Here is a 288358-nt window from a genome sequence, read left to right on the forward strand (position 1 = left end):
CCTCAGTACTGACCCTCTGACAGTGCGGCACTCCCTCAGTACTGATCCTCTGACAGTGCAGCACTCCCTCAGTACTGACCCTCTGACAGTGCGGCACTCCCTCAGTACTGACCCTCTGACAGTGCGGCACTCCCTCAGTACTGACCCTCTGACAGTGCGGCACTCCCTCAGTACTGACCCTCTGACAGTGCGGCACTCCCTCAGTACTGAGCCTCTGACAGTGCGGCACTCCCTCAGTACTGAGCCTCTGACAGTGCAGCACTCCCTCAGTACTGACCCTCTGACAGTGCGGCACTCCCTCAGCACTGACCCTCTGACAGTGCGGCACTCCCTCAGTACTGACCCTCTGACAGTGCGGCACTCCCTCAGTACTGACCCTCTGACAGTGCGGCACTCCCTCAGTACTGATCCTCTGGCAGTGCGGCACTCCCTCAGTACTGGCCCTCTGACAGTGCGGCACTCCCTCAGCACTGACCCTTTGACAGTGCGGCACTCCCTCAGTACTGACCCTCTGACAGTGCAGCACTCCCTCAGTACTGATCCTCTGACAGTGCAGCACTCCCTCAATACTGACCCTCTGACAGTGCAGCACTCCCTCAGCACTGACCCTCTGATAGTGCGGCACTCCCTCAGTACTGACCCTCTGACAGTGCAGCACTCCCTCAGTACTGACCCTCTGACAGTGCAGCACTCCCTCAGCACTGACCCTCTGACAGTGCGGCACTCCCTCGGCACTGACCCTCTGACAGTGCGGCACTCCCTCAGTACTGACCTTCTGACAGTGCGGCACTCCCTTAAGACTGAACCTTTGACAGTGCGGCACTCCCTCAGTACTGACCCTCTGACAATGCGGCACTCCCTCAGTACTGACCCTCTGACAGTGCGGCACTCCCTCAGTGCTGACCCTCTGACTATGGCACTCCCTCAGTACTGACCCTCTGACAGTGCAGCACTCCCTCAGTACTGATCCTCTGACAGTGCAGCACTCCCTCAGTACTGACCCTCTGACAGTGCAGCACTCCCTCAGCACTGGCCCTCTGAGGCTCCAGGAAACCTGATCTGTTATCTATTTTCTGTACAGAGCGCTGATTCAGAGTCCCACTGCGTTAATGAAGAGTTGGAGGGAGAGGGTTAATGTTATCTGTGATGACTCGGCAACAATCAGCCTGAATGTGTGTAGGGTAGGGGAGAGTTTTGGGAGGATTGCGATGCTTAGGGGCTGAAGTGAGCAGACACAATGTGCCTGATGGTGTTCCCTTTGTCAGTCACTCACTCCCTGCTGCTTTCTGTCACACACACCGATCTGCGGTGAGATTTAATTAGCAAAAGTTTCCCAGCAGGTCAATTTGTATGTCTGGATGAAGAGGCTTTCCACTTTTGACTCTGCCATCAAGTCTGTCTACACTTCCTGCTGCCTCGGGAAAGCAGCCGGCATAATTAAGGACCCTACGCACCCCGGACATTCTCTCTTTCATCTTCGTCCGTCGGGAAAAAAATATTAAAGTCTGAGGTCACGTACCGATCGACTCAAGAACAGCTTCTTCCCTGCTGTCATCAGACTTTTGAATGGACTTACCATATGCATAGGATCCCTACAGTGCAGAATGAGGCCATTTGACCCACCGAGTCTGCCCCGACCACAATCCCACCCAGGCCCTACCCCTATAACCCCATGCATTTATCCTAGATAGTCCCCGCTGACACTAAGGGGAAATTTAGCATGTCCAATCCACCTAACCCACACGTCCTTGCACTGTGGGAGGAAACCGGAGCACCCGGAGGAAACCTATGCAGACATGGGGAGAATGTGCAAACTCCACGCAGACAGTGACCCAAGCCGGGAATTGAACCCGGGTCCCTGGCGCTGTGAGGCAGCAGCGCTAACCACTGTACTACCGTGCCGCCCCATATATTAAGTTGATCTTTCTCTACACCCTAGCTATAACTGTAACACTACATTCTGCACTCTCTCCTTTCCTTCTCCCCTATGTACTCTATGAATGGTATGTTTTTGTCTGTATAGCACGCAAGAAACAATACTTTTCACTGTATCCCAATTCATGTGACAATAATAATGTGGTTAGCACTGCTGCCTCACAGCGCCAGGGACCCGGGTTCAATTCCGGCCAGTCTGTGCACGTTCTCCCCGTGTCTGCGTGGGTTTCCTCCGGGTGCTCCGGTTTCCTCCCACAGTCTAAAGAAAGTTAGCATGCTTTCCACTTTTGACTCTGCCATTGGCTGCGTCTACAATTCCCGTTGCCTCGGGTAAGCACCCAGCATAATCAAGGACCCCACGCACCCTGGACATTCTCTCTCCCACCTTCTTCCATTGGGAGAAAGATACAAAGGTCTGAGGTCACGTACCAACAGTGCAGATTAGATGGATTGGCCATGCGAAATTAACCCTAGTGTCAGGGGGATTAGCAGGATAAATATGAGGGGGTTACAGGAATAGGGCCTGGGTGGGATTGTGGTCGGTGCAGACTCGATGGGCCGAATGGCCTCCTTCTGCACTGTAGGGGTTCTATTCTAATAAATCAAATCAAACTTTGTGTGCCCAGCTCACGAGCTCTGCTGACCTGGAGTGTGCTGAGTCCGTCAGCTCTGTCTCCACCATGTTCCACAGAGGAATGTTGGCCATCGATCCAATGTTCTGCTCCTTTCTTTTGAGTCTCGGTTGGAGCCGGATCTCTGGGTGTCCGATGCCTCCCACGCTCAAGAATCCAGTTTCCCCACCCTTCCTGCACCTTGCCCGAACTGGTCAACACAAACATTAAAAAGGAAAACGTTTTTCTTTAATTACCGCCTCCATGACTTTTTCTCCTGGAGTGGGGAGGGGGATTGCTCCAAGAGATTAATTTTCAATTCCGGAACTCTCCAGGGAAACCCTGGAGGGGTGAAGTTACAAATTGGATTTGATAGATTCTTCTACTTTCCCCCGTGGGTTTCCTCCGGGTGCTCCGGTTTCCTCCCACAGTCCAAACACGTGTGGGTTAGGTGGATTGGCCATGCTAAAACTGCCCCTTAGTGTCAGGGGGACTAGCTAGGGTAAATGCATGGGGTTATGGGGATAGGGACTGGGTGGGATGGTGGTCAGTGCAGGCTCGATGGGCCGAATGGTCTCCTTCTGCACTGTAGGATTCTATGATTCTACTTGGGGACAAGGCTGTTTGAGCGACAATCACTCAGTTAGGGATTGGGGGGTATGTTTGTTGGACCTGCCAGGTGACCAATGGTGAGAGAGGGGGGAGGAAGGGGGGAGGTTGGGGCAGCCGGGGGCAAGAGGATGCATGGCAAAGTCTCCTGGAACATGCACCTTGCCCGAAAACACTGCGTGGGTTTCCTCCGGGTGCTCCGGTTTCCTCCCACAGTCCGAAAGACGTGCTGGTTAGATGCATTGGCCATGCTAAATTCTCCCTCTGTGTACCCAAACAGGCGCCGGAGTGTGGCGACTCGGGAATTTTCACAGTAACTTCATTGCAGTGTTAATGTAAGACTACTTGTGACACTAATAAATAAACTTAAACGTAGACTTAAATAGAATTGTAGAATTCTTGCAGTGCAGAAGGAGGCCATTCGGCCCATCGCGTCTGCACTGACTCTACGACAGAGCATCTTACCCAGACTCAACACCTGCCCTATCCCCATAACACCACACATTTACCATGGCTAATCCACCCTAACCTGCATATCTTTGGACACTAAGGGACAGTTTAGCATAGCCAATCCACCTAACCTGCACATCTTTGTACACTAAGGGGGTAATTTAGCATAGCCAATCCAACTAAATCAGCACATCTTTGGACACAAAGGGGTAACTTATCATGGCCGTTCCATCTAAGCTGCACATCTTTGGACACTAAGGGGCAATTTGTCACGGCCAATCCACCTAAACTGTGCATCTTTTGGACTGTGGGAGGAAACCAGAGCACCCGGAAGAAACCCACGCAGACACGGGGAGAATGTGCAAACTCCACAGTCAGCCAAGGCCAGGAATCGAATCAGAGTCCCTGGCGCTGTGAGGCAGCAGTGCTAAATTATCCTCTTCCGTCTTGAAAAGCTTCGACGAAAACCTCAACGGTCACAGATCAAGAGAGTTTCAGATTTCCACAACGCTTTGTGTGGAGAGGTTCTCCCTGACATCAACCCTGAACAACCTAGCTCTAATTTTAAGGTTGTGCCCCCCCTCCCCCGCGCCCCTCAACCCCCTCGTTCCGGACTTGCCCATCAAAGGAAGCATACGCTACTATTTTGGAATCGCTGTGTATGCTTCAGTAAAACACAGCAGCGCACGCTATAATCTGAGCACTGCAGAGCTCAGTTCTACGTCCCAGGAGACACGTTGCTATGGTCACGCAAGCATTGTACGTGAACTGAGTCAGGAGCCGAGAGCCACCCGGTGACATCTGCCTTCCTTCTCTTAACAGCCTTACACACACAGTATAAATACGTTCAGCCTTCAATCCAGGGAGGTAAGTACAGCAAAAACCAAAGGATTGAGGCTTTCAGCCTCACTCACATCAACTAAGAAGACTCGGCCTACTGCGGATCAACTGGGGAGTTCCAACCTAGAATCATAGAATCCCTACAATGCAGAAAGAGGCCATTCAGCCCATCGAGCCTGCACTGACGACAATACAATTCCAGGCCCTATCCCCATAACACCACATATTTACCCTGCTGATACCCCTGACACTAAGGGGCAATTTAGCATGGCCAATCTGTCTAACTTGCACATCTTTGGACACTAAGGGGCAATTTAGCATGGCCAATCCACCTAACCTGCACATCTTTGTACACTAAGGGGCAATTTAGCATGGCCAATCCACCTAACCCGCACATCTTTCGACTGTGGGAGGAAGCCGGAGCACCCGGAGAAAACCCACGCAGACACGGGGAAAGAACGTGCAGACACCGCACAAATCGTCACCCGAGGCCGGAATTGAACCCGCGTCCCTGGCGCTGCGAGGCAGCAGTGCTAACCACTGTACCAACGTGCCGCCCCGTAGCTCCACGGGCATGTGTGACCTACCAAGGCCAATCGACAATTACCAACTCTGGTTGGACATGTTCCAGGAGACTATGTCGTACATCCCCTTGCCCCCGGCTACCCCAACCTCCCCCCTTCCTCCCCGCTCTCTCACCATTTATCATCTGCCGTGTCCAACAAACATACTCCCCAATCCCCAACTGAGTGAATGTTGCTCAAACAGCCTCGTCTCCAAAACAACTGGTCAACGCAAATGTTAAAAAGGAAAACAGTTTTTTTTTTATTCCCACCCCGATTGCTTTTTCTCCTGGGAGTGTGGTTGCTCTAGGAGATCAATTTGTAATTCCTGGACTCTCCAGAGAAATCCTGGAGGTGGAGTTCCGAATTGGATTTGATAGATTCTTCTAGTAGGAGCTATTCAACACAAGAGCAATTCTACCCAAATATGACTTTAACACGTCAAATATTTTCCACTGGAATCAACTTGCTTCCTTTATATGTTTGGGGTTTTTTTTGGTGATTTGTCACAGGGTTTGTTGGGGTCAAGTCAATGTTCCCAACTCTTTCCGTCATCAGCTGTTCAAGTTGGGCGATTGGCCGAAGTTCAGTCTCACAGTGAGGCCAGAGTCCTGGAGCCACGGTATCGCACAGAGTCATTGGACCCCCACCACGAAAGTGCCTCAAGAATCAGTCCGGTTGGCTGGCAATCTGGGGAAAGGAGAACATAAGAATATAAGAACCAGGAGTGGGAGTAGGCCACCTGCCCCCTCGAGCCCCCTCATTCAATAAGATCATGGCTGATCTTTTTGTGGACTCAGCTCCACTTACCCGCCCGCTCACCATAACCCTTAATTCCTTTACTGTTCAAAAATTTATCTATCCTTGCCTTAAAAACATTCACTGAGGTAGCCTCAACTGCTTCACTGGGCAGGGAATTCCACAGATTCACAACCCTTTGTGTGAAGAAGTTCCTCCTCAACTCAATCCTAAATCTGCTCCCCCTTATTTTGAGGCCATGCTCCCTAGTTCTAGTTTCACCCGCCAGTGGAAACAACTTCCCTGCTTCTATCTTATCTATTCCCTTCATAATCTTATATGTTTCTATAAGATCTCCCTCATTCTTCTGAATTCCAGTGAGTATAGCCCCAGTCTACTCAGTCTCTACTCATAAGCCAACCCTCTCAACTCCAGAATCAACCTAGTGAATCTCCTCTGCACCCCCTCCACTGCCAGTATATCCTTTCTCAAGTAAGGAGACCAAAACTGTACACCGTACTCCAGATGTGGCCTCACCAGCACCTTATACAGCTGCAACATAACCTCACTGTTTTTAAACTCCATCCCTCTAGCAATGAAAGGCAAAATTCCATTTGCCTTCTTAGTTACCTGCTGCACCTGCAAACCAACTCCTTGTGATTCATGCACAAGGACACCCAGGTCCCTCTGCACAGCAGCATGCTGCAACTTTTTACCATTTAAATAATAGTCAATTTTACTGTTATTCCTGCCGAAATGGATGACCTCACATTTACCAACATTGTACTCCATCTGCCAGACCCTTGCCCACTCAGACTATCTATATCCCTTTGCAGACTTTCAGTGTTCTTTACACAGTTTTCTCTGCCACACATCTTCATGTCATCTGCAAATTTGACACACTACACTTGGTTCCCAACTCCAAATCATCTATGTAAATCGTAAACAATTACAGTCCCAACACTGATCCCTGAGGCACACCACTAGTCACTGATCGCCAATCAGAAAAACACCCATTTACCCCCACTCTTTGTTTTCTGTTAGTTAACCAATCCTCTATCCATGCTAATACATTACCCGTAACACCGTGCACCTTTATCTTATGTAGCAGCCTTTGGTGCGGCACCTTGTTAAATGCCTTCTGGAAATCCAGATACACCACATCCACAGGTCCCATTGTCCACCGCGCATGTAATGTTCTCAAAGAATTCCAACAAATTAGTCAAACATGACCTTCCCTTCATGAACCCATGCTGCATCTTCCCAATGGGACAATTTATATCCAGATGTCTCGCTATTTCTTCCTTGATGATAGATTCAAGCATTTTCCCTGCTACAGAAGTTAAGCTAACCGGTCTATAGTTACCCGTCTTTTGTCTACTTCCTTTTTTAAACAGTTGGCATCACATTTGCTGTTTTCCAATCTGTGGGAACCACCCCAGAGTCCAGCGAATTTTAGTAAATTACCACTAGTGCATTTGCTATTTCTCCCGCCATCTCTTTTAGTTCCCTGGGATGTATTCCATCAAGGCCAGGAGACTTGTCTACCTTTCGCCACATTAGTTTGCCCAACACTTCCTCTTTCATGATAATGATAGTTTCTAGGTCCTCACTTGCCGTAGCCTTCAATTTTTGGCATATTACTTGTGTCTTCCACTGTGAAGACCGAAACAAAATACCTGTTCAATGCCTCGGCCATTTTCTCATTTCCAGTTATTACATCCCCCTTCTCGTCCTCTAAAGGACCAATGTTTACTTTTGCCACTCTTTTTCGTTTTATACATTTGTAGAAACTTTTGCTATCTGTTTTTATATTCTGAGCTAGTTTACTCGCATGATCCATTTTACTTTTCTTTATAGCTTTTCTCGTGGCTTTCTGCTGACCTTTAAAGATTTCCCAATCCTCTAGTTTCCCAATCCTCTAGTTTCCCACTAATCTTTGCCACTTTGAATGCATTTTCTTTTAGTTTGATGCCTTCCTTTATTTCCTTAGATATCCATGGCTGATTATCTCTCTTTCTACAGTCCTTCCTTATCACTGGTATATACTTTTGCTGAGCTCTGTGAAAGATCACTTTGAAAGTCCTCCACTGTTCCTCAATTGTCCCACCATAAAGTTTTTGCTCCCAGTCTACCTTAGCCAACTCCTCCCTCATCCCTTTATAGTCTCCTTTGTTTAAGCACAAGACATTGGTATTGGATTTTACTTTCTTCATGCTCCGTCTGTATTTTAAATTCAACCAAACTGTGATCGCTTCTTCCAAGAGGATCCCTAACTTTAAGATCATTAATTTTTCCCATCTCATTACACAGAACCAGATCTAGGATAGCTTGCTCCCTCGTAGGTTCCATTGCATACTGTTCAAGGAAGCTATCGTGGATACATTCTATGAACTCCTCCTCAAGGCTGCCTTGACCCACCTGGTTTGACCAATTGATATGTAGATTAAAGTCCCCCATGATAATCGCTGTACCAGTTTTATATGCGTCAGTTAATTCTTTATTTCTTGCCCCACCGTGATGTCATTATTTGGTGGCCTATAGACTACGCTTATCAGTGATTTTTTCTCCTTACTATTTCTAATTTCCACCCAAATGGATTCAACTTTTTTTTCCATAGAATCTATATCATCTCTCACTACCGCCCTGATGTCATCCTTAAATAACAGAGCTACACCACCTCCCTTAGAGACGGGGGAAAAATGACAAGGCTTGAGTTTTGCTCGTGAAGACATCTCCTGTTCATGTTTAACGCTCAAGGCACATCACAGAGAGAAATCACGCAAACGCTGGGAGGCACGGTAGCACAGTGGTTAGCATTGCTGCCTCATAGCGCCAGGGACCCGGGTTCGATTCCAGCCTCGGGTGACTGTCTGTGTGGACAGTCCTCCCCGTGTCTGCCTGGGTTTCCTCCGGGTGCTCCGATTTCCTCCCACAGTCCGAAGATGTGCAGGTTAGGTTGATTGGCCATGCTAAATTGCCCCTTAGTGTCGGGGGAGGGTGGGGGGTTCGCAGGGTAAATATGTGGGGTTACAGGGATAGGGCCGGGGTGGGATTGTTGTTGGCGCAGACTCGATGGCCTGTTTCTGCACTGTATGGATTCTATGCTATGACATAAGGAGATATTGGGAAAGATGACTCCAAAGGATACATGTTAAGAAATGTCTTAAAGGAAGAGAGAGAGAAGGTTCCAGAGAGATGGAGAGGGAATTCCAGAGGTTGCACATGCAGGTCAGCAGTCAGGATCTACAGCCATATTAGAATGCACAACAGATCATCTTCAATAATAAAGGGAGACCGGCGATGACGTGGTAACAACACCTAATCTGTCACCATGGCCGGGATGGTATGTACCTCCTTGTTCTCACTGGAGCGACGGAGGTTGAGGAGCGACCTGATCGAGGTTTACAAGATTATGAGTGGCATGGACAGAGTGGATAGTCAGATGCTCTTTCCTAGGGTAGAAAAGTTAAGTACTCGGGGACATAGGTTTAAGGTGTGTGGGGAAAAGTTTAGAGGAGATGTGCGAGGCAAGTTTTCTTTTACACAGAGGGTGGTGAATGTCTGGAACGCGCTGCCCAGGGAGGTGGTGGAAGCAGGTACGATAGCGGCATTTAAGGGGCAACTAGACGATTACATGAATAGGATGGGAATGGAAGGATACGGACTCTAAGTGCATACGGTTTTAATTTAGGCAGGTATCATGGTCGGCGCAGGCTTGGAGGGCCGAAGGGCCTGTTCCTGTTCTGTACTGCTCTTTGTTCTCAATCACGGCCAACAACAGCGTACCAATTGGCCACCACAATTTCCACATTATAGAGTCCCTACAGTGCAGAAGGAGGCCATTCGGCCCAGCGTGTCGGGAACGACTCTCTGATAGAGTGTCTTACCCAGGCCCTCTCCCCCACCCTATCCCGTAACCCCACATATTTACCATGGCCAATCCACCGGACACAAATTGGGACACTAAGGGGCAATTTATCATGGCCAATCCCCCTAACCTGCACATCTTTGGACTGTGGGAGGAAACCGGAGCACCCGGAGGAAACCCACGCAGACATGGGGGAGAACATGCAGAGTCCACACAGACAGTGACCCAAGCTGGGAACTGAACCCGGGTCCTTGGTGCTGTGAGGCAGCAGTGCTAACCACTGTGCCACCGTGCCGCCCAGGTAATCACAACTCAATAAAAGAATTTCATTGGCTGAGGGTATGAAAGCGATGATCATTTTTACCGACACAAATATCTTATTAAATTCCAGATTCGGACGGAAAGTCCCTCACACTGCCACAGCTGGGGGTGAGCCCAACGCTCTCCTGGGTTATTAACCAAGAGATGTAACCATTACACCCTCACTACCACAACTCCCCCACCAGCAGGAAACAGCATTTATGAATATGTTTAAGACAGAACTGGCCAGATTCTTGGCAAGCAAGGGGGTTAAAATTTATTGGGGGTAGGTGGAATGCAGATTTGAGGTTATCAGATTTTAAACATTTATTTATGGGTTATTGCCCATCCCTAATTAGCCTTTGAGAAGGTGGTGGTGAGCTGCCTTCTTGAACCACTGCAGTCCCTGTAGTGTAGATACACCCACCGTGCTGTTAAGGAGAGAGTTCCAGGATTTTGACCCAGCCACAGTGAAGGCATGGCTGATATATTTCCAAGTCAGGATGGTGAGCGACTTGGGAGGGGAACTTGCAGTTGGTGGTGTCCCCGTGTTTAGAATCATAGAATCCCTACAGTGCAGAAGGTGGCCACTCAGCCCATCGAGTCTGCACCGACCCCAAATCCATCCAGGCCCTATTCCCGTAACCCTACATATTTACCCTAGCTCGTCCCCCTGGATACTAACGGGGAATTTAGCATGGCCAATCAACCCCTAACCTGCACATCTTTGGAGTGGGAGGAAACAGGAGCACCCGGAGGAAACCCACGCAGACACGGGGAGAATGTGCAAACTCCACACAGATAATGACCTAAGGCCGGAATTGAACCCGGGTCCCTGGTGCTGTGAGGCAGCAGCACTAACCACTGTGCTATCGTGCCATCTGCTGCTGTTGTCCTTTTCGATGGTAGAGGTCGCGGGTTTGGGAGGTGCTGCGTAAGGAACCTTAGTGAGTTGCTGCGGTGCATCTTGCAGATGATACACACGCTGCTACTGAGCGTCAGTGGTGGAAGGTGTAAATGTTTGTGGATGTGGTGCCAATCGAGCAGCTGCTTTGTCCTGGATGGTGTTGAGCTTAGTGAGTGTTGTTGGAGCTGCACCCACCCAGGCAAGTGGAGAGTATTCCATCACACTCCTGACTTGTGCCTTGTATTTATTTATTTATTTATAGTTATTATTTATTCACACTGCAATGAAGTTAGTGAAAATCCCCTAGTCGCCACACTCCGGCGCCTGTTCGGGTACAGAGGGAGAATTTAGCATGGCCAATGCACCCTAACCAGCACGTCTTTCAGACTGAGAGGGGAAACCGGAGCACCCGGAGGAAACCCACGCAGACACGAGGAGAACGTGCAAACTCCACACAGACAGTGGCCCAAGCCAGGAATCGAACCCAGGTCCCTGGCGCTGTGGGGCAGCAGTGCCAACCACTGTGCCACTTTGCTGCCCCCCCACACTGTGCCGCCCAGGCTTTGGGGAGTCAGGAGGTAAGTTACCTGCCACAGGATTCCTCTCCTTACATTAACACTGCAATTAAGTTACTGTGAAAATCCCCTAGTCGCCACACTCCGGCGCCTGTTTGGGTACAGAGGGAGAATTTAGCACGGCCAATGCACCCTAACCAGCACGTCTTTTGGACTGTGGGAGGAAACCGGAGCACCCGGAGGAAACCCACGCAGACACGAGGAGAACGTGCAAACTCCACACAGTGACCCAAGCCGGGAATCGAACCCGGGTCCCTGGCACTGAGAGGCAGCAGTGCTAACCACTGCGCTACCGTGCTGCCCAGGCTTTGGGGAGTCAGGAGGTGAGTTACTTGCCACAGGATTCCTCACCTTTGACCTGTCGTGGTATTTATATGGCCAGTCCAGTTCAGTTTCTGGTCAACGGTAACCCCCCCCGCCCCCCCCCCCCGCCCGAGGATGTCGCATGGCCAAGACCTTCTTAAGCGGCGGAGCAGGTTCAATGGGCTGAATGGCCTCCTCCTGCTCCTTGTTTGTACGTTCGTGTGAATCTTCAATTGCCTACAAGTGTCTATCGAAGGGGGCGCTGACAATAGCTCCGTCAGTGCTTTTGAATACCTGGAGCTGTGAGAAATTCAATAAATGGACAGCTGTTTCCTTGAAGCCGGCTCCAATGTCACTGGAGGTGGAAACCACCAGCTGTGATTCATCACGAACATGGCATTAGGGAGTGTGGCTCCCTCCCCCTCGTGCTGTTCCTGTACCTGAACAGTGATTCACACCCTCTAGTGTTGCAGCCACTTCAGCTGCACAACTCGCCTCTCTCTAATCTTGGTATTTAGTGCAGCAAAGCACTGGCTCCACAGTCGGTTCCAAATCGCAGGATCAGCCAGATTCCAATCCAGACTCGATTGCAGAGAACGACACTGAGGGGCGGCACGGCGGCACACTGGTTAGCACTGCTGCCTCACAGCGCCAGGGACCTGGGCTCGATTCCAGCCTCGGGATCACTGTCTGTGTAGACTGCACATTCTCCCCGTGTCTGCGTGGGTTTCCTCTGGAGGCTTTGATTTATAAAGTTTATTTATTAGTCACCAGGTTTACTCACGCGGGAGATTTTATCAAAACAAACTTGACTTAAGAACACAGTTAAAATGTAGAATCCTAGTATAGAAAGAGGCCATTCGGCCCGTTGAGTCTGTAACCCCACGTATTTACCCTGCTAATCTCCTGGACACTAAGGGGCAATTTAACATAGCCAATCCACCCAACCTGCACATCTTTGGAGTGTGGGAGGAAATTGCATGGTGGCACAGTGGTTAGCACTGCTGCCTCACAGCATCAGGGAACTGGGTTTGATCCTGGCCTCGGGTCACTGTCTGTGTGAAGTTTGCACGTTTTCCCTGTGTCTGGGTGGGTTTCCTCCGGGTGCTCCAATTTCCTCCCATAATCCGAAAGACGTGCTAAATTCTCCCTCAGTGCACCCAAACAGACGCCGGAGTGTGGCGACTAGGGGATTTTCACAGTAACTTCATTGCAGTGTGGATGGCTAGTTCGTGATGCAGAGCGATGCCAACAGCGCGGGTTCAATTCCCGTACCGGCTGAGGTTATTCATGAAGGCCCCGCCTTCTCAACCTTGCCCCTCGCCTAAAGTGTGGTGATTCTCGGGTTAAATTACGACCAGTCACAGCCTATAGTCATCTAGGACTATGGCGACTCCACTCTTTACTTGGTATTGCTACTAGACAGGGCAGCACGGTGGCACAGCAGTTAGCACTGCTGCCTCACAGCGCCAGGGACCCAGGTTCGATTCCCAGCTTGGGTCACTGTGCGGAGTCTGCACATTCTCCCAGTGTCTGGGTGGGTTTCCTCCGGGTGCTCCGGTTTCCTCCCACGATCCAAAAGACATGCTGGTTAGGGTGCATTGGCCGTGCTAAATTCTCCCTCAGTGTGCCCGAACAGGCGCCGGAGTGTGGCGACTAGGGGATTTTCAAAGTAACTTCATTGCAGTGTTAATGTAAGACTATTTGTGACACTAATTGATAAACTAGACCTAGTAATACAGAGACCCAGGTTAATGCTGTGGGTCATGGCGTTTAATTCCCACCACGGAAGCTGGTAGAATTTAAAACGACAAAACCTTTTCAAAAAATTTGGAATTGGAAACAAGTCTCAATAATTGTGAAACTATCACCGATTGTCATAAAAACCCATCTGGTTCACTAATGCCTGCTTGAGGGAAAGAAATCTTCCCTCCTTACCTAATTTGGCTGCACTGTCAGAGGGTCAGTACTGAGGGAGTGCCGCACTGTCAGAGGGTCAGTACTGAGGGAGTGCCGCACTGTCAGAGGGTCAGTACTGAGGGAGTGCTGCACTGTCAGAGGGTCAGTGCTGAGGGAGTGCCGCACTGTCAGAGGGTCAGTACTGAGGGAGTGCTGCACTGTCAGAGGGCCTGTACTGAGGGAGTGCTGCACTGTCAGAGGGTCAGTACTGAGGGAGTGCCGCACTGTCAGAGGGCCTGTACTGAGGGAGTGCTGCACTGTCAGAGGGTCAGTGCTGAGGGAGTGCTGCACTGTCAGAGGATCAGCACTGAGGGAGTGCTGCACTGTCAGAGGGTCAGTGCTGAGGGAGTGCTGCACTGTCAGAATAAAAGACAGGAAATGCTGGAGCAGCTCAGGAGGTTTGAGAGAGAAAGAGAGTTTGCTTTTCAAATCTAATTGTTCCAATAAAGTGGTATATTGGACTCAAACTGTCACCATTCACCCAAGTCAACAGCGCAGTGGAGATGTGGGTCTCCAGTCATAACCCTGACACTGCGACACTCCCTCAGCTCTGACCCTCTGACAGTGCGACACACCCTCAGTACTGACCCTCTGACAGTGCGGCACTCCCTCAGTACTGATCCTCTGACAGTGCAGCACTCCCTCAGTACTGACCCTCTGACAGTGCGGCACTCCCTCAGTACTGACCCTCTGACAGTGCAGCACTCCCTCAGTACTGACCCTCTGACAGTGCGGCACTCCCTCAGTACTGATCCTCTGACAGTGCAGCACTCCCTCAGTACTGACCCTCTGACAGTGCGGCACTCCCTCAGTACTGATCCTCTGACAGTGCAGCACTCCCTCAGTACTGACCCTCTGACAGTGCGGCACTCCCTCAGTACTGATCCTCTGACAGTGCAGCACTCCCTCAGTACTGACCCTCTGACAGTGCGGCACTCCCTCAGTACTGATCCTCTGACAGTGCAGCACTCCCTCAGTACTGACCCTCTGACAGTGCGGCACTCCCTCAGTACTGACCCTCTGACAGTGCGACACTCCCTCAGCACTGACCCTCTGCCAGTGCGGCACTCCCTCAGTACTGACCCTCTGACAGTGCGGCACTCCCTCAGCACTGACCCTCCGACAGTGCGGCACTCCCTCAGCTCTGACCCTCTGACAGTGCGACACACCCTCAGTACTGACCCTCTGACAGTGCAGCACTCCCTCAGTACTGATCCTCTGACAGTGCAGCACTCCCTCAGTACTGACCCTCTGACAGTGCGGCACTCCCTCAGTACTGACCCTCTGACAGTGCGACACTCCCTCAGCACTGACCCTCTGCCAGTGCGGCACTCCCTCAGTACTGACCCTCTGACAGTGCGGCACTCCCTCAGCACTGACCCTCCGACAGTGCGGCACTCCCTCAGCACTGACCCTCTGACAGTGCGGCGCTCCCTCAGCACTGACCCTCATCACTGACCCTCCGACAGTGCGGCGCTCCCTCAGCACTGCCCCTCTGACAGTGCGGCACTCCCTCAGTACTGACCGTCTGACAGTGCGACACTCCCTCAGTACTGACCCTCCGACAGTGCGGCGCTCCCTCAGTACTGACCCTCTGACAGTGCGGCGCTCCCTCAGCACTGACCCTCTGACAGTGCGGCGCTCCCTCAGCACTGCCCCTCTGACAGTGCGGCACTCCCTCAGTACTGACCCTCCGACAGTGCGGCGCTCCCTCAGTACTGACCGTCTGACAGTGCGACACTCTCTCAGTACTGACCGTCTGACAGTGCGACACTCCCTCAGTACTGACCCTCCGACAGTGCGGCACTCCCTCAGTACTGACCCTCTGACAGTGCGGCACTCCCTCAGTACTGACCGTCTGACAGTGCGACACTCCCTCAGTACTGACCCTCCAACAGTGCGGCGCTCCCTCAGTACTGACCCTCCGACAGTGCGGCACTCCCTCAGTACCGCACTGCGAGTGCCAGCCTCAATCTCTGATTTCTGAAAGGGAGCTGAGGGGGTGTAAAGCAGACCTGAACGGACAATCCTTAAACTTCAGTGACATTGTGTCATGGGATGGTTTCAGCACAGAACGTGGCCATTTGGCCCGTTACATCCCTGTCACGCAGCAACTCTGATTATTAGTGTCACGAGTAAGGCTTACATTAACACTGCAATGAAGTTACTGTGAAAATCCCCTCGTCGCCACACTCTGGCGCCTGTTCGGGTACACTGAGGGAGAAATTAGCACGGCCAATGCGCCCTAAAACCAGCACGTCTTTCGGACCGTAGGAGGAAACCGGAGGAGACCCACACAGACATGTGGAGAATGTGCAGACCCCACACACAGACAGTGAGCCAAGCTGGGAATCGAACCCGGGTCCCTGGCGCTGTGAGGCAGCAGTGCTAACCACTGTGTCACCGAATGGAGCAAGGGTGGGGATTGAAGAATCCCACCCAATATTGGAACTTGTCTACTTGGTGCTGGGGGCTCTGTTGCCTAATTGTGGCACCGGCTGGGTTAATGTTTTGGCACAGGGGGTAGAGCTCGCATTGTCGGAGATTATTCTCCCACAGTTGCCGGGAGCCTGGCAACAGGCTCTGCTGAAGGTTCCCTGGCAACGGGGGGGGGGGGGGGGGGGGGGGGTCAGCGCGGCCTGGCTCGACGGGACATCTGGGCCCAGTTCCAGTCCCCCCCACCAACCCCACCCTACCTCGCCCGTCATGAGGCCCAGCTCCTCCACCTCCTGGCCGGCATCCGTGACCGGAACTCGCGCACCGCCTGCTCGTTCTTGAACGCCACCAGCGCCACGGTGATGGCTGCGTTCCAGGCGGTGCCGTCGGCGCAGCGGAAGTCGATCTCCCGCCGGTCGGTGGTGACAATGGTGAAGTAGACGCGGGCGCCCTTCCGCTCCACGCACTCCAGCTTCCGGATGGAGGCGAAGCTCAGCTCCTTGGGTCTGCCGCCCTTGCCGCCGGCGCTGGCAAAGAGCAGGCTCTCTCGGGTCAGGGTGCACCGCTTGGTCTTCCAGAGCTGGAGCAGGTTCTCGCTGCGTTTCTCCAGCTTCCCTTCCTTGATCGCCGCTCCCGATGCTTCCGTCGGTCCCTTCATCTCCCAACAGGTTATCTGGCCAAACATCCAACGGGGAATTCTGACTGACAATTCAGCCCCCCTGCCGTATGGGATAACAGGGGTCTCTTGATGACCTCTCTGCCCCCCCCTCCCTCACCCCCTCCCCCCACCTTCCCGGCTCTCTCTGTCTTTCTCGCCCGCTCTGCTGCTCAGCTGATATTCCTTTCAGCTGTCTGTAACTGGGTCAGTCACGGAGAGGCAGCTGATGCAGACTCCACCTTCTCCCACCCCCTAACTCTTCTCCTGACGCCACCACCACACCAACATCGACACTCCCCACTTCCTTAACCCTTCAAAGTCCGATTCCCTCTCCCTGGCTGTGAGCTGCTCCCTGGATTCCTCACACCAGAAAACGAGCAGGCTAAACCGGGGCCTAGCCAAGGCTTTTCACTTTAAACTGAAGGAGCCGCAGCCAAGGGTGGCTTCCCAGCATTGGCAGCAAATCTACAACATCGATAAATCTTTTAAGAGGCTACCCAGACTGGCATAGAGAAACGGGGAACTAAGCCGAACCGTCGGGCAGCAGAAATAACAGTTGAAGCTGCTCTCTTCGGAGCAGAGAGCTTTCAGGAAAAGTTTTAAATGCTCAAAAGTTATTCAGGATTTCGGCAGATTAGATGGAGATGATCAGGCTTCACTGGCAGAGTCGGGGAATCAGAGGAGGCATAGTCTTTATTGTGGCACCAAAGGGAGCCTTTCGGCCCATCGCCTCCAGCCCGGCTCTCTGTAGCCCCAATTCTTCTCTTCTTTCCCTATAACCCTGCAAGTGGAATTCACTACCACAGAAGGTAGGGCCGCACGGTGGCACATTGGTTTAGCACTGCTGCCTCACAGCGCCAGGGACCCGGGTTCGATTCCAGCCTCAGGTCACTGTCTGTGGGGAGTCTACACGTTCTCTCCGTGGGTTTCCTCCGGGTGCTCCGGTTTCCTCCCATAGTCCGAAAGACGTGCTGGTTAGGTTCATTTGCCGTGCTAAATTCTCCGAGTTTAAAATGTGGTCAGGTCGCATTTAAATGCTAAGCTTTTAAAGCCAATTGTGTAGGCAGAAATATCTTTGCTTAACTGAAACAAACCTTACACAGGATCTACAACAGTGTGCAAACTGGTGCTCCGGTTTCCTCCCACTGTCCGAAAGACGCGCTGGTTCGGTTCATTGGCCGTGCTAAATTCTCCCTCAGTGTTACCCGAACAGGCGCCGGAGTGTGGCGACTAGGGGATTTTCACAGTAACCTCATGGCAGCGTTAATGTAAGCCTACTTCATAGAATCATAGAAACCCTACAACGCAGAAGGCCATTCAGCCCATCGAGCCGGCACCGACAACAATCCCACCTAGGCCCTATCTCCGTAACTCCACATATTTACCCCACTAATCCCTCTCATCTACGCATCCTGGGACGCTAAGGGGCAATTTAGCATGGCTAATCCACCTAACCCACACATCTTTGGACACTTGTGATACTAATAAATAAACTTAATCTCAGTTGAGGCCAAAGTGTGGTGATTTGAAGAAATTAGATATAGCTCTTGGGATCGAGGGATATTGAATGTGATGATCAGCCAAGATCAAAATGAATGTTGGAGGAGGCGCGAAGAGCCTACTCCTGCTTCTAGTTTCTATGTTTAATTCCCTCCAAGTCCACATCCAATTTCCTTTCAAAATCATTGATCAATTTCACTTCCACCAACCTGGTAGTTAGCAGCTTCCTACTAAACGGTGGAGAAGGTACTCAAGAAGGCAGTCAAGAAGGCATACGGCATTCTTGCCTTCATCGGCCGGGGCATTGAGTTTAAAAATCGGCAAGTCATGTTGCAGCTTTATAGAACCTTAGTTAGGCCGCACTTGGAATTATAGTGTTCAATTCTGGTCGCCACACTACCAGAAGAACGTGGAGGCTTTGGAGAGGGTACAGAAAAGATTTACCAGGACGTTGCCCGGTATAGAAACATAGAAAAAGTACAGCACAAACAGGCCCTTCGGCCCACAAGTTGTGCCGAACACATCCCTACCTTCTAGACCTACCTATAACCCTCCATCCTATTACGCTCCATGTACTCATCCAGGAGTCTCTTAAAAGACCCTATTGAGTTTGCCTCCACCACCACTGACGGCAGTCAATTCCACTCGCCCACCACCCTCTGTGTGAAAAACTTACCCCTAACATCTCACCTGTACCTACCCCCCAGCACCTTAAACCTGTGTCCTCTCGTAGCAGACATTTCCACCCTGGGAAAAAGCCTCTGAGAGTCCACCCGATCTATGCCTCTCAGCATCTTATACACCTCTATTAGGTCTCCTCTCATCCTTCGTCTCTCCAAGGAGAAAAGACAGAGCTCCCTCAGCCTATCCTCATAAGGCATGCCACTCAATCCAGGCAACTTCCTTGTAAATCTCCTCTGCACCCTTTCAATCTTTTCCATGGAGGGCATTAGCTATGGAGAGCTTGGAGTAACTTGGTTTGTTCTCACTGGAACAACGGAGGTTGAGGGGCGACCTGATAGAAGTCTACAAGATTATGAGCGGCATGGACAGAGTGGATAGTCAGAAGCTTTTCCCCCAGGGTGGAAGAGTCAATTACTAGGGGGCACAGGTTTAAAGTATGAGGGGCAAGGTTTAAAGGAGATGTACGAGGCAAAGCTTTTTTTTAAAATACAGAGGGTGGTGGGTGCCTGGAACTCGCTGCCAGGGGAGGTGGTGGGAAGCAGATACAATGGTGACTTTTAAGGGGGTGTCTGGACAAATACATGAATAGGATGGGAATAGAGGGATATGGTCCCTGGAAGGGTAGGGGGTTTTAGTTCAGTCGGGCAGCATGGTTAGTGCAGGCTTGGAGGGCCGAAGGGCCTGTTCCTGTGCTGTAAGTTGCTTTGTTCTTTGAATGACATCTCTTCAGCACTTTATGCCATTTTTCTACATTAGACGATACATATATAGATTTTTTTTAAAGCTGTAAACAGCAAAACACAACTTGCGGTTCTATTATAGAAAGGATATTATTAAACTAGGAAGAGTGCAGTAAAGATTTACTAGGATGCTACCGGGACTTGATGGATTGAGTTATAAGGAGAGGCTGGATAGACTGGGACGTTTTTCCTCTGGAGCGTAGGAGGCTGAGGGGTGATCTTATAGAGGTCTATAAAATAATGAGGGGCACAGATCAGCTAGATAGTCAACATATTTTTCCCAAAGATAGGTGGGGGGATCTAAAACTAGAGGGCATAGGTTTAAGGTGAGAGGGGAGAGATACAAAAGGGTCCAGAGAGGTAATATTTTCACACAGAGGGTGGTGAGTGTCTGGAACAAGCTGCCAGAGGTAGTAGTAGAGGCGGGTACAATTTTGTCTTTTAAAAAGCATTTAGACAGTTACATGGGTACGATGGGTATAGGAGGGATATGGGCCAAACGCAGGCAATTGGGATTAGCTTAGGGGTTTAAAAAAATGGGATGGCATGGACAAGTTGGGCCGAAGGGCTTGTTTCCATGCTGTAAACCCCTATGACTATGATTCTAGACAATTGACAATCAGCTGGCTGGGAACTAAAATGCCTCTTCAGTCCCTTGGGCAGGAACTGCTCTGACTTTTATCATTAACTGGTTACAAATTAAAGTCAAGTAATCTGCTCGCAAGACTCAGGGTGGATTTAAGAGCTGGCTGCAAAGCGGATTAAGCAACGTAATCTCCAATCACAGTACACACCAAATAATCCTCCAATACCCCAGAACCTCCAGCCTTGAACCGGTTATCCAGTATCCTGTGGGAAAGGGTGGGTGGAGGGGCTGAGAGGAGTCTTTACAATCCTGATTACAATGCAGAGGGATTGAAAACGCCACTCGTTTGCGTATGTAATTCTAGCGTGCAGGATGGGCTTTAACTCTGGCAGATTTGGTTTTCACTTCCATAGAATCCCTACTGTGGAGGCGGCCATTCGGCCCATCAAGTCTGCCCAGACCACAGTCCCACTCAAGCCCTATCCCCGTAACCCCACAAATTTACCCTGCTCATACCCCCTGACACTAGGGACAATTTAGCATGGCCAATCAACCTAACCAGCACTTCTTTGGACTGTGGAAGGAAACCGGAGCACCCGGAGGAAACCCACGCAGACATGGGGAGAATGTGCAAACTCCACACAGAGAGAGAGAGAGGGAGGGTACAGAGAGAGAATGAGAGAGAGAGAGAGAGAGAGGGGGAGGGGGAGGGGGAGTGTAGGGAGAGAGAGTGTAGGGAGAGAGAGTGCATGTGTATATGGAGAGTGGGAGTGTAGAGAGAGTGTGTGAAGAGAGAGAGTGTGTGAAGAGAGAGAGAGTGTGTGTGTGTGTGTGTGTGTGTGTGTGTATATAGAGAGAGAGTGGGAGTGTAGAGAGTGTGTGCGAAGAGAGAGAGAGAGAGAGAGAGAGTGTGTGTGTGTGTGGATATAGAGAGAGAGAGAGAGAGAGAGTGGGAGTGTAGAGTGTGTGTGTATAGGGACAGAGAGAGGGAGGGAGAGAGAGAGTGTGGAGGTGAATCAACAGCTCATTACTCATCAATGCCATGAGGCCTCAACACCAGGCTAACTAGGGCTGTGCAGGCGGTGAGGATAAAAATCAAAACCTAATCATTTAATCCATTGACAATTGTTTAAAATCACTGAATATTTTAAAATCATTTTGCAAAGTCTTGCATGCATCGGAAACCAAAAGCTCTAATCCCTACAGGCGAGACTCATTTTAGCTCCAGGCAATCCCCAGACTTGTATTATACGAGAGATTACACAGCAAGGTTGATGCTTAAAGAAAAGGCCATCTCTTGCCCTTAAATTGACAGCAGAATGGTCAGCGTACAGCTGAGAATGGAAAAGAGCAGAGTAAAATCCCGGCATTCTAAATGCCACATCCACATCCCACCGAGCCTCCCCCAGCAGGTTGCCATCGTTCAGTGGGGAGCGCTCATTTTATTTACTCCAAGTTACAAAGCCAGTGCTGAGAACGGAGCGAGCAAACCTGAATCCATTCCTTGCTTGCTCCAAAATCCAAACTCAAAATCCAATTGAATCCAATTCATGGGCCCCACAAGAGACACAAACAAGATCTAAGCTGACAAGACGAGGCATTGCATCCCATCTTGGGCTTGATCTTATCCAAAAAGGGAGAGAAAAGGGAGGGCTGGTGCTTCAAGCCATAACGCAATGGATTCAAGTCCCCCTCAAGAGACCACTACAGTACAGGAAGAGTGCCGACTGACAAGAGCTGCCAACTTTTGGGGGAGATGTCAAACTGAAGCCAAGTCGGTCATCTCAGATGCCTTTGCAAAGATCCCAACACCACTATTTCCAAAAATAAGGGAATACTCTTGCCATCCTTCCTCCCCCCTTGGTTCCTGAATCAACATCATGAAAATAGATGGCCATTATCACTGTGTAGAGCAGAGTTCTGATGAAGGGTCATCTAGACTCAAAACGTTGGCTCTTGTCTCTACCCACAGACGCTGTCAAGACCTGCTGAGATTTTCCAGCATTTTCTGTTTTGGTTTCACTATCTTGCTGCTGTTTTGGGACAACTGGCTGTGTTCAGATTGGCTGCCACGTTTCCTACAACATTCACTTCAATGATTGTAAAACACTGCAATAATGGAAGGGGAACAGGAAGAGATGGACAGAAAGACTCAGAAGACTAAGGAAATTTGGCATGTCAGCTACGGCTCTCACCAACTTTTACAGATGCGCCATAGAAAGCATTCTTTCCGGTTGTATCACAGCTTGGTATGGCTCCTGCTCTGCCCAAGACCGCAAGGAACTACAAAAGGTCATGAATGTAGCCCAATCCATCACGCAAACCAGGATTTCTAATCGTAAACAAGCTTCAAATTCTATACCCCGCTGACAGAGTGCATAGATTCACAACAGCACCCCGGTCAACAGCATTCCGGCTTCATTCCAATATGCAACTTGGCCAGGCTCTGGCACTTGGCTCAGCTTGCTGTCAATGGAACACACCAATGCTTAATTTTGGCTCTTAACTAAGGTTCCTCCATCCAACTCCTCCACCCCAATGCCCCCGCTCCCCCCCCCCAAATATCCAAGGTTAGTAACTATTGATGCATAGAGAGGTAGCAACAAACCTTCAGAAACATCCAACCCCCCCACCCCTCCACATGGTTAGAGGGTCTTTCAAGCCCAGTTCCATCGTTCACATAGCTTATTCAATTCCACTTGAAGGAAAAGACTTCCGATTAACGTGATTATGCAGGTCATCACTGCAAAACAGAGGCAAATATCCTCTCAATATCATTCTCTCCCACCACGCACCCGCAAGACATCTGGGCCTGGGGTCCCTGCAGTCAGAAACAGTAGGCATTGCCTCTCTCAGGCCATTAATATGCCAACTTGCATTCAACTGAACCCAACAGCAGCAACACAAAGAATTATTTGCCCCAGGCACCCATACTGAGCGCCAATGGGCTGGTTGGAGCACAGTGATGGCCCCCATCCCTTTCAGAGCAGCAGCGAGCTGCTGGACCACTGAAGCCCCGACTTGTTCATTTCTTCAAGGACAGTTCACAGCCCCATTGCCACCAATCCCCACATCCTCTCCCACCCTCTACCCATTAACCGCTCTTCCTTATTATCCTGTAACATTTTCCTTTTCTTTCTGTGGCCATTACCACTGGATGGAGCAGTGAATTCTTGCACACAGCAGCAATGGGCGAGAGAGAGGCACGCAATTCGTTCACCTGAATATTTCAGAATCATTTCTCCAGCTCCCACAACCCCCCCCCAACAAATTTTCCCAACTTGATGCAGTTAGTGTTAAGAATTAGGCTTTGAGCCCAGTGTCACGAGATCTGGGACAGGTCGTTCTGTGACTCAGGCTACCCTGGGCTATCAGCCACAAGACACCAAGTAACTGATACTTCTCCAGCTGGTGACAGTGGGCTATTCGGATTACCAGCACGGCAGGGGCAGTGAGTCAACAAGCTTCCTTTGCCAAGCTGGAGGACAAATCTGCAGCGATGGGGGTGGGAGGCATCAAACTCTGGAGCAAAGCCCCCTGCCCCCTCTCTGGGCAGTGAACTTGCTTTGCTCCACCTGGTGCAGAGCTCCGCCCCAACCTAGTGTCAATCTAGCTCCTTTACAGAGAGGAGCATTCAAAAACTATTAACTTCAAGGAACGCTGATAGAGGTTGGGAGTGACATTTCCCAGTGGCTGGATTCTTAGTCTCCCTCAGTCTCCAGTGCAAATGTCTACCAAGACATACAGCACAGCTGAATTGACGAGGTGGCAGATATTACCATGTCATATTTCTACCAAGGGGTAGTTAGTCCGGTAATGCAACCTCTGTAACCCATCACAGCATCTCTGTATGAAAAAAGGGACTCCTACGCAGGATTGGCATGGGTTGCTCAACCTATGGGGCGTGTGGTGAACTAAAGGGGGTGCAAATCTGGGTATCTCGGGCAATAGAAAGTACAAGCGTTGGTATGTCACACTTTAGCAGCTGGAGGCAAGCTACAAGAGGGGAAAGATATGGGGTGATGCCTCAATATTCAAATAGGGAGGGAAGGAAAAGGAAGCAGTGGTAAAGGGGTAGCTGTACTTGCTTGTTACTCCAAGGAGGCTATTAATATAGAGCGGAGAAGGTAGTCGAACAAAAGCACCATACTTGGGATGTTGTATTATATAGAAACTCAATTGCAAAACCCCAACTCCTGCACTGATGGGTAGTGTCTACAGTTCAGCTGGTTCACCTCCAGGCCCTACATGAGGTTCTCAAGTTATTAACAGCATTCCTCAAAAAAAAAAGTCTAGTCAGCATCAAGCTCAGCTCCTCTTGGGGGAATAGTCACTTCTGGACACTCTTCTGATATGGAGTTGCCGAGAGTCCCCAAGGTCAGGAATCAGCATCAATCACCTACGTGATAGTGTTCACGCGTAACAGAGAATTACATCCAAGTTCAGCGACTGGTCAGGGGGTGGGTATTCCACCTGGCAAACAGCAGGGCGCAGCGTATTGTAGAACCCATTCCAACCTGCTTCCTGTCTGGCCCTGGAGGGTCCCATGGTTGTTGGGAGGAGGCAGTGGGTGGGGGGGTGGAGGAGAGAAGCAGGAGTGGGGAGCGGTCTCATTCACCGTGATTCTGACTGGGAGCGACTGATCTTTGGGCGAGAGTGTTTCTTTTTCCACCCCCCCCACACTTTCGAACTGAAAAAGGGGCAAAAGCATGAAGTAAACCAAACTGATCGATACTGGAACAGTTCGGGGATCACTGATGGGACTCGAGACAGACCCACCTCTTTGGCAATATCAGAGACACACATATTGTAATGGGTTCTGTTTAAAGGGGAGTATTTAACAAGGGGAGGGAGGGAAAGCAGGGGTCAGCATTCATCCTTCTCCCCAAGGCGGACTTAAAATGTTCCGACGACTTCGAAACGACAGCAGAGAGATTTCCAGCTTTGCGAATCGGGAAACCCTGGGGCAGACGTTGGTAGAATGAAAGGCAGACGGGATTCAGGACAGGCAGGTGGCGGAGAGGGGAAACTGACTTCAAATCTCCGCGATTACACAAAACAAGATGACACTACGCCTGACTTTAGGGAGTTAATAGCTAGCTTGCTTTTGACCAGTTTCCCTGGCTACATGAGCCAGTACAAAGGCAGCATTATAGCAATTCTGTAATGAAGGGGGGGGGGGGGGGGGAAGATAAAGAAACACACACAAGTTTCCAAACCCTGAAACAAGCCATTGGGATCTATAAATGGGGCAAAAGGCCATTGTGTATATTCGGGCCACAAACCAGCCGAAACAAGGAGAATCAATTCAGACGCTTGTGCGAATGTTTGCACTGCAAAGTCAGACCTCAGCAAAACCCTTTCAGGGGAGGTGACAACTGCGACACAGAAGGAGGCCGAGAGGCCATTGCAGTGTTTGGTCGGAGGGGGGAGATTCTAAAGTGAACACCAGGCAGCATTTAGTTCCCCAGGCAACACAAGCAATAGGAGCATTTTAAAACCAGCGCAGGAGTCCTTGTCCTCGTGCTGCAGTGACTGAATCGCGGCCCCACTAAGCTTGGCACCAACCAGCAAACCCATTTTCGAGCAAACACATGGGTGAAAGAGTGGCACAGGGATGCAAAGTGTCTCTGCAAGATTTTTTTTTTAAAAAAAGCCACTGGTTAGAAGCCAGTGCCATTACAAAACCGGGGCTCACGCGTGCCATTCACTGCAGCACTCTCACTTCGGAGTACACCAGCCCACCCCGATCACCAGCTTTAGGACAATGCGGCAAAGAGACCTCCCGGGTCCAGCAGTATGCAATCTCAACAGCTGCCATTACCCAGGGCATTACATCCACCCCCTTCCCCACGATGCCCGAAGTTGTGCCACATGGTGGTTGGCACTAGGATGTAGTGCAGCGCAGCCCCAATGCTTCAGGAGACAATGCCAACGGACTTATTTGACAGGGGCTGGGTCGACCAGACCTTTTGCTGCAGCACCTACCCCCTTTTATCAATCAGAAACTGCGCCGGGGGCCCAACTATCTGAATAAACAACGGTTAAAAAGAACTTGCAGGGTTTGCAATGCAAAGAATCTCGGCCAATCTGAGTATTCAGAACTTGCTAATGCGTCGCGGACAAAGCATTCCAAACTCAGCCTCTTAGCAAAATGACATGACATTCACGCAGTTCATTGGATCATGCAGTTGTCTGCTTTTTTTAAAAAAAAAATAAAGACACACAAGATTAAAACAAGAAAAAGGCATAGCCAGCACGCAGGGCAGCGGCCAAGACGCCAGATTCAGACATTTCCTTTGGAAAATGATCACGGCTTTTTAAAAAAAAAGTGGCATCAGGTCTTGCCCGAGAAGGTGAAACTGTGAGGCCATTCTGCCCTTCAAATGGAACCACACAGGATTGGGAGGGGGAGGGCTGGGGGTAGGAGATGCCCATTCACACCCCAAGCCATTTGGATCAGAATTGCAGACATAACCAGTCTTGAGGAAGACAGACTTTGACAACACCAACTCGCACTTTCTGCTTACGACTAGTTGGTTTGAGGGCTTTTTTTTTGGGGGTGGGGGCGGGAGAAGAAGCGGGGAGATCTCAATGCAATCCGTCACGCAGATTTTGTCACTACCTGTAACTTGACCCAAAGAGCACAAGGCATTTTATCGAAAATGGGCAAGGGAGAGCGTCAGAATTCTGCTCTCACGCCAGCCGAAATCTCCGGGTTCCACGCCAACAGTTCTGTGCGGTTGGGACCCGCCATCTCGTACTGGGCTCTTGTCGGAATATAAAGAGGAGGCTTGGTTAGCAGGTTCAAAACACGGGGCATGCTGGAAAGGAGAAAGACATAACAAGGACAAGATGGAACGTTAAAAGGGGACTCTTGGGAACTCTTGCATCACACAATATTTTAAACCAGAAAAATATACTATAAAGTTTCATGTTTTCCTCATCTCCGTGAAAAGTTACTAAATCAACTCGTGACCCAGTCTTTTTGTCATACGAAACCTTAATGCTACATGAAGCGGCAGGACCATGCGACAGCCCTGGACCAGTAATGACTTTCCTTGCGGGAAGGATCGCTGTAGTGTTTGTCTAGGGCATGGGGAGGAAAGGGCAAGGGAGGAGGGATGGGGGGCGGGGGGAGGAGAGGGAGAAAGGCGGTGGTTGACATTGAAAAGTGCTCTAGAACTTCCGATAGGGCTTCTGGAAGTCGCCAGTGTTGAGTCGGGGGCGCGGCAGGTCGCCAAACATCTCCGTGCCGTCCGTCACGCTCATGGCCAAGGCTCTCATGCTGGCGGCAATCTTGTCCAAATCGGGTGAAGGCAACTGGAAGCAAAAGGGAGAGAGAGAGAGTCAGTCTGTGGACAGCATGGCAGGTTGAGTCGCGAGAGACACCAGTAACACTGAAACAGCACAGCCAGGATTCAAGCAATCAAACTCCAGCGTCCCGACTCAAAACGCAAATCCTGCTTTCTCTATCGATCCCGCAGAGCGTCTCCTATACACTTGCTCGGCGATTTCATTTCAGATTTCCTGCTGATGCCAAATTGCCCCCAAGTGTCAGGAGGACCCTCAGGGCTGACACGATGGCACAATGGTTAGCACTGCTGCCTCACAGCGCCAGGGGTTTGATTCTGGCCTTGGGGGATTGTGTGGAGTTTGCACGTTCTCCCCATGTCTGCATGGTTTTCCTCCGGATGCTCCGGTTTCCTCCCGCAGTCCAAAGATGTGCGGGTTAGGTTGATTGGCTATGCTAAATTGCCCCTCAAGTGTCAGGACCCCCCTCAGGGATGGCACAATGGTTCGCACTGCTGCCTCAGTGCCAGGGACCTAGGTTTGATTCCAGCCTTGGAGGATCGTGTGGAGTTTGCACGTTCTCCCCGTGTCTGCATGGGTTTCCTCCCACAGTTCAAAGGTGTGCGAGTTGAGTTGATTCGCCATGCTAAATTGTCCCTTAGTGTCAGGGTAAGTAAGTGGAGTCATGGAGCAGGGTCTAAACTTTAAGCAAATGTTGCTTGATCACCATTCTTGTCAAGCAGCTTGGGTCTTTTTAAACCACATTAAAACAAACTGTAGAAATGCAAAATTTATTGTTTCAAAGTTTATTTATTAGTGCCACAAATAGGCTTACATTAACACTGCAATGAAGTCACTGTGAAAAACCCCTAGTCGTCACACTCCGGCACCTGTTCGGGTATACAGAGGAAGAATTTAGCACGGCCAATGCACCTAACCAGCACGTCTTTCAAACTGTGGGAGGAAACTGGAGCACCCGGAGGAAACCCACACAGACACGGGGAGAACGTGCAAACTCCACACAGACAGTGACCCAAGCCAGGAATCGAACACGGGTCCCTGGCACTATGAGGCAGCAATGCTAACCACTGTGCCCCCTCCCCACCGCCAGTAGTTGTAGTCGAGAAGGGTGACACCACTGTCCCCTCTAACAATAACTACTACTGATTCCACTGGTTGCCAGGGTAATCGTGAAGAGCAGCGTTGGGGACATTCACACTGACAAATCCTCGGCTCAAGCAGTCTGTGTTAACTTTGTTATGTTAAATCAACAACAACTTGCCAGATGGTTGGAGATAACGTCTGGCCGTTGACAGGGGGGCGGGGAGGGGGTGGTTGTATACAGCGGGAGTGGCTCTATTTAAACAAACAGAGCCCGGGATAAATCTGCAAGGTCATCACCGCAGCTGGCGGGCTCGACTTAACTGAACAGCAACTCCCACCCATTGACACTGTCTACACTTCCCGCTGCCACAGCAAAGCAGCCAGCATAATCAAGGACCCCACACACGCCGAATATTCTCTCGTCCACCTTCTTCTGTTGGGATAAAGATACAAAAGTCGGAGGTCATGTACCCAACCGACTCAAGAACAGCTTCTTTCCTGCTGCCATCTGACTTTTGAATTGGCTTGCCTTGCATTAAGTTGATCTTTCTCCACACCCTAGCTACGAATGTAACACTACATTCTGCACCCTCTCCTTTCCTTCTCCCCTACGTACTCTATGAACGTTATGCTTTGTCTGTATAGCGCACAAGAAACAATACTTTTCACTGTATCCCAATACATGTGACAATAATAAATCAACTACAGAAATTCCAGACCTTTGCCAGAAGTGATCTTTCCGCCAGTTGGGGGAAGTTACAAAGCTGGACTGGAGCCAAGGTTCAACCACTTCTACTAGTGTGATTGCGTGTCAGCATTCAAAGGGCGACAGGGAAGCAGAGGTGCTTCCCCACTCACTCCTGGGACGTGGGCGTAACTTCATTGCAGTGTGAATGCAAGCCTACTTGTGACTAATATTGCCCAGACCTAGTTTGAGACGACGGAGGGGGCTCGTTGGGCCACTTCAGGAGGCAGTCAAGAGTCACACTGGGGTGGAACAGCAATCACAGGCCGTGACTGGGCAAGGATGGCAGGTTTCCTTCCCAAGAGGACGCAGTATTAAAACCCCAATTGATTCGCAAAGTTGACACCGACAAGATCACCAACAGTTTTTTTAAATTCGAGATATTAAAAAATGAATATAATTGTTAAGTTTTGTTTAAAGTTAAAGTTTATTTATTAGTGTCACAAGTAGGCTTACATTAACACTGCGATGAAGTTAGTGAAAATCCCCTAGTCGCCACACTCCGGCGCCTGTTCGGGTAACACTGAGGGAGAATTTAGCACGGCCAACGCATCCTAACCAGCACGTCTTTCCGACTACTATCGTGGAAATTGAACTCAATCTCTGGATTACTCATTCAGCCACATAACCACTAAACCACTGTGCTCCGAGCACACAACGATAATTCTGAAGAGAATACAGCTTACCCGTTCTTCATTGTCCCCATCAGCAAGCTTCTTTGGTTTCAGATCCTTGAATCCCCAAATAGGGACGGACACGGGCAGGGACTTGGCATACTGGTGACACCTGGCCTGGGGTAACGATTGTGGACGGACAGGAAGTTCCTCGCTCAAACTTCCATCTGTAGGACACAGGCAGAAGACGAAAAAAGCATAACCAGGCAGCCACAGTCAATTCACATTGGAGCATTGTAAAGAATCATACAATGGCTCCAGCGCAGAAGGGGGCCATTTGGCCCATCGACAACAATTCCACCCAGGCCCTCTCCCCATAACCCCACACACTTACCCTGCTAATCCCTTTAGCCTACGCATCCCAGGACACTAAGGAGCAATTTAGTATGGCCAATCAACCCAACGCACACATTTGTGGGAGGAAACCGGAGCACCCGAAAGAAACCGTCACAGACACGGGGAGAATGTGCAAACTCCACACCGACAGTGACCCAAGCCAGGAATCGAACCCGGGTCCCTGGAGTTGTGAGGCAGCAGTGCTAACCCACTGTGCCACCGTGCCGCCCAGCTGGAACTCAAAAGCACTGCATGGTTAATGCAATAACCAGGGCTTCCCCCAGATTCCCAGGTGGGTTGCGAGATGAAATGGGAGGGTTCTGAGCTCCAAGGCAGCAAGGGCTGCTGTGAAACACTGACTGAATGCTAACAGCTTAAAGCCCCTTAAAATCCTCTTTTTTTTAAAAAAAACTAGTAGCCGTGGTCCATCTGACTGACCTTTGAGGTTTGATTCCTGCTCCCAAAAAAAAAAGCCAGTGGAAAGTTAGGTGCATTCTATTAAAAAGCTGAAGCTTAAGCAGCCTCTTGGCTGTCCCACCTCTCCATTGGAGCAGGGTTGAGCCATTCGTCCCATCATTGCCTGCTCTGCCATTCAAACAGATCATGGCTGATCATCTACCTCTATACCCCAGTCTGCCGCCTCCTCCCCCCCCCAACGCCATATCCCCTGATGTCATTAGTATCAGGCCATTCAGCCCATCGAGCTTGCTCTGCCATTCAAAACAGATCATGGTCAATCATCTACCTCGACCCCATTTCCCTTGATGCCATTAGTATCCAGAATATAGCGATTCTGTCTTGAATGTGCTCAATGACTGAGGTTCCATAGCCTTCTGAGGTCGAGAATTCTCAATGTCCTCATTGAGCAAACTCCCCCTCATCTCCGACTTAAAGTAGCCTGTCCATTACTCAGACTGCGTCCCCTGGTTCCAGAATCATCAGCCAGGGGAAATGTCCTGTCCACATCGACCCTCGCGAGTCCTGTAAGAATTTTGCAAGTTTCAATGAGATCGCCTCTCGTTGTTCGAAACTCTGCAGAATACAGACCCCAGTCTCCTCAATCTCCCCTCGCACAACAATCCTGCCATCCCAGGAATCAGTCTGGTGACCCTCCGCTGCACTCCCTCATAGAATCCCTAAGGTGCAGAAGGAGGCCATTCAGCCCATCGAGACTGCACCGACCACAATCCTACCCAGACCCTATTCCTGTAACCCCATATATTTACCATGCTAATCCCCCTGACACCATGGGGCAATTTAGCATGGCCAATCAACATAACCTGCAAATCTTTGTACTGTGGGAGGAAACCCACACAGACAGTGACCCAAGGCCGGAATTGAACCCAGGTCTCTGGTGCTGTGAGGTAGCAGTCCTAACCACTGTGTCATCCTCAATGGCAAGTATATCCTTTCTTGGATAAGGAGACAAAAACTGAACACAATACACCAAGCACCGTCTCCCAAGGCTCTATACAATTGCAGCAAGACATCTACACTCCTGCAAGCTATTCCTCTTGGCCATGAAGGCCAACGTACCATTTCCCTTCCTAATTGCTTGCCGCACTTGTGCGCTAACTTTTAGCGACTCATTAACAAGGACACCCAGCTCCTTTTGGACTTCCCAACCCCTCAACCTTTAAGAAATACAACATCTCTGTTTTCTAACAAAGTGGATAACTTCACATTATGTTTAATCTTGCAGGTTCTTGCCCACTCACTTGGCCTGTCCAGATTCTCTTGTAGCCTCCTCAGATAGATCATAGAACCTACAGCGCAGAAGGAGGCCATTCGGCCCATCAAACCTGCACTGACAATAATCCTACCCAGGTACTGTCCTGTCCCCATAACTCCACAGATTTACCCTCCTGATCCCCCTGAAATTAAAGGCAATTTAGCATGGCCAATTAACCAAACCCGCACATCTTTGGACTGTGGGAGAAACCGGAACACCCGGAGGGAACACCCGGAGGGAACCCACCCAGACACGGGGAGAATATGCAAACTCCACACAGACAGTGACCCAAGGCCAGAATGCTGTGAGGCAGCAGTGCTAACCACTGTGCTACCCTCACAACCCCACCTAGTTTTGATTCATCAGCAACTTTGGAAACAATACACTGGTCCCCACATTTTTGTCATTCATTCACAGGATGTGGGCGTCGCTGGAAGGCCAGCATTTATTGCCCATCCCTAGTTGCCTAAAGGCAGTTGAGAATCAACCACATTGCTGTGGCTCTGGAGTCACATGTAGGTCAGACTGGGTAAGGACGGCAGATTTCCTTCCCTAAAGGGCATTAGTGGATTTTTACAACAATTAACAATGGTTTCATGGTCATCATTCGACTCTTAATTCCAGATGTGTTTTTATTTAATTCTGGGTCCCCAGATCTTGCCCTGGGTCTCTGGATAAAGAATCAATACGGAGTCTATAAAATCATAGAATCTCTACAGTGCAGAAGGAAACCATTCGGCCCATCGAGTCTGCACCAAGCACAATCCCACCTAGGCCCTATTGCCGTAACTCCACATATATACCCCACTAACCTACGCATCCCGGGACACTAAGGGGCAATTTACCCTGGCCAATCAACCCAACCAGCACATTTTTGGACTGTGGGAGGAAACTGGAGCACCCGGAGGAAACCCACACAGACACTGAGAACGTGCAAACTCCAAACAGACAGTGACCCGGGGCCAGAATTGAACCCGGATCCCTGGCGCTGAGGCAGCAGTGCTAACCACTGTGCCGCAGGACCCTACCAGTCCAGTGACAATACCACCACCTCCCGTAAATCATTTATAAAAGATTGTGAGAGTGGTCCACAAGTTCCTATCAATGAAATGGACAGAATGGAAATCCACTCCAATTGAAGACTTTGGCACAGGACTACACAATCCCTACACAAGGAATGTGGGGCTGGGGCAGGAGGAATGGGGTATAGAGGTAGATGATCAGCCATGCTCTGTTTGGATGGCAGAACAGGCATGATGGGCTGAATGGCCTGCCCCTGCTCCTATGGAGAGGTGGGACAGCAAAGGCTCCACACATTCTTTTTTTAGGCTGGATTAATTAAACCCAACTCCACCCTAATCCATCCTACAAATTAAACTCGGATTAAAAATTGGCAAGAGGTGCGAGCGCCATTGTTCAAACCACAATTTCTGTGGAAGGAGGCAATCTGCTCCGCCATTCAATGAGACCATGACTGATCTGATGTGAAAATCCCCAACTCCACGTTCCCGACTTACCCCGGTAACCCTCGATTCCCACAAGAGTGACTACATTTCAAAATGTCCTTGTTGTTCCAAAAGAGCCAGTAGTCAGGAAAGGTGAAAGCCTTTGTTTTCCCACCCCCCCCTGCCACACTAGTCACGAAAAGAGGTTCACTTGCAGCTGATGAGAAGTAGCACTTTATCACGAATTACCACAAGAATAAGCTCTCAATCTTTTTCCACCTCTGCAGGGCAGTGGCCCAGGCCCTGTGGACTTACCATCTGTGCTCTCTCCATCCAGGTCAGACTCAAAGAAGGGCTCACAGTCCTGACTGGTCGATTCCTCGTCCATTGTGAACATGGCTGGAAGGGGCAAAGGAAGAGAGGCGAAAGACATTAATCCTTTACTGTAAAAGGCTGGTGGGATCCCACTCGCACCCAACACAGAATTGGGAAGTGGGGCATGATGGGGTTAGGGTTATAGAGGAGGAATGCAACAAAATAAAAGGAAGACATTAATAAACATGTAGAATGGACAGACAATTAGCAAATGCAGTCAAATAATATAAACCTGCGATATGGCACATTGGGACAGGAAGAATGAGGCTATGGATTCCTTGTGAAGCAAGATTCTAAATGGGGTAGCACACCAGAGGGGTATGCAAATACAAATACACAAATCACCAAAAGGTGGTGATATAGATCAATAAGGCCATAAGAAAAGCAAACTGTTTACTTCTAGAATGACACAATTGAAAAGCAGAGTTGTTTATGTTAGTCACAGAATGGGTACAACACAGAGGCCACCATTCGGCCCATCATGTATTTACTAGCTCTCCAAAGGAGCCATTCCCCACTCCCATCCATTGACCCCAGCCTCCCATTCATTGACTCTGTCTACACTTCCCGCTGCCTCGGGAAAAGCAGCCAGCAGAATTAAGGACCCCACGCACCCCGGACATTCTCTCTTCCATCTTCTTCCATCGGGAAAAAGATACAAAAGTCTGAGGTCACGTACCAACCAACTCAAGAACAGCTTCTTCCCTGCTGTCCTTAGTGGTAAACCTCGCACTAAGTTGATCTTTCTCTCCACCCTAGCTATGACTGTAACACTGCATTCTGCATTTTCTCCTTTCCTTCTCTATGAACGGTATGCTTTGTCTGTATAGCGCGCAAGAAACAATACTTTTCACTGTATGTTAATACATGTGACAATAATAAATCAAATCACTTTATTCCTGCACATTCTTCAATTCCCTTTTAAATGGCTCGATCAAACTTGCCACCACCACACCCTTCGCCAGATTTCAGATCCCATCCGTTCGGTGTGTGGAAAGCTTCCTCCTCACGTCTCCATGTTTCTTTTGCCCATGACCGTAAATCTGTGCCCTCTTTCTCAATTCCCCTGCCCCCATGATTTTGAATACCTCTTTATCAAATCTCCTCCCTCCAATCTAGCAACATAAGGGACGGCACGGTGGTTAGCACTGCTGCCTCACAGCACCAGGGACCCTGGTTCGATTCCCGGCCTCGGGTCACTGTCTGTGCGGAGCCTGCGCGTTCTCCCCGTGTCTGCGTGGGTTTCCTCCGGGTGCTCCGGTTTCCTCCCACAGCCCGAAAGATGTGCTGGTTAGGGTGCATTGGCCGTGCTAAATTCTCCCTCGGTGTACCCCAACAGTCGCCGGAGTGTGGCGACTAGGGGATTTTCACAGTAACTTCATTGCAGTGTTAATGCAAGCCTACTCGTGACACTAATAAAGAAACTTTACAACTGAAGTTCCTGGAAACATTTTTGAGAATCTTCTCTGCACTCTTTGTCTTCACATTTTTCCGAAAGTGTAGCACCCAGAACTGAACTCCAGCTGCAGCCACAAGTTGCATAAACTCTGTTCAAGTTTTTTATTCTCCTGGGATTCTGCGAAGATGTTAAACCCGTAAAGATGAGTACCTGTAATGCAAATTCCAACGGCCCTCATCAGAAGGATTATCAACTAAAATTTCACACAGAGCCACCCATGTGAGGAGACATTAGGGTCAACGTCTTGGTTAGAGAGGTTGGATGTATGGAGTTTTTTTAAAAAAAGGGAAGAGAGAAGCGGAGAGGTTTAGTGAGTGAATCTCAGCATCCTCGTCCAAAAGACGGCAAGTTCAGTTGAGGCATTGAAAAGGGAATTGAAGAATCATAGAATCCCTACAGTGCAGAAGGAGACCATTCGGCCCATCGAGTCTGCACCGATCACAATCCCACCCAGGCCCTATTCCAATAACTCTTAATTATTTACCCTACTAACCCCCTGACACTAAGGGGCAATTTAGCATGGCCAATCAACCTAACCTACACATCTTTGGACTGTGGTTGGAAACCGGAGCAAATCCACGCAGACCCGGGAGAACGTGCAAACTCCATACAGACAGTGACCCGAGCTGGGAATCGAATCCGGGTCCCTGGCGCTATGAGGCAGCCGGAGGTGACAATCACGAGGGGTCACGGGCTCAAGCTGAGAGGGGCGAAGTATAACTCAGACATCAGAGGGACGTTTTTTTACACAGAGGGTGGTGGGGGACCTGGAATGCGCTGCCAAGTAGGGTGGTGGAGGCAGGCACGCTGACATCGTTTAAGACTTACCTGGATAGTCACATGAGCAGCCTGGGAATGGAGGGATACAAACGATTGGTCTAGTTGGACCAAGGAGCGGCACAGGCTTGGAGGGCCGAAGGACCTGTTTCCTGTGCTGTACTGTTCTTTGTTCTTTGTTCATTGCTAACCACTGTAGCACCGTGCTGAATGTGCAGGGATAAAGTGATTCGATTTATTATTGTCACATGTATTAGGGGGCGGCACAGTGGTTAGCACTGCTGCCTCACAGCGCCAGGGACCCAGATTCAGTTCTGGCCTCGGGTCACTGCCTGTGCGGCGTTTGCAGGTTCTCCCCGTGTCTGCGTGGGTTTCCTCCGGGTGCTCCGGTTTCCTCCCACAGTCCAAAGATGTGCGGGTTAGGTGGATTGGCCGTGCTAAATTGCCCCTTAGTGTCAGGGATTAGTGGGGTAAGTATGTGGGGCTACACGAATGCGGCCTGGGTGAGATTGTGGTCAGTGCAGACTCGATGGGCCGAACGGCCTCCTTCTGCACTGTAGGCATTCTATGATCCTTAGTGCCGAGTTGGTTGAAGGTTTGGCTGCCAATAGTGGCACAATGCAAATCAGGAATGCACTTGATGGTTTGAGTTATAAAGGAGAGGCTGGGACTTTTTACCCTGGAGTGTAAGAGGCTTAGGGGTGATCTTATAGTGGTCTATAAAATAATGAAGGACATGGATCAGCTAGATAGTCAACATCTTTTCCCAAGGGTAGGGGAGTCTAAAACTAGAGGGCATAGGTTTAAGGTGCGAGGGGAGAGATACAAAAGGGTCCAGAGGGGCAATTTTTTCACTCCGAGGATGGTGAATGTCTGGAACAAGCTGCCAGAGGTATTAGTAGAGGCGGGTACAATTTTGTCACTCAGAGGGTGGAGAGTGTCTAGAACAGAGGCAGATACAATTTTGTCTTTTAAAAAGCATTTAGACAGTTACATGGGTACGATGAGTAGAGGGGGATATGGGCGAAAGGCCTGTTTCCATGCTGTAAACCTCTATGACAAGTCAGTCAGAATTGAAGAAGCACAGATGTACTAGAGTGTTGTAGGGCTGTAGGAGATTACACGGTTGTGGGAGGAAGTGAGGGTTTGGTGTGGAGCAAGGTCACAGACAGATCTGAAAACGTTCAACATGAAAGCATTGTTGGAACAAAAGCCAATGAAGGGACGAGAGACAGGAACTTGGACCAGGTTGGGATACCAGCAGTGGATTTCTACATAGAGAGGCAGGTACTAGAGTGCTCTCCAGGGGGCAGGGGGGAGGACGGCGTGCAGATAAGGTTTACTGTAAACTCGAAAAGAAAGGAGGCAGTGTTAATGCGACGTTCGCAATCACAGGTTACCCATACAGGGTCACATAGAGGCAATCGTTTAGTGTGACTAAACTTACACTCACTTGCTGTTGAAATCTACTCTGTGGTCAGATTGTGTTTTTCCAGTGTCAACACAGATAACAGTCCAGCAGATAAGCTAGAGAACTAAAAGTCCCCAGCAAGTTAGTGCAGGCTTGAGGTCTATTTCTGTAGGACTGCACAGAGGCAGACTATCAACTCCTGTCCAGATGTGCAAGTCTAGCTGGGTTCTCAGCACTGCTCCAGCAAACCCATACCTCTAATTATTGCACAGTACCTCGCATTGGATGCTTAGGGACTTGTTCTTTCAAACATCCAGTGCTAGATATTCAGAAACCCTTCGAGTTCAAGGTTGAGGTCCCAAACTTAGCCAGTTAGACATCTACAATGAGTGGCTTGAAGCTGGAGGTATGAACCTCATGCAGTGGCGACCTGATTCTCTCCATCTCTGCAGTGTCATCTGTGGCTCAGAAATAACCTCCTCCAAAAACACAAGGCTGACATTCCAGCACAGTACCAAGGAGTGCCACATTGTTGGGAGAATGTTATCTTTTGAATTACACCAAGGCTCCCAGGTGCCCTGTTTCCATGACACCACGTGAGAAGCTGCAAGGGGAGTTGTCCCTGGTGCCCTGGCCATTATTTCTTCCCCAACCGACATCACTAAAATAGATCAAAGCAAAATATTGTGGATGCTGGAATGTGAAGCAAAAAATCTGGTGCAATCTGCATCTCCGTTCAGCCATTCACGCATTGATTATTTAATGGACATTTTTTAGCTCCTTTTCAGCCGTCTGTATCCTCGTTTACATTGGCACAGTGGGTTAGCACTGCTGCCTCACAGCGCCAGGGACTCGGGTTCGATTCCCAGCTTGGGTCACTGTCTGTGCGGAGTCTGCACGTTCTCCTCGTGTCTGCGTGGGTTTCTTCCGGACGCTCCGGTTTCCTCCCACACTCCAAAGATGTGCAGGTTAGGTGGTTTGGCCGTGCTAAACTGCCCCTTAGTGTGGGGGGCGGGGACTAGCTAGGGTAAATGAATGGCATTATGGGGCTAAGGCCTGGGTGGGATTGTGGTCGGTGCAGACTCGATGGGCCGAAAGACCTCCTTCTGCACTGTAGGGATTCTATGATTTCCTTTGTCCCCTTTCACCCGTCCCTGCTCCACCCCTCATAGGCTATGCTAAATTCTCCCTCCGTGTACCCGAACAGGCGCCCAAGTGTGGTGCGGTGGCACAGTGGTTAGCACTGCTGCCTCACAGCACCAGGGACCCGGGTTCGATTCCGGCCTCAGGTCACTGTGGAGTTTGCACATTCTCCCGGTGTCTGCGTGGGTTTCCTCCGGGTACTCCGGTTTCCTCCCACAGTCCAAAGACGTGTGGGTTAGGTTGACTGGCCATGCTAAATTGACCCTAGTGTCAGGGTCATGGGAGTAGGGCTCAGGTGGGATTGTGGACAGTGCAGACTCAGCTGTGAAGAAGGGTCATCGAGACTCGAAACGTTGGCTCTATTCTCTCCCCACTAAAACAGATCATTTGTCTTTGCTGTGTGTTGGAGCTTGCTGTGTGATAATTGACTGCTGTTTTTCCTAGGTTACAGCAAAAAACATACTTCAGTAAGTATTAATTAGCTGTAAGCATTGTGGAATGTCACAAGGTTGAGAGGGTTGCCGTCTAAACGCAAATTGTTGCTTTAATCCAGACGTAATCTAGATTGAGCTCTGGGACATAACCGGGTTAAATACTCAGCCTCCAATCAACAGTTGTCACTGCCGAGGGTCAGCTCTTTTTAGCTACATGCAGAGCTTAATAAAAAGGATCCATGCTGTACAAGTTCCTCCTAGATTGATTTACAATGTATATCAAGCAGGGGACATAGTGGGGAAAGACTGGAGATTAAGCAGGAGGTGATTAAAGTTAGTTAAAGTTTATTTATTAGTGTCACAAGTAAGGCTTTCATTAACACTGCAATGAAGTTACTGTGAAATTCCCCGCGTTGCCACACTCCGGCACCTGTTCGGGTCAATATACCTAACCAGCACATCTTTCAGACTTGGGGAGGAAACCGGAGCTCCCGGAGGAAACCCACGCAGACACGGGGAGAACGTGCAAACTCCACACACAGACAGACAGTGACCCCCAAACCAGGAATCGAAAGTGGGTTCCTGGCGCTGTGAGACAGCAGTGCTAACCACTGTGCCACCGGGACATATTCTTAGCCTGAAAGACTGATTCTTGGGACGTAATCGTAAAGGGAGAGAGAGGGTGGCGGCAGAGGTCATGTTATGTTTAACCAGACAGAGTGCCTATTTGTAAATCTGACCCAGTTGTGCCAGTCTAATGGTATGCAAGCTGAGGCAGCCTGTTCCTGATTAGGAGCTCTCCTCTGTCTTATGAAAGATGATCCCCATGTTATGTAGTTTACATCATGTCTCGGACTGGGGAGATCCAATTCACTATGGACAGGGATTCAGGCAATTTGTGGTCAGGCTGGAAGTAAAGTGGACAGACTGGCTCCGTGGAGGTGTTACATTGCTGACACTCGAGTTCTTTCGCACATGCACGCATTCAAACAGCATGACACCATTTCCCTTCTTTTGGGGGGTGGGGGGGTTAATTTCTGAAAAGGAAGTCGAATGGAATCCCAATTCACACACTAATCGACGGGTTTAATGCAGGGAATGTCCACTCTTAAGTGCCACCTCAAAAAAGACCCCAAAGGGGCTGTGGAAGCTCAGTCACGAAGTACGTTGAAAGCAGAGATTGATAGATTCCTGACTAATAGCGTGAAGGGTTATGGGGCTAGTGGGTGTTAAAAAGGGCATTGAAGTGCCCCACCAGCCATGATCGTATTAAATGGCAGAGCAGGCTCGAGGGGCTGAATGGCCTACTGCCATTCCTATGTTGCTAAAAAGAAAAATAAAGTTGAGATTGCCAAACTGCAAGTTAAAAAATAACTGCAAAGGATACGAGGAAAAAAAAGAGGTGGCAAGTAGGAGCAAAGGGATTGTGCTGCCAAACAGCCAATTCAGAATGATGGGCCAAATGGCCTCTTTCTGTCCTGATTTAAGTTTTAAAGCTTATTTGTTAGTGTCACAAGTCGGTTTACATTAACACTGCAATGAAGTTACTGTGAAAATCCCCTAGTCGTCACACTCCGGCGCCTGTTCGGGTACACCAAGGGAGAATTTAGCACGGCCAATGCACCCTAACCAGCATGTCTTTCAGACTGTGGGAGGAAACCGGAGCACCCGGAGGAAACCCACGCAGACAGGGGGAGAACGTGCAAACTCCACACAGACAGTGACCCAACTGGGAATTGAACCCGGGTCTCTGGCGGTGAGAGGCAGCAGCGCTAAACCATTGTGCCACCCCTACAAAAGGACCGCTGATTCGAAAGCCAGTGATTGACACTTCACCAGCAGCTTGCATTGTAACATGGGGCAAAAACAAAAATCACAACACAATGACACGAGGAAAAACCATTCAGTGCATCTTAATGGCACTATCCAGAAAGATCTGATATTCCCTGTTTCCAATGGTTTCTAGAAATGATTCCTGAGTTTTAACCTCTAAACCTCATTCCATACAAAAACTAGAAGCAGGAGTAGGCCATTCAGCCCTTCGAGCCTGCTCCACCACTCATTTTAAATCACGGCTGATCATCGAATTCAATATCCTGATCCCCTCATTTCCCCCCATATCCCTTTAGCCCCACGAGCTATATCTAATTTCTTCTTGAAATCACACCAACACCCCACATGAATGTCTCGTTGTGGAAAATATTGCTTCCCAATGTCATTGGCTAAATGTAGCTTTTACTACATTGACACCTGTGGCGCTCTGTACACGCTGTCTGGGTGGCACAGTGGTAAACACAGTAAGAAGTTTAACAACACCAGGTTAAAGTCCAACAGGTTTATTTGGTAGCAAAAGCCACACAAGCTTTCGGAGCCCCAAGCCCCTTCTTCAGGTGAGTGGGAATTCTGTTCACAAACAGAGCTTATAAAGACACACTCAATTTACATGAATAATGGTTGGAATGCAAATACTTACAACTAATCAAGTCTTTAAGAGACGAAACAATGTGAGTGGAGAGAGCATCAAGACAGGCTAAAAAGATGTGTATTGTCTCCAGACAAGACAGCCAGTGAAACTCTGCAGGTCCACGCAACTGTGGGAGTTACAAATAGTGTGACATGAACCCAATATCCCGGTTGAGGCCGTCCTCGTGTGTGCGGAACTTGGCTATCAGTATCCGCTTTATCAGTAAGTATTTGCATTCCAACCATTATTCATGTAAATTGAGTCTGTGTCTTTATAAGCTCTGTTTGTGAACAGAATTCCCACTCACCTGAAGAAGGGGCTAAGAGCTCCGAAAGCTTGTGTGGCTTTTGCTACCAAATAAACCTGTTGGACTTTAACCTGGTGTTGTTAAACTTCTTACTGTGTTTACCCCAGTCCAACGCCGGCATCTCCACATCATGGCACAGTGGTTAGCATTGCTGCCTCACAGCACCAGGGACCCGGGTTCAATTCCGGTCTTTTTCAGGGCACAGTGGCACAGTAGTTAGCATTGCTGCCTCACAGCACCAGGGACCCAGGTTCAATTCCTGGCTTGGGTCATTGTCTGTGTGGAGTTTGCACGTTCTCCCCGTGTCTACGTGGGTTTCCTCTGGGTGCTCTGGTTTCCTCCCACAGTCCTAAAGACATGCTAGTTAGGTGCATTGGCCATGCTAAATTCTCCCTCAGTGTACCCAAACCGGGGGCAGAGTGTAGCAACTAGAGGATTTTCACAGTAATTTCATTGCACTGTTAATGTAAACCTACTTATGATTAATAAATAAACTTTTTTACTTTATCATGATTTAACGCAACACTGTGGGGTAACTTGCCCCAAATTATTGCATACCTCTTGATATGCCTGCACCCAGAGAGAAAACTATTTGCATAGTGGAGCAAAACAGCCAAAGGTGCTGGACAGGAGCGGATTAAACAAAATTTGATAGAGACACAATGAGCTCAGTGGGATAGATGACAAAAAACTTGGCCATTAATGTAGATTTTAAAGAGTATCATCGAGGGAAAAGTTGGAGGTGGGGGGGTTGGAAAAGAAATGCTTTAAACTTAAACCTTTAGCTTCAACCCCTATCCCTATAACCTCCTGTAGCTCCACAATTCAGATCTCTGCTGATTCCAGCTTCTATTCTAAGTTTATTTATCAAAAGTAGGCTTACATTAACACTGCAATGAAGTTACTGTGAAAACCCCCTAGTCGCCACACTCCGACGCCTGTTCGGGTACACTGGAGGGAGAATTTAGCACGGCCAATGCACCCTAACCAGCACGTCTTTCGGACTGTGGGAGGAAACCGGAGCACCCGGTTAGCACACTGCTGTGGATCCTGTGTATGTTTGTTTCAATTAAGCAAGGATATTTCTGCCGACACAATTAGCTTTAAAAGCTTAGCATTTAAATGCAACCCGACCACATTTCAAAACTCAGCAGGCATGCTGGGATTAGCTAGAAAAATTGACTGTATTCTTTGAAATTACCATGCAAGCAGAAACAGGCCTTTTCATAAGGCAAAGCAAAACTTTCATAAATAGCATCTGCAAGGTGATTTGGTAATCAGAGACAGCATATACCAAAGAAATAGCGGATAAGAATTAGCTTATATTGTAGTCACAGCTCTAGGTTTAGTTAGTTCAGTCCAGAGTATGTTTTGAGTTCTTTGACCAGCACAGGACTGGCCAGTATCTCTTTTTTGTTTTCTGGAATGTTTTAATTCTGCTCAATAAAAGAAATTCAAGTCTCAGTGCCGTCTCCGTCTATTCTGAGGAATGAGTGGACCCTGCACACACCTAGACTTTCATTGCTGTACCTCTGGCAGGTGCACCTTCGATGGTCTCAGCCTCAAGCTCTGCAATCTCTCTCTCTGCTGCCCAACGCCAACCCCCCCCCTCCCCCACAAGCTCCACCATTATGATCAACATCTGTCTTAACATCTCGTGTGGCTCAGTGTCAAATTTTGTTTGACAAGACTGCAAAGTGTCTCACTATGTTAAAAAGGTGCTATACAAATGCAAGCTGCTGTCATTCTAATTTCTGGGCCCCAAAGGTTCACCACTGCTGAAATTGGAAATTAGAGGCGATTACATAGTGCTAAACATCAACGGCGCTCTCCCCTCTCTTTACCTGAAGGGTCATTTAAGCTACATCTGTCCACTTCTCTCTCTGTTTCAGACGCTGTCCTCTCATCAGTTTCCGACACTCCTGGGCCACATTCCGACACAGGCTCCGCTTCCACCGGGCTCAGATCGTCAGCTGTGAAGCCACCCTTGCCGTAGATGGATGGGTAGCTCTTGGAGAAGGCATCCTCAGGAGCCACCGCCTCCTGTCCTGCGGTTTTCCCGCTGCCGTGCACTGGGATCAAGCCGCTGGCGTAGGCCGAAGTCTTGTGGAAAACCGCAATGTCGTCCAGGTATTGCTTGGTGGCGTCCGAGAGGGCCCCAGTCCCGTGAACCGCGTAGGCGAGGTTGGACTGCAGCTTGGGCCGGTAGGCTGAGAGGAGGACCACGTCGTTGCCCGTCTGCTTGCGATACTTCTCCACGGCGCAGACGAGAGAATCCCAGCTCTCTCGGTGGTTGTCAACCATGTCAGTCATCATCCTGGACGTGTAGCCGCCTGTGGGGGTGGGGATTGGAGGACAAGACAGTTAGCACACATCACCAGCATCAAAGAATGGTCACAGCACAGGCAGAGCCGCTCGGCCACTTGTGTCTGTTTTAGAGAAAAAAAGTTGCGACAGGCCAACTTCTTATGGTTGGTCCTCAGCTGGAGTAAGGTGCTTCTCCAGATTCAGGGTCCACATTTTAAAAGAAGAACGAGGCAGCACAGTGGCCTCCAATCCATTAACTCAGTCTACACTTCCCGCTGCCTCGGAAAAGCAGCCAGCATAATCAAGGACCCCACGCACCCCGGACATTCTCTCTTCCACCTTCTTCCGTCAGGAAGAAGATACAAAAGTCTGAGGTCACGTACCAAGAACAGCTTCTTCCCTGCTGCCATCAGACTTTTGAATGGACCTACCTCACACTCAGTTGATCTTTCTCTGCACCCTCGCTACGATTGTAACACTACATTCTGCACTCTCTCCTTGCCTTTTCTATGAACGGTATGCTTTGTCTGTATAGCGCGCACGAAACGATACTTTTCACTATCATAATACAGGTGACAATAATAAGTCAAATCAAAGCTGCCTCACGGTGCCGGGGACCCGGGTTTGATTCCCGGCTTGGGTCACCATCTGTGTGGAGTCTGCACGTTCTCCCTGTGTCTGCGTGGGTTTCCTCCGGGTGCTCCGGTTTCCTCCCACAGTCCAGAGATGGGCGGGTTAGGTGGATTGACCATGCTAAATTGCCACTTAGTTTCAGGGGGACTGGCTATGGTAAGTGCATGGGGTTATGGGGACAAGGACTGGGTGGGATTGTGGTCAGTGCAGACTCGATTGGCCGAATGGCCTCTTTCTGCACTGTATGATTCTACGTCAAGGCCTCAGAGTGCAGAACAGATTTACTAGAAAGTTTATTTATTAGTGTCACAAGTAGGTTTACATTAACACTGCAGTGAAGTTCCTGTGAAAATCCCCTAGTCGCCACACTCTCGGGTGCACCGAGGGAGAATTTAGCACGGCCATTGCACCTAACCAGCATTTCTTTCAAACTGTGGGAGGAAACCAGAGCACCCGGAAGAAACACACACAGACACGGGGAGAACTCCACACAGTGACCCAAGCCAGGAATCGAACCCGGGTCCCTGGCGCTGTGAGGCAGCAGCGCTAACCCACTGTGCCACCCCACTATGCACAAACAGAAGCAGAAAATGCTGGAAAAACTCAGCAGGTCTGGCAGCATCTGCAGAGAGAGAAAATAGAGCCAACAGGTGAGAGCTAGGGGAGATGGGCAGGTCACGAGACAGGTGAAGCCTTAATGGCAGGAACAATGCAGTGGTATCTCGGGGCGACCACTTTTCAACAGGTCAGGTACTAATCAGAGATCCTTTCACACAGTGGAACAGGTTACCTTCAGGTTAACATCACACAAGTTGTGAGCAGCAAGATAAATGATTAAATTCAACACTAGTGCCACTTAAAAATAGCACACACTCACGGCAAGTGGGACATATAGGCTTCGTGAACAAAAGATTGCTTATACAAGCGTGGGAACAAACTTATAGTCAGCCAGGGGGATCAAGTTCAAGCAGGCCAGAGGGATCAGACACAACAATTCGAAGGCTGAGAGAGATTTAGGAACTCCTTACTTTTCACAAACAATCTTTAACAAACCGGAGTGAAGAAAAAGACAACCTTCCAATTCCATGGCACCGTTCGCCAATACCCCAAAGCGCTTTACAGCCACTCTAGTACTTGAGTTGCCGCCACTCTTCACAAACCTCATATATACAGCAGCAATGTGACAATGACCAGATAGTCTGGCTTTCACACGAGGGTGGTTGAGATACAAGAATTGGTCAGGACTCTTGGGGAGAACTCTCCTCGGAATAACATGGCAGCACTTGCGTTGTGCCTCAGGGGGCAGGTAGCGTTTCTGTTTAAAGTCTCATCAAAAGACAGTTCACTTTAACCCCCCCCCTCAGTGCTGCTGTGTTCATCTGCATTTTGTTGTGCAGAAGTCTCTGGAGTGAAACTTGAACCCACAAACGTTTGATTTATTATTGTCACATGTATTGGGATACAGTGCAAAGTATTGTTTCTTGCGCGCTATACAGGCAAAGCATGCCATTCATAGAGAAGGAAAGGAGAGAGTGTAGAATGTGTTACAGTCATAGCTAGAATGTAGAGAAAGACCAACTTAATGCAAAGTAGGTCCATTCAAAAGTCTGATGGCAGCAGGGAAGAAGCTGTTCTGAGTCGGTTGGTATGCAACCTCAGACTTTTGTATCTTTTTCCCGATGGAAGGTGGTGGAAGAGAGAATGTTCTGATTCAAGAGACAACAGTGCGACCCACAAATAGCACAAGAATGCTCCTATCCTCCTGACCAACCATCAATTGTTTTACGTGCCCCTCTAACATACCAGTGCCCACCCCTTTAGGAGCACTACAGCCCTCTTCAAACATAGAAAATAAAAGAGGAATAGGCCATTCAGCCCTTCAAGTATGCTCCTAGATTATGATCATGCCCCCTGTCCCCCTCATATTCTTTGATCCATTTTTCCCCCCCAAGTAGTGTGCGCTCTGGCCTCTACTTTCTGTGGGAGTGAATTCCCCAGATCCACCACTCTCTGGGTGAAGAACTTTCTCCTCACCTCAGTCCTAAAAGGTTTATCCCTTATCCTTAGACAGTGACCACTAGATACCTCCACCATCGGAACATCCTTCCTGCATCCACCCTGTCTAATTGGGCGACAGTAGCGCAATGGTTAGCACTGCTGCCTCACAGCGCCAGGGACCTGGGTTTGATTACCAGCTTGCGTCACTGTCTGTGTGGAATTTGCACGTTCTCACCATGTCTGCATGGGTTTCCCCCGGGTGCTCCAGTTTCCATTGACCCGAACAGGTACCCGAGTGTGGCGACGAGGGGAATTTCACAGCAACTTCATTGCAGTGTTAATGTAAGCTTTACTTGTGACACTAATAAATAAACTCTACTTCTTTCCTGTTAGAATTTTATAGGGTTCTAGGAGCTTCCCCCCCCCCTCATTCTCAACTCCAATCAATGCGATCCTAACCCACCCACTCTCCTCATACACCAGTCCCACCATCCCAGGAATCAGTCTGGTAAACCTTCTGCACTCCCTCCATAGCAAGAACATCCTTCCTCAGATAGGATGTGGAGATGCCAGTGTTGGACTGGGGTGGACAAGATGAGAGGTCACACGACACCAGTCCAACAGGTTTATTTGAAATCACAAGCTTTCAGAGCGCTGCCCCTTTGTCAGGTGAAGTGGAACGAGGTGCTCAGGCACAGAATATATAGGGAGTGACAATAGCCCGCCACTAACAGGTAATCAAGAGTGTCAAAGGATAAGCACAGACAGTGTAAGCCGGCTGAATAACAATATTCAGTGTAGGCCGGCCTATACTGCACTACACCAATGCCTTGCATAGTTGCAACAATACTTCCTTACCTTTATATTCTATTCCTTTAGCTATAAATGCCAACATTCCACTCGCTTTCTTTATTATCTGCTGTACCTGCTGCTAGTTTTCAGTGACTAATGAACGAGGACACCCAGATCTTTCTGCACTGGGGCACCCCGAAGTCTCTCCCCATTTAGATAATGAGTCACCTTCCCATTTTTCATGCATGACCTCACACTTATCCACGTTAAACTCCATCTGCCACGTTTTGGCCCATTCTCCTAACCTATCTATATCCATTTGTAAAGTTCTTATTTTCTCATTGCAACTTACAGTCCCGCCTATTTTTGTGTCATGTGCAAATTTGGCTATAGAGCCTTCTATCCCTGTATCCAAGTCATTAATATAAATTGTAAATAGCTGGGGCTCCAAGGACATAGGTTTAAAGGAGATGTACGAGGCAGGCCTTTTACACAGAGAATAGTGGGTACCTGGAACTCGTTGCCAGGGGAAGGTAGTGGAAGCGGATATGGTAGTGACTTTTAAGGGGCGTCTTGACAAGTACATGAACAGGATGGGAATAGAGGGATATGGTTCCTGGAAGGGTAGGGGGTTTTAGTTAAATCGGGCAGCATGGTCGGTGCAGACTTTGGAGGGCCGAAGGGCCTGTTCCTGTGCTGTAATTTTCTTTGTTTGACCCCGCTAGTTACTTCTCGCCATTTATCCTGACCTCTGTCTTCTGTCCGTCAGCCGGTCACCTACCAAGCCAATAAATTACCCCTAATCCCAGCTCAGGATTGCTAACTCTGGCTGGAAGTGCACTTTGGCTGAATGGCACAGTGGTTAGCACTGCTGCCTCAGAGCGTCAGGGACCCAGGTTCGATTCCCGGCTTGGGTCACTCTCTGTGCGGAGTCTGAATGTGCTCCCGGTGTCTGCTCCGGTTTTCTCCCACAGTCCGAAAGACGTGGTGGTTAGACGCATTGGCCATGCTAAATTCATAGAAGATCATAGAAACCCTACAGTACAGAAAGAGGCCATTCGGCCCATCGAGTCTGCACCGACCACAATCCCACCCAGGCCCTACTCCCATATCGCTACATATTTTCCCAATTAATCCCTCTAACCTATGCATCTCAGGACACTAAGGGCAATTTTTAGCATGGCCAATTAACCTGACCCGCACATCTTTGGACTGTGGGAGGAAACCGGAGCTCCCGGAGGAAACCCACGCAGACACGAGGAGAATGTGCAAACTCCACACAGACAGTGACCCAAGCTGGGAATCGAACCCAGATCCCTGGAGCTGTGAAGCACCAGTGCTAACCACTGTGCTACCGTGCCGCCCCTAATTCTCCCTCTGTAGACCCAAACACAGTAAGAAGTTTAACAACACCAGGTTAAAGTCCAACAGGTTTATTTGACAGGCACTGGAGTGTGACGACTAGGGGATTTTCACAGTGACTTCATTTGTGGTGTTAACGTAAGCCTACTTGCGACACTTCAAACTCGGGAGCAAACCTCCTGCCTTCCAATGCTGATCAAATATAAAAACAAGTGCAAGGGAGTGGGGAAGATAAAGAAACAGGACTTGGTTCAACTGTGTCGCTGTCCAAGATTCACTTTCTCAGCAGACACAGATACGCATGACGAACACTTGGACAAAGGTACCAGACAGCTGTCAACACCAGAGCAAACACAAAAATTGCATTCTTGGCAGGGGAGACAGAATAAAGCTCTTGGACAAACCCCCAGAAAACAATGCCCTTTTATACCGATCAACAATTTAAACGCTCAGCAGAATATCAGCTCCAACATTTACAGGAAACATAGTACTGCTCTCATTTCCATATTAGATTTGCATTTATATAGCACCATTGCAAAGTAAAACATGCCAAAGGATGGAGACAATACACATCTTTTTAGCCTGTCTTGATGCTCTCTCCACTCACGTTGTTTATATCTTAAAGACTTGATTAGCTGTAAGTATTCGCATTCCAACCATTATTCATGTAAATTGAGTTTGTGTCTTTATAAGCTCTGTTTGTGAACAGAATTCCCACTCACCTGAAGAAGGGGCTTGGAGCTCCGAAAGCTTGTGCGGCTTTTGCTACCAAATAAACCTGTTGGACTTTAACCTGGTGTTGTTAAACTTCTTAAAGGATTTAACTGCAGCATTATCAGGCAAGACAATCAGCGTTTAGCACTGCTGCCTCACAGGGACCCAGGTTCGATTCCCGGCTTGGGTCACCGTGTGCGTGTGTGTGTGTGTGTGTGTGTGTGTGTGGAGTCTGCTCATTCTCACCGTGTCTGCGTGGGTTTCTTCTGGGCGCTCCGGTTTCTTCCCACACTCTGAAGATGGACAGGTTAGATGGATTGACCATGCTAAATTCATAGAATCCCTACCAGTACAGAAGGAGGCCATTTGGCCCTGCGAGCCTGCACCAATAACAACCCCATCCAGGCCTTATCCTCATAATCCCACATATTTAGCCTGCTAATCCTGCTGACACCAAGTGTCGACTTAGCAACTGTGCCGCCCAAATTGGCCTTCAGTGTCAGGGGAATTAGCAGAGTAAGTCCAAATAACGTGCTGGTTAGGTGCATTGGCCATGCTAAATTCTCCCTCAGTGTATCCGAACAGGCGCCAGAGTGTGGTGACTAGAGGACTTTCACAGTAACTTCATTGCAGTGTTAATGTAAGCCAACTTGTGACATGAATAAATAAACTTTAAACACATGGGGTTACGGGGATAGGGCCTGGGTGGGATTGTTGTCGGTGCAGGTTCAATGGGCTGAATGGCCTCCTCCTGCACTGCAGGGATTCTTTGAGACTTTAACACCACGCCACAGAAGGAAATATCAGCACAGGAACCGAAAACTCGATCAAGGCCTTGAGGAGTAGGAGAGGCAGAGAACTTCAGGGAGGGAATTCCAGAACTTCAGCCCCAGGTAGCTGAAGCCATGGCCACCAATGGCGAGTTGAAGTGGGTGGATGCACATTGCAGGAGGTTACGAAGACAGGACGTGGAGGGATTTGAATAGGAGGACGAGCATTGTAAAGCTGCAGACAGCTCAATTACAAACTGCTTTGGATTGTGTATCCCCCCTCCCCCCAGCAAACTGAAGCCGGGAGGGAGTGAATCATAGAATAGAAATCATAGAATCCCTACAGTACAGAAAGAGGCCATTCAGCCCATCGAGTCTGCACCGACCAGAATCCCACCCAGGCCCTACCCCCATATCCCTACATATTTTACCCACTAATCCCTCTAACCTACGCATCTCAGGACACTAAGGGGCAATTTTAGCATGGCCAATCAACCTAACCCGCACATCTTTGGACTGTGGGAGGAAACCGGAGCACCCGGAGGAAACCCACGCAGACACGAGGAGAATGTGCAAATTCCACACAGACAGTGACCCAAGCCGGGAATCGAATCCAGGTCCCTGGAGCTGTGAAGCAGCAGTGCTAACCACTGTGCTACCGTGCCGCCCATTGAGGAATTGAGGAAGAGACTTCCTGGAGATATAGGGTGCCAATGGTTAACTCGCCCACAGTGGGTGAGATAAAGGAAGCGGTTGATTTGATTTATTGCCACATGTATTGGGTATAGTGAAAATATTGTTTCTTGCGCGGTATACAGACAAAGCATACCGTTCATAGAGAAGGAAAGGAGAGGGTGCAGAATGTAGTGTTACAGTCATAGCTAGGGTGTAGAGAAAGATCAACTTAATGCAAAGTAGGTCCATTCAAGGGTCTGATGGCAGCAGGGAAGAAGCTGTTCTTGAGCGGGTTGGTACGTGACCTCAGCCTTTTGTATCTTTTTCCCCCAATGGAAGAAGGTGGAAGAGTGCATGTCTGGGGCGCGTGGGGACCTTAGTTAGGCTGGGCTGCTTTGCCGAGGCAGCGGGAAGTGTAGACAGAGTCAATGGTTGGGAGGCTGGTTCATGATGTGATCAATCCCGGAACTACTTTGCAGCATTCCCCACTCCTATTGACGTGTCAGCTGTGGCTCAGTTGGTCTTGCCACCGAGTCAATAGGGTACGGGTTCAAGCCCCATGCAGTACCAAGGGTGTGTTGCACTTTCAGAGGTGCTGCTTTTCCAGCTGTCTCAGTTAAACAAGAAAACAAAATCCCACGGTCACTATTTCAAAGAAGGCTGTATTGTCCCAGGAGCCCTGGCCAATATTTATCCCTTATTCCAAAAAAAAACAGAACATCTCGTATTTATTTTTGTGTGGGGTCTTGCTGTGCACAGCTGGCTAATACATTCCCTTATATTGCAATCTCAAACAAGAGGTCACAGGTATAGGCTGAGAGGCAGTAGATTTAAAACTGAGAGGAGGAGGAACTACTTCTCTTGTGGAACTCGCTGTCCCAAAGCGCGGTGGAGTCTGAATCATTGAATGGTTTCAAGAAGGAGATGGATATATTTCTAATTTAAAAAGGGATAAGGGGACATGGGGAACAGGTGGGGAGGTGGATTTGAGACCACATGAGATCAGCCATGAATGGCAGAGCAGGCTCGAAGGGCTGAATTTGCCGACTTCTGTTCCTAATTCCTATATTACAAGTGGCTACACTCCAAAATAGCACCTTATTGGCAGCGAAACATATTGCGACATCTGCAGTCATTAAAAGGCGATGTCCATCTTTTTAGTCAACATGTCAAACACCCCTCTCATATTCCAACCCACCCTTTGCTAGCTCCCCACTGGTGGTTATGTCTAATCTCCAGAACTTTCTGCCCAAATACTTTTACATATCAAGAAAGCTCCCTGGTTACTTTTCCCAAATTCTCCTCAATTCCCAAGTTTATAATCAGACTTGAATATACCCAATTTTACAGGGCAGCACGGTGGCACAGTGGTTGGCACTGCGGCATCACAGCACCAGGGACCCAGGTTCAATTCTGGCCTTGGGTCACTGTCTGTGCGGAGTTTGCACGATCTCCCCTTGTCTGTGTGGGTTTCCTCCGGGTGCTCCGGTTTCCTCCTACAGTCCAAAGATGTGCGGGTTAGGTGGATTGGCCATGCTAAATTGCTCCTTAGTGTCAGGGGGACTAGCAGGGTAAATGTGTGGGGTTACAGGAATAGGGGCTGGGTGGGATTGTGGTCGGTGCACACACAATGGGCTGAATGGCCTCCTTCTGCACTGTAGGGATTCTATGATTCCATGGTTGACTATTCACAGCTCTGAGTTGAGAATTCTGTCGAGTGCCTCCTAACTGGAAGCTGAAGTGGGATTAGAGCTTTGTACACCCAGCACGGACCAGGCCATTTGGCCCACCTTGGTCTCTCATCATAGTTTATGTTTCGCACAGGCCCCTCCAGCCCCGGATCAAGTAACCCCATTAATATCAGGACATGAACATTCATCAAATGTTACACAACCTACCATGCTCCTGTTAATTATATGAAAGACTGTCCGATTAGCCCACACTTTTCACAAAGCCCTCACACAAGTATCAGGCATCAGCCTCTGTTCCTATCCCATTAGCTGGTCCCAAATGTTATACCACCCACAGGTTGGTTTCATAGCACAGGTGGTTACATTTGTGTAGAGGAAGGCCACCTCTTCAGAAGACCATATTGCTTGCACCACATTGTCCTTTTGGAACCAACATAGAATTCCTATACTGCAGAGCCCGCACTGGCAACAATCCCAGCCAGGCCCTATCCCCGTAACCCCACATATTTAGCCTGCAAATCACCTGACACCAATTAGCATGGCCAATCCACCTAACCCGCACATCTTTGGAATGTGGGAGGAAAGCGGAGCACCCGGAGGTAACCCAGTGGTTAGCACTCTTGCCTCACAGCATCAGGGACCCAGGTTCGATTCCCAGCGTGGGCCACTGTCTGTGTGGAGTCTGCATGTTCTCCCCGTGTCTGCGTGGGTTTTCTCCGGGTGCACCGGTTTCCTCCTTCAAAAGATGTGCTGGTTAGGGGGCATTGGCCATGCCAAATTCTCCCTCAGTGTACCCCAACAGGCACCGGAATGTGACTAGGGGATTTTCACAGCAACTTCATTGCAGTGTTACTGATATTGATGGGGTTTCGTGATCCGGGGCTAGAGGGCCCTGTGCGAAACATAAACTATGACGAGAGACCCAAGGTGGGCCAAATGGCCTGGTCCGTGCTGTAACACTGAGTGTACAAAGCTCTAATCCCACTTCAGCTTCCAGTTAGGAGACACTCGACAGAATTCTCAACTCAGCTGTGAATAGTCAGCCATAGAATCCCTACAGTGCAGGAGTATTAATGTAGGCCTACTTGTGATGCTAATAAATAAATTTTTAAAACGTGCAAACTCCACACAGTCAGTGACTCACAGTTAGAATTGAACCCGGGTCCCTGGCAATGAGGTAGCAGTGCTAACCACTGTCACCATGCCACTTAAACATCCAAAAATAGTCAACACAACACCAGTTGCAAGGCAAAATGGCAGCACAGTTTGTTCGCCAGAGGTGGGGAAAGGAGAGAGAAAGTCAAAAGGACTACTTAGAAAACAAAGATACCTCTCAAAAGGCGATGAAGCTTTCATCTTCCAACCACAATTCAGAAGTAATTATTGGGCGAGTTTTTTTTTGAATAAAAAAATCATCTACATAACCACCCCAAGACATAATATACTGCCAAATACCATGTCGAACAAAGCTGTATTCATACATGTTAAACCTTGGCTCACTGGGTGGCCAGTTACAGGTCCCTAGTCAGAGGCAGCAATCCCTGAGCAGTACAGAGCGAGTGGAGTGCTGCACTGTTGACGATGCAGTATTTCAGACAAATGTTAAACCAAGGCTGTCCTTGCCGTTTGGATGCAAAGCATCCTATAAAGTCGACAGAAAAGAGAATTCTCCCTAATATTCTGGTCATTATTTATCCTTCAACCAACATTGCCAAAACCTGATCATTGCTGTTTCTGGGAGCGTGGCTGGCCCATTTCCTACATCCTTGGCACAGTGGTTAGCACTGCTGCCTCACAATGCCAGGGACCCAGGTTCAATTCCGGCCTTGGGTCACTGTCTGTGTGGAGTCTGCACGTTCTCCACGTGTCCGCATGGGTTTCCTCCAGCTCCCTCCCACACTCCAAAGACGTGCAGGTTAGGTGGATTGGCCATGCTGAATTGCCCTTTAGTGCAGCTATGGCGGATTAGAGGTTACGGGGATCCAGCAGGTTGGGGTGTGAGCCTGGGTACAATGCTGAGTTGGTGCAGACTCGATGGGCTGAGTGGCCTTCTTCGGCACTATTGGGATTATATGATTACACTTTAAAAGTGCTTCATCGGCTACAAAGATGCCCTGAAAAGGCACTACAAAAATGCAAGTTGGTGACAGGGTGGTGAAGGAGGCATTCAGCATGCCTGCTTTCATTGGTCAGAATATTGAAGATGTGGAGATGCCGGCGTTGGACTGGGGTAAATACAGTAAGAAGTTTAACAACACCAGGTTAAAGTCCAACAGGTTTATTTGGTAGCAAAAGCCACACAAGCTTTCGGAGCTCCAAGCCCCTCACCTGAAGAAGGGGCTTGGAGCTCCGAAAGCTTGTGTGGCTTTTGCTACCAAATAAACCTGTTGGACTTTAACCTGGTGTTGTTAAACTTCTTACAGAATATTGAATACAGGAGTTGGGACGTCTTGTTGAAGGTGCACAAGACATTGGTAAAGCCACACTTGGAATACTGTGTACAGTTCTGTTCACCCTATTATAGAAAGGATATTATTAAACGAGAAAGAGTGCAGAAAATATTTACTAGGATGCTACCGGGACTTGATGGTTTGAGTTATAAGGAGAGGCTGGGACGTTTTTCCCTGGAGCGTAGGAGGCTGAGGGCTGATCTTATCAATGTCTATAAAATAATGAGGGGCGCAGATCAGCTAGATAGTCAATATCTTTTCCCAAAGGTAGAGGAGTCTAAAACTAGAGGGCATAGGTTTACGGTGAGAGGGGAGAGGTACAAAAGGGTCCAGAGGGGCAATTTTTTCACTCAGAGGATGGGGAGTGTCTGGAACGAGCTGCCAGAGGTAGTAGTAGAGGCGGGTACAATTTTGTCTTTTAAAAAGCATTTAGATAGTTACATGGGTAAGATGGGGACAGAGGGATATGGGCCAAACGCAGGCAATTGAGACTAGCTTGGTGGTAAAAACTGGGTGGCATGGACAAGTTGGGCCAAAGGGCCTGTTTCCATGACTCTCTTTTAACTTACGAAAGCTTTGGCAGTTCTAGACTTGAGGAGAACTTTGCTACATTAGGACAAGATGATCCTCATGAGCAGATAGACAGGGCATCAGTTTAACAAAGACAGCACCCACAGAGATATACTGCCTTAGGGCTGCATTGAAACGGGCACTGATCACGTGCTCAGTCTGAGTGGAACCCAATCATGGCTCATGAAGGATTCATCCGGACTCGAAACGTTAACTCTGTTTCTCTCTCCACAGACGCTGCCAGATTTAATCCAGCGTATTTGCTTTTATTATGACAGCTTATGACTCAGGGCGGCACAGTGGGTTAGCACTGCTGCCTCACAGCGCCAGGGACCTGGGTTCGATTCCCGGCTTGGGTCACTGTCTGTGTGGAGTCTGCACATGCTCCCCAGTTTCCTTCCACACTCCCAGAAAATGTGCAGGTTAGGTGGATTGGCTATGCTACATTGCCCCTGAGTGTCAGGGGGATTAGCAGGGTAAATATGTGGGGTTACAGAGATAAGGGCTGGGTGGGACTGTGGTTGGTGCAGGCTCAAATGGGCCAAATGGCCTCCTCCTGCACTGTAGGGATTCTATGAGGTGAGGAACGGGACAAATACTTGCATTGGGCACACACCCCCCCCCCCCCCCCCCCCCCCGGCGCTGTGAGGTAGCAACGCTAACCACTGTGCCATTCATATCAATTTGATAATTTTGTGACTTTGAGGGATAAATATTGACCAAAAGATTTACTAGGATGCTACCGGGACTTGATGGTTCGAGTTGTAAGGAGAGGCTGGATAGATTGGGACTTTTTCCCCTGGAGCGTGGGAAGCTTAGGGATGATCTTATAGAAGTCTATAAAATAATGAGCAGCATAGATCAGCGAGATAGTCAATATCTTTTCCCAAAGGGAGGGGGCATAGGTTTAAGGTGAGAGGGGAAAGATACAGAAGTGTCCAGAGGGGCAATGCTTTCACAGAGGGTGGTGAGTGCCTGGAACAAGCTGCCAGAGGTAGTAGTAGAGGCGGGTACAATTTTGTCTTTTAAAAAGCATTTAGACAGTTACATCGGTAAGATGGGTGTAGAGGGATATAGGCCAAATGCGGGCAATTGGGACTAAAGAACAAAGAAAATTACAGCACAGGAACAGGCCCTTCGGCCCTCCAAGCCTGCACCGACCATGCTGCCCGACTCAACTAAAACCCCTACCCTTCCGGGGACCATATTCCTCTATTGCCATCCTATTCATGTACTTGTCAAGACGCCCCTTAAAAGTCACTACCGTATCCGCTTCCACTACCTCCCCCTAGCTTAGGAGTTTTAAAAAAAGATGGCATGGACAAGTTGGGCTGAAGGGCCTGCTTCCATGCTGTAAACCTCTATGACTCTATGATTCTATGAGAAGCAACAATGTTAACTTCCCCGTCGTTGTTCAAAACAGTCCAATGGGACTTTTCACGTGGCAGAGCACACGGAGTTTTGGTTTAACAGCTTGGTAACAGTAAGAAGTCTCACAACACCAGGTTAAAGTCCAACAGGTTTATTTGGCACTGGCTTTCGGAGTCTCAGGCTCCTTCATCAGGTGAGTGAGTGTTTGTGAACACAGGTCCTAACTCACCTGATGAAGGAGGCTGAGACTCCGAAAGCTAGTGCCAAATAAACCTGTTGGACTTTAACCTGGTGTTGTGAGACTTCTTACTGTGCTTATCCCAGTCCAACGCTGGCATCTCCACATCTTAAAGGCTTGGCACAGTGGTTAGCACTGCTGCCTCACAGTGCCAGGGACCCAGGCTCAGCTCCCAGCTTGGTCACTGTCTGTGTGGAGTCTGCACACTCTCCCTGTGTCTGCGTGGGTTTCCTCCCACAGTCCGAAAGACGTGCTGGTTTGGTGCATTGGCGGAGCTAAATTCTCCCTCAGTGTTACCCGAACAGGCGTCGGAGTGTGGTGACTCGGGGATTTTACTGGAACTTCATTGCAGTGTTAATGTAAGCCTACTTGTGACACTAATAAATAAACTTTAAACTTAATCTCATCTAAAAGACTGCACCTTTGATAGTTCAGCACTTCACAACACACTACCCCACTGAGCGAAGGCTTTATTTTTAAAAAATCACATTGGAGAAAGCATTAAAGCTCTAACAAAGGGTCATCCAGACTCGAAATGTTGGATATATTCTCTCCCCATAGATGCTGTCAGACCTGCTGAGATTTTGCAGCATTTTCTGTTTTTGTTAAATGCAAAATACTGTGGATGCTGGAATTGGAATCTGGCCTCCTTGGGTGCTGTAGTGATTCTATGATTTGATATAGCATGCAAGAGATAATACTTTTCACTGTATCCCAATACACGTAACAATAGTCAATTCAACACTTCATGAACTGTATGTATAGCATGCAAGAAATACCCTAGCTATGACTGTAACACTATATTCTACATCCTCTCCTTCTTCCCTATGTACTCTATGAAGGATTTTATCTGTATAAGCGTGCAAGAAACAATACATTTCACCGTATCCCAATACACGTGACAACAATAAATCAAACCCAATACTTTTCCCTGTATCCCAATACATGTGACAATAATAAATCAAACCCAATACTTTTCCCTGTATCCCAATACATGTGACAATAATAAATCAAACCCAATACTTTTCCCTGTATCCCAATACACGTGACAATAATAAATCAAACCCAATACTTTTCCCTGTATCCCAATACACGTGACAATAATAAATCAAACCCAATACTTTTCACTGAGTCCCAATCAATCAAACCCAATACTTGACACTGAATCCCAATCCGTGTGACAGCAATAAATGAAATTAAATCCCCAGAGCAGAAAGCACTTGGAGCAGGTAAATCATTGCAGCAGCCTCAAGGTGCGGCCCCTGGGACAGAGTGGGGCAAAGGGAAAAGCCTTTGAAAAGCCCCTCCATGGGAGAAGAGGAGGAGGGTCAGTGGAATAAGCTCTTGAGGCAGCTGAGAGGGGGAAGGGATGTCCAAACAAGGACAACAGGTAGGCAGTGAGGCAGGGCAATAGCAGAGTGTGGAGCCAGCACAGACAGGAAGGGGTCTGGACTCTCTTAGCCCCCAATTCAGAATCCCCTCTTCCCCCAGTCTGACTGCTTACCTGTGTCTCCTCACAGCCTCCCAGAGCCGCAGACGCACCACGTCGCCCCCTTATGTCATCACGCCACCGCACATACGTCAGACGCTAATTTTATTTTTGTTTTAATCCATTCTCCGCTTTAATTCTTTCCCCACGCGGACGGGTGGCTCCAACTTTTTTTTACCTTATGCATTCTCTGTCAGGAAAAACGAGAAAAGAAATCGTTTCAAAAAATAATAATAATCGGGCAATGTCCTCGCCCGGTGCCCCGCACAAAGATGGCGGCGCCCCGCAACAAGATGGCGGGTGTTTGTTTTATCCTGTCCTGGTGGGGCTTTAAGTGATTTTTCGGGGAGAGAGAATGCCCCCGTTTATACCTCTGTCCAACACCTGATACATCTAGATATCATTTCTCCTACCCCATCTTGAGGTGTGATCAGAAGCGAGGAGGCCTAGGGAGAGACGTTGCCCCGCAACAAGATAGCGGCGCCCCGCAACAATATGGCGGGTGTTTGTTTATCCCGTCCTGGAGGGGCTTTAAGTGATTTTTCGGGGAGAGAGAATGGCCCCAGTAAACTCTTTTATACCTCTGACCACACCCGACACATGGAGATATCATTTCTCCTCCCCCACCTTGAGGTGTGATCAGAAGCGAGGAGAGGCCCAGGGAGAGACGTCGCCCCGCAACAAGATGGCGGCGCCCCGCACAAACATGGCGGGCATTTGTTTACCCCCCCACCCCCCAGAGTTGACGGGCTTTAAATTATATTTCGGGAGGAAAGCAGGCCCATTAAAAGCTGCGATACTCCCGCCCCGCATGTAGAAATATCCTTCCCCTCCGCCCTCACCTGGAGTGACGAGAAACGAGGAGCGGTCCTTGGAGAGACTTTGCCCCGCACAAAGAGGGCGGTCACTTGTTTATCCCACCTTTGAGGGACTTTAAGTGATTTTTCGGGGAGAGGGAACGGCGCCAGTACAATGCTTTTTTATATTCTCTCCTGCCGCACACATCGAAATATCCTTTATTCTCCCCGACCTTGAGGTGTGACCGAGTGACCAGAAGAGTGGTCCAGAGAAACGTTGCCCCGCAACAAGATGGCGACGCCCCGCACAAAGATGGCGGGCGCCTGTTTAATCGCACGATTGAGGTGTTCAAAATTATTTTTCAGGGAGAGAGCCGCGTCAATAAACGCCTTTATACCCTTTCTCCTTCCCACAGACACCGAGATATCCTTTCTCCTTCCCGACCTTGAGGTGTGACCGAGTGCTCAGAAGCGGAGAGGGGCTTTGCCCCGCAACAAGATGGCGACGCCCCGCAACAAGGTGGCTACCGTTTGTTTACCCCCACCTCCACACCGTTGAGGGGTTTAGAATTATTTTTAGGGGGTGAGATCCGCGTCAATACACGCTTTTCTACCCTCTCCTCCCAAACACACATCGAGATATCCTTTCTCCTCCCTGACCTTGAGGTGTGACCGAGTGATCAGAAGCGGAGTGGGGCTTTTGCCCCGCAACAAGATGGCGGGCGGCCTTGGCAACGGGCCGATCTCGGGCTGAAGCTCAGCTTCGGGGGGTAAAAAAAACCTTTTAATCTGCGGCGATCACACAGCGTTGAGGAGGAAGAGGGGGAGAAAGGGATCAGGAATCCTCCGAACAACAGAACGGAGCCTTTTATATTGAAGACCAACCCCCTCCTCCCCCTGTCGCCCCTCACAAAGATGGCGACCAGGGGGGGGACATTTTAAGCTTTAATTTATTTTCTTTTATTTATTGTTCATTTCACACCACATCTGAGCACGAGAAGAAGCCAAAAAAAAAACTATCTAATTAATGCTGCAAGAGGCTCAATGGTTTGATAAAATTAGAAAAAAAGAACAGCATTCCACAGTTCTGGCCACAATCATTTATTAAGTCACAAGACACAGACCTCAGCCAACTAAAGCTAAAAGGGTGACTCTAAACTTGGAACTTTACACACAAGTCCGGCTCCTGAAAGATGAGGCGGTGAGAACAGCTTAGATATTTAATTTTTTTTAAAAACAACAACAGTTGGCAGTTGTGATGCTGCCAATGGTATTCTGAACAATTCCCTTTTCCCTCCCCTCCCCTAAAAAAAAGTGGGCGAGTCAACCAGCAACCAATAATAAACCGGCACGGTGCGGAAATGATGTAAGGAGAATTGTTTTGAGGCCAGTAGAAGTAAAGGATGGGATCCTCTACAGAGAGTCACAAGGTAATAACTCTTTCCTTATGTCCTGTAGTACAGTACAGTCCCACTGTACAGTGCAGATACACTGGAATACAGTCTGGGAGAACGTCTACATATTTACAGAGTCCTTTGGTTCCTCTTACCTTGTGGCACAGAGACACTGGGATATAGTGATAGATGTGGTCATCTGCAGAGAGTCACAAGGTAATAACTCATTCCCTATGCCCTGTGGCACAGAGACATTGGGATGTAGGGACAGATGTGGAGAATCACAAGGTAATGACTCATCCCCTATGCCCTGTAGCAATGTGCAGGCACTGGAATGCAGTGTGGGAGAGTATGTACACATTCAGAGTCGTAAGGTTCTTTATACCCTGTGGCACAGAGACACTGGAAGGTAGTGACACATGTGGAGAGTCACAAGGTAATAACTCCTTCCTTATGTCCACTGCAGATACACTGCAATACAGAATGGGAAAATATGTGCATAATCAGAGAGTTGTAAGGTAATAACTCATTCCTCACCCCCTGTGGCACAGAGACACTGGGATATAGTGACAGATGTGGTCATCTGCAAAGAATCACAAGAACTCATTCCCTGTGCCCTATAGTAAGCTTTTGCTACCAAATAAACCTGTTGGACTTTAACCTGGTGTTGTTAAACTTCTTACCCTATAGTAGAGTACAGGCATTGGAATACAGTGTGGGAGAATATGTACACATTCAGAGAGTTATAAGGTTCTTTATACTCTGGCACAGCGACACTGGAAGGTAGTGATGCATGCGGAGAGTCACAAGTAATAACTTTGTCCTGTTGTACAGTACAGATACACTGCAATACAGTGTGGAAGAATATGTACATATTCAGAGTCGAAAGGTATTAGATTATTCCTCATACCCCGTGGCACAGAGATACTGGGATATAGTGACAGATGTGGTCATCTGCAGAGAGTCACAAGGTCATAAACTCATTCCCTATGCCCTCTAGTAGAGTACAGACACTGATTTTGATTTTTTTATTGTCACATGTATTGGGAAACAGTGAAAAGTATTGTTTCCTCTGTGTTAGACAGACAAAGCATACTGTTCATAGAGTACATAGGGGAGAAGGAAAGGAGAGGGTGCAGAATATAGTGTTACAGTCATAGCTAGGATGTCGAGAAAGATCAGCTTAATATGGGGTAAATTTGTTCAAAAGTCTGATGCCAGCAGGGAAGAAGCTGCTCTTGAGTCGGTTGGTACATGTGGGACGATGTCTTCATGTGCCAAATCCCTGTAGTGGGGAGATACTAGAATCCTCTATGAGATAGGTTCAAGTTTTGAGAGTCACCTAACTCATTCCTTGTACTCTGTGGTCCAGAAACACTGTAAAAGTGTGGGAGAATCAGTTTATCTGCAAGGGTTCCTTTATACCCTGTAGTACAGAGGCACCCGAATGTGTTTATGTCCAGTAAGTCCCAAGTAATAACTCATTCATTATTCTCTCTAATACAGAGACTGTAGTACAGTGTGGGATGAAGTCATCTGCTGAGATACCCCGTAGAGACACTGATCAAGGTGGGATGTGGTCATGTCTGGAGAGTTATAAGATAATAACTTGTCCCTTATACCTGCAGTGCAAGGACAATGTGATACAGTGTAAAAGCTAGTCACTTTGAGGGAGTCACAAGGTAATATTCTTGACACCATGTAGTATAGAGACACTGTAATGCAGGAGGAATCACTTGCAGAGAATTACAGGGTAATAACTTATTTATAACAATTCCTGTGTTACATAAAGGGGGCGGCACGGTAGCACAGTGGTTAGCACTGCTGCCTCACAGCACCAGGACCCGGCTTGGGTCATTGTCTGTGTGGAGTTTGCACATTCTCCCCGTGTCTGCGTCAGTTTCCCCCGGGTGCTCCGGTTTCCTTCCACAGCCCAAAGATGTGCAGGTTAGGTTGATTGGCCATGTCAAATTGTCCCTTCATGTCAGGAGGACTAGGACTGTCACTATGTGGGTTTGCGGGAATGGACCTGGGTGGGATTGTTATCAGTGCAGGCTCAGTGGGCTAAATGGCCTGCTTCTGCACTGTGGATTTTATAAAGGATAGGGTCACATCCAGAGGGTTACAAGATAATCGCTTATTCATTGTATATTGTAGTAAAGGAATGCGCAAAAGGATGGTATACCTTGCAAAGCATTATATTCACTTAATTAAATACTGTCGCTCACCGATACACTGTAAAGGATCATTCATTGTACATTCGCTTACCTATTCACACCAGCAACAAGTATATGTGTAATAGAGAGAAAACGAGTAGTTGCATAGACTTTTAGAAAGTTCTTGTGGATATGTTGGTAAGTATACTCGAATGAATAGTTACAGAAAGAAGCATACTCATAATTACAGGGGGGGGCAATGGCCTAGTGGTATTATTGCTAGACTATTAATCCAGAAGCTCAGCTAATGTTCTAGGGACCCGGGTTTGAATCCTGCCACGGCAGAGGGTAGAATTTGAATTCAATAAAAAAAATCTGGAATTAAGAATCTACTGATGACCATGAAACCATTGTCGATTGTTGGAAAAACCCATCTGGTTCCCCAATGACCCTTTAGGGAAAGAAATCTGCCGTCCTTACCCGGTCTGGCCTACATGTGACTCCAGAGCCACAGCAATGTGGTTGATTCTCAACTGCCCTCAGGCAACTAGGGATGGGCAATAAATGCTGGCCAGTGATGCCCATGTCCCACGAATGAATTTTTTAAAAAGTTGATCACTGACCTGACAAACTAACCCGAGTATACGTGGCATTGCACTGAAATGTTAGTATGAGTGTACGTACGGTGTTAACACCCATGGTTCTTGTCAGCACATCATTTCATCCTCTGACCCTTGAACTTTTGAAAAATTGGTCACCCTGAAATGTAATTGCTGTATAATATTTAAACAGCAGTAGCAACTTGCCCCTTGTGGGCCACACAGCTCTCCAAGAAACTGAGAGAAAATTCTAAAACAATGAATGATTGGCCTGTTGCTGTCTAAGTTCTCTTGAGGACTGTGTTAGATTAAAAGAAGGGGTTTATAATTTTGTAAAGATTAGTAGTAAATCTGAGGATTGGGAGTACTTTAGAAAGCATGAAAGCAATATTTTTTTTTAAATTGTGAGAGCTTTTACAAAGATGTAAAAGCGACTGTAGCAAAATGTGTGTAGGTGAGGTGGATTGGCCATGGTAAATTGCCCCTTAAGTGTCGATAGGATCTGTTCTCTTCTTAGAACATACGTAGGCGAAACTGGTCCGAAGTGAATCCTCTTTTATTGAGCATCATTTAAAATTTTAAAACTGCAGAAACAAGGAGAGAGAGAGGTTGAAGACTGGCTTCACAGCCAGGCCCTGTGCAGATCTGATCTAAAACTTGCACAGAACTCAACTGAATTAAATAGATAGCTGTTATCACAATATATAACTTCTTATCTGTGTTATGAAATTACCAGGTACTTACTAGCAGTGTCTGTAACTTTCAGAAACAATTTGCAGCTGTGGTTGTGAACTGCTTGCTTCATGAACAGAACCATTTCTGCTAACATCGCATTTTCAAATGCAGTCAATTTCTAAGCTCGTCCCAGAATTCCCAGCTGAGTTTTAAAATGTGGCCAAGTTAGCTTTAAAGCTTTGCAGTTAGTCACGTCAGCAGAAATACCTTTCAAATGAAGTCTTTTAACTGAAACAAACCATTCAAAGGATCCCACAGTGTCCAAAGATGTGTTGATTTAGGAAGGTAAATACATGATTTGATTTATTATTGTTGCATGTATTAACATACAATGAAAAGTATTGTTTCTTACGTGCTATACAGACGAAGCATACCGTTCATAGAGAAGGAAAGGAGAGAGAGTGCAGAATGTAGTGTTACAGTCATAGCTGGTTAGGTGCATTGACCCGAAAAGGCGCCGGACTGTGGCAACTAGGGGAATTTCACAGTAACTTCATTGCAGTGTTAATGTGAGCCTTACATGTGACTAATAAATAAATAAACTTTAGCTAGGGTGTAGAGAAAGATCAACTTAACATGAGGAAGGTCCATTCAAAAGTCTGACGGCAGCAGGGAAGAAGCTGTTCTTGAGTCAGTTGGTACGTGATCTCAGACTTTAGTAGCTTTTTCCCGACGGAAGAAGGTAGAAGAGAGAATGTCTGGGCTGCGTGGGGTCCTTAATTATGCTGGCTGCTTTGGCGTGGCAGTGGGAAGTGTAGACAGAGTCAATGGATGGGAGGCTGGTTTGCGTGATGGATTGAGCTACATTCACAACCTTTTGTAGTTTCTTGCGGTCTTAGGCAGAGCAGGAGCCAGACCAAGCTGTGATACAACCAGAAAGAATGCTTTCTATGGTGCATCTGTAAAAGTTGGTGAGAGTCGTAACTGACATGCCAAATTTCCTTAGTGTTCTGAGAAAGTAGAGACACTGGTGGGTTTTCTTAACTATAGTGTCAGCATGGGGGGACCAGGACAGGTGGTTGGTGATCTGGACACCTAAAAACTTGAAGCTCTTGACCCTTTCTACTTCGTCCCCGTTGATGTAGACAGGGGCATGTTCTCCTTTACGCTTCCTGAAGTCGATGACAATCTCCTTCATTTGGGGTTACGGAGTAACCCTGGGTGAGAGTTGGTGCAGACTTGAATGGCCTCCTTCTGAACCCAAGTGACTCTGGGGGGGTGGTTTTCAACTTGCATTCGGATCCCAATAAACTCATTTCCAAGACCTTCGCTTTCATCACTTTTGAGAGCTTGTATGTGTGTGTTTAGTTCCAGGAAATCCATTTTTTCCACACACGTGGCACAGACATTTCAGTGTAGATCGTGCCAATCTGTTTCACCTTGCCCAGAACCAGAAAACGCAGCCTCTGCTTGAAGGAAGTGAATTCCAATGATGCGTGGAAACAGTATTTCCATGAACGAAAGTGGACAATCCATAGAACAGGCTCGCTTGGGGACAGTGAAAACAGATAGTACTGACTTATTCGTGCAAATGAGTTGGATCTCTTTCAGTATCTGAGTAATTTATAATGCGACGCACTCAGGAAGAACAGGTGCGATTGGACCTGGAACCATAGATGTCCAAAGATGTGTGGGTTAGGTTGATTGGCCATGCTAAAATTGCCGCTTAGTGTCCTGAGATGATGCATAGGTTAGAGGGATTAGCAAGTAAATGTGTAGGGATATGGGGGTAGGGCCTGGGTGGGATTGTGGTCGGTGCAGACTCGATGGGCCGAATGGCCTCTTTCTGCACTGTAGGGTTTCTGTGATTCTATTCTATTCTCTGATTCATAGAAAAGTTGCAGCAGAGAAGGAGGCCATTCAGCCCATATTGTCCATGCCAGCCCAAGGACACCCCTATGGTTCCCAAAACACTCCACCACTGGGAGGGTTTACCTCACATTTTGTCCGGGTCTGTGTAGACTCATTGACAGAGATTGTTAAAAAGTAAAGTTTATTTATTAGTGTCACAAGCAGGCTTACATCAACACTGCAGTGAAGTTACTGTGAAAATCCCCTAGTCACCACACTCTGGCACCTGTTCGGGCACACTGAGGGAGAATTTAGCATGGCCAATGCACCCTAACCAGCACGTCTTTCGGACAGTGGGAGGAAACCCACGCAGACACGGGGAGAACGTGCAGACTCCGCACAGACAGTGACCCAAGCCAGGAATCAAACCCTGGTGCTGTGAGGCATGATGTGGAGATGCCGGCGTTGGACTGGGGTAAACACAGTAAGAAGTTTAACAACACCAGGTTAAAGTCCAACAGGTTTATTTGGTAGCAAAAGCCACACAAGCTTTCGAGGCTCTGGGCCCCTTCTTCAGGTGAGTGGGAATTCTGTTCACAAACAGAACTTATAAAGACACAGACTCAATTTACATGAATAATGGTTGGAATGCGAATACTTACAACTAATCCAGTCTTTAAGAAACAAAACAATGGGAGTGGAGAGAGCATCAAGACAGGCTAAAAAGATGTGTATTGTCTCCAGACAAGACAGCCAGTGAAACTCTGCAGGTCCACGCAACTGTGGGAGTTACAAATAGTGTGACATAAACCCAATATCCCGGTTGAGGCCGTCCTTGTGTGTGCGGAACTTGGCTATCAGTTTCTGCTCAGCGACTCTGCGCTGTCGTGTGTCGCGAAGGCCGCCTTGGAGAACGCTTACCTGAATATCAGAGGCCGAATGCCCGTGACCGCTGAAGTGCTCCCCAACAGGAAGAGAACAGTCTTGCCTGGTGATTGTCGAGCGGTGTTCATTCATCCGTTGTCGCAGCGTCTGCATAGTTTCCCCAATGTACCATGCCTCGGGACATCCTTTCTTGCAGCGTATCAGGTAGACAACGTTGGCCGAGTTGCAAGAGTAGGTACCGTGTACCTGGTGGATGGTGTTCTCACGTGAGATGATGGCATCTGTGTCGATGATCCGGCACGTCTTGCAGAGGTTGCTGTGGCAGGGTTGTGTGGTGTCTTGGTCACTGTTCTCCTGAAGGCTGGGTAGTTTGCTGCAGACAATGGTCTGTTTGAGGTTGTGCGGTTGTTTGAAGGCAAGAAGTGGGGGTGTGGGGATGGCCTTGGCGAGATGTTCGTCTTCATCAATGACATGTTGAAGGCTCCGGAGGAGATGCCGTAGCTTCTCCGCTCCGGGGAAGTACTGGACAACGAAGGGTACTCTGTCCACTGTGTCCCGTGTTTGTCTTCTGAGGAGGTCGGTGCGGTTTTTCGCTGTGGCGCGTTGGAACTGTTGATCAATGAGTCTAGCGCCATATCCTGTTCTTATGAGGGCATCTTTCAGCGTCTGGAGGTGTCTGTTGCGATCCTCCTCATCCGAGCAGATCCTGTGTATACGGAGGGCTTGTCCGTAGGGGATGGCTTCTTTAACGTGTTTAGGGTGGAAGCTGGAGAAGTGGAGCATCGTGAGGTTATCCGTGGGCTTGCGGTACAGTGAGGTGCTGAGGTGACCGTGTGAGGCAGCAGTGCTAACCACTATGCATCACTGTGTATCATATCATCTGTAAGGAGAGAAAAGAGCTGACGTTTCGAGTCCAGATGAACTCTTGTCAAAGCTTTAACAAAGGGTCATCTGGACTCGAAACGTCAGCCCTTTTCTCTCCTTACAGATGCTGCCAGACCCGCTGAGATTTTCCAGCATTTTCTCTTTTGGTTTCAGATTCCAGCTTCCTCGGTAATTTGCTTTTATCCAGTGTATCGTGTCGTGCTGGGATGGCAGTAGGTGAACCAGCTATACCCTTTTTTTATCTTGTAAGTGTGAAATTTCAGTGAAAGTGACTCGGGGGGGGGGGGGGGGGGGGGGGGTGTTTACAACTTGCAATTCTTCCCTCTTTGGAAAACTTCCTCTGCAAGTCAGCAACCATTCGGACTCGAACCACATTCTACCATTTTCCTTTGCAGCCACATTTAACTTTATTTTATCTGCAGCGTTACCAAGAGAGCAAACGTTTGTTTTGTTCCACCCCACCTCAGTCAGCCCTCTCAGCAGGTTGACTGCATTTAGATCCACAATGCAACCGTGAGCCGGCCACACTTGCTCAGAGGGTAAATGCGCCACAACCTGTGAAACTGAGTGAGACAAATCTGTAAGGTCCTCGCATTCTGTCACCATGTCTCCCAAAGGTAGGGGAGTCTAAAACTAGAGGGCATAGGTTTAAGGGGAGAGATACAAGAGGGGCAATTTGTTCACACAGAGGGTGGTGAGTGTCTGGAACAAGCTGCCAGAGGTAGTAGTAGAGGCGGGTACAATTTTGTCTTTTAAAAAGCATTAAGACAGTTACATGAGTAAGATGGGTGTAGAGGGATGTGGGCTAAACGTGAGCAGTTGGGACTAGCTTAACGGTTTAAAAAAAAGGGTGGCATGGACAAGCTTCCATGCTGGAAACCTCTATGACTCTAGTTAGTTGGATCTCAATTGGTGCAGCAACAGTTGCCCTCGTAAGGGGTTACACCCGGGGTAGGGAGAGGGAGAAATGATGGGGGGGTGTGGGGGGAGAGGTTCCTGACCACTGCCGAAGGATCCATGTTTGTTGAGGGCAAGTGAGGACATGGTTAGCACCGATGATCCCCATGGAAAACATTTCCCCATGATGATCCCCATGGAAAACATCGTTCACACATGAACGATGGTCATTGGCGGGTGGAACGGGGACCTATGCCTCAGCATTGCTCGTCACCCTCCGGGAAGAAGTGTAGGAAATATTTGACGCTGCTTCTATTGGATAAACAGTGTAGTATATTTTCATTCAGTCAATGGCGTGTGAGCATCGCGGGCAAGGCCAGCATTTGTTGGCCATCCCTGATTGCCCTTCAGAAGTTAAGTTAAAGTTTATTTATTCGTGTCACAAGTAGGCTTAAATTAACACTGCAATGAAGTTACTCTGAAAACCCCCTCGTTACCACACTCTGGCGCCTGTTCGGGTACACTGAGGGAAAATTTGGCACGGCCAATGCACCTAAGTGACTAGGTGAAGCAGTTGGGTGTTTTTTTTTAAATCGACAACCTACTGTTTCATTGCCACTTTTGCTGCTCCCAGCTTTTTAATTTCCTGATTTTGTATTTTTCTTTTCAAATTCTCAAAAGGGGCCAATGGAGAGATGTAAACTTGTGTTCTCTGGGTTATTATTGTAGGCCTCTGGATTGCTAATCCAGAACACTCGGGTCATCTTTCTGCAGGTGGGTATTTGATAGTTTGGTGCAAAACTAACATGATTACCAGAAAGCAATTATTGAAGCCAAGCAGAAGCCGCGCTTCCTGAGGTGCCAGGTGAGAAGTTGTGCATACATATTTAATAAGTTGCCTGTCCTTACTTTTTATTCATCTGTGGGACATGGGCGTCGCTGGCTGGCCAGCATTTATTGCCCATCCCTAGTTGCCCTTGGAGAGCAGTTGAGAGTCAACCACATTGCTGTGGCTCTGGGGTCACATGTAGGCCAGACTGGGTAAGGAAGGCAGATTTCCTTCCCTAAAGGACATTAGTGAACCAGATGGGTTTTTCCAACAATTGACAATGGTTCCATGGTCATCAGTAGATTCTTAATTCCAGATTTTTTAAAAATTGAATTCAAATTCCACCATCTGCCGTGACAGGATTCGAACCCGGGTCCCCAGAACATTAGCTGAGTTTCTGGATTAATAGTCTAGCGATAATACCACTAGGCCATTGCCTCCCCTGCTGCCCTTTAACAGACTGTGACCGTGGCTATGATTATTCTCTCTCGCAGATCGCCTTTGAAAAAGAGGGAGTGTTTCTCCACACGAGCACAAAACGGAATAATGACCAGGATACGCTTATCCCCGGAGTGATCCGGATTCTCGAGAAGGTGAGGAGCTGCAAAGCAACCTTTCTGCTGCGAAGGGCTGGAAATTCCAACGTTGCTATCATTAGGATCTCTCAATGTTTGCATGACCAAACACGGCAACAGGAACTAATTTTCAGGGAGATGGCAGTGGAGGGGAAGAGATTGGGGTGGGGACTTAATTGGACAGATCTTTCAAAGAAGCAGCATGGGCAGAATGGCCTCTTTTCCAGGTGGTTGTGATTCTGTGCATGCTAATAGCAGTGGAGCTTGCCTTTACTTTCAAACTGGAGTGAAACATTTTCGAGTTGTTATAAGGCTTGTTGTTCTGTTTCCCAGGGTCCGGATACTGTGATGGATTGGACCCCGATCGGTGAAAGCGGAGAACACCCTCAATTCCTATATTCTAAGAAGGTAATCCTCCTCCCAGGACCATGTGTACAGTATATGGCTGCAAGGATTTGGACTGAATATAAGAGCATAAGAAATGGGAGCAGGAGAAGACTATTCAGCCCCTTGAGCCTGTTCCACCATCAGTAAATTGTGGCTGATCTGATTATGGTCTTTAACTCTACCTTCCTGTCTATCCCTGTCTACTCTGTCCGGTCCCCTCATGATTTTAATTTCATAGAACCATAGAATCTCTGCAGTACCAAAGGAGGCCATTCGGCCCATTGAGTCTGTACCAACCACAATCCCACCCAGGCCCTATTCCCGTAACTCCACCCTGCTAATCCACCCTGATGCTAAGGGGCAATTTAGCACGGCCAATCAACCTAACCTGCACATCTTTGGACTGTGAGAGGAAACCGGAGCACCCGGAGGAAACCCACGCAGACACGGGGAGAATGTGCAGACTCCACACACACAGTGACCCAAGGCCAGATTTGAACTCGGGTCCCTGGCACTGTGAGGCAGCAGTGCTAACCACTGTGCCACCGTTCTACCCCATTTTTTTCCCTTATTCTCCCCTCATGCTCTTCTGTTCTCTTTCAGGATTCCACTGTGAATGGGGCCAGTCACACTGAGGAGGAGATGTTTGACCCAGGTTATGAACCAGACTGGGCCGTTATCAGCACAGTAGGAACTAGGGTGCGCCCAATGGAGGAATTACGTGGTGAGAGACACTGGTTTATTATTAACTTAACGCATTTGGGTATCTTTCGTTTGCATGTGAATCTTGGTTTGGGCAAGACACAGAATTGACACCAAGCACCAGGTATCTTCATCAAGTACAGTGATGTCCAGTATGTACTGAATGCAATATAAAGTCCCAATGATGAGTACTCTGACTGAATCAAAAGTTGCTACAGCACAAGAAGGATGTGATTGCACTGGAGGGGGTGCAAAGGAGGTTCACCAGGATGCTGCCTGGGATGGAACATTTAAGTTATGAGGAGAGGTTGGGTAGGCTTGAATTGTTTTCGTTGGAGCAGAGAAGACTGAGGAGCGACCTGATCGAGGTGTACAAGATTATGAGGGACATGGGCAGAATGGATAAGGAGAAGCTGTCCCCCTTAGTTGAAGGGTCAGTCACGAGGAGGCACAAGCTCAAGGTGAGGGGCAGGAGGTTTAGAGGGGGGAATGTGAGGAAAAACCTTTTTACCCAGAGGGTGGTGACGATCTGGAATGTGTTGCCTGGGAGGGTGGGAGAGGCGGGTTGCCTCACGTCCTTTGTGCGGCACGGTGGCACTGCTGCCTCACAGCATCAAGGACCCGGGTTCGATTCCCGGCTTGGGTCACTGTCTGTGTGGAGTTTGCACGTTCTCCCCGTGTCCGTGTGGGTTTCCTCCGGGTGCTCCGGTTTCCTCCCACAGTCCAAAGATGTGCGGGTTAGGTGGATTGGCTCTGCTAAGTTGCCCCTTAGTGTCAGGGGGACTAGCAGGGTAAATGCATGGGGTTATGGGGATCGGGCCTGGGTAGGATTGTGGTCGGTGCAGACTTGATGGGCCGAATGGCCTCCTTCTGCACTGTAGGGATTCTAAAAGTACCTGGATGAGCACTTGGCACATTCAAGGCTACGGGCCAACTGCTGGTAAATGGGATTAAGTGGGAGGTCAGGTGGTTCACATGTGTCGGTGCAGACTCGATGGGCCGAAGGGTCTCTTCTGCGCTGTATGATTCTGTCCATCAAACCTATTCGGGCTCTGCAAAGAGTTATCCAGTTTGTCTTTCCCTGCATCTCTGGTGTTTGCTCCCCTTCAAATATTTATCAGTTTTGTTTTGAGGAATACAGTGAAACTGTTTCCACCTCCCTTTATGGAGCAACCATATCAGATCATTCCACCTTGCTGCATGTTTTAAAAAAAGTCCCAATTTCCCCTTTTGTCAAATATCTTAAATCCGCTTCCTCTGGTTGCCTCCTTCCAATGGAAACCATTTCTCCTTGTGGGTGGCACAGTGGTTAGCCCTGCTGCCTCACAGCGCCGGGGACCCAGGTTCAATTCCGGCCTCGGGTGACTGTCTGTCTGTGTGGAGTTTGCACATTCTTCCTGTGTCTGCGTGAGTTTCCTCCCACAGTCCAAAGATGTGTGGGTTAGGTCGATTGGCTATGCTAAATTACCCCTTTAGTGTCAGGGGGATTAGCAGAGTAAATATGTGGGGTTATGGGGATAGGGCCTGGGTGGGATTGTGGTTGGTATAGATTCGATGGGCCAAACACTGTAAGTATTCTACACTCTGTAGGTATTCTATGATTCACAGTGTTAATGTAAGCCTACTTGTGACACTAATAAGTAAAATTTTTAAAACTTTAAAACCTTATTTCACTTCAACAAAACCCTTCAAGATCGTAAACAGCTATCTAAAACCTCCACGCAGAGTCTGAAATCACCTGGTTTAACTGAGTGAGATTCGGGGCAATTTGTAATGTGGGACGTTCCCATTAGAAACTGACTGCCTACGGTTCTTAAAGCTACATTAGAAAGGGAACCCCGTGTAAAAGCCGCCTTTGAGGAAATAGTATCTCAAGAATCTTTTACTGAGGGAAGTGCCTTTGCACATTTTACAGGCAGACTCAATAAAGATGCAATTGCCACAGCAATCTGTTCATCTTCAAGTTCTTGTCTGCTGCAGGTTGGAGACAGACATCTTACAGGATGGGAAATCTGTTGGACATTCTATACAGAGTGCCACCAGCCCCGGTTAAATAAGATTCCTCTCCTTTAGTTCTCTGCCAGAGGACAGGTCCAATCCACCTTGAGGGGGTAGGTGCAGAATCTACCACAGCCGAAACGGGGATTGAACGCTGCACCACTGGTGCCAGTCTGATCCATGCCAGCCAGCTGAACCAGCCAGTGCTGAGGAGCTGGGGCTCATATATTTTTCCACACATGTAGTTTGGAACCTGGATAGGTAGAGGCACCATAGAATAGAATCACTACAGTACAGAAAGAGGCCATCCAGCTCATCAAGCTTGCACCAACATTAATCCCACCCAGGCCCTATCTCCGTAACCCCACATATTTACCCTGCTAAGCCCCCTGATACGAAGGAGCAATTTAGCTCGGCCAATCAACCTAACCTGCACGACTTTGGGAGGAAACCCCAGCACCCGGAGGAAACGCACGCAGACACGAGGAGAATGTGCAGACTCCACACAGACAGTGACCCAAGCCAGGAATCAAACCCAGGTCCATGGGTGCTCTGAATGCTAACCACTGTGCAATGTCCGCTCTATCACCTAGTTGATCAGGGATCAGAGATTGAATAGGTTGGGACTTTATTGAGAGATTGAATAGGTTGGGACTTTATTGAGGGATTGAATAGGTTGGGACTTTATTCCCTGGAGCGTAGAAGATTGAGGGGAGATTTGATAGAGGTGTATAAGATTTTGGTGGGTATAGATAGAGTGAATGCGAGCAGGCTTTTTCCGCTGAGGCTAGGGGAGAAAAAAACCAGAGGGCATGGGTTAAGGGTGAAAGGAGAAAAGTTGAAAGGGAATATTAGCGGGGGCTTCTTCACGCAGAGAGTGGTGGGAGTGTGGAATGAGCTGCCGGATAAAGTGGTAAATGCGGGGTCACTTTTAACATTTAAGAAAAACTTGGACGGGTTCATGGATGAGAGGGGTGTGGAGGGATATGGTCCAAGTGCAGGTCAATGGGACTAGGCATAAAATGGTTCGGCACAGACAAGAAGGGCCAAAAGGCCTGTTTCTGAGCTGTAATTTTCTATGGTTCTATCTCTCCCACTCTTGGCTTCCTGACTTTGATGTGTGTTGGAAGGATTTATAAATTGACACTCCACCAAGTTGGCAGCGCTATGAATGCGCCTTCCTGGAGCATCAAGTCCTGGGGTGGGACTCGAACCCAAAGCTTCTGGCTCAGAGGCAAGGATGCTAACCTACTGCACCATGGGAATTCTACAAAAGAGATTGATTACAAAACATTCTCAGTCAGTTACCTCAACACGTCAGACAGAAGTTTCTAATTAAATAAGGTAATCATAAATTGGACATACTTTAGTTAAAAGGAGAGAATGTATAAAGTTGTGAGCCTTCTAGATCTCTAGGCCAGTAAAACTAGCCACAATTCCAGTGACCCATGTTGTAGTGGGCCTTTTTGGTGTTCAGCCTTTTAATTTATTAATTTAATTTATTGTTTCCTCTAAGTAGCCAGACCAAGTCACGGAGTTTTTCACAACTGTTTGTTCAAGGTACATAGCAAGCGTTAGGACAATGGAAGCCAGCCAGGGTACGTAATTCAGGAATACGCAAGCAGATATAGTTTCAGATTCAATTAAAGTAATTAACATATACCAATCAAGGTATAGGAGTTGTCTCTATCCACTCACAACTATTGATTAGGGTTACATCATGCATATAATAAAACTAATCACCACCATTGCACGCCTGCTAATAATATCCAATCCGTGTCAGATGTCTGAATGAGTTCTTGCAGACTAAGGGCCTTTGTTAGATAAAACTATATTCTGTGGTCTCCTCCCTTGTAACTAGGCCTTGATGCTTATCTGGGTCGGCCTTAATAAAGACCTGTGGTTTTTCCTCATAGCAGCTCATGTGATTTCTAAACTTGTGTGAATATTAACCTTTTCACTCGTGCGTTAGAGATCCGGGTCAGATCTCGGGGCCCCGTGTTATCGAATAGCATGCAATTCATTCCTAGTTGGGTTCTTGCATGAAGGAAGGCTACTTGTGTGACACACCTGAGGTGACGGGTGGCACTTTTAAAAGGGTTGACTCCTATTGGACGTATTCAATGTAGCAGCTGGCTCTCTCGCTGCTCTTTTTCTATATCTTTGCCGTGTTCTGTTTGCTAAGCCCCCCCTCCCTTGTTTGTGTGATTTTTGTTTTCTCTCTCAAGTGCCGTTGGCCACAATTCCAGCTACTGAATTAGGTCCAATGACCCATGGTTTGATTTATTATTGTCACGTGTATTAACATACAGTGAAAAGTATTGTTTCTTGTGCGCTATACAGACAAAGCATACCATTCATAGAGAAGGAAAGGAGAGAGTGCAGAATGTAGTGTTACAGTTATAGCTAGGGTGTAGAGAAAGATCAACTTAATGCGAGGTAGGTCCATTGAATAGTCTGACAGCAGCTGGGAAGGAGCTGTTCTTGAGTCGGTTGGTACGCGACCTCAGACTTTTGTATCTTTTTCCCGACAGAAGAAGGTGGAAGAGAGAATGTCTGGGGTGCGTGGGGTCCTTAATTATGCATGTGCATGAGAGGGATGAGTTAGAAACATAAACATAGAAACTAGAAGCAGGAGGAGGCCATTCGGTCCTTCGAACCTGCTCCGCCATTCATTTTGATCATGGGTGATCATCAAATTAAATATCCTGATTCCCCCCTTCCTCCTCATATCCCTTTAGCCCAAGAGCTATATCTAATTTCTTCTTGAAGTCACACAATGTATTGGCCTCAACTACTCTGGTAGTGAATTCCACACATTCGCCACCATCTGGGTGAAGAAATTTCTCCTCACTTCAGTCCTAAAAAGTTTACCCCTTTATCTTCAAACTATGACTCCTCCTAGTCAGAATCCTACAGTGCAGGAGGAGGCCATTCGGCCCATCGAGTCTGCGCCGATCACAATCCCACCCAGGCCCTATCCCCAAAACCCATGCATTTAGCCTAGCTAGACCCCCTGATGCTAAGGGGCAAGTTAGCATGGCCAATTTACCTGAACTGCACATCTTTGGAGTGTGGGAGAGAACCAGAGGAAACCCACACAAACGCGGGGAGAATGTGTGCAATACTCCACACAGACAGTGACCCAAGCCGGGAATCAAACCCGGCCACTTGGCGCTGTGAGGCAGCAGTGCTAACCACTGTGCACCGTTCTTGATACCCCCACCATTGGGAACATTCTTTCTGAATCTACCCTCTCTAATCCTGTTAGAATGTTATAAGTTTCTATGAAAAACATAGTGTAGGAACAGTCAAAGCTGCAAGGCTCATGTGGTCAAAGAGCCTGTTTAGGCCCTTTACATGAAGGGAGACCGCTTGTATGATTAGCCTGCAGGGGCCGATGGAGCTGTCGTTTCAAAAGAGGAGGCAGAAATTGCTGACCCAAAATAAATTGTACCTATTCTCTGTGCGGGAGCGTAGTGGATGGGTTGAATGCTACCCCTTGTTTCTGTTAGGTGAGCCACCCTTGGCTGAGTGGTGTTCCTTTCTGTCTCTTCCTCAGCTGCCACCGAATGTTCTGGAGCACACAGCAAGTGGGCTTTCTCCCTCAGTCTGTCCGATCTCAAATCCATCCGGAGAAACAAGCCGGGTCTGAGCTGGTCGTACCTCATCTTCATCAGCAAAGATGGCACCTCCTTCCCAGCCCTTCACTTCCACGACGGTGGCACCAGAGCCTTACTGAAGTGTCTGTGTAAATACGTAGTGCTGGCCACGTGAGTATGGAACGCCTCCCTTGCACCACCCGCTCTTGGAATTGGGATAATGCGGTCGCTGCCACTGTAATAAGTCTTTGGAGGCAGAAGTCCCTTCACCAAGATCCCTTTTATTTACAATCCCAACAGCAGTACACAGAATGCTATCTGTCAACAGTCTACCTTCAGGAGTGCCAGAGGAACCGACAGTCCCAGTTAAATACAAGGAAAAGACTCCCTGATTGGCCCATCAATTGACTCCTTAATCAGGGATATCTTTTTGTGACTCCTTAATCAGGGAACTTTTTTTCCCCCCCAACCAAATAAATGAAGTCAAATCAACTTAGGGACAACTCAAAAGGGGCAGCTTCCTAAAAGGAGGGGAACCGCCCGAAACAAAAAACAAAGTGGAAAGGAAACTTAAAACAGCAAATTAAAATGTGATTTAAGGGGTCAATAATACACCCCATCCCTGTGGTGCCCAGCGGACACGGAAGGCATCAACAGTGCCCTCGGACACCGCACACTCCCTTTCCAGGAACACCGGCTGCGGTAGAGAGGCAGACAGTCGGGTTGGACAATGCCCCCCTCGATCGCCCACCTTCCTTAATCAGGGAGTTCATATTCCAATAGGCCAACCTCGATGGCCTGATTACAGCCACCTTGCACTCTGGGGGCAGGATATTCCTGTCTCGCTCGCCCCAAGACCGGACAATCCCGCCCAAGGTCAACAAACCTTTACATGGTCCTGTCCCGCCCGCTACAATTCCCGTGGGGGAGGCGGGGACGGAAAAATTCCACCCCGGGTATGGAAAGCAGCAGTCAATTTGGCAGTGAAATGTGACCGTAATATCTGGTGTCTAAGCCACTGCCTTACATTTTTAAAAAATTCATTTGTGGGACATGGGTGTTGCTGGCTCGCCGCATTTATTGCCCATCCCTAGTTGCCCGAGGGCAGTTGAGAGTCGACCACATTGCTGTGGCTCTGGACTCACACGTAGGCCAGACCGGTAAGGATGACAGATTTCCTTCCCTAAAAGATATTGGTGAACCATTGTTTTTCCAACAATGGTTTCATGGTCATCAGTAGATTCTTAATTCCAGATTTTTAAAATTGAATTCAAATTCCACTATCTGCCGTGGCGGGATTCGAACCCGGGTCCCCAGAGCATTGGCTGAGTTTTAATAGTCTAGCGATAATACCACTGGGCCGTCGCCTCCCCTTGAACCTCCTGTTTCTTTCAGAGTCTACGCTGCAGTCATTGGGCAGAGGCAAGGCCAACTATTTGAAATGTTCCAATCAAACCACAGGGACTGGGGATAAGGAGAGTCAGGATTGCCACTCCTTACTGCTGCCTAGTGACAACCCCCCGTAACAATCAACAGCTGCTTTTCATTTTATCTGTTGCCTGGCAACAACTCCCATACTATCCCCATTGATGAAGGGGATTGCTGTCAGAGCACAGGGATTGATTGTAAACCTTCCAGTCCTACAGTCAATAACGTGTTCTAAAAGTCTCACCAATTGGGCGACACAGTGGTTAGCACTGCTGCCTCACAGCACCAGGGACCCGGGTTTGATTCCCAGCTTGGGTGACTGTCTGTGCGGAGTCTGCACATTCTCCCTGTGTCTGAACCGTAGAACCATAGAAAATTACAGCTCAGAAACAGGCCTTTTGGCCCTTCTTGTCTGTGCCGAACCATTTTATGCCTAGTCCCACTGACCTGCACTTGGACCATATCCCTCCACACCCCTCTCATCCATGAACCCGTCCAAGTTTTTCTTAAATGTTAAAAGTGACCCCGCATTTACCACTTTATCCGGCAGCTCATTCCACACTCCCACCACTCTCTGCGTGAAGAAGCCCCCCCTAATATTCCCTTTAAACTTTTCGCCTTTCACCCTTAACCCATGCCCTCTGGTTTTTTTCTCCCCTAGCCTCAGCGGAAAAAGCCTGCTTGCATTCACTCTATCTATACCCATCAAAATCTTATACACCTCTATCAAATCTCCCCTCAATCTTCTACGCTCCAGGGAATAAAGTCCCAACCTATTCAATCTCTCTCTGTAACTCAGCTTCTCAAGTCCCGGCAACATCCTTGTGAACCTTCTCTGCACTCTTTCAATCTTATTTACATCCTTCCTGTAACTAGGTGACCAAAACTGTACACAATACTCCAAATTCGGCCTCACCAATGCCTTATATAACCTTACCATAACACTCCAACTTTTATACTCGATACTCCGATTTATAAAGGCCAATGTACCAAAGGCACTCTTTACGACCCTATCCACCTGTGACGTCACTTTTAGGGAATTCTGTACCTGTATTCCCAGATCTCTCTGTTCAACTGCACTCTTCAGAGTCCTACCATTTACCCTGTACGTTCTACTTTGATTTGTCCTTCCAAAGTGCAATATCTCGCACTTGTCTGCGTTAAATTCCATTTGCCATTTTTCAGCCCATTTTTCTAGTTGGTCCAAATCCCTCTGCAAGCTTTGAAAACCTTCCTCACTGTCCACTACACCTCCAATCTTTGTATCATCAGCAAACTTGCTGATCCAATTTACCACATTATCATCCAGATCATTGATATAGATGACAAACAACAATGGACCCAACACCGATCCCTGCGGCACACCACATCATGCACACCACTAGTCACAGGCCTCCACTCAGAGAAGCAATCCTCCACAACCACTCTCTGGCTTCTTCCATTGAGCCAGTGTCTTATCCAATTTACTACCTCCCCATGTATACCTAGCGACTGAACCTTCCTAACTAACCTCCCATGAGGGACCTTGTCAAAGGCCTTGCTGAAATCCAGGTAGACAACATCCACCGCCTTCCCTTCATCCACTTTCCTGGTAACCTCCTCGAAAAACTCTAATAGATTGGTCAAACATGACCTACCACGCACAAAGCCATGTTGACTCTCCCTAATAAGTCCGTGTCTATCCAAATATTTGTAGATCCTATCCCTTATCACACCTTCCAATAACTTGCCCACCACCGACGTCAAACTTACTGGCCGATAATTTCCCGGATTTCTTTTGGAACCTTTTTTAAACAACGGAACAACATGAGCCACCCTCCAATCATCTGGCACCTCCCCCGTGAATACTGACATTTTAAATATGTCTGCCAGGGCCCCTGCAAGTTCATGCAGATAATGTCTTGGGTTTCGTCCGGGTGCTCCAGTTTCCCTCCCACAGTCCAAAGATGTGCAGGTTAGGTGAATTGGCCATGCTAACTTAACCCTTGGTGTCAGGGGATTAGCAGGGTAAATACGTGGGGTTACGGGGATGGGGCCTGGTTGGGATTGTGGTCAGTGCAGCTTCAATGGGCCGAATGGCCTCCGTCTGCACTGTAGGGATTCTATGAACAGTGACTGCGATGGTTTTCTGATGGAAGTTATTGATTCTATGTTGTTGGCAGTTCCAAGAAGGACCCTCGTCTTTATCTTGTCTACTCTCACGATTCTCACGCCTTGTCCCAATCCTTTGATGAATTGCAGCTATTCGATGAGCATTCTTCAGATTTGGTGTCTGTGAGTAATTGGCTTTGCATGATTTTATTTTATTCTGGTTGGTTTAATCACTGTCAGTTTAATGAAAGCTTTGAGAATGCTCTCCAACTTTCTTGTACTTGTAGATGGGGCAGCATGGACAAGTTGGGCCGAAGGGCCTGTTTCCGTGCTGTAAACCTCTATGACCCGCAAACTACCATTGTTTTATGCACACGGTTCTGCAATTAAAATTAAGCTATTTACAGTTAAATCTGTTGCTGATCACGATGATGCTGTTAATGTTCAGAAAGAATAGTTTCTGCTTTGGGGATCCTGTATCCACATCAGTCATTTCCCAGGTCAGGAACAAAACAGGTTAGAGGGGCAAATGCGAGACTGTCCGAAAGGGGTTTAGAATGCATGAACGTGACCATTTCATGTGGCAGTCAAGCTTGGTGAGTTCCAAGCACAAGTTGTCATGGGACTCTGCTATGGTGGTGATGGCGGAGACCTGGCTCAGAGGAGGAGGATCGGGAACTCTCAGTGACTTTAGGAAGAATGCCGAAAGCCAGTTGACAAAGCGGAGAAGAGATTCACTAGAATGCTGCTAGGAACGGGTGCTTCTGTTGTGTGGAGGGACGGGAGAAACGGAAAATGCACAGAGAAATGGGCTCTGATGAAGGGTCATCCAGACTCCAAACGTTGGCCGGAATATTACCGGCACGCCCGCCTGAGGCTCGTAAGATCGCGCCCAAGGCCAACGGAGAATGCCATTCTGCAGGCCTCGCCCGCTCCGATAAAATCAGGACCGTTGGCTCTATTCTCTCTCCACAGATGCTGTCACACTTGCTGAGGTTTTCCAGACCTGCTGAAGCATCTCTGTATCCTCCTCACAGCTCACCCTCCCACCCAACTTTGTATCATCTGCAAGTTTGGAGATAATACATATAGTTCCCTCTTCCAAATCATTAAATAAATACAATGTGAGCAGTTGGGGTCCTAGCGCAGATCCCTGCGGTACCCCACTAGTCACTGCCTGCCGATCAGAAAGAGACCCAATTATGCGAAATCTTTGCATCCCATCTGCTAACCAGCCTTCTATCCCTTTCAAGACATTATCTGCAATCCCTAACTGTGCCTCTAACTTTACATAGTATTCTGCTATATGAGACCTTGTTGAAAGTCTAAATAAATCACATCCACTGGTTCTCCCTGGTCAATGCTACCTCAATGTAACCTCAGAAAATTCTAGCATCCACAGTATTTTGCTTTTAAAGTGAAGGGAGAGAGGTGTTCAAAATCATGAAGGGTTCTGATAGAGTAAAAGAGCAGAAACTGGTTCCAGAGGGTCAGTAACCAGGGGACACTGATTTAAGAGCATTGGCAAAAGAATTGGAGGAAATATTTTTTACATTCCCTGAAAGAACAGTGGAAGCAAATCCAATAGCAACATTCAAAGGGAAATTGGATAAGTACTGAAAGGCTATTGAGTTACAGGGCTATGGGGAAAAGAGCAGGGGAATGGGATGAATTGGATAGCTCACACAGACACAGTGTGCTGCCTGGCCTGGTCTTTTAGATAAGAACTAGGAGCAGGAGTAGGCCATCTGGCCCCTCGAGCCAGCTCCGCCATTCAATAAGATCATGGCTGATCTTTTTGTGGACTCGGCTCCACTTACCCGCCCGCTCACCGTAACCCTTAATTCCTTTACTGTTCAAAAATCTATCTATCCTTGCCTTAAAAGCATTCAATGAGGTAGCCTCAACTGCTTCACTGGGCGGGGAATTTCACAGATTCGCAACCCTTTGGATGAAGAAGTTCCTCCTCAATTCAGTCCTAAATCTGCTTCCCCTTATTTTGAGGCCATGCCCCCTAGTTCTAGTTTCACCCGCCAGTGGAAACAAGAATGATCCCTGGAATGAAGAGCTTGTCGTGTGAGGAACAGTTGAGGGGTCGGTACTCCTTGGAGTTCAGAAGGATGAGGAGGGATCTTATTGAAACTTACAGGATACTGCGAGGCCTGGATAGAGTGGACGTGGAGAGGATGTTTCCACTAGTAGGAAAAACTAGAACCAGAGGGCACAACCTCAGGCTAAAGGGATGATTCTTTAAAACAGAGATGAGGAGGAATTTCTTCAGCCAGAGAGTGGTGAACCTGTGGAACTCTTTGCCGTAGAAGGCTGTGGAGGCCTGGTCATTGAGTGTCTTTAAGACCGAGATAGATCGGTTCTTGATTAATAAGGGGACCAAGGGCAATGGGGGAAAGGCAGGAGAATGGGAATGAGAAAAATATCAGCCATGATTGAATGGCAGAGCAGACTCAATGGGCCAAGTGGTCTAATTCTGCTCCTAAACAACCTCCCTGCTTCTATCTCCAAAAGAGAAAATGCTGGAAAATCTCAGCAGGTCTGGCAGCATCTGTAAGGAGAGAAAAGAGCTGATGTTTCGAGTCCAGATGACCCTTTGTCAAAGCTGATGAAATGTTGAGCTTTGACAAAGGGTCATCTGGACTCGAAACATCAGCTCTTTTCTCTCCTTACAGATGCTGCCAGACCTGCTGAGATTTTCCAGCATTTTCTCTTTTGGTTTCAGATTCCAGCATCCGTGCTTTTATCCCTGCTTCTATTCTTATCTATTCCCTTCATAATCTTATGTTTCTATAATATCCCCCCCTCTGCCTTCTGAATTCCAATGAGTATAGCCCCAGTCTACTCAATCTCTCCTCATAAGCCAACCCCCTCATCTCCAGAATCAATCTTTTGCTGTATCGTTCCATCTAAGATGTATAATGTTGAGTGTTGCTCTTTCCTCTTCCCCAGCGCTTCATACACGACCCTTACGCTGCCACTTTCGGCAGCTTCTCCAAAGTGACCAACTTCCTGCGTGGAGCCCTGCGGCCTCAGGATTGTACCCGCCACCGTCCACTACGCGAGATGGCTAGTGATCTGGAGCAGCAGGATGAGCCCGGCTTCGAGGTCATCACCTGTGTAAGTGTCCAACCCTGCGCCTACAGGAAGTTACCTGTGTACTTGGCAAGATGGCGAGGCAACAGAGGGAGAGAGACTCCTCAGAAAAACCCTCAGAGAATCTCCAGGTCAGAGTTTGCAGAGATAAGAAAATCGAACCAAATGGGTGACCCCTAATTTTTAAACTCTGTTCCCTAGTTCTGGACTACTCTGCAAGACGAAGCGTCCGTCTAGTCAAATCACCTCAGGATCTTGCGTTGCCGGCGGTTTTAGATGTGGCGATACTGGGATTCTTGAAGCCTGAGCCGGCAAAATTCAGTTTGCTTGTGGGATAATAGAATCCCTACAGTGCAAAAGGAGGCCATTCGGCCCATCGAGTCTGCACCGACCACAATTCCATCCAGACCTTATCCCCATAACCTCATGCATTTACCCTAGCTAGTCCCCCTGATGCTAGGGTCAATTTAGCACAGCCAACCCACCTAACCTGCGCATGTTTGGACTGTGGGAGCAAACCGGAGCACCCGGAGGAAACTCACGCAGACACGGGGAGAACGTGCAGACTCTGCACAGACAGTCATCCAGGCTGGGAAATCGAACCCGGGTCCCTGGCGCTGTAAGACAGCAGCGCTAACCGCTGTGCCACCGTGCCACCCAGGATCATTGGCATCCCCAGCTTTAACTGGGTACTGACCGGATTGCGCGACCCTGATCGTGGCCACCCTCAACCATTTCCGCACTGACCCAAGGCCTTTGTACCGCAAATCGGCACAAGTGGGGTCTTGCCGGGAATCCAGACTGTGGCTTTGGAGTCGCCCAGTCAATGACTTTCATCACTGAAGACTGCCCCCTGACAAAATGCAGTGGAGAGCTCAGAGAGCTCCGTTTAGCCGCTGCGGAAGCTGCTTTCTGGCTTGGTGTCTACAGCACACACTGAGAAGAAGGATTTTACATATTTTAATAAGGTAGCAATTTTCAGTTTGCAATTAATTTAGCAAATGCTAAATATTTAGCAGTTAGAATGAGTTTGATATATAATTTTTCATATGGGTAGGTTGTAGTGATGTGGAATTAATATTCCTCTTATGAATAGTAAATTGCTGTTTTGAGATTCTGCATTCCCTCCCTCCCTCTTCCGTGGAATCCTAACCCAGCTATTCCCCAAGGATCAGCTGTGGCTGGAGAGATGATGTTGAGCTCATTGGTGCTGTCAGAGTCCCTTTTGACTCTTCAGCAGCTGTGAGCTGGGTTGCGGTCCACCTGCCACCAACAGTAGGGACAGTGCTGGGAGGATGACTGTGCTTCCGATTCATTTGCCCATGTCGCTCAGTGCCCTCTTGCTCCAGCGATTTGTGCTTCACGACTGCTGCCGAGCGGCGATCTGGGAGCAGATGTCCTGCTTGGTGAATGACGCCGCAGTCCCCGGAGCAGGACTTTCAATGCTGCGTGAGGAATGTTGCAGACAAGATAACCTTGCACAGAACCAGGCCATTCTGCCCAACAGGTCTCTGCTCGCATCTATTCTCCACATAGGCCTCCTACAGGGCGGCACGGTGGCACAGCGGTTAGCACCGCTGCCTCACTGTGCCAGGAACCCGGATTCAATTCCCGACTTGGGTCACTGTCTGTGTGGGGTCTGCACATTCTCCCTGTGTCTGCGTGGGTATAGAATAGAATTCCTACAGTACAGAAGGAGACCATTTGGCCCATCAAGTCTGTACTGACTACAATCCCACCCAGGCCCTATTCCCATAACCCTCATTTATCCTGCTGATCCTCCTAACACTAGGATCAATTAAGCATGGCCAATCAACCTAACCCGCACATCTTTTGGAGTGTGGGAGGAAACCCATGCAGACATGGGGAGAATGTGCAATCTCCACACAGACCATGATCCGAAGCCAGAATTGAACCCGGGTCTCTGGCGCTGTGAGACAGCAGTGCTAACCACTGTGCTGCCCGGTTTCCTCCCACAGTCTGAAAGACGTGCTGGTTAGGGTGCATTGGCCGTGCTAAATTTTCCCTCGGTGTACCCGAACAGGCGACGGAGTGTGGCGGCTTGGGGATTTTCACAGCAACTTCATTGCAGTGTTAATGTAAGTCTACTTGTGACAATAATAAATAAACTTAAACTTACTGTCCCTTTTCATTAAACCTCATCAACATACATAACCTTCCATCCCTTTCTCTGTCATGTGTTTATTTATCTTTGTGAATGCAACTCTGCCTTCTGCAAGTAAGTTCCAAGTTCTCAGCACTGGGTAGAGACGTTTCTCCCAATTGAATTTATTTGTAACCAGGGCTATCATGTATTTTCTTGGATTGCCGCCCTGCCGTGGCAGAGAGGCTTGAATACTCTGGTCGAGAGCGATGCTGCTGGGAGTTTTAAACTCCTGGTAGGGTCACCCATGACGGTAAGGACAGAGGGGAGGAACCAGACAAAGCATAATCCAAAACAGTCCTCAACAAGGGATCAGGCAGAAGATGCTAGTATGGTATCAACGGCTGCGACGGCAGATGAAGGCTGCAGCAGTGGGGAGATCCCCGGTTGTTGTGACTCCCTTGCCATTGGAACTGGACCCTACCCTCTGTCAGCGCCGTGTCTGCTGATGTTCAACAGCATAGCCTCGTTAAAAGATGTCCTGCACAAGACAACTATCGAGAGGAAACCAACCCAACTCCACACGGACAAGCCCTGTGGTGATCAGTGAGAGCTGTGAAGAAACCATCCGCTCCAAGACCAGGAAACACCAAGACTGGTTCAATGAGAATGACCCAAACCATTGAAGATCTCACTGAGAAGAAGAGGAAACTCTCCATGCCTGGTAAAGAGGAGAGGTCACCAGCCAAGGCGGAGGTATGAAGAAGAACTAGGGAAATGAAGAACCAATGGTGAACTGAGGAAACTAAGCTGACAAACACAACACCCTTCAGTGCCACCGAGGCGATACATGGACCCAACACCCTAGGCCACAAACCGGTGCAGAGTAAGGATGGAACCCTCTTTGAAAACACTTCAAAAGAACTCCTAAACCATGATGTAACCACATTGCTGTGGCTCTGGAGTCACGTGTAGGCCAGACCGGGTAAGGATGGCAGATTTCCTTCCCTAAAGGACATTAGTGAACCAGATGGGTTTTTCCGACAATGGTTTCATGGTCATCAGTAGATTCTTAATTCCAGATCTTTTTTTAATATTGAATTCAAATTCCACCATCTGCCGCGGCGAGATTCGAACCCGGGTCCCAGAACATGAGCTGAATTTCTGGATTAATAGCCTGGTGATTAATACCACGAGGTTATTGCCTTCCCTTTGATAGGGTAGACATGGAGAAAGATGTTTCCACATATGAAGAAGGCTAGAACTGGGTGGTCACGGACATCAGATAATAAATCCAGGAGAGATTTCTGTACACTGACTGGTGAGAATGTGGAGCTCGCTACCACAGGGTGTAGTTGAGGTGAATAGTATAGTTGCACTTGCAGGGAAATTAGATAAACACATGAGGGAGAAAGGGTCCAAAGATGTGCGGGTTAGGTGGATTGGCCATGGTAAATTGCCTCTTAGTGTCAGAGAGACTAGCTAGGGTAAATGCATGGGGTTATGGGAATAGGGCCTGGGTGGGATTGTGATCGGTGCAGACTCGATGGGTCGAATAGCTCCCTTCTGCACTGTAGGGTTTCTGTGACACGTTGCTAAAGTGAGGTGGGGGATGCTTGTGTGGAGCCAAAACACCAGGATTAACTAGTTGGGCCGAATGGCCTGGTTCTGTACAGTAAATTCAGTGCAATCTGAAACGGTCAGGGATTAAGCTGAAATGACCCGATGGCAATCTTCGTTTGATTTCAATTGTTACAGAGAGATTTTTCTGACCTTCTTTGCAGCAAGCGGACCTCGGGCAGAGGCCCACTGTCCAGAGGCAGGAGACTCTGACAGCAGCGGAGTGGGAAAAACATCTGGACCCAGAAGGAAGAGTTCAGGATGTGGAAGAATTGAAGAAAAAGATTTTCAAAGGGGTAGGTGAATTCATTCGTTCGATTATGTATTCATTACAAAAACGTTTCACGTCGTCATCCTGGTGAATTACTATAAAACTGGACATTCAAATGGTCCCGTAACTTGGTAACATAATTAACAACAAAGCAGGAATTTAATGTTATTCCTAAATTGAATTATTGGGTATCTTTTGAAGTTAGCAACTTTGAGTTAAGAGGAGCAGACCGGGTTACAAAGAGAAGTGAAGGTAGTTCTGTGGCTTAGTGAATGGGTGCAAATCTGAGCAGATGAATGTGAAATTGCCCCCTAATAGGTGGGAGATAGTGTGAGGGTCACTCAAAGTAGATAATGAGTTTATGCTTTATTTGCCCTACAATCAGCCTCAAATTGGTTAATGTAGAAAGGGAGAACATTGTATCTAACCCCGTGCTGTCCCTGTCCTGGGAGTTTTTGATGGGGGACAGTGTAGAGGGAGCTTTACTCTGTATCTAACCCTGTGCTGTACCTGTCCTGGGGGGTGTTTGATGGGGACAGTGTAGAGGGAGCTTTACTCTGTATCTAACCGCGTGCTGTACCTGTCCTGGGAGTGTTTGATGGGGACAGTGTAGAGGGAGCTTTACTCTGTATCTAACCGCGTGCTGTACCTGTCCTGGGAGTGTTTGATGGGGACAGTGTAGAGGGAGCTTTACTCTGTATCTAACCCCGTGCTGTACCTGTCCTGGGGGGTGTTTGATGTTGATAATATGCCAGAATGCTTCCAGCTTGCCCTATCAACGTCCCTGTCCACTGCGTGCCAACGATCAGGGCAGGAATTAAATTGAGAGATAGATGGACTGCAAATCAGTAAGACACTCAAACCATTTGATGTCATGGTTCAGAGTAGGAAAGAAGAAGCCTAACCTCAGCACCGTGGGGCAGGGCAGGGGCTGTATCCCTCGTGGTTCTTTTCCCCGTAGCCATGGGTTCAAGCCAATTTCTGGATTTGTGCACAAAATGTTTGGGTTGTGTAGCACAGAAAGTGGCCATTCAGCCTAATTCCACACAGTAGAAAATGTCTCTGCTTCTCCTTTCCGCCATCCCTTGTCAATTAGCTTAAACTTCAACCAACGCCACCAAGACAAATCAACTGGTATTTATCTCATTGCTGTTTATGAGACCTGGCTGTTCATATTTTGCCTGCCACATTTCAACAGTGCCTCCCCTTCACTTCAAGAGTGGCTGTAAAGAGTGTTGGGACCCACTGAAGGGATGAAAGGCACTATATAAATGCAATTTATTTATTTTTGTTCCTGGCATCTTCTATTAAGAACATAAGAACATAAGAAATAGGAGCAGGAGTAGGCCATCTAGCCCCTCGAGCCTGCCCCGCCATTCAATAAGATCATGGCTGATCTGATAGTGGTTTAGTTCCACTTACCCGCCCGCTCCCCATAACCCTTAATTCCCTTATTGATCAGAAATCTATCTACCTGCGACTTAAACATATTTAACGAGGTAGCCTCCACTGCTTCAATGGGCAAATGTTGCCGCATTCACTATGAGCTCCCTTATGATGGATGGCAAAACACTATGGGATGCTTAATGCTCTACGGGTTAGTAACTGAGGTGCCCACATTCTTTACAGATCACATTTCGCCTTCTGTCCTTTAGAAACACTGGCCACGGATAAGTCCTGGGATGATAAAGCTCCGAAGGAGGCCATTTGGCCCATCTCTGAAAGAACTACCCGATTGGATTCTTTCCCTGTAACTCTGCAGTTTCCTGTCCTTCCAAGTATTCATCCAATTTGGATTTGACATCCGGTGCTGGATCTGCTTCCACTTTCATTCCAGGCAGCGCAGTCGAGATCCCAATAACTCGTTGCATTAATAGCAAATTCTCCTAAACTCCATCCCGCACCTTTTGCCAGTTATCTCAGACCCCTGTGCCTCTGGTCACCGGAACCAATTTCCTATCTATCACTATTTGCCAGTGGCACAGTGGTTAGCACTGCTGCCTCACAGCGCCAGGGACCCGGATTCGATTCCCGGCTTGGGTCGCTGTCTGTGTGGAGTTTGCGGGTTCTCCCCATGTCTGCGTGGGTTTCCTCCGGGTGCTCCGGGTTCCTCCCACAGTCCAAAGCTGTGCGGGTTAGGTGCATTGGCCATGCTAAATTGCCCCTTTAGTGTCAGGGGGTCTAGCTAGGGTAAATGCATGGGGATAGGGCCTGGGTGGGATTGTGATCGGTGCAGGCTCGATGGGCCGAATGGCCTCCTTTGCACTGTAGGATTCTATACCCTCATCAAAATACTTTTTTTATAAAGTCTGGCCAATTTATTCACTGCTCCTTTAATCTCCCCTGCCAGGGACTGTGCCACAGCATCCGCCGGGAAGTCTGGAAATTCCTGCTGGGATACTATCCCTGGGACAGCACAGCTGAGGGACGCAAAGCTGTGGTGAAGCAAAAAACGTAAGGATTAATCCACCGCCGGTTACAGTGTGGGGCGTGGCGGGGGGGCGGTTCATGATGGAAGGAGAAAGTGTGCGTACATATGTACCAGTATATGGAATGAATGTTGGCCAAGTGCGAAGGTGAATCTTTATAGATGCTCCAACTAATGAGAGGGGGTGAACGAATTTGTGACAGGTGAATTTTGTTCTCTATAAGGAGCAGCCTATCAAGTTCTGAGTTGAATCCACAGCACCAAGCACCTGACTTTAGAACAAATTGACACCAATTTGTTGGTTTTTACAGCAATAATTTGCATTCAACTTGGTAAACCGACCCAAGGCACATCACAGGAGTATTGGCCAACAAAATCCAAAAGATACATGGGTTAGGGGGATTGGCCATGCTAAATTGCCCCTTAGTGTCCAAACATGTGCTGGTTAGGTGGATTGGCCATGGGCAATGTTTGGGCTTACACGAATAGGGCAGGAGAGATCGATTGGGTAAGAGAGTTGGTGCAGACTCATGGGGTGGGATTTTCCAGCCGCACTCACCCCAAGGCCAGAAATTCCCGCCCGAAGTCAATGGACCTTTGCACGGTCCGCCCCCGCGCGCTGTGATTCCCATGCGGAACAGGAAATTCCGCCCATAGACTCCCTAGAAGTGCAGAAGAAGGCCACTTGGCCCATTGAGTCTGCACTGACTCTCCAACAGAGCATCCCACCCAGACCTTTACCCTGTAACCCCATATATTTTACCCTTCTAATCCCCCTAACCTGGGACACTAAGGGGCAATTTAGCATGGCCAATCCCCCTAACCTGCACATCTTTGGACTGTGGGAGGAAACCGGAGCACCCGGAGGAAACCCACGCAGACACCTGGAGAACGTGCAGATTCCACACAAGACAAGAGGCCAGAGTTGAACCCGGGTCCCTGACGCAGTGAGGCAGCGGTTCTATCCACTGTGCCGCCGCGTCGACACAATGGGCCCGAATGACCTCTTCTGCATTGTCGGGATTCTATGAAAATCTGATGCGGAGCAATGTAGGGAGAAGTTGACCAAAAGCTGGGCCAGAGGTAGTCTTTAAAGAGAACAGAGAGAGAGAGTGTCTGTCCGAGCAGAGTGGGGTGAAAAATCCAGAGCTTGGGACCTAAGCAGCTGATGGAAAGCTATCAATGGAGGAGTGGGTAAGAAATCAGGGGTGTGCAAGAGGCCAGAGGAGTGTCGAGATCTGAGAGGGTTGTAGGCCTGGAGGAGATTACAGAGAAAGGGAGGGCTGAGGCCATGAAAAGTGATGAGAATTTAAAAAGTTTGCCCAGAAAGCTGAACAGTGTGGGGTTGGGGGTGTGAGGCGGGATGTGGGGTCGTATTAGGAGGGGTGGGGTGGCCGTGCAGAGGAAACGCTGGAAGAACTATGTGTTTGAAAGGTTTGAGAGAGTCTATTGCCTTGAATCGAACCGTAAATGAGCCGCGAGTCCTTGTTTTGTAACAATGCAACTTTACCCCCTGTCTAAACTGTGTTATTTCTGACCTGCATTGATTTAGTTATTGTCCTCCTTTACTATCACCCCAGGTGATTCACTTTGTGTTCTCCTTACTCATCCCATTCCGGCCAGGCTAAGTGAGCTGCCCCTGCGAGTTTCAAACTCCTGGCATCTTGAGGGAATCTTTTCCATTCTGTTCCCCACACTACATGAGCTTGTGTATTTCTCCCCTAATTCACCTGGGTTCATTCCTTAGGGATGAGTATTTCCGGATGAAACTGCAGTGGAAGTCGGTGACCGAGGATCAGGAACGCCGGAATTCCCTACTGCGAGCGTACAAGAGTCTGATTGGTGAGTTGGCGGACTTTTAAATCGATCCACAGTCAGAGGTCGGCTCCAGAACTTCCCAATTGGTGAGTCACTTGCTAGCACTCCCTGCTAAAGGCCGAGCACCAAGTAATAGCCTCCAGGGGAAAGTACTGCCAGGCATCACAACAGGGTGCCACTGAGAATGGATGCTGGTAAGGGAGAGGCGAGTAGTGGAGATGTTCTTGGAAAGGAGAAGGTAAATTTGATAGAGATGTTCAAAATCATGAGGAATTCAGATAGAGTAGGCATAGAGAATTTTTTTCCATCGTCGGAGAGCTGCAATGCAAGGTCATAGAGGTTTACAGCATGGAAACAGGCCCTTCGGCCCAACTTGTCAATGCCGCCCAGTTTTTAACCATTAAGCTCGTCCCAGTTGCCCGCGTTTGGCCCATATCCCTCTGTACCAATCTTACCCATAGAGATACCATATCCCTCTACACCCATCTCACCCATAGAGATACCATATCCCTCTACACCCATCTCACCCATAGAGATACCATATCCCTCTATACCCATCTTACCCATAGAGATACCATCTCCCTCTACACCCATCTCACCCATAGAGATACCATCTCCCTCTATACCAATCTTGCCTGTAGGTGATTAGCAAAAAGTAGTTGAGGCCAAAACATTGTGTGATTTCAGAAAGAAGTCTCACAACACCAGGTTAAAGTCCAACAGGTTTATATGGAATCACGAGCTTTCAAAGCGCTGTTCCTTCAAGTGAGTCACCTGATGAAGAAGCAGCACTCCCAAAGCTCCTGATTCCAAATAAACGTGTTGGACTTTAACCTGGTGTTGTGAGACTTCTTACTGTGCCCACCCCAGTTTAACGCCAGCATCTCCACATTACGATTTCAAGAAGGAATTAGGACTAGCTCTTGTAGCTAAAGGGATATGGGGGAAAGCGGGGAATCAGGAGATTGAATTTGATGATCACCCATGATCAAAATGAATGGCAGGGCAGGCTCAAAGGGCCGAATTTTCAATGTTAAAAGAGTTGGCATGAGGACAAACTATTTTACATAGCAAGTGGTTATGGTCTGGAGTTCGCTATTTGAGAGGATGTTAGAGGCAAACTCAGTCATGGCTTTCAACAGGCATCTGAAGGGAAAGGTGTTTTCAATGCTACAGGGAAAGAGCCGGGGCGTGGGACTAGCTAAGTTGCTTTTTGGAGAGAGCCTGCATTTTCTCGATGGGACGAATGGCCTCCTTTGGTGCTGTGGCCATTCTCTGATTCTATTGAAATTATGAGTGGCAGGAAACAAAGCCGCAGAACTAATTGGAAACTTATTGGAAATAAAGCTGCTGAACGATGGGAACGTTTTATTCATTTTTATTAACGGGTTGTTGATATCTCTGACAAGGCTGCAATGGGGCGACACAGTGGTTAGCACTCCTGCCTCACCGCATCAGGGAACTGGATTTGATTCCCGGCTTGGGTCACTGTCAGTGCGGAGTCTGCATGTTCTCCTCGTGTCTGCATGGGTTTCCTCCGGGTGCTCCGGTTTCCTCCCACAGTCCGAAAGACGTGCGGGTTAGGGTGCATTGGCCATGCTAAATTCTCCCTCAGTGTTACCCGAACAGGCACCGGAGCGTGGCGACAAGGGGATTTTCACAGTAACTTCATTGCAATGTGAATGTCAGCCTACTTGTGACACTTATTAATGAACTTTTAAACTTTTTAAATGATTGGAATTATTGGCAAAGTGATAATGAACCTCCACCTTCAGTGGCTGTAATGCTGATTTGATGGTGTTCCTAATGAAATACGTGTCACATGAAGGTGATATCCAGCACAATACTCACAAACACACTTCTCATGTTGGGACATATTCAGTGCTTTTAAGTGCTCAATGTGTAACCTGAGTGTACCACGCAAAACCCTTAAAGAAGTTTTAAGTTTATTTATTAGTGTCGCAAGTAGGCTTACATTAACACTGCAATGAAGTTACTGTGAAAATCCCCTAGTCGCCACACTCGGGTACACTGAGGGAGAATTTAGCATGGCCAATGCACCTAACCAGCACGTCTTTCGGACTGTGGGAAGAAACTGGAGCATCGGGGGAAACACGGGGAGAACGTGCAGACTCGGCACAGACAGTGACCCAAGCCGGGAATTGAACCTGGGTCCCTGGCGCTGTGAGGCAGCCGTGCTAACCGCTGTGCCACCATGTCACCCATAAGGCTGCAATCAATTAGCCATTGGGTTGGAGAATCTGTACATAGTGCATATAATAGAAACATAGAAATAGAAACATAGAAACCCTACAGTGCAGAAGGAGGCCATTCGGCCCATCGAGTCTGCACCGACCACTATCCCACCCAGGCCCTATCCCCACATATTTTACCTGCTAATCCCTCTAACCTACACATCCCAGGACTCTAAGGGGCAATTTTTTAACCTGGCCAATCAACCTAACCCGCACATCTTTGGACTGTGGGAGGAAACCGGAGCACCCGGAGGAAACCCACGCAGACACGAGGAGAATGTGCAAACTCCACACAGACAGTGACCCGAGCCGGGAATCGAACCCAGGACCCTGGAGCTGTGAAGCAGCAGTGCTAACCACTGTGCTACCGTGCCGCCATCATTTATATCAGAGGCTATAAATTGGGTTCCTAAATCATAGCTTCCACATACTCCCACCATGCGCCTCATAGGAAAGGCAATGGTGTGGTGGTATTTTCACTGGACCAGTAACCCAGTGGTATTTTCACTGGACCAGTAACGGGGTAATCCTCTGGGGATCTGGGTTCGAATCCCGCCATGGCAGATGGTGGAATTTGAATTCAATAAAAAAAATTCTGGAATTAGGAATCTACTGATGATCATGAAACCAGTGTCGATTGTCAGAACATAAGAACATAAGAAATAGGAGCAGGAGTAGGCCATCTAGCCCCTCGAGCCTGCCCCGCCATTCAATAAGATCATGGCTGATCTGACGTGGATCAGCACCACTTACCCGCCTGATCCCCATAACCCTTAATTCCCTTACCGATCAGGAATCCATCCATCCGCGCTTTAAACATATTCAGCGAGGTAGCCTCCACCACCTCAGTGGGCAGAGAATTCCAGAGATTCACCACCCTCTGGGAGAAGAAGTTCCTCCTCAACTCTGTCTTAAACCGACCCCCCTTTATTTTGAGGCTGTGTCCTCTAGTTTTAACTTCCTTACTAAGTGGAAAGAATCTCTCCGCCTCCACCCTATCCAGCCCCCGCATTATCTTATAAGTCTCCATAAGATCCCCCCTCATCCTTCTAAACTCCAATGAGTACAAACCCAATCTCCTCAGCCTCTCCTCATAATCCAAACCCCTCATCTCCGGTATCAACCTGGTGAACCTTCTCTGCACTCCCTCCAATGCCAATATATCCTTCCTCATATAAGGGGACCAATACTGCACACAGTATTCCAGCTGTGGCCTCACCAATGCCCTGTACAGGTGCATCAAGACATCCCTGCTTTTATATTCTATCCCCCTCGCAATATAGGCCAACATCCCATTTGCCTTCTTGATCACCTGTTGTACCTGCAGACTGGGCTTTTGCGTCTCATGCACAAGGACCCCCAGGTCCCTTTGCACGGTAGCATGTTTTAATTTGGTTCACTAATGTCCTTTAGGGAAGGAAATCTGCTGTCCTTACCTGGTCTGGCCTACATGTGACTCCAGAGCTACAGCAATGTGGTTGATTCTTAACTGCCCTCTGAAATGGCCTAGCAAGCTACTCCGTTTCAAGGGCAACTAAAATGGGCAACAAATGTTGGCCCAGCCAGCGGCGCCCATATCCTATTGAAGAATAAAAAAAAATAATTATTCTGGTGCGGGACACTCCAGTTAGTCTGACTCTGAGCTGACAGATCCCAGTCTGAGACATGTACCTTGTTTGCTTGGAGTGCCATGAATGAGAACTTCCCAATGACTGAGGTGCCTCTGCACAGCGTAGCCCATTGCAGAAACGCAGCTGGGGTTGAGACATGGAATTTAACACAATTTGGAAATCAAGTCCTGTGCTGCTCATCTGCACGGCGAAACACTCGGGATTAGTTTGGAAGACTGAAATTGTTTCTCATCCTTAGAACGGGACGTCAGCAGGACCGATCGCAGCAACAAATTCTACGAGGGCAACAACAACCCAGGTCTGGTGCTGCTGAATGACGTACTGATGACGTATTGTATGTACAACTTTGATCTGGGTAAGTTCCCGTTTTCAGTCTCCTTGTGCACGCGGGTTACTGACTGCGGCCACCCTGTGGCTCCAAATTACAACAACCTGCACCTTTAAAGAGGTAAAGAGTTCCAAGATGCTTCACGGGAGCATCAATAAAATTACCACTGGGCCACGTGTTGTATTACCAAAGGCGAACTAAAGCTTGGTCAAAGAGCAGGGCGGCACGGTGGCACAGTGGTTAGCACTGCTGTCTCACAGCGCCAGGGATCCAGGTTTGATTCCAGCCTTGATCACTGTCTGTGCTGAGTCTGCACGTTCTCTCCGTGTCTGCGTGGGTTTCCTCCCACAGTCCGAAAGACGTGCAGGTTAGGTGGATTGGCCAAGCTGTGAGACCGCAGTGCTAACCACTGTGCCACCACGCCACCCTTACTAAGTTAAAGGCACTATTTAAATGCAAGCTGTCATGTAGGCAGGCAGTGTCTGCACCATGCACACAAGATCTCGCAAAACAGCAATGAGATGAACGACCCCTTTTTGGTGTTCCCAGTTGAGATAGGAACGTTGATGTGCCCAACTTGGCACACCATGTTGCTCATTTAATTTTCATCGAAGCCTACAGCACAAAATGAGATCCTTCAATCCATTCTACCTGTGCCAGCTCTGTGAAAGAGGTGACCAATCGCTCCCACTCTCCCTGCTCTTTCCCTATGCTCTGACAAATTGCTGCTTTCCAAGTGTTTATCTAATTTCCTTTTGGAAGGTATTGAATCTGCTTGCACCATGCTTTCAGCCGAGCATTCCAAATCACAAGAATTCTTTGCATAAAGCTATTCTCATCTTTTTTTAAATCTTCAATCTGTGTCCTTTGACCCTTCTATCACTTGCAACTACTTATCTACTCTATCTTAATTTTCCCTTGACCAGTCCCACCACGACTCTCTCCAACATTTACAGATACACCATAGAAAGCATCTTTCTGGTTGTATCACAGCTTGGTATGGCTCCTGCTCTGCCCAAGACCGCAAGAAACTACAAAGAGTTGTGAACCTATCCCAGTCCATCATGCAAACCAACCTCCCATCCATTAACTCCATCGACACTTCCTGTTGCCTTGGAAAAGCAGCCAGCATAATCAAGGACCCCCACGCACCCTGGACATTCTTCCACCTTCTTCCATCGGGAAAAAGATACAAAAGCCTGAGGACACATACAAACCGACTCGAACAGCTTTTTCCCTGCTGGTTTTGAATGGACCTACCTTTTATATTAAGCTGATCTTTCTCTACACCCTAACTTTGACAGCAACACCAAATTCTGCACCCTATTCTTTCCTTCTCCCCCATGTAGTCTATGAACGGTATGCTTTGTCTGTATAACACACAAGAAGCAACACTGTATCCCAATACATGTGATAACTTGTCAGAAATCCTTGGGTACCAGCAACCTTAGGCACACTTAGTTGACTCTTCGTACAAACCACGCTGACACCATGCATCCAATGCAAGGTACTTGTACACAAGGAGAACTCCCCCTCCCTCCATCAAAATGGCTGGAGTGGTTCTGACGTTACAGAGAAACAACTCAGCAGTTATAGTCAATTATCATGTACTCTGAATGGTATGCTTTGTATAGCGTGCAAGAAACAATACTGTAAACCAATACATGTGACAAATCAAATCCACCTTCCCTAGGTTTTCCACATAACTGAAGTCCCCCTTTCCTGATACCATTCTTAAATCTCCTCTTCATCCTCTCCACAAGCAGAACATTTCCAATAGTTGCTGTTGTGTTTGTCGTGCAGGCTATGTTCAGGGAATGAGCGATCTCCTCTCCCCGATACTGTACGTTACACAGAATGAAGTCGACTCCTTCTGGTGTTTTACGGGCTTCATGGAACAAGTGGTGAGTGTCTTCCATGCCATGAATATTCTGCTTCACCCAGAAGAACTTACATTTGTATAGCACCTTTTGCAGCCTCAGTACCTCCTGAAGCGCTTGACGGCAATGAAGTGTAGTCACTTGTGGTAATGTAGGAACAGGGAAGCCCGCACAAGTCTATTCTGTTGTATAAGGGTCTGGCATGTTTACAGTTAGAAGTTTAACAACACCAGGTTAAAGTCCAACAGGTTTATTTGGGAGCAAAAGCCACACAAGCTTTCGGAGCTCTAAGCCCCTTCTTCCTTTAAAACAGAATGTTGAGTTGACGGGTGTGTTCTTTGGTCGGATCTGCAGGTAACTGTCTGTAGTGTTCCTCGTTGTTGAGTTGTCGGTACACTTCTTTGCAGTAATCCGTTCTGTTCAGTGTGACGATGGCCCCTCCTTTGTCTGCTGGTTTGATGACAATGTTGCGGTTGGTCTTGAGAGCGTGGATGGCGTTACGTTGTGCTTGGGTGATGTTCGGGGCTGTCTTGTGAGTGCGGCTGATGAATTTGGTGTTGACGCACCTCCTGACGGCTTGGGCATACATGTCAAGTCGAGGGCAGCGGCCTTCCGGAGGAGTCCAATTCGACTCTTTCCTCTTCGGATGCACTGCGGATCTCTCTGTTGGCTGTTCCGGTTCATTGGCTGTCTCATTGTGTTCGTTGTTGGCCTCTTGGGGTTTGTGGAAGAACTCCCTCAGCCTCATTCGCCTGATGAATTCCTCTGTGTCTGCTGCGAGACTGATGGGGTCTATTTTGGTGGTGGGGCAAAAATTAAGCCCTCGGCTCTAAGCCCCTTCTTAGAGCTCCGAAAGCTTGTGTGGCTTTTGCTACCAAATAAACCTGTTGGACTTTAACCTGGTGTTGTTAAACTTCTTACTGTGTTTACCCCAGTCCAACGCCAGCATCTCCACATCATGTTTACAGTTGACATGGGGTTGAGTACAATACCACCCACACAGCTCTGACTAACACTAAACTGATCCTTGGTGCAGATCGTTTAAAGTTTGTTTATTTATTAGTGTCACAAGTAGGCTTATATTGTAATGTAATGAAGTTACTGTGAAAATCCCCTAGTCGCCCCACACAGGTACACTGAGGGAGAATTTAGCACGGCCAATGCACCTAATCAGCACGTCTTTCAGACTGAGAGGGGAAACCGGAGCACCCGGAGGAAACCCACGCAGACACGAGGAGAACGTGCAAACTCCGCACAGACAGTGACCCAAGCTGGGAATCGAACCCGGGTCCCTGGCGCTGTGAGGCAGCAGTGCTAACCATCGTGCCGCCTCTTTCTCATGTGTCCACTTACATCACAGTCCCACACTAACCCTATAAATGCCAGATCCTTTACTACACATGCTGGAAGGTGTTAGTTATCGTTCAGTAGGTCTTCATGAAGTCTTCTTACTCTTAAAGATGTTAACTGCATCTTTATTAACTACAAGAATTATGTTGTGTATATAATATATATATATATACATATACACACACATTAGTAAGCCACACTTGGAATACATTGTACTGTTCTGGTCACCCTATTATAGAAAGAATATTATTAAACTAGAAAAGATTTACTAGGATGCTACCGGGACTTGATGGTTTGAGTTATAAGGAGAGGCTGGATAGACTGGGACTTTTTTTCCCTGGAGCGTAGGAGGCTTATCGGTGATCTTATAGAGGTCTATAAAATAATGAGGGGCACAGATCAGGTAGATGGTCAACATCTTTTCCCAAAGATAGGGGAGTCTAAAACTAGAGGGCATAGGTTGAAGGTGAGAGGGGAGAGATATAAAAGTGTCCAGAGGGGCAATTTTTTCAGAGGGTGGTGAGTGCCTGGTTAGGTGGATTAGTGGGGTAAATACTTGGGGTTACGGGGAACAGGTCTGGGTAGGTTTACATGGGGTTATAAGGATAGGGCCTGGGTGGGATTGTTGTCAGTGCAGACTCGATGGGCTGAATGGCCTCCTTCTACATGTTCTTATGTATAGAAAGGACAATAGTGAATCGCTATTGCTGGTGAGTTGTATAATTAAGAAGAATATTAATTAATAAGAACTAGGAGCAGGAGTAGACTATCTGGCCTCTCGGGCCTGCTCCGCCATTTAATAAGATCGTGGCTGATCTTTTCTTGGACTCAGCTCCACTTGCCCGCCCGCTCACCATAACCCTTAATTCCTTTACTCTTCAAAAATCTATCTATCCTTGTCTTAAAAACATTCAACGAGGTAGCCTCAACTGCTTCACTGGGCAGTTCAAATTTAATAATCTATTCTGTTAATATTTGATGTTCAATAAGGAGGGTGTTGAGTGATTTTTTTTTTTTCTTTTTTTAACCTACCTGGTCTCCAGGAGCTAAATATTGTGGGCGTTCAAAATCTGAAATTAAAGAGAGAAAATGCTGAGAAGTACTTGACAGGTCTGGCAGCAGCTGTGCACAGAGAGGCACTGTTGATGCTTCATTTTGATAACTTTATGTCCAGTTGCAGTGCAAGTCATTGATCTAAATCACTAACTCTCCCTGTGTTTTTCCCACCCCGCCTGCCGTGGGAATCGGAGCAGGCGGTGGGGGTAGGTAGGCCATATAAAGGTCCGTTGACCTCGGGTGGGATTTTCCAGTCGCACCCCAGAAAATCCCGCCCCGGTTTCTCTTCCCCCCACAGTTGCTGCCGGACCTGCTGTGTATCTGGCTTTCATTTGTTGCTTTCGGATGTATCGCTGAAGAGGTGAGATGCTAATTTCTCAGCAAAGGGTTTGAACTCTGGTTGTTGTCTGAACGCTTCTGGTTGTGTGAATCCTGCCCGTCGCACCGCAGTGTCTTAACCGTCTGTTCTCTTACCTCTGGCCACAGCACCGTAACTTTGAGGAGAGTCAAGAGAGCATGAAGGAGCAGCTAGAGAAATTGGCTCTACTTCTGAGGGTACTGGATTCTGCCCTCTGTGATTTCCTAGGTTAGTGAGTTAAGCCAACACTCCAGTGTCTTTTTTTGGTTGGTGATTGTCCCATACTGTGTTTTCAAAGACTTAACATTGCCATTGGAAATGTTTGTAGAATCATAGAATCCTACAGTGCAGGAGGAGGCCATTCGGCCCATCGAGTCTGCACCGACCACAATCCCACCCAGGCCCTATCCCCATTACCCCGTGCATTTACCCTAGCTAGTCCCGCTGACGCTAAGGTACAATTCATCATGGCCAATCCACCTAACCTGCACATCTTTAGACTGAGAGGAAACCGGAGCACCCGGAGGAAACCCACGCAGACACGGGGAGAATGTGCAAACTCCACACAGACAGTGACCCAAGCCGGGAATCAAACCCGTGTCTCTGGCGCTGTGAGGCAGCAGTGCTAACCACTGTGCCACCGTGCCGCCTTAAACTTTGTACTTTGCAACTACTTCTTCAATCAATACTTTTAACAGCTATCATTTGTTATATATTTTGCAAGTGACTTCATTGACGGAGGGGTTTATGAGGCCGATCTTGGGAGATGGCTCCCTCTGCAATATATTCCGTAGAGTCGACAACACAGAAACTGTGTTCGGCCCACCTGGTCTGTGCTGCCATTTATGCTTCACCAAGACCCCTTCCATCCCTCTTCATCTCATCCTGTGCACATTACGGCACAGTGGTTAGCACCGCTGCCTCACAGCACCAGAGACCCAGGTTTGGTTCCAGCCTTCGGTGACTGTCTGTGTGGAGTTTGCACGTTCTCCCCGTGTCTGCGTGGGTTTCTTTCGAGTGCTCCGGTTTCCTCCCACAGTCCAAAGATGTGTAGTTTGGGTGGATTGGCCATGCTAAATTTGCAGTGTTACAGGGAGCCTGGGTGGAATGCTCTATTGGAGAGTTGATGCAGACTTGATGGGCCAAATGGCGGCCTCCTGCACTGTAGGGTCTCTGTGGTTCCATGATTTCATTGCCATGTGCTTATTAATTTACCCTATTCAATGCCAATCACCTACTCCATGTGGGAGCAAGTTTCACATTCCAGCCACACTCCAGGTAAAGAAGTTTCTCCTGAATTACCACTTGGATTTGTTATTTTCTTACCCATTGGGTCAGTAAGTTGGGAATCTGCTTCAATCTCCTGCTACATGAGACAGGAGTACATCTGTTGGCCCTTTGAGCTTCCGTTCGACATGATTATGATTAATCATCTGTCTCAGCTATTTCCATCTCCTTTTGTGTCTAAAAATCTATGAATCTCTGAATATATTTGATGACTGGTCATCCACAGCTCTCTATATTCGAGAATGCCAAAGAACCACAATCCCTTGAGTGAAGAAATTTCTCCTTATCTCTGTTCTAAATGGTGACCCTTTTATTCTGAAAGTGTAGCCCTGTGTTTCGACTCCTGCCAAGGGAAGCATCTATCCCATTAAGCCCCTTGAAACATACAAATTCTTAATGAGATGACCTCTCATTCTTCTAAACACAGAGAATATAGGCCTAGTCTACTCAATCACTCCTCACGGGACTATTCTCTCCTGCCAGGAGTTAGTCCAATGAACAGGAGTATGTTGTTCTCTAAGCCCTGAGAGAAATGTTGCCCTGAGAGGCATTCCCCTGGGAGAAGCTAATACCTTCAAAACACAAACATTAAAAAAATCTGCGATGGGCGAGAAAATACTAGAGTTTTTGGGGTGTGTGTGTCAGTGTTTCCTCTGTCTTTCCCACAGGCCAGTGCTTGGATACATGCATTGTTCTCTCTTCCTTTCTCCCTCCCTCGCGCGCTCTCTCTCTCTCCACCTTTCTCCCTTGCTCTCTCTTTCTTTCTCTCTCTCTCTCTCTCTTCCTTTCTCCCTCTCTCGCTCTCTCTCGCTCTCTCTCGCTCTCTCTCGCTCTCTCTCGCTCTCTCTCGCCCTCTCTCGCCCTCTCTCGCTCTCTCTCGCTCTCTCTCGCTCTCTCTCGCTCTCTCTCGCTCTCTCTCGCTCTCTCTCGCTCTCTCTCGCTCTCTCTCGCTCTCTCTCGCTCTCTCTCGCTCTCTCCCTCTCTCCCTCTCTCCCGCTCTCCCGCTCTCCCGCTCTCCCGCTCTCCCGCTCTCCCTCTCTTCCGCTCTCCCTCCCTCCCTCCCCTCCCTCTCTCTTCCGCCCTCCCTCCCCTCCCTCTCACTTCCGCCCTCCCTCCCCTCCCTCTCTCTTCCGCCCTCCCTCCCCTCCCTCTCTCTTCCGCCCTCCCTCCCCTCCCTCTCTCTTCCGCCCTCCCTCCCCTCCCTCTCTCTTCCGCCCTCCCTCCCCTCCCTCTCTCTTCCGCCCTCCCTCCCCTCCCTCTCTCTTCCGCTCTCCCCTCCCTCCCTCCCTCTTCCGCTCTCCCTCCCTCCCTCCCTCTCTCTTCCGCTCTCTCTCTCTCCCTCCCTCCCTCCCTCCCTCCCTCCCTCCCTCCCTCCCTCCCTCCCTCCCTCCCTCCCTCCCTCCCTCCCTCTCTCTTCCGCTCTCCCTCCCTCCCTCCCTCTCTCTTCTGCTCTCCCTCCCTCCCTCTCTCTTCCGCTCTCCCTCCCTCCCTCTCTCTTCCGCTCTCCCTCCCTCCCTCCCTCGCTCTCTCTTTGGGGGGCAAAAGGCAAGGGGGCAGCCAGGTGCCAGAGCACAAAGGTGCCAACCCCTCACTGCCCACCTCCCTGCACCCCCCCTCCCCCGCGCTCTTTCTCTCCAGCACACGTGGACAGACTCTGTCATACACATGGGAAGGAATCAGGTTTCGTGCCTCAGTTTGAATGCAGCTTAAATAGAGCAGATAATTCTTTTCTCTGACGGCTGTTAATTGAAACCAGTTTGAACAGTTTCCATCCAATTCCACGGGGGTCTGAATGTTGTAGCATTAGCAACCGGCAGTGTTGCTGCAGTCTCTCTTCCAGATACCATCAGATAAATAGCTTCACTTTGTATCAGCTCCCAGGCCCCGGGCTGCATTCCAGGGGCTGCTGCTGTGCATCGGGACACGAATCGAGACAAATTCAGGCTCCATGGTTAAATGGCCTACTGACGCGCACTGTTTACATCAATGTGTGAAATATGATGGTCTGTGTGTGATACTGGGACAGATTGCTGGGAACCCTGGAACTGGAGCCCGTCACAATAGTGGCAGAAACTCAAAAAAGGAAAAGAATCCATTGGAGTTGATCTTAGAATCCCTACAGTGCAGAAGGAGGCCATTTGGCCCATCCAGTTTGCACCAACCACAATCCCACCCAGGCCCTATCCCCATGCATTTACCCTAGTTAATCCCTCTGACACCTAAGGGTCAATTTAGCATGGCCAATCCCCCGAACCTACACATCCTTGGATTGTGGGAGGAAACCCTCGCAGACACGGGGAGAACGTGCAGACTCCGCACAGACAGTGACCCAAGCTGGGAATCGACCCCGGATCCCTGGTGTTGTGAGGCGGCAGTGCTAACCACTGTACCACCCTTAAATATTCAGTAATAATGTCTTTTCATCAACACTCAGCCTTTCTCATGTCTCCCTGTATTCTTATGCTCATTTGGCCAGTTTTTCCACTGTTTGCGGTACTTTGCTTCAGAGTGGTACAGTGGTTAGCACTGCTGTCTCTCAGCACCAGAGACCCGGATTCGATTCCAGCCTCGGGTGACGCTGTGTGTGGAGTTTGCACTTTCTTCCCTGTTGTCTGCATGGGTTTCCTCCGGGTGCTCCGGTTTCCCCCCCACAGTCCAAAGATGTGCGGGTTAGTTGGATTGGCCAGGCTAAATTGCCCCTTAGTGTCAGGGGGGTAAAGAACAAAGAAAATTACAGCATAAGAACAGCCCCTTCGGCCCTCCAAAGCCTGCACCGACCATGCTGCCCGACTGAACTAAAACCCCCTACCGTCCCGGGGACCATATCCCTCTATTCCCATCCTATTCATGTATTTGTCAAGACGCCCCTTAAAAGTCACTATTATATCTGCTTCCACTAAATTCCTTCCATTACCAGGGTAAATATGTGGGGTTATGGGGGATAGGGCCTGGGTGGGATTGTGGTCGGTGCAGACTCGATGGGCCGAATGGCCTCAGTCTCTCCTGTAGGGATTCTAGAGGGTTACACTGCTGCTGATGGCCCTGGAGGAGGTTGGGTTCCTGGTGGGTTAGTTTTCTGTGTGGGTGTGGAGTGCGTCTGCGCGTGGGTGATGTGTGAGGGATTGTTGTATCGCAGCGTTCCTGATGACTTTTCTCCCTCACCAGATTCCAGAGAGTCGGGGAACCTGTGCTTCTGTTTCCGCTGGCTCCTCATCTGGTTTAAGCGGGAATTTGCTTTCCCAGATATCTTGCGGCTGTGGGAGGTGAGCGCTGTCAGCCTGAATCTATTAGAGACTGTGACCTGCGGCACGCCTGCAGATTGTGCTGTTCCGATTGACAGACTCACAGAGCAACACAATGAGGCAAATGTTCTACCATGTTAACGAGACTGTACGCGCGCGTGTGCACTGTACGCGCGCGTGTGCACTGTACGCGCGCGTGTGCACTGTACGCGCGCGTGTGCACTGTACGCGCGCGTGTGCACTGTACGCGCGCGTGTGCACTGTACGCGCGCGTGTGCACTGTACGCGCGCGTGCGTGTGTGTGTACCCAGTGCCGCACAGGCCCATGGGATAGGCGTGTTCCATCACATTATGTCCTACATGGCACACAATGCACACCATGGCTTAAAGGAGTGATACAGCGGAGGCTATATCTGACAGTGTTACTGTGCAGGGTGTGGGCTATATCTGACAGTGTTACTGTGCAGGGTGTGGGCTATATCTGACAGTGTTACTGTGCAGGGTGTGGGCTATATCTGACAGTGTTACTGTGCAGGGTGTGGGCTATATCTGACAGTGTTACTGTGCAGGGTGTGGGCTATATCTGACAGTGTTACTGTGCAGGGTGTGGGCTATATCTGACAGTGTTACTGTGCAGGGTGTGGGCTATATCTGACAGTGTTACTGTGCAGGGTGTGGGCTATATCTGACAGTGTTACTGTGCAGGGTGTGGGCTATATCTGACAGTGTTACTGTGCAGGGTGTGGGCTATATCTGACAGTGTTACTGTGCAGGGTGTGGGCTATATCTGACAGTGTTACTGTGCAGGGTGTGGGCTATATCTGACAGTGTTACTGTGCAGGGTGTGGGCTATATCTGACAGTGTTACTGTGCAGGGTGTGGGCTATATCAGTGTCGCATTGAGGGGTGTGGGCTATATCTGACAGTGTTACTGTGCAGGGTGTGGGCTATATCTGACAGTGTTACTGTGCAGGGTGTGGGCTATATCTGACAGTGTTACTGTGCAGGGTGTGGGCTATATCTGACAGTGTTACTGTGCAGGGTGTGGGCTATATCTGACAGTGTTACTGTGCAGGGTGTGGGCTATATCTGACAGTGTTACTGTGCAGGGTGTGGGCTATATCTGACAGTGTTACTGTGCAGGGTGTGGGCTATATCAGTGTCGCATTGAGGGGTGTGGGCTATATCTGACAGTGTTACTGTGCAGGGTGTGGGCTATATCTGACAGTGTTACTGTGCAGGGTGTGGGCTATATCTGACAGTGTTACTGTGCAGGGTGTGGGCTATATCTGACAGTGTTACTGTGCAGGGTGTGGGCTATATCAGTGTCGCATTGAGGGGTGTGGGCTATATCTGACAGTGTTACTGTGCAGGGTGTGGGCTATATCTGACAGTGTTACTGTGCAGGGTGTGGGGTATATCAGTGTCACATTGAGGGGTGTGGGCTATATCAGTGTCGCATTGAGGGGTGTGGGCTATATCAGTGTTGCATTGAGGGGCGTGGGGTATATCAGTGTTGCAGTGAGGGGTGTCGGCTATATCAGTGTCGCATTGAGGGGCGTGGGGGGGTATATCGGGGGGTGTCGCAGTGAGGGGCGTGGAGTATATTGGGAGGGGTGTCACAGTGAGGGGCGTGGGGTATATCAGTGTTGCAGTGAGGGGCGTGGGGTATATCGGGGGGGGTGTCGCAGTGAGGGGCGTGGGGTATATCGGGGGGGGGTGTCGCAGTGAGGGGCGTGGGGTATATCGGGGGGGGGGTCGCAGTGAGGGGCGTGGGGTATATCAGTGTTGCAGTGAGGGGCGTGGGGTATATCGGGGGGGGTCGCAGTGAGGGGCGTGGGGTATATCGGGGGGGGGTCGCAGTGAGGGGCGTGGGGTATATCAGTGTTGCAGTGAGGGGTGTGGGGTATATCGGGGAGTGTCACAATGTTCCACCATTAAACAAGGGACTTGCTGTGCTGTGTGAGCCAGACTGTGCTGTCTCTGTAAAACTGTTTCTATGTTTATTCGGCTGGGATTTGTCGGTTTTATATTACTTTGTACTCTCGCTGCCTGTGGACTATCATGAGCTCTGTCTCTGTGCCCTCTTCCCCAGGTACAATGGACAGGCCAGCCGTGCCCAAATTTCCATCTGCTGGTTTGCTGTGCCATCCTGGACTCTGAGCGAGACGCTCTGATGAACCCCAATTATGGTTTCAATGAAATACTCAAGGTAAAACCAAATACTTTCACTTCTTTTCAATTTGTATTTCATCGCTTTCTATTAACCTGGTGAGCAGAGTGCTCTGTCATCACTTAATCAGGCTTCTCTCATTTACTGTGGAGCCACTTTCCTGTACAGCCTGGGAAAGGTACAGCCAGCCTCCCGAACCCAGCAGTAAGAGACCGGAGTCTGTCACATGCTGGAGGATTGAAGAGCGTGTTCAGTGTCAGCGTGTTCTGGCCTGCCACTGTGTAAACTGTTCATCTTCCAGTTGCGATCATTACCCTCGATGGCTCAGTGTTGCGGATGAGGTATCCGTATGTGGTTATCTGCCCACAGTTTATGACTTGTCTGCATGAAGCAGTGTTGCTAATTGACTTTCACCAAAGTGCTTCAGTCAGACGATGGATTATTACAGCTGCCACCTCATTCCCAGATCTGTGCTGCTGCTGCCTCCCCCACCTGTGCCACTTGTGCAGGGAGATTCATAAGACATAGGAGCAGAATTAGGCCACTCGGCCCATCGAGTCTGCTCTGCCATTCAATCATGGCTGATTTTTTTTCTCATCCCCATTCTCCTGCCTTTTTCCCCCATAACTCCTGATCCCCTTATTGATCAAGAACCTATCTATCTCTGTCTTAAAGACACTCAATAACCCGGCCTCCACAGCCTTCTGCGGCAAAGAGTTCCACAGATTCACCACTCTCTGGCTGAAGAAATTCCTCCTCATCTCTGTTTTAAAGCATCGTCCCTTTAGCCTGAGGTTGTGCCCTCTGGTTCTAGTTTTTCCTACTAGTGGAAACATCCTCTCCACGTCCACTCTATCCAGGCCTCGCAGTATCCTGTAAGCTTCAATAAGATCCCCCCCTCATCCTTGTAAATTCCAACGAGTACAGACCCAGAGTCCTCAACCGTTCCTCATACGACAAGCTCTTCATTCCAGGGATCATTCTTGTGAAACTCCTCCTGGATCCTTTCCAAGGCCAGCACATCCTTCCTTAGATATGGGGCCCAAAATTGCTCACAATACTCCAACTGCGGTCTGACCGGATTCCTGGAACTGATCTCCTCTCCTGCTCTCTCTTCTAGCACATCAATGAGCTAACCATGAGGTTGAACATGGAAGACATCCTATGCCGGGCTGAAGCCATCTATCACCAGCTAGCAGCCTGTCCGGTGAGTGAGAGCGCACGGGCACCGACCGCGGGAGCATGCAGCATCTCAATAGCTGCACCGCTGAACAATCTCCCCTTATTTTTTACTGGAAAAAAAACACCATTTAAGAACAAAGAAAATTACAGCACAGGAACAGGCCCTTCGGCCCTCCAAGCCTGCACCGACCATGCTTCCAGACTTGACTAAAACCCCCAACCCTTCCAGGGACCATATCCCTCTGTTCCCATCCTATTCATGTACTTGTCAAGACGCCCCTTAAAACTCACTACCGTATCCGCTTCCACCTCCCCCAGCAACGAGTTCCAGGCACCCATTACTCTGTGTAAAAAACAAATCTGCCTCGTACATCTCCTTTAAAGCTTGCCCCTCGCACCTTTAAACCTATTCCCCCTAGTAATTGACTTTTCCACCCTGGGAAAAAGCTTCTGACTATCCACTCTGTCCATGCCTCTCATAATCTTGTAGACTTCTATCAGGTTGCCCCTCAACCTCCGTCGCCCCAGTGAGAACAAATCAAGTTTCTCCAGCTTCTCCTCATAGCTAATGCCCTCCATACCAGGCAACATCCTGGTAAATCTTTTCTGTATCCTCTCCATCCTTCTGGTAGTGTGGCGACCAGAATTGAACACTATATTCTAAGTGCGGCCTAACTAAGGTTCTATAGCATGACTTGCCAATTTTTAAACTCAATACCCCGGCCAATGAAGGCAAGCATGCCATATGCGTTCTTGACTATCTTCTCCACCTGCATTGCCACTTTCAGTGACCTCTGTACCTGTATACCCAGATCCCTTTGCCTATCATTACTCCTAAGGCATTTACTGGCATTTCTGTATATTTCCTATCTGTATTAGACCTTCCAAAATGCATTACCTCACATTAGTCCGGATTAAACTCCATCTGCCATCTCTCCGCCCAAGTCTCCAACTGATCTATATCCTGCTGTATCCTCTGATGGTCCTCATCGCTATTCGCAAATCCACCAACCTTTGTGTTGTCTGCAAACTTACTAATCAAACCAGTTACATTTTCCTCCAAATTATTTATATATATATTACAAACAGCAAAGGTCCCAACACTGATCTCTGAGGAACACCACTTGTCACAGCCCTCCATCCAGAAATGCACCCTTCCACTGCTACCCTCTTTCTTCTTTGACCGAGCCAGTTTTGTATCCACCTTGCCAGCTCAGCTCTGATCCCATGCGACTTCACCTTCAGCACCAGTCTGCCATGAGGGACCTTGTCAAAGTCCTTACTGAAGTCCATGTAGACAACATCTACTGCCCTACCCTCATCAATCATCTTCGTCACTTCCTCAAAAAACTTGATCAAGTTCGTGACACATGACCTCCCCTTCACAAAACCATGTTGCCTCTCACTAATACGTCCACTTATTTCCAAGTGGGAATAAATCCTATCTCGAAGAATCCTCTCCAATAATTTCCCTACCACTGATGTAAGGCTCACCGGCCTGTAATTACCTGGATTATTCTTGCTACCCTTCTTAAACAAAGGAACAACATTAGCTATTCTCCAATCCTCTGGGACCTCCCCTGTAGCCAGTGAGGATACAAAGATTTCTCTCAAGGCCCCAGCAATTTCCTCCCTTGCCTCTCAGTATTCTGGGGTATGTCCCATCAAGCCCTGGGGACTTGTCTACCTTAATGTTTCTCAAGAACTCCAATACCTCCTCCTTTTTGATCTCAACATGACTCAAACTATCTACACACCCTTTCCCAAACTCATCATCCACCAAGTCCTTCTCTTTGGTGAATACTGACGCAAACTACTCATATAATATCTCGCCCATTTCCTCTGGCTCCACGCATAGATTCCCTCCCTTGTCCTTGAGTGGGCCAACCCTCTCCCTGGCTACCCTCTTGCTCTTTATATATGTATAAAAAGCCTTGGGATTTTCCTTAATCCTGCTGGCCAATGCTTTTTCATTACCCCTTTTAGCCCTCCTTACTCCTTGCTTAAGTTTCTTTCTACTTTCCTTGTATTCCACACTTGCTTCATGTCTTCCCAGCCTCCTAGCCTTGACAAATGCTTCCTTTTTCTCTTTGACTAGGCACTGTAGGGGTTCATTGAAAATTAAACAAACTTTCTGATATTTTTCTGTTGAAATATCAATTTGAAACATTAATTCTGTTTCCAGAAACTTCGCCAGCTGCAACAACTAAACATTCATAGAATCCCTACACCGTGAGAAGGAGGCCATTCGGCCCATCATCTGCACCATAAGAACATAAGAAATAGGAGCAGGAGTAGGCCATCTAGCCCCTCGAGCCTGCCCCGCCATTCAATAAGATCATGGCTGATCTGACGTGGATCAGTACCACTTACCCGCCTGATCCCCATAACCCTTAATTCCCTTACCGATCAGGAATCCATCCATCCGCGCTTTAAACATATTCAGCGAGGTAGCCTCCACCACCTCAGTGGGCAGAGAATTCCAGAGATTCACCACCCTCTGGGAGAAGAAGTTCCTCCTCAACTCTGTCTTAAACCGACCCCCCTTTATTTTGAGGCTGTGTCCTCTAGTTTTAACTTCCTTACTAAGTGGAAAGAATCTCTCCGCCTCCACCCTTTCCAGCCCCCGCATTATCTTATAAGTCTCCATAAGATCCCCCCTCATCCTTCTAAACTCCAACGAGTACAAACCCAATCTCCTCAGCCTCTCCTCATAATCCAAACCCCTCATCTCCGGTATCAACCTGGTGAACCTTCTCTGCACTCCCTCCAATGCCAATATATCCTTCCTCATATAAGGGGACCAATACTGCACACAGTATTCCAGCTGCGGCCTCACCAATGCCCTGTACAGGTGCATCAAGACATCCCTGCTTTTATATTCTATCCCCCTCGCAATATAGGCCAACATCCCATTTGCCTTCTTGATCACCTGTTGTACCTGCAGACTGGGCTTTTGCGTCTCATGCACAAGGACCCCCAGGTCCCTTTGCACGGTAGCATGTTTTAATTTGTTTCCATTGAGATAGTAATCCCATTTGTTATTATTTCCTCCAAAGTGTATAACCTCGCATTTCTCAACGTTATACTCCATTTGCCATATCCTCGCCCACTCACTCAGCCTGTCCAAATCTCTCTGCAGATCTTCTCCGTCCTCCACACGATTCACTTTTCCACTTATCTTTGTGTCGTCTGCAAACTTCGTTACCCTACACTCCGTCCCCTCCTCCAGATCATCTATATAAATGGTAAACAGTTGCGGCCCGAGTACCGATCCCTGCGGCACGCCACTAGTTACCTTCCTCCAACCGGAAAAACACCCATTTATTCCGACTCTTTGCTTCCTGTCGGATAGCCAGTCCCCAATCCACTTTAACACACTACCCCCAACTCCGTGTGCCCTAATCTTCTTCAGCAGCCTTTTATGGGGCACCTTATCAAACGCCTTTTGGAAATCCAAAAACACCGCATCCACCGGTTCTCCTCCATCAACCGCCCTAGTCACATCTTCATAAAAATCCAACATGTTCGTCAAGCACGACTTTCCCCTCATGAATCCATGCTGCGTCTGATTGATCGAACCATTTCTATCCAAATGCCCTGCTATCTCCTCTTTAATAATGGATTCCAGCATTTTCCCTACTACAGACGTTAAGCTGACCGGCCTATAGTTACCCGCCTTTTGTCTCCTTCCTTTTTTAAACAGCAGCGTAACATTAGCCGTTTTCCAATCAACCGGCACTACCCCAGAATGCAACGAGTTTTGATAAATAATCACTAACGCATCCATTATTACCTCTGACATTTCTTTCAATACCCTGGGATGCATTCCATCCGGACCCGGGGACTTGTCCACCTTCAGTCCCATTAGTCTACCCAGCACTGCCTCTCTGGTAACATTAATCGTATTAAGTATTTCTCCTGCTGCCAACCCTCTATCGTTAATATATTCACCAACTATATTCCCACCAGATCCTATCCCCATAACTCCATGCATTTACCCTAGCTAGTCCCCCTGACACTAAAGATCAATTTAGTGTGGCCAATCCACCTAACCCGCACATCTTTTGGACTGTGGGAGGAAACCGGTGCACCCGAAGGAAACCCATGCTGACACGGGGAGAACGTGCAGACTCCACACAGACCTTTAGTGTCCAAAGAAGTGCGGGTTAGGTGGATTGGCCATGCTAAATTGCTCCTGAGTGTCAGAGGAATTAGCAGGGTAACCCAAGCCGGGAATCGAAACCGGGTCCCTGGCGCTGTGAGGCAGCAGTGCTAACCACTGTGCTGCCCCGGGCGGGAATGGATGGGGGTGGGTAGAGGAAGAAGTGATTGTCTCAAGGTGAGAGATGCTTCCTCATCTCCCCAGTGAAGATTGTCTGCAGACGTGGCGAGCTGATGGTTTGTGTTTCCTCTGTTTTTGAACAGCAGCTGCAGCGGAGCGTGCAGCAGATCCTGGGTCTGGCGGAGGACACCACCCCCACCCCCAGCTCCGGCTCGGGCTCCGGCACCGGCAGCTCTCCCCAGGCACTCTCCCCCAGCCAGACGCACGAGTCGGAGCTGACGGACAGCGCCTCGCACAGCCTGCCCGACAGCAGCATCGAGATCCTACACACCGAGGACGGCAACATCGAGTCCGGCCAGAGCCCGTAAGGGGGCACGCGGGGAGGGGCAGGTCGTCTGCCCTAATGGAGGCGCCTAAATCTCAACAAGGACATCTCTAACCCTTTCACCAAGGCCTTGAACTTTGGAAAGAAGACAGAATCCATCTGGTTAATCACAAGTGGGCAACATCCTTTCTTCACTGGCTGAGCTTTGATCTGGACAGTTGATAACTTGGTTTCAATTCCCAATTCCTGTTGGAAGTCTGAAGGAAACTAACAGACCATTTGGAACAGGGTCGCTCCTTTTAGTTTAGACTGAGCGCTAACTATAACACTGTAGAACGCCATTCCCTTGTTTTACTGGGTTTTTTTTCCCCGAGGAATTATACATAAAGCCCTTTCGATTATGGGGCGGCACAGTGGCACTGCTGCCTCACAGCACCAGGGATCCGGGTTCAATTCCGGCCTTGGCTCACTGTCTGTGTGGAGTTTGCATGTCCTCCCCATATCCACGTGGGTTTCCTCCCACAGTCCAAAGATGTGCGGGTCAGGTTGATTGGCCATGCTAAATTGCCCCTTAGTGTCAGGGCGATTAATAGGATAAATATGTGGAGTTACCGGGATAGGGACTGGGTGGGATTGTTGTTGGTGCAGTCTCGATGGGCCGAATGACCACCTTCTGCACTGTGGGGATTCTATGATAGTGTGGGGAGGCTGGTTGGTCGCCAAAAGGGCAGATAGTAAACGTTGTGTAAAGCAGTTCTTGCCATCCATCCCTCTGGCTGTTGTCTGAGTGAAACCAAATCCTTTCTGTCAAAGATAAAGGAGGGACTGTCTCCAGTGTTAACGGAAGGATTTAATTAATTGTAGCTTAACGGTGTGAAAGTAAAATGTTCAATACTTGCCCACTGAACACCTAACATGCAACACCCTCTTTCAGTCTAATGGACTCCCAATCATTGGCGGCCGCAAGCCCCGATGACGTTTTTACTTTGCCCGATTCTCCGAGGCTTCTAGTCAGTTGACGCTGCCCTGGTTTAGTCTTCCTTGAGTTTCGTGTTGGCCACCGTTGGTGTGAGGCTGCTGGGATGGGAGACCATTACTGTAGCAGCGTCAATCAAACAAGAGTCCGTCCGCCCAAACTTGGGTTGGTGTCTGGAGATAGTCTGGTTACAGCAATCTGTCACTCGAGGGTCAGTGATTCTTAGACCAACCGGGTAACACCTTGAGCTGCTGGGCTGAGGGCCTCCCCCGCAGCATCAAGCGGTATTGGCTGGCAAGAGATGTCCTGAGTCCAGGCTGCTGACAGTCATATTTTTCATTCTGTCACGTGATAACTAGTGCAATTGGGTCACCCCCAAAAACATCGGTAGGAACCTCCTTTCATAAAAAGATAGCACTTGACCCTTGGGGTGGCGCAGTGGTTAGCACTGCTGCCTCACAGCGCCAGGGACCCGGGTTCAATTCCGGCCTTGGGTCACTATCTATGTGGAGTTTGCATGTTCTCCCCATGTCTGCGTGGGTTTCCTCCAGGTGCTCCGGTGTCCTCCCACAGTGCAAAGATGTGCAGGTTAGGTGGACTGGCCATGGTAAATTAATCCTTATTGTCCAAAGATGTGCAGGTTAGGGGGATTGGCCATGGTAAATTAATCCTTATTGTCCAAAGATGTTCAGGTATGGGGGATTGGCCATGGTAAATTGCCCCATAATGACAGTGCGATTAGGAAGGTTCATATGTGGGGTTACGGGGATAGAACCGGACCTGAGTGGGATTGTTGCCGGTGCAGGCTCGATGGGCCGAAAGGCCTCCTGCACTGTAGATTCTACGAGATGTGCAGTTTAGGGGGAATTGGCCATGCTAAATTGCCCCTTAGTATCAGAGTTTATGGGGATGGGGCCTGGTTGGGATTGTTGTCCGTGCAGGCTCGATGGGTCGAAAGGCCGCCTCCTGCACTGTAGGGATTCTATAGTTTAAGTCAGCTAGCCATGCCTGAAGCAAAACTAACAGACCAACATTGGGAATCTCACCATGAAAGGATCTTTCTTTTCAATCTATTCTATATCGGGAAGAATCTTCTCCAGCTCCTGTGCAATTATGTGTAATTTTTCCCCCATTGCCCTGTCCTCGAGGGGCATATCCCCACGAGTGCCGCAAACCCAGTGGGTTGTAGGTGTGTAGTCAGTACGACAGTGTAATGAAGGCCTGCTGTCCTCCACTGCCCGGGGCAGTGCGTTTTATTCCCCGTGGCTACAACTGTGGTTTTTCAAGGAGGTAGGAAAACGAAACCAGTTGTTCAGCAGTAACCATGGCAGCGGTCTCTGTCCGTTTTAAATGTGTTGGGGAGGGTGGGAGTGCTAGATCGGAGAGAAAGCGCTGTGCTTAGTTTTGCAACCACAGGAAAGAAAACAGCAGAGGCACTGCTGGAGGAGTGCTGCTTAGCCCCAAGACTGGTCAGCCACTGAGAGGTAAAGTCCATTTAACTATTGAGACAAATGCCTCGTGATGCCCCCTAGCGCATCCGTGTGCCCCCTGCCCCCTCGGGTGCCAATGGGTGTCTTTTTTAATCACCCACATTCCACTCCGATAGGATTCTCGCAAATGCTACCCATCGTCACAGACCATGTCGGCTTGGGCTCAGTTGCCGAGGCTGTCCCTTCGCCTCTATCGATCGGGCATTCCAGAACCAACCGGCACATCACCTAGGCTGACACGCCGGTGCCGTGCTGAGGGGGCACCGCCCTGACAGCGCTGCCATTTCCGTGGCATTAAGCCAGGTCGATCCATTCTGATGCATTTTTGACAACATATCCAATTTAAGGAATAGGGCGTTTTCCCAATGTCCTGGCCAACATTCCTCCCTCAACCGAACACCACCCAATACAGATTAACCAGTTGTTCACCTGATTTCTCTTGCAGAGAATCCCGCTACTGCACAAATGCATATTAATCTGTGTCTTTGACTTGAACAAAGTGATTTGAGGCATTTCTGTTAAGATGCAAATGCATTCTATATCTATATATAGGCATTAGCTTTTTCGTGGTAAAATATTTACAGTGAAGCTGGTAGGTTTGGGTCCTTGAGACACCATCTGACTTGTCAAAAAAGGGAAGCAGCAAACGAGAAACAAGTTTTTGGTTTCACACTTGGACTTTAATAACCCGGGACTTTATTCTATCTTAGAAAAATGTTTGGAAGACCTTTTTAATTGACACTCATTCTATGTTAAAAATATTTACATACCAATGTAATAGGAACATCTAATTTAATGTATGTTACAAATTTATCTTCCATTCTGATGGAATGGTGTTATGCTATTCACCTAACTTCAAATTACGTTAAGACTGTGGGAGTGTACAGAGTAATGTCCCCTCTCTGTATCCCTGCGCAAGTTCCTTACTTTGTTTTACCCACTCACTGAGGTTTCTCTTTTTTTTTAATGTTCAGAAATGTATATTTCAACTATTCAATCCGCTTGGTAGTGGGCACTGGTCTGGCACAGACGCTGCCACAAATCTTCCATCCTAGAAGTCGAGTAAATAGCGAATATCACACGTGCTATTCTTCTGTATCACCAATAGCATTTCTTTGGACAGTGCAGAGGGAGCTTTACTCTGTATCTAACCCCGTGCTGTACCTGTCCTGGGAGTGTTTGATGGGGACAGTGTAGAGGGAGCTTTACTCTGTATCTAACCCCGTGCTGTAACTGTCCTGGGAGTGTTTGATGGGGACAGTGCAGAGGGAGCGTTACTCTGTATCTAACCCCGTGCTGTACCTGTCCTGGGAGTGTTTGATGGGGACAGTGCAGAGGGAGCTTTACTCTGTATCTAACCCCGTGCTGTACCTGTCCTGGGAGTGTTTGATGGGGACAGTGCAGAGGGAGCTTTATATCTAACCCCGTGCTGTACCTGTCCTGGGAGTGTTTGATGGGGACAGTGTAGAGGGAGCTTTACTCTGTATCTATCCCCGTGCTATACCTGTCCTGGGAGTGTTTGATGGGGACAGTGCAGAGGGAGCTTTACTCTGTATCTAACCCCGTGCTGTACCTGTCCTGAGAGTGTTTGATGGGAGACAGTGTAGAGGGAGCTTTACTCTGTATCTAACCCCGTCTGTACCTGTCCTGGGAGTGTTTGATGGGAGACAGTGTAGAGGGAGCTTTACTCTGTATCTAACCCCGTGCTGTACCTGTCCTGAGAGTGTTTGATGGGAGACAGTGTAGAGGGAGCTTTACTCTGTATCTATCCCCGTGCTATACCTGTCCTGGGAGTGTTTGATGGGGACAGTGCAGAGGGAGCTTTACACTGTATCTACCCCGTGCTGTACCTGTCCTGAGAGTGTTTGATGGGAGACAGTGTAGAGGGAGCTTTACTCTGTATCTAACCCCGTCTGTACCTGTCCTGGGAGTGTTTGATGGGAGACAGTGTAGAGGGAGCTTTACTCTGTATCTAACCCCGTGTTGTATCTAACCCCGTGCTGTACCTGTCCTGAGAGTGTTTGATGGGGACAGTGTAAAGGGAGCTTTATTCTGGATTATCGAGCTGATATGTGTTAATGAACACTAATGATAAAATATGGATATATCTTTATGCTGCTCTGAGTTGTTCTTTTGTTATACTGCAGAGGATATTCCCCTGCTATGATTGGAGATAATCGAGATGGTGTGCTTTGAAATCCCCAACTATTATTTCCTGCAAGCCCTGATGTAATTGCCTGCTGTGGAGAGAAGGTATGTCTGTTGTGGACTGTGTCTTTAAGAGTGCGAGGTCCTTGTTCCCTAAATAGGCACAATGCCAGAACCTGGGAATAGCAGGAGGCTGTTCAGCCCCTTCAAGCCTGTTCCATCATTCAGTTAGATCATGGCCGATCTTTGTCTGAACTCTTGTCTGACCCGCCTGGATTCTGTCGCCCTCAGGCCTGGCCCTCCCTGGGAATCGCCTGTTTGAAGACCTTTGGCATAAACCCTGATTGATTTGGATTGTGTGCCGGAACTCGTAGAATCATACACCACAGAAGGAGGCCATTCGGCCCATTGTGTCTGTGCTGGCTCCTTCAAAGAGCTGGCCAATCGGTCGTGCTCCCCTCCCCACCTCTCTGGGTTTTAAGTTTAAAGTTTTTTTTTTATTAGTGTCATAAGTCGGCTTACATTAACACTGCAATGAAGTTATTGTGAAAATCCCCTAGTTGCCACACTCCGGCGCCTGTTCGGGTACACTGAAGGAGAATTTAGCATGGCCAGTACACCCTAACCAGCACGTCTTTCAGACTGTGGGAGGAAACCGGAGGAAACCCATGCAGGCACGGGGAGTACGTGCAGACTCCACGCACACAGTGACCCAAGCTGGGAATCGAACCCAGGTCCCTGGCGTTGAGGCAGCAGTGCTAACCCACTGTGCCACCGTGCCACACTCCCCATATCCCTACAATTTGAAATGATTGGAACTAAACTGGGCCCAGTGGCCTGCGTGCTCTCAACAACATTACCTTCAGACCAACGGGAAGCAAAGTGCATAATGTTTATTAATGAGGCTTGTTAATATTAATGAGCACTAGAAGCGTGCTCTGGCATGGAACGTCTGCTCCAACTTGGAATTCTTGCTTCTCATTTAAAAACAACCCAATTCAGCTTATTAATGAAGCGAGATTTACGAATCAGGAACTTCCTGTCCACTTGACACCAGAGTAGTAGCAGGTGAGAATGTGTCTGTAATAAAATGTGTCATCGAAGTTTACAGCATGGAAACAGGCCCTTCGGCCCAACTTGTCCATGCCGCCCCTTTTTTTTTAGCCACTAAGCTAGTCCCAATTGCCCACGTTTGGCCCATATCCCTCTATACCCATCTTACCCATATAACTGTCTAAATGCTTTTTAAAAGACAAAATTGTAGAAAGTTTATTTAATAGTGTCACAAGTAGGTTTACATTAACACTGCAATGAAGTTACTGTGAGAATCCCCTAGTCGCCACACTTTGGCGCCTGTTCGGCTACACTGAGGGAGAATTTAGCATGGCCGATGCAGCTAACCAGCACTTCCATGGACTGTGGGAGGAAACTGGAGCACCCGGAGAAAACCCACGCAGACATGGGGAGAATGTGCACACAGACAGTGACCCAAGCTGGGAATTGAACCCGGGTTCCTGGCGCTGAGACAGCAGTGCTAACCACCGTGCTGCACCCCTACCCACCACTACTACTACCTCTGGCAGCTCGTTCCAGACACTCACCACCCTCTGTGTGAAACAATTGACCCTCTGAACCCTATTGTATCTCTCCCCTCTCATCTTAAATTTATGCCCTCTAGTTTTAGACTCCCCTACCTTTGGGAAGAGATGTTGACTATCTAGCTGATCTATGCCCCTTATTATTTTATAAACCTCTATAAGATTACCCCTAAGCCTCCTACGCTCCATGAAAAAGACTCCCAGCCTCTCCTTATAACTCAAACCATCAAGTCCCGGTAGCAGTATGTATCCGTATTGATTCCATTGGCCATTGTTAAATGTGAATGTCATTCCAAGAGAGAGAAATCTTTTTCTGAGCATTTAACTCAGGGTATTTAAACATTTAGACAATTACATGGGTGGCGCAGTGGTTAGCACTGCTGCTTCACAGTGCCAGGGACCTTGATTCGATTCCCGGCTTGGGTCAGTGTCTATGGGGGGTCTGCACATTCTCCCCGTGTCTGTGTGGGTTTCCTCCGAGTGCTCCAGTTTCCGCCCACAGTCTGAAAGACGAGCTGGTTAGGGTGCGTTGACCCAAACAGGCGGGGGATTGTGGCGATTAGGGGAATTTCACAGTAACTTCATTGCAGTGTTAATGTGAGCCTTACTTGTGACTAATAAATAAACTTTACTTTATGGGTGTAGAGGGATATGGGCGAAACGCGGGCAATTGGGACTATCTTAGTGGCTTTAAAAAAAAAGGGCGGCCTGGACAAGTTGGGCCGAAGGGCCTGTTTCCATGCTGTAAACCTCTATGACTCTACAAAGCAGTCCACCCCTAAGGGTCAAGTGGGTGTGTTCCTGGAGGATCAGCGTCTGATATCCCCTCCTGCACACCTCACAGTGGTGTAGTTCGGTGGTCAGGGGACAGTGAGAGAGACTGCCCATCATGGTCAGTATTGGATTGTCTGAAGTGAGGGCACTGCCACTGGCTGGCGGTGTACTGCTGTGTTAATGTGTGTCATGGAACTCTTTAGTGTGATTGTGAAACGTGTGACTGTAATTCACTGTATTAAAATACTGACCCAATCATTAACACAGGCTGACGCTGTCTCTTTTTTTTTCTGTATCATTCATTCTTTAAATTGTTTTTTTTTTCCACTTAAACATTTTCCGCTGCCTCATTCTCTCATGCGGCAATCCGGTGTTGGACAGGGGTGTACAAGATGAGTGACCACGCGACACCAGGTTATAGTCCCAACAGGTTTATTTGAAATCACGAGCTTTCGGAGCGCTGCCCCTTCATCACTTCACCTGATGAAGGAGCAGTGCTCCGAAAGCTCGTGATTTCAACTAAACCTGTTGGACTATAACCTGGCAGCACAGTGGGTTAGCACTGCTGCCTCACAGCTCCGGGGACCTGGGTTCGATTCCTGGCTTGGGTCACTGTCTGTGTGGAGTTCACACATTCTCCCCGTGTCTGCGTGGGTTTCCGGGTACTCCGGTTTCCTCCTACAGTCCGAAAGACGTGCAGGTTAGGTGGATTGGCCGTGCTAAATTGCCTCTTAGTGTACCAAGATGTGTAGGTTAGAGGGATTAGTGGGATAAATATGTGGCATTATGGGGATAGAACCTGGGTGGGATTGTTGTCAATGCAGATTCGATGGGCCGAATGGCTTCTTTCTGCACTGTCGGGATTCTGTGGTGTCGAGTGACGCCTCACGTTCTCTAAGGTGTGTGATCGCACACATAGTTAAACGTTTATTTATTAGTCACAAGTAGGCTGACAATATTGCAATGAAGTTACTGTGAGAATCCCCTAGTCGCCACACTCCGGCGCCTGATCGGGTACACTGAGGGAGAATTTAGCCAATCCACCTAACCAGCATGTCTTTTGGACTGTGGGAGGAAACCCACGCAGAAACAGGGAGAATGTGCAGACTCTGCACAGTGACCCAAGCCGGGAATTGAACCCAGACCCCTGGCGCTGTGAGGCAGCAGTGCTAACCACTGTGCCACCGTGCTGTCCTAAGTAGTTGTCCACATTACTGTCTTGTATAAGCCACACACACTAAGGTTAGCCCTCTTGCTGAAGTCCACACTCAGTCTCTCACTTCTCCGTCTTGTGTATTCTCACAGCCCTGAGTGTACATACACTCTCTCTCTCTCTCTCCTTCTCACGAAGGTACACACAACTCCCCATCACAGGCTCTGATGTTGGGTGTAGGGTCTTTCCCCCTCACTGAAATGTTTCTTGCTTTTTACCAATAGCACATGAAGCTGTCGTTTCCACCTCCCTTTTTGCCCCTTCCCCTGATCCCAGGTACCAGAAGTTCAGGGTTGCCAATAACAAGCAAAGGTTCAGCCCCTTTAATCAACGGGAATGCAGCAAGATTTCTCATTGTAGCCTTCGACTGCCCTCTGCTGGTATCCTTGGGTGGCTGCACTAATAATTACCTTCCTGCACTTGCTGCAGTTTCCCTCCTGCCCTCCTTTCATGTCTCTGTGACTCTGTCCAACATCAAATGGCCCTTTCAAGTAGCTATTCTTCACCTGTGGGTATGGATCTTAAATTCTACATGCAGTGTGTGCATCATTGGTGTTTATCAAGTCCTTTATCAAGGGGCGGCACGGTAGCACAGTGGTTAGCACTGCTGCTTCATAGCTCCAGGGACCTGGGTTCGATTCCCGGCTTGGGTCACTGTGTGGAGTTTGCACATTCTCCTCGTGTCTCCGGGTGCTCCGGTTTCCTCCCACAGTCCAAAGATGTGCGGGTTAGGTTGATTGGCCATGCTAAAATTGCCCCTTAGTGTCCTGAGATGTGTAGGTTAGAGGGATTAGTGGGTAAATATGTAGGGATATGGGGGTAGGGCCTGTGTGGGATTGTGGTCGGTGCAGACTCGATGGGCCGAATGGCCTCTTTCTGCACTGTAGGGTTTGTATGATTCTATGATGATTCTTTAAATGGTCTAGCTGATCACATGGGCCAAGTCCACTCTCTGTCACAGTGCTTGGGCACACACCCGCATGTGTGTACATGTACACACAGGCGGGGACACATACATGCCACAGGCCTGCACGTGTGTACATATACACAGGCTGGAACACGTGCATCCCACATATATTGAGTGTTTCGAAAGCTCTTGTACAACATTAAGTTTTGATAGCTTTGTGCGTCGACATGCTAGAAGAAACCAACCTGGCATCTGAAAGCATAATATATAAAATTTTAGACACCACACAGTTCAAGGTTCTAGACTTCAGTCTTGTAATGCATCACTCAATCCGAAACAGTGAATCTTCCCTTCTCCAGATTTCATTTTTTATCCTGTTTCATTTAGCAGAAAAAGCTTCATTGATTATGTAAATGTGAGGTCAATGTAGTAAATCTGAGGTCATTCATCCATTCTGGTAGGAATAACAGCAAAATGGACAATTATTTAAATGGTAAAAAATTGCAGCATGCTGCTGTGCAGAGGGACCTGGGTGTCCTTGTGCAGGAATCTCGAGGAGTTGGTTTGCAGCTGCAGCAGGTAATTAAGAAAGCAAATGGAATTTTGTCCTTCATTGCTTGAGGGATGGAGTTTAAAAACAGCGAGGTTATGTTGCAGCTGTATAAGGTGCTGGTGAGGCCACACCTGGAGTACTGTGAGAAAGGATATACTGGCACTGGAGGGGGTGCAGAGGAGATTCACTAGGTTGACCTAGGTTGATTCCGGAGTTGAGAGGGTTGGCTTATGAGGAGAGACTGAGTAGACTGGGGCTATACTCATTGGAATTCAGAAGAATGAGGGGAGATCTTATAGAAACATATAAGATTATGAAGGAAATAGATAAGATAGAAGTAGGGAAGTTGTTTCCACTGGCGGGTGAAACTAGAACTAGGGGGCATAGCCTCAAAATAAGGGAAGCAGATTTAGGACTGAGTTGAGGAGGAACTTCTTCACACAAAGGGTTGTGAATCTGTGGAATTCCCTGCCCAGTGAAGCAGTTGAGGCTCCCTCATTGAATGTTTTTAAGGCAAGGATAGATAAATTTTTGAACAGTAAAGGAATTAAGGGTTATGGTGAGCGGGCGGGTAAGTGAAGCTGAGTCCACAAAAAGATCAGCCATGATCTTATTGAATGGCGGAGCAGGCTCGAGGGGCCAGATGGCCTACTCTTGCTCCTAGTTCTTATGTTCTTGTGCTTCCAGATGCGGTTTAGTTTTTTTCAATGGTTTTCAAAAGGACTTGATACACACCAAATATACACACGCGCACACTGCACATAGAATCCCTACGGTGCAGAAAGAGGCCATTCAGCCCATCAAGTCTGCACCGACCACAATCCCACCCAGGCCCTGTCACCATAACCCCATATATTCACTCTGCTAGTCCCCTAACACTGGGGTCAATTTAGCATAGCCAATGCACCTAACCAGCACATTTTTGGAGTGTGGGAGGAAACCGGAGCACTCAGAGGAAACCCACACAGACACGGAGAGAACGTGCAGACTCCACACAGTCACCTGAGGCTGGAATTGAACCCGGATGCCTGGCACTGTGAGGCAGCAGTGCTAACCACTGTGCTGCCCCATGTGGACACACACACACAATCATAGTATCATAGAATCCCTACAGTGCAGAAGGAGGCCATTCAGCCCATCGAATCTGCACTGACCACAATCCCACCCAGGTCCTAACCCCACATATTTACCCTGCTAATTCCTCTAATACTAGGGTCAATTTAGCATAGCCAGTCTACCTAATCGGTACATCTTTGGACTGGGAGGAAACCCACGCAGACACGGGGAGAAGGTGCAAACTCCACACACACACTGACCCGAGGCCGGAATTGAACCCAGATGCCTGGCGCTGTGAGGCAGCAGTGCTAACACACACGCAATCACATACACGCACACACATGCACAGAGACAGACACACAAAGATAGACACACACACAGTTGGGGTTTGAATTTTGGAACACTGAGGTAAGGTTTCACAGGGGAACTATTTTATCATGCAAAGTGAGGTCTAGTTTCCAGGAGAGTGGTTTTAAGAGGACGAGCCTTGCTGCAAAACCAAGTATAAAAACTTGCAGATAGATTGAGCTATTGCGATCCAACTGCAGTGTGCAAGGGAACTCCCCTCCATTTTCCCCCTCCCCCAGTTGCAAGCTAATAATCTCTGACTCACCATTATGGCAAGTGGGGGAGGATTCATTTGATATAACGATCGTTGCCTGCAATTGTTAGTCACGCCTCAAATGCCAAACCTTTTCATGCTTTTTTTTTAACCATACCTTCTCCCAACTGTCTGGAATTTTGTTGTTAAGTGTTGAACTGGATGGAAGTGTGAGTTACACACCCCCCATTGTGGAACTCCTCTCAGACTCGGGAAATAAAACAACGCGGGACAAAATGGGACAGGAGAAATCAAACCAATCAAATAACCAAGAACATTTTGAAAATTCTTAGCCGCTCTCTTTCTCTCAAAGCTGACCACAGCTGACTGTAACATCATAGAGATACCTTTAAAAATTAGACAAGATATAGGAGCAGGAGTAGACCATTCAGTCCATCAAGTCTGCTCTGCCATTCAATCAAACAAACAAAGAACAGTACAGCACAGGAAACAGGCCCTTCGGCCCTCCAAGCCTGAGCCGCTCCTTGGTCCAACTAGACCAATCGTTTGTATCCCTCCATTCCCAGGCTGCTCATGTGACTATCCAGGTAAGTCTTAAACGATGTCAGCGTGCCTGCCTCCACCACCCTACTTGGCAGCGCATTCCAGGCCCCCACCACCCTCTGTGTAAAAAACGTCCCTCTGATGTCTGAGTTATACTTCGCCCCTCTCACCTTGAGCTCGTGATCGTCACCTCCGACCTGGGAAAAAGCTTCCCACTGTTCACCCTATCTATACCCTTCATAATCTTGTATACCTCTATTAGATCTCCCCTCATTCTCCGTCTTTCCAAGGAGAACAACCCCAGTTTACCCAATCTCTCCTCATAGCTAAGACCCTCCATACCAGGCAACATCCTGGTAAACCTTCTCTGCACTCTCTCTAACGCCTCCATGTCCTTCTGGTAGTGCGGCGACCAGAACTGGACGCAGTACTCCAAATGTGGCCTAACCAGCGTTCTATACAGCTGCATCATCAGACTCCAGCTTTTATACTCTATACCCCGTCCTATAATCGAGGTTGATATGATTCTCTCCCCCATTCTCCTGACTTCTCCCCGTTACCCTTGATCCCCCTATTAATCCAGAACCTATCTATCTCTGTCTTAAAGACACTCAATGACCTGCCCTCCACAGCCTTCTGTGGCAATGAGTTCCATGGATTCACCACTCTCTGGCTGAAGAAATTCCTCCTCATCTCAGTTTTAAATGAGCGTCCCTTCACTCTGAGGTTGTGCCCTCGGATTCTAGTCTCTCCCACTAATGGAAACATCCTCTCCACATCCACTCTATCCAGACCTCTCAGTATTCTGTAAGTTTCAATGAGATCCCCCCTCACCCTTCTAAACTCCATCGAGTATAGGCCCAGACACCAAAGATGTGCGGGTTAAGTGGATTCGCCATGTTAAACTGTCCTTAGTGTCAGGGGGATTAGCAGGGTTAACGGAATAGGGCTTGGGTGGGATTGTGGTTGGCATAGACGCGATGGGCCAAATGGCCTCCTTCTGTACTGTAAAGACTCTATGAGACTCCTCAACCGCTCCTCATATGACAAACCCTTCATTCCAGGGATCACTCTTGTGAACCTCCTCTGGACCCCCTTCAAGGTCAGCACATCCTTTCTTAGGAGTAGACCATTCGGCCCATCGAGCCTGCTCCACATTTCAATACAATCGTGGCTCATCTTGGCTTTCACCTCCACTTCCTGCCGGCTCCCCACATCCCTTCAATCCCTGAGAGATCTGACTCTCCCTGTCTTCAGTCTATCCCAGGATGGAGCAACCACAACCCTCTGGGCTGGAGAATGCCAAGATTCACAACCCCTTCAGTAAAGGAATTTTCCTCATCTCGCTCCTAAATGATTGGCCCTTATCCTGAGAATTATAGAATCTCAACAGTGCAGAAGGAGACCGTTCGGCCCATCGAGCCTGCGCCAACAACATTCCCACCCAGGTCTTAACCTTATAACCCCATGTATTTATCCCACTAATCCTCATGACTCTAAGGGGCGATTTAGCATGGCCAATCCACCTAACCTGCACATCTTGGGCACTAAGGGGCAATTTAGCATGGTCAATCCACCTAACCTGCACATCTCTGGAGTGTGAGAAGAAACCGGAGCACCCGGAGGAAGCCCACGCGGACGCGAGGAGAATGTGCAGACTCCGCACAGACAGTGACCCGAGGCTGGAATCGAACCTGGATCCCTGACGTTGTGGGGCAGCAGTGCTAACCACTGTGCCACCGAGCCGCCCCAATATGTTCCCAGCTGTTAGATTCCACAACCATTGGAAATAATCTGTGTCTTAACTTGTCAATTCCCCGTCAGAACCTTGTATGCTTCAATGAGATCGCCTCTCATTCTTCTAAACTCCAGCGAATATGCATCCAATTTATTCTGCCTCCTCATCGTATGACAACCCCCACATCCCAGGGACCAATTTAGTCAGCCTCTGCTGTGCCACCACCATTGCAAATATGTGACCAAATGAACAAAAAATAATTGAATGTGTCCACAGGGTAAGTTCTGTGCTCGAACATTCTGTGACTAATTTCCTCTGGGGGCTGTCAGAAGCTGGAGCACTCTGGTTTAACATAGAGTCCTGGAGCCATCACTGTCAGGAGTGAAGAGGCAGTCTGTAGATCCCAGATGTTTTTTATTCATCCATGGGACACGGGCGTCGCTGGCTGGGTCAGCATTTGTTGCCCATCCCTAAGTGCCCGAGGGCAGTTGAGAGTCAACCACATTGCCGTGGCTCTGGAGCCACATGTAGGCCAGACCGGGTAAGGACAGCAGATTTCCTTCCCTAAAGGACATTAGTGAACCAGACTGGTACAACTTGTACCAATTCTTATGGTAGCTAATTAGGAAGGCAAATGGAATTTTGTCCTTCATTGCAAGAGGGATGGCGTTTAAAAACAGCGAGGTTATGTTGCAGCTGTATAAGGTGCTGGTGAGGCCACACCTGGAGTACTGTGTACAATTTTGGTCTCCTTACTTGAGAAAGGATATACTGGCACTAGAGGGGGTGCAGAGGAGATTCACTAGGTTGATTGCGGAGTTGAGAGGGTTGGCTTATGAGGCGACACTGGGTAGACTGGGGCTATACTCATTGGAATTCAGAAGAATGAGGGGAGATCTTAAAGAAACGTATGTTAAAGTTTATTTATTAGTTACAAGTGAGACTTACATTAACACTGCAATGAAGTTACTGTGAAATTCCCCTAGTCGCCACACTCCGGCACCTGTTCGGGTCAATGCACCTGACCAGCACATCTTTCTGACTGAGAGAGGAAACCGGAGCACCCGGAGGAAACCCACACAGACACGGGGAGAACGTGCAGACTCCGCACAGATAGTGACACAAGCCAGGAATCAAGCCCGGGTCCCTGGCGCTGTGAGGCAGCAGTGCTAACCACTGTGCCACCATGCTGCCCCGGGAATAGATAAGATAGAAGCAGGGAGGTTGCTTCCAATGATGGGTGGAACTAGAATTAGGGGGCATGGCCTCAAAATAAGGGGGAGCAGATTTAGGACTGAGTTGAAGAGGAACGTCTTCACACAAAGGGTTGTGAATCTGTGGAATTCCCTGGCCAGTGAAGCAGTTGAGGCTACCTCATTGAATGTTTTTAAGGCAGAGGTAGATAGATTTTTGACCAGTAAAGGAATTAAGGGTTGTGGTGAGTGTGCGGGTATGTGGAGCTGAGTCCACACAAAGATCAGCCATGATCTTATTGAATGGCGGAGCAGGCTCGAGTGACCAGATGGCCTACTCCTGCTCCTAGTTCTTATGAAACAAGACTGGGCGTTCACGGAAAATGCAGAGACTTGTTTCTAAGTCCCATGGAGAAATTTACTTAGTCAAGACTTTGAGGGAAATAGTATTTTGAACTGTGAAAAGGATTGAAGAATTGGTTTCCCTTTGAAACACCAGTAACAACTTCTAGTACAGCACCTTCGATGGAGTGAACTTCCCCAAGGAGCTGCACAGGAACATTCTCAAACAAAATATAAACTACATTAAACTAACACCAGATACTAGAGCAGCTGGCCAGTGGATTCAAGGAGGCTTAAAAGAGGAGATATGATGGGTGGAAAGGGAATTCCTATGCAGCTCAAAGCAGATCATTGACCGCTGTAAAAACCCCATCTGGTTCACTAATATCCTTTAGGGAAGGAAATCTACCGTCCTTACCCGGTCTGGCCGACATGTGACTCCAGAGCCACAGCAATGTGGTTGACTCTCAACTGCCCTCGGGCAACTAGGGATGGGCAATAAATGCTGGCCCAGCCAGCGACATCCATGGGTTTTTCCGACAATGGTTTCATGGTCATCAGTAGATTTTTAATTCCATTTTTTTATTGGATTCAAATTCCACCATCTGCTGTGGCGGGATTCGAACCCGGGTCCCCAGAATATTAACTGAGTTTCTGGATTAATAGTCTAGTGATAATACCACTAGGCCATCGCAGCATTTTGGTTAAGCTCAGGATAACGAAGTGTGCAAGGTGGGAGGTCGGCCGTGAGAGTATTGAGACAACAAAGGGGCTTCCAACTCTTTTTGAAGCTGTTCTGGAATCGGCCAGGAACTCCATACATTGGGCGTGATCTTAGTGCCCATTCACACCACACTCCCGCAGCAGCGAAGAGGGTCACTCTCTGTGTGGAGTCTGCACATTCTCCCTGGGTCTGCGTGGGTTTCCTCCCACAGTCCGAAAGACGCGCTGGTTAGGTGCATTGGCCGTGCTAAATTCTCCCTGTGTACCCAAACAGGCGCCAGAGTGTGGCGACTAGGGGATTTTCACAGTAACTGCATTGCGGTGTTAATGTAAGCCTACTTGTGACACTAATAAACAAACGTAAACTTTAGGAGAATTTGCCAAATCTCCGTTGGCTGGGAATACCACGCTGGCATGAACAGTGGGAAACTTCCAGCCACAATATTACTCCTGAAAAGTAAAGCTCTGAACAGTGGGAGATTCCAGAATGGAGTCTTCAAAGTATTTTCTCGAACATTTTCCACGGTGCCATCAGCTGTCATTGTTTTCTAAAGGGACGCGCGAGCCAGGTGAGCAAGCACTTGGGATTATGATTACAGCTCAAGCTGATTACACGCACCAATTGCTGGGGCCTGTTTCTATTCATACAAATAATGCGGACAACGATCGTTCAGTTGGAATGATTTAGTTATCCACTTGCAGTAAGTATGGATGAGAGTCCAGAGAGTCACAAAGTTGTTGCAGCGCAGGAGGAGGCCATTCAGCCCGTCAGGTCTGTGCCCGCTCTCCGATTGGGCAATTCATTTCTCTGCCTTCTCCGCTGCCCATTCTTCCTTAGTCAATTCCCTCTTGAACGCCTCGACTGAACCTGCCTCCACCACACTCTCAGGCAGTGCATTCCAAACCCCAACCACTCGCCGCGTGTCATAAGAACTAGGAGCAGGAGTAGGCCATCTGGCCCCTCGAGCCTGCTCCGCCATTCAATAAGATCATGGCTGATCTTTTTGTGGACTCAGCTCCACTTACCCACCCGCTCACCATAACCCTTAATTCCTTTACTGTTCAAAAATTTATCTATCCTTGCCTTAAAAACATTCAATGAGGTAGCCTCAACTGCTTCACTGGGCAGGGAATTCCACAGATTCACAACCCTTTGTGTGAAGAAGTTCCTCCTCAACTCAGTCCTAAATCTGCTTCCCCTTATTTTGAGGCTATGCCCCATAGTTCTAGTTTCACCCACCAGTGGAAACAACTTGCCTGCTTCTATATTATCTATTCCCTTCATAATCGTATATGTTTCTATAAGATCTCCCCTCATTCTTCTGAATTCCAATGAGTATAGCCCCAGTCTATTCAGTCTCTCCTCATTATGCCAACCCTCTCAACTCCGGAATCAACCTAGTGAATCTCCTCTGCACCCCCTCCAGTGCCAGTATATCCTTTCTCAAGTAAGGAGACCAAAACTGTACACAGTACTCCAATTGTGGCCTCACCAGCACCTTATACAGCTGCAACATAACCTCGCTGTTTTTAAACTCCATCCCTCTAGCAATGAAGGACAAAATTCCATTTGCCTTCTTAATTACCTGCTGCACCTGCAAACCAATTCCTTGAGATTCCTGCCCAAGGACACCCAGGTCCCTCTGCACAGCAGCATGCTGCAATTTTTTACCATTTAAATAATAGTCCATTTTGCTGTTATTCCTACCAAAATGGATAACCTCACATTTACCAACATTGTACTCCATCTGCCAGACCCTCCCCCTCTCACTTAGACTATCTATATCCCTTTGCAGACTCTCAGCGTCCTCTGCACACTTTGCTCTTCCACCCATCTTAGTGTCATCTGCGAATTTTGACACACTACACTTGGTCCCCAACTCCAAATCATCTATGTAAATCGTAAACAATTGCAGTCCCAACACTGATCCCTGAGGCACACCACTAGTCACTGATCGCCAACCAGAAAAACACCCATTTACCCCCACTCTTTGCTTTCTGTTAGTCAGCCAATCCTCTATCCATGCTAATACATTACCCGTAACACCGTGCACCTTTATCTTATGTAACAGTCATTGGTGCGGCACCTTGTCAAATGCCTTCTGGAAATCCAGATACACCACATCCACAGGTTCCCCATTGTCCACTGCACATGTAATGTTCTCAAAGAATTCCACCAAATTAGTCAAACATGACCTGCCCTTCATGAACTCATGCTGCATCTTACCAATAGAACAATTTATTTCCAGATGTCTCGCTATTTCTTCCTTGATGATAGATTCAAGCATTTTCCCTACTACAGAAGTTAAGCTAAATGGCCTATAGTTACCTGCCTTTTGTCTGTCTCCTTTTTTAAACAGTGGCGTTACGTTTGCTGTTTTCCAATCTGCGGGAACCACCCCAGAGTCCAGCGAATTTTGGTAAATTACCACTAGTGCATTTGCTATTTCTCCCGTCATCTCTTTCAGTACCCTGGGATGCACTCCATCAGGACCAGGAGGATTGGGTTAGGTGGATTGGCCATGGTAAATTGCCCCTTAGTGTCCAAAGATGTGCAGGTTAGGTGGATTTGCCATGCTAAATTGCCCCTTAATGTCCAAAGATGTGCAGGTTAGATGCATTGGCCATGCTAAATTCACAGGGTTATGGGAATAGGGTGGAGGGGTGGACCTGGGTAAGATGCTCTTTTGGAGAATCAGTGCAGGCTCGATGGGCTGAATGGATTTGTTCTATGCTGTAGGGATTTTATGGTTTGTACATACTTTTTCCCCTTTTGGGAAATAACTGGAAAGTGTTGGGAAAGATTTGCAGGCTAATTATCAAACTGCTGAACCGAATCATGGAAATTTATTCCATGACTAAGAAGTCCTAGAAGTGGGGCTTGAACCTTGAGTTTGTGGGTCAGAGGCAGGGGTGCTACCCACTGCGCCACACAACCTCCACCGATGCCACTGGACATCTGCTAATATATCCTGATTGTATCTATGATGGAACTAAGGTTGAGAACAAGAATTTACTTGTCGTGATCTGAGGGCATCGTAAAGCGTTTTATCACCAATAAATAATTCTTAATGTGCATTCAGCTAATTGCCCAATAATCTACCCCTCCCACTACACTGTGACTGCCAGGTGTGCCATCTGCAAGATGCACTGTCGCAACTCGCCAGGGTTTCTTCAACAGCAGCTGAAACATCTGAAAAATCACAGGTAGCAGATTCATTCATTTGTGGGACATGGGTGTCGCTGGCTGGGCCAGCATTTATTGTCCATCCCTAGTTGCCCTTGGAGGGCAGTTGAGAGTCAACCACATTGCTGTGGCTCTGGAGTCACACGTAGGCCAGACCGGGTAAGGACGGCAGATTTCCTTCCCTAAAGGACATTAGTGAACCAGATGGATTTTTCTGACAATGGTTTTATGGTCAATCAGTAGATTCTTAGTTCCAGATATTTTTTATTGAATTCAAATTCCCCCATCTGCCGTGGTGGAAATCGAACCCGGGTCCCCGGAGCATGAGCTGAGTTTTTGGAGACTATTAATCCAGAAACTCAGTAATGTTCTGGGGACCCGGGTTCGAATCCCGCCACGGCAGATGGTGGAATTTGAATTCAATAAAAAAAATCTGGAATTAAGAATCTACTGATGACCATGAAACCATTGTCGGAAAAACCCATCTGGTTCACTAATATCCCCGTTAGGGAAGGAAATCTGCCGTCCTTACCCGATCTGGCCTACATGTGACTCCAGAGCCACAGCAATGTGGTTGATTCTTAACTACTCTCGGGCAACTAGGGATGGGCAATAAATGCTGACCAGGTCCCACAAATGAATAAAAAAATGAAATTTCCTACTCCTGCTCCCAGTTTTTATGTTTCTTATGATGATTGTTTTTCAAAGTACTGCAGTCAATTCACACGCAGCAAGATCCCATGAAGGACACATGAGTGAGATTGTGGTAACAGTTGAATGGTGAATGTTGGCCATGATCCGCCCCTTCCAATCTCCTCTTTGACCAGTGCCCTGGGACCTTTGGCGTTCACCTGAACAGTCGGACAGCGCTGAGGTGTAGGGCTGAATCTTCCCGTCCCGCCCCCCCAATCGTAGCAAGCGGGACATGGACCTTGCAAAGGGGCGGCTCGGTGGCACAGCGGTTAACACTGCTGCCTCACAGCGCCAGGGACCCGGGTTCGATTCCCAGCTTGGGTCACTGTCTGTGTGGAGTTTGCACATTCTCCACGTGTGTGCATGGGTTTCCTCCGGGTTTCCTCCCACAGTCCAAAGGTGTGCAGATTAGGTTGACTGGCCATGGTAAATTGCCCCTTAGTGTCAGGGGGACTAGCTAGGGTAAATGCTTGGGGTTGTGGGGGTAGACCCTGGGTGGGATTGTGGTCAGTGCAGACTTGATGGGCCAAATGGCCGCCTTCTGCACTGTAGGATTCTATAAGGTCCGTTGACCCTGGGCGGGATTTTCCGGCCTTGGGGCGAGCGCAGCCGGAAAATCCTACCCTTAGTGTCCCATTCGAAAGATGGCATCTCCATCAGTGCAGGGCTGATGTGTCATAGTCATAGAGGTTTACAGCATGGAAACAGGCCCTTTGGCCCAACTTGTCCATGCCGCCCTTTTTTGTAAACTATTAAGCTAGCCCCAATTGCTCGCATTTGGCTCATATCCCTCTATACCCATCTTACGCATGTAGCTGTCTAAATGCTTTTTAAAAGACAAAATTGTACCCACTCTACTACTACCTCTGGCAGATTGTTCCAGACACTCTCCACCCTCTGTGTAAAAAAATTGCCCCTTTTGGACCCTTTTGTATCTCTCCCCTCTCACCTTAAACCTATGCCCTCTAGTTTTAGACTCCCCTGCCTTTGGGAAAAGATGATGTGGAGTTGCCGGCGTTGAACTGGAGTGGGCACAGTAAGTAGTCTCACAACACCAGGTTAAAGTCCAACAGGTTTATTTGGCAGCACAAAGCTTTTGGAACGTTGTCCCTTCATCAGATGAGCACTGGTGTTGTGAGACTACTTACTTGGGAAAAGATATTGACTATCTAGCTGATCTATGCCCCTCATTATTTTATAGACCTCTATAAGATCACCCCTCAGCCTTCTACGCTCCAGAGAAAAAAGTCCCAGTCTATCCAGCCTCTCCTTATAACTCAAACCATCAGGTCCTGGTAGCGTCCTAGTAAATCTCTTCTGCACTCTTTCTAGTTTAATAATAGAGTCGATATAGGCTAAAGTCTGCAGTGGGACCCTGAGTCCACAGATTCAGGTGAGAGGGTGAGCGACAGATCCAAGCATGCTTGTGAATGAATCAGAACAGCGCCGGAAGATGTATCTGACTGTTGTGGGTTAGTGTGTTAAAATCCGGCACTGTGATCCAAATAATGAAGCTCTTGGGATTAGTCCAGAATCCACTCCATGCATCAAACCCTTTTGTGAATGAGTGGAGATACTGGACAACCTGTAATTGGGGGAAAAAAAGGCACATAGAGTGGAGGCACCTCCCCCCCCCCCCCCCCCGCCAACCCCCCCCCCCCCCCCCCCCCCGCCCCGCAGCTTAAAGTTAACCCTTTGTCCTTTAATTGCAAGACCTCAGGGACAGCATTGACCCCATTTCAGGGGCAGACTGATTCACTGTGTATTTCCAGCCTTTTCTGTTTACTTTATTTCACATTTCCTACATTTCGCAATTTTCTTTATCATTAGCCAATAAAAAGAATTAACCTTTTCATTTCCGGGACACGGGCGTCGCTGGCTAGGCTAGCATTTGTTGCTGCGTTATTCTGCATTTTCCCACGCACACATCCCGACACAGATGCGCCATAGAAAGCATCCTTTCCGGTTGTACCACAGCTTGGTATGGCTCCTGCTCTGCCCAAGACCGCAAGAAACTACAAAGGGTCGTGAACGAAGCCCAGTCTATCATTCAAACCAGCCTCCCATCCATCGACTCTGTCTACACTTCTCGCTGCCTCGGGAAAAGCAGCCAGCATAATTAAGGACCCCACGCACCCCGGACATTCTCTCTTCCACTTTTTTCCATCGGGAAAAAGGTACAAAAGCCTGAGGTCACGTACCAACCGACTCAAGAACAGCTTCTTCCCTGCTGCCGTCAGACTTTTGAATGGACCTACCTTGTATTAAGTTGATCTTTCTCTACACCCTAACTATGACTGCAACACTACATTCTGCACTCTCTCCTTTCCTTCTCTATGAACGGTATGCTTTGTATAGCGCGCAAGAAACAATACTTTTCACCGTATGTTAACACATGTGACAATAATAAAGCAAATCAAATCAAATCAAAGACTTACAGTAAAGAATTACAGCACTCCAAATCATTCCGTGAAGCATTTTGTGATTCAATAAGGTGCCTTGGCAATGCTCCTTCCTCCATTTCTACGCCCTTTTATTCCTTTGTTTCTCCCTCGATTGCTTCTGGGCGGCACGGTGGCACAGTGGTTAGCACTGCTGCCTCACAGTGGCAAGGACCTGGGGTTTGATTCCTGGCTTGGGTCACTGTCTGTGTGGAGTTTGCACGTTCTCCCCGTGTCTGCGTGGGTTTCTTCCGGGTGCTCCGGTTTCCTCCCACAGTCCAAAGATGTGTGGGTTAGGTGGATTGGCCACGCTAAATTGCCCCTTAGTGTCAGGGGGATTAGTAGGGTGAATGTGTGGGGTTTCAGGATCGGGCCTGGATGGGGTTGTTTTCGGTGCAGGCTCGATGGGCTGAATGGTCTCCTTCTGCACGGTAGGAGTTCTATGATTCCCTTCATCCTCTTTATCCTTGTCTCCTCTTCCTTCAATTCCCTCTTTCTCCACTTCTCCCCTTCCTCCTTCCATCTCTTCCCAGTCCTTCCTTCCTTCCCAATTCCTGTCCTGGCAAGCTCTTGCTTTCCCCTCTCCTTCACTGAATCCTTCCTTCTGGAGAGACGAAGGATGAGAGGTGACCTGATAGAGGTTTACAAGATGTTGAGAGGTCTGGATAGGGTAGACTCCCTATCCAGACCTTCTTTTCCTCCTTCCCCCAATCATTTCTTCTTCCTCCTGTCTCCTTTTCTCATTCCCTCCTTTTTTTTCCTTCCCTTCAACCGCATCTCAGCGTGTAGCGCTCCTTGCCTCTGTGTCAGAAGGTCGTGGGTTCAAGTCTCCATTGCCAGAAACTTAGGCACAGATAATCCAGGCTGACAGTGCAGCATTGAGGGAGAGCTGCACTGCCGGAGGTGTGGTCTTCCAGATGTGCAAGAATGCATTCGGAAGAGCAGCAGAGTGCTCCCTTGTGTTCTGACTAATATCATAGAATCATTGAATCCCTACGGTGCAGAAGGAGGCCATTCAGCCATTGAGTCTGCACCAATAACAATCCTACCTAAGCCCTATTCCCATAACCCCACCTATTTACCCTGCTAGCCCCCCTGACACTAAGGGGCAATTTAGCATGGCCAATCCACTTAATCCGTACATCTTTGGACATTAAGGGGCAATGTAGCATGGCTAATCCACCTAACCTACACATCTTTGGACACTAAGGAGCAATTTAGCATGGCCAATCCACCTAACCCGCACATCTTTGGAGTGTGGGTGGAAACTGGAGCACCCGGAGCAAACTCACACAGACACAGGGAGAATGTGCAAACTCCACAGAGACAGTCACCTGAGGCTGGAATTGAACCCAGGTCCCTGGCGCTGTGAGGCAGCAGTGCTAACCACTGTGCCACTGTGCTGCCTTGCAGAAGAGTTTTACTAGAACGGTTCTGGGGATGAGGACAGATTGGAGAGGTTGGGACTGTTCTCCTTGGCGAGGAGAAGGCTGAGGGGAGATTTGATGGAGATGTTCAAAATTATGAGGGGAGCTGGACAGAGTAGAAACTGTTCGCACTCGGAAAAGGATCGAGAACGAGAAGGACACGGATTTAAGGTGATTTGCAAAAGAAGCGAATGTTGATGTGAGAAAAATACTTTTTCACCCAGAGAACGGTTGGGGTCGGAATGCGCTGCCTGGCAGTGTGGTGGAGGCAGGTTCAATCGAGGTGTTCGAGGGGTCATTAGAGGATTATTTGAACTCGAACAATGGGCAGGGGTACGGGGGAAAAGGCAGGGGAATGGCACTAAGTCACGATGCTCGTGTGGAGAGCTGGTGCAGACATGATGGGCTGAATGGCCTCCTTCTGCACCCTAACAATTCTGTGATTGAACCAACATAGGCGTTTCCCCATCACTCTCTCGAGGGTGATGAGGGAAGAGCAACAAATGGTAAACTTGCCAGTGGTGCTCATGTTCTAAGAACGAATAAGGAAACAGATTAACTGGCCATTATCACCTTTTTTTTAAATGGGGGTAGGTGGAATGCAGATCTGAGGTAGCTGTGGGTGTCGCTGGCCAGGCCAGCATCAATTACCCATCCCTCATTGCCCCTCGAGAAGGTGGTGGAGAGCTACCTTCTCAAACCGCTGCAGTCCCTGAGGTGTAGGTCTACCCACAGTGCTGATAGGGGATTTGACTCATTGCTGATTGTGGGATCTTGCTGTGTGCAAGTTGGCTGCCTCGCATTACAACAGTGACGAACCTCTTCAAAAAGTGTTTCGTTGGCGGCAGAGAGTTTTGGAATGAGGGGGTGGGGGGTGCTATACAAATTCAGGGCTTCTTTCCTCCCCTTCCACCCGTCCAGCCTCCCATCCATTGACCCCGTCTACACTTCCCGCTGCCTTGGAAAAGCAGCCAGCATAATTAAGGACCCCACGCACCTCGGACATTCTCTCTTCCGTCGGGAAAAAGGTACAAAAGTCTGAGGTCACGCACCAACCGACTCAAGAACAGCTTCTTCCCTGCTGCTGTCAGACTTTTGAATGGACCGACCTCGCATTAAGTTGATCTTTCTCTACATCCTAGCTATGACTGTAACACTACATTCTGCACTCTCTCCCTTCCCTCTCCCCTCTGTACTCTATGAGTGGTATGTTTTGTCTGTATAGTGCACAAGAAACAATACTTTTCACTGTATCCCACTATATGTAACAATAATAAATCAAATCAAATCCTTTTCCTTTCCCCTCTGTACTCTATGAACAATATGCTTTGTCTGTATAGCGTGCAAGAAACAATACTTTTCACTCTATCCCAGTACGTGACAATAATAAATCAAATCCTTTTCCTTTCCCCTCTGAACTCTATGAACGGTATGCTTTGTATAGAGCACAATAAACAATACTTTTCACTGTATACCAATACATGTGGCAATAATAATAAATGCATCGATTAAATGTAAAAATCTATTCATTTGAGCGGCACGGTGGCACAGTGTTTAGCACTGTTGCCTCACAGCACCAGGGACCCGGGTTCAATTCCGGCAATGGGTCACTGTCTGTGTGGAGTCTGCACATTCTCCCCGTGTCTGCATGGGTTTCCTCCGGGTGCTCCGGTTTCCTTCCACAGTCCAAAAGACGTGCGGGTTAGGGTGGATTGGCCGTGCTAAATTGCCCCTTAGTATCAGGGGGACTAGCAGGGTAAATACGTGGCGTTACAGGGTTAGGGCCTGGGTGGGATGGTGGTCGGTGTAGGCTCAATGGGCCGAATGGCCTCCTTCTGCGCTGTGGGGATTCTATGAGACAATAATAAATCAAGTCGATTCAAATCCTGGCGAATTGTGCAACCTCTCACTTTCGAAGCAATACTGCAGAGACACTGAATCATCATTGAACGGCCCACCCATCCTCCCCGGGGGGGCTTGTGTGACGTTCCGGCAGTTAGTAGACGGACAATGATTGACTGTGACAGATGACAGCTGTTTTGCATTCAGAAGTGAGGAAGCGTGCATAGCTGGCAGCGACGAGCGACTCGCTCCATCTGCTAGCCCTCCACCATCACACACTCAACGCGCAGCCCTGCGCAACCCCACAAGAATCTTCTCTCGTTCCCCACCCCGGTCGGCAATTAACTATTTTAATTTCAGCGTCGAGAGGAATTTTCTTCAGCGACCTGGGGAGAGAACCTTGGTGTCTTGGGTTGGAAAGTTACCTCAGTATCGACATGGTCAACCGACTCTTAACTTACTGACTCTTAATATATTCCAGACTGAGTTAGACTTAGATCTTCGACAAACAGGAGAGTGAAGGGTTAATGGCTGGCGAACGGGAAAGCGGAATCAAGGCCACTCTTGGATCTTAGCAAATGTCTCGAGGGGCCGAATGGCCTACTCCTGCTCCGAATTCCCATGATATTGTACTTGTGGGGCTAGGAGATTCAAGATGGCAACCCAGCAGCCCTGTTTAGTCAGCGATGCTCACGCCCCGCAACTGATGGGCAGTATCGCACCGCTTGTTTGTGGGATCTTGCTGTGTACAAGCTGGCTGCTGCGTTTCCTACATTACAACAGTGGCTGCACTTTTAAAAGTACTTTACCTTGCAGTGCCCTGAAGCTGCCAAAGGCACCATATGGATGCGAGTGCCATCTCCATCGAATACCAGAGAATCCCAATAGCGCAGAAAGAGGCCATTCGGCCCATCAGATCTGCACCGACTCTCCAAAAGCGCAGCCCACCCAGGCCCCCACCATGTCCTATCCCTGTAACCCCGTGCTATTAGCATGGCCAATACACCTAACCTACACATCTTTGGACAATAAAGGGCAATTTAGCATGGCCAATCCACCTAACCTACACATCTTTGGACTGTGGAAGGAAACCGGAGCACCCGGAGGAAACCCATGCCGATACGGGGAGAACGTGCAAACTCCGCACAGACAGTCACCCGAGGCCAGGAAGCGAACCCGGGTCCCTGGTGCTGTGAGGCAGCAGCGCTAACCACTGTGCCGCCTGGGCCATCCGTGACATGAGATCAGGGCATTGTACCACCGTTGGCTGTGAAATTTGACTCAGTCAATTTGCTTGTTTGTGTGTTGGCAGGAGGAGTGTTGGCCAGGGAAGCTGTTGAGTTGTTTAAAAGCGCAGCTTGTTCATGAATGCGATTCAGTGATGAGAACTTGTTACTTGTGGAGCCAGCTTCAATCTGCTCAGCTGATCCTTGAACTCACTCGCCGGGGATGAGCAAGGAAACCCTTTGCCAATGTCAACGGGAGAATATTCGAGATATTATCCCTTAGTGTCCAAAGATGTGTAGGTTAGGTGGATTGGCCATGCTAAATTGCCCCTTAGTGTCCAAAGATGTGCAGGTTAGGTGGATTGGCCATGCTAAATTGCCCCTTAGTGTCCAAAGATGTGTAGGTTAGGTGGAGTGACCATGCTAAATTGCCCCTCAGTGTCCAAAGATATGTAGGTTAGATGGATTGGCCATGCTAAATTGCCCCTTAATGTCCAAAGATGTGCAGGTTAGGTGGAGTGACCATGCTAAATTGCCCCTCAGTGTCCAAAGATGTGCAGGTTAAGTGGATTGGCCATGCTAAATTGCCCCTTAATGTCCAAAGATGTGCAGGTTAGGTGGAGTGACCATGCTAAATTGCCCCTTAGTGTCCAAAGATGTGCAGGTTAGGTGGATTACCGGGGTAAATATGTGGGGTTAAGGGGATAGGACCTGGGTGGGATGCTCTTTCAGAAGCTGGCTGAATGGCCTCCTTCTGCACTGTAGGGATTCTATGAAGTCCAATACTCACCACAGCACTCTGTCAGAGAGCTGGTGGGTTTGTTTTGTGCTGGGGGAGGCAGTGGTTGATTTGATTGACAAGGTTGTGTCAGTAAGTGGATAGGAGCTGGAGGAGGCCGTTTTACCCATCAATACGGCCCTGGCGTGGGAGAGAGCGCAGAGGCGGTTCACAAGAATGGTTCCGGGGATGAGAAACTTGAGTTGTGAGGATAGAGTGGAGAGGTTGGGACTGTTCTCCTTGGAGAGAGGAGAAGGTTAAGAGGAGATTTGAGGGAGAAATTCAAAATCATGAGGGGAACTGGACAGAGTAGAAACTGTCCCCGCTCGGAAAAGTATTGAGAACGAGAGGGACACGGATTTAAAGTGATTCGCAAAAGAAGAAAATGTGAGGAAGAACTTTTTCATGCAGCGAGTGGTTGGGGTCTGGAATGTTCTGCCTGGAATTGTGGTGGAGGCAACTTCAATCGAGGCAGTCGAGAGGGCGTTAGATGATTATTTGAATAGAAACAATATGCAGGGGGATAGGGAAAAAGGCAGGGGAACGGCACTAAGTCACGATGTTCCATTGGAGAGCCAGTGCAGACACGATGGGCTGAATGGCCACCTTCTGCACCGTAACAATTCTGTGATAAGCCATTGACTATATTCAAGACTAAGATTGATTGGTTTTTGAGAAAAAACGTGGCAGGGGACAGAACTGGAGTCTTATTGAATGGCAGAGCAGAATCGAGAGGGCTGGTTTGGGGGGGGGGGGGCTGGGGGGGGCAGGGTGGAGGGGGGGGTGAGGAGGGGCGTTTGGTAGTGATCTACTCCCCTGACTGTTTATCATCCTGCTGTGTGATATCCCCCCTCCCCCGCTCTCCCCAACGAGCCCCTGCCCCTGTGTGTCCCCCGTCAAGGAGCCAGATGGAATATTACAGGTCGGATCTCCCATGCAGCATCTGCTTGTGAGGGCTGAGGGAAGATCTCAGGCTGATGAAAATAGCCCAGCGCTCTCTGTCACGCTCCAGCGCCCAACACAAGCCTGGAGCAGCCTCTGTGGTGCTGCCTCGCACGCTGACCCTAGCAACAACACAGCATCTGCGCAATGGACGGTGGGGAGGGGGCGGGGGGTGGGGGCGGGGGCAGAACGGAGGGGGGGGGGGTGATGGATGGAAGATAGGGAACAACACGGATTTCTACATGGCGCCCTTCACCCTGGTAACGTCGGAGATGAGGGAACCCATCTGTGCGCAGAAAGACCCCAAATAAAAGAGTTTTAAGTTTATTTATTAGTGTCACAAGTAATGATGTGGAGTTGCCGGCGTTGGACAGGGGTAGGCACAGTCAGTAGTCTCACAACACCAGGTTAAAGTCCAACAGGTTTATTTGGTAGCACGAGCTTTCAGAGTGCTGCTCCTTCATCACTCACCTGATGAAGGAGCAGCGCTCCGAAAGCTCGTGCTACCAAATAAACCTGTTGGACTTTAACCTGGTGTTGTGAGACTACTTACTGTGACACAAGTAAGGCTTACATTAACGCTGCAATGAAGTTACTGTGAAAATCCCCCAGTCGCCACACTCCGGCGCCTGTTCGGGTACACTGAGGGAGAATTTAGCACGGCCAATGCACCCTAACCAGCACGTCTTTCGGACTGTGGGAGGAAACCGGAGCACCCGGAGGAAACCCATGCAGACACGGGGAGAATGTGCAAACTCCGCACAGACAGTGATCCCAAGCTGGGAATCGAACCGAGCCCCTGACGCTGTGAGGCAGTGGCGCTAACCATCGTGCCACCGGAGGCAGCAATGTGATAATGACCGGATAATCTGATTATAGTGGCTCCAGATCCATCAAAACCCCTTTGGCCAGGGCAAAAAACCATCTCGACCTTGGATCTGAAGTGGTTCATTGTGCTAGCATCGGCCACTTTGTGTGGGGCAGAGTTCCACACACTTCTCGGGGCGGCACGGTGGCACAGTGGTTAGCACTGCTGCCTCACAGCGCCAGGGACCCAGGTTCAATTCCTGGCTTGGGCCACTATCTGCCTGGAGTCTGCACGTTCTCCCCGTGTCTGCGTGGGTTTCCTCCGGGTGCTCCGGTTTCCTCCCACAGTCCGAAAGACGTGCTGATTAGGGCGCATTGACCCGAACAGGTGCCGGAATGTGGTGACTAGGGGAATTTCACAGTAACTTCATTGCAGTGTTAATGTAAGCCTTACTTGTGACTAATAAATAAACTTCAAAACACTTTCTACATGGCCTGCCTTTGATTTTGAGGTTACGTCCCCTCGTCCTAGACTTCAGTCCCTCCCTCCCTCCAGCCCCAATCAGAAAGCTTCCATCTGCCCTCCATTTGCGCCAGCTGTAGGGGTTCCAAAAAAGAGGGAAACATAGCGACTGCCAGCCACACTCACATCCCCGAGAATCATTGAGAAGGAATCCAACGCTTCTCCCAGCTAGAAATCATAGAAATCATAGAAACCCTACAGTGCAGAAGGAGGCCATTCGGCCCATCGAGTCTGCACCGACCACAATCCCACCCAGGCCCAACCCCACATATTTACCCACTAATCCCTCTAACCTACGCATCTCAGGACTCTAAGGGGCAATTTTTAACCTGGCCAATCAACCTAACCCGCACATCTTTGGACTGTGGGAGGAAACCGGAGCACCCGGAGGAAACCCACGCAGACACGAGGAGAATGTGCAAACTCCACACAGACAGTGACCCGAGCTGGGAATCGAACCCAGGACCCTGGCGCTGTGAAGCAGCAGTGCTAACCACTGTGCAGATCTTGCCCTCGCCATTTTTTTGTTCTTTGGTGGGACATGGACATCATTGGCTGGCCAGCAGTATCCCTAGTTTCCCTTAGAGGGCAGTTGAGAGTCAACCACATTGCTGTGGCTCTGGAGTCACATGTAGGCCAGACCAGGTAAGGACGGCAGATTTCCTTCCCTAAAGGACATGAGTGAACCAGATGGGTTTTTCCGACAATGGTTTCATGGTCATCAGTAGATTCTTAATTCCAGATATTTTTTATTGAATTCAAATTCCACCAGCTGCCGTGGCGGGATTCGAACCCGGGTCCCCCAGAACATTAGCTGAGTTTCTGGATTAATAGTCTAGCAATAACACCACTAGGCCATCGCCTCCCCGTGTGGTTTACTTCTATAGATCGTCCGCCTACCTCACGTCAGCCACCGCGTTTCGGCAGAAGCCGATCGCGGAGCCGGTCGAGAGATCCTGCAGCTCGTGGGAAGTTCGAAACCTACCCTCGACTCGCGCGAGCCCACTTCTCCTCTGGTTCACTCACTGAACTTCCCCCTGGTGCCCACAAGATGGGGCAATGCGCCAGTTATTGGGATGGGAAGCAAGCCGATGCCACGTACAACACAGCAGAGGAACCGACTGCTCAACTCAACGCCGCAATGCTGCTGCCTGTCCTCAACTCTCTTTACTTCACCCTGTCAGAACAACTTTCAATTCCTCTCAGCCTGATGTGTGCGGCTTTCTGCTGTCACTTACGCTCGACCGATAATGCTTAAAGGTGCTATATAAATGCAGTGCTGTTTCGCAAAAAATATATACTTTCTTTGTAAAATATCTGAATGAACATTCTAGAATGGCCATCACAGGAAGTGCGATAATATTCAGGCTTTATCCTCAGATCAAACTATATAGGATCATCGAATCATGCAGCGCAGAAGAGGCCCTTCAGCCCATCGAGTCCGCACCAACACATTAGGAACACCTGATCTCCCACCTATTCCCACTCGCCAGCACTTGGCCCAGAGCCCTGAATGCTATGACGTGCCAAGTGCTCATCCAGGTACTTTTTAAAGGATGTGAGGCAACCCACCTCTACCACCCCAGATACACCATAGAAAGCATTCTTTCCGGATGTGTCACAGCTCGGTCTGGGGCTCCTGCCCTGCCCAAGACTGCAAGAAACTACAAAAGATCGTGAATGTAGCCCAATGCATCACGCAAACCAGCCTCCCATCCATTGACTCTGTCTACACGTCCCACTGCTTCGGAAAAGCAGCCAGCATAATTAAGGACCCCACGCACCCCGGACATTCTCTCTTCCACCTTCTTCCGTCGGGAAAAAGATACAAACGTCTGAGGTCACGTACCAACCGACTCAAGAACAGCTTCTGCCCTGCTGCTGTCAGACTTTTGAATGGACCTATCTCGCTTTAAGTTGATCTTTCTCTACAACCCTAGCTATGACTGTGACACTACATTCTGCACCCTCTCCTTTCTTTCTCTATGAACGGTATGCTTTGTCTGTATAATGCGCAAGAAACAATACTTTTCACTGTATGTTAATACGTGTGGCAATAATAAATCAAATCACCCTCCCGGGCAGCACATTCCAGACCCTCACCACCCTCTGGGTAAAAAGGTTTTTCCTCACATTCCCCCCTAAACCTCCTGCCCCTCCCCTTAAACCTATGTCCCCTCGTGACTGACCCTTCACCTAAGGGGAACAGCTGCTCCCTATCCACACTGTCCATGGCCCTCATAATCTTGTACGCACTCTGAGATAGTTCCACACAATTGCAATACATTTAATGTTTACCAAGTTGTTGTTGTTGTTGTTGTAGGGCCCAAACCCAGGCACCAGGAGAAGCGACCAATAAACCCAATGAGGAATTCAGGAGAAACGTCTTTACCCAGAGAGTGGGGAGAGAATGTGGGACTCGCTCCCACAGAGAGTGGGGAGAGAATGTGGGACTCGCTCCCCCAGGGAGTGGGGAGAATGTAGAACTCGCTCCCACAGGGAGTGGGGAGAGAATGTGGGACTCGCTCCCCCAGGGAGTGGGAAGAATGTAGAACTCACTCCCACAGGGAGTGGGGAGAGAATGTGGGACTCGCTCCCACAGAGAGTGGGGAGAATGTGGAACTCACTCCCACAGGGAGTGGGGAGAGAATGTGGGACTCGCTCCCACAGGGAGTGGGGAGAGAATGTGGGACTCGCTCCCACAGAGAGTGGGGAGAGAATGTGGGACTCGCTACCACAGGGAGTGGGGGAGAATGTGGAACTCCCTCTCGTGGGGAGTGGGGAGAATGTGGGACTCCCTCTCGTGGGGAGAATGTGGGACTCACTCCCACAGAGAGTGGGGAGAATGTGGGACTCGCTACCACAGGGAGTGGGGAGAATGTGGAACTCCCTCTCGTGGGGAGTGGGGGAGAATGTGGGACTCACTCCCACAGGGAGTGGGGAGAATGTGGGGAGAATGTGGGACTCCCTCTCGTGGGGAGTGGGGAGAATGTGAAACTCGCTCCCACAGGGAGTGGGGAGAATGTGGGACTCGCTCACACGGGGAGTGGGGAGAATGTGGGACTCCCTCCACTAGGGAGTGGGGAGAATGTGGGACTCACTCCCACAGGGTGTGGGGAGAAAGTGGGACTCACTCCCAAAGGGAGTGGGGAGAATGTGGGACTCGCTCCAATGGGGAGTGGGGAGAATGTGGGACTCGCTCCTGTGGGGAGTGGGGAGAATGTGGGACTCGCTCCCACAGGGAGTGGGGAGAATGTGGGACTCGCTCCTGTGAGGAGTGGGGAGAATGTGGGACTCGCTCCCACAGGGAGTGGGGAGAATGTGGGACTCGCTCCAATGGGGAGTGGGGAGAATGTGGGACTCGCTCCCACAGGGAGTGGGGAGAATGTGGGACTCGCTCCCACGGGGAGTGGGGAGAATGTGGAACTCGCTCCTACAGGAAGTGGTGAGAATGTGGGACTCGCTCCCACGGGGAGTGGGGAGAATGTGGGACTCACTCCTGTGGGGAGTGGGGATAATGTGGGACTCGCTCCAATGGGGAATGGGGAGAATGTGGGACTCGCTCCCACGGGGAGTGGGGAGAATGTGGGACTCGCTCACACGGGGAGTGGGGAGAATGTGGAACTCGCTCCCACAGGGAGTGGGGAGAATGTGGGACTCGCTCCAATGGGGAATGGGGAGAATGTGGGACTCGCTCCCACGGGGAGTGGGGAGAATGTGGGACTCGCTCACACGGGGAGTGGGGAGAATGTGGAACTCGCTCCCACAGGGAGTGGGGAGAATGTGGAACTCGCTCCCACAGGGAGTGGGGAGAATGTGGGACTCACTCCAACAGGGAGTGGGGAGAATGTGGGACTCGCTCCCACAGGGAGTGGGGAGAATGTGGGACTCGCTCCCACAGGGAGTGAGGAGAATGTGGAACTCACTCCCACGGGGAGTGGGTCAGATGAATTCTATGAATCCATTTAAGGGGGAAACTGGATAAACACTTGAAGGAGAAAGGATTTGGGGGGTGGTTCATATGTGGGTTAAGCACCTGCATGGATCTGATTGGCTGTTTCTGTGCTGTATGTTTAATACGCTTATCAATCATCCTTAAATTCATCTTTTTCTTATTGTTCCAAAGAGTCTGTGTGTCGCTGGCTGGGCCAGCATTTATTGCCCATCCCTATTGCCCCTTGTGAAGGTGGTGATGAGGTGTCTTCTTGAACCCGCTGCAGTACGTGTGGTGTAGGTACACACACAGTGCTGTTAGGAAGAGAGATGCAGCAACTCACTGAGGATCTATAGATGTCATGTAACCCTCAATCTCGACCATCTAGAAGGACAAGGGCAGCAGATGCATGGGAACACCCAACTGCAAGTTCCTCTCCAAATCACACACCATCCTGACTTGGAAGTAACTGACTGCTGGGTCAAAATCCTGGAACTCCCTCCCCACAGCACTGTGGGTGTACCTACACGATGCAGATCACATTGTCTCGAGAAGGCAGCTCCCCACCACCTTCCCGAGGGCAATTAGGGTTGGACAACTAATGTAAGTCTTCGTGGTGAGACTCACATCCGCAAAATAATTTTTTAGAAATTTCATTACATAAATATCTCCCTCAGTCAATCAGAGACTGGCACATGGCTATAGTCTCTCAGTGAATCCACTCTCAATCAGTAAACTGATTTACTTCAGTGTGGGGGTGGCACCACGGTGGCACAGTGGTTAGCACTGCTGCCTCACAGCGCCAGTGACCCGGGTTCGATTCCCGGATTGGGTCACTGTCTGTACATTCTCCCCGTGTCTGCGTGGGTTTCCTCCGGGTGCTCCAGTTTCCTCCCACACTCCAAAGCTGCTAAATTGTCCCTTAGTGTCAGGGGGACTAGCTAGGGTAAATACATGGGGTGATGGGGATAGGCCCTGGGTGGGATAGTGGTCAGTGCAGACTCGATGGGCTGAATGGCTTCCTTCTGCACTGTAGAGATTCTATGATTCTATAGAATACTGCATTTTTTGAACCGTTGATTTCAGCACCTTGGACAGTTACACATTGAAGTGGTTCAGGCAGAAACATCTTGATTCAGCACCATTCACAACTTTAGATGTTCCGAAGCGTCAATAGTGTAGTTTGGGTGTAGTTTGCTGGTTAGCTCAGTGGGCTGAAGGGCTGGTTAGTGATGGTGAGCGATGCCAACAGCATGGGTTCAATTCCCGTACCAACTGAGGTTATTCATGAAGGCCCTGCCTTCTCAACCTTGTCCCTCGCCTGAGGTGTGGTGACCCTCAGGTTAAATCACCACCAGCCAGCTCTCCCCACTCAAAGGAGAGACCAGCCTTTGGTCATCTGGGACCATGGCAACTTTACCTGACTTTTCCTGTTGTGGTGTAGGGAACCAGGGTGCCCTGAAGTTCCATTGGGGACAGACACTCGGGGCGGACAATATTGGCATCAATGGCTAAAAATGGTTCCTCTGTTTATTTGTTCATTTATTTCTCATCCATTGAGGGTATTTTAAGAGTCAACCACATTGCCGTGGGTCTGGAGTCACATGTAGGTCAGACCGGGTAAGGACAGCAGATTTCCTTCCCTAAAGGTGGCACAGTGGTTAGCACTGCTGCCTCACAGTGCCAGGGACCTGGGTTTGATTTCAGGCCTTGGGTCACTGTCTGTGTGGAGTCTGCACGTTCTCCCCGTGTCTGCGTGGGTTTCCTGCGGGTGCTCTGGTTTCCTCCCAAAGCCCAAAGATGTGCGGGTTAGGTGGATTGGCCATGCTCTATTGTCCCATTAGTGTCAGGGGAGCTAGTAGGGTAAATACATGGGGCTATGGGGATAGGGCCTGGGTGGAATTGTTGTCGGTGCAGACTCGATGGGCCGAATGGCCTCCTTCTGCACTGTAGAGATTCTATGGCTCTAAGGGGCATTAGTGAACCAGATGGGCTTTTCTCACAATCAATGTTCTGATGGTCAATATTTGACTTTTAATTCCAGGTATTTATTGAATTAATCTGGCGTGGTGAGATTCGAACCTGGGTCCCCAGAGCATTACCCCTGGTCCCTGAATTACTAGTCCAGTGACAATACCACTGTGCCACCACCTCCCCTGAAGCCTCCTGGCATCAACTGTCACACTGAAAGTTAGCGAGTGACCCTGAAATCCAAACCCCATTGAAGGTGAGGCTGGGAGATTTAATTTTTCTGTCATAAACCCGGCAGTGTCATTGCAGACAAACAAAGGAAGATAAAAGAAATGAGTTTGTTTCTATTGCACCTTTCACACCTTCAGGGAGCACCAATTACTTTGTCTGAAATATAGTCAGTGTTGTAATGAAGGAATTTTGTTTTCATCCATTCAGGGGACATGTGCGTCGCTGGCTGGGCCGGCATTTATTGCCCATCCCTAGTTGCCCTTGAACTGAGTGTCTCGCTCGGCCATTTCAGGGGGCAGTTAAGCGTCAACCACATTGCTGTGGCTCTGGAGTCACATGTCGGCCAGACCGGGTAAGGAAGGCAGATTTCCTTCCCTAAAGGACATTAGTGAACCAGATGGGTTTTTCCGATAATCGACAATGGTTTCATGGTCATCAGCAGATTCTTAATTCCAGACATTTTTTTTATTGAATTCAAATTCCACAATCTGCCGTGGCGGGAATCGAACCCGGGTCCCCAGAACATTAGCTGGATTAATAGTCTAGCGATAATACCACTAGGCCATCGCCTCCCGGTAGGGGTGAGGGGGGCGACCCACTGTGCCAGTCGGGTTCTGTCGAAGGCGAACGAGTGGGGCGTTGAGAGAGGAGGGGGTGGATAAGCTACGGCGCAAGATTGAAGTTGTCAAAGAACCTTGCAGAATGAACGGTAAATTCTCCATTGGTCTTGAAGAGAATGAGGCCTTCGCCGTCTGTTCCCCCCATACCTCTCGGAGGGATGAAAACACCCACAACTTGTCAGGACACAAATTGCAGCAGTAATACCGAACTGGGTAAACATGTCTCAGACGCTGTAGTTCTTTATAACAACTTCACCCTCTAATTGAATTGTTCTGTAACACTGCCCCTCTTCCCTAATCATAAAAATCATAGAAACCCTACAGTACAGAAAGAGGCCATTCGGACCATCGAGTCTGCACCGACCACAATCCCACCCAGGCCCTACCCCCATATCCCTACATATTTTACCCGCTAATCCCTCTAATCTACGCATCCCAGGACACTAAGGGGCAATTTTTTAGCATGGCCAATCAACCTAACCCGCACATCTGTGGACTGTGGGAGGAAACCGGAGCACCCGGAGGGGACCCACGCAGACACAAGGAGAATGTGCAAACTCCACACAGACAGTGACCCGAGCCAGGAATCGAACCCAGGTCCCTGGAGCTGTGAAGCAGCAGTGCTAACCACTGTGCTACCGTGCCGCCCATATGCAGCACATCTGACGAGTAAGAGAGAGGATATTGCTTCAGCGCCTTTTCAGGGAAGAAACTTGTTGTTCATCCTTCTCCGCAGCCTCTGCATCTCCCACCATTTCCTGCCCATCGGGGAGGGGTGGGGGGTGTTTGGGTTGTGAGTGTGGTGGTAAGGAGACTGGTGGGGTGGGGTGGGGGGGGGGAGGGATGCAGCTGTCCTCAGACACAACACACGGCAGCCCCACTTCCAGATTCTGCCGCTATTGCTTCCCGTGTACAAACTTGAGCCAAGACCCCTTCACCCATCGCCCCTCCCTTACCCGCTGATCTATATCGGCTCCCAGTACGGTAACCCTCAGTTTTGAAGATCTCCGCCCCAGTTCCACCATCCCGCCCACCATGGAATCAGAGCGGGCGAGGGGCGGACAACGGAATTGTTTAACACATTTAACACGGATATCAGAAGGACGTATTTTACACAGAGGGTGGTGGGGGCCTGGAATGCGCTGCCGGGCAGGGTGGTGGAGGCGGACACACTGGGAACGTTTAAGACTTATCTAGATAGCCACATGAATGGAGTGGGAATGGAGGGATACAAAAGAATGGTCTAGTTTGGACCAGGGAGCGACGCGGGCTTGGAGGGCCGAAGGGTCTGTTCCTGTGCTGTATTGTTCTTTGTTCTTTGTTCGTTGACCTCGGACGGAAATTTCCAGTCTCGCTTGAGCAAGGCCGTAAAATCCCACCCCTTATCCTAGTTTTCAAATTCGTTTAGGTCCTCCATCCCTCCCTCTCACTTTCGTCAATGCTCAGTTGGGCAGATTTTTCATTGGATTGTTGGATTTATTATTGTTGTCACATGTATTGGGATACGGTGAAAAGTATTGTTTCTTGCGTGCTGTACAGACAAAGCATGCTGATCATAGAGTACATAAGGGAGAAGGTTTGATTTGATTTGATTTGATTTGAGTCAAGAGCTTCAGGTTTTTAGGTGTCCAGATCACTAACAACCTGTCCTGGTCCCCCCATGCCGACACTATAGTTAAGAAAGCCCCACCAACGCCTCTACTTTCTCGAAAGACTAAGGAAATTTGGCACGTCAGCTACAACTCTCACCAACTTTTACAGATGCACCATAGAAAGCATTCTTTCTGGTTGTATCACAGTTTGGTATGGCTCCTGCTCTGCCCAAGACCGCAAGGAACTACAAAAGGTCGTGAACGAAGCCCAGTCCATCACGCAAACCAGCCTCCCATCCATTGACTCTGTCTACACTTCCCGCTGCCTCGGCAAAGCAGCCAGCATAATTAAAGACCCCACGCACCCCGGACATTCTCTCTTCCACCTTCTTCCGTCAGGAAAAAGATACAAAATTCTGAGGTCACGTACCAACTGACTCAAGAACAGCTTCTTCCCTGCTGCCGTCAGACTTTTGAATGGACCTACCTCGCATTAAGTTGATCTTTCTCTACACCCTAGCTATGACTGTAACATTACATTCTGCACTGTCTCCTTTCCTTCTCTATGTATGGTATGCTCTGTCTGTACAGCACGCAAGAAACAATAGTTTTCACTCTATACTAATACATGTGACAATAATAAATCAAATCAAATCAAATATAGGGAAGAAGGAAAGGAAAGCGCCCCTGACACTAAGGAGCAATGTAGCATGGCCAATTCATCTAACCTGCACATCTTTGGAATGTGGGAGGAAACCAGAGCACCCGGAGGAAACGTAGACACGGAGAACGTGCAGACTCCGCACAGACAGAGACCCAAGCTGGGAATTGAACCCGTGTCCCTGGTGCTGTGAGGCCACAGTGCTAACCACTGCGCCACCGTGCCGCCCTATGTCAGATTGGTTCTTCTCCATGGTACCCTTTATGGTCACTGACTGGACATTCCCTCCATGCTGGCCTGGGCTGGGGTTGACCCTGGGACAGTGTGAGGGGGGAGATGCCATCAGAGTGAGGTTAGGTGGATTGGCCATGCTAAATTGCCCCTTTAGTGTCAGGAACATTCTGTTTTCCTTCTCCCCTATGTTTGGTTTGATTTGATTTATTATTGTCACATGTATTGGGATACAGTGAAAAGTATTGTTTCTTGCGCGCTATACAAAGCATACCGTTCATCAAGAAGGAAAGGAGGGTGAGCAGTGAAAGTGGGGGGAGGGAGAGAAAAATCATTGACTCACACGTAACGCAACATGACTCGTGGCCACCCTGTTGTATGGAACAGTAAAACCTGTGCAGGCAGACAGACAGACAGAGGCCATGGGGGTTTTATCTCTGGGACACTCAAGGAGAATTAGTTTAATATGTCACTTTGTCCTTCGATGGGCAGGGAAGGTGTTGATATTTAAATCGAGGGGTGAGGTGGGGGGTTGGGGGGAGGGGAAGCTGATGAATAAAGGTGTCAGCTCACAATGACTGTCGCAGTATTAATTGCCCCTTCCCTCTCCAGCCAAAGCCGATTCAGGAGGATTGATTTGGGAGGCTGCAGTGTTGCAGCTCAGTAGCACACTGCATTGCGTGTGACGTCAAGGTCCTTGCTGAGTCGCGTCTTCTCAGGAAATCCTTGAATCTCAGAAAGAGGCGTCCCAGGATCGGCCTCAGTCAGCGCACCCCTCACTCCCCACCCAGGGGACGGGGGTCACAAACACAAGTAGGAGTTTCTTTCTCAGTCACACTTATTTCTCCATGTTTCCTTCGCAAGGGCTTTTACAGCACAGGGAACAGGCTATTCAGCCCATCATGTCCAATAGGGTGTTCATGCTCCAAACAACCCTCCTTCTCTCTTTACATCTCGCCTCATTCTATTCCTAAAGTAAAGTTTATTTATTAGTCTCAAGTAGGCTTACATTAGCACCGCAATCACAGAATCCCCACAGTGCAGAAGGAGGCCATTCGGCCCATCAGATCTGCAACGACCACAATCCCACCCAGGCCCTATCCCCACAACCACATGCATTTACCCTAGCCAGTCCCCCTGACTCTAAGGGGCAATTTTTAGCACGGCCAATCCACCTAATCTTTGGACCGTGGGAGGAAATCGGAGCACCCGGAGGAAACCCACACAGACACAGGGAGAACATGCAAACTCCGCACAGACAGTGACCCGAGGCCGGGAATTGAACCTGGGTCCCTGGCGCTGTGAGGCAACAGTGCTAACCACTGTGCCGCCCTGCTGCCCCTCATGCATGTATCTAAGCTTTCCCTCAATCTCTCTCTTATAAGTTAGCTCAATAATTGTGCCTCTATATTAATGACAGGAAAATTCTCACTCCTCTGACACCCCAGTGAGTGTGTGAGTGAGTGCAAAATCATCGCGAAGGGCTAACAGGGAACATACCCTGGTTACTCTGCACCCTGTAACACCAGGTAGGAAACTTTTAAATATTTACAGGTGAATGATCTTCTGTAAATACTGACACACTCCCAGGCAGCGCCCCCCCCCGCCTTTCCCCGCCACAGTAAATACTGACACATTCCCCTGGCACCCGCCCTCACTGTAAATACTGACACACTGTCCCCCCGGGCACCCTAACACATATATAACCCTATACTAACACATATAAGCGTAGGGGGTTTAGGGATGAGGTCTATAAAATAATGAGAGGTATAGATCAGCTAGGTGGTCAACATCTTTTCCCAAAGGTAGGGGCGTCTAAAACTAGAGGGCATAGGTTTAAGGTGAGAGGGGAGAGATACAAAAGGGTCCAGAGGGGCAATACTTTCACACAAAGGGTGGTGAGTGTCTGGAACAAGCTGCCAGTGGTAGTAGTAGAGGCGGGTGCAAATTTGTCTTTTTAAAAGCATTTAGACATGGGTAAGAGGGATATGGGCCAAACGCGGGCAATTGGGACTAGCTTAGTGGTTTAAAAAAGGGCAGCATGGACAAGTTGGGCCGAAGGGCCTGTTTCCATGCTGTAAACCTCTGACTCTATAAATTCTGTGGCTACAAGAGCAGGCCAGAGGCTGGGAATTCTGTGACGAGTAACTCATCTCCTGCCTCCCTAAAGCCTGTCCACTATCTACAATACTCTTAATTTGTCTGACTGAAGGCATCTCCAACAAGTTCAACACCATCCAGATCAAAGCAGACCTCTTGATTAGCACCCCATTCACTCATTCCCTCTAACACTGATGCACAGTAGCAGCAGTGTGTACCATCTGCAAGATGCACTGCAGCAACTCACCAAGGCTCCTTCAACAGAACCTTCCAAACCCATGACCTCTAACTCCGAGAGGAACCAGGGCAACAGATACATGGGAACACCATGTAAGTTCCCCTCCAAGCCACACACTGTCCTGACTTGGAAACCTATCACCGTTCTTTCTCCATGGCAGGGTCAAATTCCAGGGACTCTACTCCTAACAGCACTGTGGGTGTACCTACATCACTTGGACTGCACCACTACCTTTTCAAGAGCAATGAGGAATGGGCAGCAAATGCTGACCTAGCCAGCCACGTCCACATCGCGTGAAAAGAAATAAATAAATAGACTATAAGTTTGCTGTAGTGTTTACCAGATACGGATGCACCAATTGCATATCAGCAAGCCTGGGTCATATGCGCAATCCTAGTTTTTTTTCTTTGCCCCACTCAAAGAGTTAAACAGAAATATTCCAACGGGAGATGGATACGCACTGGGGAAAGAAAGGGTGATCAGAACCTACCGTCCACTCAAAAAATTTAAACCCATTGGATAGGACATGGAAGAGGGGTTTTAAGGGACTGAACTCAGATGGCTATCTGAAATGTTGGGATAATTGATGGGCTGAATGGCCACATAGTAATGGTTTGCAACATTGAGTGCATAGTGGGCACCTGCCAGATGAGGGCATCATTCCACAGGAGATGAAGGAGAGACCAACAGGGAGGGATCAAATGGTCTGATTGTTCTATTAATGAGTCTATGGGGAATCAATAAGATTCGATTGCAACCCTGGCAACCTCCGACTGAACCAAGATGGGGCGGTGGAGACACAAGGTGAGCAAGGCGGTGGTGGTGGGGGGGGGGCAGGTGGAGGTGGCGGAGGCCACAGCTGATGGCCAGCTGGGTGACACGTGATCCCCGCACCATATTATGGTCTGCCCTCCCAGGTCGACATAAAGATGCCGCGGCTGGAAGGAGGAGTTCTCCCCAGTATCCTCAACTAACCTCAGTGAATAAGCAGATCGTCTGGACAGTGTGTCGTGGGTTTCTGCTGTGCGCAAAGTGGCAACGTTGGAGGGGAGGTGGTGACTTTGTGTTATTGTTACTGGACTAGTATTCCAGAGATCTGGGATAATGATAGGGCGGCACAGTAGCACAGTGGTTAGCACTGCTGCTTCACAGCTCCAGGGACCTGGTTCGATTCCCGGCTTGGGTCACTGTTTGTGTGGAGTTTGCACATTCTCCTCGTGTCTGCGTGGGTTTCCTCCGGGTGCTCCGGTTTCCTCCCACAGTCCAAAGATGTGCGGGTTAGGTTGATTGGCCATTCTAAAATTGCCCCTTAGTGTCCTGGGATGCGTAGATTAGAGGGATTAGCGGGTAAAATATGTAGGGATATGGGGGTAGGGCCTGGGTGGGATTGTGGTCGGTGCAGACTCGATGGGCCGAATGGCCTCTTTCTGTACTGTAGGGTTTCTATGATTTCTGGGGACCCGGATTCGAATCCTGCCACAGCAGATGGTGAAATTTGAATTCAATAAATACCTGGAATTAAAAGCCAAATAATGACCATCAGAGCATTGATTGTCGTAAATTCCCATTTGGTTCACTAATGCCCTTTAGAATCATAGAATCTCTACAGTGCAGAAGAAGCCCATCGAGCCTGCACCGACAACAATCCCACCCAAGCTCTATCCCCGTAGGCCCTTTTATTTACTCCGCTAAGGGGCAATTTAGCACGGCCAATCCACCTAACCCGTACATCTTTGGACTGTGGGAAGAAACCGGAGCACCCGGAGGAAACCCACGCAGACATGGGGAGAACGTGCAAACTCCACACAGACAGTGACCCAAGCCGGGAATCGAACCAGGGTCCCTGACGCTGTGAGGCAGCAGTGCTAACCACTGTGCCACTGTGCCGCCCCTTTAGGGAAGGGAATCTACCCTCCTTACCTGGTCTGGCCTACGTGTGACTTCAGACCCATGGCAATGTGGTTGACTCTTAAAATACCCTCAATCGATGAGGAATAAATGAACAAATAAACAGAGGAACCATTTTTAGCCATTGATGCCAATGTTGTCCACTCTGAGTGTCCGTCCCCGATGGAACTTCAGGACCCCCTGTTCCCCTACACCACAATAGGAAAAGTCAGGTAAAGCTGCTATGGTCTCAGATGACCAAAGGTTGGTCTCCCCTTGGAGAGGGGAAAGCTGACTGGTGGCGACTTTAATCTGGGGGTCACCACACCTCAGGCGAGGGGCAAGGTTGAGAGGGTGGGGCCTTCGTGAATAACCTCAGCTGGTACGGGAATTGAACCCACGCTGTTGGCACCGCTCAGCATCACTAACCAGCTGTCCAGCCCACTGAGCTAACCGGCAAACTACGCCCAGAATGTACCCTATTGACGCTTCGGAACATCTAAAGTTGTGAATGGTGCTGAATCAAGATGTTTCTGCCGGAACCACTTCAACGTGTGACTGTCCAAGGTGCTGAAATCAATTCTTTAAAAATGCTGCATTCTATAGATCATAGAATCCTACAATGCAGAAGGAGGCCATTCAGCCCATCAAGTCTGCACCGACCACAATCCCACCCAGGGCCTATCCCCATAACCCCATGAATTTACCTTAGCTAATCCCCCCTAACACTAAGGGGCAATTTAGCACGGCCAATCAGCTTAACTCTTCGGACTGTGGGGGGAAACTGGAGGAAACCCACGCAGACATGGGAAGAATCCACACAGACAGTGACCCAAGCCGGGAATCAAACCTGGGTCCCTGGCGCTGTGAGGCAGCAGTGCTAACCCACTGTGCCACCGTGCCGCCCCCCCACACTGAAGTAAATCAGTTTACTGATTGAGAGTGGATTCACAGAGAGACTATAACCGTGTGCCAGTCTCTGATTGACCGAGGGAGATATTTACGTAACACAATTTCTGAAAATTCTTTTGCGGATGTGAGTCTCACCACGAAGACTTACATTTGTTGTCCAACCCTAATTGCCCTCGGGAAGGTGATGGTGAGCTGCCTTCGTGAGACAATGTGATCTGCGTGGTGTAGGTACACCCACAGTGCTGTTAGGGAGGGAGTTCCAGGATTTTGACACAGCAATGAGTTACTTCCAAATCAGGGTGGTGCATGATTTGGAGGGGAACTTGCGGGCGATGGTGATCCATGCATCTGCTGCCCTTGTCCTTCTAGATGGTCGAGATTGAGGGTTACATAATACTATCAATAGATCCTCAGTGAGTTGCCGCAGAACATCTTTTGATTTGATTTGATTTGATTTATTATTGTCACATGTATTGGTATACAATGAAAAGTATTGTTTCTTGCACGCTATACAGACAAAGCATACCGTTCATAGAATCATAGAATCCTACAGTGCAGAAGGAGGTCTGTGCAGAATTCAACCCATCGGGTCTGCACTGACCACAGTCCCACCCAGGCCCTATTCCCGCAACCCCACATATTTACCCTGCTAATCCCCCTAAACTAGGGTTAATTTGGCTTGGCCAATCAACCTAACCAGCACATCTTTGGACTGTGGAAGGAAACCGGAGCATCCGGAGGAAACCCACAAAGACAAGGGGAGAACGTGCAAACTCCATACAGACAGTGACCCGAGGCCGGAATTGAACCCCGGTCCCTGGCACTGTGAGGCACTCGTAGAGTACATAGGGGAGAAGGAAAGGAGAGGGTGCAGAATGGACTGTTACAGGGTGTAGGGAAAGATCAACTTAATATAAGGTAGGTCCATTCAAAAGTCTGACGGCAGCAGGGAAGAAGCTGTTCTTGAGTCAGTTGGTATGTGACCTCAGACCTTTTCCTTATGGAAGGAGGTGGAAGAGAGAATGTCCGGGGTGTGTGGGGTCCTTGATTATGCTGGCTGCTTTTCTGAGGCAGCGGGAAGTGTAGACAGAGTCAATGGATGAGAGGCTGGTTTGCGTGATGGATTGGGCTACATTCACAACCCTTTGTAGTATCTTGTAGATGGGGCAGTCTGCTGCTGTGCGTCGCTGGTGGAGAGAGTGAAGATGGTGGATGAAAGTGAGTTTCCTCACTTGACGACTATTGACACAAACAAAGCTCTCGCTGTCAATCGAATGGCCAAGATTCTGAAAACCTCCAGTTGTCCATGTGTTGAGGAAAATAACTCCAGACTGAAATGTTATTTTGAATACAGCCGTGACAGTTTTTGTCACATCTTGCACTTCCAGTGAAATTCAGCTTGGATTATAGATTGAGGCGGATGCAGAGAGTGAGGAGGCCTTGTGGTGCCGTGGGTTAGTGCTCCTGCCTCTGAGCCAGAAGCTGCGGGTTCGAATCCCACCCCAGGACTTGACGGCCAAATTGCACATTGTCTTGCAAAGCCGTCCAGTACGTTAATGGTACGAAGAACAGGAGAGGTTCCTGGTCCGCGATGTGGTGGGAAGAATGTTAAAGATTCTCCTGCCACTATCCGGCTTGCGACATACATAGAAAAGTGTACGTTGCCACAGAAATTTAGGGCATGATCTTACCTGCTACAGCTAGGGTGTAGAGAAAGGTCAACTTAATGCAAGGTAGGTCCATTCAATAGTCTGACAGCAGCAGGGAAGAAGCTGTTCTTGAGTCGGTTGGTACGTGACCTCAGACATTTGTACCTTTTTCCCGACGGAAGAAGGTGGAAGAGAGAATGTCCAGTGTGCGTGGGGTCCTTGGTTATGCTGGCTGCTTTCCCGAGGCAGCACCATGCTCCCGCTGCAGCGAGGTCGGAGGATTTGGTAACTAGCCAAATCTCCGTTAACTTGCGGCAGGATGGGAAAATTCTGCTGGTGTGAACATTGATAAGACTCCGGCCGCAGACTCCCTGAGTGATCTCTAACATCTCCTCACCAGGACATGCAGAGTAAAGCATCTATATTGCCCAGTTAATGTACTTGTATCAAACCATATTGGAGACATGGGAGTGAAGGCAAAGATATAACTTCATCGCAGGCTCTGGATAATAAAATAAAAGATATTTGTGCAAAGGCTATGCAGGGCTGTCTGTGTCCATCACTGTCTCATTTTTCCCCACTCTCACGCTGTCCCTAGCCCCTGGCTGCGTTTTCCTTCATTTTATTTCTTTTGGATACTCCGTCACTCAGTGTTATACAGCTGCCCCCGGCTCGCCCACTGTCATAGAGGCAAAAAGAAAGAATTTGCATTCATATAGCGCCTCTCACGGCCTCAGGATGCCTTTACAGAAATGAAATACTTTGTGGGAGTGGGGTCGCTGCCGTAATGTCGGAAACCACAACAGTCAATTAGTGCACAGAAAGCTCCCACAAACAGCAATGCGAAGGATGGCCTTGGATAGAAGGATGGTTTGCAGAGTCAACTTCTTTTCCCAGAGGAAGAGGAGTCTAAAACTAGAGGTCATAGGTTTAAGGTGAGAGGGGAGAGATACAAAAGGGTCCAGAGGGGCAATTTTTTCATACAGAGGGTGGGTGAGTGTCTGGAATGAGCTGCCAGAGGTAGAAGGAGAGGTGGGTACAATTTTGTCTTTTAAAAGCATTTAGATAGTTACACGGGTAAGATGGGTATAGAGGGATATGGGCCAAACGTGGGCAATTGGGACTAGCTTAGTAGTAAATAAAAGGGCGGCATGGACAAGTTGGGCCGAAGGGCCTATTTCCATGCTGTAAACCTCTGTGACTCTATGATGGTCAAGAAATCTAGTTTTAGTGACATTTAGGGCAGACAATGGCCTAGTGTATTATCGCTAGACTACTAATCCAGAAACTCAGCTAATGTTCTGGGGACCCGGGTTCAAATCCCACCACAGCAGTTAGTGGAAATTGAATTCAGTACAAAAAAATCTGGAATTAAGAATCTACTGATGACCATGAAACCATTATCAATTGTCGGAAAAACCCATCTGGTTCACTAATGTCCTTTAGGGAAGGAAATCTGCCGTCCTTACCCAGTCTGGCCTACATGTGACTCCAGAGCCACAGCAATGTGGTTGACTCTCAACTGCCCCTCCAAGGGCAACTAGGGATGGGCAATAAATGCTGGCCAGCCAGCGACACCCATGTCCCATGAATGAATCGTGTCTCACACTGTCTTAAAGATTCTCAAGGGAGTACCAGTGAAGTGCTGCTGTGGTGTTGAGGAAATCACTATTCTTGCATAATTTTCAATCTTTGCCTTCTATCCCAATGTCTTGCAGTTTTCCTTTGGGACACTGAAAGGTTAAAAGGTTCGAACCATGCAGGACAAAGCTCAGGGAACATTAATCTACGATTTGTTAACACAGGATACATCAGGATTGAACCACTGCTTCACCAATCAGCTGAGTGTAAGGCAACACAGAAGCATCCCAAGTTCATAGAATCATTGAATCCCTCCAGTGCAGAAGGAGGCCATTCGGCCCATCGAGTCTGCACTGACTCTTTGACAGATCGTCCCACCCAGGCCCTATTTCCCATTAGCCAAAGTATTTACCCTACGAATCCTCCTAACCTAGACATCCTGGACACTAGGGGGCAATTTAGCATTGCCAATCCACCTAACCTGCACACCTTAGGACACTAAGGGGCAATTTAGCATGGCCAATCCACCTAACCGGCACATCTTTGGACACTAAGGGGCGACTTAGCATGGCCAATCCACCTAACTTGCACATCTTGGGACACTAAGGGACAACTTACTATGGCCAATCCACCTAACCTGCAATCTTTGGATACTAAGAGGCAATTTAGCATGGCCAATCCACCTAACCTGCAGATCTTTGGACACTAAGGGGCAATTTAGCATGGTCAATCCACCCAACCTACACATCTTTGGAGTGTGGGAGGAAACCAGAGCACCCGGAGAAAACCCACGCAGATACGGGGAGAACTGTGCAGACTCCACACAGACAGTCACCCGAGGCCAGAATTGAACCAGGGTCCCTGGCGCTGTGAGGCAGCACTGGGCCACCCACCGTGCTGCCATTTACAGTTACGGCCCATTCAAGCGTTACCATCGCTCCAGACTCACAGTGCAAATTCATCATCAGCCATTCCAGAATATCAATTGTCTCTGATCGAGCACTGTTACAAAAACCCTGACTCCTCAATTCCAATACTTCACGGAAAGTACCAACTATTGAATGCCAGTCTGTCAGATTTAAAGAGACTGGCTACATTAAAAGGTATTTAGGAAAGGCATTTATTTACGAAGCTCCCCAAGACACAAAGCACTTAACAGCCAGGGCTGAAATATAAACACTGCTGTTGGGAATGCAGCAGCCAATATATGCACAGCAAGATCCCAGAAACAGCGGTAAGGTAAATGGACAACTGACCTTTCCTGGTGACACTGGCCCAGGACACCAGGTGGGGAGGGGCGGGAGGGTTAAGTTGGGGGGGGGGGGAAATGGGGGTTGAGGGGGTGGGTGCGGGATTGGGGAATGGGAGTGGGTGGGGGAATTGGGAGGTTGGGAGTGAGCGGGGGAATTGAGGGGAGTGGAAGGAGAATTGAGGAGGTGGGCCGGAAATGGGGGTGGGAGTGGGTGAGGGGATTGAGGAGTGGGGTGGCTGGGGGGTGGTGGGGGGCTGAGGGGGCGGGATGGTTGGGGGTGGGGGTTGAGGGGGTCCGTGGGGATGGGGGTGGATGAGGGTTGGGGGGTGGGTGAGAGTTGGGGAGATGGGTGGGGGTTGGGGGATGGGTGGGGGTGGATGGGGATAGGGAGTGGGTGGGGGTTGGGGGGTGGGTGGGAGTTGGGGGGGGCGGGTGGGGGTTGGGGGTTGGGGGATGGGTGAGGGGTGGGTGGGTGTTGAGGGGGTGGGGGGGTTTTGGGGGGGTGGGTGGGGGTTGGGGGGTAGATGGGGATTGAGGGGGTGGGTGGTGGTTGGGGGATGGGTGGGAGTTGGGGGCGTGGGTGGGGGGTTTGGGGGGTGGGGGGGTTTTGGGTGCCTTTCCTTCCCTCCCCCTATTGGTGATGGAATCTTTTCTGTTTAACCGCGAGAGCAAATGGCGTTGTTTGCAGTGGATGGATAACAATTGGTTTGACCCTGCGCTGTGAGGAAGGTCAGAGGTCGGGAGTGAACTTCCCCACAGTCTCTAGAGATCGCCAACCTGAACTGGAATACGCCTGGCTGTTTCATCACGTGACCTCCCATCACCAACAGCCCCGCCCCCAACCCCCCCTCCCCCCCACCATTGGTCACTCGGCATGTCAATCCCCGGGGCACAGGGCCGGATGATTCTAGATGCCCCGGGCCTGTCTTCAATACTTCAAAACAAATGAAGGAACTAACGATGACCGAATGTACAATTTCCATTATCATCCCCGCGACTCTCCTTGCCTTCGGCTTAATCCCGAATTCCTGCACATTCCAGAATAATTCCTGGTGGATTGGCGACCCGAACTGTGTCTGCGGGAAAGGAATCGTGCTGGAGGGATATTTCCATGAGGATTTGCTGGACCAATTTGGGTGGCACGGTGGCACAGTTGTTAGCACTGCTGCCTCACAGCGCTAAGGACCCGGGTTCGATTCCAGCCTTGGATGACAGTTTGTCTGGAGTTTGCACATTCTCCCCGTGTCTGCGTGGGTTTCCTCCGGGTGCTCCGGTTTCCTCCCACAGTCCAAAATGGTCAGGTGGATTAACCATTCTAAATTGCCCCTTACTGTCCAAAGATGTGCAGGTTAGGTGGATTGGCTATGCTAAATTGCTCCTTAGTGTCCAACGATGTGCAGGTTAGGTGGATTGGCCATGCCAAATTGCTCCTTAGTGTTCAAAGATGTGTCGATTAGATGGATTGGCCATGCTAAGTTGCCTCTTAGTGTCCAGGCACGGGGAGAATGTGCAGATTCCACACAGACAGTGACCCAAGTTGGGAATCGAACCCAGGTCCCTGGCGCTGTGAGGCAGTGGTGCCAACCACTGTGCCACCGTGCCACCCAGTGTAATCTGCTGGTGTGTGTCCCTGTCTGCTTTTTTGTCTGTCTGTTCCTCGCTGTCTCTCTCTCTCTCCCCCCGACCCCCTTCCCTTCCTCTGCCTCACCCTCTCTATCGCTCTCTCTTTCTCTCTCTGTGTGTGTGTGTCCTCCTCTTTCCAAGTTGGAGTCTTGCCCGACTCTGCCCCTGGGAGAACGCAAGCTGCTGAGAGTGTCTGACCTTCAGTCCAGTGTCAACATTGGACAAGACCTCACCTCGCTACCCCCGGGGGGGCTGTGAGGTGGGGGTGGTAGGGGGGGGGGGGGGGGGGGGGAGACGGTTCCTGAGTGAAGCCACCAGCCGTGACCTCTGCTGATGTTCAGGTGAATCTCGGAGCACATTCAGCACTCACCCGGCTCTTTTCCAAGACGGTTGAAATTGTAAATAAAAACGCTGCATCGCGGTTCCTGTTACTAAAGCATCACCGCAAAAATCTTTTGTGCGGAGTTGAGTTTAGCTGACTGCTCAATATTCTGATCTGAGCAAATACAAAAGCTCTGAGCTGGTTCAGCCTCTATGTGTAAAAAAAACTCAATCTGCCAAGCTGTTAAAGCTTGAATGATGCCTAGTCTCACTTGTACAGGGCATGTTTTATTCTGTACTAGGATGCTACCGGGACTTGATGGTTTGAGTTATAAGGAGAGGTTGGATAGACTGGGGCTTTTTATCCTGGAATGTAGGAGGCTGAGGGGTGATCTTATAAAGGTCTATAAAATAATGAGGGGCATAGATCAGCAGGATAGTCAATATCTTTTCCCAAAGGTGGGGGATTCTAAAACTAGAGGGCATAGGTTTAAGGTGAGAGGGGAGAGATACAAAAGTGTCCAGAGGGGCAATTTTTTCACACAGAGGGTGGTGAGTGTCTGGAACAAGCTGCCAGAGGTAGTAGTAGAGGTGGGTACAATTTTATCTTTTAAAAAGCATTTAGACAGTTACATGGGTACGATGGGTATAGAGGGATATGGGCCAAATGCGGGCAATTGGGATTAGCTTAGGGGTTTAAAAAAAAGGGCGGCATGGACAAGTTGGGCCGAAGGGCCTGTTACCATGCTGTAAACCTCTATGACTCTGTGACGGTGCAGGGCGATGTTTGACACAGGCCTACATCGAAACAGGGTACATGAGTAAGACGACATACTCTGCAAGAGTGTTACTGCCCTCTGCTCACCTCTGTCTTTCCCATTCTCTCCCCTGTTTATCCGAAAAATAAACCCTTGCATTTAGCCCTCACGATGCCCAAAAGCGCTTTCTCTTTTGAATCACAGACACTTCTGGCAAAAGTGGGAGGCAATTTACCCACAGCGAGCTTCCACAGTCAACCAGGTTTCCTGTCTTTACTGATCTTGTTTCTGCAGCAATTATGGGCCCCGGTTAAATTCTGGGCTGGTCTGCAGACTGGAGCTTTGAAGTTTATTGTGTCCACTTCAATGGGCGGAAGGGAGTGCGTTTTAACACCTCATCTGAAAGACGGCACCTCTGACAGAGTGACAGTCTCTCAGTGTGGCACTCTCTCAGTGTGGCACTCTCTCAGTGCGACACTCTCTTCTCAGTGTGGCACTCTCTCAGTGTGGCACTCTCTTCTCAGTGTGACTCTCAGTGAGACACCCTCTCAGTGTGGCACTCTCTCAGAGCGACACTCTCCCAGTGTGACACTGTCTCAGTGTGATACTCTTTCAGTGTGACACTCCCTCAGTGTGGCAGTCTCTCAATGTGACTCTCTCGCAGTGTGGCACTCCCTCAGTGCAACATTCTCTCAGAGTGACACTCTCTCAGTGTGACACTGTCTCAGTGTGATACTCTTTCAGTGTGACATTCCCTCAGTGTGGCACTCTCTCAATGTGACTCTCTCTCAGTGTGGCACGCCCTCAGTGCAACATTCTCTCAGAGTGACACTCAGTGCGGCACTCTCTCAGTGCAGCAATCTCTCAAAGTGACTTTCTCTCAGTGCAACACTCTCTCAGTGTGAAACTCTGTCAGTACAACATGCTCTCAGTGTGAAACTCTCTCATGCAACACTCTTTCAGTGAGACACTCTCTCAGTGTGACACACTCTCAGAGGGACACTCTATTAGTGTGACACTCTCTCAGTGTGAAACTCTCTCAATGCGACACTCTCTCAGTGTGACACTCTCTCAATGTGACACTCTCTCAGTGTAACTCTCAGTGTGGCACTCTCTCAGTGTGAAACTCTCTCAATGCGTCATTCTCTCAGTGCGACACTCTCTCAGTGTGACACTCTCTCAGTGTGACACTCTCTCAGTATGACACTCTCTCAGTGTGGCACTCTTTCAGAGTGACACTCGCTCAATCTCCACAAATCTAACAAAGTCAAGCAATCCGCAGATTCAAGCTGCAGCCATCACCCCGCTTTGCTCGCTGATCTATGTTGGCCCTTGATCCACCAACACTGCACTTTTAACACTCTTCCTTGCCCTGTTCAAACCCTTAGGGGGCGGCATGGTGGTTAGCACGGCTGCCTCACAGCGCCAGGGATCGGGGTTCGATTCCTGTCTTGGGTCACAGTTTGTGTGGAGTCTGCACGTTCTCCCCGTGTCTGCGTGGGTTTCCCCTGGGTGCTCTGGTTTCCTCCCACAGTCCGAAAGACGTGCTGGTTAGATGCATTGGCCATGCTAAATTCTCCCTCAGTGTATCCGAACAGGCACCGGAGTGTGGCGACTAGGAGATTTTCACAGTAACTTCATTGCAGTGTGTTATAATTCAAGTCAGAAACTCCAAAGTGTTTTATGAAGCCCGCCTGGATCATGAGTTTTGCTATTTGTTTTTGGCTAGGGTGAGATGTTTCACTTCAGGTATGATTCAAATGACCCACTAGGGAGCTTTTATCAAACAAAGTTTATTTAAGTTTGCGGTAAATAAAATAGGCAATAACTTTTATCAATTTGCAAACAAAGAAAACCCATGAAATTGTATAAACCTTCACAACTAAACATTGTTCCAACCAAACAAATCCCATAAGTAAAATCCTTGCCACAGGTTTAGCACAGAAAATACGAATGCTCACGTGATGCTGGAACTTAGTCCTTTGGTTGGATGCTGCAGTTCTTTTGAGACACACACACACCCACACACTAGCTAGCTAGCGAATCACCAATTTTCACTCCAGGAAGGCCAGAAACCTTGCTTCCAGCTAGCCAGCAGAATTTCCAATGCCAAGGAGAGCTAAAGAAACACTGCTTTCCATTTGATAACCAGGACACTCTCCAACTAAACCAGCAGACAGCAGCCCCAAAGCTGAAAGCGAAACCTTGAATTCATAATGAAGAGGAAAAACATGTCCAAAACACATGACCTGCCACCCAGTCTTCCCCCTGACAATGCAGGATCAGTAAACAAATCTCAGAAAGTAGCTGAAGCCCAGAGTAAAAATAAACAAAACCCCATTCAAGCCATTGAAGCAGCAATAAGAGGACTTTTAGAGACAGCCGATGCAACAATGAAACCAAAAGGCCAGCTTACAAACTTCATGGGACATGGGCGTCACTGGCTGGGCCAGCATTTATTGTCCATCCCTAGTTGCCCTTGGAAGGCAGTTGAGAGTCAACCACATTGCTATGGCTCTGGAGTCACATGTAGGCCAGACCAGGTAGATTTCATTCCCTAAAGGACATTAGTGAACCAGATGGGTTTTTCCGACAATCGACAATAGTTTCATGGTCATCAGTAGTTTCTCAATTCCAGATATTTTTTAATTGAATTTAAATTCCACCATCTGCCGTGGTGGGATTCGAACCCAGGTCCCCAGAACATTAGCTGACTTTCTGGATTAATAGTCGAGCGATAATACCACTCGGCCATCGCCTCCCCTGCAGAGAACATGATTGAAAAAAAACATTTCTTAAAGGTCACAAGTGTTAATGTAAGCCTACCTGTGACACTAATAAATAAACTTATAACTTTTCCCTGGACTCACCCCTTCCTGATCTCGTCCAGTTTTTAATCCATCCATTGTGTCTTCAACTACCTGGGCCTCTAATCTCTAGAATTCCCGCTCTAAACCTCTTCATCTCTGTCTGTCATTTTTAAGATGCCTCTTAAAATCTATAGCTTTAGCCAGGTTATGGCCACCTCTCCAACTATCCCCTGAAGCGTCAGTTTTATTCTCAGCTATCCTCCCATACGAGCTTACAAATTCGGAGCAGGAGTAGGCCATTCGGCCCCTCGAGCCTGCTCCTCCATTCGACAAGATCATTGAGGTGGAGATGCCGGCATTGGACTGGGGTGGGCACAGTAAGAAGTCTCACAACACCAGGTTAAAGTCCAACAGGTTTATTTGGAATCACGAGCTTTCGGAGCACTGCTCCTTCATCAGGTGATCTGATGAAGGAGCGGCACTCCGAAAGCTTGTGATTCCAAATAAACCTGTTGGATTTTAACCTGGTGTTGTGAGACTTCTTACTATGCCAACAAGATCATTGGTTGATCTGATTGTAACCTCAGCCCCACATTCCCATCAACCCCCAAAGACCTTTCACCCCCCCTCATTAAGCAAGAATCTATCTAACTCTGCCTTAAAGATATTCACAGACTCTGCTCCCACTGCCTTTTGAGGAAGAGAGTTCCAGAGACTTACTACCCTCTGAGAGAAATAAATTCCCCTCATCTCCGTCTTAAATGGCCGACCCCTTATTTTTAAACAGTGACCCCCTAGTTCTAGAATGTCCCACAAGAGGAAACATCCTCTCCACATCCACCCTGTCAATACCCCTCGGGATTTAAATGCTTCGATCAAAGAACAAAGGACAAAGAATAGTACAGGCCCTTCAGCCACCAAGTCTGTGCCAACACAGATGCCTATCAAATCTAATATTTTCTCGCCTCTGTGTGGTCCATATCCCTCTATTCCCTGCCGATCCATGTATCGATCCAGATGCCTCTTGAATGTTGTTTAGAATCTGCTTCCACCGCCTCCTCCGGCAGCGCGTTCCAGGCATTCACCACCCTCTGTGTGAAAAAGTTGCCCCTTACATCTCTTTACACTTTCCCCCTCTCACTTTCAACCTATGCCCCTGAGTAATTGACACTTCGACCCTGGGAAAAAGACTCTGACTACCCACTCTATCCAAGCCTGTCATAATCTTATAAACCTCTATCAAGACCCCCCTCATCCTCCGACGCTCCAACGAAAACAATCCAAGTTTGTTCAACCTTTCTTCATAGTCCATATGCTTGGAATACAAAAGCAGGGATGTACTTCTGAGGCTTTATAAAGCACTGGTTAGGCCCCATTTGGAGTACTGTGAGCAATTTTGGGCCCCACACCTCAGGAAGGACATACTGGCACTGGAGCGGGTCCAGCGGAGATTCACACGGATGATCCCAGGAATGGTGGGCCTGACATACGATGAACGTCTGAGGATCGTGGGATTATATTCATTGGAGTTTAGGAGGTTGAGGGGAGATCTAATAGAAACTTACAAGATAATGAACGGCTTAGATAGGATGGACGTAGGGAAGTTGTTTCCATTAGCAGGGGAGACTAGGACGCGGGGGCACAGCCTTAGAATAAAAGGGAGTCACTTTAGAACAGAGATGAGGAGAAATTTCTTCAGCCAGAGAGTGGTAGGTCTGTGGAATTCATTGCCACAGAGGGCTGTGGAGGCCGAGACGTTGAGCGTCTTCAAGACAGAAATTGATAAATTCTTGATTTCTCGAGGAATTAAGGGCTATGGGGAGAGAGCGGGTAAATGGAGTTGAAATCAACCATGATTGAATGGTGGAGTGGACTCGATGGGCCGAATGGCCTTACTTCCGCTCCTATGTCTTATGGTCTTATGGTCTTATATCCTCCAAACCAGGCAACATCCTGGTAAATCTCTTCTGCACCCCTTCCAATGCATCAACATCCTTCCGGTAGTGTGGCGACCAGAATTGTACACAGTACTCCAAATGCGGCCTAACCAAAGTCTTATACAGCTGCAACATGATTTTCCAATTCCTATACTCAACGCCTCGACCAATGAAGGCCAGCAATGCCATAGGCCTTCTTGACCACCTTCAGGGAACTGTGGATCTGCACGCCTAGATCCCTCTGTATGTTAATATTTCTAAGGGCTCTACCATTTACTGTATACTTTCCTTTTACTGTAGACCTTCCAAATCGCATCACCTCCCATTTGTCCGGGTTAAATTCCATCGCCCATCTTTCGGCCCGGGTCTCCAGCTGAGTTATATCCTGCTGCATCCACTGACAATCCTCCTCACTATCTGCTACTCTCCCAATTTTTGTATCATCTGCAAATTTACTAATTAGACCACCTACATTTTCCTCCAAATCATTTATATATATTACAAACAACAGAGGTCCCAGCACTGATCCTTGTGGAACACGGCCTGTCACAGACCTCCAGTTAGAAAAGTACCCTTCCACTGCTACTCTCTTCTTTCTATGCCCAAGGTAGTCATGATGTGGAGATGCCGGCGTTGGACTGGGGTGAACACAGTAAGAAGTCTCACAACACCAGGTTAAAGTCCAAGGTTGGACTTTAACCTGGTGTTGTGAGACTTCTTATTCTATGCCCAAGCCAGTTTTGTATCCATCTTACCAGCTCACCTCGAAATCCATATGACTTCACCTTCCGTATCAGCCTGCCGTGAGGAACCTTATCAAAGGCTTTACTAAAGTCCATGTCTACAACATCCACTGCCCTGCACTGGTCAATTTTTCTTGTCGCTTCCTCAAAGAACTCAATCAAGTTTGTGAGACACGACCGCCCCTTCACAAAACCATGCTGCCTCTCACTAATAAGCCTATTCTCTTCCAGATGTGAGTACATCCTGTCCCTAAGAATCTTCTCCAACAATTTCCCCACCACTGATGTAAGGCTCACAGGCCTGTAATTTCCCGGATTGTCTCTTCTGCCCTTCTTAAACAGAGGAACAATGTTAGCTACTCTCCAATCCTTTGGTACTTCGCCCATGGCTAAAGAGGACACAAAGATTTTGGCCAAGGCCTCAGCAATTTCTTCCCTCGCCTCTCTCAGTATTCTGGGATAGACCCGATCTGGTCCTGGGGACTTGTCCACCTTAATGTTTTTCAAAACCTCCAATACCTCCTCCCTTTTTATCTCAGCATGTCCTAGAATGTCAACACCCTCCTTTCTACACTCACCATCCACCACATCCTTCTCCTTTGTGAATACTGATGCAAAGTACTCATTAAGAACCTAGCTCACCTCATCTGGCTCCACACACAAATTCCCTCCACTGTCCTTGAGTGGACCTTCCCTTTCCTTAGCTACCCTCTTTCACCTTGGGATTCTCCTTAATCCTGCCTGCTAAGGACATTTCATGGCCCCTTTTTTTGCCCTCCAAAGTCCCTGTTTCAGCTCTTTCCTGCTATCTTTCTATTCCTCAAGAACCTTATCCCTTTTCAATTTCCTGACATTTATGTATGCCTCCTTCTTCTTTTTCACTAATCTCTCTTGTCATCCAGGGTTCCCAAATCTTGCCATCTTTATACTTCATTTTTACAGGGACGTACTTGTCCTGAATTGTTAACAGCTGACTTTTAAAAGACTCCCACATATCAGATGTGGATTTACCCTCAAACAGACGCCCCCAGTCTACATTCCCTAGCTCCTGCCTAATACTGTCGTGGTTAGCCTTCCCCCAGTTTAGTACTTTTACTCTGGGACTACTTTTATCCTTTTCTATCTTTAAACTTATAGAATTGTGATCACTGTTCCCAAAATGGTTCCCCACTGAGACACCAATCACATGTCCGAGCTCGTGTCCCAGAACCAAGTCTAAAATAGCCCCTTCCCGAGATGGACTTTCTACGTATTGCCTCAAAAAGCACTCTTGGACACAATGAACAAACTCTGCCCCCCTCCAAGCCCCTGGCACTGGAGGAATCCCTGTCTATCAAGTTGCATCTTACCCTTCTGAACTCCAGCAGATTGCATATAGGGATCTGGGACATTTTACCCTATTGTAGTCACTCTATAAATACAACAGATCTTCCCAGGAGTATCTCTGATAACACCTGTAAAACAGACACACTGAAAGAAGTGGGATGTTTATATAGGATTATAGAGGCACAGAAACAAGCCATTCGGCCCAATCAGTCTGTGCTAGCATTTATCCTCCACTCAAACCTCCTCCCATCTTTCCTCATTTGAATCTATCATCCCTTACTCCCTCATCAGCTCGTGTAGCTTCCCCCTTTAATAGAATCATAGAATCATAGACTCCCTACAGTACAGAAAGAGGCCATTTGGCCCATCTGCACTCTTCATCAGTCCCCATGGGAGCGAGTTCCATGTTCTCCCCCACTCTCTAGGTAAAGATATTTCTGCTGAATTCCCGAGCAGATTTAGAATAGAATAGAATCCCTACAGTGCAGAAGGAGGCCATTCAGCCCATCGAGCCTGCACCAGCAACAATCCTACCCAGGCCCTATCCCCGTAACTCCATGCATTTACCCTAGCTAGTCCCCCTGACACTAAGGGGCAATTTAACATGGCCAATGGACCTAACCCGCACATCTTTGGACTGTGGGAGGAAACCAGAGCACCCGGAGGAAACCCACGCAGGCACGGGGAGAATGTGCAAACTCCACACAGACAGTGACCCAAGGCAGAATTCGAACCCGGGTCCCTGGCACAGAGAGGCAGCAGTGCTAACCACTGTGCTACCATGCCGCCCAAATTTCTAGGTGACTACCTCATATCAGCGGCCTCTGGTTACACTCTCCCCCACAGGCAGAAACATTCTGTCTGTATCCATTTCATCAAAATCTTTTAAAGACCTCAATCGGCCCAGCTGTCAACCCCTTCCCTGATATGTAAACACACACAAAGGTCTGAGGTCACGTACCAACCAACTCAAGAACAGCTTCTTCCCTGTTGCCATCAGACTTTTGAATGAACCTACCTTATTTTAAGCTGATCTTTCTCTACACCCTAGCTATGACTGTAACACTACATTCTGCACCCTCTCCTTTCCTTCTCCCCTATGTTTGGTTTGATTTGATTTATTATTGTCACATGTATTGGGATACAGTGAAAAGTATTGTTTCCTGTGAGCTATACAGACAAAGCATACCGTTCATAGAGAAGGAAACGAGAGAGTGCAGAATGTAGCGTTACAGTCATCGCTAGGGTGTAGAGAAAGATCAACTTAATGCGAGGTAGGTCCATTCAAAAGTCTGACGGCAGCAGGGAAGAAGCTGTTCTTGAGTCGGTTGGTACGTGACCTCAGACTTTTGTATCTTTTTCCCGAAGGAAGAAGATGGAAGGGAGAATGTCCGGGGTGCGTGGGGGTCCTTAATTATGCTGGCTGCTTTGCCGAGGCAGCGGGAAGTGTAGACGGAGTCAATGGATGGGAGGCTGGTTTGAGTGATGGATTGGGTTTCGTTCATGACACTTTGTAGACCCCATGTACTCTATGAATGGTATGCTTTGTCTGTATAGCGCAAGAAACAATACTTTTCACTGTATACCAATACATGAGACAATAATAAATCAACTCAAATCAAATCAAAATCAAATCAAAATCCTGGGGTGGCCCTTGTAACCCTCCCCAGCTCCCCAATATCCTTTTGATATTGGCGCAGTTCTCCAAGTGCGGCCTAACGAAGGCTTGACACGGCAATAAAACTCCCTGCATTTTGTAATCTCATACTTCCAGAAATAAAAGCCCGTACCCTCTCAGGGCCTCGTTAGATCACAGCGGTTAGCACTGCTGCCTCGCAGCGCCAGGGACCCCGGTTCGATTCCCGGCTTGGGTCACTGTCCGTGCGGAGTCTGCACGTTCTCCCCGTGTCTGCGTGGGTTTCCTCCGGGTGCTCCGGTTTCCTCCCGCAGTCCAAAAGACGTGCTGGTTAGGGCGCATTGACCCGAACAGGCGCCGGAGTGTGGCGACTAGGGGGATTTCACGGTAACTTCATTGCAGTGTTAATGTCAGCCTTACTTGTGACTAATAAATAAACGTTAAAGTTTAATAGATCAACTTTTAATCTGTGGTGTGACGTTTAGTGATTGATGTATCTGCAAGGCAGCAACATTATTGCTGAACCCTGCGGGGTCAGTGTCGACGAATGCAGTTCCCCTTTAAGAGCAGGAGAAGGAGTTTAGCATTCTGGAGGTGTAGTCACTGCAGCAACTCCTGGACCGTCACTGCATTACGGAGGTGAGATTGACATTCAAATGCAGCAGGAGGCTTTTTGCTGGTAAAATTTAATTTGATACACAAGTGGTGCGCTGCTGATCTGACTCCAGTTTCCAATACTCCACCACTTACTCTTCTATATTTAAACAGAGGACCTTGTCTCCCAAGTGACCTCAGGTGGGACATGGCTGGGGGCTGGAGGAACATGGACAAAAAAAAGGCACCAGAAAATCAGGAAGATGAAAGAAAAATTTAGGGAAAGTAACGCCAGCGGGATGGCGGGCAGAGTGAGGATGTCAACTCCTCCACCAGCCCGGAGCTGAGAGGGTTAAATGAGGGAGAGGGATAAGTGCAAGAGGGAGACAGACAGAGAGGGAGAGGGAGCAGGAGAGGGAGAGGGAGGCAGGCAGAGAGGGAGAGAGAGGGAGAGGGAGAGAGACATGGAGGGAGAGGGTGAGGAAGATAGAGAGGGAGAGGGAGACGGAGACAGACAGAGAGGGAGAGGGAGACGGACAGAGAGGGAGACAGACAGAGAGGGAGAGGGAGAGGGAGACAGACAGAGAGGGAGAGGGAGACAGACAGATTGGGAGAGAGAAGGAGAGGGACAGAGAGGGAGAGGGAGATAGACAGAGAGGGAGAGGGAGACGGAGACAGACAGAGATGGAGAGGGAGACAGACAGAGAGGGAGAGGGAGACAGACAGAGAGGGAGACAGACAGAGAGGGAGAGGGAGACAGACAGAGAGGGAGACAGACAGAGAGGGAGAGGGAGACAGACAGAGAGGGAGACAGACAGAGAGGGAGAGGGAGACAGACAGATTGGGAGAGAGAGGGAGAGGGAGAGAGACATGGAGGGAGAGGGTGAGGGAGATAGACAGAGAGGGAGAGGGAGACGGAGACAGACAGAGAGGGAGAGGGAGACAGACAGAGAGGGAGACAGACAGAGAGGGAGACAGACAGAGAGGGAGAGGGAGACAGACAGAGAGGGAGACAGACAGATTGGAAGAGAGAGGGGGAGGGAGAGAGACAGAGAGGGAGAGTGAGAGGGAGACAGACAGAGAGGGAGAGGGAGACAGACAGAGAGGGAGAGGGAAAGGGAGAGGGAGAGGGAGGGAGAGGGATAGTGCAGCAGGCCCGAGAGAGAGACTGAGTGAGAGGAAGATCATGGAGATAGGGATTGAGGCAAGAATTCAGTAAAGGCAGGTATGAGAGATAGAAGGAGCAATAAGAGAGAAAGAGACAGCGAGGAACAGTGAAATACACGGTGAGAAAGAGAGTGAGAGGCAGTGAGAAAGAGAGAGTGAGAGACAGAGTGAGAGATTGAGAGAAAGAGAGTGAGAGACAATGAGAGAGAAAAGATGAGAGAGAAAAAGAGAGAGAGACATACAATATAAGAGAGACATGGAATAAGAGAGAGAGAGATAGAGACAGCTGGAAAGAGAGAAACGTGAGAGGTAGTGAGAGTATGTGGAAGATATAGTTCATCTCTGAACATACAGGGAGTGAGCGAGATAGAGTCTGGGAATTCCAAACGGTGACTAAACACGCAAAGCAAGCCCAGCAAGAGAGAGAATAAAAGATGACCAAGAATTAATAAACAGAAGCCACAAATCCGACAGCCACGAGAAGCAGTGTGGAAATCTAGAGTTAGACAAGAGAGAGGGAAGCTTCTGGATTGTGAATGGAAATGATCACATCCAGTGTCCGGATGCATCTTAATCGAGCTTAACCTTGAACAACCATTGGCCAGAACAATAATAGCTCAACAAGGCTTCCAAGAGAAGGAGCCTGGAGCAGCACGATGGCACAGTGGTTAGCACTGCTGCCTCACAGCACCAGGGACCCAGGTTCGATTCCGGCCTCAGGCCACTGTCTGTGTGGAATTGCACATTCTCCCCGTGTCTGCGTGGGTTTCATCCGGGTGCTCCGGTTTCCTCCCACACTCCAAAGATGTGCAGGTTAGGTGGATTGGCCGTGCTAAATTGACCCTTAATGTCCAAAGATGTGTAGGTTAGGTGGATTGGCCATGCTAAATTGCCCCTTAGTGTCTATAGATGTGTAGGTTAGATGGATTGACAGGGTAAAAGTTTGGGGTTGCGGGAAATAGATCTGGGTGGGATTTCTGCTTACTGTCAGGGGGATTACATGGCGTTACAGGGATAGGGCTTAGGTGGGATTGTTGTTGGTGTGGACTCGATGGGCTGAATGGCCTCCTTCTGCATTGTAGAGATTCTATGAGAACGGGGACTGGATCCCACACCCCGGGAGGCAATTGCTAATTCTGGTTGGAGAGTGCTGATCCCTTCTGCTGTCCCCACATTGTTATTGGTCACACAAACCCTCACCTTGGTGGACCGCTGCTTACCCATGTCCAAGCAGAAAGCTAACAGGCTCGCCATTATCTGATGGGATAAATCTTGACTGTCAATCAAATGGCCTTTTTCACCCAGTCTTTAACCTTTTCATCATTAATCAAAAACAGCTGAAGGAATTATTTTTTGAATGCGATTTATTTTCTCCCCGGGGGCTTTGACGCATCCTGAGGGTTAACTCTCGATTCCTGGAGGGCCCAAGTCAGTCCTGGAGGGTTGGTAACAATCGCCATTCGTGTAGAGTCTTCAACATCGAAAAATATCTCAAACTGCTGCGAAGCGGTGTGAGGAAAAGAGATAAAAGGAGGGAATGGAAAGAATGTGAAAAGGCAGAGAGAAAGAATAACTTGAGAGAGAAAGAAAGTGAGTGCGTGAAAGGAAGAATGAGGAAAAAAGAGAGTATGAATAAGCGAAGAGAAAGAAGAAATAATTGACCAAACTAGAGAGAAAGAAAGATTCAGGAGGAGGGAGAGAGAAAGGGAGGGAGAGCGAGAGGGAGAAGGAGAGAGGAGCAGCAGCAGACAGAGGCATTGAGAGAGAAGGGAGAGAGAGAGGGAGAAATGGAGGGAAAGAGAGGGACAGAGATTGAGAGATGAAGGGGGAGAGAAAGAGAGAGTGGGAGAGGAAGAGAGGGAGAAAAAAGAGGGAACGGGAGAGAGGGAAAGAGAGAGACGGAGAGGGAGAGAGGGTGAGAGAGGAAGGGAGTGTGAGCCATGAAGGGGGAGAGAGGGAAGGAGAAGAGAGAGAGGGGGAGGGAGAGGAGTTAAGACAGGGAGGTAGGAGACAGAGCAGGAGGGAGAGATGGAGGGAGAGAGAGGGAGAGAGAAAAAGGGGGGAAAGAGAGGGGAATAGGGAGAGGGACGGAGGGCGACAGAGGGGAAGGAGGAGAAAGAAGGAGGGGGAGGAATTAAGAGAGGGTGGCAGCAGGCAGAGAGGGAGGGAGAAATGGAGGGAGGGAGAGAGAGCGGGAGAGAGGGAAAGAGAGAGAGGGACAGGAAAAGAAGGAGACCAAGTGAGAGGGAAAGAGAGAGGGAGAGGAATTATGAGAGGGAGAGCAAAAGACAGATGGAGGGAGAGAGGGAGGGAGAGAGGGAGGGAGAGAGGGAGAGAGAGGGAGAGAGAGAGGGACAGAGGGAGGGAGAGAGGGAGGGAGAGTGAGAAGGAGAGAGGGAGGGACAGAGAGAGAGAGGGAGGGAGAGAGAGGGCGAGAGGGAGGGAGAGAGAGAGGGAGAGAGGGGGGAGAGAGAGAGGGACAGAGGGAGGGAGAGAGGGAGGGAGGGAGGGAGGGAGAGAGAGAAGGAGAGAGGGAGGGAGAGAGAGGGAGAGGGAGAGAGGGAGGGAGAGAGGGAGAGAGAGAGGGAGAGAGGGGGGGAGAGAGGGAGGGAGAGAAAGAGGGAGAGAGGGAGGGCGAGAGGGATGGAGAGAAGGAGAGACAGAGAGAGTGGTGGAGTGGTGAAAAAAGGGAGAGAGAGAAAAGGAAAGGAGAGAGAAGAAGTGAGGGAGAAGGTGAGTATGATTTGGATAGAGAGAGCGAGGGAGACAGAGAGGGGGAGGGGAAGAGAGTGAGATTTTGCAGAGGTGTTGTAGTCGGATATTCTGACTCAGAGAATGATCGCTTGCAGGTTTCGATTCACTGTGCACAAATGTTATACTTAATTCAACACTACATTCCAATAACTTCTCCATGAATAATGCATGGCGCAGGCTGAGAAACAGCAGTTCAGTTATTGATGGGCTTTTGTGAATTGCATAACCCTAACCTGGTTGTACTTACTTCTTTCGCCAATGGCCGTTTGGTTTGTGTTAAAGCAAAACCGGGGCAGCATTTTTGCCCAAATCGTCAACCAGAAAAGAACCCAAGCAGCCTGCTAGGATTCAGAAGCTTTATAAATAACAAGAAAAGATCAAAAATTAAAAAGAAATTCTATTTTTACACGCTCACTTCCTCCTGGACTGTGTTGGCCACACAACATCCTTGCTGCATCCTATCTATGTAAAATGAGGCCGATAATTGTGGTTGGAATCGAACCCGGGTCCCTGGCGCTGTGAGGCAGCAGTGCTAACCACTGTACCACTGTGCCATCCACCATAATCTGCTCATTGATCGCTGTCAAATGTTTCCCAGGGCTTATTGTAGCTCTCATATCAATCCCAAACCTCCAGAATGTTCTCACAATTAGGCACATTACAGCTCTCAGGGCAATGGGAGGTGATGGCCCAGTGGTATTATCGCTAGACTATTGATCCAGAAACTCAGCTAATGTTCTGGGGGACCCGTGGTTCGAATCCCGCCACGGCAGATGGTGGAATTTGAATTCAATCAAAAATATCTGGAATTAAGAAACTAACGATGGCCATGAAACCATTGTCGGAAAAACCCATCTGGTTCACTGATGTCCTTTAGGGAAGGAAATCAGCCGTCCTTACCCGGTCTGGCCTACATGTGACTCCAGAGCCACAGCAATGTGGTTGACTCTCAACTGCCCTCCAAGGGCAACGAGGGATGGGCAATAAATGCTGGCCCAGCCATGTCCCATGGATGAATTAAAAGAAACTTAACACTGAGTTCAACAACTTTAGACTGCAACCCTTCTCCTCAATCTTGACGTTTTGTGCTATATAATCCCAAATATTTTTCATCCCAATGTAAAAGCCGTCCCTCCCCCTCCCCCATCCTCCCCCTCCCCCTCTCCCTCCTCCCTCTTCCTCCCCCTCCCCCTCTCCCTCCCCCTCCCCCTTCCTCCCCCTCCACCTCTCCATCCCCCTCCCCCCACCAGGCCAGCTGTCACTTACGTTTTGCTACATCATTGTTGGGATCTCTCCCAGCTCCTGTCAATCACGGACCTTCTACCATGTTCCACCCCCCTCTTATACACCAACACATTTCTCCCTCTCTTAGCTCTGAAGGAGAATCATATGGACTCAAACTCTGTTTCACTCTCCCTCCAGATGCTGCCCAGGCCTGCTGAGTTTTTCCAGCATTCCCTGTTTTTGCTTCAGATTTTTTAATGTATATTCATTCGTGGGACATGGGTGTCGCTGGCTGGGCCAGCATTTATTGCCCAATCCTAACTGCCCTTGAACTGAGTGTTTTGCTAGGCCATTTCAGAGGGCAGTTGAGAGTCAACCACATTGCTGTGGATCTGGAGTCACATGTAGGCCAGACCGGGTAAGGATGGCAGATTTCCTTCCCAAAAGGGAACATGAGTGAACCAGATGGGTTTTTCCAACAATCGACAATGGTTTCATGGTCATCTGTAGATTCTTAATTCCAGATTCCAGCACCCACAGTATTTTGCTTCTGTTCTCCAGACTTCTCTGTCTATAGGACACCACGTCTAAAAACGGGAAAGAAATCCGTGCATTTTTGTGACACTATTCACCCTCCCTTTGATTGTACAGCCACAGATGTGCAATGTGGCAGTGTAGCAACACGGCATCCGACTTGCGCACAGCAAGATCCCAGAAATGGCAATGTGATGATGAGCAGATAATCTGTTTTTGGAATGCTGTATGAAGCATAAGTATTGAGCCACTCATGGGGGGAGGCCATTCAGCCCATCGAGTCTGCACCGACTCTCTGACAGAGTAAATTACCCGCTGTAGACCCTCAACCCCGCTCTATATCCATAACCCCACACATTTCCTATGGCCAATCCACCTAACCTGCACATCTTTGGACACTAAGGGGCAATTTAGCATGGCCAATCCACCTCACCAGCACGTCTTTGGACACTGAGGGGCAATTTAGTACGGCCAATCCACCTAACCTGCACATCTTTGGACACTGAGGGGCAATTTAGCATAGGCAATCCACCTAACCTGCACATCATTTTGGAGTGTGGGAGGACACCGGAGCACCCGGAGGAAACCCATGCAGACATGGGGAGAATGTGCAGACTCCACACAGACACTCACCCGAAGCTGGAATTGAACATGGGTCCCTGGCGCAGTGGGGCAGCAGTGCTAACCCGAACAGATGCCGGAGTGTGACAACTGGGGGATTTTCACACTAACTTCATTGCAGTGTAAACTTTTATAAACTTAAAAAATAACTGATGAATATGCAAGGAATAGATGGATATGGACCAAGGACAGGCAGAAGGGATTAGTTTAATTTGGCATCATGTTTGGCACAACATCGTGGGCCGAAGGGCCGGTTCCTGTGCTGGACTGTTCTATGTTTTATGAGACACAAGTGCTAAAGTTAAAGTTTAAAGTTTATTTATTAGTGTCACAAGTAGACTTACATTAACACTGCAATGAAGTTACTGTGAAAATCCCCTAGTCGCCACACTCCGGGGCCTGTTCACGTACTCTGAGGGAGAATTTAGCACGGCCAATGCGCCCTAACCAGCACGTCTTTTGGACTGTGGGAGGAAACCAGAGCACCCGGAGGAAACCCACGCAGACACGGGGAGGATGTGCAAACTCTGCACAAACGGTGGCCCAAGGCCGGAATCGAATCCGGGTCCCTGCCGCTGAGAGGCAGCAGTGCTAACCACTGTGCCGCCATGCCACGTATGGCAAGATCCCAGCGAGGGAAGATGGGGGCAGGATTTATGGGAAGGTTGACAGATGTGGCCTTTCTTTATTGGTTTCAGTTTTTCCATGCAGCGTGTCACTGGAGAGACGGGTCAGCAGGAGACGGGAGGGGACAGTGCGGCTCGGCGCTGTTCTGTCGATCAGTACGGGAGAAGGGCACTGCCTCCCCAACAACGATGAGCAGAACAAGTATCATCCCTGCCTTTTCCAGCTGCCTGCAGCAGATTCCTTCAGTCTCCTCCCTCGGCTTTCACAGGGCTGAGCATTTACGAAATGCTGCAGCAGAACCTCGGCCTAGCAGCACTCTGGGCTCACGTGGGCAAAGGCTGTTCCACCCTCTTTCCACTCCTGCCCCAAACCCTGCTCCAGGAGAGCCTCGACCTCTGGGGAGGCAGGCAGGCAGGCCAGAGAGTAGCTGAGTTCCGTCAACAACTGCCTTAACCCTTCCCAGTAACAGAATGTTCAAATTCCACAAGCCCTCCTCTCCTGCAGGGAGATATTTATTTTTTATTCATTCGTGGGACATGGGCGTCACTGGCTGGCCAGCATTTATTGCCCATCCCTAGTTGCTGAAGGACAAAGAACAACGAACAGCACAGCACAGGAACAGGCCCTTCAGCCCTCCAAGCCTGTGCCAATCACTATGCCTGCCTAAACTAAAACCGTACGCACTTACAGAGTCCGTATCCTTCCATTCCCATCCTATTCATATATTCATCGAGATGCCCCTTAAATGCCGCTATCGTACCTATGGGATCTGTTTTGGGGCCACTGCTGTTTGTAATATTTATTAATGATCTGGATGAGGGTATAGTTGGGTGGATTAGCAAATTTGCTGATGACACCAAAGTCGGTGGTGTGGTAGACAGTGAGGAAGGGTGTCGTAGTTTGCAGGAAGACTTAGACAGGTTGCAAAGTTGGGCCGAGAGGTGGCGGATGGAGTTTAATGCGGAGAAGTGTGAGGTAATTCACTTTGGTAGGAATAACAGATGTGTTGAGTATAGGGCTAACGGGAGGACTTTGAATAGTGTGGAGGAGCAGAGGGATCTAGGTGTATGTGTGCATAGATCCCTGAAAGTTGGGAATCAAGTAGATAAGGTTGTTAAGAAGGCATATGGTGTCTTGGCGTTTATTGGTAGGGGGATTGAATTTAGGAGTCGTAGCGTTATGTTGCAACTGTACACAACTCTGGTGCGGCCGCACTTGGAGTACTGTGTGCAGTTCTGGTCCCCACATTACAGGAAGGATGTGGAGGCTTTGGAGAGGGTGCAGAGGAGGTTTACCAGGATGTTGCCTGGTATGGAGGGGAGATCCTATGAGGAGAGGCTGAGGGATTTGGGATTGTTTTCGCTGGAAAGGCGGCGGCTAAGAGGGGATCTTATTGAAACATATAAGATGATTAGAGGTTTAGATAGGGTGGATAGTGATAGCCTTTTTCCTCTGATGGAGAAATCCAGCACGAGGGGGCATGGCTTTAAATTGAGGGGGGGTAGTTATAGAACCGATGTCAGGGGTAGGTTCTTTACCCAGAGGGTGGTGAGGGATTGGAATGCCCTGCCAGCATCAGTAGTAGATGCGCCTAGTTTGGGGGCGTTTAAGAGATCCGTAGATAGGTTCATGGACGAAAAGAAATTGGTTTAGGTTGGAGGGTCACAGTTTTTTTTTTTTTTTAACTGGTCGGTGCAACATCGTGGGCCGAAGGGCCTGTTCTGCGCTGTAATGTTCTATGTTCTATGTTCTATGTACTTGCTTCCACCATCTCCCCGGGCAGCGCTTTCCAGATATTCGCCACCCTCTGTGTAAAAAACTTGCCTCACACATCTCCTCTAAACTTTTCCCAACACACCTTTAACCTATTTCCCCCAATACTTGACTTTTCTACCCTAGGAAAGAGTATCTGACTATCCACTCTGTCCATTCCACTCGTAATCTTGTAAACCTCTATCAGGTCGCCCCCCCCAACCTCTGTCGTTCCAGTGAGAATAAACCGAGTTTATCCAACCTCTCCTCATAGCTAGTACCCTCCAGACCAGGCAACATCCTGACAGTTGAGTGTCAACCACATTGCTGTGTCTCTGGAGTCACATGGAGGCCAGACCAGGTAAGGACGGCAAAGTTCCTTCCCTAAAGGACATTAGTGAACCAGATGGGTTTTTCCAACAATCCACAATGGTTTTGTGGTCATCAGTAGATTCTTAATTCCAGATTTTGTTCTTATTGAATTCAACTTCCACTATCTGCCGTGGCGGGATTCGAACGCTGGTCCCCAGAACATTAGCTGAGTTTCTAGATTAATAGTCTAGCAATAATACCACTAGGCCGCCGCCTCCCCAGAGATTGGTTAGAGGTTGGAACAAACTTTCTGACAGAGGGGTGGAGGCAGGTTCAATTGAAATTCAATCAAAAGGGAATTGGATTGCTATCTAAAAAGAATATGCAAGGTTATGGGGATAAGGCAGGGGAGTGGGACTGGGTAGAATACTCTTGCAGAGAGCCAGTGCAGACTCGATGGGCCGAATGGCTTCCTTCTACATTGCAATGATTCTATGATTCTGTGCTTCGGTCACCCTACTAAAGATCCAGCACCCCACAATGTCACTCCCTCCACCACCGACGCACAGTGGCAGCAGTGTGTACCGCCTACAAGATGCACTGCAGCAACTCACCAAGGCTCCTTAGGCAGCACCTTCCAAACCGCGACCACCGCCAGCTAGAAGGACAAGAGCAGCAGACACATCGGAACACCACCACCTGCAAGTTCCCCTCCAAGCCAAACACATGGCTGTTCCTTCACTGTCGCTGGGTCAAAATACTGGAGCTCCCTACCAAACAGCACGGTGGATGTACCTACACCACAGGAGCTGCAGTGGATCAAGAAGGCAACTCACCTCCATTTTCTCATGGGTAATTACGGATGGGCAATGAATGCTGGACTAGCCGACAACACCCACGGCCCATGATAAAATGCTGAACAAGTTTCCGTTTTTGCCTGTGTCTAAACAGTCTCAGCTTGCTATTTTTTCAAGGCAGTGTAGAGGGATCTTTACTCTGTATCTAACCCCGTGCAGTACTTGTCCTGGGAGTGTTTGATGGGGACAGTGCAGAGGGAGCTTTACTCTGTATCTAATCCCGTGCTGTACCTGCCCTGGGAGTGTTTGATGGGGGACAGTGCAGAGGGAGCTTTACTCTGTATCTAACCCCGTGCAGTACTTGTCCTGGGAGTGTTTGATGGGGACAGTGCAGAGGGAGCTTTACTCTGTATCTAACCCCGTGCAGTACTTGTCCTGGGAGTGTTTGATGGGGACAGTGCAGAGGGAGCTTTACTCTGTATCTAACCCCGTGCTGTACCTGTCCTGGGAGTGTTTGATGGGGACAGTGCAGAGGGAGCTTTACTCTGTATTTAACCTTCACTGGAAATGCAACATAGGACAAAAACTTGTGTTGCACTAATCAAAGAAAGGTTCGCACCAGGGACCATTCCCTGAGCACCTTTGTCATTTCATCAACTGCGGGTGATGATTATTGGGTATGTCCTCAGTCATCATGTGATGATATAACATAAATATGTCTCTGAGCCAATTGGAGACATGCCACTAAAGCTTCACAAAGAAAGCTTGGATTTTATTTCTGGGAATCAATAGGGATAAAGGCTTTTTATTGCCAATTAATTTCTAAGTAATTATTTTTGCAAGAGTTTGGCATCAGGAAGCCAAATACATCGGGGATTCCAAAAAATGAATAATGATTAGGAAGAGAACCAGGCCATTCAGCCCATCTAGCAAGTCCTATATTTCTTTACTCACTATGGTTCTGCTGTGTTTTTTAATCCCAATTAGTGATAGCCTAGTTGTCATATAGACTATTAGAAAATTAGGGCCAAATCATTCAGGAGAGATGTTAGAAAACGTTTCTACACACAGAGAGTGGAGGTTTGGAACTTTCTTCCCCAAATGGCGATGGATGTTGGTTCCATTGTTAGGTTTAAGTCTGAGATAGACACATTGTTATCGAGCAGGGGTAGCAATGGATATGGGCCTACGGCAGGGACATGGAGTTAGGCCACAGGTCAGCCATGATCTTATTGAATGGCGGAGCCGGCCCGAGGGGCTGAATGGCCTCCTCCTGTTCCTATGTTAATTTTGACTTAATTGTGATGGTATAACCATGGGAGATTTGTGTAAAAGCTGGCTGATCTAATATCCGCCGTTTGACACTCAAGGAATCACTGAAAGGTGGCCATTCGGCCCATCATGTCCACACCAACTCACTGAAAGTTAAGTTTGTTTATTAGTGTCACAAGTAGGCTTACATTAACACTGCAATGAAGTTACTGTGAAAATCCCCTAGTCGCCACACTCCGGCGCCTGTTCGGGTAACACTGAGGGAGAATTTAGCATGGCCAATGCACCCTAACCAGCACGTCTTTCAGACTGTGGGAGGAAACCGGAGCACCCGAAGAAACCCACGCGGACATGGGGAGAATGTGTAAACTCCGCACAGACAGTGACCCGAGCCAGGAATTGAACCCGGGTCCCTAGCACTGTGAGGCAGCAGTGCTAACCACTGTGTCACTGTGCCGCCCAGAAAGAGTATTCTACCTGACCCCATATCCCATGCCGTATCCCTGTAACCTTGCACATTCTCTCTTTTCAGATAGCAATCCAATTCCCTTTGGAATACTTCGATCAAACCTGCCTCCACCACCCTCTCAGGAAGTTAATTCCGGATTCCAACCACCCTCTGGGCAAAAAAGAACCTTTCCTCACATCATTGCTACTCCTTTTGCCAATTATTTTGAATCTGTGCCCTCCAGGTCCCAACAGAGGGAACAGTTTACCCTGTCCAACCCCCTCAGGATCTTGAATACCTCGATCAAGTCTCCCCTTGGCCTTCTTTTCTCCAAGGAAACAGCCCCAACCTCGCCAATCTATCCTCGTAATTTCAGTTTTTTATTATGACAATATTCAGAATTGCTCCCTATTGCCCTGGGTTCAACTTTAAAAGGTTTTGCTCTGATTCGAGGATCAAGTTCTCTTTGTCCTGCCTTCCTCTGTCCAATCCCCTTTATTATTGTATGCACACCATCTCGCCCTTCCAAATCCCCGTCTATAACCAAAAGAGAAAATGCTGGAAAATCTCAGCAGGTCTGGCAGCATCTGTAAGGAGAGAAAAGAGCTGACGTTTCGAGTCCAGATAACCCTTTGTTAAAGCTTTAACAAAGAGTCATCTGGACTCAAAACGTCAGCTCTTTTCTCTCCTTACAGATGCTGCCAGACCTGCTGAGATTTTCCAGCATTTTCTCTTTTGGTTTCAGATTCCAGCATCCACAGTATTTTTCTTTTCTCCTTATCTATAACCTGAATTCACCATGTTTTTCACTGTAGCTCAGTCTCCCCACCAAAAACCACAATCAAATCATAGAAACATAGAATCCCAAAACTGCAGAAGGAGGCCATTAGGCCCATCAAGTCTGACTGACCCTCCATACAGCATTCCATCCAAGGCTCTCTGACCCATCCTGACAACCCAGCACATCCAACATAGCTAACCTACCTAACCTACACACTAAAGGGCAATGTAGCATGACCAATCCACCTAACCTGCACGTCTTTGGACACTAAGGGACAATTTAGCATGGCCAATCCACCTAACCTGCACATCTTTGGACACTAAGGGACAATTTAGCATGGCCAATCCACCTAACCTGCACATCTTTGGACGCTAAGGGACAATTTAGCCATGGCCAATCCACCTAACCTGCACATCTTTGGACACTAAGGGGCAATTTAGCATGGCCAATCCACCTAACCAGCACATCTTTGGACACTAAAGGGCAATTTAGCATGGCCAATCCATCTAATCTGCACATCTTTGGACACTAAGGGACAATTTAGCCATGGCCAATCCACCTAACCTGCACATCTTTGGACACTAAGGGGCAACGTAGCATGGTCAATCCACCTAACACGCACATCTCTGGACTGTGGGAGGAAATCGGAGCACCCAAAGGAAACCCACGCAGACATGGGGAGAACATACAGACTCCGCACAGACAGTGACCCAAGCTGGGAACTGAACCCGGGTCCTGGGCACTGTGAGGCAGCAGTGCTAACCACTGTGCCACCGTGCCAACCTTGGGTAGTGGACTTTTAACTGTAAGGTGTCCCAGTCATGTATGCAGACATATATGTAAGGTTAGGATTTGGTTTGCTCTCATATGATTAATGTCTTCTTTTTATCCATAAATGGCTTCTGGATTTGTACTGTAGCGAGTAACAATGAAATGACCAAATCGTTCTGGCTTTAACACAATGGGATACAATTTAGCGAATGCTGTTGTTTAGCCTTTGCTGAATGTGAGGTTTGTGTCTGTCTGACTAAGCTTTACAGACACATGGTGAAGCAAGATGGGCCCATGTTGGCGTTAAGAAGAGGGACAACAAACACAATGGGGGACAAGTTGGTATCTGGTGTTCTGTAGGAACCAAATCATTTTAAAGTTTAAAAGTAAAGTTTATTTATTACTGTCACAAGTAGGCTTACATTCACACTGCAATGAAGTTACTGTGAAAATCCCCTAGTCGCCACACTCAATAAAAGGTATCTGGAATTAAGAGTCTACTGATGATCATGAAACCATTGTCAATTGTCGGAAAAACCCATCTGGTTCACTAATGTCCTTTAGGGAAGGAAATCTGCTGTCCTTACCCGTTCTGGCCTACATGTGACTCCAGACCCACAGCAATGTGGTTGACTCTCAACTGCCCTCGGGCAACTGGGGTGGGCAACAAATGCTGGCCCAGCCAGCGACGCCCATGTCCCACGAATGAAAAAATACTCCGGCGCCTGTTCGGGTACACTGAGGGAGAATTTAGCATGGCCAGTGCACCTAACCAGCACGTCTTTCAGACTGCGGGAGGAAACCGGAGTATCCGGAGGAAACCCACGCAGACACGGGGAGAAGGTGCAGACTCCGCACATACGGTCACCCGAGGCTAGAATTGAACCCGGGTCCCTGGCGCTGTGAGGCAGCAGTGCTAACCACTGAGCCACCGTGCCGTCCAATTTTGGAGGGGTTGGCTGGCGAGAGGGGTGGGGGTGTGTGGAGGGTGTGCTGGGGTGCCCTGTTTACAGTAACTCTTGGTAGAACAGAATGGATTAACTAAAACAGTGGGGGGGGGGGGGGGGGGGGGGGGGGGTGGAATTCCCCCCGGGACGGGCCACGCAAATGTCCATTGACCTCGTGTGGGAATCTCCGTTTTTTTGTGAGTGCGGCCGGTGAATCCCTCCCGGTATTGGTAACTAGGGCTCTGTAAAGGCTTTGAGATGTTCTTCACCAGTTGTGAAGAGAGGGGACAAATAACAAGAAGGTTTGGTGAAGGTTCTACTAGCCAGAGGAAAAGCAGAGTAATATCGCTCATGTCCCTGTTTGAGCGCTGCTTGTGTCAAAGGTTCACGCAGCCATCAAATTAGCGTCAAGTTCGAATATTCTCACATCTCCAGGTATACACCTGTCCAATTGCAGAAGCAGTTTTTTTATTTAAGTATTTTCTGCTCTTGCAGCTAAGCACATCAACTCATTCATCATTTTGACTACCTTTTAAAATACACGTGTGCTATCTCTTAATAACTGAAGAAGGGGCTTGCAGCTCCGAAAGCTTGTGTGGCTTTTGCTACCAAATAAACCTGTTGGACTTTAACCTGGTGTTGTTAAACTTCTTACTGTGTTTACCCCAGTCCAACGCCGGCATCTCCACATCATGACCTCATCTCACCCCAGCAATATATCCTTCTATTCCTTTCTCATAGAATCATAGACTCCCTACAGTGCAGAATGAGGCCATTCAGCCCATCGGGTCTCCAATAGAGCATCCCACCCAGGCCCTATCCCCGTATACCCACGGATTTACCCTGCTAACCCTAACCTACTCATCTTGGGTCACGAGAGCAATTTACCGTGGCCAATCCCCCTAAACTATACATCTTAGGACACTTAGGGGCAATTTAGCACGGCCAATCCACCTAACCTGCACATCTTTGGCCACTAAGGGGCAATTTAGCATGGCCAATCCACCTAACCTGCACATCTTTGGACACTAAGGGGCAATTTAGCATGGCCAATCCACCTAACCTGCACATCTTTGGACACTAAGGGGCAATTTAGCATGGCCAATCCACCTAACCTGCACATCTTTGGACACTAAGGGGCAATTTAGCATGGCCAATCCACCTAACCCGCACATCTTTGGACACTAAGGGGCAATTTAGCATGGCCAATCCACCTAACCTGTACATCTTTGGACACTAAGGGGCAATTTAGCATGGCCAGTCCACCCAACTTGCACATTTTTAAACATTGAAGGGGAATTTAACATGGCAAATCCCCTTAACCTACGCATCTCTGGACACTAATGGGCAATTTAGCGTAGCCAATGCAACTCACCTACACACCTTTGGAGTGTGGGAGGAAACCGGAGCACCCAGAGGAAACCCACGCAGACACAGGGCGGACGTGCAAATGCCACACGGTGACCGAAGGCTGGAATCAAACCTGGGTTCCTGGCGCTGTGAGGCAGCAGTGCTAACCACTGTGCACTGTGCCAGTGCAAGTTCTTCCTCTCAGCCATATATTCAATCCACCTGTAATCCCATACCCAAGGTTAATCCAGGGAACCTCCTCCTGTACCATCCCATAAACCAAACTGGCAAGGTATTTTGATGGATTTTTGGATGGTGGGGGTAAATGGGAGGTGTCATCCACAAAGAGATTTAGACCCCCAGACCCTGTTTTGAAACTGTCATGCTGCATGAGTGAGACTTATCGCAGAGTTTGAGACTGACTGATCTTTTACTGACTGACCACCCAGGGTATTAATAATGTCCAACTAAAGCCCCCTTTGAGCACCCAGCTCACTTCCATGGCGACCCGGGGCTCACTTAAAGGCACTTAAGGGCAATCAAAAGCTATCATCTCAGCTCAAACAACAATGACGAGACGGAGTGCGGGAAAGAGATAGAGAATCTGGTGAACTGGTGCGGCAACAATAATCTTTCCCTCAATGTCAGTAAAACGAAGGAGATTGTCATTGACTTCAGGAAGCGTAAAGGAGAACATGCCCCTGTCTACATCAATGCAGATGAACTGGAAATGGTCGAGAGCTTCAGGTTTTTAGGTGTCCAGATCGCCAACAACCTGTCCTGGTCCCCCATGCCAACACTATAGTTAAGAAAGTCCACCAACACCTCTACTTTCTCAGGAGGCTAAGGAAATTTGGCATGTCCGCTATGATTCTCACCAACATTTATAGATGCGCCATAGAAAGCATTCTTTCTAGTTGTATCACAACTTGGTATGTCTCCTGCTCTGACTAAGATCTCAAGAAACTACAACGAGTTGTGAACGTAGCCCAGTCCTCGCAAACCAGCCTCCCATCCATTGACTCTGTCTACACTTCCCGCTGCCTTGGGAAAAGCAGCCAGCTTAATTAAGGACCCCACGCACCCCGGACATACTCTCTTCCACCTTCTTCTGTCAGGAAGAAGATACAAAGTCTGAGATCACGTACCAACCGACTCAAGAACAGTTCTTCCCTACTGCCATCAGACTTTTGAATAGGCCTACCATATATTAAGCTGGTCTTTCTCTACATCCAAGCTATGACTGTAACACTGCATTCTGCACCCTCTCCTTTCCTTCTCCTATGTACTCTATGAATGGTATGCTTTGTCTGTATAGCGCGCAAGAAGCAATACTTGTCACTGTATACCAATGAGGCACAGTGGCACAGTGGTTAGCACCGCTGCCTCACAGCGCCAGGGACCGGGGTTCAATTCCCAGCTTGGGTAACTGTCTGCATGTTCTCCCCGTGTCTGTGTGGGTTTCCTCCGGGTGCTCCGGTTTCCTCCCACATTCCGAAAGACGTGCTGGTTAGGTGCATTGGCCGTGCTAATTTCTCCCTCAGTGTACCCGAGCAGGCGCTGGATTGTGGCAATTAGGGGATTCTTACAGTAACTTCATTTCAGTGTTAATGTAAGCCTACTTGTGACACTCATAAATAAACTTTAAAAAACTTACATATGACAATAATAAATCAAATCAAAATGTGTCAGGTGTGTATTTGAATGTGAGGGTCTGGAGGTCAGAGGGTAAAGTAAAGTAAAATTTATTTATTAGTCACAAGTAAGGCTTACATTAACACTGCAATGAAGTTACTGTGAAAATCCCCTAGTCGCCACACTCTGGCGCCTGTTCGGGTACACTGAGGGAGAATTTAGTATGGCCAATGCACCCTAACCAGCACATCTTTAGGAATGTGGGAGGAAACCAGAGGAAACCCACGCAGACACGGGGAGAATGTGCAGACTCCGCACAGACAGTGACCCAAGCCGGGAATCGAACCCGGGTCCCTGGCGCTGTGAGGCAGGGAGTGCTAACCACTGTGCCACCATGTCAGGTAGTACTCCCTCGCCTGTCTGTGCCAACCTTCCTTGTGCTAAGTTGATGGGAACAATGTCACTGTAGAGTGGGGTATTGTCCAGTGACACAATCAAGCTCCGACAGTGCTATTTGTATCTGGTTGCTGTCGATATTTCGTCCACTCGCTGGACAAGTGCTGCTATTTAATAAAAGCCTCTTTTGCTACTCCCCTGACCCTTGGTTCCTCGCGGCTGAAAATAGTCAATGAGCCTTTCATCGCCCTGATGAAGGTCCCTCCACCCTGCCTCCTGACAGCAACATTGGCCCTGGTGACTGCGGTCACAACTTAACCCTTTGCAGCCCAGCCAATCCGAAGTCAGCACTGCTTTGCCAGGGCAACAGGTGGGAGCGTTGGCAAACGCACATTTCACACGGAGAGTTGGACATGACGGGGAGAGGCGGGAAAGCCCTGAGTTTGACAACAGCCAGTGGTGATCGGAGAAGCAAGGTGGTACTGGAGGGTGGCGGCATTCCCAGGGACAGGGTTTTACAATCTTTGGAGGGGTGAGGAAGGTAGAACAGGAAGGGAGCATTCTGCTAGTTCCTGCCACACACAACATATCCAAAACTGTGTAGGTAAGGTGGATTGGCCATGCTAAATTGCCCCATGTTGTCCAAAGATGCACAGATTAGGTGGATTGTCCATGCTAAATTGCCCCATGTTGTCCAAAGATGTGCAGGTTAGGGGGATTCCACTCTCCAGGGAGTGGACCTCACTGACCTCCAGAACCATCTTGCTTCCCCGATCACCGCTGGCTGTTGTCAAAACTCAGGGCTTTCCCGCCTCTCCCCATCATGTCCAACTCTCCGTGTGAAATGTGTGTTTGCCAGCATTTACTGCCTAATCCCTGCTTGTCCTCTTGAGAAGCTGGTTCTGGGTCCTCTCTCTCTGCAGTAGAAGCTAACTCAGTTAATAAACTCCAATCTGAGGCGGTTGGACCTTTGCTCACCAAAGGTATTGTCGAACGTGGCAGCAACGCAACTGGACAGGTTTCACACTCAGATCAATCATGATGGTATCGAATGGTGGAACAGGGACAGGGTGGTACAGAGTTGAGGGGCTGAAAGGCCTCCTTCTGTTCCTATGATTCCATGTTCTTGAAGGTCACCTTCTTAGTAGTCTACTCTATTCTATTGGAGCAGAGCAGCGAGCAGGGATTGAGCACAGATATACATTCAAGTGTAATTATTTTGTATATTATGCCACACTCACATCTCCCGTCCCCGTTCAATTGCAGTTGCAATTTAACAGTGGACAAGAACAAAGAAGAACAAAGAACAGTACCTCACAGGAACAGGCCCTTCAGCCCATCAAGCCAACACATGATGCCTTTCTAAACTAAAGCCCTTTTGCCTCTACGCGGTCTGTATCCCTCTATTCGCTGCCTATTCACATATCTGTCAAGATGCCTCTTAAACGTTGCTATTGTATCTGCTTCTACCACCCCCTCTGCCAGCGCATTCCTGGCACTTACCACCCTCTGTGTAAAAAAGACTGCCTCTCACATCTCCTTTAAACTTTCCCCCTTTTACCTTCAGCCCACATCACCTAGTAATTGACATTTCTACCCTGGGAAAAAGGCTCTGACTATCCAACCTACCCAAGCCTCTCATCATTTTGTAAACCCTTCCATTAGGTCGCCCCTCAGCCTCCAACATTCAAGTGAGAACAAAACAAGTTTGACCAATCTCTCCTCATAACTAATACCCTCCAAACCAGGCAACATCTGGTAAACCTTTTTTGTAATCTCTCCAAAGCCTCCACGTCCTTCTGATAGTGTGGCGACCAGAACTGTAGGCAATATACAAAATGTGGCCTAACTAAAGTTCTATACAGCTGCAACATGACTGTTGCAATTTTTATACTCTGTGCCCTGACCGATGAAGGCAAGCATGCCTTCTTGACGTTAACACAATTACATTACATTAATTTGATTTGATTTATTGTTGTCACATGTATTGGTATGCAGTGAGAAGTATTGTTTCTTGTACACAGACAAAGCATACCATTCATAGAGTACATGGGGGAGAAGGAAAGGAGAGGGTGCAGAATGTAGTGTTACAGTCATAGCTAGGGTGTAGAGAAAGGTCAGCTTAACGCGAGGTAGGTCCATTCAAAAGTCTGACAGCAGCAGGAAAGAAGCTGTCGGTTGGTACGTGACCTCAGACTTTTGTATCTTTTTCCCGACGGAAGAAGGTGGAAGAGAGAATGTCCGGGGTGCGTGGGGTCCTTAATTATGCTGCCTGCTTTGCCGAGTCATAGCTTGGGGCATTGTGAAAAGTGTTATATAAATGCGAATTCTTTCCCTTTTTTTGACTCAAAGGGATTAACTACACACTGCAGGCAGATCAGCAACGGTTGCCCGCACAATAATTAACCCTTTTCATTCCGTCAGAACCTCTCTGTCCACAAGTTACACTGAGCAAATGATGCTGAGAGGTGACTGTGATTGTGTTATTTGCACAGTTGCTAATTCTGTGTGGGGTCCCTGGAGAAGGAAAAGGTTCAGTAAAAAACTGCCCAGTTTGAGCAGATTATTAACAGGAGTTGAGAATGAGACCTTTCTGCATTGATAAACATTGTGTGTGATGTAATTCGAAATGGAATTATAAACACTACCTCATCTCTTAGTCTATGTGTGAGTGTGTGTGTGAGAGTGAGTGTGTGAGAGTGTGAGTGTGTGTGAGTGAGTGTGTGAGTGAGTATGTGAGTGTGTGTGAGTGAGTGAGCGTGAGTGTGTGTGTGTGAGTGTGTGTGTGAGAGAGTGTGAGTGAGTGTGTGAGTGAGTGTGTGTGCCTGTGTGTGTGTGCCTGTGTGTGTGTGTGTATGTTACATGTGAGCTCATGCATGTGCATATCTGTGTGAAGGGGAGAATGCCAACATGAAGGTCAAGAATCGAGAAATATTTTTGTTACTCCCACCCAATTATATCAAGAGCTCAAAGAAGTGCCACATTTGGGGCACTGCGTACAATTCTGGTCGTCCTGCTATTGGAAGGATGTTATTAAACTGGAAAGGTTTACAAAAAAGATCTACCAGGATGTTACCTGGACTGGAAGGTTTGAATTATAAGGAGAGGCTGGATAGGCTGGGAATTTTTCCCTGGAGCGTAGGAGGATGAGGGTTGATCTTATAGAGGTTTATAAAATCATGAGGGGCGTAGATAAGGTGAATAGCCCAGGTCTTTTTCCCAGGGTAGGGAAGTCCAAAACTAGAGGGCACAGGTTTAAGGTGAGAGGGGAAAGGTTTAAAAGGTCCTGAGGGGCAACTTTTTCATACAGAGGGTGGTGAGCGTATGGAATGAGCTGCCAGAGTGGGTGGTAGAGGCGGGTACAATGACAACATTTGAAAGACATTTGGACAGGAACATGGATGGGAAAGGTTTAGAGGGCTATGGGCCAAATGCAGGCAAATGGGACTAGCTCAGTTTAGGAAACCTGGTGGGCATGGACAAGTTGGGCCAAAGGGCCTGTTTCTGTACTGTATATCTCGATGACTCTATGACTAAGATACAGAGTAAGTGTGAATAAGAGAGGCAGAGAGAGAGAGAGAGGCAGCAAGAGTGAGAGACAATGAGAGAGGCAGAGAGAGAGATAGAGATACAGACAGAGGGAGGGAGAGAGAGATGCAGGGAGAGAGAGGCAGAGAGATAGAGATGCAGACAGAGGGAGGGAGAGAGAGAGATGCAGAGAGAGAGAGAGGCAGAGAGAGAGAGAGAGATGCAGAGAGAGAGAAGCAAAGAGAGAGAGAGAGAGAGGCAGAGAGAGAGAGAGAGATGCAGAGAGAGAGAAGCAAAGAGAGAGAGAGAGATGCAGAGAGAGGCAGAGAGAGAGAGAGGCAGAGAGAGAGAGAGAGAAGCAAAGAGAGAGAGAGAGAGAGAGAGGCAGAGAGAGAGAGAGAGACAGTGAGAGAAAGAGATGCAGAGAGAGACAGAGAGAGATGCAGAGAGAGAGAGATGCAAAGAGAGAGAGAGAGGCAGAGAGTGAGAGAGAGAGAGATGCAGAGAGAGATGCAGAGAGAGAGAGATGCAAAGAGAGAGAGAGAGGCAGAGAGAGAGAGAGAGAGAGATGCAGAGAGAGATGCAGAGAGAGAGAGATGCAAAGAGAGAGAGAGAGGCAGAGAGAGAGAGAGAGAGATGCAGAGAGAGATGCAGGGAGAGACAGAGCGTTTTGCCATTACGCAGTGGATTGGGAACATTTAGCTTGAAGCAATTTCTCACTCATGCAGTTCAGCAGCTCTCTGAGCAGAGGCCTGTGTGTCTCTAGAAATGAATGGCGTGTCCTGTTCCACTTGGCAACATTCTTTATCAAGATTAATCTACCAGGGCCCTGGGATCTGATGGGGTAAAAGGGCGCTGCACACACAATTACATTGGTGGCTTGGCTCATTCCCATTCTGTTCAGGGATAGACAGGGTGCTGAATCTGCAGGCAGTGTTCACCCAGCCCCAGGATGTTGATTCCTCGCTTAATTCCGCATGGATTCGCCTGGATAATTCAATGAACATAAATTAATAAATTTGACTATATATTAATTCCTGGTACAAGCTTACTCAAACCAAGCATAATATTTTAGTTCAAACGTTTTCACAATGTAAGGGAGACTTTTACCTACACTTGTCCTGGGAGTGTTTGATGGGGGACAGTGTAGAAGGAGCTTTACTCTGTATCTAACCCCGTGCTGTACCTGTCCTGTGAGTGTTTGATGGGGACAGTGTAGAGGGAGCTTTACTCTGTATCTAACCCCGTGCTGTACGTGTCCTGGGAGTGTTTGATGGGGACAGTGTAGAGGGAGCTTTACTCTGTATCTAACCCCGTGCTGTACCTGTCCTGGGAGTGTTTGATGGGGGACAGTGTAGAGGGAGCTTTACTCTGTATCTAACCCCGTGCTGTACCTGTCCTGGGAGTGTTTGATGGGGACAGTGTAGAGGGAGCTTTACTCTGTATCTAACCCCGTGCTGTACCTGTCCTGGGAGTGTTTGATGGGGACAGTGTAGAGGGAGCTTTACTCTGTATCTAACCCCGTGCTGTACCTGTCCTGGGAGTGTTTGATGGGGACAGTGTAGAGGGAGCTTTACTCTGTATCTAACCCCGTGCTGTACCTGTCCTGGGAGTGTTTGATGGGGACAGTGTAGAGGGAGCTTTACTCTGTATCTAACCCCGTGCTGTACCTGTCCTGGGAGTGTTTGATGGGGGACAGTGTAGAGGGAGCTTTACTCTGTATCTAACCCCGTGCTGTACCTGTCCTGGGAGTGTTTGATGGGGGACAGTGTAGAGGAAGCTTTACTCTGTATCTAACCCCGTGCTGTACCTGTCCTGGGAGTGTTTGATGGGGGACAGTGTAGAGGAAGCTTTACTCTGTATCTAATCCCGTGCTGTACCTGTCCTGGGAGTGTTTGATGGGGGACAGTGTATAGGGAGCTTTACTCTGTATCTAACCCCGTGCTGTACCTGTCCTGGGAGTGTTTGATGGGGACAGTGTAGAGGGAGCTTTACTCTGTATCTAACCCCGTGCTGTACCTGTCCTGGGAGTGTTTGATGGGGGACAGTGTAGAGGGAGCTTTACTCTGTGTCTAACCCCGTGCTGTACCTGTCCTGGGAGTGTTTGATGGGGACAGTGTAGAGGGAGCTTTACTCTGTATCTAACCTCGTGCTTGATGCACCATCAATCGAGCAAAGACTAGTTTGTATGCAAGAACAAATAGGCTTTTATTAGCGAAAAACTTGGAGCACACCCATGCCGATGAACTGGTCCAGACTGAGGCAGGGGGGTGGGGAACAGTCGCCTTTATACCTGGACCAGGGGCGGGGAGGAGTCTCGGGTAGGGCCGGCAGGAATGTGTCCAGGCATGTCACATATACAGGTAATAAGCTAACAGTGGTTTACCACAGTGCTGTACCTGTCTTGGGAGTGTTTGATGGGGGACAGTGTAGAGGGAGCTTCACTCTGTATCTAACCCCGTGCTGTACCTGTCCTGGGAGTGTTTGATGGGGACAGTGTAGAGGGAGCTTTACTCTGTATCTAACCCTGTGCTGCACCTGTCCTGGGTGTGTTTGATGGGGCACAGTGTAGAGGGAGCTTTACTCTGTATCTAACCCTGTGCTGTACATGTCCTGGGAGTGTTTGATGGGGACAGTGTAGAGGGAGCTTTACTCTGTATCTAACCCCGTGCTGTACCTGTCCTGGGAGTGTTTGATGGGGGGACAGTGTAGAAGGAGCTTTACTCTGTATCTAACCCTGTGCTGCACCTGTCCTGGGAGTGTTTGATGGGGGGACAATGTAGAAGGAGTTTTACTCTGTGTCTAACCCTGTGCTGCACCTGTCCTGGGAGTGTTTGATGGGGGACAGTGTAGAGGGAGCTTTACTCTGTATCTAACCCCGTGCTGTACCTGTCCTGGGAGTGTTTGATGGGGGGACAGTGTAGAGGGAGCTTTACTCTGTATCTAACCCTGTGCTGTACGTGTCCTGGGAGTGTTTGACGGGGGGACAGTGTAGAGGGAGCTTCACTCTGTATCTAACCCCGTGCTGTACCTGTCCTGGGAGTGTTTGATGGACTGTAGTTGTAAGAAGGGACTTTCATTACTTCTCTGAATGCTGAGATAGGCCCAACTCCATAATTTTTCTAATTCCTATCTCTTCCCAGTCTGAAATTATTATCTGCAAATTGAGCACGTGTGAGATGTGAAAAAAGGAATTGTAAATGGGAAAGGGGGAAGGAGGAATCAGAGAGAGAGAGAGGAGGAAGTCATGCAAAAAATATTGTACAGAAAAATAGCACCGATGTGACACAGCCATTCACCGTGACAGACACTTTTATCCACGGTTATGTTGTTTAACTATGGAACACGGCTTAGAACTGAACCACACCTGGGATTACTCCAATGTAGCCATAAAGAGAGACACGTCAAAGTTTTTCATCTTGTACTCATCAGGACAAATGCAAGAATTCCAAATTTCAAACAACCACAAAAATCTGTAGGCGGGGGAAAGAATGCTGATTGGTTTACAAGTCGTGCCTGATTGGCTGAGGCTTGACATGGAGAATTTAAGTTTTATTTATTAATGTCGCAAGTAGGCTTACATTAACGCTGCAATGAAGTTACTGTGAAAATCCCCTAGTCGCCACACTCCGGCGCCTGTTCGGGTCAATGCACCGTAACCAGCATGTCTTTCGGACTGTGGGAGGAAACCGGAGCACCCGGAGGAAACCCACACAGACACGGGGAGAACGTGCAGGCTCCACACAGACAGTGACCCCAGCCGGGAATCGAACTCCGTCTACATTCCAGGAACTCCGTCCTTGGCGCTGTGAGGCAGCAGTGCCAACCACTGTGTCGCCCCTACAGATTGTGAGGTGGTAGATTTAAAACTGAGATGAGGAGGAACTACTTCTCGCAGAGGGTGGTGAATTTGTGGAACTCGCTGCCCCAAAGCGCGGTGGAGTCTGAATCATTGAATGGTTTCAAGGAGGAGATAGATATATTTCTAATAAATAAAAAGGGATAAGGGGATATGGGGAACAGGTGGGGAGGTGGATTTGAGACCAGGGAGAGATCAGCCATGATCTGATTGAATGGCGGAGCAGGCTCGAAGGGCTGGATTTGCTGACATCTGCTCCTAAATCCTATGTTCCTGTTTGCCAACTTGTCTCTCCTTTCAGCCAATACTCAAATTCTGGACTATGCAAGTAATGTTAGTCCAATGTTGAGAGCGCCCAGAGGAAACCCACGCAGACACGGCACAGACAGTGGCCCAAGCCAGGAATCGAACCCGGATCCCTGGCGCTGTGAGGCAGCAGAGCTAACCACTGTGCCACCATACTACCCTCACTCCAGCATGCCCCCACATTCCAGTTAGTCGGCCAATGCATCCATCCTTGTGACGTACAGACTTTCTACGCCACTTAGAAAGCAAAAAGACTCATTATCCAATTGGATGATGTTTGGTTGTGAATCAAGCAGCCTCTTTTTCCTTCCCCATTTTCAATATTTTTATATCTGGTAGAGAGAAACATTCAAAGAAAATGACAAAAAAAAAACGACCTTTCTTAATGTCCTTTAAGATTCTTCTCCAGGGTTGCACACAGCAATGTCTTGGAGATCGTTCTTCGAACCTTGGAGACTCCAGGCCTGTCCTGGGGGGGGGGGGGGTTTGGCAACTCTGCCAAGTGGGATTAGTCAAACATGACCGCCCTTTCAAAATGGCTGCCGTGCAGACACCCTGCCAGCGTCACCCGGAGAGGGATGACTTTTACCTCAACGTCTTTTCAAGGAACTTTTTCCCTTCCCCCCTGCAGCTCCAAGAACTCCTGACCCAAGCAGAACAGATTCCTGGCAGAGATAGTCCTGTGTTTATTACGATTCCACCCCTGTCAGCATTTGGAAAAGAGGCAATGATGAGAGAGAGAGAGAGAGAGCGAGAGAGAAACCGCATTGACCCAGGGACAGGAGTCAGCCGAGGCCTTATCCTTCACCAAGGTATCAACATTCAGCAGTAAAGATTTACTTCACCTATTCCCAAAATCAGCACATTTAACACAAACTCTTACAAACTGTTAGCTAACAAATCACACAGAGGTTAAAAAAGTTACATTGCCAAATCACACCATCTTCGCTCCTCTGTTTAGGCAAATGAAACATGCAGCATACAATGAATCTTACAATAATATTCGCCCAGTCTTCATCCTTCCAGTGCGTACATGATGATCCTCCCCCATAACCCACCCCCCCATCCCCCCCCGCTCTCATAGAACATAGAACATTACAGCGCAGTACAGGCCCTTCGGCCCTCGATGTTGCGCCGACCTGTGAAACCAATCTAAAGCCCATCTAACCTACACTATTCCAATATCATCCATATGTTTATCCAATGACCATTTAAATCCCCTTAATGTTGACGAGTCCACTACTGTTGCAGACAGGGCATTCCATGCCCTCACTACTCTCTGAGTAAAGAACCTACCTCTGACATCTGTCCTATATCTATCAACCCTCAATTTAAAGCTATTTCCCCTCGTGCTAGCCATCACCATCCGAGGAAAAAGGCTCTCACTGTCCACCCCATCTAATCCTCTGATCATCTTATATGCCTCTATTAAGTCACCTCTTACCCTTCTCTCTAACGAAAACAGCCTCAAGTCCCTCAGCCTTTCCTCATAAGACCATCATACCAGGCAACATCCTGGTAAATCTCCTCTGCACCCTTTCCAATGCTTCCACATCCTTCCTATAATGCGGCGACCAGAACTGTACGCAATACTCCAAGTGCGGCCGCACCAGAGTTTTGTACAGCTGCAACATGACCTCATGGCTCCGAAACTCAATCCCTCTACCAATAAAAGCTAACACTCCGTACGCCTTCTTAACAACCCTATCAACCTGGGTGCCAACGTTCAGGGATCTATGCACATGGACACCGAGATCTCTCTGCCCATCCACACTACCAAGTAACTTACCATTAGCCCAGTACTCTGTATTCCTGTTACTCACACTTTTCCGCATTAAACTCCATTTGCCACCTCTCAGCCCAGCTCTGCAGCTTATCTATGTCCCTCTGTAACCTGCAACATCCTTCCACACTGTCCACAACTCCACCGACTTTAGTCATCTGCAAATTTACTAACCCATCCTTCTATGCCCTCATCCAGGTCATTGATAAAAATGACAAACAGCAGTGGTCCCAAAACAGATCCTTGCGGTACACCACTAGTAACTGAACTCCAGGATGAACATTTTCCATCAACCACCACCCTCTGTCTTCTTACAGCTAGCCAATTCCTGATCCAAACCACTAAATCACCCTCAATCCCATGCCTCCGTATCTTCTGCAATATCTTACCGTGGGGAACCTTATCAAACGCTCTAAGAAACCTTAGAATCCCTACAGTACAGAAGGAGGTCACTCGGCCCATCGAGTCTGCACCGACCACAATCCTACGCAGGTCCTATTCACATAACCTCTCATATTTACCCAGCTAATCTCCCTGACATTAAGGGTCAATTTAGCATGGCCAACCAACCTAACCCGCACATCTCTCGGGGTGTAGGAGGAAACCCGAGCACCCGGAGGAAACCCACGTAGACACGGGGAGAACATGAAAACTCCACGCAGACAGTGACCCAAGCCGGGAATCAAACCTGGGTCCCTGGTGCTATGATGCAGCAGTGCTAACCACTGTGCCATCGTACCGTCCGTATCGTCATAGAGATAGTCGTAGACTATAGGAAGCATAGTGGAGAACATGCCACTGTCTACATCATTGGGGATGAAGTAGAAAGGGTCGAGAGCTTCAAATGTCTATGTGTCCAGATCACCAACAATCTGTCCTGGTCCCCCCATGCCGACACTATAGTTAAGAAAGCCCACCAATGCCTCTACTTTCTCAGAAGACTAAGGAAATTGGGCATGTCAGCTACGACTCTCGGCAACTTTTACAGATGCACCATAGAAAGCACACTTTCTGGTTGTATCTCAGCTTGGTATGGCTCCTACTCTGCCCAAGACTGCAAGGAACTATAAAAGGTCATGAATGTAGCCCAATCCATCACGCAAACCAGCCTCCCATCCATTGACTGTCTACACTTCCCACTGCCCCGGAAAAGCAGCCAGCATAATTAAGGACCCCACGCACCCCGGACGCTCTCTCTTCCACCTTCTTCTGTCAGGAAAACGATACAAAAGTCTGAGAACACTGTGCCAACTGACTCAAAAACAACTTCTTCCCTGCTGCCATCAGACCTTCAGACCTTTGAAAGGACCTACCTTATATTAAGTTGATCTTTCTTTACACCCTAGCTATGACTGTAACATTACATTCTGCACACTCTCCTTTCCTTCCCCCCTATGTACTCTATGAACAGTATGCTTTGTCTGTATAGCGCGCAAGAAACAATACTTTTCACTGCATCCCAATACATGTGACAATAATAAACCAAATCAAATGGCGATTGGCATTGGCAAGGCGATGGCCTAGTGGTTTAATCACTGGACTATTAATCCAGAAACTCAGTGAATGTTCTGGGGACCTGGGTTCAAATCCTGCTACAGCAGATGGTGGGATTTGAATTCAATTTAAAAAAACCTGGAATTAAGGATCTACTAATGACCCTAAAACCATTATCGATTGTCGGAAAAACCCATCTGGTTCCTTTAGGGAAGGAAATCTGCCGTCCTTAACCGGTCTGGCCTACATGTGACTCCAGAGCCACAGCAATGTGGTTGACTCTCAACTGTGCTCCGAGGGCAACTAGGGTTGGGCAATAAATGCTGGTCCAGCCAGCGACTGCCATGTCCCACGGATGAATAAAAAAAATAGCAAGAGTGGGTATAGCATCAAATCCTGCTGTAACTTTATTTAAATGCTATTCCCTTGTTAAATCAGGAAACACCCGTAGATTCATGCACATACTACAGAAATTAGACCACAAGACAAAGAGCGCGATCTTACTGCCTGTTTACGCCACATTCCCGCTGCAGCGAGGTCGGAGAATTTGGCAGCCAGCCAAATCTCCGTTCACTGCGTCAGGGTGGGAAAATCCTGCCGGTGCGAACAGTGGTAAGATTCCGGCTGTAGGAGAACAGGGAGGCCATTCAGCCCATCGAGTCTGCTCTGCCAGTCAATGAAATCATGACTGATCTGATATAATCCTCAACTCCAATTTCCCGCCTTATCCCCACAAGCCTTGATACCCTTACTGATTAAAAACCTCTCTATCGCAGCCTTCAACATACTTAACAAGGATGTGCACTACTGATCATTATTTTTATTTCCCATTAATCGACTAAGACATTCACTGAATGAGTGTCACTTAGCGCAGCATTAATTGTCTGATTTGCACAAAGTGGTTACATTTTATTGAATGATGTGTGGGCAGCTCAGTGGTTAGCACTGTTGCCTCAGGGACCAGGGTTCGATTCCGGCCTTGGGTCACTGTCTGTGCGCAGTCTGCATGTTCTCCCCGTGTCTGCGTGGGTTTCCTCCGGGTGCTTCGGTTTCCTCACATAGTTCAAAAGATGTGCGGGTTAGGGTGGATTGGCCATGCTAAATTGCCCCTTAGTGTCCAAAGATGTGCAGGTTAGGTGGATTGGCCATGCTAAATTGTCCCTTGATGTCCAAAGCTATGCAAATTAGGTGGATTGGCCATACTAAATTGCCCCTTCGTGTCCAAAGATGTGCAGGTTAGGTGGATTGGCCATGCTAAATTGTCCTTTAGTGTCCAAAGATGTGCAGGTTAGGTGGATTGGCCATGCTAACTTGCCCCTTAGTGTCCAATGCTGTGCAGGTTAGGTGGATTGGCCATGCTAAATTGTCCTTTAGTGTCCAGTGCTGTGCAGGTTAGGCGGATTAGCCTTGATAAATGTGTGGGGTTACAGGGATAGGAGAGGTAGGTGGTCCTGGGTAGGATGGTCTGTCGGAGAGTCAAAGAACAAAGAACAAAGAACAACACAGCACAGGAACAGGCCCTTCGGCCCTCCAAGCCCGCGCCGCTCCCCGGTCCAGGATTGAATCCTGAATCCAGGATCCCCACCCAATTTTCCAGCCTATCTACATACCAATATCCTATCCACCGAGCTGTCCCTCACAGCTACGATGCTTTGTTCATCACAACCTATTAACTCACCCCCACCCCCCCATTCCAGACCATGTGATCTCCAGGGAGAGGCGAAAACCCAGAGTGAAAACCCCAGGGCCAATATGGGGAAAAAGAATCTGGGAAATTCCTCTCCGACCCCCTGAGGCGATCGAAACGAGTCCAGGAGACCACAATGGCCCTGATCGGAAAATGCTTCCCAACCCTAGTCATTTCCACTTCCACGAACACCATATGAATTCCCTGCCCCCGGTCGGTGCAGACTCAATGGGCCGAATGATCTCCATCTGTACTGTCGGGATTCTATGATTATAACAATGACCCGGCCTCTACAGCCCTCTGAGGGAGAGAATTCAGAACCCTCTGAGAGAAGAAATTCCTCCTCTTCTGCCTTAAATGGGCCACCCCCTCACTCTGAGATTTTGCCCTCTGCTCCTAGACTCTCCCACAAGGGGAAACAACCTCTCAGCATCTACCCTGTCAAACCCCCCTGAGAATCTGATATGTCTCAATAAGGTCGCCTCTCATTCTTCTAGTTATTTAAAAAAACCCAGACCATGCTGATAATATTTCCCAGGGGATTGGCTGGTGCAATGAATAAGATACTAGCTTCTTTCTTTTTTTATTTTGTTTATTTTATTTGTTATGTCACAAGTAGGTTTACATTCACACTGCAATGAAGTTACTGTGAAAGTCCCCTAGTCGCCACACTCCGGCGCCTGTTCGGGTACACTGAGGGAGAATTTAGCACGGCCAATGCACCCTAACCAGCGCGTCCTTTGGACTGTGGAAAGAAACCGGAGCACCCGGAGGAAACCCACGCAGACACGGGGAGAATGTGCAGACTCCACACAGACAGTGACCCAAGCCGGGGATTGAGCCCAGGTCCCTAGCGCTGTGAGACAACTGTGCTTTGCTAAATTCTCCCTCAGTGAACAGGTGCCAGAGTGTGGCGACTAGGGGACTCACCACATAAACACAGTGGCTACAAGAGCAGGTCAGAGACTAGGAATATTGCGGCGAGTAACTCATCTCCTGACTCCCCAAAGCCTATCCACCATCTACAAGGCACAAGTCAGGAGTGTGATGGAATTCTCCCCACTTGTCTGGATGGGTGCAGCTCCAACAACACTCAAGAAGCTCGACACCATCCAGGATGAAGCAGCCCCGCTTGATAGGCACCACATCCACAAACATCCACTCCCTCCACCACCGACACTCAGTAGCAGCAGTGTGTACCATCTACAAGATGCACTGCAGCAATTTACCAAAGATCCTTAGACAGCACCTTCCAAACCCACGACCACTTCCATCTAGAAGGACAAGGGCAGCAGATACATGGGAACACCACCACCTGCAAGTTCCCCTCCGAGCCTCTCACCATCCTGACTTGGAAATATATCGGCTGTTCCTTCACAGTCGCTGGGTCAAAATCCTGAAATTCCCTCCCTAACGGCATTGTGGGTCCACCCACAGCACATGGACTGCAGCGATTCAAGAAGGCAGCTCACCACCACCTTCTCAAGGGCAACTAGGGATGGGAAATAAATGTTGGCCAGCCAGCAACGCCCATCCTATGAATGAACATATTTTTTAAAATTGGCTGTAACATCTCTCCCATGACAGGTGTCAAGCTAACGGCCTGATAGTTTGCTGTATTCTGGTCAGTCGCAAAGCCAGGATCTCCCATGAGTCAGCGGGTATGTTTGACCTCTTCAGGAATGCGCAGAGGAAATCCCTAAAATATTTCTGCCGTCTTCCTCAGAGTCTTTTTTTTAAACTTATTCCTTCATGGGATGTGGCCATCCCTGGCAAGGCCAGCACCTGCTGTCCAAATCTAATTGCCCTTGAACTGAGTGGTCTGGTCAGCCTGGGCAGCACGGCGGCACAGTGGTTAGCACTGCTGCCTCACAGTGCCAGGGACCTGGGTTCGATCCCGGTTTGGGTCACTGTCTGGGCGGAGTCTGCACGTTCTCCCAGTGTCTGCGTGGGTTTCCTCCGGGAGCTCCGATTTCCTCCCACTCCCCAAAGATGTGCAGGTTAGGTGGATTGGCCGTGCTTAATTGCCCCTTAGTATCAGAGGGACCAGCCCGGGTAAATCTGTGGGGTTACAACTGAACAGCCAGTGGGGCAGCACAGTAGGACAATGGTTAGCACTGCTCCCTCACAGCGCCAGGGACCCGGGTTTGATTCCCGGCTTGGGTCACTGTTTGTGAAACAGCAGTACCCAGAGGAAACCCTAGGGGAGAACGTGCAGACTCTGCACAGACAGTGACCCAAGCCGGTAATGGAACCCGGGCCCTGGATGATGTGGAGCTTCGTGAGTGTTGGAGTTGCACTCATCCAGGCAAGTGGAGAGTATTCCATCACACTCCTGACTTGTGCCTTGTAGATGGTGGACAGGCTTTGGGGGGGTCATCACGACCTGCGCCTATTGATTATGTGTGAGCTCCCAGACACTGCAGCTGGCAGTGGTCACTGAGCCCAATGGAATGAGCTGGATAGCACAAACTGAGGGTTTTGAACGCTGACTAATACTGACTGGCCTGAATGGTTGGAAAATTCCTGCCAAATTCTTTCTTCCTGATTTTGTAATTTGCGGTGCTTGGACATTGAGAAATAATCTAAACCACTGTGGGTGCAGCACAGGTAAAACCATGTCTTCTGAATCCGTAACACTGTCCAGGAAATCTGGGTGTTGTCAATTAAACCATAAGACCATAAGACCTTGGAGCAAAATTAGGCCACTCGGCCCATCGAGTCTGCTCCGCCATTCAATCATGGCTGATATTTTTCTCATCCCCATTCTCCTGCCTTTTCGCCATAACCTCTGATCCCCTTATTAATCAAGAACCTATCTATCTCTGTGTGGTAAACCACTGTTATGTTCTGATAACCACTGTTGTGTTCTGATGACTGGACACACCCCTACCGGTGCTGCCTGAGGCTCCTCCCCTGTTCACTGGGGTATAAAGGTGGCTGCTCCTCCCCTTCGCCTCATTCTGGTCCGGTCCCTCGGTTAGAGTTTACTGTAGAGTTAGTTCCCTTTTATAGTTAATAAAAGCCTATTATTCCAGATTCCGTCTCTGGGTGTTGATAGTGCATCACTCTGTCTTAAAGACACTCAATGACCTGGCCTCCACAGCCTTCTGCGGCAAAGAGTTCCACAGATTCACCACTCTCTGGCTGAAGAAATTCCTCCTCATCTCTGTTTTAAAGGATTGTCCCTTTAATCTGAGGTTGTGCCCTCTGGTTCTAGTTTTTCCAACTAGTGGAAACATCCTCTCCACGTCCACTCTATCCAGGCCTCGCCGTATCCTGTAAGTTTCAATAAGATCCATCCTCATCCTTCTAAACTCCAACGAGTACAGACCCAGAGTCCTCAACCATTCCTCATACGACAAGCTCTTCATTCCAAGGGTCATTCTTGTGAACTTCCTCCAGATCCTTTCCAAGGCCAACACATCCTTCCTTAGATATGGAGCCCAAAGCTGCTCACAATACTCCAAATGGGGTCTCACTAGAGCCTTATACAGCCTCAGAAGTACAATCCCTGCTCTTGTATTCTAGCCCTCTCGACATGAATGTTAACATTGCATTTGCCTTCCTAACTCCTGATTGAACCTGCATGTTAAGGGGCGTCTTGACAAATACATGAATAGGATGGGAATAGAGGGATACGGTCCCCGGTAGGGTAGGGGGTTTCAGTTCAGTCGGGCAGCATGGTCGGTGCAGGCTTGGAGGGCTGAAGGGCCTGTTCCTGTGCTGTAATTTTCCTTGTTCTTTGTTCTTTGTTAACCTTAAGAGAATCTTGAACAATGACTCCCAAGTCCCTTTGTGTTTCTGATTTCCTAAGCATTTTCCTATTTAGAAAATTATCTATGCCTCACACTTTTTCACCTTGTATTCTATCTGCCACTTCTTTGCCCACTCTCCGAACCTGACCAAGTCCTTCTGCAGCCCCCCTGCTTCCTCAATACTACCTGTCCCTCTACATATCTTTGTATCATCTGCAAACTTAGCAACAGTGCCTTCAGTTCCTTCCTCCAAATCGTTAATGTATATTGTTAATGTATATTCTATATCTCAGAGACTCGCAGAGATGACACCAGTCTCTCTGGGTGTAGCAGGTTTTTAATTCTACTCCACGTTTCGAGATCCGAATTCCAACTCTTCCTGCAGCCTGCTTACTTTGCTCGGAGTCCACACCCAGGCATAACCAAGCAAGCACCGTGAGCATAGATCAGTCAATCGAATGCCTGGGGAATTGGACGATTGCACACCACGCGCGGCAGGAACTCACTTTGAAAGTGGCACCCTCCCGAGGTTTGAGGGCCCGTTATAAAGCATCTCTACACACCCACACCCTTCCCCCACACCTCCCACCAATGCCATCCTACCCCAATCACTGTCTTTTGGCCACTATCCAGGCTGACGCAAAACCCACTTGAGGATTCCGACCTGAACATTCTAACTTCACTAACTTCTGCCAGTTATAAAACTGTAGCCTGCGGCAGGCTTGCAAAGATGAAGGGGAGAAAAAAAAAACATTTGGAGAAAAGCCAGAAGATTCAATCGTTTGATTATTAATGATTTATTTGCGCCTTTGTTGGATAGCGATTGGTGTCAGCGTTTTGGAGACTGCTGAGGGCCCAGATCCCAGAAACAGCCGTGCTGGGAGTCAGTTGCGGAAGGAGTGGAGGGTGGCGAGGGGGGGGTGAGGGGCGGTGGTTGGCAGGCACGGATGGAAACCAATATATGAACACAGGTCCCCTGATTGAATTTACATTCCCTTTATGTCTAAGTGTCTTTTCATTTTTGCTTACAGGTTGAGAGAAATAAGATGCATTTATCTGGCGCTGGGAGTGTTTGATGGGGGACATTGTAGAGGGAGCTTTACTGTGTATCTAACCCCGCGCTGTACCTGTCCTGGGAGTGTTTGATGGGGACAGAATAGAGGGAACTTTACTCTGTATCGAACCCGTGCTGTACCTGTCCTGGGAGTGTTTGATGGGGACAGTGTAGAGGGAGCTTTACTCTGTATCTAACCCCGTGTAGTACCTGTCCTGGGAGTGTTTGATGGGGACAGTGTGGAGGGAGCTTTACTCTGTATCTACCCCGTGCTGCACCTGTCCTGGGAGTGTTTGATGGGGGACAGTGTAGAGGGAGCTTTACTCTGTACCTAACCCCGTGCTGTACCTGTCCTGGGAGTGTTTGATGGGGACAGTGTAGAGGGAGCTTTACTCTGTATCTAATCCCGTGCTGTACCTGTCCTGGGAGTGTTTGATGGGGACAGTGTAGTGGGAGCTTTACTCTGTATCTAGCCCCGTGCTATACCTGTCCTGGGAGTGTTTGATGGGGGACAGTGGAGAGGGAGTTTTACTCTGTATCTAACCCCGTGCTGTCCCTGTCCTGGGAGTGTTTGATGGGGACAGTGTAGAGGGAGCTTTACTCTGTATCTAACCCCGTGCTGGACCTGTCCTGGGAGTGTTTGATGGGGACAGTGTAGAGGGAGCTTTACTCTGTATCCATACCCGTGCTATACCTGTCCTGGGAGTGTTTGATGGGGGACAGTGGAGAGGGAGCTTTACTCTGTATCTAACCCTGTGTTGTACCTGTCCTGGCAGTGTTTGATATTGTGTTTTAGTTTTTGACCCCGTAACAGTGAAGGAACGGTGATATATTTCCCTGTCAGGATTGTGTTGTCTTGCAGGACAATTTTCACATGGTGGGGCCTTCCCCCCACGTCCTTCTATGTGGTAGAGCTTATGGGATTGGAAGGTGCTGTTGAAGGAGTTCTGGTGGGCTGCAAGAGTGCACCTTATAGATGGTACATGCTGCTGCCACTGGGCATCGGTCATGGAGGGAGTGAATGTTTGTGGATGGGGTGCCAATCAAGTGGGGCTGCTTTGTCCTGGATGGTGTCGAGCTTCTTGAGTGTTGGAGCTGCACCCATCCAGGCAAGTGGGGAGTATTCCATCACACTCCTGACTTGTGCCTTGTAGACGGGGGGGTGGGTCTTCATGTCCTGCGTCTCTTGATTATGTGTGAGCTCCCAGATACTGCTGCTGGCAGTGGTCATTGACCCAATGGAATGAGCTGGATAGCACAAACTGAGGGTTTGAAACACTGACTACTGCAGAGTATTTATTCTGAAAATGACTGGTTAGTCCTCCCCTGAACTATTGTGTCCAATTCTCCAACAAGAGAGATCCTAACCATCTCCCCTTGACATTCCATGACATTATCATCATTGAATTCCCCCGCTATCAACATCCTGGGGGTTACCATTGACCAGAAACAAAACTGGGCCAGCCATATAAATACTGCGGTACAATAGCAGGTCAGAGGTTAGGAATTCTGCGGTGAGTAACTCACCTCTGGACTCTTTCATTGAATCATTGAATCCCTACAGTACAGAAGGAGGCCATTCGGCCCATTGAGTCTGCACCGACCACAATCCCACCCAGGCCCTATTCCCATAACCCCACATATTTACCCTGCTAATCCATCTGACACTTGGGTGGATTTAGAATGGCCAATCCACCTAACCTGCACATCTTTGGAGCGTGGGAGGAAACCGGAGCACCCTCCTTAGAGGTATTCAACAAGGAGGCACGCTGTACTCCATTAGCCTCACCAATGCCCCGTCAGGGTGGCATAGTGGCACATTTTGCACTGCTGCCTCATGGCACCAGGGACCCAGGTTCAATTCCCGCTTGGGTCACTGTCTGTGTGGAGTTTGCACGTTCTCCCCATGTCTACGTGGATTTCCTCCGGTGCTCCCGTTTCCTCCCACATTTCAAAGATGTGTATGTTAGGCGGATTGGCCTTGCTGAATTGCCCCTTAGTGTTCCAAGGTGTGTAGGTTAGGGGGGTTAGTGGGGTAAATATGTGGGGTTAGGGCAGAACACAACAGAAACTGCTGGAAATTCTGTGCAGGTCAGTCGATAACGCTTAGAGTTGCCGTCCTGAACCATTAACTCGGTTTTCCTCTCTGTGGATGCTTATTTTCTTAATTATTCTTATTTATTTATTATTGTCACAAGTAGGCTTACATTAACACTGCAATGAAGTTACTGTGAAAATCCCCCAGTTGCCACACTCCAGCGCCTGATCGGGTACACTGAGGGAGAATTTAGCACGGCCAATGCACCCTAACCACCTTTCAGACTGTGGGAGGAAACCGGAGCACCCGGAGGAAACCCACACAGACACGGGGAGAATGTGCAAACTCCGCACAGACAGTGACCCAAGCCGGGAATCGAACGCGGGTCCCTGGCGCTGTGAGGCAGCAGTGCTAACCGCTGTGACACCCACACAGTGGCACAGTGGTTAAAATAATTGCTGTCCTTTGTTGGTTCCAAAAACAAACTGTTCCAAACCACCTTTATAAATCTGATTGGTTTAGTCTATATGAATATCAAAGTCTCCCACGATGCCCTTTGTGGCAAGCTCCAATTCTTACATAATTCCCCACTTCTGCTGCCTCCACTCCTGCCCCATCCCCACCGCACACCCACTGCCTCTTCCACACTGGTGGCATCACCCCACCCTCTCCCCCACCCCCTTATTCAATAACTTGGGTCTACTCCTGATATTTAGTCATGCCAAGAAGCTGTTCGTTTGACTGATCTCTGTACAGGCGACCGGAAGTATTGGAATTGACTGTGTTCGAGAGAGTAATCATGTGGGATTAACCCCCCGGACTGATTTGTTCTGTCAGGTGAGCACTGAGATCCCTGAGGGTTTGTGGGCAATAACAGTGTCTATCTGAGTGCGAATGACCAAGTGTCAGCCATGGTCCTGGTCTAACAATAACCCTCTACGGAGTATTGTGAGCAGTTTTGGGCCCCATATCTAAGGAAGGATGTGCTGGCCTTGGAAAGGATCCAGAGGAAGTTCACAAGAATGATCCCTGGAATGAAGAGCTTGTCGTACGAGGAACAGTTGAGGATCCTGGGTCTGTACTCGTTGGAGTTTAGAAGGATGAGGGGGGATCTTATTAAAACTTACAGGATACTGCGAGGCCTGGATAGAGTGGACGTGGAGAGGATGTTTCCACTAGTAGGAAAAACTAGAACCAGAGGGCACAACCTCAGGCTAAAGGGACGACCCTTTAAAACAGAGATGAGAAGGAATTTCTTCAGCCAGAGAACAGTGAATCTGTGGAACTCTTTGCCGCAGAAGGCTGTGGAGACCAGCTCATTGAGTGTCTTTAAGACAGAGATAGATAGGTTCTTGATTAATAAGGGGATCAGGGGTTATGGGGAAAAGGCAGGAGAATGGGGATGAGAAAAATATCAGCCATGATTGAATAGCGGAGCAGACTCGATGGGCCGAGTGGCCTAATTCTGCTCCTATGTCTTATGGTCTTATGGGACGAAAGTGGACAAAAGTACAACCTTTAAAATAAAATAGAAAGGTGAATAATCCTTTTTCAATGTTTTGTGCCATTTACGAGGACCATTCTAGAATCGCAGAGCTACACAGTGAAGAAGGAGGCCATACGGCCCATCAAACCTGTGCCGCCTCTTTGGTAGAGCCAAGCAATTATTCCGGCACACTTGTCTTCTCCTCACAGTCCTGACTTTTTGTCGTAATTTTTAAATATTTTTTCCTATTCCGTTAGGCATCCAGCAGAAGAGCATTCTGGGAGAAGCTGATTCAGTCACCTCGGCTGTACAGGTGGGTAGCGGAAGAACCGCTCCAGTGATAAACACGAGGAAGAGTTTATTTATTAAGTGTCACAAGTCGGATTACATTAACATTGCAATGAAGTTACTGTGAAAATCAGCTTTGACAAAGGGTCATCTGGACTCGAAACGTCAGCTCTTTTCTCTCCTTACAGATGCTGCCAGACCCGCTGAGATTTTCCAGCATTTTCTCTTCTGGTTTCAGATTCCAGCTTCCGCAGTCATTTGCTTTTATTCTGTGAAATTCCCCTAGTCATCACACACCGGCACCTGTTCGGGTACACTGAAGGAGAATTTAGCTTGGCGGCGCGGTGGCACAGTGGTTAGCACTGCAGCCTCTCAGCGCCAGGGACCCGGGTTCAATTCAGGCCTCGGGTCACTGTCTGTGCGGAGTCTGCACATTCTCCCCATGTCTGCGTGGGTTTCCTCCGGGTGCTCCGGTTTCCTCCCACAGTCCAAAGATGTGCAGGTTAGGGTGGATTGGCCATGCTAAATTGGCCCTAGTGTCAGGGGGGTTAGCGGGGTAAATATGTAAAGTTATAGGAATAGGGCCTGGCTGGGATTGTGGTTGGTACAGACTCAATGGGCCGAATGGCCTACTTCTCTACTGTAGGCATCCTATGATTCAATGGCCAATGCACCTAAGCAGCACGTCTTTTGGACTATGGGACAAAACCGGAGCACCCGGAGGAAACCCACACAGACATGGGGGAGAACGTGCAAACTCCACAGTGACCCAAGGTGGGAATCAACCCGGGCCCCTGGCGCTGTGAGGCAGCAGTGCTAACCACTGTGCCACCATGCCGCCCCTTGATCCCTTTAGCCCGAAGAGCTATATTTAATTTCTTCCTGGAAATCAAACAACGTTCTGGCCCCAACTCCTTTCTGTGGGAGTGAATTCCACACATTCACCACCCTCTGGGTGAAGAAATTTCTCCTCACCTCAGTCCTAAAAGGTTTCCCCCTTATCCTCAAACTATGACCCCCTAGTTCTGGACTCCCCCCACCATTGGGAACATTCTTTCTGAATCTACCCTGTCTAACCCTGTTAGAATTTTATAAGTTTCTATGAGATCCCCTCTCACTCTTCTAAACTCCAGTGAATATAATCCTAACTAACTCAGTCTCTCCTCATATGACAGACCTGCCATCCCAGGAATCAGCCTGGTAAACCTTCGCTGCACTCCCTCTGTAGCAAGGACATCCTTCCTCAGATAAGGACACCAAAACTGCGCACAATACTCCAGCTGTGGCCTCACCTGTACAATTGCCGATCATGATGCCCTAACTAAACTAAAAAAAACCTTCTGCCCTTACTCGGTCCGTATCTCTCTATTTCCTCCCTATTCATGCACCTATCCAGATGCCTCTTAAATGTTGCTAATGTGCCTGCTTCCACCACCTCCTCTGGCAGCGGGTTCCAGGCACCCACCACTCTCTGCGTGAAAAACTTCCCCCGCACATCTCCCTTAAACTTACCCCCCCTCTCTCACCTTGAACCTGTGCCCCCCCAGTAATTGACACTTCCACCCTGGGAAAAAGCCTCTGACTACCCACCCTGGAAGCTCTGGGCGGCATGTTGACACAATGGTGAGCACTGCTGCCTCACAGCGCCAGGGACCCGGGTTCGATTCCCGGCTTGGGTCACCGTCTGTGTGGAGTTTGCACGTTCTCCCCCGTGTCAGCGAGGGTTTCCCTCCGGGTGCTCCGGTTTCCTCCCACAGTCCAAAGATATGTGGGTTGGGTTGATTGGCCATGCTAAATTGTCCCTTAGTGTCAGGGGGGCGAACAGGGTAAATATGTGGGGTTATGAGGAAAGGGCCTGGGTGGGATTGTTGTCAGTGCAGACTCGATGGGCTGAATGGCCTCCTTCTGCACTGTCGGGATTCTATGCTCCATGTATCTTGTTTGCGGTGCTGGTCACCAGCAGTTAGGGGGTTAATGGTGCTCGCTCAGTTATTCTCTTGGTGCTAACCTTGCCGCACGCAAACCAAAATCCTGCAGCAGAAAGAAAAGGCAATTAATATTCAATAAACATAAAAATGATTTTCTGTTCACTGGGAGCTGCCTTTAATGTGCACTGCAGACACACAGCACTGCAGTTGGTTACTTGGTGGTCTTTGAACCAGGGCCGAGCTAGATTCTGCATCCTCCCCTCCCTTCTCCTCTCCCTCTTCCCCTCCTCCCACTCCCCATTCCCCAGTTGCTGCAGAATTCCTGGGTCCAGCTGACTTTAAACCACCGTATTTCGTCAGCTCGCCTCTGATCAGCCTGTTGTGGCTCCTGGGAGTGCAGTGTGGAGGGTAAGCAGAGTCTGTGCTTACTAGTCTGTAGTAAGACTGCACTGAGGGACGCGATCCTGCAGCAGAGATAGCATAGGAGAGAGAGAGAGAGTATGAAGGTTAGCTTTGCTACATGTCCAAGGAGCCCTTGCCAAAGAACGTACACACTCTTAAAGAGACCCCACGTCTCGTCGGGAGAATGATAAGGTCCCATTGAAATCATATCTTTAAATACTGCAGTCTTGTTAGACCCAGTATAAGGAATTCATCTCTCCCAGGACAGGTACAGCACGGGGTTAGATACAGAGTAAAGCTCCCTCTACACTGTCCCCATCAAACACTCCCAGGACAGGTACAGCACGGGGTTAGATACAGAGTAAAGCTCCCTCTACACTGTCCCCATCAAACACTCCCAGGACAGATACAGCACGGGGTTAGATACAGAGTAAAGCTCCCACTACACTGTCTCCCATCAAACACTCCCAGGACAGGTACAGCACGGGGTTAGATACAGAGTAAAGCTCCCTCTACACTGTCCCCATCAAACACTCCCAGGACAGGTACAGCACGGGGTTAGATACAGAGTAAAGCTCCCTCTACACTGTCCCCATCAAACACTCCCAGGACAGGTACAGCACGGGGTTAGATAGAGAGTAAAGCTCCCTCTACACTGTCCCCATCAAACACTCCCAGGACAGGTACAACACGGGGTTAGATACAGAGTAAAGCTCCCTCTACACTGTCCCCATCAAACACTCCCAGGACAGGTACAGCACAGGGTTAGATACAGAGTAAAGCTCCCTCTACACTGTCCCCATCAAACACTCCCAGGACAGGTACAGCACAGGGTTAGATACAGAGTAAAGCTCCCTCTACACTGTCCTCGTCAAACACTCCCAGGACAGGTATAGCACACTCTGACACTTCCAGCGCAGTACTGAGGAGTGCTGCACTGTCAGAGGGGCAGTACTGAGGGAGTGCCGCACTCAGAGGGTCTGTACTGATCGGGTGCCGCACTGTCAGAGGGTCAGTACTGAGGGAGTGCCGCACTGTCAGAGGATCAGCACTGAGGTAGTGCCGCACTGTCAGAGGGTCAGTACTGAGGGAGTGCTGCACTGTCAGAGGGTCAGTACTGAGGGAGTGCCGCACTGTCAGAGGGTCAGTGCTGAGGGAGTGCCGCACTGTCAGAGGATCAGCACTGAGGTAGTGCCGCACTGTCAGAGGGTCAGTACTGAGGGAGTGCTGCAATGTCAGAGGGTCAGTACTGAGGGAGTGCCGCACTGTCAGAGGGTCAGCACTGAGGGAGTGCCGCACTGTCAGGGGATCAGCACTGAGGGAGGGCCGCACTGTGAGGGGATCAGCACTGAGGGAGTGCCGCACTGTCAGGGGATCAGCACTAAGGGAGTGCCGCACTGTCACAGAGGGTCAGTACTGAGGTAGTGCCGCACTGTCAGATGGTCAGTACTGAGGGAGTGCCGCACTGTCAGAGGATCAGCACTGAGGGAGTGCCGCACTGTCAGAGGGTCAGTACTGAGGGAGTGCCGCACTGTCAGAGGATCAGCACTGAGGTAGTGCCGCACTGTCAGAGGGTCAGTACTGAGGGAGTGCTGCACTGTCAGAGGGTCAGTACTGAGGGAGTGCCGCACTGTCAGAGGGTCAGCACTGAGGGAGTGCCGCACTGTCAGGGGATCAGCACTGAGGGAGGGCCGCACTGTCAGGGGATCAGCACTGAGGGAGGGCCGCACTGTCAGGGGATCAGCACTAAGGGAGTGCCACACTGTCACAGAGGGTCAGTACTGAGGTAGTGCCGCACTGTCAGATGGTCAGTACTGAGGGAGTGCCGCACTGTCAGAGGATCAGCACTGAGGGAGTGCCGCACTGTCAGAGGGTCAGTACTGAGGGAGTGCCGCACTGTCAGAGGTTCAGTACTGAGGGAGCGCCGCACTGTCAGAGGGTCAGTACTGAGGGAGTGCCGCACTGTCAGAGGGTCAGTACTGAGGGAGTGCCGCACTGTCAGAGGGTCAGTACTGAGGGAGTGCCGCACTGTCAGAGGGTCAGTACTGAGGGACTGCCGCACTGTCAGAGGGTCAGTACTGAGGGAGTGCCGCACTGTCAGAGAGTCAGTACTGAGGGAGTGCCGCACTGTCAGAGGGTCAGTACTGAGGGAGTGCCGCACTGTCAGAGGGTCAGTACTGAGGGACTGCCGCACTGTCAGAGGGTCAGTACTGAGGGAGTGCTGCACTGTCAGAGGGTCAGTACTGAGGGAGTGCCGCACTGTCAGAGGGTCAGCACTGAGGGAGTGCCGCACTGTCAGGGGATCAGCACTGAGGGAGGGCCGCACTGTCAGGGGATCAGCACTGAGGGAGTGCCACACTGTCAGGGGATCAGCAGTAAGGGAGTGCCACACTGTCACAGAGGGTCAGTACTGAGGTAGTGCCGCACTGTCAGATGGTCAGTACTGAGGGAGTGCCGCACTGTCAGAGGATCAGCACTGAGGGAGTGCCGCACTGTCAGAGGGTCAGTACTGAGGGAGTGCCGCACTGTCAGAGGTTCAGTACTGAGGGAGTGCCGCACTGTCAGAGGGTCAGTACTGAGGGAGTGCCGCACTGTCAGAGGGTCAGTACTGAGGGAGTGCCGCACTGTCAGAGGGTCAGTACTGAGGGAGTGCCGCACTGTCAGAGGGTCAGTACTGAGGGAGTGCCGCACTGTCAGAGGGTCAGTACTGAGGGAGTGCCGCACTGTCAGAGGGTCAGTACTGAGGGAGTGCCGCACTGTCAGAGGGTCAGCCCTGAGGGAGTGCCGCACTGTCAGAGGGTCAGTACTGAGGGAGTGCCGCACTGTCAGAGAGTCAATGCTGAGGGAGTGCCGCACTGTCAGAGGGTCAGTACTGAGGGAGTGCCGCACTGTCAGAGAGTCAATGCTGAGGGAGTGCCGCACTGTCAGAGGGTCAGTACCGAGGGAGTGCCGCACTGTCGGAGTGTCAGTACTGAGGGAGTGCCGCACTGTCGGAGGGTCAGTACTGAGGGAGTGCCGCACTGTCGGAGGTACCATCTTTTGAGAGACACCAAGCCCAATATGTCCCCTCGAGTGAATGTAAAAAGTCACGTACCATTGGTTATCCCTCAACTCATTCCCAGAGCAGATTCCCAGGTCATTAATTCTCATTGTTGTTGATGGCTGCCACATTTTCTCCATTACAACAGTGACTATACTGCAAAAATACTTCATTGCCTGTGAAGATCGTTGGGTTGCCTGTGGAAATGTACGTCCTTCCATTATTTTGACAAGGTCTAGTTTGTACTGAGTGCAGCACCTACCACTCTATCCCATTAGGGGTCAACTTCGAGTAGATCCTGAAGTGTTTCTCCTGAGGTGTTGGGGGGCAGCTGGGAGACAGGGAAGAGCCGGAACACTTTGTCACGTCCCCTCCCCTGCCGCAGCTTTGCTGAGTTGACACGGTTGCTTCCTGGGGGGTTGGTTGGTGCAGTGGGTGGGAAATAGTCCTCTCTGCTGCATTCGAAGCGTTCCCACCAGTCACGGAGCAGGAAAACTGGCCGAACTCCAGAGGGATTTGTTAACCTAACTCAGAGAGGTCCCAGGGAGGAGTCACGGTGGTGGAGGATGGAAGTGCCCACCATGTCTTGATTCATAGACACAATCAAATGCACACCCTGAAGGTGAGGCGATGGCCTAGTGCTATTATCGCTAGACTATTAATCCAGAAACTCAGCTAATGTTCTGGGGACCCGGGTTCGAATCCCGCCACGGCAGATGGTGGAATTTGAATTCAATAAAAACTATCTGGAATTAAGAATCTACTGATGACCGTAAAACCATTGTCGATTGCAGTAAAAACCCATCTGGTTCACTAATGTCCTTTCGGGAAGGAAATCTGCCGTCCTTACCTGGTCTGGCCTACATGTGACTCCAGATCCACAGCAATGTGGTTGACTCTCAACTGCCCTCCAAGGGCAACTAGGAATGGGCAATAAATGCTGGCCCAGCCAGCGACGCCCATGTCCCACAAATTAATTTTTAAAAAACACACTTGCCCACAGAACATGGAGAAGAGGGGGTGGGGCGGGGGACACAGTGGCACAGTGGTTAGCACTGCTGCCTCACAGTGCCAGGAACCCGGGTTCAATTCCGGCCTTGGATCACTGTCTGTGTGGAGTCTGCACATTCTCCCCGTGTCTGCGCGGGTTTCCTGCGGGTGCTCCGGTTTCCTCCCACACTCCAAAGATGTGCGGGTTAGGTGGATTGGCCACACTAAATTGCCCCTAGTGTCAGAGGATTAGCAGAGTAAATATGTGGGGTTACGGGGTGGGATTGTGGTCGGTGCAGACTCGATGGGCCGAATGGCCTCCTTCTGCACTGTAGGGATTCTATGATTCTATGATGAACACCTTCAAGTATCTACCCTCACCCACTGGAATATCAACCCTACCTCAGCAGCTTGCATTGTCATGTCTAAATCGGAAAGTCATGGGTTCAAGTCCTGCTCTCGGACTTGAGCACAAAAATCCAGTGTAGTACCCACGGAGTGCCGCATTGTCTGAGGTACCATCTTTCAAGAGAAATATTAAACTCAGGCCCCCTACCTGTGACTGCAGATAGACATAAAAGATCCCATGGCACTATATTGATGTCTAGGGGTGTTGACCCCAGTGCGACGGCCAATACCTATCCCTCAAATAACATCACAAAAACAGATGATCTAGTTGCGTTGGTAGTAAGGAAGGATGTGTTGGCCTTGGAGAGAGTCCAGAAGAGGTTCACAAGAATTATCCCGGGAAAGCTTGACGTATGAGGAGCTTCTGAGTACACTGAGTCTGTACTCGATTGAGTTTAGAGTAATGAGGGGGGACCTCATTGAAACTTATAGAATACTGAAAGGCCTGGATAGAGTGGACGTGGGGAAGATGTTTCCATTAGTCGGAGAGACTGGGATCCGAGGACGCAGCCTCAGAGTAAAGGGACAGCCCTTTAGAACCGAGATGAGGAGGAATTTCTTCAGCCAGAGGGTGGTAAATCGGTGGAATTCATTGCCACAGAGGAGGCCGGGTCATTGGATGTATTTAAGACAGAGATAGATCGGTTCTTGATTGGTAAGGGGTTCAAAGGTTATGAGGAAAAGGTGGGAGAATGGGGTTGAGAAACTTATCAGCCATGATTGAATGGCAGAGCAGACTCGATGGGCCGAATGGCCTAATTCTGCTCCTATATCTTATGGCCTTACTATCTGTGGGATTGCAGTCTGTGGGAGCTTGCTGCGTGTGAATTGGTTGCTACGTTTCTTACATTACATCAGTGACTACTCTTCAAAATTGCTTAATTGGCTGCAAAACACCTCGGGACAGCTGTTGGTCGTGAAAGGCACAATAGAAATGCAAGGGTTACCATTGACCAGAAACTCAACTGGACTCACCACATAAACACAGGTCAGAGGCTAGGAATACTGCGGCGAGTAACTCACCTCCTGACTCCCCAAAGCCTGCCCCCAAAAGCACAAGTCAGGAGTGTGATGGAATACTCCCCACTTGCCTGGATGGGTGCAGCTCCAACAACACTCAAGAAGCTCAACACCATCCAGGACAAAGCAGCCCCGCTTGATTGGCACCACATACACAAACACCCACTCCCTCCACCACCGACGCTCAGTAGCAGCAGTGTGTACCATCTACAAGATGCACTGCAGCAATTCACCAAAGATCCTTAGACAACACCTTCCAAACCCATGACCTCTTCCATCTAGAAGGCCAAGGGCTGCAGATACATGGAAACACCACCACCTACAAGTTCCCCTCCAAGCCACTCACCATCCTGACTTGGAAATATATCAGCCGTTCTTTCGCAGTCGCTGGGTCAAAATCCTGGTATTCCCTCCCTAACGGCATTGTGGGTCAACCACAGAACATGGACTGCAGCGATTCAAGAAGGCAGCTCACCACCACCTTCTCAAGGGATGGGCAATAGATGCTGGCCAGCCAGCAACACCCATGTCCCACGAATGAATAAAAAAAACTCTCCCTTCTTTTTGGAATTGAACATAAACACTCAAGGCAAGTGGCTCTCCCGAATCAAGAGAAACTTCACTTGGGATTGGGTCCTCTCACATCTCCAGTTTGAGGATTGTCATCTCCAGTAGCCGTGGACAACTCCGATAACTGCCGGCGTTACTCTTTCTGTCAGGGACAGCAAGGTCAGAGAACGCGATGGGGATGAGGCTGTCCCCAGCCAGAAACTTCCATAAGAATTACAGAGCCTGTGATTTTAATAGGGGGGTTTCGTTGACCCAATGGATTCTGGGATAGTCCAGCCTCCATAGCTGTCTCCAGTAACATGACAAGCCAAGCTGGCTGTGAAGAGAGAAAGAGGGACAGGGAAGTAGGGTGAAAGTAAAAAGACATCAGGGGAAAATAGGCCAGGAAAGAACAATGAAGAAGAAATTCCCTTTGGCATCACAGCCCCGTGTAGCCATCACTGTTAACAATATTCTATGTTCTATGTTCTATGTTCTATGTTCTATATTGTTGTTTCCTGTCAGGTATATACCTCAGAACTGAAAATCCAGCTCTGGTGAGACTTTGTACAGGCTTCATTGAAAGGGGAGTTGTTGACATTGTGCATGCAATTCAAACACATTTGATTCCCCTGGGCGGCTGAATGAAGGTGGGAATCTCCATGTATGGGAGGCACGATGGTACAGCGGTTAGCACTGCTGCCTCACAGCACCAGGGACCCAGGTGACTGTGTGGAGTCTACACGTTCTCCACGTGTCTGCATGGGTTTCCTCCGGGTGCTCCGGTTTCTTCCCACAGCTCAAAGATGTGTAAGTTAGGTGGACTGGTCATGCTAAATTGTCCCTTAGTGTCCAACGATGTGCAGGTTAAGTGGATTGGCCATGTTAAATTGCCCGAGTGTCCAAAGATGTGCAGGTTAGGTGGATTGGCCATGCTAAATTGCCCCTGAGTGTCCAAAGATGTGCGGGTTAGATGGATTGGTCATGGTAAATGCGCGGGGTTAGGGGGAATGCGGTGGAGGGGACGGGCTGGGTGAAAAGCTTCTTCAGCGACTCAGTGCAGGCTCGATGGGCCAAACGGCCTCCCTCTGCACTGTCAGGATTCTATGGCATTTCCTCATATGGGAGGCTGTTTATGAATATGACAGAACAGAAAGAGGCCATTCATCTCATTGTGCTTGTAGGAGGAGTTATCCAGTCAGTCCCACATTCCCATGTTGCATTCTTGATTCAAGCTAGTTCACTTGAGGACAGATGTAGAAACATAGAAGATAGAAGCAGGAGGAGGCCATTCGGCCCTTTGAGCCTGCTCCGCCATTCATCACGATCATGGCTGATCGTCCAACTCAATAGCCTAATCCTGCTTTCTTATAGAATCATGGAATCGACAGTAAAGCAGGAGGCCATTCAGCCCGTCAAGCCTGCACTGGCAACAAATCCACCCTATCCATGTAACACCACATATTTACCCTGCTAGTCCCCCTGACACTAAGGGGCAATTTTAGCATGGCCAATCAACCTAACCCGCACATCTTTGGACTGTGGGAGGAAACTAGAGCACCCGGAGGAAACCCACGCAGACACGGGGAGAATGTGCAAATTCCACACGCACAGTGACCCAAGCCGGGAATCGAACCCGGGTCCCTGGCGCTGTGAGGCAGTAGCACTAACCATTGTGCCACCTTTCCGCCCACATAACCTTTGATCCCATTCGCCCCAAGTGCTATATCCAGCCGCCTCTTGAATACATTCAATGTTTTGGCATCAACTACTTCCTGTGGTAATGAATTCCACAGGCTCACCACTCTTTGGGTGAAGAAATGTCTCCTCATCTCCGTCCTAAATGGACTACCCCGAATCCTCAGACTGTGACCCCTGGTTCTGGACTCCCCCACCATCGGGAACATCCTCCCTGCATCTACCCCGTCTAGCCCTGTTAGAATTTTATAAGTCTCTATGAGATCCCCCCTCATTCGTCTGAACTCCAGCGAAAACCATCCTATCAAGGAGCACTTCCTGTCACTAAAAAATATGAAAGTCTATTCCCGAGAAAGGCTGGGATTCAATTCGCATTTTCAATGCTGACGTAGATAGAGTTAAGGGTATCAGGGATTGAGACAGAGCTGAGATACAGAGCAGCCTGATCGAACAGCATTCCAGCACAAGCCGGAGAGCCTGAATGGCCTCCTCCTGTTCCGAGGAGGAATGCGGGTCTCAGTGACTCAATGCACTGAGTAGTATAACCAGCAGGGGGGGGCCTTTGTCATTCAGAGTGAGCATATTACCTGCTGCTAACATCCCCACCCCCACCCTCCTTGCTCATATCAGAGAGGCGATTGTGTTCTGATTTGTTCCTCTTTGCCTGGTCTGTGCTTGGACTGCATTCGGTTTCTGATCTTCCGAGCAAGTAAACAATTCACGCAGTCTGTCAGCCAAATGCAGATACCAGCTCCATGATGTTGGCTGGGTGAGAGATCAGTGCATTTGTCAGAGGTACACAATGTATACAGGAGTGTAATTATGAGCTGTGTATGGCTACTGTAGGAGACAGTGTCTTTCCACCATGGTAATCAGGTTTATATATAGAATAACAGATACCCAGGAGTGAGTTACAGTCTGGAATCTAATCGAGGGGTTTGGGGTGGTTTATATATAGAATAACAGATACCCGGGAGTGAGTTACAGCCTGGAATCGAATCGAGGGGTTCGGGGTGGTTTATATATAGAATAACAGATACCCGGGAGTGAGTTACAGACTGGAATCTAATCGAGGGGTTCGGGGTGTTTTATATATAGAATACAGATACCCGGGAGTGAGTTACAGACTGGAATCTAATCGAGGGGTTCGGTGTGGTTTATATATAGAATATCAGATACCCGGGAGTGAGTTACAGTCTGGAATCTAATCGAGGGGTTCGGGGTGGTTTATATATAGAATAACAGATACCCGGGAGTGAGTTACAGACTGGAATCTAATCGAGGGGTTCGGGGTGGTTTATATATAGAATAACAGGTACCCGGGAATGAGTTACAGACTGGAATCTAATTGAGGGGTTCGGGGTGGTTTATATATAGAATAACAGATACCCGGGCGTGAGTTACACACTGGAATCTAATCGAGGGGTTCGGTGTGGTTTATATATAGAATAACAGATACCCGGGAGTGAGTTACAGACTGGAATCTAATCGAGGGGTTCGGTGTGGTTTATATATAGAATATCAGATACCCGGGAGTGAGTTACAGACTGGAATCTAATCGAGGGGTTCGGTGTGGTTTATATATAGAATAACAGATACCCGGGAGTGAGTTACAGACTGGAATCTAATCGAGGGGTTTGGGGTGGTTTATATATAGAATAACAGATACCCGGGAGTGAGTTACACACTGGAATCTAATCGAGGGGTTCGGTGTGGTTTATATATAGAATAACAGATACCCGGGAGTGAGTTACAGACTGGAATCTAATCGAGGGGTTCGGTGTGGTTTATATATAGAATAACAGATCCCCAGGAGTGAGTTACAGTCTGGAATCTAATCGAGGGGTTCGGTGTGGTTTATATATAGAATAACAGATACCCGGGAGTGAGTTACACACTGGAATCTAATCGAGGGGTTCGGTGTGGTTTATATATAGAATAACAGATACCCAGGAGTGAGTTACAGTCTGGAATCTAATCGAGGGGTTCGGGGTGGTTTATATATAGAATACAGATACCTGGGAGTGAGTTACAGACTGGAATCTAATCGAGGGGTTCGGGGTGGTTTATATATAGAATACAGATACCTGGGAGTGAGTTACAGACTGGAATCTAATCGAGGGGTTTGGGGTGGTTTATATATAGAATAACAGGCACCCGGGAGTGAGTTACACACTGGAATCTAATCGAGGGGTTCGGTGTGGTTTATATATAGAATAACAGATACCCGGGAGTGAGTTACACACTGGAATCTAATCGAGGGGTTCGGTGTGGTTTATATACAGAATAACAGATCCCCAGGAGTGAGTTACAGTCTGGAATCTAATCGAGGGGTTCGGTGTGGTTTATATATAGAATAACAGATACCCGGGAGTGAGTTACACACTGGAATCTAATCGAGGGGTTTGGGGTGGTTTATGTATAGAATACAGATACCCGGGAGTGAGTTACAGACTGGAATCTAATCGAGGGGTTCGGAGAGGTTTATATAGAGAATAACAGATACCCGGGAGTGAGTTACAGACTGGAATCTAATCGAGAGGTTCAGGGTGGTTAATATAGGGGCGGCACGGTAGCACAGTGGTTAGCACTGCTGCTTCACAGCTCCAGGGACCTGGGTTCGATTCCCGGCTTGGGTCACTGTCTGTGTGGAGTTTGCACATTCTCCTTGTGTCTGTGTGGGTTTCCTCCAGGTGCTCCGGTTTCCTCCCACAGTCCAAAGATGTGCGGGTTAGGTTGATTGGCCATGCTAAAATTGCCCTTAGTGTCCTGAGATGCGTAGGTTAGAGGGATTAGTGGGTAAATATGTAGGGATGTGGGGGTAGGGCCTGGGTGGGATTGTGGTCGGTGCAGACTCGATGGGCCGAATGGCCTCTTTCTGTACTGTAGGGTTTCTATGATTTCTATGATATATAGAATAACAGATACGCGGGTGTGAGTTACAGACTGAAATCGAATCGAGGGGTTCGAGGTGATTTAAATATAGAATAACAGCTACCCAGGAGTGAGTTCCAGACTGGAATCTAATTGAGGGGTTCGGGGTGGTTTATATATAGAATAACAGATACCCGGGAGTGAGTTACAGACTGGAATCTAATCGAGGGGTTCGGGGTGGTTTATATATAGAATAACAGATACCCGGGAGTGAGTTACAGACTGGAATCTAATCGAGGGGTTCGGGGTGGTTTATATATAGAATAACAGATACCCGGGAGTGAGTTACAGACTGGAATCTAATCGAGGGGTTTGGGGTGGTTTATATATAGAATAACAGATACCCGGGAGTGAGTTACAGACTGGAATCTAATCGAGGGGTTTGGGGTGGTTTATATATAGAATAACAGATACCCGGGAGTGAGTTACACACTGGAATCTAATCGAGGGGTTCGGTGTGGTTTATATATAGAATAACAGATCCCCAGGAGTGAGTTACAGTCTGGAATCTAATCGAGGGGTTCGGTGTGGTTTATATATAGAATATCAGATACCCGGGAGTGAGTTACACACTGGAATCTAATCGAGGGGTTTGGGGTGGTTTATGTATAGAATACAGATACCCGGGAGTGAGTTACACACTGGAATCTAATCGAGGGGTTCGGAGAGGTTTATATAGAGAATAACAGATACCCGGGAGTGAGTTACAGACTGGAATCTAATCGAGAGGTTCAGGGTGGTTTATATAGGGGCGGCACGGTAGCACAGTGGTTAGCACTGCTGCTTCACAGCTCCAGGGACCTGGGTTCGATTCCCGGCTTGGGTCACTGTCTGTGTGGAGTTTGCACATTCTCCTTGTGTCTGCGTGGGTTTCCTCCGGGTGCTCCGGTTTCCTCCCACAGTCCAAAGATGTGCGGGTTAGGTTGATTGGCCATGCTAAAAATTGCCCTTAGTGTCCTGAGATGCGTAGGTTAGAGGGATTAGTGGGTAAATATGTAGGGATGTGGGGGTAGGGCCTGGGTGGGATTGTGGTCGGTGCAGACTCGATGGGCCGAATGGCCTCTTTCTGTACTGTAGGGTTTCTATGATTTCTATGATATATAGAATAACAGATACGCGGGTGTGAGTTACAGACTGAAATCGAATCGAGGGGTTCGAGGTGATTTAAATATAGAATAACAGCTACCCAGGAGTGAGTTCCAGACTGGAATCTAATTGAGGGGTTCGGGGTGATTTATATATAGAATAACAGATAGCCGGGAGTGAGTTACAGTCTGGAATCTAATCGAGGGGTTTGGGATGGTTTATATATAGAATAACAGATACCCGGGCGTGAGTGACAGACTGGAATCTAATCGAGGGGTTCGGGGTGGTTTATATATAGAATAACAGATACCTGGGAGTGAGTTACAGACTGGAATCTAATCGAGGGGTTTGGGGTGGTTTATATATAGAATAACAGATACCTGGGATTGAGTTACAAACTGGAATCTAATCGAGGGGTTCAGGGTGGTTTATATATAGAATAACAGATACCTGGGAGTGAGTTACAGTCTGGAATCTAATCGAGGGGTTCGGGGGGGTTTATATATAGAATAACAGATAGCCGGGCGTGAGTGACAGACTGGAATCTAATCGAGGGGTTCGGGGGGGTTTATATATAGAATAACAGATACCCGGGAGTGAGTTACAGACTGGAATCTGACCGAGGGTTCAGGAAAGATTATGGGCAGGTGGTGGTTGGTTTGAGCTGTGATTATATATAGAATAATGGCTACCTGGGGTGAATTACAGACTGGAAACTAGTCAGGAGGTTTAGTTGTTTTAATCTGGAATAACAGGCCAGCGACTAGAATTTAATTGAGGGGTTTGGAGCTTATATATAAAATAACGGATGTCCAGAGATTGTGTTTAAGGCTGGAATCTAATTGAGGTGTTCAAATGGTTTATAAATAGAATAATAGATACCTGGAAATGAGCTACAGATTGGAATGTAATTGAGGCGTTTCAGTGATTTGTGCATAGAGTAATGCTACTTGGATGTGATGATTGCTTCACTCTCAACTCTCATTGTTTCTTGTTGGTTCCTCATCCCATTCACAACTCAGGCTGAATGAGATGCGAAAGAATGGAAGTGGCAACCGCAGCGTTTAGTGTGGTAACTGAGGTATAAAGACTGGGCAGTACCAGGGAAATTCCTGGTCCGGGTAATCCAGAAGACCATGAGATATAGGAGCAGAATTAGGCCATTCGGCCCATCGAGTCTGCTCCGCCATTCAATCATGGCTGACATTTTCTCAACCTCATTCTCCCACCTCATCCCGGTAAGCTTTGATCCCCTTACCAATCAAGAACCTATCTATCTCTGTCTTAAAGACACTCAGTGACCTGGCTTCCACAGCCTTCTGTGGCAATGAATTCCACAGATTCACCACCCTCTGGCTGAAGAAATTCCTCCTTGTCTCAGTTCTAAAGGGTTGTCCCTTTACTCTGAGGCTGTGCCCTCGGATCCTAGCCTCTCCGACTAATGGGAAATTGTAGGTTATCGGCATCAGGTACCAGTTAAATATATGTAAGTGTGGTTATAGATACAGTTTCTTGTTGGGATTATGTTGGCTGCAGAATATATCTGTTAAAGAAGTCTTTGTCATCGCCTGTATGTCGATAACAAGTTTTTACGAACTACTTGTAACTATTTACATGTATACAGTAAAGGATTCAGGTATGGAGATGTCTCCATCCGTGGTCTTATCCAAGGACGGTGGCACAGTGGGTTGGCATGGTGGCACAGTGGGTTAGCACTGCTGCCTCACAGCGCCAGGGACCCAGGTTCAATTCCAGCCTTGGGTCACTGTCTATGAGGAGTTTGCACATTCTCCCCGTGTCTGCGTGGGTTTCCTCCGGGTGCTCCGGTTTCCTCCCACATTCTGAAAGATGTGCTGGTTAGGGTGCATTGGCCACGCTAAATTCTCCCTCAGTGTTACCCGAACAGGTACTGAATGTGGTGACTAGGGGATTTTCACAGTAACTTCATTGCATTGTTAATGTAAGCCTACTTGTGACACTAATAAATAAAAAAACAGCTTAACAGCTTTGACAAAAGGTCATCTGAAACGTCAGCTCTTTTCTCTCCTTACAGACGCTGCCAGACCTGCTGAGATTTTCCAGCGTTTTCTCTCTTGGTTTCAGATCCCAGCATCCGCAGCTGTTTGCTTTTAAAAAAAGCTTAATGCTCGTCCAAAATTATTGCTAATACAATCGTAACAATAACAAAATTCTCGCTACCCCTCTCCCCAGCCCTTTCAAGTCCTTGAAGTTAGAGGTTTAAGTGGCCTGGAGCTGTTTATAAACCCATCCTGTTCACCATTCTGTCAGGACGGTGGCAGGCTCTGGTACCTGTTGTTGGATTAGAGGTTGGATTGGCGTTTGGAAATATTTTTATTCTTTTCTTCCAAAGGATTATGTTGAACAGTGCCCGTTCAGCTCAGTTGTCTTGTTGATCATTGGTCACTGTGTCACTCGCGATTATTTCTTGCGGGATGGACAACCAAAGCCTCTACTTTCTCAGAAGACTAAGGAAATTCGGCATGTCAGCTACGACTCTCACCAACTTTTACAGATGCACCATAGAAAGCATTCTTTCTGGTTGTATCACAGCTTGGTATGGCTCCTGCTCTGCCCAAGACCGCAAGAAATTACAAAGGGTCATGAATGAAGCCCAATCCATCACGCAAACCACCCTCCCATCCAGTGACTCTGTCAACACCTCCCGCTGCCTCGGAAAAGCAGCCAGCATAATCAAGGACCTCACGCACCCCGGACATTCCCTCTTCCACCTTCTTTCGTCAGGAAAAAGATACAAAAGTCTGAGGTCACCAACTGACTCAAGAACAGCTTCTTCCCTGCTGCCATCAGACTTTTGAATGGACCTACCTCGCATTAACATAGAACATAGAACATAGAACAGTACAGCACAGAACAGGCCCTTCGGCCCACGATGTTGTGCCGAGCTTTATCTGAAAAAGTTAAGTTGATCTTTCTCTACACCCTCGCTATGACTGTGACACTACATTCTGCACTCTCTCCTTTCCTTCTCTATGAACGGTATGTTTTGCCTGAATAACACGCAAGAAACAGTACTTTTCACTGTATGCTAATACATGTGACAATAATAAATCAAATCAAATCAAAGATGGTATTGGTGCAACTTTGACTTCTTCTTTCGCTGCCCGGTCTGCCGGGAATCCGCTGAAGACGAAGGAGAGCGTCCCCGCGGTGAGAAGACAATGCACTCACTGCCGATGTTTATTGTTGACGGCATGCGGCAATGACCAGCATCCAGCTTCCTTTGTGGTTGCAGGAAGCCGGCTGAAGATTGCAGTGTGCGCACAGTGGTTTCCGCGTCATGTGGGAGGTAAAGGTTTCCCCCACTGCTGATCATCCTCTGGCACCACTTCCGCAGGAAACATCATGGTAACTTTGTGGACAGCAGGTTATCATCGAATCATAGAATCCCTACAGTGCAGAAGGAGGCCATTCGGTCCATCAAGTTTGCACCGACCATAAACACACACAGCTCCTATCCCCGTAACCCTGCTAGTCACCCTGACACTAAGGGCAATTCAGCATGGCCAAGCCACCTAACCAGCACATCTTTGGACACTAAGGGGCAATTTAGCATGGCCAAGCCACCTAACCAGCACATCTTTGGACACTAAGGGGCAATTTAGCATGGCCAATCCATCTAACCTGTGCAACTTTGGACACTAAGGGGCAATTTAGCATGGTCTATTTACCTAACCTGTGCACCTTTGGTTACGATGCGGCAATTTAGCGTGGCCAATCCACCTAACCTGTACATCTTTGGACACTAAGGGGCAATTTAGCATGGCCAATCCACTGAACTTGCACATCTTTGGACACTAAGGGGCAATTTAGCATGGCCAATCCACTGAACTTGCACATCTTTGGACACTAAGGGGCAATTTAGCATGGCCAATCCACCTAACATTCATGTCGAGAGGGCTAGAATACAAGAGCAGGGATGTACTTCTGAGGCTGTATAAGGCTCTGGTCAGATCCCATTTGGAGTATTGTGAGCAGTTTTGGGCCCCATATCTAAGGAAGGATGTGCTGGCCCTTGGAAAGGGTCCAGAGGAGGTTCACAAGAATGATCCCTGGAATGAGTTGACTGAGTTGAGGAGGAACTTCTTCACACAAAGGGTTGTGAATCTGTGGAATTCCCTGCCCAGTGAAGCAGTTGAGGCTACCTCATTGAATGTTTTTAAGGCAAGGATAGATAAATTTTTGAACAGTAAAGGAATTAAGGGTTATGATGAGCGGGCGGGTAAGTGGAGTTGAGTCCACAAAAAGATCAGCCATGATCTTATTGAATGGCGGAGCAGGCTCGAGGGGCCAGATGGCCTACTCCTGCTCCTAGTTTTTATTATGTTCTTATGAAGAGCTTGTCATATGAGGAACAGTTGAGGACTTTGGGTCTGTACTCGTTGGAGTTTAGAAGGATGAGGGGGGATCTTATTAAAACTTACAGGATACTGCGAGAGTGGACATGGAGAGGATGTTACCATGAGTAGGAAAAACTAGAACAAGAGGGCACAACCTCAGGCGAAAGGGACGATCCTTTAAAACAGAGATGAGGAGGAATTTCTTCAGACAGAAAGTGGTGAATCTGTGGAACTCTTTGCCACGGAAGGCTGTGGAGGCCGGGTCATTGAGTGTCTTTAAGACAGAGATAGATAGGTTCTTGATTAATAAAGAGATCAGGGGTTTTGGGGAAAAGGCAGGAGAATGGGGATGAGAAAAATATCAGCCATGGTTGAATGGTGGAGTGGACTCGATTGACCTTATTCTGTTCCTACGTCTTATGGTCTAATCTGCACATCTTTTAACACTAAGGGGCAATTTAGCATGGCCAATCCACCTAACCTGCAGATTAGGTGGATTAGTCATACTAAATTGCCTCTTAGTGTCCTAAGATGTGCAGGTTAGGTGGATTGGCTATGCTAAATTGCCCCTTAGTGTCCTAAAATGTGCAGGTTAGGTGGATTGGCCATGGTAAATTGCCCCTTAGTGTCCTAAAATGTGCAGGTTAGGTCGATTGGCCATGCTTAATTGCCCTTTAGTGTCCTAAAATGTGCAGGTTAGGTGGATTGGCCATGCTAAATTGCCCCTTAGTGTCCTAAAATGTGCAGGTTAGGTGGATTGGCCATGCTTAATTGCCCTTTAGTGTCCTAAAATGTGCAGGTTAGGTGGATTGGCCATGCTAAATTGCCCCTTAGTGTCAGGGTGACTAGCAGGGTAAAGACATGGGGTTGCGGGGATAGGGGCTGAGTGGGATTCTGGTCGGTGCAGACCCGATGGGCCGAATGGCCTCCTTCTGCACTGTGGGGATTTTATGATTCTTTGAGGTGGTGTCAGGCGCTTGAGAAATACAGATCGGGTTTTATTTCAAAATACTGCGTCTGTTATAGTCCGGATCTGCAGAGGAAGGGTAATCCCACTCTCACTGGGAGGAGTGGGGAGAACATCCAAAGAAAGAGCAAATATAATGCTTCTTTCTTGGAGACTTTGTGTGCCGTTTGCGCAGGTGAATTGAGCTGAGGGAGACGTGCGGAGGAGAATTCACTGGGTTGTAAGGATCTGTTTGCTTCTTCCGCACTCTGCACACTGCAGCTTGATTGCAGTCCCTCTCTCTCTCTCTCTCTGCCCCCGCTCCCTCCAGCTCCCCCCACTTACAGCTGAGCCTCTGCAGTGAGGGGGAGGGGCCGCACAGCAGACACTCGCCTCCAGCCCTTCAGTAAAGGAGCAGTTGCCACAGCGTATCAGCTGCAGAGATGTCAGTAATATCTGCCTGCACCACTTTTAACCACTAACTCAACACCCCAGGTATTGATTGCAGCCAGAGTACAATTATGGCTTAAATAAAGCAAGATGCATCCATCACCGGCCCAGAGATGCAGTTGGGTAAAATGAATGCAGCCTTGGAGCGGCACGGCGGCATAGTGGTTAGCACTGCCGCCTCACAGCGCCAGGGACCCCGGTTCGATTCCAGTCTCGGGTGACTGTCTGTGTGGAGTTTGCACATTCTCCCCCGTGTCTGCGTGGGTTTACTCCGGGTGCTCCGGGTACCTCCCACAGTCCAAAGATGTGCAGGTTAGGTGGATTGGCCATACTAAATTGCCCCTTTGTGTCCAAAGATGTGGGGGTTAGGTGGATTAGCTGTGCTAAATTGCCCCTTAGTGTCCAAAGATGTGCGGGTTAGGTGGATTGGCCGTGCTAAATTGCCCCTTAGTGTTCCAAGATGTGCGGATTAGGTGGATTGGCCGTGCTAAATTGCCCCTTAGTGTCCAAAGATGTGCGGGTTAGGTGGATTGGCCGTGCTAAATTGCCCCTTAGTGTTCCAAGATGTGCGGGTTAGGTGGATTGGCCGTGCTAAATTGCCTCTTAGTGTTCCAAGATGTGCGGGTTAGGTGGATTGGCCGTGCTAAATTGCCCCTTAGTGTTCCAAGATGTGCGGGTTAGGTGGATTGGCCGTGCTAAATTGCCTCTTAGTGTCAGGGGATTAGCAGGGTAAATTCTTGGGGTTACAGGGAGAGGGCCTGGGTGGGATTGTTGTCGATGCAGGTTAGATGGGCCGAATGGCTTTCTTCTGCACTGTGGGGATTCTGTGATCCTTTCCATTTCCCGATGTATTGTCCCTCGTTCTCTGCTCCTGCCTCCCATTGATAGATTTGTAAGTATATTCTGCTGCAGCTATGGAGGCCAGGTTATCCCAGCATGCATTACACTGGTGGGAGCCTTCTATTCAAACCCCTGTTCCCCCGCCCCCCCCACTTCCCCCTCCACCAATCTGACAGTTGACTGCCCGGAACTTTCCCGGAAAGACTTGGCACTATTGAACAGCAAGTGAAGGACTCTGGGAATGGGCAACGTCAGGCTGGCAGCACTGGCAGAAGTACAATTACCACCGTTGAGGAGGAAATGCAGCAGCCAAGCGGTGCACAGCAAGATCCCAAGAATGATGATGGGCTAATGAGCACATAACTTGGTGATTGAGGGATGAATATTGGCTGGGAACACTAGGGGGGGAGGGCTGTTGGGGGAGGGGTTGAGGGAGGGAGGGAGGGAGGGGAGGGGGGGTTTTACCCACTCAGCCACTGTGGACACCCAAAACAGGTGAGTTCCTTGTAGAGCCTGCATTGATGTGGCGTCTTTCACCCAGGACATCCCGAAACGCCTCATGGTCTGTGCAAGTCTCGGTGTCCAGTCACCGTCATAGGACAAAGGCAGAAGCCAATTTTCGCACAGCAAGATCCCACAAGCTCCACATTCGATTTCACACCTTAGAATGCCCCCCTCTCCCATTCGGCTCCTGACTCCCCGCTGTAGCTCCAAACCTCTACGGGAGGGATCTGCCGGATTGCCCACTCGCCAGCCCCCCTCCCCCCCCTCCCCTACCCCAGCTTCAGGAAATCCTGCCCGAGGGCCTTTCGCTGATCCATCAAATTATCCATTATGCTAAGCACTCTGCCGCCCTCCCGTCCATAAAAGTCACAAATAAATGCAACCCAGGAATTCAGAGGAGACTTCTTTACCGAGGGGAGGGGTGAGAATGTGGAACTCCTTCCCAGACAATGTCATCGAGGTGACCAACATGGATGGACTTAAGGAGAAGTTGGTGCAAAAAAGCACTTTCACCGACTTCATTACTGAACACAAAAGCTTAATAAGAATTGTACAGCTGCCTCATTGGCTGGCTCCCAAAATGTCTCGGCCTAAGAGCCTTTCACACATACTACTGGGTGGCTCCACACACTGAGTTCCGATTGGTCACCCAGGTCAGGTGACCCTTACTCTGCTGTGTTGCCCCTCAAGGGACAATCGCCAGAATAAGTAAACAGATGAGGGAGGAACGAAGATGCTGATGGGGTGAGAGCAAGTGGGTGGGAGGTGAGTAAAAACTGGACAGAATGGATTCTTTCTGTTCTGTGAATTCAAAGTAATTCTATGATCCCCAGTGTGATCATAGCAACATAGAAACTAGAAGCAGGAGAAGGCCATTCAGCCCTTCGAGCCTGCTCCGCCATTCATTGTGATCATGGCTGATCATCGAATTCAATATCCTGATTCCCCCCTTCCCCCATATCCCTTGATCTCTTTAACCCCAGGAGCTTTATCTAATTTCTTCTTGAAATCACACAATGTTTTGGCCTCAACTACTTTCTGTGGGAGTGAATTCCACACATTCACCACCCTCTGGGTGAAGAAATTTCTCCTCAGTCCTAAAATGTTTACCCCTCATCCTCAAACTATGACCCCTGGACTGCCCCATCGTTGGGAACATTCTTACTGAATCTACCCTCTCAAATCCTGTTCGAAATTTATAAGTTTCTATGAGATCTCCTCTCATTCTTCTAAACTTCAATGAACATAATCTTAACCGATTTAGTCTCTCCTCATACGACAGACCTGCCACTCCAGGAATCAGCCTGGTAAACCTTCACTGCACCATTGCCTCATGATGGCACAGTGGTTAGCACTGCTGTCTCACAGCGCCAGGAACATGGGTTCAATTCCCGGCTTGGGTCACTGTCTGTGTGGAGTCTGCACATTCTCCCCATGTCCGTGTGGGTTTTCTCCGAGTGCTCCGGTTTCCTCCCACACTTCGAAAGATGTGCTGGTTAGGGTGCATTGGCCGTGCTGAATTCTCCCTCAGTGTTACCCAAACAGGTGCCGGAGTGTGGCGACTAGGGGATTTTCACAGTAACTTCATTGCAGTGTTAATGTAAGCCTACTTGTGACACTAAGAAATAAACTCTAGGGCAAGGACATTCTTCCTCAGATAAGAACACTAAAACTGCAGACAATACTCCATTCCAGGTGTGGCCTCACCAACACTCTGTACAATCGCAGTACAACATCCCTCTTGCTTGTCACAAGGAGGTACCTTCGAATCATAGAATCCCTACAATGCAGAAGAAGGCCATTCAGCCCATCGAGCCTGCACCAACAACAATCCCTCCCAGGCCCTATCCCCGTAACTCCACGTATTTACCCTAGCATTCCCCTGACACTAAAAGGCAATTTAGCATGGCTAATCTCCCTAACCTACACATCTTTGGACACTAAGGGGCAATTTAGAATGGCTAATCCACCTAGTCTACAAATCTTTGGACACTAAGGGGCAATTTAGCATGGCCGATCCACCTAACCTACACATCTTTGACACTAAGGGGCAATTCAGCATGGCCAATCCACCTAACCTACAAATCTTTGGACACTAAGGGACAATTTAGCATGGCCGATCCACCTAACCTACACATCTTTGACACTAAGGGGCAATTCAGCATGGCCAATCCACCTAACCTACACATCTTTGACAGTAAGGGGCAATTTAGCATGGCCAATCCACCCCTAACTTACACATCTTTGACACTAAGGGGCAATTTAGCATGGCCAATCCCCCTAACCTACACATCTTTAGACTGTGGGAGGAAACCGGAGCACCCGGAGGAAACTCCACGCAGACACGGGGAGAATGTGCAAACTCTGCACAGACAGTGACCTAATGCCGGACTTGGGTCCCTGGCGCTGTGAGGCAGCAGTGCTAACCACTGTGCCACCGTGCCGCCCATGACCACTTAAAATTTAGAAAGGGTCCAGTTGACATTGACAGTGGGCAGTTTTTAAGTGCAGTCATGTCTCGGTCTGGCCAATTTTGGGTTAAAATGGTGACCTCCCCGTCCCCAGAAATCTGATGTACTGCTGATGAAGGTAGCGCAGTGGCTATCGCGCGACTTTCGGGGGGATAAAGACAGCTCCAGTTAAGACATCTGGCCATCCGTCCTCATCCTGCTGTGTGGCAGAAAGATCTATTTTAAACTCCGATCCATTAAGGCTCTGCTACACTCCACTGTACAAAGCCTTGACGTCATGAGTAAACGAGTCAGCAACTTTGGCACACTGATATGGCAGAGGCACAAAAGGAAGATTTTTATTTAGCGAGCACCTTTTTTCACGGCCTCAGGACATCCCAAAATGCTTCACGGCCAATGAAGAGCCTTTCGAAGTGTGGTCACTATTGTCCTGTATAAACACAGCCGTCAATCTGTGCACAGCAGGATCCCAAAACAGCAATGTGGTGATGACCTGATCGTCTTTCCTCCAGGTGCTCCGGTTTCCACCCACATTCCAAAGATACGCAGGTTAGGTGCATTGGCCATGCTAAATTAACCCTTAGTGTCCTAGGATGCCTAGGTTAGAGGGGTAAATAGTTGGGATTATGGGGATAGGGCCTGGGTGGGATTGTTGGTGGTGCAGACTCGATGGGCCGAATGACCTCCTTCTGCACTGTAGGGTTTCTATCATTTCTATGATCTTGTTTTTTTGTAATGCTACTTGAGGGATAATCTCACTGGCTGCAGGTAAAATTCCCTGTTCATCTTTGAAATAATGCCAATTAGAGAATAGATTAGGACTTAATGGTAGGGCATTGGGGAGAGTTACAGAACAAAGAGATCTAGGGGTACATGTTCACAGCTCCTTGCAAGTGGAGTCACAGGTGGGCAGAGTGGTGAAGAAGGCATTCAGCGTGTTTGGTTTCATCGGTTAGAACACTGAATACAGGAGTTGGGACGTCTTGTTGAAGTTGCACAAGACATTGGTAAGGCCACGCTTGGAATACTGTGTACAGTTCTGGTCACCCTATTATAGAAAGGATATTATTAAACTAGAAAGAGTGCAGAAGAGATTTACTAGGATGCTACCAGGACTTGATGGTTTGAGTTATAAGGAGAGGCTGGATAGATTGGGACTTTTTTCTCTGGAGCGTAGGAGGCTGAGGGATGATCTTATAGAGGTCTATAAAATAATGAGGGGCATAGATCAGCTGGATAGTCAATATCTTTTCCCAAAGGTAGGGGAGTGTAAAACTAGAGGGCATAGGTTTAAGGTGAGAGGGGAGAGATACAAAAGTGTCCAGAGGGGCAATTTTTTCACACAGAGGGTGGTGAGTGTCTGGAACGAGCTGCCAGAGGTAGTAGTAAAGGCGGGTAAAATTTTGTCTTTTAAAAAGCGTTTAGACAGTTACATCGGTAAGATAGGTATAGAGGGATGTGGGCCAAATGCGGGCAATTGGGATTAGCTTAGGGGTTTTATTAAAAAAGGGTGGCATGGACAAGTTGGGCCGAAGGGCCTGTTTCCATCCTGTAAACCTCTATGACTCTATGACTTGATTTATTGTTACTTTTAGCTATTTACAGATCCTAAATTACAGGCACACATGGTGCTGCTCATCATGCAGGTTGCAGTTGCTGGAGTATCTCTCTCTCTCTCCAGGCTCTTCTGTGGGTCTATCGCCATGTGACTCTGTACATCATACCCTGGGCATTGCTATTCTCCACTCCCAACCTAACACTTGCTCTGCTGAGCACCTTTACACTACAATGGCACACACACACACACCCACACAAATCACGACAGGGGGTGGGGCATGGCACTGGGGTAAAGGGGTCTGAAGGACAGCACCCCTGACAGTGTTGCACTTGGAGCATCCACATCAACTGTTGTTTTGAGCTGGCGTCTCTGGGAAGGGAAGCTGAACCCATGACATTCTGACGCAGAGAGCAGACGTTAAACCACCGAACTACCTTTGATGTTTTGATATATTCTGGCTGGACTAACAACTCTGCGGGAGAGCTAATGCCTGCCGCCCCGACTTGTCTAACCCATACGTTGTCTGCTGGCAGGCTGCCACTGGTGTACCACATCTGTCCCACTCCACAGCTGGATTAATAAACGTTGGGAGATTTATGCTGCCTCAGTCAATCAGAGGCCACTTGGGAAGAATTAAAGGATTTTTACTGCAGAACATCATGATTGCTGATTAATTTAGCCTCACTGCTTGCCAAATCATTCCTGGAGCATGGAGGCTGGAGGAGGCCATTCAGCCCTTCAAGCCTGTTCCATCATTAAGTTAGTCCATGCCCAATCTATTTGCCCAACTTGGTTCTGTAACCCTTCATTCTCTTAATCCAATCTGATTTGATTTGATTTGTTATTGTCACATGTATTGGGATACAGAGAAAAGTATTGTTTCTTGCGCGCTATACAGACAAAGCATACCGTTCATAGAGAAGGAAATGAGAGAGTGCAGAATGTAGTGTTACAGTCATAGCTAGGGTGTAGAGAAAGATTAACTTAATGTGAGGTAGATCCATTCAAAAGTCTGACAGCAGCAGGGAAGAATCTGTTCTTGAGTCGGTTGGCACATGACCTCAGACTTTTGTATCTTTTTCCCGGCGGAAGAAGATGGAAGAGAGAATGTCCAGGGTGCGTGGGGTCCGTAATTATGCTGGCTGCTTTTCCAAGGCAGCGGGAAGTGTAGACAGAGTCAATGGATGGGATGCTGATTTGCGTGATGGATTGGACTACATTCACGACCCTTTGTAGTTTCTTGTGGTCTTGGGCAGAGCAGGAGCCATACCAAGCTGTGATACAACCAGAAAGAATGCTTTCTATGGTGCATCTGTAAAGGTTGGTAGGAGTCATAGCTGACATGCTGAATTTTCTTAGTCTTCTGAGAAAGTAGAGGCGTTGGTGGGCTTTCTTAACTATAATGTTGGCATGGGGGGGACCAGGGCAGGTTGTTGGTGATCTGGACACCTAAAAACCTGAAGCTCTTGACCCTTTCTACGTTGTCCCCGTTGATGTAGACAGGGGCATGTTCTCCTTTACGCTTCCTGAAGTCGGTGACAATCTCCTTCGTTTTGTTAACATTGAGGGGGAGATTATTGTTGCCGCACCAGTTCACCAGATTCTCTGTCTCATTCCTGTACTCGGTCTCGTCATTGTTTGAGATCCGACCCACTACGGTGGTGTCATCAACAAACTTGAAAATCGAATTGGAGGGGAATTTGGCCGCACAGTCATAGGTGTATAAGGAGTATAGTAGGGGGCTGAGAACACAGCCTTGTGGGGCACCGGTTTCAATCTCAATTTCAATCTTAGTTCTTGACATTTTCAATTGACCTCCAGCCTCAATGATTTTTTGGGATGGGGGAGGGAGATCCAGATTCCCTCCACCCTGGTGCTGTAACAATGCCCATCCTGCCATTGCCCCTGAATAGCCTAGCTCTAATTTTAAGGGTATGTTCTTTACTCCCCTCATCGGAGGAAATAGCTTCACTCTGTTCAATCACACGCACCTCAACTTGGGTAGCACAGTGGTTAGCACTGCTGCCTCACAGCCACTCACCTGAAGAAGGGGCTCAGAGCCTCGAAAGCTTGTGTGGCTTTTGCTACCAAATAAACCTGTTGGACTTTAACCTGGTGTTGTTAAACTTCTTACTGTGCCTCACAGCGCCAGGGACCCGGGTTCAATTCCCGGCTTGGGTCACTGTCTGTGTGGAGTTTGCACGTTCTCCCTGTGTCTGCGTGGGTTTCTTCCGGGTGCTCCGGTTTCCTCCCACAGTCCGAAGATGTGTAGGTTAGATGAATTGGCCATGTTAAATTGCCCCTTAGGGTCCGATTTTACCATTTTCATTCTAAGTGCTGAATCTGGGCGCAATTCAAATCCGGTTTGGAAATCTGTTTTCAGGCGCCCCCATACGCACTTAGCCTGAAAAAAAAAATCACCGGTCTGAATCGCGCTGTGGGTGGGGCTTAACGCGCCCGGAACGATCGGAGCTCTGAACTGCGCATGCGCAGTTAGAAAAAAAAATTGAAAAAGAACATAAGAACATAAGAAATAGGAGCAGGAGTAGGCCATCTAGCCCCTCGAGCCTGCCCCGCCATTCAATAAGATCATGGCTGATCTGACGTGGATCAGTACCACTTACCCGCCTGATCCCCATAACCCTTAATTCCCTTACCGATCAGGAATCCATCCATCCGCGCTTTAAACATATTCAGCGAGGTAGCCTCCACCACCTCAGTGGGCAGAGAATTCCAGAGATTCACCACCCTCTGGGAGAAGAAGTTCCTCCTCAACTCTGTCTTAAACCGACCCCCCTTTATTTTGAGGCTGTGTCCTCTAGTTTTAACTTCCTTACTAAGTGGAAAGAATCTCTCCGCCTCCACCCTATCCAGCCCCCGCATTATCTTATAAGTCTCCATAAGATCCCCCCTCATCCTTCTAAACTCCAACGAGTACAAACCCAATCTCCTCAGCCTCTCCTCATAATCCAAACCCCTCATCTCCGGTATCAACCTGGTGAACCTTCTCTGCACTCCCTCCAATGCCAATATATCCTTCCTCATATAAGGGGACCAATACTGCACACAGTATTCCAGCTGCGGCCTCACCAATGCCCTGTACAGGTGCATCAAGACATCCCTGCTTTTATATTCTATCCCCCTCGCAATATAGGCCAACATCCCATTTGCCTTCTTGATCACCTGTTGTACCTGCAGACTGGGCTTTTGCGTCTCATGCACAAGGACCCCCAGGTCCCTTTGCACGGTAGCATGTTTTAATTTGTTTCCATTGAGATAGTAATCCCATTTGTTATTATTTCCTCCAAAGTGTATAACCTCGCATTTCTCAACGTTATACTCCATTTGCCATATCCTCGCCCACTCACTCAGCCTGTCCAAATCTCTCTGCAGATCTTCTCCGTCCTCCACACGATTCACTTTTCCACTTATCTTTGTGTCGTCTGCAAACTTCGTTACCCTACACTCCGTCCCCTCCTCCAGATCATCTATATAAATGGTAAATAGTTGCGGCCCGAGTACCGATCCTTGCGGCACGCCACTAGTTACCTTCCTCCAACCGGAAAAACACCCATTTATTCCGACTCTTTGCTTCCTGTCGGATAGCCAGTCCCCAATCCACTTTAACACACTACCCCAACTCCGTGTGCCCTAATCTTCTTCAGCAGCCTTTTATGGGGCACCTTATCAAACGGCTTTTGGAAATCCAAAAACACCGCATCCACCGGTTCTCCTCCATCAACCACCCTAGTCACATCTTCATAAAAATCCAACATGTTCGTCAAGCACGACTTTCCCCTCATGAATCCATGCTGCGTCTGATTGATCGAACCATTTCTATCCAGATGCCCTGCTATCTCCTCTTTAATAATGGATTCCAGCATTTTCCCTACTACAGACGTTAAGCTGACCGGCCTATAGTTACCCGCCTTTTGTCTCCTTCCTTTTTTAAACAGCGGCGTAACATTAGCCGTTTTCCAATCAACCGGCACTACCCCAGAATGCAACAAGTTTTGATAAATAATCACTAACGCATCCACTATTACCTCTGACATTTCTTTCAATACCCTGGGATGCATTCCATCCGGACCCGGGGACTTGTCCACCTTCAGTCCCATTAGTCTACCCAGCACTGCCTCTCTGGTAACATTAATTGTATTAAGTATTTCTCCTGCTGCCAACCCTCTATCGTTAATATTTGGCAAACTATTTGTGTCCTCCACCGTGAAGACCGACACAAAAAACTTATTTAAAGACTCAGCCATATCCTCATTTCCCACTATTAACTCCCCCCTCTCGTGCCCGTGTCAGATTGCTCCCGGGCTGTAGAAAGTGGAGAAAGCAGCTCGGGAGCGATGACCCCCACAGACATCACTGACCTCCTTTTCCACCACCCCAGCCCCCCCCACCCCCCGCTACCAGACCCCCTGCTCCCTACCCCACCACTGATCGCCCACAGAGTGGCAGCGGACCCTCCCAGTCCCGTCCTCCCATCCCCCCCACCAGTGATCCATCTTACCCACCTCCCTCCTCTCCCCCCCCCCCAAAGAATGATCTGGCCTCACTCCCCCCACCACCCCCAACGAATGATCTCGCCCCCCCTCCTGCCCCCCCCCCCCCCCACCAAGAGAATGATCTGGCCTCACTCCCCCCCCCCCCCCCCACCAAGAGAATGATCCGGCCTCACTCTCCCCCCCCCCCCCAGAGAATGATCTGGCCTCATTCCCCCCCCCCCCCCCCCCCCCCCGCAAGAGAATGATCCGGCCTCACTCCCCCCCCCACCCCTCCCCCAGAGAATGATCTGGCCTCACTTCCCCCCTCCCCCCCCCCCACCTCAGAGAATGATCTGGCCTAACCCCCCCCCCCCCCCCCCGCCACCCCCCACCACCCACAGGTCCATCTGACCCACCTCCTCCCCCAACCAACCTGACAACGATTGGGCCTTCCCCCCCCACTTCTCCCCACCAGAGATACATCTGACACGCCTCCTCCTCCCCCCTCCAACCAGAGAATGATCTTGCCCACCTCCTCTCCCTCCCCCCACCACCGATCTGAGTCAGAAGGAAGCTCTGAACTCGCCTCTTCAGCAGCTGGAGTGGCCGATTCAGACTTTTATTCAACATGTTCATTTCGGCACGATTCCGGATCGGCGAACGCGATGGTAAAGGGGGAAATGCTGATAAAGTTGGGCGGGCAGTTCATTTAACTCAACTTAAATGCATGCAAATGCATTTAAATCGCCGTTGCGCCCGTTTCGGGCATGAATCGGATCACGGCCATTCTCGGGCCTCGGTAAAGTGGGCATCTGCGCGGACGTGGGCGTGGATCGCGTTAATGGCCTCACACCCGACTTTACCCCGTTTATGCGCCTGAAAGCGGGCGCGACGCAATGTTAAAATAGAGCCCTTAGTGTCCAAAGATGTGCTGGTTAGGTGGATTGGCCATGCTAAATTACCCCTTAGTGTCCAAAGATTTGTAGGTTAGATGGATTGGCCATGCTAAATTTCCCCATAGTGTCCAAAGATGTGTAGGTTAGGCGGATTGGCCATGCTAAATTGCCCATTTGTCTCAGGGGGATTAGCAAGGTAAATACATGGGGTTAAAGGAATAGGGTGTCGGTGGGATTGTTGTCAGTGAAGACTTGATGGGCTGAATGGCCTCCTTCTGCACTGTAGGGATTCTATGATTCTATGAACTCACGCATTTGATCATCTGTGCTCAATGAAATACAAACCTGTATAAGCAGCCGTCCCCTGTGCAGCCGACCTTATGTCTCAACAGATCAGCAGCCCCTTCCTTTTCGCTTAGGGTCCCCAATTCTGATCAAACATATTCCTGGAGTTTCCATGACACAATTTGCCCCCGCACTCCATGCATTAGTCAGTCAACACATCCATCCTCATGAGGTACAGCCTTTCTACACCAACTGGAAATCAAAAAGACTCTTAACCCAATCGGATCATTCTCCACTGTCAGCCAAACAACTGTTATCTCCCATTTTCAATATTTTTTTTGTATCTGGTAAAGAGAAATGTTCAAAGAAAATGACTAAAAAAACTTTTTTGTAAATGTCCCGATGGTTTTTCTCCAGGGTCGCACACACAGCAGTGTCCAGGAGTTGGATCTACAATTCCTGGTGACTCCAAGTCAACCCTGGAGGGTTGGTAACCCCACTCTGGCTTCCCTCCATTTTTTGAGGGGCGTTGGTTGAGGGAGGACTACTGAGGCTACTGAGCCCCAGGAGTTAAAATACATCCGGACCTATTAGCTGCAGTGGTTTGATTTGATTTATTAATGTCATGTGTATTGGGATGCAGTGAAAAGTATTGTTTCTTGCACGTTCTACAGACAATAAATACCGTCCATAGAGTACATAGGGGAGAAGGAAAGGAGAGAGTGCAGAATGTAGTGTTACAGCCATAGCTAAGGTGTAGAGAAAGATCAGCTTAATATAAGGTAGGTCCATTCAAAAGTCTGACAGCAGCAGGGAAGAAGCTGTTCCTGAGTCGGTTGGGACGTGACCTCAGACTGTTGTATCTTTTTCCCGATGGAAGAAGATGGACAAATCATAGAATCCCTACAATGCAGAAGGAGGCCATTCAGCCCTTTGAGTCTGCACTGACCACAATCCCACCCAATCCCTATCCCCATAACCCCACACATTTACCCTGCTAATCCCCTGACACTGGGGTCAATTTAGCACGGCCAATCCACCTAACCTACACACCTTTCAACTGTGGGAGGAAACCAGAGCACCTGAAGGAAACCAACGCAGATTCGGGGAGAATGTGCAAACTCCACACAGACAGTGACCCGAGACCGGAATTGAACCCAGGTCCCTGGCGTTGTGAGGCAGCAGTGCTCGCCACTGGCCAGAGAGTATGTCTGGGGTGCGTGGGGTCCTTGATTATGCTGGCTGCTTTTCCGATGAACATGCATTGGGATACAGTGAAAAGTAGTGTTTCTTGTGCACTATTCCGTTCATAGCCTACACCGGGAGAAGGAAAGGAGAGGATGTAGACTGAGGTGGCACAGTGGTTAGCACTGCTGCCTCACAGTGCTGGGGACCTGGGTTCAATTCCTGGCTTGGGTCACTGTCTGTATGGAGTCTGCACGTTCTCCCCGTGACTGTGCGGGTTTCCTCCGGGTGCTCCGGTTTCCTCCCACAGTCCAAAAATGTGCTAGTTAAGTGGATTGGCCATGCTAAATTCTCCCTCAGTGTACCCAAACAGGCGCTGGAGTGTGGCGACTGGGGGATTTTCACAGTAACTTCATTTTGTAGTGTTAGTGTAAGCTGACTTGTGACAAATAAATAAACTTGTGGTGTTACAGTCATAGCTAGGGTGTAGAGAAAGATCAACTTAATATATGCTGGAAAGAGTGCAGAGGAGATTTACCAGGATGCTGCCTGGTTTGGAGTGTCGGTCTTATGAGGAAAGGTTGAGGGAGCTGGGGCTGTTCTCTCTGGAGCGGAGGAGATTGAGGGGAGACTTAATAGAGGTTTATAAAATGATGAAGGGGATAGATCGAGTGAACGTTCAAAGACTATTTCCTCGGGTGGATGGAGCTATTACAAGGGGGCATAACTATAGGGTTCATGGTGGGAGATATAGGAAGGATATCAGAGGTAGGTTCTTCACGCAGAGAGTGGTTGGGGTGTGGAATGGACTGCCTGCAGTGATAGTGGAGTCAGACACTTTAGGAACATTTAAGCGGTTATTGGATAGGCACATGGAGCACACCAGGATGGTAGGGAGTGGGATAGCTTGATCTTGGTTTCAGATGAAGGTCGGCACAACATCGTGGGCCGAAGGGCCTGTTCTGTGCTGTACTGTTCTATGTTCTATGTTCTATGGTTGAAAAATTGGTAACATATCTCTCAACAATGCCAGCCCACCCCACACCCAGCTCCACACTAAGGTCACCCACCCTGGAATGAAACTCAAGGATAAGGCTTTGTCTAAAAATGGTTTTATGCCTCCATTAACATTAAGACAGAGGAAAGTCATTGTAAGGATTTATCCGCTCGCATCATGCAAGTCGTTTGCAGAGAACAATTGATCCTTAATTAACCGTCCCCAAACCCCGTGCATGAGACACCAGTGAGTCGTTAAGTTACAATGTTCAGTTAAAACATCAATGAGTTGCGGCATTGGTTGATTCCTCATTCAGATTTATGGACCGGTCCCAGACTCATTTTAGTTGCATGCTGGTACAGCAAGGCATCAGGAGGGTAAACGTTTTGTTAGCTTTTGTTACAAGGGGATTGGAACAGAAGACTAAAGGCCTTCATCTGTCAGGCCATTGCATATAGGAATTGGGACATTATTGCTGGGACTTTACCAGCATGCCCACCCTGGAATTGGGGTGGGCAAGGCTCGCAGAACGGCATTCTCTGTTGGCCTCGGGCAAGATCTTACGGGCCTCAGGGGGGCGAGGCGGTAAAAGTCCGGCATACGTTCCAGTTGTATAAGTAATTGATGAGGCCGCAATTTTTGATTTGATTTGATTTATTATTGTCACATGTATTAACATACAGTGAAAGGTATTGTTTCTTGAGCGCTATACAGACAAAGCATACCGGTCATAGAGAAGGAAATGAGAGAGTGCAGAATGCAGTGTTACAGTCATAGCTAGGGTGTAGAGAAAGATCAACTTAATGCAAGGTAGGTCCATTCAAAAGTCTGACAGCAGCAGCAGGGAAGAAGCTGTTCTTGAGTTGGTTGGTACGTGACCTCAGACTTTTGTATCTTTTTCCCAACGGAAAATTTGGAGTGTTGTGTACAGTTTTGGTCACCCTGTTATAGGAAAGACATTGATAAACAGGTAAGAGCGCAGAGAGGATTTACGAGGATGTTGCCAGGACTTGTGGGCCTGGGTTATAGGGAGCGGTTGGCCAGGCTAGGACTTTATTCCTAAGAACGTAGGAGAATGAGGGGTAACCTTATTGAGATGTATAAAATCATGAGGGGCATGGATAGGATAAACGCATGTAGTCTTTTTCCCAGGGTACGGAGAACTGAAAACTAGAGGGCGGAGGTTAAAGGTGAGAGGGGAAAGATTTAAAAGGGACCTGAGGGGCAACTTCTTCACGCAGAGGGCGGTGCGTGTATGGAATGAGCTGCCAGAGGAAGTGGTTGAGGCAGGGACAATAGCAACATTTAACAAGCATCTGGATAAGTACATGGATGGGGAAAGATTAGAGGAATGTGGGCCAAACGCCAGCAATTGGGACTGGCTGGGAGGGCGCCATGGTCAGCATGGACCTGTTGCGTCACAGAGTCATAGAGTCATACAGGTTTACAGCAAGGAAACAGGCCCTTCAGCCCAACTTGTCCATGCCGCCCTTTTTTTTAAAACCCCTAAGCTAATCCCAATTGCCCACATTTGGCCCATATCCCTCTATACCTATCGTACCCATGTAACTGTCTAAATGCTTTTTAAAAGACAAAATTGTACCCGCCTCTACTACTACCTCTGACAGCTTGTTCCAGACACTCACCACCCTCTGTGTGAAAAAATTGCCCCTCTGGACCCTTTTGTATCTCTCCCCTCTCACCTTAAACCTATGCCCTCTAGTTTTAGACTCCCCTACCTTTGGGAAAAGATATTGACTATCCAGCTGATCTGTGCCACTCATTATTTTATAGACCTCTATAAGATCACCCCTCAGCCTCCTACGCTCCAGTGTAGCGGGATCTCCTTTTTAACTCCCCTCGTGGGCTTATCTCAGGTTTGGTTCTCCGTTACCCAAACCCTACCAATGCCCGAGTGATTCTCTCTCTCGCCGATGGAACAATGGCCACCTTGCGCCTACTTCACCAGAGTAGCGCTCCCAAAAGAGAGAAAAGGAAACTGCTGCCTATCCACTACCTGGCAGCCTTTCCTGAGTGGGCGGTTTCGAAGCGCCCAGGGTACCCTCAGTTCTAGACTCCGGAATTATGGTAAGGGACATTTAATATTGTGACTTGGTCAGAGATCGTTGGTGAGAAATTGAAAAGATCAAAACGGACTCCAGTGGAAGTCAAAGATATATATATATTTGTTAAAACATCAAGGTCAAGATCACCAAACACCAGGAAAACAACACACAATGCCTTATGCTCTATAAGACTATAGCTATGGAAGGAATACTAAAACAGACACAACGAGAATGCTTACTTTACACAAGTTTACCAGTGTCTTAAACTATGAAAGGTGCATGCAAAAGCCCCCCCTTTCCCCAGAGGCTCATCCACTATGATGATCTCGGGAACTTCGCGAATTACCGGAGGATACTCACAATCCTAGTTTAAATTGCTCAGTGGGCTTCGGGCTGCGTACTGGAGACGAACGAGAGGCAGCCAGGAACAGGAGAAGAGAGAGGAGAGTGGAGAGAGCCAGAGCTTGCTTGTCCCTTTTTAAAACCTGAACCAGTGATTCTCTCACACAAAACAGTTTCTGATCATTGATAGTTTCGATTGACTGGGACAATAAGGGCCGGAACTGTCGGGACCGCCCTTAATTGACATTTTAATGTCTTTTAAATGTTCTCTGAGTCATCCTGATTGGAATCCCATCAGCGAGCTGAGTCATTGATGTTGTCTGTGGATGGAATGATCTCTGTTCTCATTGTCTTGCTGCTGGGCTATTTACTCCTTGTCTGCTGGCCATGGTTTCTCCTTTGTTTCCTGTTGATTAGATTATCCCTGTCTCGACCTTCTCGTTATTCCCAGCCTCTTGCATATTCATGTGGCTGTAAAGGTTCCTGACAGCCAGTCGGCCATTTTCCTTATCCCTGGGTTTTTTAATCATGGAGGATTTGCCCTAAAACTTACACCAGAGAAAAAAGTCCCAGTCTATCCAGGCTCTCCTTCTAACTCAATCCATCAAGTCCCGGTAGCATCCTAGTAAATCTTTTCTGCACTCTTTCTGGTTTAATAATATCCTTTCTATAATAGGGTGACCAGAATTGCACACAGTATTCCAAGCGTGGCCTTACCAATGTCTTGTACAAATTCAACAAAACGTTCCAACTCCTGTATTCAGTGTTCTGACCAATGAAACCAAGCATGCCGAATGTCTTCTTCACCACTCTGTCCACCTATGACTCCACTTTCAAGGAGCTATGAACATGTACCCCTAGATCTCTTTGTTCTGTAACTCTCACCAACACCCTTCCATTCACTGAGTAAGTCCTACCCTGGTCCTATCTACCAAAATGCATCACCTCGCATTTGTCTAAATTAAACTCCATCTGCCATTCATCAGCCCACTGGCCCAATTGATCAAGGTCCCGTTGCAATTGGAGATAACTTTCTTCACTGTCCACTATGCCACCAATCTTAGTGTCATCTGCAAACTTACTAACCATGCCTCCTGTATTCTCATCCAAATCATTAATATAAATGACAAATAACTGTGGGCCCAGCACTGATCCCTGAGGCATACCGCTGGTCACAGGCCTCCAGTTTGAAAAAAACCCTCTACAACCACCCTCTGGCTTCTGCCATAAAGCCAATTTTGTATCCATTTAGATACCTCACCCTGGATCCCGTGAGATTTAACCTTATGCAACAACCTACCATGCGGTACCTTGTCAAAGGCCTTGCTAAAGTCCATGTAGACAACATCAACTGCACTGCCCTCATCTACCTTCTTGGTTACCCCTTCAAAAAACTCAATCAAATTTGTGAGACATGATTTTCCGCTCACAAAGCCATGCTGTCTGTCCTTAATCAGTCCTTGTGTCTCTAAATGTCTGTAGATCCTGTGTCTCAAAATACCTTCCAACAACTTACCCACCACAGATGTGAGGCTCACCGGCCTGTAGTTCCCAGGCTTTTCCCTGCACCCCTTTTTAAACAAAGGCACAACATTTGCCACTCTCCAATCTTCAGGCACCTCACCCGTGACTATCGATGATTCAAATATCTCGGCTAGGGGACCCGCAATTTCCTCCCTCGCCTCCACAATGTCCTGGGATACACTTCATCAGGTCCCGGGGATTTATCTACCTTGATGCACTTTAAGACTTCCAGCACCTCCTTCTCGGAGGTGGGTCGAAGGGCCTGTTTCCGTGCTTCATTGCTCTATGACTCTATGAGTCTTACTACAACTGTGCAGGGCCTTGGTGAGGCCGTATTTGGAGCACTGTGTGTAGTTTTGGTCTCCTTACCGAAGGCGAGTGAGGTTTTGTGGGTAGCGTCCCAGCCTCTGAGCTCTGAGTTCAAGTTCCAGATGTGGAGATGCCGGCGTTGGACTGGGGTAAACACAGTAAGAAGTCTCACAACACCAGGTTAAAGTCCAACAGGTTTATTTGGTAGCATACACCATAAGCTTTCGGAGCACTGCTCCTTCGTCAGATGGAGTGGAAATGTTTGATGGGGACAGTGTAGAGAGAGCTTTACTCTGTATCTAACCCCATGCTGTCTCTGTCCTGGGAGTGTTTGATGGGGGACAGTGTAGAGGGAGCTTTACTCTGTATCTAACCCCATGCTGTCTCTGTCCTGGGAGTGTTTGATGGGGGACAGTGTAGAGGGAACTTTACTCTGTATCTAACCCCGTGCTGTACCTGTTCTGGGAGTGTTTGATGGGGACAGTGTAGAGGGAGCTTTACTCTGTATCTAACCCCGTGCTGTACCTGTCCTGGGAGTGTTTGATGGGGGACAGTGTAGAGGGAGCTTTACTCTGTATCTAACCCCGTGCTGTCCCTGTCCTGGGAGTGTTTGATGGGGGACAGTGTAGAGGGAGCTTTACTCTGATGGAGAGCAAGATGGAGAGCACATTTCCACTCCATCTGACGAAGGAGCAGTGCTCCGAAAGCTTATGGTGTTTGCTACCAAATAAACCTGTTGGACTTTAACCTGGTGTTGTGAGACTTCTTACTGTGTTCAAGTTCCAGCCCAGGGCTTGATGGTTAAGGAAGATGCACTCATAACGCAGCCAAACATGTTTGAGTCTCGACTCGTAAATCCTTCCAACACCCACCAATGGCAAGCGGTAAGAGAAGCCTGATCAATCATCGGCACAGAACCTACTGTAATGGTTTTTCTTTCTGCTCCTGCGTTGTTACCTCCAGTATTCCAGCCCCGTGCTGTACCTGTCCTGGGAGTGTTTGATGGGGACACTGTAGAGAGAGCTTTACTCTGTATCTAACCCCGTGCTGTACCTGTCCTGGGAGTGTTTGATGGGGACACTGTAGAGAGAGCTTTACTCTATCTCTAACCCCGTGCTGTATCTGTCCTGGGAGTGTTTGATGGGGGACAGTGTAGAGGGAGCTTTACTCTGTATCTAACCCCGTGCTGTACCTGTCCTGGGAGTGTTTGATGGGGACACTGTAGAGAGAGCTTTACTCTATCTCTAACCCCGTGCTGTATCTGTCCTGGGAGTGTTTGATGGGGGACAGTGTAGAGGGAGCTTTACTCTGTATCTAACCCCGTGCTGTACCTGTCTGGGAGTGTTTGATGGGGACAGTGCAGAGGGAGCTTTACTCTATCTCTAACCCCGTGCTGTATCTGTCCTGGGAGTGTTTGATGGGGGACAGTGTAGAGGGAGCTTTACTCTGTATCTAACCCCGTGCTGTCCCTGTCTGGGAGTGTTTGATGGGGACAGTGTAGAGGGAGCTTTACTCTATCTCTAACCCCGTGCTGTATCTGTCCTGGGAGTGTTTGATGGGGGACAGTGTAGAGGGAGCTTTACTCTCTATCTAACCCCGTGCTGTACCTGTCCTGGGAGTGTGTGATGGGGGACAGTGTAGAGGGAGCTTTACTCTGTATCTAACCCCGTGCTGTCCCTGTCCTGGGAGTGTTTGATGGGGCACAGTGTAGAGGGAGCTTTACTCTCTATCTAACCCCGTGCTGTATCTGTCCTGGGAGTGTTTGATGGGGACAGTGTAGAGAGAGCTTTACTCTGTATCTAACCCCGTGCTGTATCTGTCCTGGGAGTGTTTGATGGGAACAGTGTAGAGGGAGCTTTACTCTGTATCTAACCCCGTGCTGTACCTGTCCTGGGAATGTTTGATGGGGACAGTGTGGAGAGAGCTTTACTCTGTATCTAACCCTGTGCTGTATCTGTCCTGGGAGTGTTTGATGGGAACAGTGTAGAGGGAGCTTTACTCTGTATCTAACCCCGTGCTGTACCTGTCCTGGGAGTGTTTGATGGGGACAGTGCAGAGGGAGCTTTACTCTGTATCTAACCCCGTGCTGTACCTGTCCTGGGAATGTTTGATGGGGACAGTGTAGAGGGAGCTTTACTCTGTATCTAACCCCGTGCTGTACCTGTCCTGGGAGTGTTTGATGGGGACAGTGTAGAGGGAGCTTTACTCTGTATCTAACCCCGTGCTGTACCTGCCCTGGGAGTGTTTGATGGGGACAGTGTAGAGGGAGCTTTACTCTGTATCTAACCCCGTGCTGTACCTGTCCTGGGAGTGTTTGATGGGGGACAGTGTAGAGGGAGCTTTACTCTGTATCTAATCCCCTGCTGTCCTGGGAGTGTTTGATGGGGGACAGTGTAGAGGGAGCTTTACTCTGTATCTAATCCCCTGCTGTCCTGGGAGTGTTTGATGGGGGCAACAATTTATCTTAATTCTCATAATTCTGAATTTAAGCTTGAATGTTAGCAGGTGTTGCTTTGCTGATTTGACATTTGAGTTAAGGTCAAAGGTGATTAACTCACTGGAAGTCCGCATCAGACCCAATCGCACGTGCCTCCTACCCTTTGAATCAGTTTGTTCAAAACATGGCTATTTGCATCGCTGCTGATCAGATTTAAAAAACCCCGGCAGAACCAATGCAAATACAGAGTGCACACTGCTAATTTATCCACAGTGATCATTCTAATTCAATCAGCAATGCGACTTGGGGATATGGCTTTATTTACAGCCTGTGACTGCGATTGAAATCGCTTTTAATCTCCCTTGCACTTTTGTGAGCGCTGCTTTTGTCACATTGAATAAATAAGCAAACTAACTCTGCCCGCCAGATTAACAAGGCTGGAGGAGAGAGATCTTCCTCTTATATCTGTCTGATCCTGCTTCTCTCCATCCCTCTTTCATCTGTAGGCTTTCCAGAGGATGCTGTTTCGGTGTAAAATGCGAAGTCCACTCTTTTTCTTTATAAAAGTAAGGTCAAGATTATTTATTAGTCACGAGCAGGCTTACATTAACACTGCAATGAAGTTACTGTGAAGCTCCCCTGGTCGCCACACTCCGACGCCTGTTCGGGTAACACTGAGGGAGAATTCAACACCGCCAATGCACCCTAACCAGCACGTCTTTCGGACTGTGGGAGGAAACCGGAGCACCCGGAGGAAACCCACGCAGACACGGGGGGAGAACGCGCAGACTCCGCACAGGCAGTGATCCAAGCCGGGAATCGAACCTGGCCCCCTGGCGCTGTGAGGCAGCAGTGCTAACCACCGTGCCGCCCACAAAATGAAAGATTTACGTTTTTACAGCATCTTTTCTCATAGCATTTGCCAACCAATGAAGCTGCTTTGAATGCACTGCTGTCATGTAGGAATCTTGATGGCCAATTTGTACAAAGCAAGATCCCACAATCAGCAATGGGGTAATTAATGAGATAATCTGAGGTAATTTTCTTGTCCTTCTTCCGCGAGATGTGGGCGTCGCTGGCAGGGTCAGCATTTGTTACCCATCCCCAATGGCCCTTGAATTGAGTGGCTTGCTGGGCCATTTCAGAGGCCGGTTACGAGTCGACCACATTGGTGTGGGTAGGAGGTCTTGTGGTGCAGTGGGTAGCATCCCTACGGCCAGACTGGAAACTCTATTTGTGATATATATAAATGATTTGGAAGAAAGTGTAACTGGTGTAATCAGCAAGTTTGCGGATGACACGAAGATGGCTGGACTTGCGGCTAGCGAAGAGCATTGTCGGGCAATACAGCAGGATATAGATAGGCTGGAAAATTGGGCGGAGAGGTGGCAGATGGAGTTTAATCCGGATAAATGCAAAGTGATGCATTTTGGAAGAAATAATGTAGGGAGGAGTTATACAATAAATGGCAGAGTCATCAGGAGTATAGAAACACAGAGGGACCTAGGTGTGCAAGTCCACAAATCCTTGAAGGTGGCAACACAGGTGGAGAAGGTGGTGAAGAAGGCATATGGTATGCTTGCCTTTATAGGACGGGGTATAGAGTATAAAAGCTGGAGTCTGATGATGCAGCTGTATAGAACGCTGGTTAGGCCACATTTGGAGTACTGCGACCAGTTCTGGTCGCCGCACTACCAGAAGGACGTGGAGGCGTTAGAGAGAGTGCAGAGAAGATTTACCAGAATGTTGCCTGGTATGGAGGGTCTTAGCTATGAGGAGAGATTGGGTAAACTGAGGTTGTTCTCCCTGGAAAGACGGAGAATGAGGGGAGATCTAATAGAGGTGTACAAGATTATGAAGGGGATAGATAGGGTGAACGGTGGGAAGCTTTTTCCCAGATCAGAAGTGACGTTCACGAGGGGTCACGGGCTCAAGGTGAGAGGGGCGAAGTATAACTCAGATGTTAGAGGGATGTTTTTTACACAGAGGGTGGTGGGGGCCTGGAATGCGCTGCCAAGTAGGGTTGTGGAGGCAGGCATGCTGACATCATTTAAGACTTACCTGGATAGTCACATGAGCAGCCAGGGAATGGAGGGATACAAACGATTGGTCTAGTTGGACCAAGGAGCGGCACAGGCTTGGAGGGCCGAAGGGCCTGTTTCCTGTGCTGTACTGTTCTTTGTTCTTTGTTCCAGGTTCGAGTCCAACACCAGGGTTTGATGGTCACAGGAGGAGCATTCAATGCAATTCAACAGGTAGACAATCAACTCGGAAATCCTTCCCCCCCAACTATTCCCCAAAGGGTGAAAAATAAACAGTATGAAACAGTATATGAAGATACACAAAAGAAAGTGGCTCTGGAGTCACATGTAGGCCAGATCGAGTAAGGATGGCAGATTTCCATCCCTATTTAGGATTTAGTGTCCATTAAAGGATTAAACATCCAGGATGTTGCCTGTGCTGGAGGGTTTTAGTTCATAGAATCATACAATCCCTACAGTGCAGAAGGAGACCATTCAACCCATCAAGCCTGCACCAACAACAATTCCACCCAGGCCCTATCCCCATAACCCCATGTATTTACCCTGCTAATCTCCCTGACACTAAGGGGCAATTTAGCGTGGCCAATCCACCTAACCTGCACATCTTTGGACACTAAAGGGCAACTTAGCATTGCCAATCCACCTAACCTGCACATCTTTGGACACGAAAGGGCAACTTAGCATTGCCAATCCATCTAACCTGCACATCTTCGGAGGGTGGGAGGAAACCAGAGCACCCGGAGGAAACCCACGCAGACACGGGGAGAACGTGCAAACTCCACACAAACAGTGACCCGAGGCCAGAATCGAGCCTGGGTCCTTGGCACTGTGAGGCCGCAGTGCCAACCACTGTGCTGCCCTGTGAAGAGAGATTGTTTTTCTTGGAGTAAAGGAGACTGAGGAGGAGAGGATTGAAATGTGTAAAATTATGAGGGACACAGATAAGATTAGACAGGAAGAAATTTTTCCCCTGGGAGGAGGGATCAATGACGAGGGCAACATTGAATCAGATGAGTGTTTCTATGACAAGAACAATGCTGGTTCCATGGTCAGCGTAATGCTTTTTATTCCAGATTTGTATTTAATTTAAACTATCTGCCGTGGTGGAATTTGATCTCGATCTCCAGAGCATCACTCTGGGCCTCTGGGTTACTATACCACTATCTCCCGCTAATGATGAAGGTCAAGGGATTAAATAATGACCAGGACACTGGGGACAGCTCAAAAGGGAAAATGCTAGAAAATCTCAGCAGGTCTGGCAGCATCTGTAAGGAGAGAAAAGAGCTGATGTTTCGAGTCCAAATGACCCTTTGTCAAAGCTCGGGAGAACTTCCTTGTTCTTTTGTGAATAGTGACTATAAGATCTTTCATATCCAGCTGAGAGGGGAGACACAGACTCAGGTTATCATTTAGTCATAGAATCCCTACAGCGCAGAAGGAGGCCATTCGGCCCATCGAGTCTGCACCAACCACAAATCCACCGAGGCCCTATCCCCATAGCCCCATGCACTTACCCTAGCTAGTCCCCCTGACACTAAGGGGCAATTTTAGCATGGCCAATCAACCAAACCCGCACATCTTTGGACTGTGGGAGGAAACCGGAGCAGCCGGAGGAAATTCACGCAGACACGGGGAGAACGTGCAAACTCCACACAGACAGTGAACCAAGCCAGGAATCGAACCCAGAACCTGGGTTCCTGGTGCTGTGAGGCAGCAGTGCTAATCACTGTGCCACCGTGCTGCCCCAAATCTCCTTCCAAAGGCGGAGCTGGGTGAGTGTTCAATTAACCATTCCATTGTGGTCGAATGACTGCTCTGGGCAGCGTAGACGGGGAAAGGCACCAGTTGTTTTGTACTGAGCCTCTCTAGTCCACTGCTAGAGTGCTGTGCGCAGTTCTGCAATCCACATTATAGGAGGGATGTGATAGCACTGGAAAGGGTGTGGATTTACCAGGATGTTGCCTGGGCTGGAGAGTTTTAGTTATGAAAAGAGATTGGATAGACTGGGGTTGTTTTCCTTGGAGCAGAGGAGACTGAGGGGGGAAATAATTGAGATGTACAAAATTATGAGGGGCGTAGATAGAGTAGATAGGAAGGAACTTTTCCTCTTGGTGGAGGGATCAATGCCCAGGGGGCATAAATTTACGGGAAGGGGCAGGAGGTCTAGAGGGGATGTGAGGAAAAACATTTTCACCCAGAGGGTGGTGGGACTCTGGAACTCACTGCCTGAGGTGGAAGCAAAGACCTTCATAACATTGAAGAAGTATTTACTTGTGCACTTGCGGCACAGTGACACAGTGGTTAGCACTGCTGCCTCAGAGCGCCAGGGACCCAGGTTCAATTCCTGGCTTGGGTCACTGTCTGTATAGAGTTTGCACATTCTCCCCGTGTCTGCGTGGGTTTCCTCCGGGTGCTCCGGTTTCCTCCCACAGTCCAAAAGAGGTGCTGGTTAGGTGCATTGGCCGTGCTAAATTCCCCCCAGTGTACCCGAACAGGCGCCGGAGTGTGACGACTCGGGGATTTTCACAGTAACTTCATTGCAGTGTAAGCCTACTTGTGACAGTAATAAATAAACTGAAACTGAAAATTTTCCCCTTGGTAGAGCGATCAATGACCAGGGGGCATAGATGTTGGGGAAGTCCAGAACTAGGGGTCACAGTCTCAGAATACGGGGTAAGCCATTCAGGACTGAGATGAGGAAGAACTTCTTCACTCAGAGAGTTGTGAACCTGTGGAATTCTCTACCACAGAAAGCTGTTGGGACCAGTTTGATAGACATGTTCAAGAGGGAGCTGGACGTGGCCCTTGTGGCTAAAGGGATCAAGGGGTTTTGGAGAGAAAGTGGGAGTGGGAGACTGAAAGTGCATGATCTGATTGAATGATGGTGCAGTCTCGAAGGGCAGAATGATCTCCTCCTGCACCTATTGTCTATGTAGTGAAGGAGGCAGGAGGGAATGTGAGGAAAATCGTTTTACCCAGAGGGTGGTGGGGGTCTGCAAAGTTCAAAGTTTATTTACTAGTGTCACAAGTGAGGCTTACATTAACACTGCAATGAAGTTACTGTGAAATCCCCCTAGTCGCCACCCTCCGGCGGCGCCTGTTCAGGTCAATGCACCTAACCAGCACGTCTTTCAGACTGTGGGAGGAAACCGGAGCACCCGGAGGAAACCCACGCAGACATGGGGAGAACGTGCAGACTCCACACGGCCGGTGACCCAAGCCGGGAATCAAACCCAGGTCCCTGGCGCTGTGAGGCAGCAGTGCTAACCCACTGTGCCACCGTGCCGCCCATAACTACGCACTGCCTGAAAGGGTGGTGAGGGCAGAGATCCTCGTGACATTTAAGAAGCATTTAGGTGTGCACTTGCGATGCCAAGACTTACAAGGATATGGGCCAAGTGCAGGAAAGTGGGATTACAATAGTTGGATGGTTTGACTTTGACTGGCACAGATGTGATGGGCCAAAGGGCCTTTCTCTATGTTGTAGGTCTCTATGGCTCTATCGCTGTGAGTTATGTGAGAATAACAAATATTGTTGCGTAGCATGGCCATTCAGCCCCTGGGGCCTGTTCTGTCAGTGCAGTCAGATCATGATGGATGTGTAGTTTAACTCCATTCACCCGTCTATGTTTCAGATCTATTGAAACCATTACCCAAGAAAAACCTTTTGTCTCGTTCGTTTCCTTTCAGTCTCCCTCCCCGAGTGTGATTGCTACTGAAATGTCAGAATATTTTATGGGACTTCAAATGGCTTCATAGTTAATTCATCCCTTTAACAAAAAACTTTAACGATCAGAGTCATTAAACAGAGTCTCAGGATCTGCCAAATGTCCTTCACATGAGGGGAAGAGATAGAAAGAGAGGGACAGCGAATCCTTCACATATTGTACACTAAGCTAAAGCAGGATAGAAGCATGATGCTGGGTGTCACGGTAGCACAGCGGTTAGCACTGCTGCTTCGCAGCGCCAGGGTCCCAGGTTCGATTCCTGGCTTGGGTCACTATTTGTGTGGAGGTTGCACCTTCTCCTTGTGTCTGTGTGGGTTTCCTCTCACAGTCTGAAAGACATACTGGTTCGGGTGCCTTGACCTGAACAGGCGCCAGAGTGTGGTGACTAGGGGAATTTCACAGTAACTTCATTGCAGTGTTAATGTAAGCCTTACTTGTGACTAATAAATAAACTTTATTTTTAATGCTGTTACTGGATCATTTAACTTGAGTTGACTTATTACTGTCACATTTATTGGGATACAGTGAAAAGTATTGTTTTTTTGTGCACTATACAGACCAAGCATACCATACAGGGGAGGTGATGGCCTAGTGGTATTATCGCTAGACTGTTAATCCAGACACTCAACTAATGTTCTGAGGACACGGGTTCGAATCCCGCCACGGCAGATGGTGGAATTTGAATTCAATTAAAAATATCTAAAATTAAGAATCTACTGATGACCATGAAACTAAGTGCAACTAGGGATGGGCAATAAATGCTGGCCAGCCAGCAACGCCCATGTCCCACGAATGAATTTTTAAAAGTACATAAGGGATGGAGAGGGTGCAGAATGTAGTGGTGGGTTCCTGGAACGCACTGCTAGTGGAGGTGGTGGAAGCAGGCACGTTAACCAAATGCAAGGCATATCTTGATAAACACATGAACGGGAGGTGAATAGAGGGATATAAACCATAGGCCTTGTAGGCTGAAGGGCCTGTTCCTGTAATGTGCTGTTACTTGTTCCTTGAATATGTCCCATTCCACATTTCCTCATATCTTTGCCTCCTTTTTATTCAGAGCTGTGTTGCAGTCACTCTGGTGATACAGCACGGACCCCCCCACCCCCCCCCCCCCAACGCCTCAATCCTCAACTTACTGTGGACGTGGTGATCATGGGCAATTGTTTGTGTAGTCTGCTTTCCTATCACCGCAGTGTTTGGCCGTTTTTAACTCAATCCTGGTCATCGTATCTGTTCTTGAAGAAGGCAAAAGCTTTTCAAGGTCACCTCCCTTTCAGTGTTGCCCCAATTACATCGAGGCAGAGGTGTCATCCCATGATTTGATTTGATTTGATTTGATTTGATTTACTATTGTCACATGTATTGGATACAGTGAAAAGTATTGTTTCTTGCACCCAATACAGACAAAGCATACCGTTCATAGAGTACATAGGAGAGAAGGGAAGGAGAGAGTGCAGAATGTAGTGTTACAGTCATAGCTAGGGTGTAGAGAAAGATCAACTTAATATAAGGTAAATCCATTCAAAGATCTGATGGCAGCAGGTAAGAAACTGTTCTTGAGCTGGTTGGTACGTGTTCTCAGACTTTTGTACCTTTTTCCCGACCGAAGAAGGTGGAAGAGAGAATGTCTGGGGTGCATGCGGTCCTTGATTATGCTGGCTGCTTTCCCGAGGTAGTGGAAAGCATAGACGGAGTTAATGGATGGGAGGCTGGTTTGAGTGATGGACTGGGCTACATTCACGACCCTTTGCAGTTTCTTGCAGTCTTGGACAGAGCAGGAGCCATACCAAGCTGTGATACATCCAAAAAGGATGCTTTCTATGGCGCATCTATAAAAGTTGGTGAGAGTCTAGCAGACATGCCGAATTTCCTTAGCCTTCTGAGAAAGTAGAAGCGTTGGTGGACTTTCTTAACTATAGTGTCGGCATGGGGGGACCAGGACATGTTGTTGATGATCTGGACACCTAGAAACTTGAAGCTCTCGACCATTTCTACTTCATCCTATTGATGCACGGTAGCACAGTGGTTAGCTTCACAGCTCCAGGGTCCCGGGTTCGATTCCCGGCTCGGGTCACTGTCTGTGTGGAGTTTGCACATTCTCCTCGTGTCTGCGTGGGTTTCCTCCGGGTGCTCCGGTTTCCTCCCACAGTCCAAAGATGTGCGGGTTAGGTTGATTGGCCAGGTTAAAAATTGTCCCTTAGAGTCCTGGGATGCGTAGGTTAGAGGGATTAGCGGGTAAAATATGTGGGGGTAGGGCCTGGGTGGGATTGTGGTCGGTGCAGACTCGATGGGCCGAATGGCCTCCTTCTGCACTGTAGGGTTTCTATGTTTCTATGTAGACAGGGGCCTGTCCTCCACTATGCTTCCTGAAGTCAGGATCATGCTTAAGGGGCTGAGTGGTCTCTTATACTTGCCCCATGTAAAGGCACTACCTAGGCCTACAGATGGGGAAAGTATTTGCATTAATCGCTACTCCAAGAGTATGAAAGATCCCACAGTTAGGTGGATTGGCCATGGTAAATGCCTGGAGTTATGGGGATAGGATAGGCTATGTGGGATGCTCTTTCTGAGAGTCAGCACAGACACGATGGGCTGAATGGCCTCTTTCTGCATTGTTTGGATTCTATGGTTCTATGGCACTATTTCAAAGAAAAGTAGGGGAGTTCTCCTCAGTGTCCTGGCCAATCCCTTGTCCCTCAACCATCCTCACATCAAAACAAAACAGATGGCCTAGTCAATCACTGCTGTTCCATCCATAAATGTTAGCGGAGTATACAGGTGCCAGTCTATGATGCTGATACAACCAAAACAGAAACTGGAATCATGGGTTAAGCCACGCCTTGAGTTTAGAATCAGCATCTTCCTTTTCAAATCCGTCCGAGCCCTCGCACTCATTCCCCTCCTCCTACTCTCCTCCCTATCTCTGTAAACTCCTCCGGCCCCACAATCTTCTGACATCGCTATACCCTTCCAATTCAGCCCTCAATCAAGGCATAGATTACAAAAGCAGGGAAGTCATGTTGGAGTTGTATAGAACTTTGGTGAGGCCACAGCTGGAGTACTGGGTGCAGTTCCACATTATAGGAAGGATGTGATTGCACTGGAGGGAGTGCAGAGGAGATTCACCAGGATGCTGCCGGGTGGAACATTTAAGTTATGAAGAGAGGTTGGATAGGCTTGGGTTGTTTTCGTTGGAGCAGAGAAGACTAAAGAGTGACCTGATTGAGGGGTACAAGATTATGAGAAACATGGACAGGATGGATCGGGAGCAGCTGTTCCCCTTAGTTGAAGGGTCAGTCACGAGGGGACATAGGTTCAAGGTGAGGGGCAGGAGGTTTAGGGGGGATGTGAGAAAAAATGTTTTACCCAGAGGATGGTGAGGGTCTGGAATGTGCTGCCAGGGAGGGTGGTGGAGGCGGGATGCCTCACATCCTTTAAAAAGTATCTGGATGAGCACTTGGCACGCCATAACATTCAGCGCAATGGGCCAAGTGCTGGCAAATGGGATTAGGTGGGAGTTCAGGTGTTTCTAATGTGTCGGTGCTGACTCGATGGGCCGAAGGGCTTCTTCTGTGCTGCATGATTTTATGACTCTATAATTCTATGATTCTCCAAGCTGATACTCCCAATACAGCACTGAGGGAGTGCTACACTGTCAGAGGTGTCATCCTTCGCTTGAGATGTTCAACCAAGGCACTATTTGCCCTCTCTGGTGGGCCTAAAAGACCCAATGGTGCCACTGCGGAGAGCAGGAATGGATTTCTCCCAGCATTCTGGGCCAGTACTCAATCCCTCAGCCATCATAGAGTCATAATGGGCAGGCGATGGCCTAGTGGTATTATCGCTAGACTATTAATTCAGTAATTCAGCTAATGTTCTGGGGACCCGGGTTCGAATCCCACCACGGCAGGTGGTGGAATTTGAATTCAAATAAACAATATCTAGAATTAAGAATCGACTGATGACCATGAATCCATCGTCGATTGTCGGAAAAACCCATCTGGTTCACTAATGTCCCTTTAGGGAAGGAAATCTGCCGTCCTTACCCGGTCTGGCCTCCATGTGATTCCAGAACCACAGCAATGTGGTTGACTCTCAACTGCCCTCTGAAATGGCCTAGCAAGCCACTCAGTTCAAGATAACTAGGGATCCACTATGGGCGGCACGGTGGCACAGTGGTTAACGCTGCTGCCTCACAGCGCCAGGGACTCAGGTTCGATTCCCAGCTTGGGCCACTGTCTGTGCAGAGTCTGCACATTCTCCCCGTGTCTGCATGGGTTTCCTCCGGGTGCTCCGGTTTCCTCCCACAGTTCAGAGATGTGCGGGTTAGGTGGACTGGCCATGATAAATTGCCCATTAGTGTCAGGGGGACTAGCTAGGAAAAATGCATGGGGTAATGGGGATAGGGCCTGAGTGGGATTGTGGTCGGTGTAGACTCGATGGGCCGAATGGCCTCCTTCTGCACTGTGGGATTCTAGGATTCTATGATCCACACGGTGGCACAGTGGTTAGCACTGCTCCCTCACAGCGCCCGGGTTCGATTCCCGGCTTGGGTCATTGTCTTTGCGGAGTCTGTATGTTCTCCCCATGTCTGCGTGGGTTTCCTCCAGGTGCTCCAGTTTCCTCCCACAGTCCGAAAGGCGTTCTGGTTAGGTGCACTGGCCATGCTAAATTCTCCCTTGGTGTACCCAAACAGGCGCCGGAGTGTGGCGACGAGGGGATTTTCACAGTAACTTCATTGCAGTGTTAATGTAAGCCTACTTGTGACACTAATAGATAAACTTAAACTTAGGGAAGTCTTTGATTTGAGTTGATTTCATTTCATTTCATTTAATATTGTCACATGTATTGGGATAAAAGCGTTGTTTCTTGCGTGCTGTACAGACAAAGCATACCGTTCATAGAGAAGGAAAGGAGAGAGTGCAGAAGTCCTTACCCGGTCTGGCCTACATGTGACTCCAGAGCCACAGCAATGTGTTTGACTCTCAACTGCCCTCTGAAATGGCCGTACAAGTCACTCAGTTCAAGGGGCAACTAGGGATGGGCAATAGATTTTGACCTCGCCAGTGACGCCCATGTCCAATGAATGAATGGAAGAAATTCTCCCATTGCTGTTAGTCGGAGCTTGCTGTGCACAAATTTGCTGCAGTATTTCCGATGTTATAAGAGTGGCTGCACTTTGCTATGTCCTTCGCAGGCTGGGAAACATTCTGGGCATCCGGAGGTCAGGAAAAGGTGGTTTAAAACCGCATCTTCCTCGTTCCATACAGCACCATCAGAGCAGATTAATTGGGTCACATTCCAAAGCCAATAAATATTCCTACAAAATAACAGTGACTGAAGGTTATGCAATAATTCACTGAGTGCCGAGCACTTGTGGGATGTTCTGAGGGTGTGAGAGACGCCGGGGAAAGGTTGTTTCAATTATTCCATGCAATGTATGCAACAGACAATTCAGGCCGGATCCTTCTGTCTTCAACATCATGGGGCGGGTTTTTGGAGAGATTGTTTCAAAAGCGAGACACTCATGTCCCCAAGTAAGGAGAGTCCATGAAGGGATTGTTGAACAGCGCTGTCTCTGAATTCTGCACCACCCCCCCCCCCCACCTCCCCTTTTCCCCCCCAAGTCGTGATTAGGCAAGTGAGGCGGCAAGCACTGATTTCAGTAAAATGCCCTTTGGCCAATCTCCGGCATCATCACATGCCAGGCTGCACATTCCGTTCCCCCCTCCCCCGCCATGGCCAGCTACGTCACCCAGCACTCCTGCTCCCTCCTACGTCCGTGCCCTCCAGGCCTCTCCTCCAAGACTTAATCTGTCCTGACAACCGCTTACACAGAAATAAAGAGAGCATCGTCCTTCAGATGGAACGTTCCCAACTCTGAACGGACGTATTCCTGGAGGATTCATCTCCACTGCCCCCCCCCCGCTCCCCCCCCACCACCCCCCCACCCTCCTGCCATTGGTCTTCCAACAGGCCCCTCCCCGCAGTCCTCCGCCTTCTCACGGCCAATGGGAAAATGAATAGCCTTCCCATGACCTGACTGGATGTTCAGAGAACAAAGGACAGTGCAGCATAGGAACAGGCCCTTCGGCCCATCATGCCTTTCTAAACTAAAGACGTTTTGCCTCTACGTAGTCCGTATCCCTCTAATTCCTGCCTAATCGTGTATCTGTCAAGATGCCTCTTAAACGTTGCTATTGTATCTGCTTCTGCCACCTCCTCTTGTAGCGCATTCCAGGCACCCACCATCCACTGTGTAAAAATAGCCCCCCCCCTCACAGTAATAAAAATCATAGAATTCTTACAGTGCAGAAGGAGACCATTCAGCCCATCAAGTCTGCACTGACTCTCTGAAGAGCATCTTACCCAGGCCCACCCCTCCACACCCATTGACGAGGCGATGACATCGTGGTATTATCGCTATTCTATTAATCCAGAAAACTCAGCTAATGCTCTGAGGACCCGGGTTCGAATCCCGCCATGGCGGCAGCATGGGCGGCACGGTGGCACCGTGCTTAGCACTGCTGCCTCACAGCTCCAGGGACCCGGGTTCGATTCCCGGCTTGGGTCACTGTCTGTGCGGAGTCTGCACATTCTCCCCATGTCTGTGCGGGTTTCCTCCAGGTGCTCCAGTTTCCTCCCACAGTCCAAAGATGTGCGGGTTAGGTGGGTTGGCCATGGTAAATTGCCCCTTAGTGCCAGGAGGACTAGATAAGGTAAATGCATGGGGTTATGGGGATAGGGCCTGGGTGGGATTGTGGTCACTACAGACTCAATGGGCTGAATGGCCTCCTTCTGCACTGTAGGGATTCTATGATTCTATGAACCCGGGTCCCCAGAATACCGTGGTGGAGTTTGAATTCAATAAAAAATTGAATCCAAATGGAAAAACCCATCTGGTTCATTGCTGTGACTCTGGAATCACATGTAGGCCAGGCCAGGTAAGGACGGCAGATTTCCTTCCCTAAAGGACATTAGTGAACCAGATGGGTTTTTCCAACAATTGAGAATGGTTTCATGGTCATCAGTAGATTCTTAATTCCAGGTATTTTACATTGAATTCAAAATCCACCATCTGCCGTGGCGGGATTCGAACCCGGGTCCCCAGAACATTAGCTGAGTTTCTGGATTAATAGTGTAGCGATAATACCACTAGGCCATCACCTGACCAAAACCCTCGATCAATATCGCAAAATCGGAGTGCTGTTTGTGGGAGCTTGCTGTGCACAAACTGGCCGCTGCTTTTCCAACATTATAACAATGGCTACACTTCACAAGTCCCAGGCACTCTGGGACATTTTGGGTTGTGAAAGGCGATGGGGCGGATCGAGGGTCTTTCCGTGCTCTCTGTCGCTCTCTCCTGCCTCTCGCACTGATGGAGGAGAGGCTGAAGGGTTCATTAAAACCTGGTTAAAAATGACTTTCCATTCATTTTGTGTTTCTTTATTTAGCGGAGAACGAATGGCTGTTGAAGAAATTTATTATTTAATAGGGTTAATGAACTTAGACTGCGTGAGAAACGACGAGAAACACCAGTTAGCTTCGGTGGTCCAACACAGCTGGAATAAAACCTTCGAAGAGCATCCAAACACGCGGGAGAATTCGCCAACAAAGCACATCACCCTTCGCAGGATTGAGGAAGTCAGCAGCAGATAAATAAATGCATAAGCCCTCATATGACTCACCCAAGCAGCTGTTAACGGAGAGAAGACTTTTGTCTGTGCACAGTGAGAATTCGCGACAGGAATTTGCCACCCACCATCGCAGATCATGGAATTGTTTGTGGGAGCTTGCTGTGTAAAAACTGGCCGCCACATTTCCAACATTATAACAATGGCTGCATTACACAAGTCCCAGGCACTCTGGGACATTTTGGGTTGTGAAAGTCGATGGGGCAATCGAAGGTCTTTCCGTGCTTTCTGTCGCTCTCTCCTGCTTCTTGCACTGATGGAGGAGTGGCTGAAAAGTTGATTAAAACCTGGTTAAAGAAGCCGTTCGGTCCACCACATGGCGCGGTGGCGCAGTGGTCGGCACTGCTGCCCCGCAGCTCCAGGGACCCGGGTTCGATTCCCGGCTTGGGTCACTGTCTGTGTGGAGTCTGCACGTTGTCTGCGTGGGTTTCCTCCGGGTGCTCCGGTTTCCTCCCACAGTCCGAAAGACGTGCTGGTTAGGTGCTAAATTCTCCCTCAGTGTACCCGAACAGGCGCTGGAGTGTGGCAACTAGGGGATTTTCACAGTAACTTCATTGCAGGAACTAGATTGATTCCAGAGATGAGGTGTTTGTCGTATGAAGAGAGATTGAACAGTTTAGGCCGATACTCTCTGGAATTTAGAAGAATGAGGGGAGATCAAATTGAGGAATACAAGATGATAAAAGGTATGGATAAAGGAGACGTGGAACGGATGCTTCCTGTTGTGGGGCACTCGAGGACAAGAGGTCATAGTCTGAGGATAAGGGGCAGCAAATTTAAAACAGAGCTGAGGAGAAACTACTTCTCCCAAAGGGTTGTGAATCTGTGGAATTCGCTGCCCCAAAGTGCGGTGGATGCTGGGACAGTGAGTAAATTTAAGGAGGAGTTAGACAGATTTTTAATTGGGAATGGGTTGCAGGGTTACGGGGAGAAGGCAGGAAAATGGGGATGAGGAGCATATCAGCCATGATCGAATGGCGGAGCGGACTCAATGGGCCGAATGGCCTAATTCTGCTCCTACATCTTATTAACTTAATGTAAGACTACTTGTGGCACGAATCAATAAACTAAATAAATTAATAAACCATGTCAGCAGTGATTCTCTCCAAACGAGCATCATGCCTTAGTGCCACAACCCTGCCCTTTCCCCCATACCCCCCGGGCATGGTTTCTATTCGAGTGATGTCTCTATTAAACCTGTCTCTACCACACTTTCCAACTTCCTGTTGAGGGGCAAAGCATGAGCCCAGCAAGAACCCTGAACTTCCCTTCCCTCCTTCGAAATGACACCATGGGTTTGGGGGTTGAGGAAACTGTGTTGTTTTGTAGGCAAATGAGGTGTCAAGGGCCCAGTTGATCTATTCTGTCATTGTTATTTGAAGGAATGATTGAATGTTTGTGGATGTGGTGCCAATCAAATGGCCTGCTTTGTCCTGGATGGTGTCAAGCTTCTTGAGTGTTGTTGGAGCTGCACTCATAGAACATAGAACACTACAGCGCAGTACAGGCCCTTCGGCCCTCGATGTTGCGCCGACCAGTGAAACCAATCTAAAGCACCTCTAATCTACACTATCCCAATATCATCCATATGTTTATCCAATAACCATTTGAATGCTCTTGATGTTGACGATTTTTGAATGCTCTTAATGTCATCCAGGCAAGTGGGAAGTATTCCATCACACTCCTGACTTGTGCCTTGTAGATGGTGGACAGGCTTTGGGGGAGTCAGGAGGTGAGTTACTCGCCGCAGGATTCCTATAGCCTGACAATCAATTAAGTACTTTCGAAGTCTGATCACTGTTGTAATGGAGGTAAGAGAGAGAGAGAGAAGGATAAAAGAGGAGGAAAAAGAGAAAGAAGGAAAGAGGAGAGGAAGAGGGGAGACGGAAAGAAAGAGGATAAAAGAAGGAAAGAAAGAGGAGAAGGAAGGAGGGCAGAAGGATAGAGGAGGAGAAAAGAAGCAGAGAGAAGGATAAAAGAGGAGAAAGAAAGAGGGAAGAAGAATGGGGAGAAGGAAAGAGAGAGAGAGAGAGAGAGAAGGATAAAAGAGAAGGAAAGAGGGAACAAAGTAAGAGAGAGAATGAAAGAGGAGAAAGAGGGAGAAGGAAAGAGAGAAAGAAGGATTAAAGAAGGAAAGAAAGAGGGAAGAAGAATGGGGAGAAGGAAAGAGAGGAAGAGAAGGATAAAAGAGGAGAAGGAAAGAGGGAAGAAAGAAAGAAGGAGAAGGAAAGAGAGAGAGAAGGATGAAAGATGAAAATGAAAGAGTGAGAAGGAAAGAGAAAAAGAAGGATAAAAGAAGGAAAGAAAGGGGGAAGACGGATGGGGGAGAAGGAGAGAGAGAGAGAGAGGGAGGAGAAAGTGGCGAGTCATTCTCAGGAGTTGAAGCCAGGCTTACGATGAAAGGACAGTGTTTAGCTTGTCAGCAAAGGGAGGTTATCCTTGTTGCTGCAGGGTGTTTGAGGCCGGGAGCTAGATCGGAAATAACGGCACGCTGTATTGCGACAGCGAGACCACCTCCCCCCCCCAAAAAAAAAATCAGACGGGTTGGCAATTCTGCCTGGCGAGCTGAGCGGGTAATCTATTACAGCTGCAGCTTTTGGAAGTGCATAGCCACATCCACGGGCTGCAGTGAGTAATGATGCTGTAATGATATTGGTGTCTGAGCAGCATCCCAATGAGGGCAGGCACTCGCTGCTGCTGCAGTGTTGCTGCAAATCCGCGCTTCATCACTGCTGTCACCAAGCATCATTCCCCCCCCCCCCCCCCCCCCCCCCCCACTGGGATGGATGGTGACTCGATCTGTTGTCTGAGACCCTCGAACGGTGCCACGGAAATGAGTGTGAAGCACTTTATAAAGCTGCAAGGGCCTTCAGCTGAACCGGACAGTCAATCTTTCCTGACTCAACAATGAAACTAAATCAAATTTACTAAGGGACGAATTAAAGGGGGTAACGCCCCCCCCCCCCCTCCCCCCAACAAAACTGCCCAAAACAGAAAACTAAGCAGAAAGGAAACGTAAAACATCAAACTAAAATGTGATTAAAGGCGTCAATAATACATCCTTAACCAGGCAGTCAAGGGCAGGGGATTATTTGACGGGTACTTCAGTGTAACAAGCTGCCCAGGGCTTATTGTTTCTGCTACACAGTACTGTCCTACAAGCCAGGGAGAAGATGGGAACTGCGGGATTTATCATATAGCCACTCAATCGATACCACGGAGACATGCTTAACCAATTGTACGTCCCGCATGGCGTCATGTGACTGCAGTGGATTTCGTGCCTCGCGTTAAGTTGGCCAATCGGCGCAGAGACATCATGTCAAATAACTTAACATAGCAACAACCTTGCCCACAGCTGGCCTGTAAATCACAGCAAGAGCAAGAGGGATAAAACACAGGGCCGATATTTCAGCGCTTCTTTATGGATTGCTGAGTGTTTGCTTGTCCTTTGCATCCGCCGTTTCTCAAGCAGGCTGAGGATCGCCATCGGGCCACGCCTGGCATCTCCTGAAAATGAAAGGAAGATCTCCATTTATGTCGCAACTTTCACAACCTCGTTACACTCCCGAAGCCACGTTACGCCCAATAAAGTCCTTCTGAAGTGTCGTGAACATAGAAACATAGAAGATAGGAGCAGGATGAGGCCATTCGGCCCTTGGAGCCTGCTCCACCGTTCATCACGATCATTGCTGATCGGCCAACTCAATAGCCTAATCCTGATTCCGCCCCATAACCTTTGATCCCATTCGCCCCAAGTGCTATATCCAGCCGCCTCTTGAATACATTCCAAAAGAGAAATTGCTGGAAAATCTCAGCAGGTCTGGCAGCATCTGTAAGGAGAGAAAAGAGCTGATGTTTCGAGTCCAGATGACCCTTTGTCAAAGCTATAGGGTCATCTGGACTCGAAACGTCAGCTCTTTTCTCTCCTAACAGATGCTGCCAGACCTGCTGAGATTTTCCAGCATTTTCTCTTTTGGTTTCAGATTCCAGCATCCACAGCAATTTGCTTTTATCTTGAATATATTCAACGTTTTGGCACCAACTACTTCCTGTGGTAATGAATTCCACAGGCTCACCATGCTTTGGGTGAAGAAATGTCTCCTCATCTCCGTCCTAAATGGTCTTCCCCGAATCCTCAGACTGTGACCCCTGGTTCTGGACTCCCCCACCATCGAGAACATCCTCCCTGCATCCCTGATCAATTGGGCCAGTGGGCTGACAAATGGCAGATGGAGTTTAATTTAGACAAATGCGAAGTGATGCATTTTGGTAGATTGAACAAGGGCAGGACTTACTCAGTTAATGGTAGGGCATTGGGGAGAGTTACAGAACAAAGAGATCTAGGGGTACATGTTCCTAGCTCCTTGAAAGTGGAGTCACATTTGGACAGAGTGGTGAAGAAGGCATTTGGCATGCTTGGTTTCATTGGTCAGAACATTGAATACAGGAGTTGGGACGTCTTGTTAAAGTTGTACAAGACATTGGTAAGGCCACGCTTGGAATACTGTATGCAATTCTGGTCACCCTATTATAGAAAGGATATTATTAAACTAGAAAGAGTGCAGAAAAGATTTACTAGGATGCTACCGGCATTTGATGGATTGAGTTATAAGAAGAGGCTGAATAGACTGGGACTTTTTTCTCTGGACCGTAGGAGGCTGAGGGGTGACCTTATAGAGGTCTATAAAATAATGAGGGGCATAGACAAGGTAGATAGTCAACATCTTTTCCCAAAGGTAGGGGAGTCTAAAACTAGACGGCATAGGTTTAAGGTGAGAGGGGAGAGATACAAAAGTGTCCAGAGGGGCAATTTTTTCACACAGAGGTTGGTGAGTGTCTGGAACAAGCTGCCAGAGGTAGTAGTAGAGGCGGGTACAATTTTATCTTTTAAAAAGCATTTAGATAGTTACATGGGTACGATGGGTCTAGAGGGATATGGGCCAAATGCGGGCAATTGGGTTTAGTTTAGGGGTTTTAACAAAAAAAAGGGCGGCATGGACAAGTTGGGCCGAAGGGCCTGTTTCCATGCTGTAAACCTCTATGACTCTATGACTCTATCTAGCCTGTCTAGTCCTGTTAGAATTTTATAAGTCTCTATGAGATCCCCCCTCATTCGTCTGAACTCCAGCGAAAACAATCCTAACCTAGTCAATCTCTCCTTCTACATCAGTCCCGTCATCCCTGGAATCAGTCTGGTAAACCTTCGCTGCACTCCCTCGAGAGCAAGAACATCCTTCCTCAGAAAAGGAGACCAAAACTGCAGACAATACTCTAGGTGTGGCCTCACCAAGGCCCTGTATAATTACAGCTACACATCTCTGCTCCTGTATTCAAATCCTCTCGTAATGAAGGCCAACATGCCATTTGCCTTCTTTACCGCCTGCTGCACCTGCATGCTTGGCAATTGCAGGAAATGCACAGGCCAATTTGTGCGCAGCAAGCTCCCACAACTTGCAATGGGATAGCGACTGTTTCGGTGCGGGGTTGAGGGGCAAACTTTGGACAGGTCAACGGGGAAGATCTTCCTCAAAGAGCCAGCACCGGCACGATGGGCCATATGGCCTAGTTCCATGCAATGCCATGCCATGCTTCTATTCTTTGACTTGGAGCTCTTGATGGGTAGTTGGAAGATTCGCACGCAATGTGCCAGCCTCGAAGATAGGTGAGCGACCCTCCAACATCACAATCCATCTCGTGACTTCTTTCTTCAGTCCTGAGGCCACAGCACGATCCAAAGGTGCAAGATCACCATGCCAACAGGCTCATTCTAACAAGAACCTCCATATTTCCCCCATCAATTTGAACCCAGAGCAGGAGATAGCTCATCTCTCTCTCTCTCTCTCGAGGATGGGTGGGAGATGGATACAATTAGTTTGCAATTGGAAAAGTGGCCACAGATTAATCAACATTGTACTTGATGCTAGGGAGTCACAGAATCATCAATTCCCTACTGAGCAGAAGGAGGCCTTTTGGCCCATCGAACATGCCCCACAACAGTCCCACTAAGGCCCTATCCCCGTAACCCCATGTATTTACCCTGCTAATCCCCCTGACGCTCAGAGGCAATTTAGCACGGCCAATCCACCTAACCTGCACATCTTTGGACTGTGGGAGGAAACCGGAGCACCTGGAGGAAACCCACGCAGACACGGGGAGAACGTGCAAACTCCATACAGTTTAAAGTTTTATAATTTGAAGTTCATTTATTAGTGTCACAAGTAGTCTTACATTAACACTGCAATGAAGTCACTGTGAAAATCCCCGAGTCACCACACTCCGGTGCCTGTTCAGGTACACTGAGGGAGAATTTAGCATGGCCAATGCACCTAACCAGCACATCTTTCGGATTGTGGGAGGAAACTGGAGCACCCGGAGGAAACCGACGCAAACACGGGGAGAACGTGCAGACTCCGCACAGACAGTGACCCAAGCCAGGAATTGAACCCGATCCCTGCCGCTGTGACGCATCAATGCTAACCACTATGCCACCAAAGTTGAAAGGTTAGCCACAAAGGGGCACAAGTTCAAGGGGGGGAGGGGCAGGAGGTTTAGGGGGGATGTGAGGAAAAACATTTTTGCTGGCCTTGGAAAGGGTCCAGAGGAGGTTCACAAGACTGATCCCTGGAATGAAGAGCTTGTCGTATGAGGAACGGTTGAGGACTCTGGGTCTGTACTCGTTGGAGTTTAGAAGGATGAGGGGGGATCGTATTGAAACTTACAGGATACTGCGAGGCCTGGATAGAGTGGATGTGGAGAGGATGTTTCCACTAGTAGGAAAAACTAGAACCAGAGAGCACAACCTCAGGCTAAAGGGACAGAGATGAGGAGGAATTTCTTCAGCCAGAGAGTGGTGAATCTGTGGAACTCGTTATCGCAGAAGGCTGTGGAGGTCGGGTCACTGAGTGTCTTTAAGACAGAGATAGATAGGTTCTTGATTAATAAGGAGATCAGGGGTTATGGGGAAAAGGCAGGAGAATGGGGATGAGAAAAATATCAGCCATGATTGAATGGCGGAGCAGACTCGATGGGCCGAGTGGCCTAATTCTGCTCCTATGTCTTATGGTCTTATGGTCTTATTGTCTTACCCAGAGGGTTGTGACGGTCTGGAATGCGCTACCTGGGACGATGCTGGGGGCGGGATGCCTCACATCCTTTAAAAAGTACCTGGATGAGCACTTGGCACGTCGCAACATTCAGGGCTATGGGCCAAGTGCTAGCAGATGGGATTAGGTGGGGGGTCAGGTGTTTCTCGAGTGTTGTTGCAGACTCGATTGTTAGAATGTAACCGATGATAACATTGGATCTGTTGTAGTGTGACCAATGGTAACAAGCTGTAAGGGTCAGCTGACCCAATAAACCATGTAACCAATGACAAAATGATGTGATGATCTGCTGACTCGGTATAAATAAGAACATGTTGGGAATTGTTAAATTGCTTGGAATGGCCCAGGGTGAGGCCTCAAGTGTTGGAGTAATGAAGTTTCTTTACTAAAACATTTTCCTTTGATTTATAAGTTGGAGTAGGTTTTGTTATATTTTATTGCCTACAACTGAAAAGTTCCTTCTAGAAGGTCAACATTGATGGGCCGAAGGGCCTCTTCTGCACTCTACCATTCTGCGATTGATTAACTGTCAGTATTTTTATTACACATCAGATCGAATATACCTATTTCCATTGTAGACCCAGAGGGAGGGGGGGTTCATTGGGATGGAAGTGTTAAGAAGGTATTGGCCCTTGCGATCTGTCACAGATCCAATTGCAACATGAGCTGACAGAGAATGTGTGAAAATCTTTTGGATAATTTGAAAGTTCAGATCTACATTCAGGACTGTTGGGGCGTTGGAGCAACTTCAACGAGGTGGAGTAGAGCTGAATGCACTTGGGAATAAAAGTGATTTATTTCCATTAGAAAGCGTTTAGGCCGGGAGGAGAGACTTGGGTTCCCATGGCGCCGCTAAGGATCTCAGCATGTCCCAAGGGGCAAAGTACTTTTGAAGTGCAGTCATCGTTGCAACATCAGCACAGGTGGGCAGCCAATCTGTGCAAAGCAAGTCCCACAAACGGGAGTGTGATATATAGAAAGTAGAAACAGGAGGAGGCCATTCGGCCCATCCAGCCCCTGCTCCACCATTCATTTTGATCATGGCTGATCATCAAATTCAATATCCTGATCCCCCTCCCTTTCCCCCCATATCCCTTGATCCCTTTTAGCCCCAAGAGCTATATCTAATTTCTCCTTGAAATCACACAATGTTTTGGCCTCAACTACTTTCTGTGGGAGTGAATTCCACACATTGAATTGAATTGATTTGATTTATTATTGTCACATGTGTTGGGATACAACGAAAATTATTGGTTCTTGCGCACTATACAAATGTCCTGGATGGTGTCGAGTTTCTTGAGTGTTGTTGGAGCTGCACCCATCCAGGCAAGTGGGGAGTATTCCATCACACTCCTGACTTGTGCCTTGTGGATGGTGGACAGGCTTTAGGGGGTCAGGAGGTGAGTTACTCGCCGCAGGATTCCCAGCCTCTGACTTACTCTTGTCGCCACTGTATTTATCCGGCTAGTCAGTTATGTGTCTGGTCAATGGTACCCCCTCCCCCCCCAGGATGTTAAAAGTGGGAGTTCCAACAACAGTAGCGCCATTGAATGTCAAGGAGAGAGGATTAGATTATCTCTTGTGGGAGATGAACGATGGCTGGTAATTGCGTGATGCGAATGCTACTTGCCATTTATTGCCCCATGGCTATTGTTCAGATCTTGCTGCGTTTGGACACAGAGGGCGGAATTTCCCCGCCCCACCTGCCACGGGAATCATAGTGGGTGGGACACGGATGTCTGTTGTCCTCAGGCGGGATTTTCCGGCTTTGGGACGGGCGCGGCCAGAAAATCCTGCCCAGAATTGTTCATGGAATATTCATTTTTTTTTCATAGAAATTCATAGAAACCCTCCAGTGCAGAAAGAGGCCATTCGGCCCATCGAGTCTGCACCGACCACAATTCCCACCCAGGCCCTACCCCCATATCCCTACATATTTACCCACTAATCCCTCTAACCTATGCATCTCAGGACACTAAGGGCAATTTTAGCATGGCCAATCAACCTAACCCGCACATCTTTGGACTGTGGGAGGAAACTGGAGCACCCGGAGGAAACCCACGCAGACACGAGGAGAATGTGCAAACTCCACACAGACAGTGACCCAAGCCGGGAATCGAACCCAGGTCCCTGGAGCTGTGAAGCAGCAGTGCTAACTACTGTGCTACCGTGCCGCCCAACACCTGGAAGTCACGAATGGTGCTGAACATTGTGCAATGATCAGCGAACATTCCCTCATCTGACCTTATGATGGAGGGAAGGTCATTGATGAAGCAGCTGAAGATGGTTGGGCCTTGGATACTAGTCCTGAGGGACTCCTGCAGAGATATCCCGGGACTGAGATGATTGACATCCAACAACCATCTTCCTCTGCGTTGGTGTAATTCTTGATGTGGAGATGCCGGCGTTGGACTGGGGTGGACACGGTAAGAAGTCTCACAACACCAGGTTAAAGTACAATAGGTTTTCTTGGAATCACGAGCTTTCAGAGCGCTGTTGCTTCCTCACTCATCTGATGAAGGAGCAGCGCTCCGAAAGCTCGTGATACCAAATAAACCTGTTGGACTTTAACCTGGTGTTGTGAGACTTCTTACTTGTAATTCTTGGCACACTTGACACGTTGGTCCAAACATCTGGAAAGATCTGCTGCTCTTCTTTAAGCATAGCCATGGGATCTTCCACATCCATGGGAGAGGAGGGAGAAGGGCCTTCTTCAAATCAACACCTCCAACAGGACAGCACTGCGAGAGATAATTTGAAGCAATCTCTAAATTGGAACATGAACTGAGAGCCAGCTGCCTCCAGAGGGTAAAGGGTAATTTTAAAAATTTATTCGTGGGACACGGGCATCGCTGGCTGGCCAGCATTTATTGCCCATCCCTAGTTGCCCTTGGAGAGCAGTTGAGAGTCAACCACATTGCTGTGGCTCTGGAGTCACATTAAGGGCAGCACAGTGGTTAGCACTGCTGCCTCACAGCGCCAGGGACCCGGGTTCAATTCCGGCCTCGGGTCACTGTCTGTGTGGAGTTTGTACGTTCTCCCCGTGTCTGCATGGGTTTCCTCCGGGTGCTCCAGTTTCCTCCCACGGTCCAAAGATGTGCGGGTTAGGTGGATTGGCCATGATAAATTGTCCCTCAGTGTCAGGGGGATTAGTAGGGTAAATATGTGGGGTTACGAGAATAGGGCCTGGGTGAGATTGTGGTCGGTGCAGACTTGATGGGCCGAATGGCCTCCTTCTGCACTGTAGGGATTCTATTCTATGATTCCATGCCAAACCAGGTAAGGACGGCTTCCCAAAAGGACATTAGTGAACCAGATGGGTTTTTCCGACAATGGTTTCATGGTCATCAGTAGATTCTTAATTCCAGATATTTTTTATTGAATTTAAATTCCACCATCTGCTGTGCTGGGATTCGAACCCAGGTCCCCAGAACATTAGCTGAGTTTCTGGATTAATAGTCGAGAGGTAATACCACTCGGCCATTGCCACCCGTCACAGCTAAGATGTATCTGAGGCTCATAGCTCTGGATTGGCAAGCGAGACGCAGTGTGCAACTAACTGGGGGGCGAAGCATTTGAGAATTCCCCAACACAGCCATGGGATCTCTTGTGGCCCAGAGTGGACAACCCGATTCAAAATGGCCACTTGAGAGTCGGTCACTATGGGTGGGCCTGGATTGGCCTGCCGCCTCTCTGCACCTGGTGGTCCTTACCAAAGACGATCCAACTGCAACGGATACCCTTACCTTCCCCTGCACACTGCCCCCCGCACCCCTGCCCACCAGGGGTGGCACGGTGGCACAGTGATTAGCGCTGCTGCCTCACACGCGCCAGGGACCCGGGTTCGAGCCCCAGCTTGGGTCCCTGTTTGTGCACATTCTCCACATTCTCCCTGGATCTGCGTGGGTTTCCTCCGGATGCTCCGGTTTCTTCCCACAGTCTAAAAGACGTGCAGGTTAGGTGCATTGGCCGTGCTAAATTCTCCTTCAGTGTACCCGAACAGGCGTACAGTGTGGCGACTAGGGGATTTTCATAGTAACTTCATTGCAGTGTTAACATAAGACTTACTTGTGACACAAAATAAACAAATAAGAAAAGAATCATGGAATCCCTACAGTGCAGAAGGAGGCCATTCGGCCCATCGGGTCTGCACCGACAACAATCCCACCCAGACCCTATCCGTTTAACCCCATGTATTTACCCTAGTTGGTCCCCCGACACTAAGGGACAATTTAGCATGGCCAATCCACCTAACCTGCACATCTTTGGACACTAAGGGGCAATTTAGCATGGCCAATCCACCTAACCTGCACATCTTTGGACACTAAGGGGCAATTTAGCATGGCCAATCCACCTAACCTGCACATCTTTGGACACTAAGGGGCAATTTAGCATGGCCAATCAACTTAACCTGGACATTTGTGGAGTGTGGGAGGAAACCAGAGCACCCAGAGGAAACCGATGCAGACATGGCGAGAAGGCACTAGCTCCACACAGACATAAACAAACTATTCCCCCTTCCGCCCCACAACTCGCACCCCCCCTCCAACTCCCCCCCCCCGCCCCCCCCCCACCCCACACCCCCTGCCCCGCCTCCCCCAGCCCACAATGGCCACAGGGAAACAATCCCTTTAAGCTGAAGCATGTTGGCTCAGAGGTTGAACAGTGTGAGATGTTTAATCATTTTCCCCTATCCACAGGGAGGCCTCTGCGGTTAAATTTAGAACGCTAGTAATGAAACAGCTTGTGCGCTGTCATGGTAAACTGTAAGCCAAGCATCTGACAGAGGCTGCATCAGCAAAGCAGCACCACAGTGCGAGAACTGCGAGGTCCAGGAAATCTCGGGGGAAAGGGGGGGGAAGGAGGGGGTGCACATCCCGGCTGGGGTTCACTCTCCCCCCGCCCCCCCCCCACCGACACACACGCACACTGCCCACCCTCAACCTCCCCCACCCCCCCATCCCCCCACCCCCCCCGAGACCCTCTCCCCATCTCCCACCCTCCCCCCACTCCCCGCCACCCCAACTCTAAGTCTCTCCCTCTCCCCTTCAAGTAAAGAGTTAAAGACATACTCTGAGGGGCCAAGTTGGGAGGGGTGGGGGAAGTTAGAGGGGTAGGGGGGTGAGGGGGGGGCAGTTACCGTGGCAACAGCCTGGGGCTCTAACCGATTGGCTGGCTGAATGTCCGCAAAGTCCCAGTGAGTGTCATTCAGGTTGTCTGAGCAATGATTCAATCCGTAGGTTACGTGATGCAGATCAGAGAGGTAACTGCTGAGTGAGTGGCGTTTGTTTCCCTCTCTCTCTCTCTCTCTCTCTCTGTCTTCAATCCCTTCCCAAGGATCTTTGATGATCCGAGATTGAAATGCAAAGGAGTCCACGAGAAGGTTTTAAAGCACTCAAAAATATCATTTGCTTACCTGAGGCGTGCTTTTTCCCCAACTCAGGACGTTCCCCCCCACCCCCCTCCCCCACCCTCCCCCCCCCTCCCCCACCCTCCCCCCCCTCCCCCCCCCCTCCCCCCCCCCCCCCCCCCCCCCCCCCCACCGCCGCCCCATGCCCGACAACATTTCACAACCAATCGAGTGTGGTCACTGTTGTTTTGTAGGAAATCACAGAATTCCTACAGGGCAGAAGGTGGCCATTTGGCCCATCAAGCCTCCACTGACAACAATCCCACCCAGGCCCTATCCCCATAACCCTATGTATTTACCCTGCTAACCCCCCTGACACGAAGGAACAATTTAGCATGGCCAATCCACCTAACCTGCGCATCATAAGACACCAAGGGGCAATTTAGCATGGTCAATCCACCTAACCTACACATCGTTGGACACTAAGGGGCAATTTAACATGGCCAATCCACCTAACCTGCACATCATGGGAGACTAAAGGACAATTTAGCAAGGCCAATCCACCTAACCTGCACAACTTTGGACACTAAGGGGCAATTTAGCATGTCCAATCCACCTAACCTGCACAACTTTGGACACTAAGGGGCAATTTAGTATGTCCAATCCACCTAACCTGCACAACTTTGCACATTAAGGGACAATTTAGCATGTCCAATCCACCTAACCTGCACAACTTTGGACACTAAGGGGCAATTTAGCATGTCCAATCCACCTAACCTGCACAACTTTGGACACTAAGGGGCAATTTAGTATGTCCAATCCACCTAACCTGCACAACTTTGGACATTAAGGGGCAATTTAGCATGTCCAATCCACCTAACCTGCACAACTTTGGACACTAAGGGGCAATTTAGTATGTCCAATCCACCTAACCTGCACAACTTTGGACATTAAGGGGCAATTTAGCATGTCCAATCCACCTAACATGCATATCTTGGGATACGAAGGGACAATTTAGTGTGTCCAATCCACCTAACCCGCACATCTTGGGACACTAAGGGACAATTTAACATGGCTAATTCAGTTAACCTTCACATCTTTGGTGTGTGAGAGGAAACCGGAGCACCCGGAGGAAACCCACACAGACATGGGGAGAACATGCAGGCTCCACACAGACAGTGACCCAAGGCCAGAATCGAACCCGGGTCCCTGGCGCTGTGAAAATGAGGTCGCCAATTTGTGCAGAGCAAGATCCCACAGACAGCAATGTGATAATGACCAGTTAATTTGTTACGTAGCATTGGTGATGGAGGGATAAATATTGGCCAAGAACCCAGGTGAACTCTTCTTCCTAATAGTGGATATTTTGGGATCCACTGAGAGAGTAGATTGGGCCTGTGTCTAACATTTCACCTTGAAGAAACATTACGGAGAGCAACAATTAGATTCTGATCCAACCTCCTGTTGTGATTGGGGCAATCTGTCGCACTCATAGAGTCCATATCGGTTTACAACTTGGAAACAGGCCCTTCGGCCCAACTTGTCCATGCCACCCAGTTTTTACCATTAAAATAGTCCCAATTGCCCGCATTTGGCCCATATCCCTCTATACCCATCTTACCCCTGAAACTGTCTAAATGCTTTTTAAAAGACAAAATTGTACCCGCCTCTACTACTACCCCTGGCAGCTTGTTCCAGACACTCACCACCCTCTGTGTGAAAGAATTGCCCCTCTGGACACGTTTTTATCTCTCCTCTCTCACCTTAAACCTATGCTCTCTAGTTTTAGACTCCCCTACCTTTAGGAAAAGATGTAGACTATCTACCTTATCTATGCCCCTCATTATTTTATAGACCTCTAAAAGATCACCCCTAAGCCTCCTACGCTCCAGGGAAAGAAGTCCCAGTCTATCCAGCCTCTCCTTATAACTCAATCCAACCAATCCCGGTTGCATCCTAGTAAATCTTTTCTGCACTCTTTCTAGTTTAATAATATCCTTTCTATAATAGGGTGACCAGAATTGCATACAGTATTCCAAGTGTGGCCTTACCAATGTCTTGTACAACTTTAACAAGACATCCCCACTCCTGTATTCAATGTTCTGACCAATGAAACCAAGCATGCCGAATGCCTTTTTCAACACTCTGTCCACCTGTGACTCCACTTTCAAGGAGCTATGAACCTGTACCCCGAGATCTCTTTGTTCTGTAACTCTCCCCAACGCTCTACCATTAACTGAGTAAGTCCTGCCCTGGTTCGATCTACAAAATGCTCCACCTCGCATTTATCTAAATTAAACTCCATCTGCCATTCATCAGCCCACAGGCCCAATTGATTAAGAATTGATCTCAGTAAGCTGTCTCACAACACAAGGTTAAAGTCCAGCAGGTTTATTTGGAATCACGAGCTTTCGGAGCACTGCTCCTTCATCAGGTGAGTGGAGAGGTGGGTTTCACAAACACGGCATATATAGACAGAGACTCAATTGCAAGATAATGGTTGGAATGTGAGTCTTTACAGATAATGAAGTCTTTACAGGTACAGACAGTGCGAATGGAGAGAGGGATAATCGCAGGTTAAAGAAGTGTGAATCGTCTCAAGCCAGGACAGTTAGTAGGATTTTGCAAGCCCAGGCCAAATGGTGGGGGTTACAGATAGTGTGACATGAACCCAAGATCCCAGTTGAGGCCGTCCTCATGCGTGCGGAACCTGGCTATCCCACCCCAGTCCAAAGCCGGCATCTCCACATCAAGAATTGATCAAGCTGCCACTGGGGAGAAATGAAACTCCTTTCAGTCCATAATTGCGAGGGGCAATGGAGAACTAGGATCCTCCCAGGGGTTGGGTAAGAGTGACAGGTCACTGATATGGAGCAGCTCCAACAATTCTACTCATTCAGAGGAGGCTCGGAGGAGAGCAGATCGATGGCAGCAGCCGGGTTGAGGGAGGGGGCAGCAGATGTCGGACGTGGTGAATGATTACCCATGCCCATATGGCACCAATCATGTGGAAGGATAAAACTGAGGCTGGGCCAGTGATTCCCAGAGATTTCCCATGAAACTAAAGCCTGTTTAGCCACAGAAAGCCGGGGAGAATCATAGAATCCCTACAGTGCAGGAGGAGGCCATTTGGCCCATCGAGTCAGCACTGACTCTCCAACTGAGTATCTCACCCTATCCCACCCCACACCCCGTAACCCCACGTATTTACCTCACTAACCTGCACATCTTTGGATATTAAGGGCTCAATTTAGCAAAGCCAATCCCCTTAGCCCGCACACCTTTGGAGTATGGGGAGGAAACAGGAGCACCCAGAGGAAACCCACGCAGTCATGGGGAGAACATGCAAACTCCACACAGATAGTCACCCGAGCCCGGAATTGAAACCGGGACCCTGCCAATGTGAGGCAGCAGTGCTAACCACTGTGCCACCGTGCCATTCTAGAGGTAGGGGGAGTGTGGAAGAAAGAACAGAAGGGGTAGGGTGAAAGAGCTGCACATTTTTGGACACTAAGGGGCAATTTATCATGGCCAATCCACCTAACCTACACATCTTTGCACAGTAAGGGGCAATTTAGCATGGCCAATCTACCTAACCCGCACATCTTTGCACATTAAGGGGCAATTTAGCATGGCCAATCCACCTAACCTACACATCTTTGGACACTAAGGGGCAATTTAGCATGGTCAATCCACCTAACTTACACATCTTTGGACACTAAGGGGCAATTTAGCATGGCCAATCCACTAACCTGCACATCTTTGGACACGAAGGAGCAATTCAGCATGGCCAATCCTTCACATCTTTGGACTGTGGGAGGAAACCGGAGCGCCCGGAGGAAACCCACGCAGACACAGGGAAAACTGTGCCAACTTCACACAGTGACCCAAGCCGGGAATCGAACCCGGGTCCCTGGCAGCAGAGCTAGCCACTGTGCTTTGTTGATATTGGTGCTGCTCATTTTCGGAGAACTGGCAAGGTTTGCTCCGGGTATATATAGATATATAAATGTTGCTTCTGTAGGTGAAATTATTCAATATATATTCCAGCAAACACCAACCGAGTAAAAATAACACTGAAAACTGCCGTGGTAAGCAAATAATTGAACTAAGCAGAGGTTAAATTACATTAATAATATTGTCTGGTTGGTCGAGGTGAAACTGAAGCAGAAAATGATTCATTTTATGTAATTTGAAAATGAATTTCCAGTTTATTTGGCTTTACCCTCTGTCGGCAGAAGGACATTATTACTGGCTAATTATTCTGCAACCTGATTAGAATCTATGACCTGAATGCTGTCTCTCGCTCTCTTCTGCAAACAGCCAAAATGCCAGAACATCAAGCACGATAAAGTCCGCCTTCCATTTGGGGCACCTCAACTGGTCTGGGAGAAGGTAGTCAAGAAGGCATTCGGCATGCTTGCCTTCATCGGCCGGAGCATTGAGTTTAAAAATTGGCAAGTCATATTGCAGCTTAGTTAGGCCGCACTTGGAATATAGTGTTCAATTCTGGTCGCCACACTACCAGAAGGATGTGGAGGCTTTGGAGAGGGTACAGAAAAGATTTACCAGGATGCTGCCTGGTATGGAGGGCATTAGCTATGAGGAGAGGTTGGAGAAACTTGGTTTGTTCTCACTGGAGCGACGGAGGTTGAGGGGACAACCCGATAGAAGTCTACAAAATTATGAGGGGCATGGACCAAGTGGATAGTCAGAAGCTTTTTCCCCAGGGTGGAAGAGTCAATTACTAGGGGGCACAGGCTTAAGGTGCGAGGAGCAAGGTTTAAAGGAGATGTACGAGGCAAGTTTTTTACACAAGAGGGTGGTGGAACTCGTTGCCGGGGAAGGTAGTGGAAGCAGATACGGTGGTGAGTTTTAAGGGGCGTCTGGACAAATACATGAATAGGATGGGAATAGAGGGATATGGTCCCAGAAGGGTTTTAGTTCAGTCAGGCAGCATGGTCGGTGCAGGCTTGGAGGGCCGAAGGGCCTGTTCCTGTGCTGTAATTTTCTTTGTTCTTTGTTCTTTGTCTCGGCGCTGCAACGCCCATGATGATACTGAGTCTTAAAGGATTAAAATACGAGGACAGGTTGCATGGGCGGGGGGGGGAATCTAGCCTTGTATTCATTGAGTACAGAAGATGAAGGAGTGATCTAACAGAGGTGTTGAAGATAGCTAAAGGATTTGAAAGGAGGCGATGGCCTAGTGGTATTATCGCTGGACAACTAATCCAGAAGCTCGGCTAATGTTCTGAGGATCCGGGTTCGAATCCCACCACGCCAGATGGTGGAATTTAAATTCAATAAAAATATCTGGAATTAAAAATCTACCGATGACCATGAAACCATTGTCGATTGTCGGAAAAATCCATCTGGGTTCACTAATGTCCTTTAGGCAAGGAAATCTGCTGTCCTTACCCGGTCTGGCCTGCATGTGACTCCAGAGCCACAGCAATGTGGTTGACTCTCAACTGCCCTCAGGCAACTGGGGTCCGCATGGGTTTCCTCCGGGTGCTCCGGTTTCCTCCCACAGTCCAAAGATGTGCAGGTTAGGTGGATTGGCCATGCTAAATTGCCACTTTGTGTCCCAAGATGTGCAGGTTAGCAGGGTGAATGTGTGGGGTTACGGGACTAGGGCCTGGGTGGGATTGTGGTCAGTACAGACTCGATGGGCCGAATGGCCTCCTTCTGCACTGCAGGGATTTTATGATTCTATGACTTCCAACTGCCCTTGGGCATCTAGGGATGGGCAATAAATGCTGGCTAGCCAGTGCTGCCCATGAATAAGTAGAAAAAAGACTGCTGGGGTGGTAATTGGCTGGGTTTAATTTGTCTGGCTTTGTGTGTACATTTGGCTTGGATTGTTCAGGATCTGTGTTTTAACTCCCTCTGCCCAACCTGGTACCTTAACCCTTAATACATTTGCCCAACAAAAATCTCGTAATCTTAGTTGTGAAATGTTTAACTGGTCCCAACCTTGCTGGACATTTTAGGGAGGAGGGGAGGTATGCTTCCTGACATCACGGTAGTGGCACAGTGGTTAGCACTGCTGCCTCACAGCGCCAGGGTCCCAAGTTCGATACACGACTTGTGCGGAGTCTGTATGCCCTCCCCGTGTCTGTGTGGGTTTCCTCCGAGTGCTCCGGTTTCCTCCCACACTCCAAAGATGTGCAGGTTAGGTTGATTGGCCATGCTAATATTGACCCTAGTGTCAGGGGGAATAGCAGGGTAAATGTGTGGGGTTACGGGGATAGGGCTTGAGTGGGGTTGTGGTTGGTACACACTCAATGGGCCAAATGGCCTCCTTCTGTGCTGTAGGGATTCTATGATTCTATGATCACCTTCGAATGCCCTAGCTCTGATTGATGACTCATTGTTCCAGGGTACCCCCATCAAAGGAAGTGGTTTCTCCCTATCTACCCCTTCTTTTATTCATTCGTGGGACATGGGTGTCACTGGCTGACCAGCATTTGTTGCTCATCCTTTGTTGCCTGAGGGCAGTTGAGAGTCAACCACATTGCTGTGGCTCTGGAGCCGCATGTAGGCCAGACCAGGTAAAGATGGCAGATTTACTTCCCTACTTAGTTTTAAAGTTTAAGTATATTTATTAGTGTCACAAGTAGGCTTACATTAACACTGCAATGAAGTTACTGTGAAAATCCCCTAGTCGCCACACTCTGATGCCAAACTTCCAATCACCAAAGTATGTAACCATTCCATTGTGTGATTGACATGTCCACTTGACTTCATAGAATCCCAACAATGCAGAAGGAGGCCATTCAGCCCATCAATCCAGCACTGACAATAATCCCACTTGTAACCCCACCTATTTACCCTGCTAAGCCCCCTGACATTAAGGGGCAATTTAGCATGGCCAATCCACCTAACCTGCACATCTTTGGACACTAAGGGGCAATTTAGCATGGCCAATCCACCTAACTTACACATCTTTGGACATTAAGGGACAATTTAGCATGGCCAATCCACCTAACCTACACATCTTTGGACACTAAGGGGCAACTTAGCATGACCAATCCACCTAACCTGCAGATCTTTCGGACTGTGGGAGGAAACTGGAGCACCCGGAGGAAACCCACGCAGACACGGGGAGAACGTGCAGACTCCACACTCATAGCCACCTGCAGCCGGAATCGAACCCAGGTCCCTGGCGCTGTGAGGCAGCAGTGCTAACCACTGTGCCACCAAGCAAGGAATGCTTGAGAACAGAGGACAACACCTTATGATTAAGAGAGAGATATGGACCAAGGGCAGGGAGAAGGGGTTTGTTTAATATGGAGTCATGTTCAGCACAACATTGTGGGCCGAAGGGCCTGTTCCTGTGCTGCACTGCTCCATGTTCTATGAATTTCCCTGGCCCAGTCACTCCTATCCACATGAGCAGATAAAAAGGATGTTTGGGTAGTCCGCAAGGTCGAACCATTTGAATCCACTCTCTGTGGGAGCTTTAACTTGGGAATTGTCACAATTTGGGAAGGTCATGTAAGGTACTTCATGGTCGCATGGCTGTTTAGTGTTTGCCGAGTGTCGTGTGCATTGCAACCCGGGCGAACGAAACCCATTCTCCCCGGGCTCTGCATCAATTCGTCACCAGAATCGAACCTGCGACATTCTGGGTCCTGTGACTCCAGCAGCCTAACAGGTGACCCGCTGGTGATTGGCTGCTCCTTCTGCCCTTAGGAGTTCTCTCTCAGTTAAACAGAAGGACAGTAGCCAAACCCAATCGGCCTGAATAAAGCGTCCTTAGTTACGTCATGCCTTATTGGAATGTGACCTGACAAGAGGCTCAGTGATGGAAATTGCCTCCCCCACGCCCCCCCCCCCCCCCCCCGCCCCCCCCACCCCCACCCCCTCAGTCAAATCAGCAACAATATCAAGTCATCGAAACCACTTTCCTTCCTCGATGCTCAGCGATATCTCGCAAAGCTGGCCCCGCTCCAGCTTGCCATTCCTGCGTGGAAGCTCAACATCTGAGCTCAGATTGGCCAACATTTAGTCCTGGCCCCTGTCCAAGCTCACAGTCACTGATACTTGGCTCCGAGTAGCACAGATCTGCTCTTGAAAATATCGTCCCTGGTCTTGTGACAACATTGAAAGGATCCTTCAGCACAATATATAGAAGGGGAGATGTTGATGTTTAACCACCACCCCCCGCACCCCCTCCCCCCCACCCCCGCCCAACGAAAACCCCACCAACACCCGCACTCAATACAAGACAATACACAGAAGGTTTTTCTTTATTTATTCATGGGACATGGGCATTGCTGGCTGGCCAGCAATTACTGCCCACCCTTAGCTGCCCTTGAACTGAGAGGCTTGCCCTGCACATCTTTGGACACTAAGGGGCAATTTAGCATGGCCAATCCCCCTAATTTGCACATCTTTGGACACTAAGGGGCAATTTAGCATGTCCAATCTCCTAACCTGCCCATATTTGGATTGTGGGAGGAAACCGGAGCACCCAAAGAAAACCCATGCTGACACAGGGAGAATGTGCAAAGTCCACACAGACAATCACCCAAGGTCCTAATTGCCCCTTGAACTAAGTGGCTTGCTAAATAATTTCAGATGAAAATTTAGAATCAACAACATTGCTGTGGTTCTGGAGTCACATGTAGGCCAGACCAGGTAAGGACGGCAGATTTCCTTCCCTAAAGGGACATTAGTGAACCAGCTGAGTTTTTACAACAATCGACAATGGTTTCAATGTCATGAGTAGATTCTTAATTCCAGATATTTTTTATTGAATTCAAATTCCACCATCTGCCGTGGTGGGATTCGAACCCGGGTCCTCAGAACATGAGCTGAGGTTCTGGATTAATAGTCTGGCGATAACACCACTAGGCCATTGCCTCACCTGTAAAGGTCAGAGGCGCTTTCTTCTCCAAATGGCAGGTCAGCCTTTGTTGGAAGGGGAATAGAGTGTAAAAGTAGGAACCCTTTATTACTCTCCTCGTCTTCAGCTCTGAGGAAGCATCGGGCGGCACGGTGGCACAGTGGTTAGCGCTGCTGCCTCACAGCGCCAGGGATCCGGGTTCGATTCCCGGCTTGGGTCACTGTCTGTGCGGAGTCTGCACGTTCTCCCCGTGTCTGCGTGGGTTTCCTCCGGGTGCTCCGGTTTCCTCCCACCGTCCGAAAGACGTGCTGGTTAGGGTGCATCGGCCATGCTGAATTCTCCCTCAGTGTACCCAAACAGGCGCCGGAGTGTGGCGACTAGGGGATTTTCACAGTAACTTCATTGCAGTGTTAATGTGAGCCTACTCGTGACACTAATAAATAAACTTAAAGGGTCGTCCTGATTTGAAACATTGGCTCTACTTTCAACAGCTTCAGAGCATAAACTCCCTCCTCTACCTCCACTCCACCTCTGTTTATTGTATTTCATTTCTATCTTTTCATCTTATTCATCCATTTCTATTACTTTATATTCTTATTTTTATTTTTCCACATCTAATATCACACTTTCCATCTTGTTTCCCCCCACCTCCCCCACCCCACTTAGCCATCTGCCACATTCCTACTCACCTTTGTTCTGCCCTTCACACATTCCGATCTCTTAATGGATGCTATTAGCACCATTCCCAGCCTTTATCATCAGCATCTACTTTTCCTTTGTCTTTTTGTCTACCCATTCCTATCAATTACAGCCCCAGCATGCACAGTACAAATCTTCTCTCATTTTCTTTGTCTTCAGCTCTGACGAAGGGTCATCCAGACTCGAAAAGTTGGCTCTATTCTCTCTCCACGGATGCTGTCAGACCCTATGAGATTTCACAGCATTTTCTGCCTTTGACCCCGTACGACCGCTGTGTGGTCGGTTTGGAGCAGACCGCACCTGGGGTACTCGTTTGGTCTCCCTGTTTAAGGTGGAACGTTCTTGCATTGAAGGCGGTCACTGGGCTAATTCGCATGATGATGGGGTTGTCTTATGCGGAAAGGGGGAGTTAGATGGCCTTGTGGTATTGTCACTGGACTAGAAACCCAGAGACCCAGGATAATGGGGACCCAGGTTCGAATCCCACCACAGCAGATGGTGAAATTTGAAATCAATAAGAAATCTGGAGTTAAAAGTCCAATGCTTATCAAGGCCCAGAATCCTACAGGGCAGAAGAAGGCCATTTGGCCCATTGGGTCTGCACCAACTCTCTGACAGAGCGTTTGGCCCAAGCCCTATCCCGTAACCCCATGTATTTACCTCACTAATCCCCATTACCTACACATCTTTGGACACTAAGGGGCAATTTAGCATGGC

The 288358-nt window shown here is 48.7% G+C and overlaps 2 protein-coding genes and 1 pseudogene across 6 annotated transcripts; 1 reads left to right on the forward strand and 2 right to left on the reverse strand.

Annotated features, from left to right (window-relative positions):
- Positions 1-5454: 5454 nt before the first annotated feature.
- Positions 5455-16995, reverse strand: LOC144509070 (pleckstrin homology-like domain family A member 2 pseudogene; annotated as a pseudogene). The gene is made up of 2 exons (XR_013500387.1): positions 16358-16995; positions 5455-5698 (listed from the first exon to the last, which is right to left on the reverse strand). The product of XR_013500387.1 is annotated as a pleckstrin homology-like domain family A member 2 pseudogene (transcript).
- akt1s1 (AKT1 substrate 1 (proline-rich)) lies at positions 11915-59203 on the reverse strand. Of its 3 annotated transcripts, XR_013500386.1 has the most exons (6): positions 59040-59203; positions 43809-44297; positions 33910-33993; positions 30094-30248; positions 26891-27588; positions 11915-12442 (listed from the first exon to the last, which is right to left on the reverse strand). XR_013500386.1 is itself a non-coding variant. In XM_078237371.1 (5 exons), the coding sequence occupies exons 2-5, from the start codon at positions 44278-44280 to the stop codon at positions 27445-27447; spliced, it is 855 nt and encodes a 284-aa protein (XP_078093497.1). In that variant the 5' UTR covers positions 44281-44297; positions 59040-59203; the 3' UTR covers positions 19155-27444. The 3 variants fall into 3 exon arrangements, 2 of the variants coding, with proteins under 2 accessions (XP_078093497.1, XP_078093498.1); XM_078237371.1 differs by lacking the exon at positions 11915-12442 and having other exon boundaries at positions 19155-27588; XM_078237372.1 differs by lacking the exons at positions 11915-12442; positions 59040-59203 and adding an exon at positions 50017-50042 and having other exon boundaries at positions 19155-27588.
- A 693-nt stretch (positions 59204-59896) lies between these two features.
- tbc1d17 (TBC1 domain family, member 17) lies at positions 59897-120726 on the forward strand. 2 transcript variants are annotated; one of them, XM_078237337.1, is made up of 17 exons: positions 59897-61251; positions 70487-70585; positions 70901-70975; positions 71558-71678; positions 77217-77427; positions 80847-80958; positions 83737-83904; positions 87769-87900; positions 90226-90329; positions 92051-92145; positions 96246-96362; positions 98139-98239; positions 101108-101207; positions 105432-105529; positions 107604-107720; positions 108802-108888; positions 113292-120726. In XM_078237337.1, the coding sequence occupies exons 1-17, from the start codon at positions 61225-61227 to the stop codon at positions 113514-113516; spliced, it is 1989 nt and encodes a 662-aa protein (XP_078093463.1). In that variant the 5' UTR covers positions 59897-61224; the 3' UTR covers positions 113517-120726. The 2 variants fall into 2 exon arrangements, with proteins under 2 accessions (XP_078093463.1, XP_078093462.1); XM_078237336.1 differs by lacking the exon at positions 59897-61251 and adding an exon at positions 68445-68511.
- The last annotated feature ends 167632 nt before the right edge of the window (positions 120727-288358 follow it).

Source organism: Mustelus asterias, chromosome 21 (assembly GCF_964213995.1).
Source record: "Mustelus asterias chromosome 21, sMusAst1.hap1.1, whole genome shotgun sequence".
Taxonomy (NCBI): Eukaryota; Metazoa; Chordata; class Chondrichthyes; order Carcharhiniformes; family Triakidae; genus Mustelus; species Mustelus asterias.

Bases quoted from the DNA above. Each gene is read 5' to 3' on its own strand.
- akt1s1 (XM_078237371.1), bottom strand. From the start codon at position 44,280: ATGATGACTGACATGGTTGACAACCACCGAGAGAGCTGGGATTCTCTC. The intron at 33,994-43,808 runs GTAAAGAGAGGG...TGCCCCTTCCAG, and splicing joins TAGCTTAAATGACCCTTCAG to CCATGTTCACAATGGACGAG. The intron at 27,589-30,093 runs GTAAGCTGTATT...TTTTGCTTCCAG, and splicing joins ATGGGGACAATGAAGAACGG to TTGCCTTCACCCGATTTGGA.
- tbc1d17 (XM_078237336.1), top strand. From the start codon at position 68,473: ATGGCAGTAGGTGAACCAGCTATACCCTTTTTTTATCTT. The intron at 90,330-92,050 runs GTAAGGATTAAT...TTCATTCCTTAG, and splicing joins GCTGTGGTGAAGCAAAAAAC to GGATGAGTATTTCCGGATGA. The intron at 101,208-105,431 runs GTTAGTGAGTTA...CTCCCTCACCAG, and splicing joins TGCCCTCTGTGATTTCCTAG to ATTCCAGAGAGTCGGGGAAC.